This window comes from Schistocerca piceifrons, chromosome 2 (assembly GCF_021461385.2).
Source record: "Schistocerca piceifrons isolate TAMUIC-IGC-003096 chromosome 2, iqSchPice1.1, whole genome shotgun sequence".
In the NCBI taxonomy this organism is placed as follows: Eukaryota; Metazoa; Arthropoda; class Insecta; order Orthoptera; family Acrididae; genus Schistocerca; species Schistocerca piceifrons.
In genome coordinates this window covers 35,383,074-35,671,431 of record NC_060139.1, presented here as the reverse complement: position 1 = coordinate 35,671,431, position 288,358 = coordinate 35,383,074, and the positions used below count along the sequence as shown (strand labels likewise).

The following is a 288,358-nucleotide window of genomic DNA, read 5'->3' as shown; positions in this document are numbered from 1 at the left end:
GCAAAATTCTACCAGGCGGCTTCCTCTTTCATTTCTGTCCCCCAATCCATATTCACCTACTATGTTTCCTTCTCTCCCTTTTCCTACACTCGAATTCAGTGCACCCATGACTATTAAATTTTCGTCTCCCTTCACAATCTGAATAATTTCTTTTATTTCATCATACATTTCTTCAATTTCTTCGTCATCTGCAGAGCTAGTTGGCATATAAACTTGTACTACTGTAGTAGGTGTGGGCTTCGTATCTATCTTGGCCACAATAATGCGTTCACTATGCTGTTTGTAGTAGCTTACCCGCATTCCTATTTTCCTATTCATTATTAAACTACTCCTGCATACCCCTATTTGATTTTGTGTTTATAACCCTGTAGTCACCTGACCAGAAGTCTTGTTCCTCCTGCAGCCCGAACTCACTAATTCCCACTATATCTAACTTCAACCTATCCATTTCCCTTTTTAAATTTCTAACCTACCTGCCCGATTAAGGGATCTGACATTCCACGCTCCGATCCGTAGAACGCCAGTTTCTTTCTCCTGATAACGACATCCCTCTTGAGTAGTCCCCGCCCGGAGATCCGAATGGGGGACTATTTTACCTCCGGAATATTTTACCCAAGAGGACGCCATCATCATGTAATCATACAGTAAAGCTGCATGCAGTAAAGCTGCATGCCCTCGGGAAAAATTACGGGCTGTAGTTTCCCCTTGCTTTCAGCCGTTCGCAGTACCAGCATCAGCAAGGCCGTTTTGGTTATTGTTACAAGGCCAGATCAGTCAATCATCCAGACTGTTGCCCTTGCAACTACTGAAAAGGCTGCTGCCCCTCTTCAGGAACCACACGTTTGTCTGGCCTCTCAACAGATACCCCTCCGTTGTGGTTGCACCTACGGTACGGCTATCTGTATCGCTGAGGCATGCAAGCCTCCCCACCAACGGCAAGGTCCATGGTTCATGGGGGGGCCTGATTTTCATCTGTTTTCAAAACTTAGAGAATATTTTTTGAGAACTTGACTTAAATAGTGGTGATATTATGCAAGCAGAGGTGGAGATGTTTATCTGTCAGCAAACTCAAAATTCTACAGTGACAGTATCAAGGAACTGGTCTCTCAATAGGAGAAATGTGTTTGTCATCAGGGTGCCTACAGTGTGAAATATATATGTAGACATGAAGAATAATTGCGTAGAATCTTAATAATGTTTGTTTTTTATTCAAAAAGCTTGAAGGATTTTAATGCAAAATTTTCACACTCATTACTTTTCAGCACGCCCTTGTATTAAGTACGCCCGTTTTTCTTTTTTTTCTGTCATGGTGCAAGGACATCTGCAAAGTGTTTTCAATTTTCAGCAAGGAGTGTGTATGCAAAAAGAGCATAGAAATGAAATAAATGAAAGATGAGAACTGAAAAAGAGGTCAGACTAAGAAGGAAAGGAATACATATTAAGGAAGCAGTAATGAGATTATAAGAAAAGCAAACAGAACACGCACAGCAGATTGTTGACTGATTTGAGGGTGAAACGGGAAGAGTGGTGGGGGGGGGGGGGGGGGGGGGGGGGGGGGGGGGTGTGAGTAGAACGTATTGGATCCTATTTATGATAACTTACATGTCAAAGAACTAGTTCCCTTTTGCAGAATATAAATACACAGTTGTCGAGAATGTGTTCAAAGTGTTGGGCAAAATAAGGAAATAAATTGGTCCCTTACGTTAATTTTCGGAAATGTGGTATCATCTACTGCTAGTGTTAAAACGATCCTTTATGATCGTCGTTTATTGCTGCAGAATGTGTGGTAGTTTTGAGAGAATAGAATAGCAATCAGGCTGTACTGGTTTAACATTTAGTGAGTTAGGTATGGGGAGGGGGAACCTTGTACATACTTGCACGTTGAGATGGACAGGAAGAAAGAAGAGTTGACATAAATTAGTCATCAGGCAACAGTTTCCTACATTGGTAGTAGGAGGCTCATAAGAGTTCTTCTTAGTCTGAAAATTATGGTGAATTGATGAATATTTGCAGAAGTATTACAGGAAGTTTAAGTTATAATATGTTATAAGAGATGTAAGAAAAGGAACATCCTAAAACAGTTGAAGAATGCAACTAAGTATGAGTAACACTAATTTTTTATTAGTGATAATGCACATAACGGCTAACTAACCAGACACCTCTAATAACTTGAAGACTTCATCAGGTTACCCTCCATTCAGAGGTTGTTGCACGCAGCGACTGTTATATTGACTTGTAAATAATAGATTTCAGCTGTCAGTCGTCCTTTGAATTTATTGGCAGATCTAGATTTCAGCTAGAAACTAGCCATTCTCAATGCACTATCATTTCTGATCAATGCATGTAATGCCTGTTGGTCGGGCTTCATCCACAGTTCATTGAATAATCATAGTAGGTATGCATTGATCAAAAATGATAGTGCATTGAGAATGGCTAGTTTTTAGCTGAAATCTAATTCTGCCAATAAAATTTCAAAAGGGCTACTGATAGCTGAAATCTATTAATTACAGCTTGAAGACTCTTACTTGAATTGACAATCAGATTATGTCGCTCTCCTTGAGATGACCATCAGACTTGGTGCATTTGGTTTATCAGCTCACATGATACAAGGAAAATAACGTATGAGACCGACAAAGCAAAAGATAGAAGAACAAGCTGTAGAGACCACCAAGGAAGTTCATTGTAATTTGAGAACAGAAAATATATGTGGAATAATAATACCTTAAGCTGCTTGTATTACTTTTTTATTTGTAACCAGTTTTGTGATACAATTCAAAATCTTTAGGCAAATATAACATTTATCATACTATAACAAAAGAATATCTACATTTACTTCTTTATATGATGGAACATTAACTATATTAGACTGTTCATTAGCTGTTTGTGTCAGTTAATGGATGTAGTCATGTACACTAGTGTACTGTTTTTATGCCAAATAAGTACAGAAGTATGATTACACCTGTCCACATTACCAGTGACATTTTACAATGTGAAATGAAGATGGAAGCTTAAGATATGCGCTTGAAAATGATTCTTGGTTGATCGTCCAATTGGAAAGATAATAAAAATGGCTAAAGCCTACTGGTAATATAAGTGGGGTTTGTGCAGTTCCACCTCACTAACATACTAATGCAGCTATAACTGCGACAGAATCCTGAAATAGTTTACTATTAATTAAACCATTGAGAAAGAAGGTTAATAACTTATGAAAAAGTCATGCTCATTATAAAAATAAAAGTAAGATTCCTTCATTTATGTTGTTGCAACAGCATACTTTTTCTTATTTCACCAGCTATCAATAGCTGTTAAAATAATTATATTGTTTAACCAAAAAAATCTGTAATCACTCCTATCTCTCAGAAATTTTTGTGTATTAGCTTTATGGCAAATTACTATCTGCTATCATTTGTCTAAAATTCTTTTCGGTATCTTGAACTGTTTGAGATGCGGAGTATGTTATGAATATGTCACTGGCATTCTACTGCATTTGCACACACAATTGAAAGCGTATGCATTATATAAAAAAAATTTCTCGTGATTGGCGATAGATATAGATCTCGCCTCAAAAATTCAACATGTTAGGTCCATTTCTTATGCAGGAATATGTGGTCTAACATGCACCAAGTGCAAACTCATAGGGACCACTATTTTTCATTGCAAAATATTCAAATTTTACATGGTACCTTTCTCAATACAGAAATATCACAATAACAGAAAATGACAGGCAGTTCATATCATGAAGGTGACGAATGAGGCTATGAGTTGTGTAAGAATATTTTTTTTGCCATATAGTTCTTTTTACATTGTTTCAGAAAGGTTGCATCTGTTCCTGCACTGTGTTTAATGTGGGCAGGGAACGAATTGACCATAACTGATGAAGCACATGGCTCAATGAGCAACAAGCAGTTGAGGCCGTCACCCCTTCAGAACAAAGTGGTGGATTTGCAAAGTGCTAAGAACAAGAATGTATTTCTGCGTACGGGCCATGTTATCCTGAATGAATAGGGTTTTGTTTAGCATAGGGTTGTGCAGAAAGGTCTGAAACCTATTAGGCTACAATAACCTTAGGAGGACTGTGTTCCTCTTGTGACAGTCACTGTCAGATGCTGTAGTGTACAATGTGTCACTTGCAAGGGGGTGGGATATAACACTTGTAGCTAAGTTGGTTAAAACTGAAACATATGGTAAAAAGTATTAATAAAGAGTAAGAATGTTATTTGTAGTAACATAGAACAATGAAAGCAATCAGTTTTTGATAATGTAATGTAATTTGGTAGATAGAAAAAATCTGCTCGCCAAGCAGCAGCAGAACTAACGCATAAAAGGAGGTTATAATTAGGCAAGCTTTCAGAACCAATGTCTCCTCCTTTCTGGCAGAAGCGGAAGAAAGAGGGTGTAAAGGAAAAGGATCAAGGTTCAATTCTGCCTGCAGGCTAGATTTTTCCCCTTTTCTAGACCTCTCCAGTCCTCTTCCTTCACCCCTCTTCCTTCCCCTTCAACCCTTTTGCCAGGAGGAGGAGCCACTGGCTCCGAGAGCTTGCCTAATTACAACATCTGCAGTGTTACGTGGCTTTATGCTTAATTACAGACTTATTATTTTATCAGTTGATTTGTTTTCACCACGTAACGCCCGCTGTTTACGTCGTCCTTCGTTGCTGAGTGATGTATCACTTTTAGTTCTGATGCCGCAACTCTCCCTTTCCTATATCTTTACTACTTTTTATCTATATAAATGATGAACTATTGGTTTTGCCATTTAACAACTTTTTAATAACTGTGGAAGTATTACAGGCATCGGGTCCCACCTAATGTGTCACCCACCTATACGTTTTACACGAACCTTTTAAGACTCGATCGATCTGTTTACAAAGAGGAAGCAGAATATCTCTTCCTTTGATGTTGTCCAACAACGACCTAGGAAGCTCGATGCCCTCGTGGCCCAGGCTCTTCCATGGCTCGCGGTAGTTTGCAGCATTCGTTTTATTCCTTGCCCACTTGTCGCTACATCGAACTTTCGTGGTGATCGTTGGGCAACGTCTTCCACGTTATCTGCAACATAAATAAACTTTCTTCCCACAGTATTTCTGAAAACCCAAAAACAAACATAAAGAACATAATACTAATAACTGTTCTTACAATTATTCGTATAAGTCTTGGTCGATTTAATGTGGGGTGGGACAGGTCTAAGCCTTGTGACACCACACCTCCTTTTATGTGTGTTTTCTGCTGATGTTTGGTGAGTAGATTTTTTACCTGGCCAATTACATTATATTGTAATATAATAGATTAAATAAGGCTACCTATGATGCTCTAGTCTACACACTTCATCAAACTAAGTGAAGTATGCGAACTGGAGAGGGATCCCAATAAGCTTGATGTGCAGAGAGAGTGACATCCTATTGGTAACAAAGCAACGTAGAGAAAATTGTGTATCTAAGAAGAACAGTTGAGATAATTAAGCAGGCACTTGTGGACTAATCGTGTTACATGATAGGTTCAGGAATGGTGAAATTGTGTAGTATAATGCATTATTTAATGTAGACTGTGTAGGATGACATTCGTATCACCAAAACATGTCATAGGTAAATAAAACTAATAACACAGTGGAAGATGTTATCATTATAAATGTATATGAACAGAATATATTGAATGTATTCAGTTGTAAGGGTTCAGAAATGAAAGAACAATTTTGGAATAAGCAGGATTAATGTTGGATGTTACACCCCGTAACAGTTTTAAGTATTAATTACATATGAAAAGCCTCAAACATAATTGCGTGGAATTGATGGGTGTCTACCAACCAGCACACCAATTATACAGTGAAAGATTGCCTTTGTCCCTTCCATTGTTTTTAGTAGCTATAGTCAGTGGTTTCCTAATTTGTGTATACACTGAAACCCCTAGATCATACAATCCAGACTTAAAAAATGCAGAACTGAGGAAAAACATTAAAAACCTCCAAAATATGAGTAGAAACATATGTAGTTGGCTTATACGATTAAAAATCATAATCCTCTCCAATACATGGTATAAAATCTGTATAAGTGAAGGAAATTACATTACTGGCCATTAAAATTGCTACACCAAGACGAAATTTTCCTTCTGTAGCCAATAGCAGTGCAGCATACTCTCATGACACGAGCACTGTGACCTGTAGTGTATTGCTTGTAAACTTCCTTGTTCATTGTGCTGAGTAAAGTGGAGCAGTATTTCCAACACTCACTGTTTGTGCTTTGAACTCGTCATTTGCTGCAGCGTAAACACAACAGATTTTGTGAAAGGATGTATATGCACACTTCCTTCACATGTGGTACTTATTTATACGTGTGAACATGAAATAAAGTTATGTCTGCTGTGATTTCAGTGATGTTTTCCTGTCCCAGCAATTCGTTACCTTAATAAAAATCTGTCTGCCATCACAACACATAAAATACCATTGAGGACTACTGCAAAAGACAGACAAGCTATTGCACAACCATTCATTGAATATGACCTGTTAATTGTAGTGCCACACATAGCAGATGGAGTAGCCTATGTTGGCTGTAGTCAGTAGAGGCACGATACATTTCGTATTCTGTCGGTAGGCTCCTAGCAGAACTACTGTAAGTAAAATAAATGCATGGTAGTGTAGGGCATACACAGTATACCAATATAAATTAAACTGAAATGGAAGCTGTGGTCACTCCATTGCCATACATTGATCACATCAGCCCTACCTTGGAATGAGCCGACAAGTAAGCTTGTTGTTTATCATTGTACATGCTTGAAGCCACTGCATTAGCATGACCTCACTGTGCTATACAACTACTGGCTGCAGGTGGAAAACAAACATCCGAGATGTTATAATTCGGCAGTTTTCACCATATTTCACGGTTTTCAGTTTATTCCACAGTATAGGCTATTAATTTTTGCGGTTTGCAAGATGAACATAAAATTAAAGAACCCTCAAAACGGCGTGTTTTTTAAGGTAAAATTTGTGACAGTAGTGTGTTGGGAAATGGATCAATTACCTCATACATCATTAGCAAAAGTGATAGCTTTTTCAGTTATGTATCCAGCAGTATTACTAATGGCAAAACCCACTTTTTCCCTAATAGATCAGTTATATGACATAAAATTTTGAAATTTCTTTCTTTTTTGTTTACGGATTTGAGATTTGGTTATGTCGGTTGAATTTACTGAGTGTTGGGAAAATTGCTACTTAGGAGGATAAGAATGAAATTCTCACATCGACTTTGATTTATAGCTTGTGTGCCTGCTTATGTTTTATAATCCAATACTTCAGGAATTTGCAATGCTTAATAGGCTTAGGTCTGTAAGCATATTCTTAGAGACTTGTGCTTCAGTTTAAAAGGTTGATGATTGACACTGTTACTGAATACAGCACATCAGAAATACATGCAAAAAGAAACAAGACTGAGCTACACAAATGGCCCAGGAAAGGGTGGCACGTTGGCCCACTTGTCACGTGTTGGCTCCGTCCGGAACACTTTGCGTCGATGGTCCTTTTTTTTCCATTGCTGCTGCAGCTTAGCAGTAGTTGTATCATAATTGCGCAGTGAAGCTAAACGTTGCAAGTTGCGTTGGCAACGCCTCTCGTGGATTATGTCAGCATTTCCTCTCTCACGTCTCCCCTCTCCACGACGGCCAAAAATATTCCCTCAACCTAGCCACCAACCGTGGTGTGAACCATCTGTCTTTTGTGCCACTTATAACTCATTGTTCACTCACATCAAATGTCAATACAAAGAAAATGGGACGAAGTCAAGTGAGACGTCAGGTAAGAATGTAAAATCGAAGCAAACCTTACTGGGAAGAAGCATAGAATCAGGAAATTTTTAGCATTAATCCTATGGGGTTTTCACAGGGGCTATGAATTTATGGTGTATAATTGTGAGAAACATAAAATTGGATAATATAAAATCGAAGTTCCATTGTATATCGGGCATAGTCCAGCGATTGTTTTTAGAAGTTAGTGAATAAATTCTACTATTCCTCATCAAATATTGCTTATACTAAGAGTATTCGTCCACTCATTCATTCATTAATTCATTCATTATATTTCATAAATTCCACCTTGAAGGAAAGCCTTGACGGATGTGAGAAAAGTCGAATAACAACAAACTAGTAGTCTATAGCAGCATCTGCACGGATATTTTGGCGAAGTGCGCTGACGAAAAATTGTGACTATTGTTTATATACTCTCCCCACAAATTACTGGAATTACTTCCAGGTTATTTTATATACACTGATGAGCCAAAATGATATGACCACTGCCAACTGCAAAATTGAATACCACCTGTTGGCGTTGCTGGCACACGATACAGTAAGATAAATATACAGGGTACTTAAAAAAAGTCCATATTTCGAGGTGGTAGTATGGACCAGAATGAAACCATATTCAGTGAACACGGACTGTAAAGTAATTGGTCATCTTCGCTAGTGTGAAATGCATTTTTTGCTGCAAACTGTTTGCTATTATGAACAACCTACAGAATGCTGTCAACAAATGAGGACATATTCCTCTGGTATTGTCCACAGATACAGCATGCAGTAAATGTATGTAAGTGTTGTTGCTGTAAACATATTCACATTTGCGGGTAAGTGCAGCACATATGTTAGTGCTAATGGAACCAGTATATTTTTTGATAAATTTGTGAAATCCTTTTACATTGTGGTTTTATCTTTGCTCTTACCAACATCATGGAAGCCTTTTGTTCCACACCAAGCCATGATTTGTGAGACCCCCTCCTCCTCTAAGACAAACAATTAATTGGTAACAACACATCTTCTTTTGTAATAGTGACTTGTTGACTAAGTAATTACACTTACCTACTGATGGATGAAGTGCAGTCCTTAAAACAGACTAAGATGCAACTATATATTTATGAATGAATGAATGAATGCCTTTGTAGGTGACAGTTATGAAATCAGATAATGAAATCGTGCCACGCTATTTTAATAATACCTTGCATTCTGAAATGATTCATTCTGTGATGACATTCCCTACCCTTGCACTAACATTAAACAATATTTGCACTTGTGGCCCAGCACGTGTTATGGCACCTTTATCTTAATGACTGGCTGGCTCTAATCAATATACACGAATGCTGCACTGCGCGCTCAAAGCGAGCCGCGTTGTATCTGATAGTTGTAACCAGAGAGGTTTAACCACAAGTTGCTGTTGCTCACAGAGACTATATTTGTTCCCTAATGAAAGAGGGAAATCATTGGTAAATTCTTAAATTCTTGGCTTTCGATTCCTCATGCTTAAGTGAAATGAAATGTAAGGGAATAAATTTAAAAACAACCCCCAAACGAAACATTTAAGTTGTCCAAGAATGTTTACAAAGAGCAAGAAAGAACAATCTATCATGGACGTTGTGGCTTCCCTATATGTAATGCATATATTGTCTAATTAACATAACTTCAATCAGTGGGAAGACATATGTTAACAAAACCATAGAATTTTGAAGGCAACATCTAAGTAGTAACATGCATGTACATAGAAAACTTGTCAGTTGAACACAGAGAGGAGAAAAAGGAGGAATCTGATCTGACTTTGAAGCTGTGGTCACAACTAAATAATCAAGAAGATAAGCACTCATATAGTTAGTAATTCGAAACAAAGGCCACCTTCATGTAAACAAGCTCAACTACTTCTGTATAAACACTCAGTCTTTTATGCAGTTAAGTCAAATTAAAGCAAACACAATCTCTAAACACTTAGGTTGCATGGCTTAAGATTCTCATCAGTCGGTGCAGTTGTTTGCTGTAACAGTTGAGATGCAAAAATTTACCCTAATAATTTTTTTATTTATAAAATTTAATTACATGAAAAGGATAGATCAGAAATGCAGAAAACACCAGACAGGAGTATATGAATTGTAGTGGAAGGAGATAAATGGAGACGCAATCAAACAATATTAATAAATCATTACGTTATACAGCATGTCAGAAAAAAGAACTCAAACATTGGCTCATTAAGTTCACAATAAAGATTAGAGTGTGGTTCAAAAATACCTTCAACAGTGGTAAATTCCCATTTTATATCAATTTGCTTTCATGATGCATTATGTAATTCACTGCTGAAATATTCTCTGCTTTTAAACTTCATTGTAGATACATGTGCTTTGGAGATATTGTAGCAAAGAGGACATCATGTAGTAGAGGTCACGGAATGCACTGTTAAGAGTACATCATATCGTGGAGTACACATGGCATCCATCAAAGCAGCGGTCGTAGTACATTGTTTAGATGGTACACCGCCTGGCAGTCACACAGCTGGGGAAAATGGCGTGAGCTTTGTAGCAGCTGCCTGCACAACATTTTTGACAGAGAAGTGCTGGCAATTGTGGTGGTTGGCAGCAGGTGTCAGATCAGTAGAGCTACCAACAGGCGGCTCAGCTGTTACAGTGCATGAGCATACACCAGCGCATGCACACCTGCAGTGAATGGGTGGAGTGCGGTAGTCAGCAGCCTTAGTGCTGCCACGACTCAGGCAGACATGTTGTGACAACATTAGCTATAAGGCAGCAAAATGATCACATGCTGTGTATAGGTAGAGGTTACTGCACTCACATTGCATTAGTTTTAGTATTCAACACGTGCACCATATACACACAAACAATATGTGGCACAGCACTTTGCATAGTGAACTCACTGGAGCTACACAAACTATTTAAGTGGAAATAAAAATATAATGCACTACAACAGTCACGTAGGAAATTCTGGAACATGATATTTTGTTGTGGTTTTCAGTCCAAAGACTGGTTTTATTCAGCTCTCCATGCTAATCTATCTGTGCAAGTCCCTTCATCTCCTAGTAGCTATGCAACCTACATCCCTCTGAATGTGCTTACTGTATTCATCTCTTGGTCTCCCTCTACGGTTTTTAACCCACACGCTTCCTTGCAGTACCAAATTGGTGATTCCTTGATGCCTCAGAATGTCCCCTACCCACCGATCCCTTCTTTTAATCAGGTTGTACCACAAATTTCTCTTCTCCCCAATTCTGTTCAGTACCTCCTCATTAGTTACATGATCTACCCATCTAATCTTCAGCATTTTTCTGGTGGACTACATTTCAAAAGCCTCTGTTCTTTTCTTGTGTAAACTGTTTATTGTCCACGTTTCACTTCCATACATGACTGCATTTTTTACAAATACTCCAGAAAGTACTTCCTGACGCTTAAATCTATATTTGATGTTAACAAATTTCTCTTCTTTAGAAACAAATTTCTCCCCATTGCCAGTCTACATTTTATATCCTCCCTACTTCGAGGATCATCAGTTATTTTGCTTCCCAAACACGAAATCTCATTTACTACTTTGTGTATCTCATGTCTTAATCTAATTCTCTCAGCATCACCTGATTTAATTCAACTACTTTCCATTATCCTTGTTTTACTTTTGTTGATGTTCATCTTATATCTTCCTCTCAAGATACTGCCCATTCCATTCAATTGCTCTTCCAAGTCTTTTGCTGTCTGACGAAATTACAATGTCATCGTCATAGTTTTTATTTCTTCTCCCTGGACGCTACTTCCTACTCCAAATGTTTCTTTTAGTTGCTTTGCCACTTCCTCAATATGTAGAGTGAATAACACCGGGGATAGGGTACAACTGTCTTACTTCCTTCTCTACCACTGCTTCCCTTTCATACCCCTCGACTCTTATAATTGCCATCTGGTTTCTGTACAAATTGTTAATAGCTTCGCTCCCTGTATTTATCCCTGCCACTTTTACAATTTGAAATAGTATATTTCAGCCAACATTGTCAAAAGCTTTCTGTAAATCTAAAAATGCCATAAACATAGGTTTATCTTCTGTAAGTAGTCATAGGGTCAGTATTGCATCACGTGTTCCTACATTTCTACGGCGTCCGAACTGATCTTCCCCGAGGTCGGCTTCTACCAGTTTATCCATTCATCAGTAAAAAAATATGTGTTAGTATTTTGCAACGGTGACTTATTAAACTGATAGTTCGGTAATTTTCACAACTGTCAATGCCTGTTTTCTTTGATATTGGAATTATTGTATTCTTTTTTGAAGTATGAAGGTATTTCGTCCGCCTGCTCACCAGATGGAAGAGTTTTGTCGTGCCTGGCTATCCCAAGGCTATCAGTATCTCTAATGGAATATTGTCTACTCCCAGGGCCTTGTTTCGAATTATGGGAACATTGTATGTCCTATGCCGCCAAAGTTAAATTATCGAATTTTGTGACTCATTATCTTGGAAACTTTTTAAAAATTGTATTGTGGGGCATGTTGTTGTTGTTGTTGTTCTCTCTTCCCCCCCCCCCTCCCCCCCTCCTCTTAAACACTCAATTTTTTGAAGAATTTTGTAAATAAATGAACAGAAAAACAAAACAACTCAGGATATTTTAATTATTTTAGTTCCATATGTGTTGACTCTCACACTTGGCATGCTGTGAAAATTTCATGTCTCTACCATCAGTACTTTTTTTAGAAAATGGGTCATTTATTGCAAAAAATGTGGTTCAGAGGTATTGAGGTTTAAAACTTGTTTTACAGACTTACATTTCTGCGTCTTTTATGCACCATAATTGCGCTGGCCCATATTCTGTGTCTTCTTCAGCACCCCAAAAGTCCAGTGCTTGCCTCTCCTTTTACTTTCTTGCTTCTTTTTGTCATTTGCGGGGCAGCTACCTCTGCTCCACATACACAAAGCTCATCCAGTTCTCACAGTCCTTTAGCTGTGTTCTGTCCAGATCTTACCTGTATGTTCTCCAGAACCCTAAGTCTTTCTTAGTTCCCTCCATTAAAAGTTATTACAGCATCAGACACTGCCAACTTTAGAGTCACAAGGCCACCAAATACATTTTTAGGCACACGGCACCGCACGACGTTATTGAAGGACTCAATTACATTCTGGGTCTTCCCAAGTAAGCACTTCTTTAGTAGCTCAGGATTTGCCAAATCTCTATAAATAGGTTTGACTAACTCCATTACTGTCCGTGATATCGATACTTTTACCACTGTCACTTGTTCCTAAAGTTACTTTCCTTTTGGATACACTGGGGGCGTGGTCACTTCAGAAATATAATCATGGTTTCCTTCACTGTTAGCACACGTGTTTCCAAGTACTTCAGAAGAAAATGCAGGTCTCTCATATCTGTTACCTGCAAATTTGCATTTCTTGAAGTTACTTTTACGGTTAGTCATTTTATTTACGTATAAAAAGCAATTGAAGTTAGCTTACTACAAAAATAGCTGATAATCACACTACTTTCAATGAAAACTAATATCAGAAACAAAGGACTGATTTGTTTATCCGTAAAGCCAACTTCTGAAACATAGCAGTAGACACAAAACAAAGCAATTCACAGCCTTCTAGATTGTGTGATTCCCAAGATACGACTGCTAAACTGTGGCAGTATATGCGTAGCTGCGAAATTTGATAGTTACGCTTCAACATTCAAAATATTATTTGAAGGTCTCACAATTGTCTGATTTTAATGTATTATATATCAAAATGTTCAGGAAAGTCCAAAATACATTATGGAGTGGAAAACAGAAAATGTCAAATTTCAACGAATTTCATGTACAATGTGCCCTTAAGTCTTTCAGTTCTTTGTGAAATTCTTCACGCAATATCATATCTCCCTTCTCATCTTCCTTTATGTCCTCTTAAATTTCCATAATATTATTGCCCTCAAGGACATCTCCCTTGTATAGAGCCTCTATATACTCCTTCCACCTTTTCCCTTCTTTGCTTGGAACTGGTTTTCCATCTGAGCTCTGAGTTCTTGGTGTGTGTGTGTGTGTGTGTGTGTGTGTGTGTGTGTGTGTGTGTGTGTGTGTGTGTGTGTGTGTGTGGCAAACCAGGGACCTGGTTCTCTTTTGTCCAAAGGTCCTTACCTGTAGGCAGTTCCTATGTTACCCGTAGCAATATATGCTTCAACATCCTTACATTTGTCCTCTAGCCTGTCCTGTTTAGCCGTTCTGCACTTCCTGTCAATCTCATTTTTTAGACTTACTTTCGCCTGCTCCATTTATTGCATGTTTACATTTTCTCCTTTCATAGATTAAATTCAGTATCTGTTGTGTCAACCAAGGATTTCTACTCAACATTTTGCGTACGTGATTCTCTGCTGCCTTCCCTTTTTCATCTCTCAAAGCTACCCATTCTTCTTCTATTGTATTCTTTTCCCCTGTTCTTGTCAAGTGTTCCCTAATGCTCCCTCTGAAACCGATCTCCTTAACTTCCTACCTTTTTGCAGGTTCTTCAGTTTTAATCTACAGTTTATAACCAATAATTTGTGGTCAGAGTCCACATCTTCCTGTGGAAATGTCTTACAATTTAAAACCTGGTCTCTAAAACTCTGTCTAACCAGTATATAATCAATCAATCTGAAATCTTCTGGTGTCTCCTCGTCTCTTCCACATGCACAACCTTCCCTTATGATTCTTAAACCAAATGTTAGCTGTGCTTAAACAATGCTCTGTGCAAAATTCTAGCAGGTGGCTTCCTCTTTCATTCCTTTCCCTGAGTCCATATTCACCTTCTACTTCTCCTTCTCTTCTTTTTCCTACCACTGAATACCAGCCCCCAATGACTATTAAATTTTTGGTTCCCTTAACTATCTGAATAATTTCTTTTAACTCATCAAACATTTACTCAATCTTCTTCTCATCTGTGGAGGGTGTGGACTTCATGTCTACCTGGGTGCAATAATGTGTTAATTTTGCTGTTCATAATAGCTTATCCGCGTTCCTATTTTTTACTCATTATTATATCTACTCCTGCATTACCCCTATTTAATTTTGGACCGGAAGTTCCTCGTGCCCCAAACTTCACTAATTCCTGCTATATCTAACTTTAATCCATCCATTTCCCTTTTTAAATTTTCTAAACTGCCTGCCCGATTAAGAGATCTGACATTCCATGCTCTGACCCGTAGAATGCCAGTTTTCTTTCTCCTCATGACGTCCTCATGAGTAGTCCCTGCCTGGAAATCCGAATAGTGTACTGTTTTACGTCCAAAATATTTTACCCAAGAGGATGCCATCATTATTTAACCATACAATAGAGCTGCATGCCCTCGGGAAAAATTATGGGTGTAGTTGTTTCCCCTTGCTTTCAGCTGCAGTACCAGCACAGCAAGGCCGTTTTGGTTAATGTTACAAGGCCAGATTGGTCAATCATCCAGACTGTTACCCCTTAACTACTGAAAAGGCTGCTGCCCTCTTCAGAAACCACACAGATACCGCTCCATTGTGGTTGCACTTACGGTATAGTTATCTGTGTCAGTGAGGCAGGCAGTCCTCCCCACCAACAGCAAGGTCCTTGGTTCATGGTGGGGATTTTTGAAAATACAAAATATGATTTCTATCAAATATTTGATGCTGTTAAATCAAATGTTTGGGTTGATCCTATTGATTTCTCTGGCATCCAATACAATCTTGGCAATACCATCCTGCTTTGTTACTGCATGTGTGGGACTACAGTACTTACTGATTGCTGGATGTTTCCCACATTTAACATTCTTTAAATTTCTTTGTCAGCAGCAAGTTTGGCTGACTCACTAGATTTCACACAGAATAAAATGAAAGTTACCTTGGTGGAACCGCTATACCTCCCTTAAGTCTGTCCTTCGATGCTCAGTAAGATCTGTTAATTTATTGCAGTAGTGTTATTAACTTGATACCACGACTCACATCATTACTTTTTCCAATGAAACCATGGAGTCACAATTTCCTCTTCTTTCATGCTAACAAAATGAAAGTTCTGCCACAGAATCCTGTAAGACTTCCTACATCAACCCCTTATATATCATTCGTTAGTGAAACATCAGAATACTGGCAAGTGACATATTTAGCTTTTTTGTTTGTTTTCATACTTTAATTCTTAAATTCTTTATATGTTTTTGGTGCTTTCATAGTGTAACTTAGTCATTGTATATTTTTGTATTTGGCATGTGTAGTATCACGTTTTAGCAATGGTAACATGTAGGTTCATGCAGTCTGTAGCACAATAGTTTTTTGGATAGCTAGTGACCATTCACAACAGCTCAGTCAGCCATTTGCCCCCAATGGTGAAGCACCAGGACACTAGCAAGTTACATTTTTAGTGTCTCGATTTGTTTTCATATTTTAATTCTTAAGATAGTAGGATAGTCCACCCGTACAGTAGAGTGGTCAACTCAAGAGACCCTCATGTGGAGGACCCAGATTCGATTCCATGAACTGCCAGGAATTTTTTCTTGGTGGGAGGACTGGGCCAGGATACACTCAGCCTCTTGATGCCAACTGAGGAGCTACCTGATTGAGAGATGACAACTCCAAGGTCTAAACAACAACAATGGCTGGGAGTGCAATATGCTGACCCCCATACCACATCCAGTGATGAACGACTGAGGACAACACAACAGTCGGGAGACCATTGCATGGTCTTCAAGTTCTGATGACAGGGTTTCTGTTTCTAGATAGTACGATTTATTTGAGTGCATACAGGAACAGCTGATCGCAGTTTGCGAACATTTGAAGGTGCTTATTGCCTTGGTCAGCCACCTGCAGACTGCTGCCTCGAGCTGTGGTGGCAGCAGAGAAACTGGCATGATGCATGGGACACTTGAGGTGTCACTGGTTCCATCCATGAGCTCTGTTATCAGGGCACCTTCCAGTATATCCTACATGTGAGATCCACACTCAAATTTCTCTTACGCGGCTTAAAACCATGGTCATTATTGAAGACCTCAATTCTAGTTTTTTAAAGAATGCTGCTAGTACATTTGCCGATTGGCTTTTCTGAGTGGTAGATCCTTTCACTGCAGGCCTCAATTTGACTTTGCTAGTCCGATCAGTACCCACTGTGATCTGTTTAGCTGTTTTCACTATTTTGACATACGAGGCGTGTTTTTTTTAAGTAAGTACCGTTTTGAAATTTAAAAAAAATATGTGCTAAGATATCTCAATAGTTTTATTTTTGTATGAAAGCCTGTACCTTAATCTACTTTCCTACATAATTAAGTAAGTACCGTTTTGAAATTTAAAAAAAAAATATATGCTAAGATATCTCAATAGTTTTATTTTTACATGAGAGCCTGTACCTTAATCTACTTTTCTACATAATTTCCGTCAATATTGAGGCACTTGTCATAACGTTGTACCAGTTTTTCAATACCCTCTGCATTGAAGTCTGCCGCCTGACTTTTTAACCACCGCATCACCACTGTTTTGACTTCGTCATCGTCTTGAAGACGCTGACCTCCCAGGTGTTTCTTCAAGCGAAGGAATAGATGGTAGTCACTGGGCGCAAGATCGGGGCTGTACAGAGGATGATCTAGAGTTCCCCATCGAAAAGATGTGATGGGATCTGTGGTCTGATTCGCCACATGCGGACGGGCATTGTCTTGCAGCAAAACGATGCCCTTGCTCAACTTCCATGGACTGTTGCTTTGATTCTGCTGTGATGTAGGCCACCCATGTTTTATTGCCCGTAACAATATGGCTTAAGAAATCATCACTGTCATTGTAGTACCGCTCAAGGAAACTCAAAGCACTGTCTAAACGTTTGGTTTTGTGCACATCCGTCAACATTTTCGGTACCCAGCGTGCACATTTTCGGTAATTCAAGTGCTCGGTCACAGTGCCATACAAAACACTACGAGAAACGTTAGGAAAGTCATCCCGCAAGGAGGAAATCGTAAAGTATCTGTTTTCTCTCACAGTATTGTCCACTTCCTGCGCCAAACTTTCATTAACGACCCAAGGACACCAACTCTGTTGTTCATCATGCACATTCGAGGTCATCTTTAAATGCTCTCACCCACTTTCTTGCCATTCCATCACTCATAATGTTTTCTCCGTAAACTGCACAGATCTCGCGATGAATCGCTTTTAGGCCTTTAGCACTAAGAAATCTTATAACAGCCCGTACTTCACAGTCGGCGGTATTCACTATTATCGGAGTCATCTTAAATACTTGGTACACAGCGTAAACAAGGAAGAATCGGACTGTAATGGCGTTAGTGCGTAGATTAAGGTACAGGCTTTCATGTAAAAATAAAATTATTGAGATATCTTAGCATGTCTTTTTTTAGTTTCGAAACAGTACTTACTTAAAAAAAAACACGCCTTGTAGAAAGACAAGTTGTTTAAATTGTAATAGCAGGTAGTTCAGTACTAATTACTCATTCAATACATGCATCAGTGCATTTTTCTAAGCTTTCTGTTACATGTATCACTTTCCTTTATGTATTAGTCCAGAAAATGTGAAAAATCGTAAGGTCAGGTTGTAATAGTATGTTTCTTTACATTCTGGCACAGTTAACTTAAAAGTACCACTTAATTGTTCTGTTTTTCTTTCTAAAAATTTAATCACTTGTTGTTAAGTTTTATTTCCAGAAACAAGAGTAAATCATAATCTGCTTGATTTAGAATCTTTCGCCCTAGTCATTTGTTTATGAGCAGTTTGCATACAATAAAGCTACATTCTGTTGTGATTAAGATAATGTAATGCATACTGCAGTTGATTGAGTGCTAAGTTCTTGTTGTAAGCGGAATTCAATAACGTTTTCCATTATATTTTACACCTGAATTGCTAACCTGTAGGCCTGCTTTTGCTGCTCATAAGTAACAAAAATTTGTGTAGTGTAAAGTGTGTTAAGTTATGTAATTGTGTTTGTAAACATGTGATTTGTGTTGAAATGGATGAGACAGCACAGGAAGGAGAGCATTCATCACTGTTGACAAAAATGTTGTCTACCAAGGTTGAAATTGGGCCTGACTGAATTGCCTGGACATAAGTAGCAGGTCTAGGTGAACTCAAGTTAATCATGTTTTTACCAGTCACGTGATCCCATTGTATCAGTTGTTGCATCATTCAAGAAAAGTCAATGCTCATTAGTGTGGTAAAACCCAGATCATGCGGTATTAGTTGGAAGAGATTTTAATCTACAGAGTTCAGAGTGGGACATCTATGGATTCACGGCAGGTAGCACAACAGATATTATTGTGAAATACTTTTCAGCATGTTTTCCAAAAACTGCGTTGAACAACTAGTTAGACAATCCACACACAATGGAAATATTTGAGCCCTTGTAGCTGCAACCAGGCCTGACCTTATTTATCAGTGGTATCAGTATAGCAGATAAGCAGTAAACCATGTCAGTATCTTCTATAAAATTTTCCGGAGATAAAATAGTCCCCCAATCGGATCTCCGGGTGGGGACTGCAAAGGCTACAGACAACGTGAAGGAAAAGAATCCCAATTTTAACGTAGCCACTTGGAATGTGAGAACACTGCTTCAGTGTGGCAAGCTAGAAAATGTAAAACTTGAAATGGAACGACTGGAAATTGATATCCTAGGCATATCGGAGATGAGATGGCTCCCAGCCAGGTGATTTCTGGTCTGGAGAATACAGAGTCATTCACACCGGAACTGACCAAGATAGACCAGGTATGGGAGGAGTTGGAATAACTTTGAGGAAAAACTATGACTCATGTGTCAAGGGATATGTGCAATATAGCTCTCGAATAATACTAGTCAAACTTGAAACTAAACCAAAGTAAACTGTGATAATACAAATATACATGCCAACATCCGAAGAAGGAGGTGACGAAATATACGAAGAAATCGGTAATGTGATGAGAAATGTTAAGGGAGATAAAAACCTGATAGCCATGGGAGACTGGAACGCAATTGGGGGTGAAGAACCGGAGGAAGGAATTGTTGGCAAATAGGAAACTTGGAAGAAGAAATGAAAGAGGAGATCGGCTTATCGAGTTCTGCTCGAGGAACCAATTAGTTGTTGCAAACACACTTTTCCAACATCACAGATGAAGAAGATACACATGGAAGGCCCGTGGAGACCCGAGGAGACAACAGATTGATTACATTCTAGTGAAAGCACGTTTTAGGAACCAGATAAAAGATTGCAGGAGCTGTCCATCTGCAGACACAGGCAGTGATCATAACCTGGTCCTGATGAAAAGTTCACTGAGATTCAAATGTTTGAAGAAGCCAGTAAAACTTAAATGGGAACTAGAAAAACTGAAAACTAAGGGACTGGCAAAGCGCTATGCTCATGAAACAGATAACCTAGCTAAGAATTTTCAACATGGTGGAGTAAATGAAGACTGGGATCAAATTAAATCTGGTATATACAAAGCAGCAGAAAATATAGTTGGAAGAACTGAACCCAAAAACAAGAGGAAATGGATTACAGCAGATATTATTGAGCTTATAGAAAAGAGGAGATAATACAGAAGGCTAAGGAATGTAGTTCATAGAGAAGCTAGGAAAGCAAAAGAAAATTTTCTTGAAGAAATGTGCAGAGAAGTGGAAGAAAAATTGCAAAACAGAAGAACTGATTTAGCCTACAGAACAGCAAATCAATTTTTTAACAAACGTAAAACAACACTCTGAGGCACAATAGAAAATAAAGAGGGAAAATGCAGTTTGGTGAAGACACGGTGGAAAGATGGAAAGAATACATAGAGGAGTTGTGTGCCAGAACACCTCTTTCGGAGGAAGTAATAGGAAGAGAAGAGCAAGTAGACGAAGATGAAAAGGGAGATGACATTCTACAAGAAGGATTTGACAGGGCTCTAAAAGAACTACGGGACAACAAAGCAACGGGTATTGATGACATCCCTGCAGAACTAATAAAGAATGCTGGTGACAGCATGAAAATGATGCTGCTTAAACTTATTAGGTCCATCTATAACACAGGAGAGATACCAACAGACTTCCAGAAATGTATCATTGTTCCTATACCAAAGAAGACAGCAGCTACAAAATGCGAACACTACCGAACTCTAAGCCTAATATCACGTGCATCAAAAATTCTCACAAAAATAGTTCTGAAGAGAATTGAAGAGAAGGTAGAGGATATGCTGAGTGAAGATCAGTTTGGCTTCAGAAGGGGATTGGGAACAAGAGAGGCAATTCTGGCACTCAGACTCGTTATCGAAAAGCAATTACAGAAAAATAAAACAACTTATATTGTCTTTGTAGACATGGAAAAGGCATTTGATAACGTTATCTGGCAAGAGATGTTCAGAGTGCTGAGGAAAAGTGGAATAAAATACAAAGACATCCGTGTGATACTCAGCTTCTATGAGAATGAGGTGGCAGTGATTAGGAACTGTCACCATGAACAAGAAGCAAATATTACGAGGATCAGTCAAAAAGTAATGCCTCCTATTTTTTTTTTCTACATTTAATTGTCAGGAAATTTAAATGCAATTACATAGGTTGAAAACCACAACATTGAGGATCATTTTGTCATTTTTCAATGTAATCTCCGCCCATCTCTACAGTTTTGGTCCATCTTTGAACAAGGGCATGTATCCCAGCACGGTAAAAATCACAGCTCTGCTTCCTAAGCCATTGACGCACGGATGTTTTGACGGCCTCCTCATCTTCAAAATGAATCCCACGATGAGCTTCTTTTAGTGGCCCGAACAGATGGAAGTCTGATGGTGCCAGGTCAGGGCTGTATGGGGGATGAGGCAAAACTTCCCATCCAATTTTGACAATCTCGTCAGAGGTGTGACGACTGGTGTGTGGTCTTCCATTGTCATGCAAAAGAAGAACATCTGCCATTGATTTTGTTGGGCGAACTCGCTGAAGACGTGCTTTAAGTTTGTTGAGGGTTGTGACGTATTGAACAGAATTTATTGTGCATCCCTGCTCCAAAAAATCAACCAGAATCACACCCTCTGTATCCCAGAAAACTGTTGCCATAACTTTCCCTGCCGATCGCACAGTTTTGAATTTTTTCTTCCTCGGCGAGCTTGTGTGACGCCACTCCATTGACTGCCTCTTTGATTCGGGTTCAAAAAAATGCACCCATGTTTCGTCCCCGGTCACAATTTTTTTCAGAAACTCATCTCCCTCCAAACGGAAGCGCTGCAAGTGTTGAGAGGCTATTGTTTTCCTTGCCTCTTTATTCTGATCGGTTAACATTCTTGGAACCCACCGTGCACAAACTTTTGAGTACCCCAATTGTTTAATAATCGTGATCACACTGCCTTTACTAAGAGAAATAATGCGACACACTTCATCTGCAGTCACCCGACGGTCACCACGAATGATGTCATCAACTTGCTGAATGTTGTGTGGAGTCACTGCACTCACCGGCCTGCCGCTCCGCTTTTCGTCAGTCAACGGTGTTTGCCCTTCAGCTTCCTTACAACGACGAACCCATCGTCTAACAATGCTGACATCCACTGTCACAACACCATACACCTTCTTCAGTCTTTCATGAATGCGTATGGGCGTTTCACCTTCTGCATTCAAGAATTCAATCACACAACGCTGTCTCAAACTAACATCGATGTCGGCCATCTTACAAACTTCTGCTGTGCTGCCACCTGTTGACACAGAAAGTTACTACTGCAGTGGATTGCAGAAGAAGGTTTGAGGAATGGCGCCAAATTCAAATTTTTCACTTAACTTAATTTCTTTAAGTAGAAAAAAAATGGGAGGCATTACTTTTTGACCGACCCTCGTAGAAAAGGGTAAGGCAAGGATGTGCTCTCTCTCTCTCTCTCTCTCTCTCTCTCTCTCTCTCTCTCTCTCTCTCTCTCTCTCTCTCTCTCTCTATGTACATAGTTTTTAATTAAGAGAAGTGAAGGTGTTCCATTTTCCAAGCCAATTATTAAAGCTTATGCTAAAAAATTTCACTTTGATTTACACGGCAATAAAGATTTTATAGTTCCCAACGGATGGTTTTCAAGATGGAAATGTCGCCACAGTTTGCCAAACGACTATTGAAAGAGCAGCAAGGTCTTGCAACAGTAAATCTGGTTCACAGTTTCCTGAAATTCTACATAAAATAATGGTAGATCAAAATTTAAATGATCATCAAGTGTATATCTGTGATGAAACATTCCTTTATTATTGATTGCTACCAACCAGAACTCTTGTCACAAAACAGTCAGGAAATAAGATGGGTTCAAAAATGAATGAAGACAGAATATTCCTCTTTGCCATAATCTGAAACTCTTTTTATAGGTAAAAGTAAAATCCCAAGATATTTCAAACATGTTAACATGTCATCATTACAGTTCACTCAAAGAATGTTTGGACGATGTGTGACATTTTCACCAGTTGGTTTCGAGAAGACTGTTCTGTATATGAGAAAATACATGTGGTCAGGTAAGCCAAGAGAAGCAGCTCTGCTAATCTGTGATCACTGTCCAGCTCATCTATCTGCACGAAGATGGAAAAAAAAAAATAATAATAATAATAATAATAATAATAATAATAATAATAATAATAATAATAATAATATTCCAGCCCTGGGATCAGGGCATCATATGAGCATTTAAGGCTCATTGTCATCATGAAATGCTAACTTTAATTGTAAATTTAAATGAGGAAATTGAAATGTTCTCGAAAACTGTAAATTTAAGAGTGAAGTGTGGCAAGGCATTGGTCCAGCCACTATCAGGATTGCTGGAACAAGTGTTCCATTGAAGAAAATGACAGATGAATGCTGTAGTGACATAGATTTCAACAGCAGTCTGAATGTGATGTTCTCCAATGCAGTACTCATTGACAACAAAGAACCAATTTTGGAGTTCATATCTGACAAGGATATTATTGATGCTATTCAAAATTATTGGGAATTATCTGTGTTGACATGTAGTTGTATAATTATGTGGGTCCCTGTAAAGTATAAAGGCTTCTCCAGGATGTTCGATTACAAACTTTACACAATATTCTTTCTGCACACTTCTGATTCATATCTTTTCCGCCGTAGTGGCATTGCCCCAGATTATTACATCAAAGGGCAGTACACACTAACAATTGTCTGCAGGTCTGCACAGTAAGTGTAATTTCTTCTAAGTCCAAAAGGGCAGAACTGAGCTGTTAGGTTAACTTATTGTTGGCTGGTGCCACCTCAATTTATTATCCATCTGGCTGCCTTGTAGCTTCACATATGGAGCCTCATTCAGTATTTGTCCATTACTTCTGTTATCTGTGAGTCATTTTGATCTGTTTGTAGGTCCTTAATACAAGTCTTCATAAGGTTAAGGGCTGAAGAGCTTGCAGTGAACCAGGTGCAAGTATTTTCCATGTGAGTTTGGCGGTCTAGTGCCAAAGTGCCAGGTCTTGAAATTTTTCAATCTGCCTTTACTCTAGCTCTCTCCTGTCAGTGAAGATATGCCAAGGACAACAAATCATTCAGATTCTATCTTAAAGTTTTGGTCCCCTCTCCCTAGTAAGACTATGGGGATCAGTTAGGGATATACACATGTGGCATCCACTTGAAAGACTTGTACCTGGTGGCCGACCACACTCTTGAGTGACTTCCAGCCAACTATGTGATAATACCTTTTTTTCCATTTTCACTGCCTGTGTCTCGTATAAATATGTTTGGACTGTTTATTAGTATACTTTTCTCTTCAGCAATATCATAATTGTTGAAGAGTGTTCTAATGTTCTGGACAGATAATTTGGGTAGGCCAAGAACAGGAACAGGCCAAGTATAGACCCTTGTGTGGGACATCTTTTGCCTTTCCTAACACTGGATTTAGTCTTATTCCTGTGGTATAATTTGTTAATGTGACATTCTATTTTCTATTGAAATGTGACACCATCTTTGGCCTTCAGTGCCATGTCATTTTAGTTTCATTAGTAGAATTTTGTCAACTATATAACTGAAGTTTAGATTTCAAAGTGGTGCAGAGATTGGCAACTTGCTCTGAATGTTAAGAAATGTAAAATTCTGCATTCCACTAAATGAAAAAAATGTAGTATCCTATGACTATAACATCAATGAGTCTTTGTAGGAATTGGCCATCTCGTACAAATACCTGGATGTAACATTTTGTAGGGATATGAAATAGAATGATCACATAGGTTCAGTCGTTGGTAAAGCAGGTGGTAGACTTCGGTTTATTGGTAGAATACTGGGGAAGTGCAATCAGTCTACAAAATGAGATTGCTTACAAATTACTAATGCGACCAGTTCTAGAATATTGCCCAAATATGTGGGACCCATACCAGGTAGGACTAATGGGATATTGAACATATATAGATAAGAGCAGCATGTATGGTCACAGATTTGTTTAATCTGTGGAAGAGTTTTACATAGATACTGAAGTAACTGAACTGGAAGCCTCTTGAAGATAGATGTAAAGTGTCCTGAGAAAGTCTGTTAACCAAGTTTCAAGAACCGGTTTTAAATGCTTACTCTAGGAATATACTACAATCCCCTATATATCACTCACATCGGGATCGAGAGGATAAGATTAGAATAATTGCCGCATGCCCACAGAGGCATTCTTCCCACATTCCATATGTGAATGGAACAGGAAGAAACCCTAATAACTGGTGCAAAGGGACACACACTCTGCCTTGCACCTCACGGTGGTTTGCAGAGTATAGATTTAGATAGCCTTAACAAAATCACAGAAAATGTTAAGTGTAATTTTCTTGTTTAGTTCCACTCAGAACTGAGTTTGAGTTCATTTATTGTTTTCTCTATAAAGAAGCCTTTTCAGAAACCTAACAGAGCTCTGAAAAGTGGTTCAGTATTCTGAAGTAAGCCATCTTCTCTGGAAATGTTGAGAGCACAGGAAGGAGAGAGACGAGACTACGATTAGAGGACAGTTGCGCTTTTTTTCCACACTCATAAATGGTTGTTATTTCAGTATGTCAGAAATACTTCTTGACTCATTAACTGATTGCAAAGTTAACTCAAGGGAGGCACTACCCAATCAGTACAAGATTTTATTACTTTGGTTGAAATAACAACATAGCCAGAAGTATTACTGTTTTTCAATGACCTGATGATTTTTTCTAAAGGCTCAAACAAACAAAATGGTGTAACACATCTGCTGGTGGATTATGCAGTCCCTTTCTAAGTAAGTCTGATGGATCTGCTTTCAGTTCTCCATTACATTTATTTCCACAATTTCAGTTACTATTAAGAAAAAACCATTGGATTATTTGGCCAGTTGTTTTAATTTAAGATAATCTATTTCACTGCTACTTGTCTCAAAACTTTTTGTACCTGGTGCATGGATTTAGCCTTATAGGAGATACACTGAAGAATTTTGTGATACTGCTTGTAGTGCTCCTTCGTGTCTTGATCAGAGCCAAGTCTTCCGCATTTAACAAAACTCTCTTCTCAGCTTTCTTCATAGGCACTTTCCCATTGTGGCATGTCCTCTCTTAGCCCAGTTCAAATAGCGGTTTTCCCATAACAGAATTGTGGAAGGTTTTTTCCCCCCTGAGCGATTCTATATGTTTTTGGGTGCGAATCTGAATTTCGTGTTTGCTGCTTGTGAAAAGTCAATTTTGCAACAAAAACCGCAAAAAACTTCAAAATTTTCATCCTTTCAGGTTCCCTTTTACATCTTGCATTTTTCGAAGATGAGTAGCCTATACAAAATTAAAGTAGACAAAATTTCCAATAAAATGCACTAGTAAGGTTTGATTTTCTGACAAGTGGTGTAGGCACTAGAGTACACTGAAAAGCAGCCAGTTTTTGGCCCTTCTGCGAAAACACCAAACGTGACCACTCCCGACCCCCACAACTCAAAAAATTAACTTGTTATCAACAGAAACACCTACACCACATGAAAATACATTAAATTTCCTACAAGAGACATCTGCAACATTCAATTTTTCTCATGAAAGAGGAGAGAGCAAAACATAAATTACCAAAATAACGTCTGCGCCCTACAGTCAGACTACCTCTCCTGAAGGTGTACTTTCGTGTATTATTCTTAAAGGAGGTTGGTTTGAACAAAGTTATGGGAAAGTGTGTTGATGAAAACATTAACAAATTATGTTTGCACCAAAGTAGATGAATAACACTGAATAAAGAAAAGAATATAAAATCTGTATATAGCAATGTACTGTACATGTGCAATGAAATGGTGAATGTCAAGCCCAGGATTGAGTTGTCATTTTGAGTAGGTTCGCCATGTGGAAAAGAAAGAAGAAATTCAGTGATAAAATATGGGTACAAAATGCAGACAAGTTGTGTAGTGAAGTATCAATTATTGAATGCATACCTGTACTGATGTCATATGCACAGTTTTTTTTACTCGTCTCTGTTTGACTGTTGGTGGCCCAGGCAATGTTTCTTGGGTACTAGAAACTCCAGGTGAAGGGTCATGGGCAATGGAAGGTCAAGGCACAGCGTCACGGTCTGTGGAAGGTCCAGTATGAGCAGTGACTTATCACTGTTCTTAAGCTGAAAAAATTGCAATTGAATGATTAATATTATGATGGTGAAAAAATTATTAGTAAAGGTGCCCAACGCTGCAGCATATTACATGAAATAATACCTTATGTCACCTCAGTTGCTTCAGACAGTACTACTGCAACAGGCCCATCCAGGTCACCTTTGTCTTTTGTATCAAAATTGTCGTCAGTGTTGGGAGTATGATCCTTCAAATTGCTGGCACACTACTGCGCAGTACAGGCATGCTTGTCTACACCCACATTGACCTTGGCAATCCATCTTCCATTTGCATTGAGATGTAGATGGGCAAGAAAGTTTACACATGCACATGCCTCATGTTGTCAGTCTTCACTTTTTAAAAGTTCTCTAAATTGACCGTTGGAGCAGTCATGTCATTGCAAAATAGCATCAAGATTGGCATTTACTTTCCATATCATCCATATTCAGGTGAATATTGGGGACAACAGCTGTTACATTTATTTTTAATAGTGAGAACATTATTTTTTTTGTTCTTGTGCCGGGCTGTGACTCAACATCTCCACTATATGGTGAGTAGCAATCTATCTTTTCATAATATTGTCAAATCTTAACTACATTAGACAGAACCAATAGTGCACGTACTTAGCTGTGCAGATGCGAAGAATAAGAATTTTCTGTTAAATAGTGCAGTCAACAGTCAGCATCTACTAGGCCCATAAAAGACCATGTAGAGGGGAAGGAGATGCTAAGGAAATTGACTTAATTTATCAACATCAGATTGCATTCTTTTTATTTACCTAACTCTCCATAAATTTCATGAACAGTTTTTGTGTTGTCAGCAGTAATCGTGATCACAAAAACAACTAAAGTCTAAAGTGGGTGCCCACACCACCACATTCAACATTCAGCTTTCCAAGTGAGAAACACTTTTATTGGAAGTAGGTATTGGGTAAAAGATATGTTCCAATAGGTATTTTCTTCTACATTCAATGAGTGTATTTCCTTTGAAAGTATTGTTATAATAATTTTACTTCTGAGCACGTTGTTGAAGCCACAGTGACCACTACTTGTATTAATGTTGTTCTGAAACTTCTAATGAAGTACCACCTATTAAGAATGGTATATTTTACCACAGCACTACTACTACTACTACTACTAATACTAACAAAAAAGCTTTGCCACAGGGTTGTTGCACTTTTTCTTTCTGTACTCCGCGGAACATTACTATGGGAATGAGCCAAAACTGAAGATCAATAACAGCTGATTCCCACAGTCAGCACTAGCCCACATAAAATCATTATTAATTTCTCCACGTACTAACGGCATCATATTGTTTGTAGACAAAGTTACTGGTATTTTACTGCAACATCTACAGCTGCATGGTAGAGCCATTTCTGTTACTAGCTCTGCAGTAATACAAGAGAAATTACGAAACTGCTCAATTACAGTGATTTCCAAGCAGTTTTCTGATAATAAAGTGCATATATATCTATACCACTTCCCATGTTTGTCGTATGAATACCAAAAAGCTGTTTTTTTTGTGTGTGTGTGTGTGTGTGTGTGTGTGTGTGTGTGTGTGTGTGTGTGTGTGTGTGTGTGTGTGTGTGTGTTCTATTTTGTACAGGAAATGCTAAGTTGGTGTTTAAACAACCAAAACTCCAGGTTGGAATATCAACAATGTACATAGACTGTGACATACTGTAAAGAAGACATGTTAAGTTGCAGACTTCAAACCAAGTACCTAATTCCTCATATGCCTTACTAAATTTATCCTAACCCAGAACTACTTCTCATTTGAAGGCGAGGTATACAAACAAAACCCTGGCACAGCCATGCGCACCCGCATGGCACCCCCCTATGCCAACCTGTTAATGGCCCATCTAGAGGAGATCTTCCTAGCCTCACAAAATGCTAAACCATCAGGCTGGTCCAGATTTCTTGTTATCTTCATGATCTGGTTTCAAGACAAAGACACCCTACCTACCTTCCTTCCTTCACAACCTCAACACCTTCTCTCATCCATTTCACCTGGTCCTCCTCAACTCAGGATGCCACCTCCCTAGATGTTGACCTTTCAAACCAACATGCCATCTTCCAAGACGTTGACTTGCTCTATGATGGCTCCATCAGCACCTCTGTACTCATTAAAGTGACCAACCACCAATGGTACCTGCATATTGATCACTGTCATCCCTTTCACACCAAAAAATCCTTCCCATACAGCCTGGCCACCCAGGAACAGCGTATCACCAGTGACAAAATCTCCCTTGCTCAGTATTCTGAGGGTCTCACTAAGGCCTTCTCAAACAGGCTCTATCTCCCTGACCTAGTCTGCAAACAGCTCTCCTGTGCCATTTTCCCCTCACACCCCTCAAACCTCCCTCCACCCCAAAGAACCAGCCACAAAAGAGAGTCCCCATTGTCAGCCAGTACCACCTCCGACTGGAACAACTGAACCACATCCTGCGCCAGGGCTCCGATTACCTATGATCATGCCCTGAAATGAGGGATTCCTACCTGAGATCCTTCCCATCCCACCTGAAGTGGTGTTCCATTGCCTAAACATCATCCTAGTCCATTTCTATGGCACTCCCAATCCTAACCCATTGCTACAAGGATTATTTCCCTGCAGAAGACCCAGGTGGAAGACCTGCCCAATCCACCCACCCAGCACTTCCTATTCCAGTCCTGTCACCGGTTTATCCTACCCTATCTGGGCTCAGGCAACCTGTGAAAGCAGCCACGTCATTTACCAGCTGTGCTGCAACTATTACACAGCTTTTTATATTGGTATGACTACCAACCAGCTGTCCACCAGAATGAATGGCCACTGCCAAACTGTGGCCAAAAGCAAAGTAGACCACCCTGTGGCACAACATGCAGCTGAACATAACACACTTGATTTAAATGGCTGCTTCACTAGCTGAGCCATCTGGGTCCTCCCCTCCACCACCAGCTTTTCCGAACTGCACTGATGGGAGTTATCCTTACAACACACACTCTGCTCTCGTAATCATCCCGCCTTCAACCTATGGTAACATAGTGTCCCCACTCCCTCCACTCATGAGTTTCCATCCCCTCTGTCCAATGACCTCCTCCCCATTCACGTCTCCCACCCTCTTTGTTTGCTGCCCTCTGCCAACATGCCTGCCTACATCTCCCTTGCTCCTCTCCTTTTTCGCTCCTTTTTTCCCCACCTCCCAGCCCCACAACCTCCTGACACTGCACCTTTTAGAATTCTAGTCACTGCACACTCCGCCAGATAGCCGTCTCCTCCTTCTCCCCCTCCCCACCCCCACTCATACACTTCTATTCCTTCCCCACCCCCTCCAGGTTGCTGCTTCCATCCCATGTGATAGTTAATGCTTCTGTCCCACGCGATAATTGTGTTCTGACCCTAGCTGCCAGAGTTGGCGATCATATGTGCATGAGGTGTGCTTGCTTGTGTGTATGAATGGTTTGTGTTTCTCTTTTGCTGATGAAGGCTGTGACCAAACGTTTATGTAAGTGTCCTTTAATTGTGACTATATGCAATTAGTGTGTATTCTTTACTGTAAGTAGCCATCTTATATTTTCCTACATTGTTAAGTTATTGTTTATGTACTCCTGGTCCAATTTTTGGTGTTTTGCTCTGCAAGAATTTGTCTCGATTTCCTACAATTATTCTGCAATTATCTTCAAGAAACCCACACCTTTCTAAACAAGACTTGTGGAAATATTTTTGTGGGAAAGTAAGTAGTAGCAAATGTGTTTGGTAGTTATTTCTACTCTTACAGGTAGCATTCTGACATGTCATCTGTCAGACAATGTCACCACTCATGGCATTGTGCGACTTACTTCCGCATTGTTTCTCGAAGCTCTGCATTGCCACATGAAACAAAATACTCTGTCTAGGGCCATTCAAAAGTGCCACAATCTTCCCACTTATTACTGTTATATGGTATTTACAAAGATATTTCCCTGATCAGGCTAAATCATAGATAAATTCACTGAGCGCTATAATGGCCAAGAAATACAAAAAGCTTGGTGTTCTTTACAGATATTCATAGTCAGAGAGTTAATCTTTTTACCTGTACTGCCTGTCATCTCTGAGGTATTGGCACAGTCTTCAGAGCCTTCAAGCTACTGGAGACTAAAAGTTGTAGATCAGAGCTTTCTCTAAAATATTCTGCCTGATGTGACCCTAATGAAGTTACATGATATACTGAAAACATTACTGTTAAAATCTACTACTGTTCATTGCTTCAGTTCATTCCACACTATTGCTACATCAATTTAGATTTCAGATCAATTGCTGGCAGTTGCTTTAACAAAGTTATGGTGAGCATTACAATTCTAAGCCTGGTGTGTATCACTTTGAAGTAACTATGTCAGAATACTGTTTATAGGAAAAATGCAGACATTCTTAGCGTAGGAATCTAATTCTAAATTGCCCAAACAGTATAGTGATGATATTTTTCCACCTGACAATAATTTGATTTTTAGAAGTAATATTATCCATCCCAAGTCATTCATACACACTTATTCTCCTGAACAACAGTTGTGAGGGCTTAAAAGTCGTTCCTCATACTATATCCATTTCCATTGTCTGATTAAAATTGAATGGTTTATTCTGTTGTGTCAAGGAATTCTGCATACTTAGACAATTACAGTTACGTAACTTTGATAGATGTGTCGCAAACAAAGGGCGGCATACAAAGTAATCGGTCTTCTTCAGAATAGACATTTTCTGATTATGTAACTGGGGAAGATTAGGGAAATGTAACTAGCTGCAGTGGCATCCAGTTGAAAGACCTGCAAGAGGCCTACCGGGTACACCAGAGAGAATTCTCTTCGGAACATGCTTGTTAATTTGCTTGTTCCGGTGAAAACCTAGCTTAAACTATACAAACATTTTTTTGAATGACTTCATCTCGACAGTTCAATTCTTGCACATGTAATTTTGATACAAATGACTAGCAGAGAAAATAAAATCATGGCAGTGTTTTGTCACATACGGCTTCCATCTGGGACGACCTGTAATTTGTTGAAATGAATGGTGTACATTTTATAACAATTCTTGTAGGCCATTCCTTACAATAATTTTTGACTGTTGTACATCTGACTATTCAGTGAAACATTTCTTCATATATTCCCTGTAGTCAGCACAAAAATGTGAAGTGTGTATTGAACAAAGACAAACATTTTTCTTGCACCAGGTACACTGGACAAAGGAAAAATTGATGCAGTCAGGTACTTCACAGTAATAATTTCCTGAAAAACGCTTTCCATAGTTCAAAAAATTCTTTGAGAGGTTGAATCACACTATTAGTTCCAGGCAGAATGCACATTACATCTACGACAAAAAATCTTTTTGTCGTCCTCCACAAAAATGGAGGTGGCGTTATGTCCAGACCATGAATCCAATAAAAGCAATGAATTAGTTTCTGCAGCTGGCAGGAATACGTTTTGAATGAAATGTTGAAAATTATTCTTTTCCATTTTTTACAGATTTTGATGTATCAGTTAAAAGGTTTTTGCAACTAAACAGACCATTTTTTTTTAAATTTTGGTCTTAATTTGCCTGCAGAAAGAGTAAACCACTCATCATTGGCATTATTGTATATGAATGTCATAGAAATGATAAATTACAGTGTGCACACAGTTCTTTCACTAAACCTGACTGATCGGTGCTATAAACAGCAGTTGCAGGCATAACAGCAAGTTTCATATTTACATCAGCCATGGATTTCTCTATAGCGTTGTCTATCACTGGCAGCTGCTTTACATGCTTAAATGACATAAATTTGGTAATTTTGTGACTTCCTATTCTGTACAATTTCTTGAACCTTTGTAGCCATGCCAGACGCATGGAGTGCCCAGTCTCATAGATCCCCATTGGTAACGGTGCATAGCCTCTCACGAGCAGTCTCAAATCTTTCGAACAGTTTTCATTCAGGTGGTTTCAGGTTTCTGTTTGGCACATATATCTTATTTCATGTAATTCATTCTTCCAAATGTACAGCTCACACTCCAATTTTATAAAACAAAAATGCCTTTGTACACTGTAACTTCAAGAATTTTTTCCCCTCCTTCATTTAACCAATATTTCACTGAATTTTCTTTGTCACTGAAAGCATGTTACAATACATGCTTTTTTATTGCTGGAAAAGGGTGGGTGTGGAAGAATTGCCAAAAGGCAAATGCAAATATTTAAACAAGCCCAAATGAGTGTTTACATAGTGGTACTTGAAGTGGTATTTGCATCACGCAAATCAATTTTTGAAAAGTACCAACCTGTGCCTAATCTGTCCACGAGATCCTCTGGGCATGGCAATGGATAAATATCAATCACATTTTGGGGGTTGACAGTAGACTTAAAATTTGGGGAGCAAAACCAGTGGACTTGTCCATTGACTTGCTTGTATGGGCGCAATAGCTCCGCTATCCTGCAATTCCTTGAGTTTAGTAGCCACTTTGTCCTGTGATGCAATGGGAAGAGCTCTGGCCCCCACAAAATTTTGGCTGAGCATTGTCGTTCGTAGTAATATGTGCCTAAACCAAAAGAGAGTTCAGGGAATTCTTTCAGCACGCTAGCTGAACTATCTTTGGCATTGAATGCAGTCACTGACAACACATTGTCCTGAATTTGATAGCCAAAGAAATCAAACCAATGAAGGCTAAATACGTTTTCACAATCGCATAATTTTAGCACGGTGAAAGTCACAGTTTGCTTATGCGAGCTATACATAGCAGGCACAGTACATTTTCTGACAATGGAAATGTCTTGTCCATTATAAACCGTCAGTTGCTTGCTAGTTTTAGACAGGTGTGGGGAGCCTAAAAGTTCATATGTGCTACGGTTCAGCAGTGTAACAGAGGCACCCATGACCAACTGAAATTTCACACGTTTTTCACTCAGATGCAAATGGAAAAAAAAGTTTGTTGGACTGGCATAGCACTGAAGAAACTCTGTGCTTGCTAGTTTTGCTAATGCCTGCAGCAGCCTTTGAATACTCCGCATTGATTACATGGCCTTGTGACTAGATTTTTGTGAGTTGGCAGAATTCTTATGTTTGTTATGTTTCTAACATATGGATTGTATGTGACCTGTCTTGCTACAAGCAAAACACTATGCTTATCTGGACAGGCAATCTTGGTGTTTGTGCTTTGAATAGCTTCAAGGGCATGACTTAATTCTGTTGACTGACATGCTGCGTGTTTAGAGAACTGTTTACCTGGCTTGGCGTGCGCATGCCATTTCTGCCTACTGGGCCAGTCGTGCGCAAGGGATGACTCAACCTGACGAATTGGTGGCTGCTCAAATTTAGCACCACTATGGCACCTGAATCATAATGATCTAGAGTTTGCACTATGTAATGAAAGGGTGGATCTGACTGTTTCAAAATCAATTCTCCAAGGTTGACATCAGTTACATTGTACACAATTGCATCACACATCATAAAATCTGAATATAAAGCATCCCAAGCACATTTGAATTTGCATTTCCTCTGGGGAACATGCAAATCGGTGACCCACTCATGATAAGTTCATTCTGACTCTGGATTTTAAAAAAAAGTCCCGAACATGGGGTCCCGGGTTCGATTCCCAACAAGGTCAGGGATTTTCACCTGCCTCGAGATGACTGGGTGTTTGTGTTGTCCTCATCATATCATCATTCATGAAAGCGGTGAGATTGGACTGAGCAAAGATTAGGAATATTTACGGGCTCTGATAACCACGCAGTTGAGTGCCCAACAAACCAAACGTAATCACATCCTCTTTTTTTTTTGCAATGAAAGAATTGGCACCACATTCACTTGTTGGTCATAATATTTAGTTTAAGAACCAACAACCTGATCATAGGAAAGTTCACTCAGTGGTGTTAGGGAACATCATCTGAATGAGGCACTTCCTACCATTGACAAAACGTAATGTAGTTTCACAGTACCTGACACTTGTGAGCGATGATGTGGGCTTCATACTGTTACAACTACTCAAGCCATTCCCCTTCTTTTTTGTTAAACTGGCGAAATGGTGGTATGGCTCTGGGAGCTATAGTTGTTGCATGTTTTGCTGCGTTGGTTGCTTGATTGGGGATTAACTGCTGTACAGTGTTTAGAAGGGTTGCAATCTGCTGTGTCTGAAACTGAAACATCTGTGTTAGTTGCATTGCATCTATCACTTGCAGCTGAGGTGCCTGAGCAGGGGGTTGGAGAGGTGGATTGTTCATTTTGGAATAGGCAAATGCAATAAACAGACAATAAAAGAAAGAAAAAGAAGCACACAAGCAAAGGAAATTTGTGCAATGCTCACCTGAAAACACTGTTTAGAAAAAACACTATGAGACACTGTTAAAACATGTAAACACAACCCTGCAAAGAAAAGACCATGTAGAATTAAGGCACCAGCAAACCACAAAAGCCCATGACAAAAAATGGAGACAATCCGTGACAGCAGGTTACTCTGTTAACAGGTTGTTGCTATAGTATTTGTTCGCCTCATCGCCAATGTTATTTATCCCATCCCCAATGCCAATGTTGTTGTGTCTAGGAATCCTGCATACTTGGTTCATTAGACAAACAATCAAACATCTTGTATTAAAGAGTTTTATTACAGCAACACAATTGCAATTAACTTTGATAGATTTGTCACAAGTAAAGGGTGATGTACAAAGTAATCAGTCTTCTTCAGAACAGACAAACACTAGTCTGTGCTTCATAGAGATAGCTAATGAAGTGGCTGACACTGAAGCTGCTGTCAAAGTGAGATGCCACCAGTCGGACATGGCACTTATGTCCTCTTCACGTAGGGGCCACTGCTATTGCTATCCTGAAAGGAGGTCGGTCACCGTGTTGTTGGCTGCCCTCTTCTCACAGCCTCTTCTTCTCTTTCATTCATATATCATGTATTTTGATGGAAGTGAGAATTCCTGATGGGAAGTTGATTATTTAGGAGCGAAGGTAAAAAATCACTTCATGGTAGAGGCACTGAGTTGTCAAAAGGCTCATAAACGAGACTGGAAACTTCATTAGTTTTCAGTCAAATTCTATTTTGAACTAGAGTACACCCTATCCAACCCCACCCCACCCTATTCCACCCCCACCCACCTCCAATTACACACACACACACACACACACACACACACAGGTGTGTGCATGGCTACATACCACTTGCTGAATACCTTTGCTGAAGCTGCAGTTTGACTGGGATGAGTGAAGGGTTGTGTTGGGTGGAGTGGGCAAGGGGAGAAAGGAGGAGGCGGCAGGAGGATTGAGGAAGATTACCAGGCACTTGGGAGTGTGGCACCAAGTGTACAGGATAAGAATATGACAGATGCAACCACACGTGTGGACTCATGCCATGCACAGTTAAGGTGACATGTGGAGTTGACTGGGAAGGGGAGACAGAAAACATCTGTGTGTGTGTGTGTGTGTGTGTGTGTGTGTGTGTGTGTGTGTGTGTGAGAGAGAGAGAGAGAGAGAGAGAGAGAGAGAGAGAGAGAGAGAGAGAAATGAGTACATTTCAGTCCCTGAGGAGATGTGGAGCCAAGTGTGGTGCAGGGAAGGTAGCAGAGATTGAGGCCAGGAATAGTATGGGAACAAAGGATCCATTGCAAGAACAATACCTGGCCACACAGTTCAGCTAGTGTGGGGGGGAAGGATCCAGACAGCACAAGTTGTGAAGCTGCCCTCGAACTGTAGCATGTTCTGCCACTGGCTGATCAACACTACTGTTGTTAACAGTTTGGTGCTGGTCATTCATTTGGATGGATAGCTGCATGGCGGTTGTGCCCTTGTAAAACACTGGGCAGAAATTTCAGGAGAGCAGGTGCATCACAACTGATTTCACAAGTAGCCCTGCTACTGGTGGGATAGGATTTAAAAGCGTGTGAAAGAAACTGAGTGGGAACTGCTGCATGGGCATATTGTGCATGTCTTACACCAGAGTCTACCACAAGAATCTGACCCACATGGCAAGCAGTTGAGAGTAGGTGTAGCATAAAGATGTCCAAGATTATTTTGTGAATTAGGTGATTGGGTGGGTGGCAGAAAACTACTTTGGAAAGGGAAGGATTGTGGTTTGTATGTTCCTCATTTCCAAACATGATGACAAATAGTTCTGGTGAGGGGCATCATTCATTTGTTGCAGTCCGAAATCATTTTGGGAGATGAGGGAGTGTTACTTTGCAATTGGATCTGAATGATGGTCAGAGGAGTGAGACGGAACAGTTCAAGTTCCTTGGCGTTCGGATAGATAGTAAGCTGTTGTGGAAAGCCCATGTCCAGGATCTTGTTCAGAAGCTAAATGCTGCTTTATTTACCATTAGAACAGTATCTGAAATAAGTGACACTTCAACACGAAAAGTAGTCTACTTCGCATATTTTCATATGCTTATGTCGTATGGTATTATTTTTTGGGGTAATTCTTCTGATTCAAAAAGGGTATTTTTGGCTCAAAAACTGGCTGTTCGAGCTATATGTGGTGTAAGTTCGAGAACGTCTTGTCGACCCCTATTCAAAAATCTGGGAATGCTGACATTGCCCTCACAGTATATATTTTCTTTAATGTCGTTTGTTGTTAGCAATATTAGCCTATTCCCAAGAGTTAGCAGCTTTTACTCAGTTAATACTAGGCAGAAATCAAATCTGCATGTAGAATGCACTTCCTTGACTCTTGTGCAGAAAGGAGTGCAGTATTCTGCTGCATCCATTTTCAATAAGCTACCACAAGAACTCAAAAATCTTAGCAGTAGCCCAAACTCTTTTAAGTCTAAACTGAAGAGTTTCCTCATGGCTCACTCCTTCTATTCTGTCGAGGTGCTCCTGGAAGAGTTAAAAAATTAAGCAAATTCCAGTGTTACATTGTTGATTTTCTTCATTTAAACTTAAGACTTGTCACCTGAATATGTTTTTTTATATTTCATTTTATCTGTTTCTAATATCGTGTTATAATTTCATGTATTGACTCGTTCCATGACCATGGAGACTTCTCCTTAATTTGGTCCCACGGAACAATAAATAAATAAATAAGGAGTAAGGATGTGCAAGAATATGGTGTAGGAAATCCATCTGTGGACTGGATTTGGGGATAGAGTCTTTGTGTGAAGGTCTTAGTGGGATGTTCAGCATGCTGGCTGGAGAATTCTGGTCACAGCAGATGTGCAGCCCATAGGTGGTCAGGCTATGTGGGAGTATTAAAAATTTAAAACCATCTTGGCTGCATAAAATAATTTATTTTTATTTTAAAAGGTGACTGGTTTCAATCTGTGAGAGATCATCTTCAGACAGGTAACTGCATGATGACTGTTCGAGATGGTGTCGCAGAGTAGGAACCACTCTGGGAAGGTGTGGAGATCAACTGCTGACGCTTCATGCCTTCTCATAGCAGTTCGTGCTCTGTGCCACTGTCTCCGGTAGTCATCATGGAGTAACTGGTCTGAAGGTGAATCTCTCAAAGATTAAAAATGGTCACCCTTTAATACAAAAATAAATTATTTTATGTAGCCAAGGCATTTTTAATTAAAAATTTTAATAGTGTGTTTTTAAATCTGTCACTTCCACAAATAATGGTACAAAAAATTTGTACAGGGGTGATTTTTTTTTGGGGTGTGGAAGGGATGACTGCTATCAAAATGCAGAATTAGTGGTGGTTAGTAGGCTTGATATGGAGAGGGGTAAGGATGGAGCCATTAGAGAGGTTGAGGTCAGTGTCCAGGGAAGAGGCACATTGGGCTGAAAAATAGTAGGTGAAGGAAATGGGAGAGAAGGTGTTCAACTGTGGAGGAATGAGGGTCGGGTTTCTTGGCCCTCGGCCCAGATCATGAAGATATAATCAGTAAACTTGAACCAAGCAAGGTATTTGGTGTTTTAGGTGGCTAGAAAGGGTTCATCTAGATGGTCTGTGAACGGGTTGCATATAGGGGAGTTATTGCTTGCACAAGGCCATTCCACAAATTTGTTTTCATATGTTCCCCTCTAGTGAGAAGTAGTTGTATGTGAAGAGTGAATTGCAACGTATGATCAAAACGTAACGCAATTGTGCCTGACCTACAAAATTTATTTATCCAAATCGTACAGTCTATTAATATCCTTGAAAGTAGTTGCCTAGAGCAGCGGTACACTTCTTACAGTGAGTCCCCCATGCTTCATGGAATACAGTGACTGGAATTTCCTTTAGAGCACTTCTCCTCGCCTTTTGGATGTGCTCAGTGATATCAAAACAGTGCCCTTCATCTTGGTTTTGATGTATGAAAACAGGAAGAAGGCTGACTGTGCCCTGTAGGGACTGTACGGCAGCTGCAGCAGTGTTGCCAAGTGTGCTTCGCTAGGGTCTTCTGAATCAACAGAGGGTGTGGCACGGCACATTGTCCTGATGCAGCATCCACAACCTAGTGGACATGTGCCTTGTGCAGGTGATGCGATCTGCTAGTCTTTAACACTTTGTGGTAGTAGGCAGTGTTCACTCATTCCATGTGGTATGAACTCCAAATGGATCCAGCCTTTCACGTTGAAGAAGGTGATGGGCATGGTTTTCATTTTTGGCTTGCTCAGTCTTGGTTTCTTGGGCTCAGGAGATGTGGGCATATGCCACTCTGAGCTTTGGGACTTTGTTTCTGTGTCATACCGTAAAACTCATGTCCCATCACCAGTAATGATATTATCTAAAAACCTGGGTCTCCACAAGTTCTGTCACTATCTACAAATGGCTGCGCTTCTGGTCTTCACTTATTACTTTTGGAACCAGTTTGACACCCACTTTACGCATGTTCAAATCACTGGTAACGATGTTAAACACAGTTTCATGTGACATGTGTAGCTCATCCACTGGCCACCAGAAACACGCATATCTGTTGGCATCCAGTGAAGCATGCAAATGGGTCATACTATCGGGCGTTGAACCTGTTGACGGCCACCATCCAGAATGGGCTTCTTCAGTAACCTTTTCCCAGCCCTCGTTACATTGCTTTAGCTATTGGAAGCTTGCGAGCAAAACATGGCAGACTCCCCATAGACCTCTTGAAGCATTTTGTATTTGGCTGGGGGTTTTTTGAGTTTTGAACAAAACTTGACTGAATAGTGTAGCTCCAAAGCTGACAGCATCTTGTGCGACAACACAAGCACTGAACAAAGTTTACACAAATAATAGTACTGACACTTCCACAGCTCAATTGGATAAATTTTTGATCAAACCTTGTAGTTAAATGTGGTGGGTTGTGAGCCAGAAGAATGTTATGAGAGGAAGTGTTTGATACTGGCAAGACTATGAGCATGGAAGATGTGCGTCATTAAAGAGGTAGCATCAATCGTGATGAGTAGTGATCCAGGTGGATGGCGGAGAGTCACAAAGAAAGTGGTTGTGCCATTAATATGAGAGGTGCAGTTGGTTGAAGATGGTGGTCAGCAAGAGTGGACATTCTTTTAGTGATAACATGGTAACAGGCTACATAATGCATACAGGAGTGTTGAGCATTTGTAGTTTGGGAAACATTTACAAGTTGGTTGCGCATGAAGTAACAGAGTGTGGAGGGAGACAGATTCAGAGGAGAGATTCTGGAATGGCCTAAAGAATTGAGTAAGGATGCAGGGTTATGCTGGATGCCTGATATGAGATCTCTGTAGCAGGGCTTGTAGGCTGAGGGGACAGGCAGTTGGTGTATGTCTTCTGTGAGGTAATCACTGTGGTTCATCAAGACAGTTGTTTAACCTCTGTCTGCAGGGAAGATGATTAAATTAGCCTTGACGTTACAGATGGCTGTTTTCCTTCCATGGAGAGGTTTGTGTTCTTCGGAAGGGCCCTGCAGAAGGAGGGTTCGAAGTAAGGGTTTCCTGGAAGATAACTGGGGGCTGGTTAGGTGGAAGAGAAGGAATAGTTACTTCTGATGGTGGTATAAACCAGCTGTTAAAAGAGCACCCAACTTATCACCCAATATCATTCTTGTCTGGAACAACTGAATCACATCCTTTGTGAGGGCTTGAACTATTTATCTTCATGCCTAGAAATGAGGGACGCATAACCCACAATCCTTCCAAAGTGGTATTTCGCTACCCCTTCCATGTACACAATATCGTATGTAGTCCATCATTATGCCCCACACACTATCAATTCCTTGTCAGCTGGGTCATATCACTGTGGAAGACGCAGGTAAAAGAGACCTGCGCATGCATTTACCATTCAGTGGGCAGTTACCTATTCTCTCATTTTATTTGTCATGTAATTTTTTATGACTCCACAATTGATCTATTGAATGAAAGATAGATATATCTGTCTATTTGAACTTTTGATTGAAAGAACCAGTTCACATGTCAGCAGAGTCATTAAAATAGCAGCATCATTAAATAGTGTGTTAATCCAAATGTGACTTGTAATGGATTGAAATATAAAGGGTTGCAGACATTGACTGACGACACCATCTGCCATCAACCTTTGTTCATCATATAGTGACACATCACGGCGATTACCTCATCGGTACTAACACTTGCACAACATGAATATGTGGAATGGACATTAGGATGTAACCTTATTGGTCACCTTAATCCTAATTACAATGCAATTAAGAGCTCTTACAGGTTCTTAACATAACCAATTAAGCAACGAGTATATAATAATGTTGTACTTAAAATATAAACAACTGGTTTACAGGATTCTGGGTAAGCACTGCATGTTATTCTTACCAAACCCTGTTATCCATTTAAAATTTCATTTCGTACAGAAGCAATTGGTCCTCTGCCCCAACTGTTCTTCAGACTTGAAGGCTTTTTGCTGTAAAATGTTTTGTCAAAATTGGTCAACTTTGCGACAGTGAATGCACATTCTACTGCACACACATTTTAGCATACAGGCAGAAAATTTTATGTACTAGGCCAGCGCTTAACAAAAGAGGCAGATGTGCAAATTGCTGCAACTATGAAATAAATTCTGGTAGTAGTCGTTGAAGCAGCACCTGGCTGCTCCATGCAAATCTGCATATGTTCCATCCACTGCTCAAAAAGTTTGTGAAAGATGGTTTCTTTGATGCTGTACGGAGGCTATAGCATTTACTGCTTTCAGGCAGAGCGCAACATCATATAACATATCAGTATCATTATTAGTGCCATTAAGTAGATGATTTTTTTGCAAAACTGATACAGTGTAAATATATAGTTCAACAGTGAAAACCATTGCGTACTAATTTGTTATGTCTGATAGCTTCTTAGCAATAAAAACTGCTATTATTTTGTGTTGTGGTAGATTAGTACAAACATTTTGGAATCACACACACTAAAAAGAGCAACCCAGCTATAATGAAGATGAGGGTAGATGATGATGAGAGACGATACATTTGTAAGCACTGTGCTTGCTGTAGTCTAGAGATAAGGATAGAGGAAGAACTAGAAAGAGATTAGGAGGAACAGGAGTGAATAGTTCAATCTCTCTCTGATGGGCTTGTGTGGTGTTTGCATATCATTAATAGGGCTTGCATACACCAAAGATTTCAGGTTTCCCCACAGTCATATACCAAAAAGTTTGGGAATTGAACTGGCCAATCTACTGGACCTCCACGACCAATCCATTGCTCATTATATGTATGTCTGAGGTGTCATTTTTCAGAGAAGAAAAAGGTCTGGTGCTCCATCATGCATAATCCATGTCTCCAGCTGTTGATAGAGTGGTACCTCCTCCAGCAGGACAGTAAAGTAATTTGACAGAATCTGGCAATACCTTACTCCAGTCAACCTGTTTGGTAGTATGTAAGATCCTATTAGTCTATCACTAATAACTCCCGCCCATACATTAACCGAAGATCGGCACTGATGCCTTGCTTCTTCAACTGTGTGTGGATTTGCATCAGCCCACGCGTCAGTTACAAAAAAAAGACAATCCCATCTCAGATGAAACCAGCCTCGTCTCTGGACAGTATCTTCAGTGTGTTGGATCATTACCGCATCTCTGCAACAGCCATTGGTAGAACTGCTTTCTGGTAAGTTGATCTTGTGTCCAAAGGGCTTGGAAACACTGTACCTGATATGTGTACGACGACTATTCATTCAGATTATCCAAAATAGATAATGACTAGCCCTGATAGATGCTGAAATTCCACATAAACTAGTTCCAGTATCTTCTTCCACAAGTTGCAAAACTCGCTCCTCCAAAACAGGAGATGAATGGTGCACAATCTGCTATTGTTGGAGTTACAGGGCCAGAATCTGCTAGTCATTGGAAAAGACATCTGAATAACTGTTCAGATGGTACCTCTGCATTATGGATATTTTTCAGCATACAGGATGTGGGCTTGAATGTTGCTTCCATTTGCCAGACCATAACATAAGATCATGTCTGTAATTTCCTGTGCAAAATAATAGGCTTCCATTATGATGGTAAGTGCCAAGATAAAACTACAATGTAAAAATGTTTCACAAACTTATCAAACCCAAAATGATTCCATTAGAACTAATATATCCACTGCACTTACCTGCAACTGTGAACAGATTTACAGCAACACCACTAACAGCTGTTCAGCTGTTTAGTGTATGCTGTATCCATAGAGAATAATAAAAGGTATATGTCCTTATTTATTTACTGCATTCTCTAGGTAGTTTATAGAGCATTTTAGAGCCCATGTTTACTACATATTTTTGTCTTGTTTTGGTCTATACTACCACTTCTCAAAATATGGACTACTTTTTCACACACACACACACACACACACACACACACACACAAAATAAGACTGATGCAGGATGATCCTTGTTAATTAACACCATAGAATTTCATATGCTGTTAATGGCCACCATTGACACTGATGTAGCGTTGTTCTCAGTTTATGAAACTTAAAGAGGTGCATACCATCTTTGCTTGAGGGATAGCAGCAAAAGCATTATCAATGTTCCGCTGTAACACTTCTGGTATGTGAGGATTGTTTGATTACACTTGACCCTTCAATTTGCCTCCCAGGTAAAAATTGTAGGGAGAGAGATCAGGTATTCATGATGGCCCAGGGTATTGCACTGCCTCTGCTCACTGTCCTCTCCTCACCGAACACAACATGATGGTATGCTGTTGCTCTGCCTTGCTGTTAATATCCATAAAGTTGCTCATTTTCTGTGACGTGAGACACACATGGATTCACATATTGGTGAGAGAACTGTGTTGCAATGTGGACACTAGACAGTGTACACTAACCACCAATCTCGAGATTATGCAGCAGCCCTTCAAAGGATTGATGAGGATTTTCTGATGCTTAGTAGCAATATTCTCAACGTTCACATACTCTTACAGGTTGATTTAGGTCTCACCTGAACAGATGATAACTGAGGATCCAAAATTCCTGTTTCCACTTCAATCAGAAACCACCCCCACCCCCACCCCCTCCCCTGATGCAAAAGTTCATCTGAATACTTTGACTCCTGAACAACAGTAAATCTTCAAGACATTTATCCCGCTGGGAGACAAGATGATCAAGTCCTGTTTTGTAGCATGCAATTAGCCAATGACGGATCCACAACTGCACCCCCTCTTACAATTCCTCATCCAACTGAAACCGATGTGCACATGTCTTTCTTCAGGTCGCCAAAGATATGAAAATGACACAGTGAACAATTTGGGCTGAATGGAGTATGTTGCAGTGTTTCCCAATCACATTGCTGACACACAACCTTCGTCTGATGGGCAGATTGGGACAGCCATTATCGTGCAACAGGGTGATGCCATCCAACAACTTTCCTGGGTATTTTGACATTATGGCGCATCACAGATTTTGCAAAGTGTCTTCACAGCACTAAGCATTGGTTGTGGTTCAATGTTCGAGGATCTCCACGAGCAAAGGTCCCCTGCTGTCGAAGGAGCAAGTTGTTCATGACCTTACTAGAACTTGTGTGAACAGCTTCGTATTTCTTTGGCAGGGGAGATGTAGAATGTTTCCACTGTTGACTTTGCCGTTCACCCTTGGGCTTGAAATGGTGGCACCAAGTAAGGTTGTGATGACCTCCTTCAACTGCTCATCACATTCCTTGAGCATGGAACCACAATAAAAGCACAGTGCCGTGAAGACGTTTTGCAGAGTTTGCGATGCACTATAAAGTCAAAGCGCCCTTGAATGCAGTCGGACGGCATAATCCTGTTACGTGCTAATGCCTGCCCCCACACTGCCAATCAAGCAAAGGCTGCACTTCAGTGATTTGATTCGGAAACACTGCAACCTCCTCCACATAGCCCGAATTATTCACTGTGTGATTTTATTACCTTTGGTGACCTGAAGAAAGACATGCATGGATGTTGGTTTCAGCTGGATGAGGAAGTGCAAGAGTGCATGCGGTTGTGGATCTGTCAGCAGCTGACGGTGTTCTCTGAAACAGTAATTGATACTCCCATCTCTTAGAGGGATAAATGTTTTAATGTGTGTGGTGATTACTTTTAAATTGAATCATTCCATGGTCCTATTGTGGCAGGTGTTCAGTGGGTGAGAGGAGACCACTGTTCAGGAGATGAGTTTGTCAATAAAATCTGAGTGGTAGTTGCGTGATAGAGAAGCCTACGAGAGCTTACTGGTGTAGGCATCTGCGGCAAAACGTGTACCTTCCACCACACCAAATCACTTGGTAACTATACTAAGAACCTCTCCCAGGCTTTCTGGTCTTGCAATTTCCCCCACACATCTCCTGGGCAGTGTCCATGCCTCAATATTTTACTCCAACAAGGTGATAACTTTATTTTTAAAAAGTCCTAAAATCCTCCCCACGGCACCCACTGTCACTTTCCATTGTCCTCCTAAACTCTGTAATACTCATAAAATCTTATAATCTTCCCAAATAAGTATCCCTATGACAATTTTTCTATCTGTGCAATTGTACCTGCTAAAAGCCTTCTCCATCCAACCACCCACTACTATCTACTTCAGCTCCATTACTGTACGTAAATCCTAAAATAACAAATTCAAAACAATTTGTAAAACTACACAAGTTGTTTTATCAACCAACTTGGGCCCACTACACAGCACTAGATAGACATAACCACCACAAACTCTGTTAAGCACTAGAATGATCATAGAACAACTGTCCGCCTTTGGGACAATCGGTATTTAATTTCAGAACATGATCTACAGTATGGCTCAAGTGAAATGAGTACTTGTTACAACACCTAGGCTATTCGGATATCATATTAATGGTCTTTCCATGTTATTCCTCCACAATTATCTCTTTTGCAAAAAAAAAATTAAATATGAGAACATAACTTTGTAGCCAGATATATCACTATTCCTTCCTCAATCTTGCCATCTCTTCTGTAACAGTTCTGTTCAGAAACGCAATTATCTTTGACCTCGAAATAATGCAAAAGTTCCTTACAGGCACTGATACGACTCTCAATTCAGCAATCACCTGATACGACACGGACGTTGTGGACACTTTATTCAATCACTTGCTGAATCAACATTAATATAAAAAACAGTATCTATTTTCTGTGCAGCAATACATCTGTTTCCCTACACAACATCTTTCATTGCTGAATGTCTTCATTTATCACTATATAGTGTGTGTTTCCCAGGTGCAGAGTGTCTTCCTCAGAAGTTCTTTTATATTTTCTACACACACACACACACACACACACACACACACACACACACACACACACACCTGTCGCATAGTCTTTTATGAAGTAGATCATACTATTGATAAGTTGCTAGTAGACAGAAGTAGGTTGCAACAATTTTTTGTACAATAAATCACCCACTTACTATATTATTATACAAAATCTCACTTCTCCCCTATGTAAGCGCACACACTTTTTTGGTAAGTTGTCCTGTGGATTTAATTTGGCACAGTACTCAGTTTCTCATCTTTTTGTTGGAATCTCAACAATATTATGAGAAGGATAGACTGCTACTAACCATCAAGATGATACGTTGACTTGCAGGCAGGCGCAATGAAAAGACTGTTACATATAAGCTTTTGACCAAAGTCTCCTTCAGAAAAGAAAAAAAAAACACACACACACACACACACACACACACACACAAGCAAGAGCACACCTCACACACACGACTGCTACCTCTGCCCACTCAGGCCAGACTGCAACATATACACATTGAATGAGCAACAGTCTCGAGTGGAGTGGGGAAGGGGGAGGGACAGTGGAGTATGGGTGGAGGAAGAGGTATCAATGTTGCCTGGCAGAGCACACCGGGACTACAGGTGGCAGGAGAGGGCTGACAGACATAGTGTCAGGAGGCTGTGGGGAGGGACAGGAGGGAGAAAACGTAGAACAAAAACGAGAGGAGCAGAGAAGGGAAAAGACAAGTGGGTGCACCAGATAGAGTAGCGCACAATGGCGGTGAGGGGAGGTGAATTGTTCTGAGGTGACAGGACAGGGGGGGTCAAAAAGAGTTTGGGGGGGGGGGGGTGTGTATAAGGACAGTAGGTTACCATAGGTTGAGACTGGGATGGTTTCAGGTGTGGGACGTATCTTAAGGATAACCGCCATCTGCACAGTTCAGAAAAGCTGGTCGTTAAGGGAAGCATCCAGATGGCCAGGCTTGTAAAGCAGCCATTGAAATCATTATTAATTAGCTCTTTTGTTTTAAATTATTTTTATTGAAAATCTTCAATTTTTTTTAATGACTTTGAATTAACTACACTGTGAAAACTGCTGTCAGTTGATCCAGAAGGTATAAAATTTACTAGAGTATCAATTTGTCTATTTTTAAAGAACTACTTAATAACATAACTTCATACTGCATGCATAAAGCTGTTAATATCTGTAAAGTATTTGTGTTTTAAAATAGTTTCATTCTTTTTATTATTAAATCTGCATTAAGTGTAAAATTTAATGCTAGTGATAGTCATTAGTAATTAACAAATTATATTTTTTAATGCTCACTCAAATGAAATAAGTGTTGTGTTGCTAAGTTAGCATTAATGGGTGTGGTGAAATATGTAATTTATATAAGTATAGCATGAATAACTAGTGGTATGCAATATTTTGGTTAGCTAATTTGTTGTCATTGTGGCAACTTGTAAGCCCCATCATATGTTTATGTATTTCATTCCAAGCATGTCTGCTGCAGTAACATTGAAAAGTGTAAGAATCTCAGTTACTATTGTATCTACCACATTAATGTGAGGCTGTTTACATATTAGTGTTTTTTAAAAAAAAATCCTGGAAACCAGTAGTTCACTGCATTTTCCTATCACTTCACACTTTAAATCCTCACCACTTACTAGGGTTCTTGAAGAGTGCAGTGATCAGCTCAATAATATACTTTGACATAAGCATTACACAAAGTAATATAACAATTTGTCATGTTTTCATAAATGTGTTACTTCTCCATGTAACTCATAGTATATAGTTTTTGCTTCTCATCCCATTCCCCCAGCTTGATTTTTTTGTTTTTTGTGTTGTCCTGCCCTCAGTAGCCGTTGTTGAGCCTTCTCTGGCCGATGAGCAGCGTGCTACCAACACTCTTGAGGTTAGATATCTTTTTAGTTCACACTAACAAATCAGTAACATATTTTCTCTCCCTCTGACTCACTGTTTCTTCACAGTATTAACATTACACTGACCATAGCTTATATTGTGAAAGGCTTACATGAGGGTGTTTTTTGTCTTATTTTGAGCAAGCTACAGTGGTGTAGGTGTTTGTTGTTGGGCTTTAACAAAATGCTTACAGATAACAAACTTAAATAATTTTATAATTATTTTTCAGTATGAAAGCAGAGAACAGTTGATATAAGCCATTATTCATAACAAGAATTATTAACAATACTTTGTCCATTTACTAATACTTTATAGTATCTTGTATTATAGCATGCATCTTACACTCTTGGACAGTGACTAGAAGGGTTTTGTAATGCAGATGTGTGTGACTGTCTGCTCTCCTTATAATTTTTTTTGTACTGTAAAAAGTGGAGAATTGTGTGTATACTGAGGGATTTTGTTCACATCAAGCGTTGTCATCTGAAAGTGGAAGAACATACATACAAATATATATTCCTCACTCTTGTTCCTCTAATAAAAGTCAAGAACTTACTATGGCCAGCAAATAGACAGAAAAATTTTTGCATATCTCACTGTTGGTAACATATTCACTATGGGCGATTCTGCTACAGTGCTGAAATTTAAAATTTATCCTTCAGTCTCAGTTCCACATTTACTTTTATGGTGCACTGGCTATAAAAATAAATGTGCAACTTAAGATTGTGAAATAAATTTTAAATTTACATGTCTGTTTGTACACATTGTATCCGTTAGGTTACACCTTCTAAACATCTGTAAATTATTAAGTATTTAATCCTACCAAGCACTTTATTCAATCAATTTTTACTAACAGTCATACTGTTTTCCTGCAAGGTCAATCTGCAGTTGTGTAAGCAGAAGAAGGGAGAGCACATCTAAGTAAGGTATGGAGAATCCAGTATGGAATATAACAATATTATGAAAAGGATAGTTGTTACTCACCATGCATCAGTGATGCTGAGTCACAGATAGGCACAACAAAAAGACTGTCACAAAGTGAGCATTCAGCCAACAAGGCCTTTGTCAAAAATAGACATCGGACACACACACACACACACACACACACACACACACACACACACACACACATGCTGTTCTCTCATACATGATCACAGTCTCTGGCAGCTGAAGACAGACTATGAGCAGCAATGCATGATCGGTGGGGGTAAGGAGGAAGCTGGGGTGTGGATGGGGAGGGTTGGCAAAGTGGGGGATAGTAAAGTGCTGCTGTGGGAGCATGCAGGAGCGAGGTGGAGAGGGTAGGGAAACTCTGTGCAGTCGTGAAGTTAGGCAGAGGGTGGGGGAGAGAGGGAGAGTAGCAGAAAAGGAGAGAAGTAAAAAGACTGGGTGTGTTGGAATAGAGGGCTGTGTAGTGCTGGAATGGGACCAGGGAAGGGGCTAGATGGGTAAGGGCATTGACTAACAAAGACTGAGGCCATGAGTGTTACGGGAACATAGGATACACTGCAGGGAGGGTTCCCATATGTGCAGTTCAGAAAGGCTGGTGTTGGTGAGAAGGATCCAGATGGCACAGGCTTTGAAGCAGTCACTGAAATGAAGAACATCATGTTGGGTGGTGTGCTCAGCAACAGAGTGGTCCAGTAGTTTCTTGGCCACAGTTTGTCGGTGGCCATTCATGTGTACAGACAGGAGCACTTCACCATCCCCCACCCCTACCCTGCTATCCCTCACCCTCCCCGTCGCAGCCTCCTCGTAACCTGCACCCAGTTTATCAGGCACTGTTGCTCGTGGTGTGGCTTCAGCTGCCAGAGACTTTGGTCTTGTGTGTGAGTTGTGTTTGTGCACACTCTTTTGTGTGTGTGTGTGTGTGTGTGTGTGTGTGTGTGTGTGTGTTTTTTTCTATTTTTGACAAAGACTTTGCTGGCCAAAAGCTCATTTTGTGACAGTCTTCTGGTTGTGCCTGGCTGCCATTCGGCGTCTTGATTATGTAGTGAGTACTAACTATCCTTTTCATAATATTGTGAAGGTATGGAGAAGATATACAGATCTACACTCTTGGAATGCTAGTGGAACCATGTGTGGAGGAATATGTCATGAACAATGCATCCTTCACTAGATGAGAACACATGTTCTAGATCTTCAGAGTGTTTGCTCTTGGAACTATACTGCACAGTTTGCAGGAATAATTGGACACAATACACACATACTTGACTTTGATCGTCAGCTTGGGCTGCTAGCAGCTATCTTTTAAATAGCTGTAATATTTTGTTTGTGAATATTAATGTATTTGTAGACAAATTCCTGCAACATAATAATCTGCTGTTGTAGTGATCCAATAGAAAGTGTTTATTTGCATTAAATGTTTGGGCAACATGATTTGATTACAGGTGAACAAAATTATATGCAGGTAAATTCAGTTTTCATATTCTATATTTCTAATGACTGTTAGTACATTGTGATAGTCTGAGATATCCTGTCTGTGGGACATGTGTGAAAGTACATTTAAGTGTGTGTTAATCAGGACTTCGAGCAATTACCGTTACTGAACTTGTGAAACTGTGATTCTTATTTCACTGTCATGATGTTTTGTTGGCTCCAGAAATTCAGACATAAAACAAAATATCTGAATGATGAAAATCAGTCTTGATGTACAGAAACTGTGGCTCCAGAAGTAGCAATTACAAAAGAACCTGTATTTCCTGTTCAGACAATATTTGATAGAAGACACATTGCTTGGGATTATTCTTAGGATAAAAACTGCAGACATCTGTTAGTTTTTTAAGAATCTTCATTTTTGATGTAATTGGAGGGTAACCCAGCATATTCATCAGAATAGAAGACTCTGCATTTGCAAATTGGTCAACAGTGTTTGTCAGGTTTAATTCCAATAGTTAAAGGAGCATTTCACAGCATAAATATCTTCTAACATAGTGCAGTCTTTGATATTGATGACATCCTTTGATTTTATTCTTAAGAATTTGATTTGTGCAGTTACGAAAGTGAACTAGCTTAAAATCCTAATTTCCTGACCATTCTGAGATTGGGTGTCATTGATGCACAGCTTACCATGGATATTAATGAGCACATAAAAACATTAATTGTTTTGTGCCCATTTTTAAATCTCCACCATCAATGCCAAAGGATGGAGTAAGTTCAACCCCACAACCCAAAAAAATTGAACAAAGGCTACCAGGCTATGTGACATTAGCTTTGTCTGATAAATACCATGATCATTATACAGAAGCTATAGAATATTTTTAAATTCGGAGTAGGTATTAAAATTCATGGAGAAGAAATAAAAACTTTGAGGTTCGCCGATGACATTGTAATTCTGTCAGAGACAGCAAAGGACTTGGAAAAGCAGTTGAATGGAATGGACAGTGTCTTGAAAGTAGGATATAAGATGAGCATCAACAAAAGCAAAACAAGGATAATGGAATGTAGTCTAATTAAGTCGGGTGATGCTGAGGGAATTAGATTAGGAAATGAGACACTTAAAGTAGTAAAGGAGTTTTGCTATTTGGGGAGCAAAATAACTGATGATGGTCGAAGTAGAGAGGATATAAAATGTAGACTGGCAATGGCAAGGAAAGCGTTTCTCAAGAAGAGAAATTTGTTAACATCGAGTATAGATTTAAGTGTCAGGAAGTCATTTCTGAAAGTATTTGTATGGAGTATAGCCATGTATGGAAGTGAAACATGGACGGTAAATAGTTTGGACAAGAAGAGAATAGAAGCTTTCGAAATGTGGTGCTACAGAAGAATGCTGAAGATTAGATGGGTAGATCACATAACTAATGAGGAAGCATTGAATAGGATTGAGGAGAAGAGAAGTTTGTGGCGCAACTTGACCAAAAGAAGGGATCAGTTGGTAGGACATGTTCTGAGGCATCAAGGGATCACCAATTTAGTATTGAAGGGCAGCGTGGAGAGTAAAAATCGTAGAGGGAGACCAAGAGATGAATACACTAAGCAGATTCAGAAGGATGTAGGTTGCAGTAGGTACTGGGAGATGAAAAAGCTTGCGCAGGATAGAGTAGCATCGAGAGCTGCATCAAACCAGTCTCAGGACTGAAGACCACAACAACAACATGGAATATTAAGTCTATCTGATGAAAATGTAAAACTACTCAAACCGCCTCCTACTGCGACAATTTCCTTGATAATTGTTGAAAAGAAAAACAAAAGCCTCACCAGTTAAATTAAATTGTTTGCATGCTGTAGTGGAATATTATTTGAGCTTGGGACATGACTGGATGGACTAAATATGTACATGGAAAACATGTCTTCATTTTCAAGTGGAACTGAGCTAAAAGTGTAATCATTATCCTCAACCTCAGATATTCAAACATATGCTGTTGTGGATATACAAGGTGACAATATGTAACAATTATATGCGATGAGAAGCTATAGTCTAGATGAAAATTTCTCTAGAGACAAATGGCCAAATTATTAAGGATCTCTTAAAGCATCTCAAGAGAAAGTGAATAATGGAGAATGTTGAGACCTTACCTAATAGGTCACACATGCACTATACGGAGGAAATCGCTTCTCAGGTAGCAGACATGAGTAGACCTGGTACTTAATTACATGCCATGTTCAGACTGAGGAAGGAAAAGGTCATAATGAGCACAAAAGGAAACATTTGTGCTACAAGAGAGAAATGAAATGGTGGTACAGAATAATTCGTAAATATCTTCAGGGTTTTAAAAGATGACTGAATGATAACTACAATACATACAGAAAAAAACCATACATCAGTTGATAGAGCGTCTCTCCAAGTTTCAATTCATAATGCAGCCTGCAGTGTAGTTGGACTGAGAGGGGGAAGGCTTGTCGTCACAACATGGAGATAAATCATCTGTTCTGTATTGTTGCATCAAATTAGTTCGTACTTGCAGATAAACAACCCAGTGAACAAATTTTCAGAGTGGGGTTCTTTTGTGCCTTTTTGGGCAATTCATATCAGTGACTTCAGCAAATACCACACACATACTGATGTTTTTCTTGTCATAAACATTGCCCTTATTAAGTCCCTGTAATGTGAGTTAAAACTTGACATGATTCTTCAAATGGCTCTAAGCACTATGGGACTTAACATCTAAGGTCATCAATCCCCTAGACTTAGAACTACTTAAACCTAATGACATCACACACACCCATGTCCGAGGCAGGATTTGAACCTGTGACCGCAGCAGCAGCACGGTTCCAGACTGAAGCGCCTAGAACTGTTTGGTCACAACAGCCAGCTGTAATTCTTCACTCCAATGATATGTGGTATGTGTATTTTGTATATGTCTTGTAGTTTGTGTGCAGTCTGTTTTCTGTACACCCAAGAGGTATACTGTTAGTTTACTATGACAGTGTCATGTTAATGCCCCAGAAATAATCTCACTTATAATGATAGAGCAAATAAGCTGTCAACAACATAAGTATATAGTAGTGAAATCTAAAATTCCTCATTTGGATTTGCAGCTCCTTGTGTTTACCTTGTATGCAGTTAAAATTGTAGGATGTAAGGTCTGCCGGTTATGCAAAACACCATTTTTTCCAAGTACCCAAACGTGTTTCGGCACCACTGTGGGCTTCCGTTTTATTTAATCTTTACACTTGGTGTGCATGATTTTTCATGACAAGCTCTTTTATTCTCAGCATCATGGTGAGGTGTCATGATGCACATGTAAATACAACACGGTTTATCACTAATAAGGTCGTAAAAGCACTTTGCACTTCACCAAAACACAGTGTAATTGGGGTTGTTGTGTGTACCAGCCCAGTCAGTGTGATATTTATGTGTGCATCAAGACACCTCACCATGATGCTGAGAATAATACGGCTTGCCACGCGAAAACGTAACAAGGTACCTGTAATAAATAATACACAAGTGGTTGTGAAAAATTATGCAGACCAAGTGTAAAGATTAAATAAAATGGAAACCCACTGATGATGGCACAGTGGTGCTGGAACATGTTTGGGTAATTGGAAAAAAACTGTTTTTTGCATAACTGGCGGACCTCAAATCCTACAATTCTAAAATTCCTGTTGGGTTGTGTATATTACATACCTACCTGACAAGAATTCCTAAGAAGTTTTGGTCACACGTAAGGTTTATATATGGACCAAAGGCACCCACACAGTTACCTGACTAATCTAACTGGAACAAAATAGAAAGAAACACAGACATGGATTAAATTGTGCAAGGAAGAGGGTACAAATGGGTCCTCCTTCAAATCGTGCCATGAGTAAAGAAATGATAGATACTGAGATAAGTGACTGAGGAATAGAAAACTAAAAATCAGTCACATTGTAAAAGCAATGTAACATGGCGGAATACATGTGTTATTCTATATAATTATGTGAAAGAATTTACTTCTCTTGTAGCAGCAGTATATCACCCTAGGTTAATGGAACAACGAAGCATTCCAGGTGATTGGAAAAAGGTGCATGTCATTCTCAAATTCAAGAACAGTCATCAGAAGTGCCTAACTGGAGGCCTCTTGCTAATCTTAGCCTGTTCTAGGATTATGGAACACATTTTATGTTTTCAATTTTTTTTTTTTTCTGGAAAAGTTCCTCTGTAGTGATCAACATGTGACCAGAAAGCATTCAGTACAGCACCACACTGTTGCCAAGGAAACAAAATGGTCTTTTAGAATGTCAAACTATGTGATTTGACTGTGGGCTTCTTAGCAGATGGAACTCAGAAAATCATACTTAAAGATGATTTTAAAGCCATACTTAATTATGAAAATCATTTTTGCGAAAGTAGAATCAGGTGTACTCAACAGGAGTGTTGTGTGACCATTACAATACACGTATAAATGATCAGATGAATAACATCAGTATGTTTGTGAATGAAGCTACTTTAATGAAGTGACAACACTACAAAATTTTAATGAAGTGCAGATACCTGTGTAGGATCAACGTTTTGCCCAGGACTGAAAGTTCTCTCTGTCAACAAAACATACTGTGCATAAATAGGTAGAAATACCGACTATATTTAAACTACACAATGTTTGGACGATCACTGACAGTGCTACAACTGTAAAATATATAGGAGTATATGTCTGTAGTTATTTAAATGGAATAATCCCTTAAAACTAGTTGTAGAAAAAGGCATGTCCCAGAATGAAATGTATTGAAAGAGTAATTAATGAAGTTCACCTTTAACAGAGACAGCACACAGACAATTCATTCAACTGATTCTTGAGTACTGCTTGTCACACTTCGCCCTTACCAAATGGTATGAATGGAAGAGAGAGAGTATATTGTACAAAGAACAGCATGTTTCATCATGGTTTTATTTAGTAAGTGTGCGAGCATCACAGATAAACTTACCCATTTTCAATGACAAATTCAATGAGAAGGGTTTTGTGCATCGGTGAGATGTTTAATGTTAAAATCATGGGGACATGTATTCCAAGAAGAATTTTACTTTCTCCTACGTATATCACACTCATCTGCAGGCTTACTGCACCCATACTTTCCATGCACCATTCAAGAATGAAAGGGGAAAATGACCCAAAAGTACTTCTGCCCACAGCCGAAAGGCGACTTGTTAAGTATAGATTAGATGCCTATATCGACATTCAGAAGCAAATGTGATGTGTTTCACTGAATAAAGTTGAGTGTATCACTTGAGTTATCCTGCGGTTCACCTTGTCCTTACGTGATTGTTGTGCTTACAACTTATGTCAAAAGAAATAAACAGTGATTAGAACAGTATTGTGATTAGTTTATGGAAGCACTTCTTAAATGAAAATATACCTAAATTAATACTCATATTCTTTCAGTAACACAATAATGATTATTAAACTCATTAAAATATTGTAGTTTTAGTTTTATGGGAAATCCTTCCAACATTCCAAGCCTTGTGATTTTTGTCTTGTAAGCTGTCAACATGCTCTAAAAGTAGTTGTATGGTGAGTAAGTGGATAAATGTCAGACTAAAATTACAAATGTTCAGGGTACAATGCTCGAATAGTGTTAGAACTTTTTCTGTCACATACTGTTTCTTTCTCATATGACAATGATTTATAGGTGAAAATGCGAAGTTACCCCATCCTCTAGAATGCATGCTAAACTGTAGATCCCCTTTTTCTCTGTGAAGGATTTTATGAAACTAGTTTTACTAAAGTACCTCCCTAGAGTCATGCCACTATTATAAAATTTTTCATCATAGTTGTTTGAGAATGGGTGCTAAAAAGTTACTCTTCAGTGCAATGACATGTAATATTGGTGGTTAGTATATTTGCTTGAAAAGGAAGAGAAATGAAAAATAATTGTGGGTGAAATTGATTATAACAAGAAGAGTAGCTCACAGTGTTCACCAGATTTGATTTGCGAGTAACAATGTCAGGACACCAAGCATTATAAAAATTATTGTAGCTTTGTTTTTCTGTCGAGTAGTTGTTTCAATTTTATCCATAATATTTCAACGAGAGACCCAGCCATCGTCTTCAGATGCTGCAAGTTTTGCTGTTATGTGTACTCACTGCCTGGACTCCAACCAGACTGTGAACTATTGTTGGTCTCAAGTCACTATTCATAGCCGATCAGTTCCCAACATTCACTATTCCATTTGATGCTCTTTTGATTTTAAGAGCTCGCACTGATGTTCAATGAAACACAAATCCTCTCAGCATTTTCTAAGTAGAGTTGCTGTCCCAGAAACTTGAGGTCTGCACCACTATACTGGTCTCATCATACTTCACTTCATGATTGTATCAAAGGTGGTGCTTGGTAACAGCTTATTTGCATAGTGACTTTAGTTGGATATGTCACTGATGCACTTTAAATCTGGCCCCGACTGTGTTGATAGTCTAAGACATTCCACATTTGTACGCAATGTGATACATACTCAGCTTTCAGAGGCCGGTATCATCTTCAGCATTACAAAGAATACTTTTTATCTTATTTGAAGGCTGGCAAAGTACACTAGATACCCTGCTTCCATAGGAGTCTACTGATCTTTCCAAATAGTGGGCCAGTATAAGACAGATAAGTGATTTTTGGTGTCTCCTCCTCAGTTTGTCTTAATGTCTTTCTAGGCATTCGTGATTTTGACTGCATCTTTCATTCAGTTTGATTGATCTGAGTACCCATTCTTTCAGAACACTGTTCACAGTTGTTATAATTCTCCAGAGAGTTTCCCCTTATCTGAAAATGTTAGTGCTCTATTTACCAGAGTATTTAACACTAAATTTCTTTGTGACGGATGGTGGTTCCTTAGTTTCATCATGAATTTTACATTATGATGTATTGTAATCCAATGTGGGTTGCAACATACATACTTAGAAGATCATGCTCAGATCAGAGGTGATGCATGATTTGAGGACATCATTTGCTTCGTACACAAATGTCTGTGTACAGGAGTGAAACGGAGATGGGGTCAAGCTGAAATTTTTCAGGTCTTCATAGTTGGAAACAGCTCTGAATGACTTGAATGTTAGCTAAGGAGGCAGATAGAGTGGTGCTCTAGGTTCAAGTACTCATCACAGTGAAAGTGACATACAGACGTAGGTACACATGTAGACAAGTGTACAATGGAAACCAATAAATCTAGTCCAGGGGTACATACAGGCAAGCTTTGCAAGTTGTCCTTAGTGTGAAAGTTTGACTGAGTATAATGCTCACTTACGTAGTATCTGCTGTAGGCTGCTAGCCATCAGAGGGTCCTTGATGTGGAATTCTGCCTTGCTTGACATTTGGGGCTTTTTGCTTACATATGGTACGTGATTGTGTCACTTTTTACCTCCAAATCACTATCAGTGAGCTTAAAATCAGCAGTTTGCCAATGCATGTGATCTCTTAATATATTGACAAAAATGGCTTGCACTGTATTTTTCTACTTCAGTTACAAAGCTTGCAGCTAATATTCATATTTACATGATTTTCCTTTTGTTCTTGGCAACTTTTCATGACTGAGTCATTCCAGATGGATGTAGTTGAAATGTTCCAGGAACTCTTGAAGCTTTTCTGCTCCTTGTGGCCACACCACAAATTTATCATCTACATACTGATAGAAACGTATTGGTTTCAACTTCGGTGGATTCTAGTGCCTTTGCTTCAAAGTTTTCCACGTATAGATTCACCACAACAGGTGACAATGGACTGCCCGTTGCCATACCACGATTTTGTTCATAATATTTTCTGTCAAACAGGAAATAAGTAGATGTCAGATCATGCCTAGAAATTTCTGTGAAACAATCTTCAAACTTTTCTGTGATTAGTTCCTAGGGATCAGAAAGTGGAAATCTCATAAAGAGGGAGACTACATGGAAACTGACCATAATCGATTGACATGGTGTACAAAGTCAGCGGAGTTGTGGATGTGGTGTTTGCACTTCCCCACATATTCACCGAGAATGCACTTCAAGTATTTTTCTAGCTGAGTGTGCGTAAGTATTTCTCTTAAAGGAATTCCTTCCTTGTGTATCTTAGGAAGGCCATATAGTTGTGGTAGCACTGCTGCCTTTGTTTCAAGACTCTTAATGATGTTATATGGCAAACCTAACTCATTGAGAAGAGTCATCACCTCCCTCGTGTTTTTATTTGTTGGATCAACATCTATCTGTATGTGTGCAATGTCATTCAAACGATTGAAAATCTTATTGTAATCCACATGTGACGTGGACTGTAGTACTGCCCACTTGGACTGCAGCATTGCCCGTATCAGCTGGCAGAGCTACAGTTTCCTTGTCCTCCCACAGATTTCAAAGTGCTACTTGTTCTTCCTTGGAGATATTTGATCTTAGCATTGTTGTTTTGGTAAGTACTCTACAGGTTTCACGACAAACCACCTGTGCTGCTTCCGGTGGGAGAGAAGCTACAACATGCTCCATTTAAGCATATTTTAGGTATTCGTGAAGTTTAGACCCTTAGCAAAGATCTTCACTCTACTCTCATCCAGATATTTGTCTGTGAGATTTTCTGCAGTAGGGCTCCCAGCATCTTGTCTTGGCTTTCTGTGCAAGCAATTGAATTTTGTTTTCTGGCATGCAACCCTTTTTAACTGCATTAATTCCACTTGTGACCAAGTCGCATGCAGAGAGTTTAGCTGACACGTGAAGATGGAGGAGAAACTCTTTGGTGATTTAGCTAAGAGAAGAATGTACAGATCTCTGGGTCACAGTGTACGTAGAAAACCTACACAAACTGACCTCTGTCTCCGTGCCTTCAGCCATCGCCATCTGTCACAAGATATTTGGTACTGAAGACTCTGGTTAATAGAGCTCTCATACTTACAGGCAAAGGAAGCCTTGCTGAAGAATTACAACTTCCGGCAATAGTATTCTGAAAGAATGGGTGTTCAAATCATCAAATTAAATGGGTGATGCAGTCAAAATGAAGAATGCCTGAGAAAGTGGTTGAGACAGATAGGAAGAGAAGCAAAAAACTGCTTATCTTTCTTATGCTGGTCCAGTATCTGGAAAGGTCAGTAGACTCCTATGGATACATGGCATCCAGTGTATTTCGCTCCTTTCAACTAAAATAAAAACTATTTTTTGTAATGTTGAAGAAGATCAAGGCCTCTGAAAGCTGGGTGTGAATCTCATTCCATATGAATGCGACATGTCTCAGGTGGAGGCAGAATAGTTGAGGAGAGATGTAAGCTACATTAACAACATATCTGATGAAAAACAGCCAAACGAATCGGCTGTCGTCGAGCACTGCCTAGAATATAAACTATGAAATGAAATAGGATGACATCAGTATCATGGTGCAAACCCCAAGTTTCCGAGACAGAATAATTAATGAGTCTATCGAAATAATCAGGAAACCTAATAAACAGGGATGGCAGTTTTAATTTAAATAACTTTGGGTCCGGCACTCAATTTATTAACTTCTTGCTGGCCATTAAATCTACCAGAGTTGGAAAACACTGAGATAATTTGCATTTCACGAGATACCAGCGCAAGATTGAAAACACAAGAAAGCAACAAAGGGCATAGTGGGCATTGGGGAATTGAACTCTATTATAAATAATAGTGTGAGACAATAGTTTACAGTATGGTTGGAGCACAGGCAGCATATACACATAACACCAAAACTTGCAGCACCTGAAGAAACCTTGTTTTCAAAAAGGTAAAAAACTTGGCAGAATATCTGGAAGTACACTGTTAAACAAAAATTGTTTGAGAGTGTACCTTAAGTTTGTGCTTATGAAAGTAGCACCTATATTTGCAAACATGATACCCATTTAACAAACGCGTTTTCTGGTAAAAATCATCTTGTGGGAAACTAAAATTTAGTGTTTATTTCAATTAAAAAAACAGGCGATGCAGAAAGATGACTTCTTTCAGCAAATGTTTAACAGCTGTGGACCCATGCATAATTTTTTTTTAAATCTACTGTTATTACTCTCACTATCTCAGCCAAGTACCACTTTCTCTGCTGTCATCCACCATGCAGTCGCTTCTAGCATCTGATTGTTGCAGCATTTAGTTCCCTCTTTACTAAGACATGATCATGGTTGTGACAGTAGTGACACACCAAGTAAACTTAATTAGTTTTGGTCTGAAGTCCACAACACCAAAAACAACAACAGTGTTGTTGTGAGAAATGCTGAGTATTCACTGGCAAACTTTTATAAAATCACCCCTAGTACACTTTCAAATATTTTACAAAAGGAATTTTATAAATTGTCTTTTCCAATGTAATATGGACCTAATTGGCTGTATAAGTCACTTTAAAGGTAGCAAGAAGGCAGTGCTTAGTGAAACTCTGTGGTGTTCAAATCACCTGTAGAGTTGAGGACAGCTTTAGTTTTTATATGCTAATTGTATGGTAGATTATGAAAAAATTTTGTAGGTTCCATTATGGTGTAAGCCATTCAATGACATAATTTTAGCAGATCGTGTCTCGATTTCTCTGCTGCTTTTCCCTTGGAACTCTGCACTTGGTCTCACTAGTTTGAATGGATTCATTTAGTAAGTTTTCTTATACTATTCACTATGAATAGCAGACATTTGTTTAAGACAGTCTACTATCCGATTAGGCAAGAAATTGAAGTGTCTTATTGTTGTGTATGGCACCTACCATGGAATATAAAGTGTGTGTTTCCTCCCAGGTTTTCATGAAGCATTCTTTATATGAAAAGCATAAAAATGTTGTTGAGCTTCTTAACCAATGCACAATCATTTTCCAACTGTAAGCTTTAAACAGACGGGCCGCTGAAAACAGTGGGCCGCTGATTGATGCATAACATGACTCCCAAACCATTTCTCATAATCAGAGACTTTAGGCACGTAATGCTGAGCTTTAAAATGGATGAACTTGGCCCTAGGTTTGAGTTGCTCATTGTCTCATCTCCACTTCAGCTGGGTTATCCTCTGCCATAAGTTTCCTAGTTTGCTCCCCCATCCTAATACGAGGCACATTTCTAAAGTAAATATAATTTTACAAATATTGCCACTAACTGCATGAATGTCACAAAGTTATTTTCATTTCTTGCTTCGACTGAATAAGTTTCTCGTGCTTATTATTTTAGGGAGTTGACTAAATGAAAGTAGTAATGTTAGGTTGGTTAGTCACAGTTAGCGACATTCTTCTGTTTGTATGCATAAATTGATCTTACATTATGGCAAATGCTTGAACAGTGTGGAAGGCTATGTAGGAAAATGGTTATAATCATGTACTATCCAATTGAAATAGACAAATAGGAAATATGAAACTTCCTGGCGGATTAAAACTGTTTGCCGGACCGAGACTGCAACTCGGGACCTTTGCCTTTCACGGGCAAGTGCTCTACCAACTAAGCTACCCAAGCATGACTCACATCCCATCCTCACAGCTTTACTTCCGCCAGTATATTTCCATATTTACTTTCTGGGTGCACTTATTAGATTGCCCTCAATGAATAGCTAGCAAATAAACTAGGAGTAACCTTTAGAGATGATTGGTTAGCTAGCAAATAAAACACCGCACAGACAGTTAATTGTTTTTGAACTCTAAGGTGGCATATAGAATTGTCATTCATTTCACTGTTCAGTTATAAATGTCATTAACATCCATGGCAAGTGAAATCTGTGTATCAGACTGGAACTTGAACTCGGATGTTTTAGCAGTATCTCATTGAGCATACAGGTTTTACTTTTTGGAAGCTCATTGTGATGTAAGCAGTAAAAATATGTGATTTTTGTCCTTTTTGTAGTTCTCAGTTATAACATGAGGCAGCTTGTTTGAGACAATAAGTAATTCTCCAGAACTAGTGTGAGGTGTGTGATCTGAGATAGCTCAATGACCAACCACATCCAGGAAACCTTCAAGTGTCTTGGGTCACAAAGGCCAAGGGCAGGCAAACAATTACAGAAACACAGATCTTGGACTCAATCAGTAATCCAGTGAGCTTATGCCTTTCATTCTGCTTGCACTGCAGGAGTACGTAAAGCCATCAGAAGGATTTCTGGTCAAGATGACCTTGAAACATCATCCTGAAAGTGGCACAGCATTTTACGAGGACCATTGTCACTGTCACCCATCAGCCAGCTTTTCGGTGTTAATTTAAGAGAGAGATACTTGAAGCTTGAGTTCTGGTAATGAAGCATTAATTCTTTCTTCTCCTTATGGAAGCTGAATACTATGTAGATTGAGAGAACTGGCAATGCAGTCATTCATGATAAAATTCAGTACTATGTGTTACAACACGTAGGAAATTAACCAAAGGTAATCTGGATTCCGCATTTCATCAGATATGGCAGATAGGGCTGCTTTCCAACCAGTGGGGAGGTATGCTAGTCACCTAGAACTCTAACAAGGCTGAAGTACTGCTATACAAACACTGACGAAATTGCATTGTGAGACTAATCTTGATAGAGGCATGAAGTGGCTGTGCAAAGTCCATTTGAAGTATGATAGATCTTCTTTGGCTGAACAAACTATAGAAAACTTGTTAATTACTTTCAGATTTATGTGAGTCTTGTTCCAACATCAATTTTTGTACTCACAATATCCTCAAACAGATGCTTGAAGGGGTATTTCATGGATACTTGCCCTTTAAGTAATCCTTCTTCCATCATCAGTTTTTGAGATATTGAGTTGGCAGAATCCTGTCAGGTTACTGTCTCTCAACATTTAAGTTAAGTGTGATTTTGTTTGCTGTTGCTATTAATAATATAACATCAATGGTTTGGATTCTGCAGAGAAGCCCACATTTATGGATAATTTTGGAAGCAGTTGATCCTCTTGTAGTCTTCCAACAGTAGCATCAGTTGTAACTTATTACTTTGAAATTAGAGTAATGGCTCACAACCATTGGATTTTACATTGTCTATTTGTGCTAGTTTTAAACACATTTGTCCATTTGTAATCTATCAGACAGCCGTCCAGGTTCAGTCTCTTTAATATTGTCCTTGTTAATGCTGCAATTCAGACCATTTAATACTGTAACAAGTTGACTGCCATTAGGCCTCTGCGGCCCACAGCAGAGCCTTATGCTGCATCCTGGCTGGGCTTGGCAGTGAAACATCTGCCACTATGTGTGCAGCAGTCAAAGTGTTAAAAAATCTGAAAGCAGGAGCACTCAAGGTGCCAAATATTTTGAAGTGTTATAGTTACAGGTATGAGAAACAGGCAGATTATATGTGCTTCAGTATCTTGAAGCTTTTTTATGATCCTAAATCAATTATTGATACACATATTGCATTTCAGTAAGGCCTGCGTACTTGAAAATAATAGACACTGTTCATCATTAGCAAATCTAAGTGATGACAGCAAACAACTGTGTTGCCACGCACTCACCATGGAAACCTTCTTTCATGAATAGTATGTGAGCAGTTATGCCCACACTACCAACGTATTGCAGTGCTTCACTAGGGCTGGAGTTGTTTTTCACTTTGGTTAACCAAAAAATAAAGGAATCAGATGGGTTAAAGCGCCAAAAGGACTGGGTTGTGAAGGTTGAGCGACAGATCGCTCAGAATCCAGATTGAGTGAGGTCCATCTGCTGTGAGAATGTTGGGAGACAAAGATGAAGGGGCAGTACCAGGTAGAATAGGTCATATATGACACTGTTAAGCATTTCAGTCTGTAGGTAATAGAAGGACAGAGTAAGACTTAAAGATGGATTAAGAGGAAGAGAAAATTTGAATGAATTGTGCAGTTAAAATTTGGGAGGAAAGCAGAATAGGAGGCATGAAAAACTAAATCTTTATCTCTCCCCTCAAATATATCTCGCACTTCCCGATAACTTGGAAGCTAGCAAATCCTACAAAATCTAAGCAGAACAACATATGAAGACACACATGTTGTTTGCCATCTAACACATATTCACAGCACTGCTTTTTGATATATATGAATGACAAGCACTAGACTGGTTCTACATACAAATGGGCTCAAAAGAAATGTCCACCTAGGAGACACCCAGTATCCAGTTGCTGAGCACATTTGACAGCATGACTAAAAGAACACTGGTCATTAAGATCCTCCCACACTGTAGTAATTTACCCGAACTCTGGATATGGAAGCTTGCTCCCCAACATATTGATACATCCTGCTAACCTCGTGGACTTAAGCTACAGTAACACATACAAACCCTTTTTTAATTGTTTAAATTTCATTTCTTATTTTTTCTTTTTCCACCCCCCACCCCCTCATGTATTTTCTTCTCTCCCTATCCACTTACTTCTAGCTCTTAAATCCACATCTCATTTCTCTTCCTCTTCCTTTTTATTTCTTTACTTCTCACTCTGGCCTGTCACTACTGGACTAATGATGACATAGGGCTTATCAGTGTACAATTTTTAATACCTTGACACCTCTGTCATATCTTCATGTTTTTCTCCTATTGTCCTCACAACAAATGGGGCCCACTCACTCTGAGGTGGCACCTTGGGTTTTTTTTTTTTTTTTTTTTTTTTTTTTTTAGTGAGTTCTGCAAATAAATAGCAGTACAGATAGCTGGGCTCAATCTGTGGGACTACTGTACACAATGATTTTGCCTATGAAATGAAAATTCCAAATGAATGTACCATTTAAGAGGCAGAATTTCATCTGATCTTAAGAGCAATGTAGCCGTATTAAGCATAGCATTACAATATTAAGAGCAATGTAGCAGACAGATTTAATTGTGCCATAAAATTCCTTGTGTTCTCTTTGTCCCCTGCAAATATTTAAGTCTGTTCACACCCTTTTCCAACTATGAAGACAGTGGATGGTTTTTTTTTCATTCTCCTAGATGTCATTTCACATGAGAAGCCACAGAAATGTACAGGGTGATTCAAAAAGAATATCACAACTTTAAAAATGTGTGTTTAATGGAAGAAACATAATATAACCTTCTGTTACAAAGAGTATTTAAAAAGGTTTTTTTTTTTCACTCAAAAACAAGTTCAGAGATGTTCAATATGGCCCCCTCCAGACACTCGAGCAATATCAACCCGATACTCCAACTCGTTCCACACTCTCTGTAGCATATCAGGCGTAACAGTTTGGATAGCTGCTGTTATTTCTCATTTCAAATCATCAGTGGTGGCTGGGAGAGGTGGCCGAAACACCATATCCTCAACATACCCCCATAAGAAAAAATCGCAGGGGGTAAGATCAGGGCTTCTTGGAGGCCAGTGATGAAGTGCTCTACCACGGGCTGCCTGGCGGCCGATCCATCGCCTCGGGTAGTTGACGTTCAGGTTTCATAACTAACCGTTTTCGTAGGACTCTCCATACAGTTGATTGTGGAATTTGCAGCTCTCTGCTAGCTCTGCGAGTCGATTTTCCTGGGCTGCGAACAAATGCTTGCTGGATGTGTGCTACATTTTCATCACTCGTTCTCGGCCGTCCAGAACTTTTCCCTTTGCACAAGCACCCATTCTCTGTAAACTGTTTATACCAACGTTTAATACAACACCTATCAGGAGGTTTAACACCATACTTCGTTCGAAATGCACGCTGAACAACTGTCGTCGATTCACTTCTGCCGTACTCAATAACACAAAAAGCTTTCTGTTGAGCGGTCGCCAGTCGCCATCTTAGCATCAACTGACGCTGACGCCTAGTCAACAGCGCCTCAAGCGAACAAATGTACAACTAAATGAAACTTTATAGCGCCCTTAATTCGCCGACAGATAGTGCTTAACTCTGCCTTTTGTCGTTGCAGAGTTTTAAATTCCTAAAGTTGTGGTATTCTTTTTGAATCACCCTGTATTAGTCAATATAGCAATTACAAATTCTTACACTGAGTGTGTTGTACGATATTCTGTCCTTTTACATGCCACAACCTAGTTGTCAGTTAGAAACGAAAGCAAGGTATTATAAGAAATGTTCAGGTAAATCCACCACTTGACCTTGGTGTGCAAAAAGCTGTGCCAGGCAAATGCAAGTATGGTTCCTTCATCAAAGCTGTGGCAATTTCCTTCCCTGTCCTTGTTCAGCTGTGTTGATTGTCAGTCTTCAGTGACTGCAGTGTTGCCAAATGGCAGATTCTAAACTTCATTTTATAGCAGGTGCTTAGTCAGGTTGAAGTGCTCCTAACATGGCTTCAACTTAAACACTTCCCAAGTGGAGTATTGGTGTCTCTTTCTGGTGAGAAAATTCATAAATAGTGACAGCTTGTAATAGGCAAATTCCAATACCGCATATTTAAACAAAATATTTTAATTGAAACAGATCATGCATGAGATTACCTGCTGTTTTTTAAACAGTGAGGGAGCATAAATATTAATACAGTGAACTTAAACCTCGAGTGGACACACCTATGTATAAAGTGCGCCAACCACAAATAAAATTGTTTTGCATCTTTCCATTGTTGTTTCATGATTGTAAGCCCTTACCTATTCCTTCATTATTGTCATATGTCCAAGTGAGCAGCAATAATATAAAATAAACAGCAAGTTAGGTGAGAAGAAAATTACAATATGTGCAAGAAAATGGCTCAGATTACAAGCTAACAGTACATGATGAGGCTGTTTCCTATGAGATAACTGGTAACTGAACAAGCAGATGGCTGGTATTTAATACTTTGAGTGGGTCACTACTTAGGGTAATGTCTTGTCCTTGGCAGCAAAGTGAAGTAATGATATTTTATTATTGTTTAAATAGTGCTTTAGCTCATATTATGTAAGTTTATTTTATTGTTATTTCACTAAACTAAGATTAAACTGTGATTTTGCTCATAAATATTTACCTTGGAACATGGTACATGCATACAAAGTGGTCCACACACCCGCTCATATTATGAAATATGGTGTGCCCGCTCAAGGATTAAATTTGGCAAGGTACAAATGCCTATCAAGTTTCAAGATACGTGGTTTTCATTGTTTTCCTAAATTGATCAAGTCTAAAACCTAGATGATTCCTTTTAATAGGCCATAGTCTGTTTCCTACCTCTTCCTTGTACACTTCAAGGTGTAATGACCATAATGTTAATGACATTTTTTTTTTTGAAACTATGATATTCATATTTGTTGTCAAATGGCTGTTCTATCGAATCAATTGGCAATTATTACTGCAGCTTCTGTTTGTTACCCTTATTGCATTTAAGATGTGTATTTATTTAAAGTACTACTCAGTATTAATAATTTCAGAACTTGGATAATTGATTTTTAATGTACAGGTCCTCATGACTGACAGAGACCAAGTGTAACTTTAATTATTTATTTTATTTTGTAATCTTACAAACTTTACCTTTTAACTGCAATGGGCTTAAATTATTCTAGTAAGGATACTGATATCCTTGTGAATGAATGTTCATTACAAAATACTGATAATAATCTTCAACTAATTAATACAATTCCAGGAATGCCTGGAAAGAACACACAACAGAACACCCCAATAAACACAATTATTTGGTATTTAGTGTCTGTACACCATTGAACATGTCCTCTATATGGCAAATGATTGTTTCTGTTCCTCCTCATTGTGTTCGTAAGAGTGATTGAAGGACAGTACTCTTGCAGCATCAAAAATGTATCACATTTTATTCAGAAAAAGTTTACCTCCAGGCAGCAACATTGTAAGACATGAATTTCCAAATCACTGCAGATGCAGAGGAAGAATAGCACTATGGCTGGATGTGTCATAAGCATTTACATGGTAATAGAGTTTCATGCAAAACTCGGATTTGTAAAAATTATTTATATTTCTGTCTGTTCACCTTTAATGGCAATATATTTAAAAGTGGTGTACACTGGACTTCAGTGAGCAGTATGTGAGCAAGTTGTGCTCTCGTGAAGTATGTATTACAGGATTTAGTGTAAGCAATAGATTCAGTAGCAGTTACTGGTTTAATTAACTAACATGAATTTCATATTACTGTTCTCCATTTATTGACTGGTGTTAGCTGTCTTCACACGATTGCTTAGATAAATACCCTGTTATATAATACTGTTTTTAAAATGATCTAATTACTTTGCAGATTAAATCACGCAAAGCCCCATTAGCAAGAATGGAAGATTTAGAAGTGGAAATTCCAGTTCAGTCTTAAGTGTCTTCCAGCTGCTACAAATACAGGAATTCATCTTGCCATCTGTCTCTAATTTTTGCATGAAAATAGCACGTGGACTTAATGAACACTATAGAGACTGGTACCATTTTTGTAAATGCTGAATGTTTTTCTGTGGAACACACTTTTAGACATTCCAGGAAGACTTCATGTTTGTGTCATTGTACAAAATATGGCAGCTTAATGTAATTTTATTTTCAAGCCTGAAAAGCTCTTTGTAGTGAATAAATAAAGGGCAAATTGCTTTTCAATGCTCCATGTGCAAATGAAAAGTAGGCAGCAAAACATGTTGTGACTTATGTGAATCAGTATTTTTAATAGGTAAAACAATTAATTTTGTTTATAGACTAATTTTATTTCTGCAAATACTTTTATTACATTTTATAATGGACGTAAATGTGTAGCTAGCAGCTGAGACTTAATTTAAACATTTACAATAATACGAATGCCATACTGCCTGTTGCATCTCATTTTTTCTGAGAAAAGCAGGTGTTGTTACTGCAGAAGTGGTGATGGTTTTTAATAATGTGAGTGTGTGTGTGTGTGTGTGTGTATGAGAGAGAGAGAGAGAGAGAGAGATTTTATTACTCATGATTGAGTGTTTGGCATTTTGTTGAAACATTTGTGACTTGTAATGAAAGACTTACATAATACACATTTTAATGTAAAACTGTTGCCTGCATACCAGCTTATGCTGTGACTGCATAGCTTTCAGCTGTGCAGCAAATTTGTTGCCTAATGTCTTTTATAGCATGAGATAAATTTTTGTAAAATGTTTCATCATTTAATACTTGTTAAAACTGCCATGACTGTAAATAAAATATTCAAAGGCTTTTGAAACATCACTTCCAATATGCAGAATGTATGGAGTGGAAATAAAATATTTTTCAATTCAGTTCTTTCTTTTCTAGTTAAATTATCAACACTCCCTGTTAGAATTAAACTCAATTAGGAGAATGTTAACAAAGGGACACATTCTTCAAGATATTAGTCATCATATACACATATGAGAGCTACATTATAGTTATGATATAGCTGTTTTATTTCATGAAGAGCACAGGCAAAACAAAATAAAGCAATAGATATACAAGCTTCTGTTCTGTAATCAACAATATATTATCACAAAATGCATGGAAAAACGTTAAATTTCTATCAGGCAAGGGAACAAGTAAGCTTTAGAAAAACACATAAAACAATAGATCAGTTACAAATTGTGAGTAAAATTGCAGAAAGGAGCAATGAGTATGAATCGCCAATTTGTCTGGGATTCATAAATTCAGAGAACAATTTTGACACGTTTCAACAAAATAGTATCAAACGCCCTCGAGGAACAAGGAACTGATTCAGCCAATGTTAGTATATTAAACTACAGTTACAGCTTCCACTGAAACATGAGCAGGTCTACAAGCATTCACTACAAGAAGTATACACCTTTACTCCAGATGAACAGCATAAAATGAACCATCATATTTCATGAACAAACCGCAATAGCAACAGAAGCAGTATCACAACTTGCTCATCAGAAACCCTAGGTGCAATCCTCTATAGGAGGAATTCAGCGCCCAGAGAGAAGGACAGCAAACATGTACAGAAAGTCCCCCAGAACATTGTCTTCCAGTCCCATTCTTATTTTCCATTGCTACTTGACCAAAAAGACTTTACCAACCAAATGGAAAACAAGTAAGACAGTCACGATTCAGAAACTGGAACAACCTAAGACTGACCTAGTCTCTCCAATATATGTAATAGATAAAACCTCAGCTAAGGACTTTTCTCCATAATACAGGCACACTTCCATCATAACCACTCCACCAATTACGCACTCTTCAAACTGACTAACAATGTACTCCAAGGGTTCAGTAAGAATCGATGGATGCTTGCCATCTTCCTTGGTGTAGAATGTGCATTTAACTTTTGCAGGACCAGTTAGGATCAGAATACCAGGTCACAAATTTTTTTAAACCAAGTGCTGTTCTGGGTCAGGTGTCAGAGGATTTAGGTTCACTCTGTAAAGATTTTACCAAGGAAGACACCGTGGTTATTCTGGGTGGGCCGGCCAATAGTATTGACAGAGATCCTAGATACAATATAGCGTGTGACCTGGCAAAGACTGCATCAGCAAAGAGACATACCAGTGTTATGTTTGTGTCTGTTCTGAGACGTCATGACCACCCTCGTTTAAACTCTTTTGTCGGGAGAGTTAATTTGGAGTTGGAACGGCTGCTTGGGTCAGGTGTGGGGTCACATATTGGTTTGGTTCCTGTTGATTCTCTCAGTAGGTGGTATTATACTAGACATGGCTTACACCTCATCAGGAAAGGGAAGGGTAAACTGGCTGGGCTAATAGCAGGAAATGTACGGGGGGAGAGGCCCTGCCATGAGTGGTAATATACCGGTGGTCATAGGTGTTGGAGCAGCACCTTTTTTAGGATAGGAGGTAGGACAGAACGAAGTCAAGTTCTGAGAGAAGTAAAGATTGAAACAAACCTTCAGTTTGATAAAGAAATCAAACAGCATAATCCTGGCACATTGGATCAGCGAACACAGCTGTTGGTTAAAAATTTACAACAATCAGCAGACATTTTATTTCCACCCGATTTCATCTCGGTAAATGTGAAATGCCAACTATCTTTAGTGCATCAAAATATTCAAGGGCTTAGAAGTAAAATTAATGAACTACTTACGTGCATTGATGAATTAGAGTCATCAAACCCAGTTGATATACTCTGCCTATCTGAACATCATGTTCTGTAGACAAAAGATGGAGAAAGAAGGAGCTGCCACATTTGTTAAAAACAGTTTCAAATTTAAGAATACTGACATTAATAAATTTTGCTTAGAGCAGTACTTAGAAGCATGTGCAACAGAGATAGAATTTCATAATAGGTCCTTTATAATAGTAGCCAATTACAGAGCTCCTTCAGGAAATTTCAACCTGTTTATAAATGGTCTTGAAGATTTATTATCTCATCTAAAATTATAAAACAAAGAACTAGTGGTTGCTGGTGATTTTAATATAGATGTCCTGAAAAACACTGTCAGTGAACAGTTACTGAAATCAGTTACATTGTCATTCAATTTAATTTCTACTGTAAATTTCCCAACTAGGGTATACAAATGTTCTAAGCCTGCCATTGATAATATATTTATAGACAATTCTAGGCAACTAAGCCACATTACAAAACCAGTAGTAAATGGGCTATCTGACCATGATATGCAACACCTAACATTAAAGTTTGAAAATTGTCAGGGTAAAACATCTATCGGAACTGAGTACAGAAGGCCAATAAAACAATCAAAAACTGAGAAGTTTAGGAGATTGCTCAAAGAAATTAATTGGATGGATGTTTACAGCATCCAAGACACAAATGAAAAATACAAAACATTCATTAATAAAGTTAGCACCTTATTTGAAAATTGTTTTCCCCCGAAGGTAACTCAAATTAAGCAGAAGTCTAATAAGAAACCATGGATCACACAAGGGATAAAGATATAATGTGAAACAAAAAGGAAACACTATCTGATACATAGGGACACCTTTGATACTAGCATTATAGCTCATTACAAAAATTACTGCATAGTATTGAAGAAGGTTATCCAGAAATCTAAACACCTGCATTATGAGAGGAAGATAAATACATCCAGCAATAAAATAAAAACAATATGGGATATAGTTAAGTCAGAGACAGGTAGGACCAGAAATGAAGAGGAACAAATAAGTCTAAAATAAATGAAACCCTGGAAACAAACGCATGCTGTGTTGCAAACCATTTAGACAAGTATTTTGCTCTGTTACTGATAGTATGGGGTTGTCAGGTTCAGTAAATAATGCAATGGAATATCTGAGACCAGTGCACACATGGAATTGACACTTACTTCACCCAAAGAAATAGAATCCATTAAAAAGTCCTTGAAATCAAAGCATTCTAGTGGTTATGATAACATATCAACCAAAAAAAAAATGGCTCTGAGCACTATGGGACTCAACTGCTGAGGTCATTAGTCCCCTAGAACTTAGAACTAGTTAAACCTAACTAACCTAAGGACATCACAAACATCCATGCCCGAGGCAGGATTCGAACCTGCGACTGTAGCGGTCTTGCGGTTCCAGACTGCAGCGCCTTTAACCGCACGGCCACTTCGGCCGGCATATCAACAAAGTTAATAAAAGAGTGTTCATGTGAGCTTAGTCATATCTTAAGTTATTTGTGTAATCAATCACTTGTCGCAGGAACATTCCCGGACTGGCTTAAATATGCTGTAGTTATACCTCTCCACAAAAAAGGGGACAAAGAAATGCTGTCAATTTACTGACCGATCTCACTTTTGCCAGCTTTTTCAAAAATCTTTGAGAAGGCTATGTTGAAGCGTCTACTTGAGCACCTGAGTGAAAATACACTGTCAGAGTCACAGTTTGGGTTTCTTAAGGGTTCTGAGACAGACGAAATTCCCTCACACTTCAAGAAGAATATAATAATTCCAATCCCAAAGAAAGCAGGTGTTGACAGATGTGAAAATTACCGAACTATCATTTTAGTAAGTCACAGGTGCAAAATACTAACGTGAATTCTTTACAGATGAATGGAAAAACTGGTAGAAGCTGGCCTCGGGGAAGATCAGTGTGGATTCCGTAGAAATGTTGGAACACGTGAGGCAATACTGACCCTACGACTTATCTTGGAAAATAGATTAAGGAAAGGCAAACCTACATTTCAAGCATTTGTAGACTTAGAGAAAGCTTTTGAAAATGTTGACTGGAATACTCTCTTTCAAATTCTGAAGGTGACAGGGGTAAAATACAGGGAGCGAAAGGCTATTTACAATTTGTACAGAAAGCAGATGGCAGTTATAAGAGTCGAGGGACTTGAAAGGGAAGCAGTGGTTGGAAAGGGAGTGAGACAGGGTTGTAGCCTCTCCCCGATGCTATTCAATCTGTATATTGAGCAAGCAGTAAAGGAAACAAAAGAAAAGTTCGGAGTAGGTATAAAAATCCATGGAGAAGAAATAAAAACTTTGAGGTTCGCCGATGACATTGTAATTCTTTCAGAGACAGCAAAGGACTTGGAAGAGCAGTTGAACGGAATGGACAGTGTCTTGAAAGGAGGGTATAAGATGAACATCAACAAAAGCAAAACGAGGATAATGGAATGTAGTCGAATTAAGTCGGGTGATGCTGAGGGAATTAGATTAGGAGATAGACACTTAAAGTAGTAAAGGAGTTTTGCTATTTGGGGAGCAAAATAACTGATGACGGTCGAAGTAGAGAGGATATAAAATGTAGACTGGCAATGGCAAGGAAAGCGTTTCTTAAGAAGAGAAATTTGTTAACATCGAGTGTTGATTTAAGTGTCAGGAAGTCGTTTCTCAAAGTATTTGTATGGATTGTAGCCATGTATGGAAGTGAAGTGAAACATGGACGACAAATAGTTTAGATAAGAAGAGAATAGAAGCTTTTGAAATATGATACTACAGAAGAATGCTGAAGATTAGATGGGTAGATCACCTAACTAATGAGGAGGTATTGACTAGAATTGGGGAGAAGAGGAGTTTGTGGCACAACGTAACTAGAAGAAGCGATCGGTTGGTAGCACATGTTCTGAGGCATCAAGGGATCACCAATTTAGTACTGGAGGGCAGCTTGTAGGGTAAAAATCGTAGAGGGAGACCAAGAGATGAATACACTAAGCAGATTCAGAAGGATGTAGGCTGCAGTAGGTACTGGGAGATGAAGAAGCTTGCACAGGATAGAGTAGCATGGAGAGCTGCATCAAACCAGTCTCAGGACTGAAGACCACAACAACAACAAGGGTTCTGATTTTGAGAAAGCTATTTACACTTACAGCGAACATGTCCTTAATTCATTGGACAACAAATTAGAGGCAACTGGCATATTCTGTGACCTGTCAAAGGCGTTTGACTGTGTGAATCACAGCATTATTTTAAGTAAATTAAAATATTATGGTGTCACTGGTAGTGCTGCAAAGTGGTTTCAGTCATATCTTACTAATAGAAAACAAAGGGTGTCATTACGTAACACTTCAGCAGTAGGCAATCAGACATCATCTGACTGGGAAGAAATTACATGTGGTGTTCCCCCAAGGTCCCATACTAGGTCCACCACTGTTTCTTGTGTATATTAATGACCTGTCATCTGTTACATTACCAGATGCCAAGTTTGTCTTATTTGCAGATGATACAAACATTGCAATGAATAGTAAATCAAATATAAATTTAGAAAGGCCAGCTAATCAAATTTTTACTGATATTAATAATTGGATCATAGCCAATTCACTCTCATTAAACTTTGAAAAGACCCACTATATGCAGTTCAGAACTTCCAAGAGATTTCTTTCTGGTGTATGTATAAAATATGATGACATGGAAATAGGAGAAGTTGAGAGTGTAAAATTCTTGGGATTACAACTTGATAATAAATTCAGTTGGGAGCAACATACTAACGAATTGCTAAAGCGCCTAAACAAGTCTGTGTTTGCAATGCTAATGATGTCAGACATAGGAGATATAATATTTTAAAAACTGGCATATTTTGCTTATTTTCACTCCATTATGTCATATGGTATATTTTGGGGTAACTCCACAAACAGAGAAAAAATGTTTAGAGTACAGAAGTGTATAATAAGAGTAATGACTAGTGTAAATCCAAGAACATCATGTTGAAGCCTATTCAAAGAATTTTGCATATTAACCACAGCTTCTCAGTATATTTATTCCTTAATGTAGTTTGTTGTAAATAATACATCTCTTTTTATAACTAACTGCTTAGTACACAGTATCAATACTAGGAATAAGAACAATATACATAAAGATTTAAAATCACTTACTCTTGCCCAGAAAGGAGTCCAGTATTCAATAACGCATATTTTCAATAAGCTACCAGCAACCATTAAGAGTTTAGTTTCAGACAAGGCACAATTTAAACATAATTTAAAAGAATTTTCAGTGGCCAACTCCTTCTATTCCATCTATGAGTTTCTCAACAAGTGCAGTAATTTTAATGAAAATTTATTATACTTTAATTTTTGACAATAGTTGGTTGTAACAGCCAAGTAACTACCTACTGTGTGAATGATGGATGTATGGAAAGCAGATGTAAGTCTTAATACTGTAAATAGTGGAAGTTTAATTTTAAATCTTGTACATAATCTGATTGATCTTAACTGAGAATCACTGAAATGAATACCTTACTTTAATTTTTGACAATACTTGGTTGTAATAGCCAAGAAACTAGCAAATGTCTGAATGATGGATTTAATGAAAACAGATGTAAGTATTAAACCTGTAAATATTAGAAGTTTAAATGTAATTCATGTACATAATTTTACTGTTTATTGACTGAGGATCATTAAAATTAATGAAACTCAAGTTTTTCCAATTACATTTTTGTAATGTGTTTATCTGACATGTTTCACACCCAGGAGGATTCCCTCTTTTATAGGTCTATGGAATCTAATACAATCTAATCTAATCTAATCAAACAAATTACAGCTTGAAGGACAGCCATATAAGCTCATACTAATGGGAAACTCCAGTAGAATGATGTGTAAAATTATGGCATACCCAACAAATCACAGCAGTAGAACCTTATGGTTGTGTGTTTGGGAGAGGTCTTACATCACATTTATCAGAAAAAATATTACCCATCGGTTGCTGAACTGGCAGATGAATTAACTAGGCTATCGTGAAAGTTGGGTGGGCAATGGCATACTGTTGTGGGGACTAAGGGTAAGATTGTGGATGGGGTATATCCCATTTAAGAACACGGTGAAAAGTATTAAAAAGGGGGCTGTTTTCAGTGCTAAGCTAATAAAACAACAGGTTTCCCAATGCCATTGGAAGAAATGATGCAGGTAATTTGTTTCTGGTCTAGCTGAGCAGGTTTCTGTCTGCCTGTATAGGGTTTGGCAAGGTTATCAGCACATTTGTATAACTCTTGCTTCTCATTATTAAAGCAGCTTTCATTGATACTTTATGTGAGGGATATTCTGATTGTCAGACTGGAGGTACTGTTGATGGTTAATATATGCAATATTAACAGTGATTTTTAAGGAAACATGAGACACATTGCGATTAGTAGTCAAGAATTGATGAGTGAAGGATTTCAGAATAGATGTTAAAGATCTGGAGGAGAGAGCAGAGGCTATCCTAGACTTGGGTCCTCCTCATGATAATGCCATTAGTAAATCTGAACCAGTCAGGGAATGTGTGGTGCCAAGTGGCCAGGGAGGATTTACTTAGGGGCACATAAACAAGGAAGTATAAGAATGTTTCTTTCAAGTACTCATGGTGCTTTTGCTGTGTCCAACAGACAGCAAAACAGCATGCTCCAGGCTGCATCATAGGCAGTGCTTCAGCCACCACATCCTCAGCTTGAGTGGCACTCAATGCAGTGGACATGCCTCTTGGTAAGAACCTTGTTATACCTTAGCTGCTCCTAGCAGAAAATGAACTTTGTTGCTGCTCCACAATTCTGACTGAGATAAACTGATGCTGCTGTTTTCATCTTTGGTGCGCCAGTGTGGAAGCAGTCAAATATTTGGCTAAGTAAAAAGTCTGTGCAATGCATACTTTTATTTAGAGGTATACCATAAACCGACTTCTGAATTGTCCTTTGTGTGAGTCTGCATTTTCCAGATTCGTATGCCATTTCAAAATTCTAGATTATAATATGTTACTGTTCATGTTGTTCCTGTATTATCTGTGATTGGTTGCATTGCTACTCGCGTGCATCATAATACATGGTGAAATTTTGAACATCAACAAGTGCCATGATAAACTCTTACTGTTATCAGTAAGTGTAGGCCTAAACTTAAATTGTGCTCTTTTAACATTTTTTGACAACAGTAGGGGTTTCATTCAAAACATTTGTTCCCAAAGTTTGTTGTACAACTGTATGAGAAATAGGGTAAGGATAATTTCAGCGTACATCAGATTTTTGCAGATAATTATTATTGGTTACATTTTTGTTTTAGGCATGTAGCATTAGTTCTACAGGTATAACTATCCTATAGATGAAAAGTGGTTGTACCCGATTGTCAGACATTTATTTTATGCTGCCATTTGATTTACTCTCCTGACTGGACAAAAGTGCATTTCAGTGGAGCTATTCATACAGTGGTTGGGTCTGTTTGAATAAAGTAAATTAAGGACAGATACGCAATTGTGAGTCACCAGCATCCACAAAAAAACTGCTTATGTACTATCACATGGACACAGTATTCATGATACCATGTGGTACATTTTTGGTATTGTATCCATTCATATTTATCTTCATCTTCAACCATGAAGCTGCAACCATGACCACTTCTTGCAGCTAAATCCACATTACCATTCCATCGCCTCATCTTCAGAATCATTTAACAGCGTAAGATAATCAACACTGCAATCTGAATCGGTGTCTAAAATTTTTCTTTTAAAATTGTTAGCTGTCTTCTTGAATAGGCCAACATTAGCTCTCTTACTTCTTTTTCCATCACCATTAGGTTTGGATGCTTTCTTTTTTGCTAATTTCTCCATCAGGACACCACACTCTCTCTTGCACTCACTACAACAACGTTCTCTGGAGATGTTGTATGATGAGTGTTTGGTAAAACTCTGGATATTTTTCTTTCAGGTTGTTTCTGTGGAGATGGAAGAGTGAATTACCAATTGTTGCACCATTTTCTGTGGTTGTTTCCGTGTTTGCTCTTGAAGCTTCACAAGGAGCAAGTAGATCCCCATACAGGTAAATCCACTTAGAGCTAAGCGGAGTGAGAAAAACTGCTTATGACCTCTTGCATTGTACTAGGGTTATCCCAAAAGTAAGGTCTCCTATTTTTTATAAGTACATAGACCTGTTTATTTCTACAATGGTTTACATCAGTTTACAGCTTGAACATTTAGCTATTTTTTGACATAATCACCATTTCTGTCAATGTATTTTTGTAGGCGCTGTGGCAGTTTTTGTATGCCCATGTCATACCAGCTCGCTGCCATGCTGTTCAGAAAGTTATAAACCTCTTATTTCACCTAGTTGTTGGAGCTGAATCACTTTTCGGCCAATGTTCTTTTAACCTAGGGAACAGGTGATATTCACTGGGTGACAAGTCAGTACTATGGGGTGGGTGGCTGATTATGTTCCACTGAAACTGTTGCAGGAGAGCAACAGTTTGCCGAGCGATGTGTGGGCGAGCTTTGTCATGGAGAATGTGTTCGCCCTTGCTCAACATTCCTCTTCTCCGGTTCTGAATTGCCCGTTTGAGTTTTTTCAGAGTCCCAGCGATTCAGCTCCGATGATGAGGTGAAAAAAGAGTTTGATAACTTTCTAAACAGCATGGCGGTGAGCTGGTATGACATGGGCATACAAAAACTGCCACAGTGCCTACAAAAATGCATCAACAGAAATGGTGATTATGTCAAAAAACAGCTAAATGTTCAAGCTGTAAACTGATGTAAACCAGTATAGAAATAAACAGGACTATGTACTTTTAAAAAAAGAGGAGACCTTACTTTTGGGATTACCCTCGTAACAGTATTCATGACACCCATGCTTTGCTGAATATCCCGTTGAAATGAACTTTGCCCATTTTGTTGCCAAAATAATGTCCAAGGGCTGTAGCACATGGGCAACATGTGGCAGTAAACAGAACAGTTAAATGTTTATTTGACACTGCAATAGTGAAGCCATAGTCACAGTTGTGTTGAATTGAACAAATAATGTTGGGAGGGTGGTAAATTCTAGTGAATGGGGAGTTATCACAAAGGGAGTCCCACAGAGTTCAATTTTAGGTCCTCTGCTGTTCCTTATTCACGTGAGTGACCCCTTACTTAATGTTCAGCAAGCGGAACTAGTACTTTTTGCAGATGACACGAGTGTTATAATATATCCCATTCCAGAAAAAGCAGCTGAAGATATTGTTAAGGATGTCTTTCAAAGAATTATTAAGTGGTTCTCAGAAAATGGACTCTCCCTTAATTTTGAAAAAACCTCACTATACACCTCACTGTACACCAAATGGAGTCATACCAACAATTGATGTAGCATATGAATAGGGCTCAATTAACAGGGTATATTTCTCCAAATTTTTGGGTGTTCACATTGATGACAACTTGAACTGGAAGAAGCATATTACTGAGCTTCTCAAACAACTAACTTCAGCTTCTTTCGCTCTTCGTATAATCGCTAGTATGGTAATAAATAGATCAGCCTCCTAACGTACTATGCATATTTCCACTCAATAATGTCTTATGGAATAGTTTTCTGGGGTAACTCACCACTTAGACATAAAGTATTGGTTGCACAAAAGAGAGAATAATTAATGGTGTTCACCCAAGGACGTCATGTAGGCACCTTTTCAAGGAGTTAAGTATTTTAACTGCACCATCACATTCGCTAATGAAATTCGTTACAAATAATCCAGCTCAATCTGCAAAGAACAGTGATGTTCATACATAAACACTAGAGGGAAAAATGACCTTTCGTATCCGTTATTGAAGGTGTCAGTTGCTCAAAAATGAGTACATTATACAGCAACAAAAATCTTTGATCATTTGCCCAACAACATAAAATGTCTGGCAAGTCAGGTAGCAGATCAAGTTTTAAATCTAGCTTAAAATTATTTCTTTTGGACAACTCCTACTACTCCATGGGCGAATTTCTGTTTCAGAAATGGCAAAAAAAAAAAAAAAAAAAAAAATTTAAAAAAAAATAAAAAATAAAAAAATTGTAACTCTAAATGTAGCTGCATGTGTAGAACTAAAAATTTCAGTAATATTAATATTAGCACTGTTCCATGTGTGTATAATATATATCTTGTAATCTGACTTGTTCCACATCATATCAATAAAATAATCGGGAAAATGATCTACGGAACATGACAAAACTAAAACTGAAACTAAACTAAACAGTACATTAAAAAATTTATGCGCTGTGAATATGGCTTCACGTCAAATAAACATTTAACTTATATTATAGCCCCACTCCTTTACGACAATTATGTCGGAATATAGAGTAAACAAAATACTTTGATCTCATTCCCCTGGTAGAATTCCTTGCTGATGGTGAAGAATGTGACAGGTGCCCATCCAAAACAAGAAGTACTTTTCCAGCCATTCTCTTTTCCTGAAAGAGTCTGAGACATTTCAGAAATACTTCCTCATTTATCCATCCACTTTCACTCATGCACAGAATGGACCCATTGGGCAAGTGAACTGTCAGCTCTAACCTGTGTCTTTGACCCTGTAAGGTAACAAGTGGAGGTAAATATGCACCTGCTGTATTGCAGCAAGAAATAACCATAATATTCTCACCTCTTTCAGTGCTGTTTAAAGAAAGCACCTCTTATTGTTCCTTTCTCTGCAATGACCTTCGGAGGTCTACTGTTGAGAGGCAACCCTGAATGTACTTTGAGGCTAAAAGAATAACTAAGAATGGGGCTTTAAGAGCAGATAGTGGAAACCTGATTGATTATTGCATCCTAGGGGCAGTTGAGTGTGGCACGATACCATGCTCCTTTGGCATAGAACACTTGCAGGCAGAGTTTACCATCCTTCTTTGCATTAGGTAATATGAAACAGTCCATCTCTGGGCACTTAGTCAGGTGTATGCCAGGGTGTGCCAAGTTATGTAACTGGTTGAAGATGATGTAGTGAAATGGTTGAGGAGCAAGGGGGCATGTCCATTTTTGCTAGATGCCACAGAGGATCAGTTAAGTCACAGCCGGAAAAGGTAAAGTTCGATCTGGAGGTTTGTGGAGGAATTGTGAAGAAGAGCCTGTAACTGTTGGTCTTGCTGTTTCACTTTCATAGACTAGGTATAGTCAAAATAGGATAACATTGCATTGATGCATGAGAGGTATAATCTACCATGATGCTTTCCCCACCTTTCATATGACAGACTTTGGATGAACCGTGCACCATAATGTAAGTGCCGAAGCTGTCAGGGCCAGGTGCCACGGACAGGTTTTAGGTAGAGTCTTCGAGCAGTCAGTGGTGTGTGTAACTAAATAGGGTGTGCCCCTCAGTGTCTTTCCAGAAGCAGCATATTACTTTGTAAACTCCTGGGAGCTATCGATCATATGCTGAGCACTCGCATTGTGAAGGTGAGAGCTTGTGCGAGAAAAAATGGAATTGCTGTTGAACACCCCTGCCTCTTGTTGCAGGACAGTGCCAATAGTGGAGTCATTTCCATCTGCTGTTATGATGAGCTGGACATCAGGGAGGGAGTTGCCAAAGTAATGGCTCAGATGAGGCAGCCTTTAATTTGTTCGAAAGCAGATTGCATCTCTGGAGTCCATCTGAGTTCATGTCAGCAGGTAAGGTTCTAGCCAAAGAGGGTTTGAGTGAGTGGCACTTGAAGGGAAGCTGCCTGTTGGAGATACTGGTGGTAAAAAATAAAACACTCAGACATGGTAGACCAGCGGCAGCAGCAGTTGTTGAATGGTCTCTCTGTGCTTTGGCCTAGGGAGACTGATAGAGGTATGTACTACATGGGCAAGGAAAACAAGTCCCTTTTATGGAATTTTGTTGGAATTTTTCCTTGAATGCAACTTCACTGTCAGAGAGTGCATCGAAAACTTGTTTGAAATTCATGATATGGGAATCTTAATCCAATGAGAAAAATAAGAATACTGTCAAGGTAAGCATGACAAAACGGGGACTTCAATAGTGCTGCCAGGTTTGAGAACTGCTCGTATAGCAGATACATAAACAGAAACAAGTCAAAAGATGTGATAACAGCCATTTTGTGGATATTATCTGGCCTCATAGGGATTTGCGGGTATGCTTTCTTGCAGCCAATGACACTAAACACAGGCCGGCCGCAGTGGCCGTGCAGTTCTAGGCACTTCAGTCTGGAACCGCGGGACTGCTACGGTCGCAGGTTCGAATCCTGCCCCGGGTATGGATGTGTGTGATGTCCTTAGGTTAGTTAGGTTTAAGTAGTTCTAAGTTCTAGGGGACTGATGACATAAGATGTTAAGTCCCATAGGGCTCAGAGCCATTTTGAATTAAACACGGAGGCACCTACCAGATGATGGGTGAAGGGCCTGGATGTTCTGGCAGGCTGACCTTATAGCACGTTCATTAAAATCACCACACAACGTAACAGATTTGTGTTTTTCTTTTAACTAATTTGATGGGCGAAGCCCATCAGCTGTCAGAGGGTTGCACAATGTCAGCCTGTAGTTCATTAACTGCTGCCTCAGTGACCCTGAATAGATCCAGCAGTAATCTACATGGTCTACAAAGTATCGGTAGGGCTAGGAGTAGTGTTGATCTTATGAAGTATTCCATTTTAATGACGCAGTGCACAAACTGGTCTTGCGGGGAAGAGCGCAAAGGCATGGCAGGAGAAGGTTCAAATGGCTCTGAGCACTATGGGACTTAACTGCTGTGGTCATCAGTCCCCTAGAACTTAGAACTACTTAAACCTAACTAACCTAAGGACATCACACACATCCATGCCCGAGGCAGGATTCGAACCTGTGACCGTAGCGGTCACGCGGTTCCAGACTGTAGTGCCTAGAACCACACGGCCACTCCGGCCGGCGCAGGAGAAGAATTAGCAAAAAGTACAGTACTGACCTTTGTGTCGGCAGACGGTGACTATGCTGTAAGTTTATCTGCAGATGACGAATGAGCTTCAAGGTTGGGTTCATGCAGAGATACGGGGGCAACACTGGAATCAGGCAGAGGTGGTCGACGAAGCTGTTCAAGACTGTGACAATGCCATGTGGAGTTCCATTCAAGGTTGTGAATTCTGCACTGAATGGCATCATTTTCATGTTGCAGATGAGTGTTCAGAGTGTGCAAGTCAAAATAGAGTTGCTGTAGATTCTGAGTATGATTGATGGTGTGAAGGCAGTTCTGAAGGTACCAAGTGTTGTCAGACATTTGGGTAAGTTGCAGAAGCCGTTGTGTAAAGTGAGAGGCTCGGTTGCTCCGTGTGCTTGTGAATTAAAACACTGCTGTACAGATCAAGAAACAAGCTGAAATTTTGAAGGTACTCCGCGCCCAGTACTGGCTCACTAAAATCTCAGCAATGAACATCCAGATGAAAATTTCATCAAAACCCAAGTCTAGTGTGCAGGTCTGAAATCCATAGACTCCGATTATTGAGTCATTTGCTTTGCACAGTTGGATAACAGAACAGCCATCCATCAAAGGTAGGTATGTTGGTGGTGTCACCCCCCCCCCCCCCCCTTTCACAAAACCAACTGGCGCCAAAACATCCACAACAAAATACGCCACAGAGGCAGTGGAGTTCCTTAGTCATATTGCTAAGACAATGCGGTCGACAGCCAGCAGATCTTTTGCTGAAATGGACAATAACTCAGAGGGTAAACATACACTAGAACATAAGCGGTTAAAGAAAGGTTGGGTCAGGAAATGGCAAACAATCAAAGGTTGATGACAATGAGCACAAAGTGGTGGGGGATCACCACTTAACAAAATGGGGATGGCTAAAAAGACAGTATCCAATACGTAACCTAGCTAAAACGATCTCCTCGCGATGGGAAGGCTGAGAAGAGGTCGGCTAAGCCATTAGGAGAGGCTTAATTCTCCAGAGCTTGCTCTCGTGAAGAGAAGACCAGTGGTGATGCCATAGTGACACTGTCTGCCAACAGACAGCAACACAGAGATCGCCCAAAGGAATGATAGCCAAGGTAGGAGGACTGCAGCCTTGGCAGTTGTGTCAGCAGCATTATTTCTCATCAGACCAATGTGACCAGGAACCCGCATGAACATCACGGTGGCTCCCTCAACAGTGAGCAAGTGGAAGCTTTCTTGGACCAACTATATTAAGGGAGATGAACTGTGTACAACACACAGAGGCTCTGAAGGGCACTGAAAGAATAAGAGCATATGACACAATTAAAGAGCCTGTGTTGCTCGATGTACTAGGTGGCCTGATAGAGGGTGAAGAGCTCTGCTGTAAAAATTGACCAATGTTCTGAAAATCAGTACCAAAAACGTCAATGGCACACCTGATAATACAGTCAGTCTTAGAGCCATTAGTGTACACAAGGTTAGTATTGCTAAGTTGCATGCGAAGGTCAAGAAACTTAGAGTGATAGATTGAATCTGGAGCCATGTCCTTGGGAAGTGAATGAAGTCCAATATGAACACAGGTCGCCCCACAAAGCCAAGATGGTTAAGGATTCACACCAGTCAGGAATGTGGCAGGTAGCTTGAAGTTAAGCTGCTGGAGCAGTAGCTGAAAGCGAACTCAAGAAGGTAAATGAGAAGAAGCGTGCACCCCTTACTGTTGGTCGAGGAATCATCAGAAAAGAGGGCACAGGCTGGATAACTGGGTAATGCAGACAAATGGCATGATATCTGCTGAGGAAGACATCAGGCTGGTATGACAGTGATAGTTCGACAGCTTCTGCGTACAGACTCTCAAGTGGGCTAGAGAAAAGTCCACCAGTGGCCAAACGTATTTCATGATGATGGATTGTGTCTAAATGGCATAAGATGGACAGATGTGAAAAGGAATAAACAAAACACCAATGGTCTAGTTTCAGACAGACAAGTAGTTGGTACAAACAGAAAAGGATAGTCCAATCCGCTCCCCAGCAAGTACCACTTAGGACACGTAGAACATTGAGGGACCGGACGCAGCATGCACCCAGGTAAGACACATGGAAGGACTAAGAAAGTTTCCTATCAAGCATGAGCCCCAGGAATTTTGTAATTTCAGCGTATGGAAGGGCAACAGGGCCAAGATGGAAAGACGGTGGAAGAAACCCATTGCGCCGGCAGAAATTCATTCAAACGGTTTTGTCAGTGGAAAAGCGAAAGGCATTGTTGATGCTCTATGAGTAAAGACAATCGAAACATCACTGAAGATGCCACTTGAGGAGACAAGTCTGTGGAAAATTCCAATAGATCACAAAGTCATTTACGAAAAGGCAGCTGGAGATGCCTGTTGGGAGACAGTCCATAATGGGTTAATGACACTAGCAGTGAGAACGAAGCTCAGGACAGAGCCTTGAGGCACCCTGTTCTCATGGATAAAGACATCCGACAAGGCCAAACTGACACATACCTTGAAAAATTGGTCTTTTAAAAATTCATGAAGGAAATGAGGAGGCGGCTTTGGAAGCCCCATGTGTGTGGAGTGCAGAGGATACCAGTCCCCCAGCAGGTGTTGCAGGCTTTCTCGAAATAAAAAAAAAATGACCACAGTCTGATATTTCCACAGAAAACCAAAAAAACATTCATGACATTGGTTGACAAAGTGACAAGATGGTCAACTGCAGAACAGGGTACATGAAATCCACACTGTGCAGTGGTTAGTAGATTGCGAGACTCTAACCAACACACACCAGCTGGCCAGGCATTGGAGAGGGATAAGAGAGTGGCAAAGTACTGACTTCCAAGCTAGAGGCAACAGGAAAGTACTGGCTGTTGATGCAGTTGAGAATGAAGAGCCTGCTGACTAGATGAGAATGAGGCAGGAGAGAACTGGTGTCATTGTATCGAGTGTATAGGCAGCTTAAATATCCTGAACAGTTTGGTGCGCCTCCTGAAAACTATGCATCAAGTTTGGATAATCGCATGGGTGATGACAGTTGCAAGTGGATCATTGAACCGTGTGTGGTACCAGCAGAATGATTTTGCACAGGTGCAGGTGTGTGTAGTACATTGATGGGTAGGTGAGTACTGTTGTAGTCATCACTCCAGCTAATGGCAATGATGTTATGGTCAGCAGAGGTCAGGCGAAATCTGCTTGGCTTGTAGTAGGTTGGTTGCACTCCTGCTGTGGTTACCAGCCACGTCCAATGCTGTTGTTTTCTGCATTATTAATACATTGTCATTGTTGAATGATCAAAAGTATTCTATCCACTAGTACGAGGCATGTGTCTAGAGGCTCTTTCTCATGTGCAACTATGACCAGTTGAACTTATGGGTGAACCTTCATGACCCATAATGCCATGGTGTGCAATTGAGCACGAGGTAGAGTCCAGTCCTTTAAATCTCCAGCACAGATGAGACGGTGTAACTATTCTTCCTGGGAGCAGGAGAGGTGGCAGAGGAGTGCTGTTTTAGCAGCCTTGTATTTATCATTGGAGAGTGGGACAAAGACGATATTGCTGATTGTATCCACATGTTCACCTGAGTTATTAAGCAGTGTGATGAATTTTGTGCTGTCACTGATGACATCCCTCAAAAGGAAATTGCTTTCCATGGTGGCAAACCACAAGCTTGATTGACCTAGCCAAAAAAGTGGCAGCTTAAGATGACTCTGCAGTCCAATAGGTTGTCACAGTGACATCCATAGAGGAAGAACAGTTGTGCAGTTTGGCTCCATATGTGATGCAGCTTGCTGTGCAGAGGCAAGTCACAAGACGATGTAACCAGCTGCATCAGACTTGGAAAGAATGAAAGCATGCAGTGTGGATGACATCTAGGTCAAAGCGAGCAACGGGAATCTGACCAGTGGGACTGGTGTGGCTCAAAAGTAGCCTGTTTCATGAGCGGAGTACACAGAGTAGGTTGTCTGATTGGTTGTCGCCACATACACGACAATTAACCCGGCTGGGAGATAGGGCCACCTTCCCTATCATCAATTTGAGTAATTCTTGCATGGTGCATCCAGGTGGACACCCTCCACATCAGTAAGCCAGTATGAAAGGTTGGTTAAGTTCAGACAGGGATCCAGCTTCGCGGGCTATAATGTGAAACCCATGCCCAAGGTTATGGCCAAAGACCTTAATGGCGCCTTCGGCAGAGAACGAGATCTTCAGAATGGTCGAGATGGTGGATGAGGCAACCCATCCTCCCTGGGGATAATTAGAAGAAGACACCACTGCCATGTGGAGAAGAGGTATCTTCAAAGGCTAAGTGAGTAAACCCTGAAATAAAATCCAAATCTATGTAAGGCCTAGCAAGTCAGCAGCTGAGCAAATATACAGGGTGTTTCAAAAAGAAGTTAACAACTTAAAAAAAATTATTCAAATTTATTGAAAGAAGATATAGAGCTGGGTTTAGTGTTATTTTGTAGGGAAACACATCAAGTTTTTTTTACCTTAAACTAAAGATGTTGTATGTGGCTTCTGTTGGTTATCCTGCACACATCCCATTGGAAGTCAATTTCTTCCCAAAAAAAAAATCCGGTGGTGTTCGGTCTGGGAAACATGGGCACCATGCAAGTTATGTATCACTGCCAATTCATTGACCTGAAAAGTCATCACTGAGAAAATCCCGGACATCAGCCACGTACTGGGGTGGTGCATCATCCTGCATGAAGTAAACATTTTGTTCTTGGTCATCCTCATCCATTTGTGGTATCAAAAATTATTGTAATGTTGTCTCACTCACTCAATGACGTCATCAGATGTGCCTGGACGACCCGATGACTTCCCATGTCTTACCGAGTACCCTGTTTCTATAAAACATTTATGCCACTTATAAATTGTAGGGCTACTAGAAGGATCTTTAGCATACTTGGTACAGAAATTACGCTGAACTGTTGTCACTAACTTCGATTCTTCAAACCAAGACACACAGCTAGCAAGCTCAGGTCCAGTGAAGGCAGCCATCTTTAATGCAACTGCTGCTAGCGCTCCTTACGATGCGATTCGGCACTAGCAAACTATGTGAGACAAAACTTGATGTATTTCCCTACAAATTGATACTACAATCACCTCTGTAGGTACTATGAATGAATTTACACTCCTGGAAATTGAAATAAGAACACCGTGAATTCATTGTCCCAGGAAGGGGAAACTTTATTGACACATTCCTGGGGTCAGATACATCACATGATCACACTGACAGAACCACAGGCACATAGACACAGGCATCAGAGCATGCACAATGTCGGCACTAGTACAGTGTATATCCACCTTTCGCAGCAATGCAGGCTGCTATTCTCCCATGGAGACGATCGTAGAGATGTTGGATGTAGTCATGTGGAACGGCTTGCCATGCCATTTCCACCTGGCGCCTCAGATGGACCAGCGTTCGTGCTGGACGTGCAGACCGCGTGAGACGACGCTTCACCCAGTCCCAAACATGCTCAATGCAGCAATGCAGGCTGCTATTCTCCCATGGAGACGATCGTAGAGATGTTGGATGTAGTCATGTGGAACGGCTTGCCATGCCATTTCCACCTGGCGCCTCAGATGGACCAGCGTTCGTGCTGGACGTGCAGACCGCGTGAGACGACGCTTCACCCAGTCCCAAACATGCTCAATGGGGGACAGATCCGGAGATCTTGCTGGCCAGGGTAGTTGACTTACACCTAGAGCACGTTGGGTGGCACGGGATACATGCGGACGTGCATTGTCCTGTTGGACCAGCAAGTTCCCTTGCCGGTCTAGGAGTGGTAGAACGATGGGTTCGATGACGGTTTGGATATACCGTGCACTATTCAGTGTCCCCTCGACGATCACCAGTGGTGTACGGCCAGTGTAGGAGATCGCTCCCCACACCATGATGCCAGGTGTTGGCCCTGTGTGCCTCGGTCGTATGCAGTCCTGATTGTGGCGCTCACCTGCACGGCGCCAAACACACATACGACCATCATTGGCACCAAGGCAGAAGCGACTCTCATCGCTGAAGACGACACGTCTCCATTCGTCCCTCCATTCACGCCTGTCGCGACACCACTGGAGGTGGGCTGCACGATGTTGGGGCGTGAGCGGAAGACGGCCTAACGGTGTGCGGGACCGTAGCCCAGCTTCATGGAGACGGTTGCGAATGGTCCTCGCCGATACCCCAGGAGCAACAGTGTCCCTAATTTGCTGGGAAGTGGCGGTACGGTCCCCTACGGCACTGCGTAGGATCCTACGGTCTTGGCGTGCATCCGTGTGTCGCTGCGGTCCGGTCCCAGGTCGACGGGCACGTGCACCTTCCGCCGACCACTGGCGACAACATCGATGTGCTGTGGAGACCTCACGCCCCACGTGTTGAGCAATTCGGCGGTACGTCCACCCGGCCTCCCGCATGCCCACTATACGCCCTCGCTCAAAGTCCGTCAACTGCACATACGGTTCACGTCCACGCTGTCGCGGCATGCTACCAGTGTTAAAGACTGCGATGGAGCTCCGTATGCCACGGCAAACTGGCTGACACTGACGGCGGCGGTGCACAAATGCTGCGCAGCTAGCGCCATTCGACGGCCAACACCGTGGTTCCTGGTGTGTCCGCTGTGCCGTGCGTGTGATCATTGCTTGTACAGCCCTCTCGCAGTGCCCGGAGCAAGTATGGTGGGTCTGACACACCGGTGTCAATGTGTTCTTTTTTCCATTTCCAGGAGTGTATATGAATTTTCAAAGTTGTAAAATTCTTTCTGTAATACCCTGTATACTGCTTTCAAACCTAAATCAAGCCTCAGAAGGAAGACTGAATTGAACACAATACATGACAGTTGTTCTAGTACTGCTTGACATAATGATGAGAAAATACTTGATGCTCACCGAAGATACCAGAAGACACAAAACTCTCCCAAAAAATAACTGACCGAAAATTGGTACACTTAATATCCTCACTGTCACCAACGAAAGTGAAGAACTGGTAGAGTTCATGGACAGGTGTAAGCTCAGGATATTGTGGTTGAGTGAGACAAAGTGGAAAAGCTGTGGCAAGAAATCTCTGAGAAATGGATATGTGCTATACTGGAGCAGTGACAATAGTGAATCCAAAATTGGATTTGGCCTCATCTTTCTTAAAGATATAGACATACAGACAGATGTCAAATACATAAGTGACAGGGTCATGAGGGGAATGCTCCTTTGTAGCCAGATGGTGGGACTCTGGTAGATGATTGGAGAGTTAAGGGTCAGGAAATGTGTTTCTGTACAAGGTTAGGAAGGTAATTTCAGTCTGTGAAAGCCTCAGTGAGACCCTTGGTACATTTGGAGAGGGACTTCTCATTACTACAAATGAAACAGCCATGTGTGGCTAGACTGTACAGAAGGAACTTCTTGGTATCGAATGGGTGGCAACTGTTGAAGTGGAGGTATTGCTGGTGGTAAGTTTGATACTGATGGAGGTAATGATGCAGCCATCTTTGTGGTGGAGGTCAACATTGAGGAAGGTGGGTTGTCGGGTTGAGGAGGACCAGGTGAAGCGAGTGGGGGAGTAAGTGTTGAGGTTCTGGAGGAATGTGGATAGCGTGTCCTGGCATAGGATGGCGCCAAGTGGGTGCCCATTGCCATACCATGGATTTGTTTGTAGGTGGCGCCTTCAAAGGTGAAGTAACTGTGAGTGAGGCGATTTTAGGTTTGGAACCTGTTGGGCATTGCGACAGTTAGTGTTCAAAAGCAGCAAGACCATGGCCGTTATGAATATTAGTGTAAAGAGACGTGGCATCAATAGTGATGAGCAGGGCAACATGTGGTAAAGGAACAGGAAATGTGGAGTGTTGGTGGAGGAAATGTTTGGTGTCTTTTATACAAGAGCGTAGGCTGCAGATAATAGGCTGAAGGCATTGGTCTACAAGTGCAGATATTCTCTCAGTTGGGGCAAAACAAGCAGCCACAATTGGGCATCCTGTGTGGCTGGGTTTATGGACTTTAGAAAGCATGTAGAAGGCAGGAATACACGAAGAGGGATGGGCCTGAAGATCTGAAGAGAGACTGGAGATTCTGTTGGATTTCTGGAACAGGATCACTGTGGCAGGTTTAGTAGTTGGATGAATCCGATAGCTGGTGGTATCCTTCCATCAGGTAATCTTTGTGGTTCAAAACCACAAAGGTGGAACCTTTGTTAGTAGGTAGGATTGTAAGGTCAGGATCAGTGTTTAGGTGGTGCATTGCAGTTCTTTCTGTGGATCTAAGGTTAGTTCGTATGTTGAGGGATTTGGGGAATCATTGTAAGGTAAGGTTTGAGGTTAAAGAATTCTGTAATATTAACAGGAGCAACAGGGGCAGTGGGAATGGATCACAGTTAAGTGGAGGAGTAAAGCGAGTCAGGGAAGGTTCAACATAGGTTTTGAGTTGGTTCTGATTGGTAAGGTTGATGGCGAAAAAGTGTTTCCACTACAGGGGCTGGGATAGAAGTCCAGTGGGCAAAAGGTAAGGCCTTTGGGAAGAACTGACACTTCTGTGGTACTAAGGCTTTTGGAGGGTAGTTTCATGATCGTGTTACAGGTGTGTTTAAGTTCTGAATGCTGTACAGTGGTGTGGTGTGGGAGGGGGGGGGGGGGGGGTGAGGGAGGTGTCTCCAAGAGTGTAAAAATATAATAAGTCTGTGAGGGGGTGGTGGATAGCGGTAGTCCCAGGTGGGAAGTAGGAGATGAACAGGTTGGAGAGTTTCTTGAAGTGACATTGTGCATGCTGCTCTAATTCCCAGAGAGCATGGATTTCAGTGTGAGAGATGGGATACAGGAACTTAGGATTGCAGAGCAATTGCATTTTACAGATTGTGAAGAGGTATTGTAATTTTTTTTTGCACATATTTCTATGTTATTGTGTATTTTTATACATTTTTATATTTCACCAATCATCCTTGCTTCTTCCATCTGTGCCAGTATAGAGTGGAAGCACTTTTTCGCCACCAACCTTACCAATCAGACTGAACCAAAAACCAATGTTGAACCCTGCCTGACTCAGTTCCCTCCTCCATCCAACCGCGATCCACCCTCACTGCCCCCAGTCACATTGTGTAACATTACAGAATTTCTTAAACTCAAATCTTGCCTCATCATTCCGCAAATCCCTCAACATGCAAGTTAACCTTACCTCTGGAGAAATAATCACAATCTACCACCAAAAAACTGAAGCCAACCTTATAACCCTATCTGCTAACAAAGGATCCACCACTGTGGTTTTGAACTGCTAGGATTACCCAGCAGATGGACCCCAGCAGCTGTCAGATTCATCCACCTACTAACTCTGCCACAGTGACCCCATTCCAAAAATCCAGCAGTATCACTAGTCTCTCCTCAAATTCTTAGGCCCAACCCAGAACCTCTCCCTTGAGTCTATTTCTCTCCTCACTGCTACCACTCCCCACATTTCTACCTTCTACACGCTTCCTTAAGGCCATAAAACCAAATACCCAGGACATCCCATTGTGGCCAATTACTGTGTCTCTAATGAGAGAATCTTTGCTCTCATAGAACAACACTTTCAGCCTGTTACCCACAACCTACCCTCCTATATAAAAGATACCAACCATTTCCTATACCAACTCTCCATATTTCATATTCCTTTAACATGCGGTGCCTGCTCATCACTATTGATGTCGTCTCTCTTTACATTAACATCCCTAATGCCCATGGCCTTGATATTGCTGAACACAACTTTTCCCAAAACCCACTGGATTCTAAACTTACAACCACCTCCCTGATCACCATGACCAGCTATATTCTTATCCATAATTACTCCACCTTTGAAGGTACCATCTACAGACAAACCTGTGGTACAGCAAAGGGCACCCTCATGGCACCATCCTACAGCAGGAAACGCTATCCACATTCCTCCAGAACCTCAACTCCTACTACGCCATTCGCTGCACCTGGTCCTCCTCAACGCAACAAGCCTTCTTCCTAGATAATGACATCCACCGCAAAGATGGCTACAAGAGTACCTCCGTTAATATCAAACTGCTAAGTCTATAGAGCGAGAACCAACTTGTTTTGCCAACTTATTTATTATGGAAACTACAATAAACCACAAACAGTAACACACTCTTCAGAACCAACAAAACAATAACGATGCCTTCTGAGGATCTACATCTACATCTACATCTATGTGATTACTCTGCTATTCACAATAAAGTGCCTGGCAGAGGGTTCAATAAGCCACCTTCAAGCTGTCTCCCTACCATTCCATTCTCGAACAGCACACGAGAAAAACGAGGACATAAATTTTTCTGTGCGAACCCTGATTTCTCTTATTTTATCATAATGATCATTTCTCCCTATGTAGGTGGGTGTCAACAGGATGTTTTTGCAATCGGAGGAGAAAACTGGTGACTGAAATTTCATGAAAAGATCCCGTCGCACAGAAAAATGCCTTTGTTTTAATGATTGCCACTCCCATTCACATATCATGTCTGTTACACTATTTCCCCTATTTCGTGATAATACAAAATGAGCTGCCCTTCTTTGTACTTTTTCGATGTCATCCGTCAGTCCCATCTAATGCGGATCCCACACTGCACAGCAATACACCAGAATAGGGCGGACAAGTGTGGTGTAAGCAGTCTCTTTAGTAGACCTGTTGCACCTTCTAAGTGTTCTGCCAATGAATCGCAGTCTTTGGTTTGATCCACAATATTATCTATGTGTTCATTCCAATTTAGGTTACTTGTAATAGTAATTCCTAAGTATTTAGTTGAATTTACTGCCTTCAGATTTGTGTGACTTATCATGTAATCGAAATTTAGCTGATTTATTTTAGTACTCATGTGAATAACTTCACACTTTTCCTTATTCAGGGTCAATTGCCACTTTTCGCACCATACAATACCTTATCTGAATCATTTTGCAAGTCGTTTTCATCATCTGATGACTTTACAAGATGGTAAATGACAGCATCATCTGCAAACAATATAATACGGCTACTCACATTGTCTCTTATGTCGTCAACATAGACCAGGAACAATAGAGGGCCTATAACCCTTCCTTGGGGAATGCCAGATATTGCTTCTGTATTACTCAATGACTTTCCGTCTATTACTTTGAACTGTGACATTTCTGACAGGAAATCATGAATCCAGTCGCACAACTGAGGCGATACTCCGTAGGCATGCAGTTTGGTTACAAGATGCTTGAGAGAAACGATGTCAAAAGCTTTCTCGAAACCTAAAAATATGGAATCAATTTCACATCCTCTGTCGATAGCACTTATTACTTCCTCAGTATAAAGAGCTAGTTGTGTTTTACAAGAATGATATTTTCTGAAACTGTGCTGACTATGTGTCAATAAATCATTTTCTTTGAGGTACTTCATAATGTTCGAATACAGTATATGTTCCAAAACCCTACTGCAAATCGACGTTAGTGATATAGGACTGTAATTCAGCGGATTACTCCTACTTTCCTTTTTGGGTATTGGTGTGACTTGAGCAATTTTCCAGTCTTTAAGTACGGACCTTTCTGTGAACGAGTGGTTGTATATAATTGCTAAATATGGAGCTATTTTATCAGCATACTCTGGGAGAAACCTGACTGGTATACAATTTGGACCAGAGGCCTTGCCTTTATTAAATGATTTAAGCTGCTTCGCTACACCGAGGATATCTACTTCTATGTTTCTTATCTTCACAGTTGTTCTTGATTGGAATTCAGGAATATTTACTTCATCTTCTTTGGTGAAGGAGTTTTGGAAAACCGTGTTTAATAACTCTGCTTTAGTGGCACTGTCATCAGTGTCTACACCGTTGTTATCGCACAGTGGAGGTATTGATTACTTCTTGCCACTGGTGTGCTTTATGTGTGACCAGAATCTCTTTGGGTTTTCTGCCACATTTCGAAACAGAACTTCATTGTGTAAATTATTAAAAGCTTCTTGCATTGAAGTACGCACCATATTTCGAACTTCTGTAAAACTTTACCAATCTTGGGGATTTTGCATTCTTTTAAATTTAGCATGGTTTTTTTTTTTTGTTGCTTATCCAGCATCGATCTGACCTGTTTTGTGTACCATGGGGGATCAGTACCATCACTTATTAATTCATGTGGTATATATCTCTCAATTGCTGTTGATACTATCTCTTTTAAAACATTCCACAACATTTCTACACTTACATGATCAGATCAGAAGGAGTGAATACTGTCTCTTAAAAAGGCATTAAGAGCATTTTTATCAGCTTTTTAAAATAGATATACCTTGCGTTTCTTTTTGATGGGGTAGGTAGGTGTTATTCAGCCTAGCAGCTACTGCCTTGTGGTCGCTAATCCCTGTATTCATAACAATGCTCACAATTTGTCCAGGATTATTTGTTGCTAAAAGGTCAAGTATGCTTTCGCAACCATTTACGCTTCGAGTGGGCTCATGAAATAATTGTTCAAAATAATTTTCTGAGAATGCATTCAGTACAATTTTGGATGACGTTTTATACCTGCCGCCGGCTTTAAACGTGTAATTTTTCCGGCATATTGAGGTTAGATTGAAGTCACCACCGACTATAATTGTATGAGCGGGGTACTTATTTGAAATGAGACTCAAGTTTTCTTTGAACTGTCCAGCAACTATATCTTCTGAGTCAGGGGTCAGTAAAACGATCCAATTAATAGTTTAGTCTGATTGTCAGGTATAACCTCTACCCATACTATTTCACACTAGCTATCTACTTCAATTTCGTTACAAGGCAAACTACCTCTGACAGCAATAATTACTCCACCACCAACTGTATTTAATCTATCCTTTCTGAACACTTTTAGATCATTTGAAAAAAATTTTGGCTGAACTTATTTCCAGTTTTAGGCAGCTCTCTGCACCTACAACTATTTTAGCTTCAGTGCTTTCTATTAGGGCTTGGAGCTCTGGTTATTTCTCAACACAGCTACGACAATTTACAACTACAATATCAATCGTTTCTACAACTACCTTACTGTGTTTTACCTGCCCACTTTTAGACGGATGTCCCTTCTGTGGTTCCCTGAGACCCTCTAACCTAAACAACAACCCAGTCCCTTCCACACAGCCCCTGCTACCCGTGTAGCCACCTCCTGTGTGTAGTGGACTCCTGACCTATTAAGCGTAACTCGGAAACCCACCACCCAATGGTGCAAGTCAAGGATGCTCTAGCCTACACAGTCACAGAACCGCCTGAGCCTCTGATTCAGACCCTCCACTCGGCTCTGCAACAAAGAACCACAGTCGGATCTATTGACGATGCTGCAGATGGTGAGCTCCGCCTTAATCTTGGAAGCAAGCCTGGCAGTCTTTACCATTTCTGCTAGCCGCCCGAAACCAGACAGAATCTGCTCCAATCCAAAGCGACACACGTCATTGGTACTGACATGAGCCACCACCTGCAGTTGGCTGCACTCCTTACTCTTCATGGCATCCGGAAGCACCCTTTCTACATCCGGAATGACTCCCCCCCGGAATGCACACGGAGTGCACACTGGCTTCCTTCCCCTTCTTGGCAGCCATGTTCCTAAGAGGCCCCATTATGTGCCTAACATTGGAGCTCCCAGCTACCAGCAAACCCACCCTCTGTGACTGCCCCAGACCTTGCAGGCCGAGAAGCTTCCTCTGGAACAGGGTGGACTACTGCATCCAGCTCAGAGACATCGTCAGCCACAGATAAACCCCGAAATGTGTTCATCAAACGAACCGGAGAGGCCCTACGATCGGCCCCTCTGAAAATTTTTCACTGCCTACTGACTTTGGGATGATCTCGCACTCAATCACAGGTGAGGGGTCAACATCAGTGCAGGCACTACCCGGGTCGGCCACAGCAGTGGACCGATTGGAGGACATGTGGGACGTGCTCAATGTCCCTCGCATCCCCGTGTTCGATCCCCCACAGACGCCCCTTGGCAAGAGCCTCAAGCTGTGTGATGGAAGCCAAAGCAGCCTGGAGCTGTGAGCTGAGGGTCGCCAACTCAGCTTGCATCTGTACACAACAATCACAGTTCCTATCCATTACTGCAGTCACTCCTGTTTGAAGCTTTAAAAATATGCAACAAACGAACAGTATACTTGCCTTATTAGCAGTGGGAAATCGAAGTGCTCTCACACTGATGGTCTAACCGACACTGAGCAGTTCTAACCAAACAAACAAAAGCCTTTACCATACGAGGGTCGATAGCAACGGCGGTACTGTACACTACACTGTTATTGAAATAAAAGGTTGTGCCTAGTAAGCACAAAAACACACAATAAATTACAAAAATAAACTAGTAACTACCCAGATAACTGAAAATAAGTTGCTCCTGTTTGAAGCTCGTAAAAATATGTAACAAGTGAACAGTGTACTCGCCTTATTAGTAGCAGGCACTAGCAGTGCGCTTGCTGACGGTCTAATGGGTCTACCCGATCAACCAAATAACAACTAATTCCTATAACCAGAGTTCTCTTTGACTCTATACCTGTACAACTGTTCCACACTGAAGTTGGCTGATAGCACCTGGCAGATAACCTAACACGACAGAAGCGACGTCTCACAATCGTTGAGGAACAGAGGAGGGTTGAGGTGGCACACTGCTGTACTGGCCAATCTTCTCCACATTCGGCAAGTCGAGAACTGCCTGCTGAACAGCTGAGCACCGGCTTATCTAGCCCCAGGTGGAAGGATATTTCCAGGAGTATTTGCACCCACATGATCACAAAGAAACAGTTCGTTGATCATTGTGCCCCTGCCCTCTGTTGCTGGTTGATGCCCTCTAATGGACATTTCCCGTACCTATGTGTTTCTTGTTAGCTGTGGTACTTGCTTCTAAACACTCTTGTGTCAGCCAGACTCCGCAGCAGAGTCGGCAACTGGCATCGCTGGTCTGTCTGCAGAGTTGCTGCTGCAGTAGGCATCTGTGGTGACTACAGCACAAACCTACCAACTGCCAGCAATACATCCATTTTGACAACTGTTGCCCATTCCATACCAAGAAGTCTCTTCCATACAGTCCAGCCCCCCATGGTTGTCACGTCTGTAAGTGACAAGCAGCGCACTCCAAATATACCTATATCCTTGAGGCCTTCACAGACTGAAATTACCCTCCCAATCTTGTACAGAAAAAGATTTCCCATGCCTTATCTCTCTAGTCACCCATCACCTCCCAATGTTCCACTGTCCAACCCTTCATGACTCAGTACCACTCATGACAGGAGCAACTGAATCAAACTCTCTGCCAGGGTTTCGACTACCTCTCGTCATGCCCTGAAATGAAGAATATCTTACTCACCATCCTTCTCACCCTTCCAACACTGGTATTCTGCCACCCACAGAACCTACACAATATCCTCTTCCATCCCTGCTCCACCTCTGCCCCACATCCCTTGTCTCATGTCTTATATTCCTCTAAAAGACCTTGATGCAAGGTGTGTCCCATACATCCTCTCATCACCACTTACTCCAGTCCAGTCACAAGCATCACCTATCCCTCCAAAGGACGGGCTACCTGTGAAAGCAGCTGTTAGATTTACAAGGTAAGCTGCTACTACAGTGCTGCAATCTATGTGTGCATGATAGCGAAGAAAGTGACTGTCCGCATGAACAGCCACTCGCAAAAGAAACAGCAGGATCACACAGTTTCTGCCCAACACAACTTACTTCACTTCAATGACTGCTTTGCATATTGCACCCTCTGGGTCCTTTCTTCCAACCCAAGTTGTTTCTGAATTGCACAGGTGGGAACACTCTCCCCCTAATACATTCTACGTAACCATACCCCACCCCCGTCCTCAGCCTTCTTTAGTCACTGTCCCCACCACACACCTGTATGCTCCCACAAGTAGCAGTACAACCTCTCCCACCCATACCCTGCTATCCCTCCTCCTCCCCGTCGCAGTCTCCTCTTTACCCCTACCACTCAGATTGCTTCTCTCATCATGTGCAGTTGCTCATAGTCAGCCTCAGTGACCAGAGACAGTGGTCATGTGTGTGTGAGTTGTGCATGTGTGCATGTACGTATGTTGCCTATCTAAGAAGAACACTTTTTGGCCAAATTTTTCACTTACTTAGCAGTCTTTTTATTGTGTCAATTTGCGACTCAACATGTCCACTTTGTGTTCATTTAGATGTTGTGGAACAACATACAGTGGAAGGGTTTCATATTACAGGTTCCCAGATTGCACCTTCTTTTGCTACTGATCCGGTTTTGCATCAGGCTGTTTGCCTCATTCAACATGATTGGCCACAAAGGACTCCTCCAGTCAGGGCTTTTGATCCTTTCTGTAACTATTTTGCCCTTTCTGACCACCTTTTGGTATTTGATGGTATTGTTCTCTTAGCTACAGATGGGTTGTCACCCAGGGTTGTGAGCCCAGCCGTCCTACAGCAGGACATGCTTCAGCTGCTACATCAGCGTTGGGCGGTCTTCAGTACTAAGACACTGGCCCATCAGCTTGTGTTTTTGCCTGGCATCGGTAGTGACATTGTGTTTCTTATCATGGCCTGCTCTCAGTGTGCTACCCAATAGGTAGCCCACACCACAGCGCCCATAATAATGTGTCTGTCTAGCTTTGGCAGGACCATTCCAAAATTCTTACTGGTTGTTGATTTCAAAGCTTTCTCTAAATTTCCATAAGTTGACTACTGTCCTTCGACATCAGCCGCAGCTATGATTCTGGCCCTCTCTTAAAAAAATTTCTATTGAAGAATTGCCTTATATGCGTTTGACGGATAACAGTCCTCGAGTTGTGTCTCAGACCTTCTGCAATTTCTGCACCCATCAAGGCATCCACCACATGACAGGTCCTCCTGTTCACCTCCAATCTAATGATGAGGTGGAACAAAAAAATGGTTCAAATGGTTCTGAGCACTATGGGACTTAACTGCTGTGGTCATCAGTCCCCTAGAACTTAGAACTACTTAAACCTAACTAACCTAAGGACATCACACACATCCATGCCCGAGGCAGGATTCGAACCTGCGACCATAGCGGTCGTGCAGTTCCAGACTGTAGCGCCTTTAACTGCTCGGCCACTTTGGCCGGCTGAGGTGGAACACCTTATCTGCATGTTCAAGGTTCAAATGAGGAAATACATTACTGGCTCCACAGATGTTGACTAGATATGCTTCTTGAGCTCCTACAGGATTATGCTGGTAGGGTATCAGAGTGTGGCCAAGATGCTATATGGTCACCAGCCATGCACCCTGCTGCATCTACTCATGGCACTCCACCAACATCTGTCAGCACAGCCTTTATCGCAGTTTGCTTCTGGCTCCATAGTCTGGACCTAGTGGCTTACGTGGATTCTGGCCATGGCCTACAGCTGCTGCAGCCAGTGCACCTACATGGTGCGCACCAGTGAGGGGCTGGTGGCACCCTGACCAGCTGCATCCTCAAGCCATAGTGAAGGCTGTGGGTCCACTGCCACCGCCTTCTCTCCTACCTCAGCAACTGTCCCAGCCCCACAGGGCATTCTTGCTGTGGAGGCAGGCCTTATTTCTTGTTGATGTAGTTGCCTCCTGCCTTTCTCTGGATTTCAGCCCCCGAGAACCGTCAGGACCTTCGACAACAGCATCCCTGCCCAACCAACTGGCACCTGCACTGTCGGCACAGTCCACCACATCAAGGACCCAGAGATTGAGTACCTATCTTATGGTGCTCTTTGTGGGTGTGCCTGCCACATGTGTCTATGGCCATGCAACTTCCACCACTACTCACCTGTTTCAAACTGGAATCTCCTGCTGCTGTCCCCATTGGCTGTGGTGCTTGCTGCAGAGGGGGTGGATGTTTCAACAGACACGCAACGCTCACATTGGAGGAGAACCCTTTCCCAAAGGAAGAAGGGTTACTATAAATCTGTATATAACACTTGGTAGCATGCTGTGGCACTAAGCTGTTGGTGCACTGCAGTTCAAACAGTCTACCAGCTGCATCTGCACAGGCTAGCCACCAGAGGCCATCTGCGATGGGCTACATGACTAGTGCTAATGGCCCAACATCTGCTGTGTCATCTACCGGAGCCTTCCTCTAAATAAGCACAGCGCAGCAGGCACTCACTCTCAGAGTGTGTTCTTGCCATTTACTTTTATCAGTTTCTATGTTTGTTGTTCACTTGTACGGGGAAGAATTGGTTAATTGTGGCTGCACTGTTATTGTGTTTTGCATTATGACACTACAGATTTTCACAGTGATGATGTAGTATATCTTCTCCTCTACATGTTTCATTTAATAAGATCTACTCCTCATCAAAGACAATAGTGCACATCAGCACTTCAATTTGAGATCAAAATATGACTTGCACAATAACAAAATGAGCTTCACCCTAGTGAAGAAAGGAGCAAACTGCCCAGGACTGCAAGTGTTTACTGCCTTACCAACATACATAAGAAACCTTGCTCTGAAACAACAAAATTCAAGAGCAAATTGAAGGAGTACCTGTAGCAAAAATCTCTGGTGATTTTTTTACCATAAATGAGTATCTTGGAATATAGTTTATTATATTCATGTCACATCCCATTGGTGTATGTGTAAATATAAATTCTTGTAATTTGTTGCAAAACATATTAAATTTATTTTTATGTATTAAGGTGTAAATTCAGTCAATGTGAAACTATTATGAACATCTCTTTAGTGTACCACCTGCAAAAACATAAATTCTTGTGTTTCATTGTACAGTATACTGTATGTATTATGATGTTATATCAGCAGATGTGAGTACTAGCATGAACTACCACACAGTACTTTTTTGTATTCATTATAGTAAATTTTGCAACGTATTCACCATAACATAAAAACATATTTTATTCGGTATCATAGCAAAGCTGTATTGCTATTGTGATTGATAGAACTCATAATAAAACAAACTGACTGTAACATATTTCATGCTGAAGGAGTGACAGATGTAAGGAAAATGACATAGTATGCAAATTGAAAGCTAAGGAAAACAGCTACTTCTGTACCCATATTACATTTACTAATATTGTCAGAGTACATCAGAAAACATTTTTTATGTTTGAAAGTATGACCATTAATTACCAATCTGGTCCATTGCTAGAAATGTCAATATTTTTGGCACCATTGCATGCTAAGGCCTTACAACATGCATCAAATAAGGAAAGTTCACACAGGAAGCTACATTGCAAATGTGTTTGCATATCTTCTGCAATAACTGGCTATACAATCATATAGTTACTTAGTTAATTACATGACACTTCTCAAAGGATATTGTAATGACTTGAAATGAATCAGTTAACTGAGTAAAGTAAAGTAAAACTGTCTGCAGTCCGAAGATAGGTTTGAACACCACAGTGCATTACTAAGCAGGAACCTGGTGGAAGCAGTATGCTGTCACCTTCTCCGAACTTATAGGGGACCTGCAGGAGGTACAGAACTTGGGATAACAATTATATATAACAACAACTAACAGGCCATATGATTCCACACAAATATATTTTATTATCCTACAAGATACAAACCATGCAGCCACAAGCATCGATCAGAGCGAACTAGTCCAGAAAGGTTAGTTGAGCTACCTCAGGGCAGTGATATTGCTCCGGGTGACTCCAAAAAGTTATTCTCCCCACATTTTCAGTGGAGAGAACCCTGACCAACAGCATCCATCGATGAGGTGAGTACCTGCTCGAACAACTATAGTTCACTTGTCCATGTGTCGAGCGTTCTGAGCCACAACACACACATGTTCATGTCACCACAATTGACCTTGCACTTGTTGAAAGACACATACAGCCATCCAAAACATTGTATAAATTGCTTATCTTTGAAGTTCATTTCTTCATATAGAGTTTGGTTTCCAACGGAATTTCATACAAGTGTTAAGTTACAACAATATACATAACACGGTAGCTTATAGCTATGGCTGACATTCCATTCATTGGTTATATTATGAACATTAATTTCTTAAGTTTAAAACATCAGAAAAATTTTCATTAACTGGGTTCTGTTACTAAACTTTGTTTGTTAGCTTCAACTTATCTTCCTTCACATCACATATACAAATTAAGTACATATCACATTTTCATGACACAATACAAACATATGATACATTTTTGCTTCATTTTATAGATAGGCTTTTATCACTTGTGGGAGCTCATTTCTTTCTTAGGTAAAGGAGGGAGAAAAAAGATTGGAAATAGGACTAAAACATTGCACACTGCTGGCCTAACTATGCTTGGCACCATCTCCTTTGTTTGGAAGAGAAGAAAGGAAATACTCGTCTACTGGTTCAAGAATTTATGTGGAAATGTTACTCGTACAATCATGGACTAGTTGCCAAGAAACTTTTCCTTCACTAAAATAATGTGTACCGACAAATCATTGACGAAATGTCAGGTTGTTTCCTCATGTACTAGTGTTGTTTACTTCAAATCACGTGTAGCTTAGTTTGAAATCTAATGTTTTAACCATCATATACATATCTTTCTTAAATACCTGGAAATGCCATTATTCAAGCTTTTATGTGTGACGATAAGAAATTAATTGGTTTTTGTAAAATCTCATGCTTAAAAGTTTGTGTGTACTCTGTGGTGAATAGGTAGTGATAATTGTCACTAAGACACACTGCAATGATGCATACTGCATTTCTCATTTGACTTATGACCTATATTGTAAATATCCTTATAACTAAATTGTTTACCCGAGGTGCGGCCCGTTTCTTCATTTGGTACCCGCTACTCTCATTGTAATTCTCTTCTTCTGTTCTGTGCTGTGGCGATACACTGATCATTGGGGGGAAAGAAAACTAATTCCATTTCATAGCTCAGTGGCCACTGATACATTTGGTCATCACATGCACTCGCAGGTATTTTCATACTTTGTGTAAATTCATAGACATTCGTTTATTCTGTTATCCATTATGACCATTTCCTCTGCAAAGAGAATTATCTGACATTTCTTACAGTATTTTGTCGCTAGTCCTTAGCTTACACATCTTGTATAGTTTTTCATAATGCTCCCTTTTGGCTGTAAATATGTTGTATATAGCTTAGTATTTAATTAAATCTCTGTGTACATATATCAATAGGTTCCCTAGTTCTTAGATAGTATATGTATTTGCACAGTATTTCCGTTTACTTTGTATTTAGATTAAGTACACATTGCATTCCTATTTTGGCTGCACCTTCAGCCAGTCTTTTGCGCATGCACGCTGGTCAATGTCTCCTCTACTGCTACTGACGTCAGTGCGTATTGTTGAGCGCACGACAGCTGAGCCATAAGCTAATTATGTTTATACTTTCGCTTCACAGGTAATGAGTGGGTTACTTCTCATTGCTGATAATTTTTATGCCTCTGTGTACAAATCATTACTTATGCCTATACACATTACTTTATCGTAACATACACTCTAGAAGAAAAATTACACTTAGAATTATGTACACTATGTACAATTATCGTGTGAAAAAAAATGTTACCACACTTTGTCATTTTATAAAGGCTTTTATTTCTTTGTGAGTGTAGAGACCCTTGTCTCTTCCTGTTTTCTCACAGGCTAACCTGTACGTCCCAGGATATGGTATTTTGGAAATTACATATGGTCCTGAATAGAGTAATTGCCACTTCTTATTTAGTTTGCCAAATTTTATTGATTTAGGGTGAGTCCATAAGAGGACTCATTGCCCTTCAAAATATTGTGTAACATGTTTCAGTTTCTTCTTATAAATTTTCTTTCTACACTCAGCCCTGTTTTCTAGTGTAATCATGGCTTGTTTGATTTTGTATTGTAGTGTCATTTCTGTAGTGGGTACCTTTTGTATGGGTGACTCCCACTCATCTGCATCTACATTTATACTCCGCAAGCCACCCAACGGTGTGTGGCGGAGGGCACTTTACGTGCCACTGTCATTACCTCCCTTTTCTGTTCCAGTCGCGTACGGTTCGTGGGAAGAACGACTGTCTGAAAGCCTCCGTGCGCACTCTAATCTCTCTAATTTTACATTCGTGATCTCCTCGGGAGGTATAAGTAGGAGGAAGCAATATATTCGATACCTCATCCAGAAACGCACCCTCTTGAAACCTGGCGAGCAAGCTACACCGCGATGCAGAGCGCCTCTCTTGCAGAGTCTGCCACTTGAGTTTGCTAAACATCTCCGTAACGCTATCACGGTTACCAAATAACCCTGTGACGAAATGCGCCGCTCTTCTTTGGATCTTCTCTATCTCCTCCGTCAACCCAATCTGATACGGATCCCACACTGATGAGCAATACTCAAGTATAGGTCGAACGAGTGCTTTGTAAGCCACCTCCTTTGTTGATGGACTACATTTTCTAAGGACTGTCCCAATGAATCTCAACCTGGTACCCGCCTTACCAACAATTAATTTTATATGATCATTCCACTTCAAATCGTTCCGCACGCATACTCCCAGATATTTTACAGAAGTAACTGCTACCAATGTTTGTTCCGCTATCATATAATCATACAATAAAGGATCCTTCTTTCTATGTATTCGCAATACATTACATCTGTCTATGTTAAGGGTCAGTTGCCACTCCCTGCACCAAGTGCCTATCTGTTGCAGATCTTCCTGCATTTCGCTACAATTTTCTAATGCTGCAACTTCGCTGTATACTACAGCATCATCCGCAAAAAGCCGCATGGAACTTCTGACACTATCTACTAGGTCATTTATATATATTGTGAAAAGCAATGGTTCCATAACACTCCCCTGTGGCACGCCAGAGGTTACTTTAACGTCTGTAGATGTCTCTCCATTGATAACAATATGCTGTGTTCTGTTTGCTAAAAACTCTTCAATCCAGCCACACAGCTGGTCTGATATTCCGTAGGCTCTTACTTTGTTTATCAGGCGACAGTGCGGAACTGTATCGAACGCCTCCCGGAAGTCAAGGAAAATAGCATCTACCTGGGAGCCTATATCTAATATTTTCTGGGTCTCATGAGCAAATAAAGTGAGTTGGGTCTCACACGATCACTGTTTCTGGAATCCATGTTGATTCCTACAGAGTAGATTCTGGGTTTCCAAAAACGATATGCTACGCGAGCAAAAAACATGTTCTAAAATTCTACAACAGATCGACGTCAGAGATATAGGTTTATAGTTTTGTACATCTGCTCGACGACCCTTCTTGAAGACTGGGACTATCTGTGCTCTTTTCCAATCATTTGGAACCTTCCATTCCTCTAGAGACTTGCGGTACATGGCTGTTAGAAGGGGGACGAGTTCTTTCGCGTACTCTGTGCAGAATCGAATTGGTATCCCGTCAGCTCCAGTGGACTTTCCTCTGTTGAGTGATTCCAGTTGCTTTTCTATTCCTTGGACACTTATTTCGATGCCAGCCATTTTTTCGTTTGTGCGAGGATTTAGAGAAGGAACTGCAGTGCGGTCTTCCTCTGTGAAACAGCTTTGGAAAAAGGTGTTTAGTATTTCAGCTTTACGCATGTCATCCTCTGTTTTAATGCCATCATCATCACAGAGTGTCTGGATATGTTGTTTCGAGCCACTTACTGATTTAACGTAAGACCAGAACTTCCTAGGATTTTCTGTCAAGTCGGTACACAGAATTTCACTTTCGAATTCACTGAACGCTTCACGCATAGCCCTCCTTACGCTAACTTTGACATCGTTTAGCTTCTGTTTGTCTGAGAGGTTTTGGCTGCGTTTACACTTGGAGTGAAGCTCTCTTTGCTTTTGCAGTAGTTTCCTAACTTTGTTGTTGAACCACGGTGGGTTTTTCCCGTCCATCACAGTTTTACTAGGCACGTACCTGTCTAAAACGCATTTCACGATTGCCTTGAACTTTTGCCATAAACACTCAACATTGTCAGTGTCGGGACAGAAATTTTCGTTTTGATCTGTTAGGTAGTCTTAAATCTGCCTTTGATTACTCTTGCTAAACAGATAAACCTTCCTCCCTTTTTTTATATTCCTATAAACTTCCATATTCAGGGATGCTGCAACAGCATTGTGATCACTGATTCCCTGTTCTGCACTTATAGAGTCGAAAAGTTTGGGTCTGTTCGTTATCAGTAGATCCAAGATGTTATCTCCACGAGTCGGTTCTCTGTTTGATTGCTCTAGGTAATTTTCAGATAGTGCACTCAGTATAATGTCATTCGCTGCTCTGTCCCTACCACCCGTCCTAAACATCTGAGTGTCCCAGTCTATATCTGGTAAATTGAAATCTCCACCTAAGACTGTAACATGCTGAGAAAATTTATGTGAAATGTATTCCAAATTTTCTCTCAGTTGTTCTGCCACTAATGCTGCTGAGTCGGGAGGTCGGTAAAAGAAGCCAACTATTAACCTAGCTCGGTTGTTGAGTGTAACCTCCACCCATTACAATTCACAGGAACTATCCACTTCTACTTCACTACAGGATAAACTACCACTAACAACAACAAACACGCCACCACCGGTTGCATGCAATCTATCCTTTCTAAATACCGTCTGTGCCTTTGTAAAAATTTCAGCAGAATTTATCTCTGGCTTCAGCCAGCTTTCTGCTTTCTATCAGCGCTTGAAGTTCCAGTACTTTACCAATGCAGCTTCGACAGTTTACAATTACAATACCGATTGCTGCTTGGCCCCCGCATGTCCTGACTTTGCCCCGCACCCTTTGAGGCTGCTGCCCTTTCTGTACTTGCCCGAGGCCATCTAACCTAAACAACCGCCCGTTTGCTTTGTCTGGAACATCAATTCATTAGGTTTGAAACCTGTTGAAGAATGTGGAAGGTTATTGACAACTTGCATGAAAGGAGGTACATATTCTACCCACTGGGTATGTTTGTGAGGGGTGTATGTCCTAACAAACCGGTTAAATTCTTTAAAGACTTGTCCAACTGGGCTTGCTTCTGGGTGAAGAAAGCTTACTAATATGTGCTTTATGCCCTGTGCGGTCATAAATTGTTTCCACTTCTGCCCAACAAAATAAGAAGCATTAACAGTTAGTTGTACCTTTGGTTTACCTACTCTTCTCAAATAGTCTCCCTGAATTCTTTTTCTGATATTTGTGGCAGTTGCATTTTTAATGGGAAACACTTTGAAATGTTTCGAGAAAATGTCATATAGTGCTACTACATATTTTACTCCTCCTTTACTTCTTGGATATGGACCAGCTGTGTTCAGTGATACAATATCTAGAGTTTTTTTGTGAGTATTTGGCGCAGCTCAGTATATTTTGGCACACTGGACTGTTTTGATTTTTGATATATCGCACACTTTCTTAATACTTGTAGGACTCGCCTTCTCAAATTTGGAAAATAACAAAGTGTTGCAATTTTTGCGGTTCATTTGCTCACTCCATAATGTCCCCATGCTTCATGTGAGTGTCTCCTAAATTCGTCGTTATAATCTTCAAGAATACACACACACCATTGATCAGATTTTTCATGTTTTCTATGAAACACAATGCCCTTGTTCTTCTTATACCACTTACTTACCTTTCCACCTTTATCTTGCTTAATGTTTTGCATGACTGTACTCCATCTGCGATCTTGCTGTTGTATAATTTTCATCTTCTTACAGAAACTTATGATAATCATACTGTTGAGTTGTACCTTGCATAACGTTATGGATTTCTGCATCTTGCTCTGTTAATTCATTAAATTCCTCTAAGCCTAGTGGTAGCCTAGACAAGGCGTCTGCAATAACGTTCTGACTTTCTTTAACATAAATGATCTCCAAATGGAATTCTTGTAAATATAGACACCACCAAGCTAACCTATGGTGCAACAGTTTACTAGTTAAAGAAATGACAGTGACTGGTGGTCACAGTAAACTCTGGAATTCTTGCCCCACAAAAAATATTCAAACTTTTTAAATGCCAATGTTACTGCTAAACTTTCCAATTCTGGCACTAAGTAAGATCTTTATGCTTCTGATAACGTACAACTAGCAAAACTGATGACCTTGGGTACTTCCTTACGTTCTTCCTCTCACATCTGGAATAAGCATGTCCCCAGCAGTTGAAATGAGGCATCTGTGCATAGACAGGTTGGCTGAGAATGTTTGCATTCACCAATGCCTGCTTAATGTTATTAAAGTCCTCTTGACACTTATCATCCCATAACCAAAGCCTATTTTTTCATAACAAGTTGAGTAACACATCACTGTTCATCAGTTGTTGTGGTACGGATTTACGAAAAAATGAAGCTAGCCTTAAAAGGCTTTTAGTTGCCCTTTTTTTTTTTTTTTTTTTAAATTCCTTGGGGCAGGACAATTGCGTATGGCATCAAGTGTTTTTATGGATCAGGTAATATACCTTGTTCTGACACAACATGCTCTAAAAATTTGACTTGCTCCTTACCAAAACTAAACTTTTTTAAATTGGCTGTTACTCTGTAATCTGCAAATCATTAAAGCACCTGTTCAATGAGCCTGATATGTTCTAACCAAGTGAGTGTGGCTATTAGCAGGTTGTCTACATAAACAGCAACTTTGCTAAGCAATTCTGGTCCTAAAACCTTGTCCATTGCAGATATAAACACTCCTGTGCTAATGTTCAGTTCAAAAGGTAGAACACAAAATTCATAACTTTGGCCCCACAAACAAATGCAGTATATTTTTGACTTTCTTCATGGAGCTTTATTTGCCAGTAGTGCATTTTGAGATTGAGTATACTGAAATATTTTGTATTGTAAAATTTTAGAAGCTGTTTGTTCAAGTTGTTTGGTCTTATGCGTACTGGTATTATTATCTTATTGATATCTCTAGCACTGAGAACTAATCTTACATAACCATCTGGTTTATTTACTGGTAATATTGGACTACAACAGGGTGAAAATGAAGGTTGTATAATTTCCCATTTAATCATATGATTGATCTCTTCCCTTACTGCCTCTTGTCTTGCCCACGGAAAAGGATATGACATTACACGAAATGTTTCATGTGGATACACTTAAATTTATGTTAATAGTCTTTGACTACTCCTGGCTCCTTACTGAAAATATTGGAATACTTAAATAACAAATTAGAAAGTTCTTGTCATTGGATATCATTTAGTACCTGTGATTCACTTAGTTTCTGCTCTACCATTTCGTAGCCAACCTCAGTGTTTTGCTCCTTGTTCAGTATCAAATTTGTTTGTGAAATACACATCTGGAAAGGAATATTGTACTATGACATATGACTCTGGTTTGTTTTTCTTACTTTCATCAGGTGTTCTGACTAAATCAATAGAAAAGATCTGATCCTTTAAATAAAAGTGGCATTTACCATTACCTATGTCAATCTGTAGTCCGCCCTCGTGGTCTCGCGGTAGCGTTCTCGCTTCCCGAGCAAGGGGTCCCGGGTTCGATTCCCGGCGGGGTCAGGGATTTTTCCTGCCTCGAGATGACTGGGTGTTGTTGTGTCGTCTTCATCATCATCATTCATCCCCATTACGGTCGGAGGAAGGCAACGGCAAACCACCTCCATTAGGACCTTGCCTAGTAAGGCGGTGCAGGTCTCCCGCATCGTTCCCCTACGCTCTGTAAAGAAGCATGGGACTTCATTTCCATTTCATGTCAATCTGTGTTTTGTACGTTATAAACGTGTCCATGCCAATGAGACAATAATAAGTTTGTCAATTACAAGAGAGTTTCACTCCACTGTAAAATGTTTAATTTATACTGGAATAAGTGCCTGATGCTTAACCAATTTAGTCTTACTGCCTGTGGCAGTTTGCACCTTGCAATTTTGTACAGTAAATGTTGGGAACTTGCCTCTCTTCTTCAACTCACAAAAAAATTAACTGTGTGTCAAAAAATTAAATATTTTCACCGTAATGATTGCTTATACTTGTTCTTCCTTGACTTTATCTAATATATCTAACTCATGCTGATACAAATCGTTCTTGATGTCACATCGTTTGTCAAATCTTATGAAACATGTTTGTAGTTCTGCCTTGCCCCCACTCTGTGAGAGGTCAATAGCCTGGGGCTTAACTACGACCGGCTGCTGTTTTCTGACGGCGTGGTGTGACTTATTTCATTACCTGGAGAAATTTCATTGAGTTCCACTGTGTGTCTGCTTCACCAGTTTTTGTCATTAGCTGCTATACATTTATTTTGCTGCCCAAAGGTCAGCTGCGATACAGCGTAAGGCATGGCATTGTTGCCGCGTGTCGGGCACTGCTGTGGCTGACTGTTTCTATAAATATTCAGCATAGGACCTTGTGATGGTGAATTGTAATTCGCTTGTGCATTGAAATTACCCCTGTTGTTTTGGAAATTTCTTTTAAAGCATTTGTTTTTTTTCCGTTCCCATCACTGTACTCATTACCTCTAGGTATGTAATTTTGCTGTTGTTTGCACCAAACTTGCTGTGTGTTTAAATCTGACTGATTTACATAATTATGTTGTTGTTGTGCCTGGTTTTCTGTTTCTCTATGGGGTACAAGTCTTTCCTCATAGATTAAGTCGATAGAATCGAGCACTGACAGAAAATATTCATTGTTGTGCTTGGGCGTTGTGACTAAATTTTCTCTAATGTGCGATGGTAAACGACTTTTCAAAATTTTTAACATGTCTACCTGTGATATTGGGTTCATCCAGTAGCGTGTCTTGTTCAGGTATTTTTCAAAGTATCCATGTAGACTACCATATTTGCCATTGAATGATGCAGGATTGAAAACCTGGTCAGAGTCTTTCTTGCACTGCCTCAGACCAGTATTTGTCAAGGAAAGCTCATTCAAGTATAAGTGCTGCAACATTCAGCCACTTCAGTTGCCCATAAGAGCACATTTCCTTGCTTATATCCCACAAAAAATCTGATTTTCTGTACTTCCATCCAGCTGCATGGAATATATGACAAAAAGGACTAATAAATACTATGGGATTCATTCCTTTACCTTCTGTAGTAAGTGTAGGAAATTGTCGATGTCTCAGCAAACCTTCATCTGCAAAAACAGTTGATAAGACTCATGGTATTTTCGATCATATTTACATTGTTATTGTAGTTACCTGTAATTCTGGCTGGTAATTGTTCAGGTATTGGAGTTGTGGGTATGTTTACACTTTGTAATCTACAACTGCCACTGGTGCCTGCTGTGGGGTTCATGACAATTTGTGAATAGATACCAACAGGTTGTGGTTTGTTCACTGTAGCCTGTGTATTTTTTACTTTCATATTTCATGATCCAGTAATATTTTCTTCTAAAAGACTGCAGATCCTATTTTCCGCAGCTTGTAGGTTAATGTTTACCTAGTTCACGATTTCATTTTCCCTTTTCTGAATAGTCTTTTCTACTACATCTGTGTATAACTTACAATTGGATACTAACTTCTCTGCAATGGTGTTACCCTTATTTAGCATACCTGCTTCAGCTTAACTAATGATATCACTCTGATTTTCATTAATCTTCTCTCTTTCCTTCTTAGAACATGCTCAGTCAACTTCTAATGTTGCTACCCTTAAAGTAAGCTCTTCTACAGCTAGAGGTACACCTTCATAGTCCTTATTTAGTTTGTTAACAACAGTGGTTACCTTTTTTACTGTCGAAACCAACTGGTTTTGTGTGGATTCAATGTGTGTGTTTGCATCTGTGAATTTCTTTATCTGTTGTTCGACTAGATTGTGATGGTCATTAAAAGAATCTACCATCTGTTTAACTCTGTAATGATACTGTTAACTTCAGAACATACTTCATGCTTTACCTGTGTTTTCATATCATTCAATTTTTCCTCGATTTCAGTGCGAAAATTTTTGGCTAAGTCATTGAATTTCTGTGAGACCGTGTCTTGCGAATCCTTGAATACTTGTTTTTGTTCTTGCTTCATTGTATTTAGATCTTGTGTAACAGTGTTTTGTTGCTGTTTTACCATGTTCATATCTTGTGTAAAATTTCTGAGATTGGTGTTTATATTGTGTTTCATATCATCAAATTTTGCATTTATGTTAGATAGTAGCTGCCATATCAGTGCTTCAGTTGTTCTACTGTGGTTGCTGTCCACTGTACTTCCCAAGTTAACATTTGTGTTGTGACCAAGTGATGTTTGTAATGTGTTGTCAAGATTCATATTCCTTCATGAATAAACCTTTCAACATCTTAAATCTCAAAAAGAATACCACCAAATTAAATATAACCAACATTATTATCCACCATAAACTAAAACCCTTTGATCAGCTCGGATATACAAACGTCTCAGGCACTGTCTGTTAAGGCCAATGGCAACGACATCAGCGGCAGCCATCTGCGTATCGAATTACAGCCAATTGATACTAATGGGCCATGATTGCCCAAATAGAAGCCTTCAAACAACAACTCACACCCCTCTATCACATGGAAAAAGTTTAATAGTGAGAGGAAGAGCATTTTCATAAAATCCCAAAACACACGTGGATTATACGTCATACATTCCTTATATAAACTAGTGGCACGACAATTGCCTGAGTTTTACCTATGCTATCCGGATACCGGAGAGCTCTAGATTTTTAAAAAACAAAAACAAAACATTAAAAGTGTTAAAACTTTAAAGTCTAAAATCAATAACATAAACCATTGTGTCACCAAAGACCACCAAAAGAGTATGGTGGTGAACAAATCCATGTATGTCAACCTATCAGCCCATCTAACTTTCCCCGTATGACAAACTAGCCAACCACTCAGAAAAAAACCTAGCCTATCATAACGGTACGTGCACAGAACACCACCATCTCCTATAAAATACACTGTCATACTTCTTATGAGGGGATAATAAGCATCAAGTTCAAAATAGTATCCGTTCAAACAAGCCAAAAAACCAGTTGTTCCCACTGGAAGCCTGTTCATTAAAGACTGGGTGGGCAGCGTGCTGTATATGCACATAGATCTCCAGAGCTTCAAGGTTATCTAAAATCTTCCCTTTCGGTTCTAAATACAGAATCCTTAGGCTATCTTCTATCGGGGCCAACTTGCGGCCAGTCTCCCTCATACAGCACCACAGCCCACTATTATTATTATAGTTATGTTCTCTAAACCTTGTGACAAAATCCCTACCCATCTGGCCAATGTATGTCCCAGCACATCCTCCATACTTAATTTCGTATACACCAGATTGCTTCAACTTATCTGTTTTCCCTTCTTCCTTATGTCATAATTGTATGGAAGCCCACGCAAATGCCAGCCTTCCTGAAGGCTCTCGTTATTTTTTGGCAACATATTACATTGACACAAACTTACTATTTAATTTTTGGTGGACCAACTGCCGCGTCTTGCCAAGAATTTTAGCTCCAAAATCTCATATAAATTTTTCTGAGTACCGGTTAGACCATCCTATCCTTACAATCACTTCAATCTCCCTATCAGTGGCTTCTTTGTTAAAATTAAATCTTTATAACCTGTTGAACATTGACGAAAAGAATGCCCTTTTATGTGTGTGTGTGTGGGGTGGGGGGGGGGGGGGGGGTGGCATGAATCTGCCGCAATTATTATGTCTGTTGTCATTGGCTTCCGGAAAATGCCTATTTCCAACCCATTCCTATTCTTAGTAATTTGTAGGTTTAGATAGCTGAGGGAATTTTCGACTTCTACCACTACTGTGAACTTAATTTTCCCACGCATACTATTAAACTGGGTAGCTAGCTGATCTATCCCATCCAACCCCCCTTTAAATAAAATAAATATGTCATCAACATGAACCATGGACCTTGCCGTTGACCGAGCGAGGTGGCGCAGTGGTTAGGACACTGGACTCGCATTCGGGAGGACGACGGTTCAATCCCGTCTCCAACCATCCTGATTTAGGTTTTCCGTGATTTCCCTAAATCGTTTCAGGCAAATGCCGGGATGGTTCCTTTGAAAGGGCACGGGCGATTTCCTTCCCAATCCTTCCCTAACCCGAGCTTGCGCTCCGTCTCTAATGACCTCGTTGTCGACGGGACGTTAAACACTAACTACCTACCCTTGCCGTTGGTGAGGAGGCTTGCGTGCCTCAGCGATACAGATGGCCGTACTGTAGGTGCAACCACAACGGAGGGGTATCTGTTGAGAGGCCAGACAAATGTGTGGTTCCTGAAGAGGGGCAGCAGCCTTTTCAGTAGTTGCAGGGGCAACAGTCTGGATGATTGACTGATCTGGCCTTGTAACACTAACCAAAACGGCCTCACTGTGCTGGTACTGCGAACGGCTGAAAGCAAGGGGAAACTACAGCTGTAATTTTTCCCACGGGCATGCAGCTTTACTGTATGGTTAAATGATGATGGCGTCCTCTTGGGTAAAATATTCCGGAGGTAAAATAGTCCCCCATTCGCATCTCCGGGCGGGGACTACTCAGGAGGACGTCGTTATCAGGAGAAAGAAAACTGGCGTTCTATGGATCGGAGCGTGGAATGTCAGATCCCTCAATCGGGCAGGTACGTTAGAAGATTTAAAAAGGGAAATGAAATAGTGAAATTCGGTGGCAGGAGGAACAAGACTTTTGGTCAGGTGAATACAGGGTTATAAATACAAAATCAAATAGGGGTAATGCAGTAGTAGGTTTAATAATGAATAAAAAAATAGGAGTGCAGGTAAGCTACTACAAACAGCATAGTGAACGCATTATTGTGGCCAAGATAGACACAAAGCCCATGCCTACTACAGTAATACAAGTTTATATGCCAACTGGCTCTGCAGATGATGAAGAAATTGATGAAATGTATGATGAGATAAAAGAAATTATTCAGGTAGTGAAGGGAGACAAAAATTTAATAGTCATGGGTGACTGGAATTCGAGAGTAGGATAAGGGAGAGAAGGAAACATAGTGGGTGAATATGGATTGCGGGAGAGAAATGAAAAAGGAAGCTGTCTGGTAGAATTTTGCACAGAGCATAACTTAATCATAGCTAACACTTGGTTCAAGAATCATGAAATAAGGTTGTATACATGGAAGAATCCTGGAGATACTATAAGGTATCAGATAGATTATATAATGGTAAGACAGAAATTTAGGAACCAGGTTTTAAATTGTAAGACATTTCCAGGGGCAGATGTGGACTCTGACCACAATCTATTGGTTATGAACTGTAGATTAAAACTGAAGAAACTGCAAAAAGGTGGGAATTTAAGGAGATGGGACCTGGATAAACTGACTAAATCAGAGGTTGTACAGAGCTTCAGGGAGAGCATAAGGGAACAATTGACAGGAATGGGGGAAAGAAATACAGTAGAAGAAGAATGGGTAGCTCTGAGGGATGAAGTAGTGAAGGCGGCAGAGGATCAAGTTGGTAAAAAGACAAGGGCTAGTAGAAATCCTTAGGTAACAGAAGAAATATTGAATTTAATTGATGAAAGGAGAAGATATAAAAACGCAGTAAATGAAGCAGGCAAAAAGGAATGCAAACGTCTCAAAAATAAGATTGACAGGAAGTGCAAAAAGGCTAAGCAGGGATGGCGAGAGGACAAATGTAGGGATGTAGAGGCTTATCTCATTAGGGGTAAGATAGAAACTGCCTACAGGAAAATTAAAGAGACCTTTGGAGAAAAGAGAGCCACTTGTATGAATATCAAGAGCTCAGATGGAAACCTGGTTCTAAGCAAAGACGGGAAAACAGAAAGGTGGAAGGAGTATATAGAGGGCCTATACAAGGGCGATGTACTTGAGGACAATATTATGGAAATTGAAGAGGATGTAGATGAAGATGTAATGGGAGATACGATACTGCATGATGAGTTTGACAGAGCACTGAAAGACCTGAGTCGAAACAAGGCCCCAGGAGCAGACAACATTCCATTGGAACTACTGACGGCCTTGGGAGAGCCAGTCCTGACAAAACTCTACCATCTGGTGAGCAAGATGTATGAGACAGGTGAAATATCCTCAGACTTCAAAAAGAATATAATAATTCCAATCCCAAAGAAAGGAAGTGTTGACAGATGTTAAAATTACAGAACCATCAGTTTAATAAGACACTGCTGCAAAATACTAATACGAATTCTTTACAGACAAATGGAAAAACTAGTAGAAGCCAACCTCGGGAAGATCAGTTTGGATTCCGCACAAATATTGGAACACGTGAGGCAATACTGACCCCTACGACTTATCTTAGAAAATAGATTAAGGAAAGGCAAAACTACGTTTCTAGCATTTGTAGACTTAGAGAAAGCTCTTGACAATATTAACTGGAATACTCTCTTTCAAATTCTGAAGGTGGCGGGGGTAAAATACAGGGAGCAAAAGGCTATTTACAATTTGTACAGAAACCAGATGGCAGTTATAAGAGTCGAGGGGCATGAAAGGGAAGCAGTGGTTGGGAAAGGAGTGAGACAGGGTTGTAGCCTCTCCTCGATGTTATTCAATCTGTATATTGAGCAAGCAGTAAAGGAAACAAAAGAAAAATTCAGAGTAGGTATTAAAATTCATGGAGAAGAAGTAAAAACTTTGAGGTTCGCCGATGACATTGTAATTCTGTCAGAGACAGCAAAGGACTTGGAAGAGCAGTTGAACGGAATGGATAGTGTCTTGAAAGGAGGATATAAGATGAACATCAACAAAAGCAAAACAAGGATAATGGAATGTAGTCGAATTAAGTCGGGTGATGCTGAGGGAATTAGATTAGGAAATGAGACACTTAAAGTAGTAAAGGAGTTTTGCTATTTGGGGAGCAAAATAACTGATGATGGTCGAAGTAGAGATGATATAAAATGTAGACTGGCAATGGCAAGGAAAGCATTTCTGAAGAAGAGAAATTTGTGTCAGGAAGTCGTTTCTGAAAGTGTTTGTATGGAGTGTAGCCATGTTTGAAGTGAAACATAGACGATAAATAGTTTGGACAAGAAGAGAATAGAAGCTTTTGACATGTGGTGCTACTGAAGAATGCTGAAGATTAGATGGGTAGATCAACTAACTAATGAGGAGGTATTGAATAGAATTGGGGAGAAGAGGAGTTTGTGGCACAACTTGAATAGAAGAAGGGACCAGTTGGTAGGACATGTTCTGAGGCATCAAGGGAGCACAAATTTAGCATTGGAGGGCAGCATGGTGGGTAAAAATCGTAGGGGGAGACCAAGAGATGAATACACTAAGCAGATTCAGAAGGATGTAGGTTGCAGTAAGTACTGGGAGATGAAGAAGCTGCACAGGATAGAGTAGCATGGAGAGCTGCATCAAACTAGTCTCAAGACTGAAGACAACAACAACATCAACATATCTCCTGTAAATTACAATGTCATTTAGCAAATCGCACTGAGAGCTGAAAAGCTTTACTTCTAGATTATTCATAAAAATCTCTGATAAAAGGCCTGAGAGGCTCGACCCCATAGCAAGGCCATCTTGTTGCACATAAGTTTTACCATCAAATGTGAAATAATTAAATGAAAAGGTCAGTCGTAACAACTCCATAAACTCAACTACTTCATTATAAACCATCTTACCATTCCTTAGCAAATTTTCGTGGATAATCTCCAGTGTCTCATTGACCAGGATGTTCATATACAAATTAACTATACCAAATGAGGCTAACACAGCCCCCTCAGGCAACCTAATATTTTGTAGAAGGCCAACCATCTCAAAACTATTACAAACACTAAAGGTCTCCTTAAAAGTATAATATTCTTTCAGTTTATCATGACAAAATCTATTCACATAGTAATGGTATGTAACTCATATGACCAGATCTCATTTTCTGTAACGTTGAGATGTGGTGAGTGTGCTGTTCACTTATGTTTTGTATTTTTTTGTCACAGATGTCTGAAGATGGGTGCAATTCCAAAACGCATAACATGTTCTAATAAAAGAGTCAATTGAACATCTCATGACTTTATTGCGAATGTACAGCATTGGTTGCCAATTATTAACATAAAAATGATCGCAGGCCTCAGATGGGATTTTATGTCTTGTATATCATATAATTTTCAGCCATGTTATATGAATTTGCAAAAAATAGAAATTTCACAAAAACGTTAAAAATTTCATACACTGATTATTACACTTGATAAATGTAAAGTAAGTAATGTCAAAACCTGTTTCACATCTATTATGATACTCAAACTGTCGTGTCACAAATCTTTATGTTTTACTGACAATGTGTATCACACTGAAAAATTTCTGTAAAGTTTTAGCCAATAAAATCCAAGGAAGGAAATAATGATAAAAGTTTTCTACCTACATCAAAAGAGGCGCTACCAAGTGTAACCATGCAAGCAACTTGCGTAGCCATCCTACCTTTGCTGCACCAAATAAAACAACTTACTATGGAAAATTTTACGTGACCTGGGTCCAATTCTTATTCCTTTCAAAATTTTTCTTTTGCCTTTTTGTAATACTTGCTCCCCGTAAAGAGAAAGTACAGGCAATTAGTTTTAATTACTAATAACAATGTCTTAGAAATTTCTTACGATAACAATAATTAACAAATCCTACTTACAACTGGGTTCCTAAAGTCATGGCACTTAGGTTGCCAGTTGTAATATAATAAAAAAATAATTTAAAAAAATTTAAAGGAAAGGAATGAAAGAAACTGAATGTTAATGGTCCTTTCACTTTCAATGAAGAGAGAATATTGGTAGAATTGCATTATTATGAAATGTTCTGCGAGTACAAAATTGTGCTATTGTTCATTTACTTTACCTCACTTCGTTTCTTTTTCTGTGTCCATCCCTATACATATATTAATTACATTTCTCGTCTTCTGAAAGCTTCTCATTCTGTTAATTTTACGAAAATATGACCCTGGACTTCTTTTCCTCCATTTCAATTGTAGATGCAGGCAGCCAACTCCAGGAAACACCAGTGACTCCCAAGATGATGCAAAATATGAAGAAATTCTTCTTAACTTGGTTCTATTTCACTTTAATAAAAATGCTTAACACTGTTATTAAGTCTTCTCTTATTCAGAAACACGCATGATACAAAAGACTCGTAGCCTGTCATACTTCGAGCAGTACAGCGTAACAAAACTTCTACATATTCTAGAGCCTGACTGAGACTGTCCCAAAAACCAAAATCATATACAAAAAATTGAATGAAAGTCCCTTCATTTGTCTGTGCCCTACCGCGCATTCACAATTAACATCTTTTCCAATGCTTATTATCGATTGGTGTTTCAATTTTTTTTTTTTTTTTTTTTTAAATAAACTTAACTTTACGGTATCCTGGGGGTCATTCATTATGTATCTACACAGCACCCAGGGCAGGGCATTGGTCCATGAGTATGAGTGGCAGATTAATGCTGTCTTGAGCGTGCAGTGCCCTTGTTCCAATAGGCTATTCGACTCGGTTTGGTAAGCACTCATGTGAAAACGATAGCACCTGTAAAGTTGGCACAGTTCATTGAACAAGGCAGACTCAAATTGTTGGCCTTGGTTTGTCATCGGAGATGTAGGACAGCTGAGCCTGGCAATGCAGTTGCAAACAAAGGCCTTGGGAAGTTTGTCAGCTGAAATGTCCAGTAATGGGGCAGCCTCAAACCAATGCAGCGTACAGCCCGGCCAGTCATGGATAAGATGTACTGTGAACTCTGTGACTCAGGAAGTGGCCCGACTACTCAATATGAACTTGCTGAAAATGCCCCTTTAGGACAGGTAATTCCCCAAAGGGGCACTGAGTTTAGCATCCTACCTTTGCCTTTTGACAAGGGTGAAGGCCCTGGTCCATGCAGTGCAATCATGCTTGATATTGGGCCAGATGAAGCGTTCCATGACTAATCTGAATATGGGATGTATGCCAGGATGTGTAAGATTGTACAAGTCAAGCATAGTTTTATGATAGGATTGTGGGACAACTGTTCGTATACTTTCACATAGCACATCACACCAAACAGGTTTGGTGGCTCCTGGCAGTCTGCGCTGATGTAGCTGTAGCCCTGTGTCTTGTTCAGTGAGTAGTAGTTGTACATCAAGGTCTGTGGTCTGTGCGTCAGTGAGTAGACCAAAGTCCAGCAGAGTAGATGTGACCACCAAGCAAGGCAGGTAGTCCACGACTTTATTTTCCACACTTCAGACATGTCTGACATTGGTGGTAAATTGGGAGACTAGGTCAAGATGCAAAAGCACCTTGGTGTGATGTTAACAGAAGGGTTTTTGATCACATCTACAAGAGACTTGAGGTCAGTGTATATGATTAGAGGACGTCCTTCAATATCATCCTTGAAATAGTGGACTGCTTCACAGATGGCCAAGAGCTCTCTATGAAAGTCAACCACTTCTTCTGAGTATCAGTCAACTTTTGAGAGAATAAATGCAACGACTGTGATTCACCAGCAATCTCTTGTTGCAGTACTGTACCACTCATCTGCGGTGGTCACAAGGTGTGTGTCCAGTAATGAAAGGGCAAGGATGACAGCTTGTGTGAGGTCGGATTTAATCTTGTCGAAGGCCATTTGCATTTCAGGCATCCACGTCAGGTGTTGTTTGCTGGTGGTGTTCTTGCCACACATTGGCTCAATCATGGGCAAGAGTGTTTCAGCAGCATGTGGGAGATGATGCCTTTAAAAAATGACAACTACAAGGAAATGTCATGATTCCTGACAGTCCAAGGGGGGAGGGAGGAGGTAGATTTGTTTCTCTTCTCTGGGATGGGACATATTCCTGAAGCATCAACCAAATGTTCAATGACAGTGACACACGACTGCCATAGTTGCCATTTAATTATGAAGTCGTGTGCCATTAACTTGTCGGCATAATACGTATCACTTCAGGGGTGCTACCTTCATAGTCTCAGACGTTATTGAATTTGGCATATGTTGAAATTCAGGAGTAAGTAAGAAACACGTATTTTCTGTTTTCTCCAAAAAAATTCCTGCCCCAAGATACAGGCCTCCAAAGATGAGATTGCAAACATCATTTTGAAGATGTGAATTTCGGGAAAATTTTTAAAATGCTGTATCTCTGTAACAGTTCTAGATATTTTGTTCCAGTTTTTTTTATTTGAAAGATAATTGCTTTATGATTACAATGGTATTCTCCATTTGGACATCTCTGTCCAAGTTCTTTTAGTGTCGCCTTTTGAATTTTTTTTATAATTTACAGAAAAAATTTTTTTGTTGAAAATTCCAATCCATAAAAGTTAGATTTTTTTCTGTTGATTAGTACCATGTAGTACTATATTCACTGTAAAGCAGAGCTTTCACTTTTAAGCTGGACAAGTTTAATTTTTTTTTTTTTTTTAACTTTCAAGGGTAACTTATGTCTTCCCAAAAGTTGTTTCTTACTAATTTCTTTGTTACAATGTTTATTTCTATTGTCTTTGTTGCAGTTATTTCTTATCATTTCTTTGTTGCAGTTATTTCTTTTCACTTTCATTGTTGCAGATATTTCTTACACTTTGTTATAGTTTCTTGTCAGTTTCTTTGTTGTGCTTGTTCATTGCAGGTTTCTGTATTGTAATTAGTTGTTCAGTGCTAATTTGTTTACTGAAGAAGCTTCTAAGAAATCTGAGACCATCCTGTGAGTTCTGTGTTTTCGTAAGGTACTTGCCAGTGTGTTTTGTGAAAAGGACTGTTTGAAATGTCTTCTGACTGGGGCCACAGGAGAGTGAAGTGTGCTGACTGTTTGTATGTCCATAAAAGAGTGTTATATAAGACAAACAAAAAAACAGACTTTGTTCAAGTTGAGATAAGTGTTCTCATTTGAAGACTCTGTTTCGAAGTGAAGATGTTTCCAGTGACAACTTTTTGTGTTCCAAATGTTTTGAGAGAATAACAACAATGATAGTATCTGAACAATGTGAAGCCTCCCATGGCACAGATGATGCCGAGTTTGCATCACTACAGGAAGAATTAAATACCCTGAATCAGTCAACTACGGAGATAGGTCTTAGTCCTGTTAAGTCAGGCAGTAGTAGCCGATTGAGACAGAAGTAGCAACAAGGAAGTAACCGCTTTTGTCACATTTACGAGTTCCTAACCTGGAGAGAATTTTATTATATCATCTGTGTGCTTTAATAGTTTAGTTTCTTGAGTTTCTGCGTGTAAATTTAATATCTAATAGCCTTAGTTCTCACGTTTTCATTAACGTTGGAAAGTAAACCTATTTTGTGACATATTACAAGTTCCTAATCAGGAGCGAATTATTTAGTTTCACCTGAGTGCTTTGGTAGTTCAGTTTTTGAATATCTGCATATTATTAGACACAGTTCCTGTGTTTTCATCAGGGTCTACAGTAGAGCTGCGCAGCACATGCGCGTAGTCCGTTTATCTGCATAGCTTAGTTTTCCACGGTCTTTAGTATGGATAGGGACTGCAATTGTTGTGTGTGGATGTGAGCCAAGTTGGTGACACTTCGCTCTCAGCTTCAGGCTGTGATCACTTTGGTTACACAGCTTGGGGCTGCAGTGGATGACCGTCACTGTTGTGGGCTAGCTGTGGGGATCCAACAGACGCCCAGCATGTCCAAGTAGTCCAATCGGTCCTCACCGGTGGCTAATCCAGTTACTGCTCACACTGAGGTTGACCCCTCACCTGTGGTCGAGTGGGAGGTGCCCCAGGGCAAAGCAGGCGACAAAAGACTTCCCAGAGCCGCACATAAGGTCTCCGTGGTTTGTCTGACAAACAGATTCCAGGTGCTGTCTGCGGCTGAGCCAGATGATGTCGCCTGTCCTGTTTCAGAGGAAACCACTCAGCCTGCAAGATCCGGACAATCACAGAGGGTGGGATTATTAGTAGTTGGGAGCTCCAACATTAGGTGCGATATGGGGCCCCTTAGGGACTTGGCTGACAAGAAGGAAAAGAAAACCAATGTGCACTCCATGTGCATACTGGGTGGAGTCATTCCAGATGTGGAAAGGGTCCTCCCGGACACCATGAAGAGCACAGGGTGCAGCCAACTGCAGGTGGTTGCTCAACGTCGGTACCAATGATGTGTGTCACTTTGGATCAGAAGAGATTCTCTCTGGTTTTGAGTGGCTAACAGAAGTGGTAAAGGCCGCCAGTCTTGCTTGAAAGATGAAAGCAGAGCTGACCATTTGCAGCATAGTCGACAGGACCGATTGCAGACCTCTGGTACAGAGCCGAGTGGAGGGTCTGAATCAGAGGTTCAGACGGTTCTGCAACCATGTAGGCTGCAGATTCCTCAAATTGCATCAAAGGGTGGTTGGGTTTTGGGTTCCACTGAATAGGTCAGGTGTCCACTATATTCAGGTGGTGGCTACATGGGTAGCAGGGGCTGTGTGGTGTGGACTGGGCAGTTGTTTAGGTTAGAGGGTCTCAGGAAAACATAAGAAGGGCTTCAGTCACAAAGGGTGCAGGCCGAACACAGGAAGAACATAGATACAGGAACCATCGGTGTAACAGTTGTAAATGGTCATAGCTGTGTTGAGAAAGTACCAGAGCTCCAAGCACTAATATAAAGCATTGATGCTCAAATTGTTATAGGCACTGAAAACTGGCTAAAGCTGGATATAAGGTCAGGCAAAATTTTTGCGAAGAACCTAATGGTGGTCTGAAAGGATAGGCTAATCATGGTTGGCTGTTAGAAGTAGTTTACCTTGTCACAAAATTGAAGTAGGTACTTCCTGTGTATGGACAGAGGTCATTGTTGGCAACTGGAATAAAATAATAATAGGATCCTTTTACTGACTTGGGTTGGATTTCAAACACATACCCGACTCATACGATAATAGTTGGTGGTGACTAATTTACCCTCGACATGTTGGCGAAAATACACGTATAATTCCGGAGGTACGCATAAAATATCACCCAAAATTGTGCTAAATGCATTCTCTGAAAATTATTTTGAGCAGTTATTTCATGAGCCCACACGAATAGTAAATGGTTGTGGAAACACACTTGAACTCTTAGCGACAAATAATCCTGGGTTAATAACGGGCATCAAATCCGATACAGGGATTAGTGAACACAGGGTTGTCATAGTGAGACTGAATATTGTTGTCCACAAATCCTCCATAATTAAGCGAAAAATATACCTATTCAAAAAAGCAGATAAAAATTCACTTGACGATTTCCTGAAAGACAATCTCCACTCATTCCAAAAATCAACAATATAAGTGTAGACCAGATGTGGCTTGAATTCAAAAAAATAGAATCAGCAGCAACTGAGAGATTTATACCAAATAAATTAACAAACAACACAGCTGATCCTCCTTGGTACACAAAATGGTTTAGAACACTGTTGCAGAAACAACAAAACAAACATGCCAAATTTAAACATACGCAAAATCCCCAAGATTGGCGATCTTTTACAGTAGCTCGAAATTTAGCACGAACTTGAATGCAAGATGCTTATAATAGTTTCCACAATGAAACGTTGTCTCAAAAGCTGGCAGAAAACCCAAAAAGATTCTGGTCGTATGTGAAGTATGTTAGTGGCAAGAAACAATCAATGCCTTCTCTGCATGATAGCAATGGAGATACTATCGAAGTCAGTGCTGCCAAAGTAGGGTTACTACACACAGCTTTCCAAAATGCCCTCACAAAAGAAGACAAAGTAAATATTCCAGAATTCGGATTGAGAACATCTTCCAACATGAGTAACATAGAAGTAAATATCCTCAGGTTAGTGAAGCAACTTAAATCACTTAATAAAAGCAAGTCTTCTAGTCCAGACTGTATACCAATTAGGTTCCTTTCAGAGTATGCTGATGCACTAGCTCCATACTTAACAATCATATACAACTGTTTGCTTGACGAAGGAATAGTACCCAAAGACTGGAAAGTTGCACAGGTCACACCAATATTCAAGGAAGGTAGTATGAGTAATCCACTAAATTACAGGCTTATGTTGGTAACATCGATATGCAGCAGGATTTTGGAACATATATTGTGTTCAAACCTTATGAATTACCTCGAAGAAAACTGTCTAGTGACACACAGTCAACATGGGTTTAGAAAACATCATTCGTGTGAAACACAACTAGCTCTTTATTCACATGAAGTGTTGAGTGCAACAGCACAAGGGATTTCAGATTGATTCTGTATTTCTGGAAGGCTTTTGACACTTTACCACACAAGCAACTTGTAGGGAAATTGCGTGCTTATGGAATATCATCTCAGTTGTGTGACTGGATTTGTGATTTCCTGTCAGAGAGAGCACAGTTCATAGTAGTTGATGGAAAGTCACCTAGTAAAACAGAAGTGATTTCTGGCGTTCCCGTTATAGGCCCTTTGCTGTTCCTTATCTTTATAAACGATTTGGGAGACATTCTGAGCGGCCGACTTAGGTTGTTTGCAGATGATGCTGTCGTTTATCAACTAATAAATTCATCAGAAGATCAACACAAATTGCAAAATGATTTAGAAAAGATTTCTGAATGGTGCAAAAATTTGCAATTGACCTTAAATAACAAAAAGTGTGAGGTCATCCACATGAGTGCTAAAAGGAATTCGAAAAAACTTCGGTTACACGATAAATCAGTCTAATCTAAAAGCTGTAAATTCAACTAAATACCTAGGTATTACAATTACGAACAACTTAAATTGGAAGGAACACATAGACAATGTTGTGGGGAAGGCTAACCAAATGCTGCGTTTTATTGGCAGGACACTTAGAAAATGTAACAGATCCACTAAGGAGACTGCCTACACTACGCTTGTCCATCCTCTTTTAGAATACTGCTGCACGGTGTGGGATCCTTACCAGATAGGACTGATGGAGTACATCGAAAAAGTTCAAAGAAGGGCAGTGCGTTTTGTATTATCGCGAAATATGGGAGAGTGTGTCACAGAAATGATACAGGTTTTGGGCTGAACATCATTAAAAGAAAGGCGTTTTTCGTTATGACAGAATCTTCTCACGAAATTCCAATCACCAACTTTCTCCTCTGAATGCGAAAATATTTTGTTGACACCGATCTACATAGGGAGAAATGATCACCACAATAAAATAAGGGAAATCAGAGGTCGTACGGAAAGGTATAGGTGTTCATTCTTTCTGCGCACGATAAAGAGATTGGAATAATAGAGAAAGGTGAAGGTGGTTCGATGAACCCCTTGCCAGGCACTTAAATGTGATTTACAGAGTGTCGCTGTAGATGCAGAAGAAACCATGGCCACTGAAATTGAGTAATAGGCTCTATGCATCAAGAAAGCACAGAGAAATTACGAAAGCTACGGAGGAATACACTACAGCAAAACTGACCACACTCTTCAAAGTAAAAATTCCATAATGAGATTTTCACTCTGCAGCGGAGTGTGCGCTGATATGATTCTTCCTGGCAGATTAAAACTGTGCGCCCGACCGAGACTTGAACTCGGGACCTTTGCCTTTCGCGGGCAAGTGCTCTACCAGCTGAGCTACCGAAGCACGACTCACGCCCGGTACTCACAGCTTTACTTCTGCCAGTACCTCGTCTCCTACCTTCCAAACTTTACAGAAGCTCTCCTGCGAACCTTGCAGAACTAGCACTCCTGAAAGAAAGGATATTGCGGAGACATGGCTTAGCCACAGCCTGGGGGATGTTTCCAGAATGAGATTTTCACTCTGAAGCGGAGTGTGCGCTGATATGAAACTTCCTGGTGGATTAAAACTGTGTGCCCGACCGAGACTCGAACTCGGGACCTTTACCTTTCGCGGGCAAGTGCTCTACCAACTCAGCTACCGAAGCACGACTCACGCCCGGTACTCACAGCTTTACACACAGTTTTAATCTGCCAGGAAGTTTCATATCAGCGCACACTTCGCTGCAGACTGAAAATCTCATTCTGGAAACATCCCCCAGGCTGTGGCTAAGCCATGTCTCCGCAATATCCTTTCTTTCAGGAGTGCTAGTTCTGCAAGGTTCGCAGGAGAGCTTCTGTAAAGTTTGGAAGGTAGGAGACGAGGTACTGGCAGAAGTAAAGCTGTGAGTACCGGGCGTGAGTCGTGCTTCGGTAGCTCAGTTGGTAGAGCACTTGCCCGCGAAAGGCAAAGGTCCCGAGTTCGAGTCTCGGTCGGGCACACAGTTTTAATCTGCCAGGAAGTTTCATATCAGTGCACACTCCGCTGCAGAGTGAAAATCTCATTCTGGAAACAGCCCCCAGGCTGTGGCTAAGCCATGTCTCCGCAACATCCTTTCTTTCAGGAGTGCTAGTTCTGCAAGGTTCGCAGGAGAGCTTCTGTAAAGTTTGGAAGGTAGGAGACGAGGTACTGGCAGAAGTAAAGCTGTGAGTACCGGGCGTGAGTCGTGCTTCGGTAGCTCAGTTGGTAGAGTACTTGCCCGCGAAAGGCAAAGGTCCCGAGTTCGAGTCTCGGTCGGGCACACAGTTTTAATCTGCCAGGAAGTTTCATATCAGCGCACACTCCGCTGCAGAGTGAAAATCTCATTCTGGAAACATACTCCAGGCTGTGGCTAAGCCATGTCTCCGGAATATCCTTTCTTTCAGGAGTGCTAGTTCTGCAAGGTTCGCAGGAGAGCTTCTGTAAAGTTTGGAAGGTAGGAGATGAGGTACTGGCAGAAGTAAAGCTGTGAGTACCAGATGTGAGTCGTGCTTCGGTAGCTCAGTTGGTAGAGCACTTGCCCGCGAAAGGCAAAGGTCCTGAGTTCGAGTCTCGGTCGGGCACACAGTTTTAATCTGCCAGGAAGTTTCTTTAAAAATTCCATCTTCAGAAGAAAATGAACCAAACCACTCTCACACCTCTTGCCAGGAATTTTTCACAAATATCAATTCAGCTGTTGAATACTGTGCATCCTACAGTGAAAAGGTGTAAGTTTTAACTATTATTTCAGAGATATTTTCAAAGAAAACAATTTTGAACCACGTTCCATCAGTATCAAAGTACATGGAAGACAAATCAAGAAATGTGAGATCTGTAGAAGGAGTCTTTGGAAGACCAGATCCCTATTATGGCCATTCTCTAGAAGCAGCTCAAGTTCAAATAGTGCAGTCGTTTTCTCTGGAAGATAAATGGGAGTGTTCTTGCTAGAGTGCCAACAAAAAAGACACTATAACTGTAACAGTTGAAGGTCAAAAAGTTGTGAAAGTGAAGAGGTACATGACTCGCAGCATTAAAGAAACTTTTGCAATTTATAAGAGCAACTTACAGCTTCACATTTTGGAAGATCAAAATTTTATGCGCTACAACCTAAGTGGGTAGTTCCACACCCACCTAGAGAGGTCTGTTTGTGTGTGTACTGTGCAAATTTCGAATTTTGTGTGGTGACTTTGAGAAACTTACTGGAGTACGTGACTTATGACACCTCAGTTGGGCATGTGAAGTCGTAAGTAGTCTGTGATGTAAAGCGAGAGACTTATTTGTTTCAAGAATGTGGTGACTGCTCTGGAAAGGGAGGATTGTCTTTACAGACACTTGGCTTGGAAGACATAGCAGATAATTCTGCGGAAATTACAATGCAACAGGGGAGGAAAATAAACTAATTAAGAAAACTGTCGTCTTTAACAGTTTCATTGGTGAACCTCATAAACTGTCAGTGAAAGCAGCAACACACCAGCATCTGAAGAAATTGCAACAACAACACATTGCAGAAGTGAATGGGTATGTACAGGCTTAAGAGCTATGTTTAGTGCTTCACTGTGATTTTGCTGAGAACTGGTCTATAATTCTCCCAGAAGAAGTACAAGGGTATCATTGGAATAATGACCAGGTTTCAATTTTTACTGGAGTGACGTATTTTCAAAACAAGACCCCAAGTGTTGCAGTTATAAGTGATGAGACAGGACATGAGTCAGTACATGCTCTGCTAGAAATGTGCAAAATTCTTCAACTGCAAACAGGGGCAAAGGAGATCATAATTATTTCTGATGGTGCTCCTAGTCATTTTAAAAATCGTTATCAGCTGTTTGAATTGAGTAAGTCGCTTGTGCCAACTGACTGGGTATACAGTGCTACTGGTCACGGGAAGGGGCCTTGTGATTGTGTAAGAGGCCTGCTGAAGCACCACGCTACAAAACATAATCTTTCCAGATGAAATACAGCTGTGATTCAGAATGCTCAGGATTTTACAAGAGTTGTGAAATCTTTTACACACCCATGAGCAGAATTCCATGAGTAGAATTCCATGAGCAGAAAAAAGAATAATGGTCCAAACAAACTACTCCTGTGAAAGGAACTCAGAAGACACATTTTTCGACTCAAAGTGATGGGCAAACTCATATTGCACACACTTTGAAGAGCAAGAAAGAAGAAACTTCATTTGTTCTACCAACACCCCAGAAAAGAGCACGGTAATATTCACAATCACAACCTGAGAAGGGGGATGTTTGTGGTGTGTGTGTGTGTGTGTGTGTGTGTGTGTGTGTGTGTGTGTGTGAGAGAGAGAGAGAGAGAGAGAGAGAGAGAGACTGGTGGATTGCAGAGACTACAGATACTAGTTGTGAGTTAAACAAAATTGTAGTGAACTTTATGCTACCACATGGACCAGCTGCTGGATATAGGTTTCCAGCTAAAAGACAGCAACAACACCATCAGTGCTCACTTCCTGTTTTGAAGATTGTAAGTGCTTCAGTTCCTATTGGTTCAACAGGAAGGCATAACTCTATACAAAGGAAGATACTGAAGCAGTGGAACACATTTTTAGTTCGTTGACTGGCTAATTTCAGTACAAAACTGAGGGCACATAAGCTGTATAAATTGAAATCTTTAATTAAGTCATTGGAACCATTGAAAATGATTGAAAAACGAGTCTCTTACTCATCTTTCAAAACGGAAATTATGTTAAATAAGGCTAGGTTTTGATTTTTATCAGCCTGTTATGTGATAATGTGGTAATAAAACATGTTTTATGTATGGTAAAAATTTCAACTGTTTTTGAAACCTGTTCAACCTAAAAGTGTAAGCTCTCCTTTTCAGGGAATGTAGAACTATACGGTACTAACGAACAGAAAAAAAAAATCAATATTTTATGGACTGATGTTTTTGAAAAAAAAATCCATAAATTATAAAAAAGTTCGGAATGCTATAGTAAAAGAACTTTGACAGACAAGTCCAAATGGGGCATTTTTTTGTAATCATAAAGCAATTATCCTTCAAATAAAAAAAAATAAAAACAAAACAACAAAATATCTACAACTGTTCCGGAGATACAGTCTTTTAAAATTTTTTCCAAAATTCACATCTTCAAAATGGTAAGAGCAGTGTCATCTTTGGAGGGCTGTATCTAGGAGCAGAATTTTTTTTTGGAGAAAACAAAAAAATATGTGTTCCTTATTTAGTCCTTTATTTTAACACTTGGTAAATTCAATAACATCTGAGAGTATGAAGGTGAGATTTTTTCCTAACCTGCCTGAATTTATATGGATGATGCCTGTCCAACATGGTAAGTAAATGAATCCCATGCAAGTAAATTCTTATGTCATTTAGGTAAGCGTAGCAGAAAGACATGTTAAATAAGAGACTGTCATCTGCCTGGTCTGGGCTGCATTTTTTAACCCTTACAGCGTAAATAAAATCCAAACAGACTGAATGGCATGATTATTGTACTTTTACAGCCAACAACACTGAACATAACGGCACCAGCATGTTCATGTGTGAAATCTCGTAAGACTGATGCAGGGTAGCTGTCTAATATAGTCCGGGCATTGAGGTACCGATGAACAACACACCATCACCAATTATTACCCCTTTTAAGGACGAGCTTGATAGGAGAAGCCCAGGGGCTGTCTGATGGCCACACAATACCAGCCCACAAGAGTTTTTCTATGTCAGTTTTTACCGCTTTGAGTTTGTGGGGAGATAGGTGGTGGGGGCAATGGCGGATCAGTAGGCTGGGGGATGGTGTTGATATGATGCACTGTCTCATCACAGATGGTACAAATAGTTTGCGGCTGGAGAGGCTGGCGTGAAGTAGGGGACTGGGGCACAGCGATAGGTGTTTTTTTAAAACATGTAGTGTAATTAAAGTAGCCTGCATTGTAATACATGAGGAAATAATTATGATATGTAATCAAAAATTGTACAGTACTATAAGAAAATTACAAATTACACAAGGATATAAAACTAATTTAAGATACCTCAAAAATGTGTGTAAATACTAATTTTATGTGTATAATTGTAGGTATATTGTATTGTATATGATTTTGCTGACGAAATCCACACAATGTAAATTGTTACATGGATTAATAAAGAAATCAATCAATTCTAACATCATCCTCAACAGACGGTGTGTTTGCAGAGGCAGTCAATGACACAATTAGGTAATGGCACTTGACTGACCTGTTTTGAAGCCGACATAATGTCGGCATCATCAGGCAGTGGGTGTAAAGGTCACAGAACGGTGAATTGCTGTTAGCCGTATGGAGCTCACTAGATGTCTCAGTGATATGTGAGCAGAGAAGATCGTCGGTTGCTCAAATATCCGAGTTGGAACACCGTTGTTCAGAGTGCACAGCAGATGTCATGGGGATCTCATCCAGAAGTGTTTGACATTTCAAGATAAGATCAAGTGGCATCTTTGACTGCAAAGTAGGAGACTGCAGCGCATCATTGGCAGGAAAGGAGTCACTGAGCTTGCCGATGATCAGCCATTGACCATCACGGTGCAGGAGCAGAGCGCTGGTCGGGTCCGACAGTAAATGGCAGTGCCTGAGGAAGGATTCCACTGTTTCAGCCAAGTAGAAAGTCCAGAGGATAGGTGTGTAGTTCCTGAGATTGAGAGTGATTGAGGTGGTGCCAATCACTGGTATCAAGGACTCTATCTGCACGTAGATAAGACCTGCAGACACCATCACAAAGTGGTGATCTGCGGTGACTTGAAGAGTATGGGCGACTTGGTGCACCTGTATCAGGCCACGAGATCAGTTTGAGTACGAGCAAGGCTATCTGCAATGTAGTATATCAGAGCCGAAGCGAGTGTGGAACCAGCAGAGGCAATGCACATGAGCAGGCATAGTGCCCGGCCAGCTTGCATTGTTTTGACTGGCAGGTACAGGATGGTGCCTGGGCGGAGGCACACTGTAGGTGTCTGTTTATGCTCGTCGCCCAGGAGACCGCACGGAGCAGTAGTGGGTGCTGTTCAGCAAGGTTCGGCGAGTCACAGTAGATGTCAAGTGGCCAGCGTCTGCATGATACGAGGTGTTCACCAGTGGCAGAGAGCAGGTAGTCATCAGCTCGGCTCCACTGGGGTCGTATGTTGTCACCGGTGTAGGTGGGGACGCTGTCAGATGTAGCACAATCGTGATGAGAATTAATCAATGAGTGGTGCTGTGCGAGTGCTAGCATTCTGTCGACCGGGCGTAGTTTGAAATCTAGTGGAGCATCCTCATATGCGAGCATCACTGTTTGAATGGTCTCTGGCAGTTTTAACAGCCACAAAGTCCACAGGGTACTATTCAAGAGTAGGCTCATATCAATTTGCTGGCAAAAGCTTGCACCTCAGTGCCTTGACAGTCTTGTACTTGTTTGTGTGCACATCAAGCAGAAGTCACTAATGAGATCAGCATTATCACCGAAGTGGTTGAGAAGTACTGCACATTTGTCATTATCCTCAGTGACGCGTGCGAATTGCATTATGCACTCACTAAGCACGAACCACAGCATAGGTGAGTCCATATTCAATGGAGGAAGTTTTGGCCCAAGATGTGTGGAATGGTAAGGGTCACTGTTATGTGAGGCTGGCACCACCATGAGGTGGGCGTCGCCCAGTGCGGTAGATGGCACAAGCAGAGGAGAGACGTTGTGGGGTGCCGCCTTGTACAGCGGTGAAGAAATACGCGGCATGGTAGGTATGGCAGACACAGAAGCATCGGAACAGACCATGTCATGATAAGACGACCATGTCATGATAAGACGAAGGTATGTGCAGTGCATTAGATGTGAGCCGAGCTCGAAGGCAGGCATGACTGGCAGTATGTGGTGCATAGTGCTGGTGCACAGGAGCAGCAGATGCTGTGAGTACACAGTATGATCAAGAGGTAATGAATCTGGTAAGGCAGTTGTGCTGAATCCAGGCATTACACACTTGTGAAAGAGTTGCAGCTTGGCGCACATCACATGTAATGGTGGTGGCTGCAAGTAAACACAGGGTGTGTGGTGGAGATGTGACATTAGTCAGGTGACGTGGGAGCGGCCGTGACATGGGTGATGCAGGCAAATGCCACCTGACGACGTAGTCCGTGCCAGGTAGTTCACTTTTATGCCCAGGAAGATCACTCGAAGCCATGTTATTATGTCTGGGAGGTGGTAAATACTTTGAAATAGATTGAGAATCGTTTAGCCAGAGCCACTGTTGACCAACTATCGTGGCACTCTGATGGATGTCTATATAGTTTTGGATAACACAGGGAACGTTAATGCATGTAGATTCACTGGCACTAAAGGAGAGTCCATGGGAATAAGAGTCATTATTCCCTGTGTGGAAGCTCGGAGCACTGTGTGTACTGACGAATGGGGTAGCAGGAAGCCACTGTTCACCCGGAATCACATTTGTTGTCACAGCAGAATTGCTAGGCAGATAGTCACCCAGCAAAATTACAGTGTTGTCATGATAAGGTCACACTAAAAATTCGACACATGTCAACAGCCGGTTTGGTGTAAAGCGGCGTGATAGATGTGGAAACAATGGAAGCACTGTCGTCGGTTCACTACACACTGCTGAATCAGACACTTCGCCAAGCTTTTGGTGAAATTGTATGGAACTGAGGACCAGAAAGGTCATGGAATTCACAGGCATTGACAAAGAGGTAAGACTGATGTCCTTCAGAGCAAGAAATGGTATAGCTGGAGGTAGCTGTGGCAATTTGGGACAATGGACCGGCACGGAGATTTTGCATTTTAAACGCGGCATGGTTGAAATTTTGGGGTCATCACTGTAAGAAGTATGGTAAACAACTAACAAGTGTACGATTTCATAAAAATATATTTTATTGCCCTATGAGGTACAAAGCATGTTGCCACAGATATCTATCAGAGCAAACTAACTGCAGGTCCAGAGAAGTTAGTTGAGCTACCTCAGGGCAGTGATACTGTTCTGGGCAACTCCACAGAGTTATGGCCCACAGACCTACAGTTTAATGTGGACTCTGAACCATGATGCCACTTGTGTTTCACATCAACAAACATTTCCAGAGATAAAGGAAGTGATGAGTGAGAGATAAAAATCCTAGGACTAACCGGGGATTCAACATCAGATCTATTAATCTATTAATGATAATATAACATAAACTTAACTTTTACAAGCTTCCAGAGGCAGTGGTTCCTTCTTCTGGCAGAAGAGTTGAAGGGGAAGGAAGAGGGGTGAAGGAAAATGACTGGGGAGGTTTAGGGGAAGGGGTACAGTTCAGAAAAGTCACCCAGAACCCTGGGTGAGGGGAGACTTACCAGACAGGATGAGAAGGGAAAACTGACTGCTGAGGACTGCACCAAACAAGATTTGAAAACCTGAGAGCTTGAAGGTAGAAGACAGGGTAATATGCAAGACAGAGGTTACTACTACAACATTGTGTATGAGTTAATAAGAGTGAAAAGCCATGCGCGTTGTACGTAACAGAAATGGGACAGGGGATGGCGAAAAATAAAATAAATAAGTCAGAAAATGAAAGACGTAGGAAACTCAAATGGAGGAAGAAAGGAGTTGTTGCAGTGAATAAACACTGAGTCAGAAGGAATTACTGTAAATTAAGTCCAGGTGGGTGGCGAGAATTGAGGACATGTTGTAGAGCTAGTCCCCACTTGCGGAGTTCTGAGAAACTGGTGTTTGGGGGAAGACTCAGATGGTGCGTGTGGTGAAACAGGCATTTAGTAATGACCTCTAGCTTGCACATTATCCTGTTGACTGGTTGGTTTAAAAGAGGGGGAAAGGAACCAAACTACGAGGTCATCTGTCCATTGTTCCTAATAAAACAATGCCACAATGTGAGAATAAAACAGACGAGACATATAACACAAAACACACAGAAAGGAAGTCCAAAAGAACAAAGGAAAGGCAATGAACACTAAAAGGAATGAAAGAGGACAAGAAAACAACAGAGAGATGCAAGAAATATTTAGAAGAGAGTAAAACAAGGGAGCAGATTGCAGTGGCTGACCGACCACGGAAATAAAAAGGAAAAGCCAGCCACTCTGCAACACATTAAAACCTCCAACCTAAAAGCACTAGGGTGGAGAACAGAGAGGGACAAAGTACTTGCGCTAAAACTCAGATTGAATGATAAAACCCACTCTCACAGATGAAATGTAAAACCAAATCAGCCGATTAGGTGCTGTCTGCTAAAATCAATGATAACGAGTCCGGCAACCAAAGATGAGGTTGCAGGGCAGCCAGAGAAGGACAGAGCAGAAGAATATGGGCTACTATCAACCAGGCACCACACCGACACTGAGGTGGGTCTTCACGGTGCAGGAGGTAGCCATGGCTCATCCACGCGTGGACAATGCGAAGCCGGCAGAGAACCACAGAGTCCTTGCGAGAGGCCCTCATTGAGGACTTCCACACATTCGTGGACCCCTTAATGTCTCACAGTTTGTTGTATGTACTGAGATTTTGCCATTCCGTGTCCCAAAGCTGAAAAACCTTGTGGCGTAATAACGAACGCAGGTCAGTTGCAGGGATGCCCATCTCCAGAAGTAGCCTGTTTGGCCAGCCTGTCTGCAAGTTCATTTTCTAGGATTCCGACATGACCAGGGCTCCAGATGAACACCACTGAAAGACTGGACCGTTGCAGGACATAGATGGACTTCTGGACGGGTGCTATCAAAGGATGACAAGGGTAGCACTGGTCGATAGCTTTCAGGCTGTTCAAGGAGTCAGTACATACAAGAAAAGACTCTCCAGGGCATGAACGGAGATACTGAAGTTCACGAGAAATGGCCACCAGCTCTGCAGTGAATACACTGCAGCCATCAGATAAGGAATGCTGTTCAATATGGCCACCGTGAACGTAGGCAAAGCCAACGTGACAATCAGCCATTGAGCCGTCAGTGTAAACCACTTCAGAGCCCCAGAACACGTCAAGAATCGAGAGGAAGTGACAGCGGAGGGCCGCAGGGTTAAGGGAGTCCTTAGGGCCATGTGAAAGCCTCAGACGAAGTTGCGGCCGAGGTGAACAACATGGAGGTGTACGTGACACATTACCCTGTCTTCCACCTTCAAGCTCTCAGGTTTTCAAATCGTCTAGTAAGTCTCCCCTGACCTGGGATCCTGGGTGATTTTTCGGAACTGTACCCCTTTTCCTAAACCTCTCCAGACCTTTTCATTCAATCCTCTTCCTTCCCCTTCAACTTTTCTGCCAGAAGAAGGAGCCACTGGCTCCAGAAGCTTGTAAAAGTTAAATCCTTTTGTGTGAGTGTTCTCCTGCTGCCACTTGGTGAGTAGATTTTTTATCTATCCATTTATATTAGACCTTTGGATTTGTAATGTCACATTACCACTGAACCACATCAACCAAATCCACATTTAAATATGGTTGCATGCTGACCATTTACAAGCTCATGTGAGTCTGCACAAAAAAATGTAGTTCGGTAACACAAGTGAGTATAAAACAGTTTAGACAAAATAAGTTTTGACATAAAAATTCTTCTATGAAATAAAAGTAAGTTAGTTATTCAAAAGGACATTACCAGCATACTTTAAAATTTTGCTTTGCTATGTTGGTTGGTTTGGGAGATTAAAGGGACCAGACTGCTACGGTCATTGGTCCCATTTCCTATGTATCAGGGACTGTATGGCATACATCGGTGCAGTAAAGACCTCCTTTCTTACAGGTGAGTTATCTCAGAATACAAGTCTGTACGACATTAGTGAATGGAAACACATAAATTGTGCAAACTTACTGATTTGGTTTTCACTGTGGTCTCCTATAACACAAAGTGCAAAAGTGATGAAATTGAATTGTCTACAAGGCTCCACAAATTTTGAAGATTTTACTTTGCATAACTGACTCCAGCTAAAGTTTTACATCTATCACTAGTGTTGCACCCTTTGATGTGCAGAACTGAATATTATGCATTTTTTTTTTTTTTTTTTTTTTTTTTTAGTTGACAAAGAGACCATTAACAAGAAACCAGTCGATACTATTTCTAGGCATTCGAGTAAGGAATTGTGCAAATAAAGACAGAAGTAATTAGGCCTAAAGGTCACTAGAAACATTCTACATGTTGAGGTATTTATTATTTTTCTATTCACTTATTTTGTAATGATGAGCACATAAAGTTAATGGCTCAACACAAGAATATCGTCTAACTCAGTTGATGGCCACTACCACAAACAAAAAGAAAAAAAAAAGAAAAGAGTGCCAACAGACAATGAAAGATAAAAGTACACACTGTATCATGCAGTCCAGCTACTCAGTATGTCCAGAAACATGCAAACATCAAGTGTAAAACCAACAATGAAGTGAAGAACAGTCCTAAAACTGTCAAGACATGAACCTTTCAGCTTAGGGCTGATCATCAGTTTTCCAAACGGGCCAAGTTGTTGAGAACTATGGACTGTCTGAGAAGTTCATTGTTCTCAATAAAGGAAGCCACCACAATTTTTAGAGAAGCAAAGCAAAATAGATATATAGTGTAGATGTAGACATAGTGCAGGCAGCAAGCTGTCACCGGACATCATAACAGCACCCAGAAATGGGAGGATCATGTTATGATTATCACCCTTCAAACCACTGATGCGTTCATTACAAAGTCTTCATGACACTACAAAAATTGGCAGTGCACTGGTGATGAAAGGAGTGTCAATCCATAATAAGGGCAAACATGTAACTAAGCACATGTTGAAGTTCTGCTGCGAACTTCACAACCTTTGACACAGTGAGAGCCTAATCCCATCTAATTATGAGTTAGGAGAGAAAGAGGAGCTCATGACAAGAGTTCTTGAACTCATTTAACATTTCCAAAAAAAAGTCACAGTAGATTCAAAACGATGAGGATGGCTTCCCAGAGAGGTAGGAGGTGGCATATTACTAATGTAACATGACTACACTCTCAATAATGAGGAACTTTACACCTGTCCATTTTCCTTGTGACAGCTGGATAATTCTTTGTATGTGGCTCATAACACTGCTCCTGTAGCTAACAAGGAACATTATACCATATTCTGGAGGAAACCCTCAGTCTGGCAGGATGCGTCTCTGATTCATGGAAGGAGGCAATGTTAAACCCCCCACCCCCACCCCCACCCCCAACACACACACACACACACGGAAAGAATTATGAACTACCACTTCGTCTGAGCTCCTGAATCCAGATGATAGTGGATATTGCCACTCGAGTGGCAACAGCGTCCCACTGTGAACCTGGGCCATGACTGTCAGTTCATTATATTTAATAATTCAGACATTATCATGGAGAAACTAAACTGTTTTGTGTATTCAAAAACATTCAATATTACGTAGACAATATACGATGTGATGATAAAAAAAAAAGGGGGGGGGGTCATGTAAACATAAAAATATTATAAAATTGTGAATATGTGATGTTTTTCTTTCTTTCTCACATTCAATTTTAACAGAAACTTGTAAATGGTAACACCACGAATTTAGGGTCTTTTCCCAACATCTACCAAACAGAACCATGACGGCATAGCAACTGAAACATTATACAGATTGTACGATATTGCAGAGCCAGTGTTGTTCATAAACATAACACAATGTTCATTCAGACATGCACACACATCCAAAGGAACAGGGACCACAGCAGCTACAGGCATTATGAAATATATGAAATGTATTGGCAGTTGCATATACGAACAACAATCAGCTGTATAATGGAATGATGACAATGAAAATTTGTGCCAGACTGGGACTCAAAAACCTAGATTTCCTACTTATTGTGAGTGGTTGCCTTACCATTAGGCTATCCAAGCACACCTCTTCCATATGTCGTCAACCATGTGTCTACAACCTGTACTCTTACATCCGTTTATTCCCATACAAGGCAGACATTTTTAATTTAAAGTCACTTGCCTGGTGTCAGCTGATAAATACTATTTTGAAAGCATGTGTTGTTCATAATTATAATGCAATGTACAAAGAGGATGCCAGCAACAATTTTATAATGTTGTGAATATTGGTGCTTATTTATTTATTCCATGTGATCTGATGGTACACAGTGTTTTGCCAATGTCAGAAAATATCAGTTAACATTGTTAAAATATAGTATCCTAATGTATTATATTGCTTAATGTTTTCAATTTAACACAAATAGCAAGATTACTGTTCTAAGTATTCATTTATAGAGTAAAAACAGTTGGCACAACAAATATGACTTCACAGCTTTGCTAAATTTTATGTTGTCTTTGATGAACTTAATACTAGTGGGAAGATTTTTGAACAGTTGGAGGCCCATGAGGAATGATTTGATTTGATTTATTTCGTGTTCCATAGGTCCAACTGTGTTGGATACACAAGGACGTGGAACGAGTCAGTTTTTTACAAATACAATCTGATAATCTTATAGCATATACAGAAATCTGAGTACATAATTATATAAAAATAAAATAGAAAGAAACATTCCACATCTGCTTGTGTCTCTATATGTGTGGATGGATATGTGTGTGTGTGCGAGTGTATACCTGTCCTTTTTTTCCCCTAAGGTAAGTCTTTCTGCTCCCGGGACTGGAATGACTCCTTACCTCTCCCTTAAAACCCATATCCTTTCATCTTTCCCTCTCCTTCCATCTTTCCTGATGAAGCAACCGTGGGTTGCGAAAGCTTGAAATTTTGTGTGTGTGTTTGTGTGTTTTTTTATTGTGTCTATCTACCAGCGCTTTCCCATTTGGTAAGTCACAGAATCTTTGTTTTTAATATAATTATATAAAAATGTATACAGTAAATTCTTTGGGCAGCAATACAGAAAAAGAAAATACATATTTTCTTAGAATCATTAAAACACTACATAAATCAGATACAGAGCACACACAGATACAGAGCTCAGGTTAAATAACATTCTTAGTTGCATTATGTCAACTTGTATTATATAATATTAAAATATTACAATTTATTTAGTTAAAAATTCATCTAGACTGTAAAAAGCTTTTTTCTAGCAGAAATATTTTTAGTGCTTTCTTAAACTTACTCTTGTTATGAATCTCTGTCTTTATTTCAGGAGGAAGAGCATTGAAGAGTTTTGCTCCAGTGTAGTGGACACCCTTTTGTGCCAAGCTCAAATTTCTGAGCTCACTGTGTATGTCATTCTTCCTCCGAGTGTTATGCTCATGATAATTACTGTTTGGTTGAAATATCTCTATATTTTTACAAACAAAACACATGAGAGAAAAAATATATTGGCATGTAGTTGTATATATTTTAAGTTTACGAAAACTATTTCTACACGAGTCTCTTGTGCGCAATCCACATATAATTCTTAAAGCTCGCTTCTGTGCAATGAACACTTTCCTTGCTAATGGCTGGTTGCCCCAAAAAATAATTCCGTATTCAATGAGAGAATGAAAATAGCCATAGTATGCCACTTTTGCAGTGTTAGGTTCAACACATGTAGTGACAACCTGTAAAGCATAGGTAGCAGAGCTAAGCCTCTTACAGAGATCAATAATATGTGAAGACCAGTTCATTTTCTTGTCAATGTGCACTCCAAGAAATTTTGTTGTTTCCATTCTTACTATTGGTTGATTACCACATGTCACACTTATCTCTCTCTCTTTTTCTGTTTTTGTACAGAATTGAATAAAGCTGGTCTTACCGGAATTTAATGAGAGACCATTCACCTTGAACCAATTAACCACATCTGAGAGTATGTGATTAATGAGTTCCTCAAGATTGTTGTCTGTTCTACTGCTCATAAAAATTGTGCATCATCAGCAAATAATGTAAATTTAAACGGCAGGCTTGTACATGATGGTAGATCATTTATAAAAATCAGGAATAATAGTGGCCCAAGAATTGAGCCCTGAGGCACTCCACATGTAATGGAACTCCAATCAGAATCTGAGGAAGCGTCACATACTCCACCCGAGCTATTCAAGACAACTTTTTGTTTTCTGTCTTGGAGGGACAACTGTAGCCAATTGCCTGCAACACCACTTATTCCTACTAATTTTGCTTTTTGCAAAAGAATCTGGTGATGAACACAGTCAAAAGCTCTGGATAAATCACAGAAGACACCAAGTGCTAGCATTTTTTCATTAAGGGTTTCTAGGACTGCATTTGCAAGTGCGTAGACTGCATCTTCTGTTGAACGGCCCTTTTGAAAGCCAAATTGGCTCTTGCTGAGAACTCCATTCTTCATGAGATGATCAGTAATTCTTTCATGTATTAGCTTTTCTAGAATTTTGGAGAAAGCTGTCAGCAAAAAGATAGGTCGACATTTAGTTAGTTCAGCTTTATCGCCCTTTTTGTACAGGGGCATACTTAAGTCTACTGGGAACAATACCTTTCTGAAGGGAAGCATTGAAAATATGACAGAGAACGTCCCTTATCCACACACAAGAATATTTTAATAAATTACTAGATATATTATCAACCCCTGCAGAGTTCGTATTTTTTAGAGACATGATGATTTTATGAATTTCTTCTACAGTGACAGGATTAAGGTGCATATCTTAAATTGTGTTTGAATATACTGCTTGACAAAGAGTTACAGCTTCATCAACATTGGGCTTGCAACCAATCTGTTGAGTTACTGATAGAAAGTGTTTATTAAAAACCTCAGCCACCGTTTTGGGGTTATCTACTAGGGTACCTTCGTATCTGATTTTATTTACATCTTCTTTGCTTGTTGTATCTCTTCCTGTTTCTTTTTTTACAATGCTCCAAATTGTTTTTATTTTATTATTAGAATTATCTATTTTCTTCTCATAATAAAGGGCTTTTGATTTCCGGATTAGTTTCTTCAAAATTTTACAGTATAATCTATAGTGTTTCCATTTTTCTACATCTTTGCAGAATCTTATTTCAGCATAAGTTTCCCTTTTGGTTTTACGTGACTGTTTTATTCCTTTTGTGATCCAAGGCTTACTTACAGAATTGGAAGCACTGTTTCTGACCCATTTCTTGGGAAATATTTCTTCAAAAAGAGCACAGAATTCATTTATAAAACAGTTGAATTTACAGGGTGATTCAAAAAGAATACCACAACTTTAAAAATGTGTATTTAATGAAAGAAACATAATATAACCTTCTGTTATACATCATTACAAAGAGTATTTAAAAAGGTTTTTTTTCACTCAAAAACAAGTTCAGAGATGTTCAATATGGCCCCCTCCAGGCACACGAGCAATATCAACCTGATACTCCAACTCGTTCCACACTCTCTGTAGCATATCAGGCGTAACAGTTTGGATAGCTGCTGTTATTTCTCGTTTCAAATCATCAATGGTGGCTGGGAGAGGTGGCCGAAACACCATATCCTTAACATACCCCCATAAGAAAAAATCGCAGGGGGTAAGATCAGGGCTTCTTGGAGGCCAGTGATGAAGTGCTCTGTCACGGGCTGCCTGGCGACCGATCCATCGCCTCGGGTAGTTGACGTTCAGGTTTCATAACTAACCTTTTTCGTAGGACTCTCCATACAGTTGACTGTGGAATTTGCAGCTCTCTGCTAGCTCTGCGAGTCGATTTTCCTGGGCTGCGAACAAATGCTTGTTGGATGCGCGCTACATTTTCATCACTCGTTCTCGGCCGTCCAGAACTTTTCCCTTTGCACAAACACCCATTCTCTGTAAACTGTTTATACCAACGTTTAATACACCACCTATCAGGAGGTTTAACACCATACTTCGTTCGAAATGCACGCTGAACAACTGTCGTCGATTCACTTCTGCCGTACTCAATAACACAAAAAGCTTTCTGCTGAGCGGTCGCCAGTCGCCATCTTAGCATCAACTGACGCTGACGCCTAGTCAACAGCGCCTCAAGCGAACAAATGTACAACTAAATGAAACTTTATAGCTCCCTTAATTCGCCGACAGATAGTGCTTAGCTCTGCCTTTTGTCGTTGCAGAGTTTTAAATTCCTAAAGTTGTGGTATTCTTTTTGAATCACCCTGTAGTATCAACATCATCATGGCTATATACTAAAGACCAATCCATTTGCTGCAACCTGTGGTTGAAAGTTCCTTTTGCCTCTTCATTCATTATTCTTATGAATTTCCATTGAGGAAATTCTTTTTTGAACAGATTAATGTCATAAAGAGTGAGAATTTGTCCATCATGATCTGAAAGCCCACTTATAACCTGCCTGACAATATAATTCTGATATCTACTTACATCTAAAAAAATGTTGTCTATCATAGTTTGGCACTCGGATGTAATTCTTGTTGGGAAGTTTATTACTGATGTCAGATTATGTAAGCTCATCACAATCTCAAAGTCTATTTTATTCTTATTTTCTGTCATAAAGTTTGTATTGAAATCACCTAAAACTACAATATCCTTCGCTTTTGAAAGGAGTTCCATTAAATGCTCCCTTTTTACACAGTTGAGTGTTTGTATGTAAAGCATGCAGATTTGAGTTTTTCCTGGTGTTGTGTTTATGTATTTCATTATTTTTTACGACTCTGGAGTCAGTTGGCACTATGTGGCTTCTGAAAAATTTTAGAGTCTCGAGAATGTATAGGCAAGTAAGTCTAACGATTTCCAACTTTCTGAAGATGGGTTTGCAGGAGTCTCTGGGTTTGCTCCCAGTAATAATCCTCATTGCTCTCTTATGGACTTTTAATGTGCTCAGGGCAGTTGGAGAATTTCCCCAGAATATCGCACCATATTTTATGTAAGCGTAGTACACGCTGATTAATGTCTTCAGGCTAGCACACGATTTCAGTACACTCAATGCATAACAGCCAGTACTAATTCTGGCATTTACCTTTCCTGTATGTGTATTCCATTTCAGGTTATCTTGAACCCACAGACCCAGGAATTTGAAAATATTGTCAGTATCTATTGGCTGGTTATTTACAGTGACAAGTGGCTGCGAGGAATTTGCATTTTGTGTTGTGTGAAAGTTCATGGAAGCTGTCTTTTTGGTGTTGATAGTTAATCTGTTGATTTTAGCCCAGTTGCTGAGTTGTTCAGTGGCAAAGTTCACAGCTTTTTGCACTGTGTCTGTATTCTCCCCTTTGAGGAGTACAGTTGTGTCATCAGCAAATATTATTGTTTTGTGTGCATCTACATTCAGGCTCAAGTCATTAATATACAGGAGGAAAAGTAGGGGTCCCAATACTGAGCCCTGTGGTACACCTTGCTTTACAGTTTTATTACTTGATAGGATTTCGGTTATTGAGTCGGTTTGTCTATTAGTGTATTTTGTGCTGACACTCTGCATCAGATAGGTTAGGAATGTAGCAATCCAATTGTTTGCAATTTCTCTTGTACCATAGTGTTCTATTTTTTCCAGCAATATTTTGTGGTCAACAGTGTCAAAAGCCTTTGACAGATCCAGAAATATGCTTGTTATGGGTTGCTTTCTATCTAACAGATCTAATAGCATATTTATGCAATCATATACTGCAGTTTCAGTAGATTTGTTGCTTCTGAACCCATGTTGAGTTAAGCTTAGTAATTTTTTTTTTCTTTTTTTCCAATGAAGTCCATCAGTTTTTTGTACATTATTTTTTCAAGAAGTTTAGAAAAGCAGGGTGAGACTGAAATAGGCCTGTAGTTATTCATATCTTTATTATCACCCTTTTTGAAGACAGGAATTACTTTAGAAAGTTTCAGAGCTTCAGAGAAAATACCTGTCTGGAAAGAACAGTCACAGAGGTGAGTTAATGGTTCAGCAATTGTGTGCACACAATTTTTTATTACAGCTGCTGGGATGCCATCAATTCCAGCTGAATACGAATTTTTTAACTCTCTGAGGGCTTTTACAACATCATTTCCAGTGACTTTGGTAATGAAAATTGACTCTGCACATGTGTGATATTTTTGGTTTGCTGGTTGGTAGTTTGTGTTAGGATTATTTTTGGCCAATTTTTCAGCTATGCTCGTAAAGAAATTGTTGAAATAATTCACCACAACTTCGGGATTAGATATACATTCAGTGTTGAGTTTGATTTCTATGTTCGTGTGTGTAGCTTTCATTTCCCCTCTTTCCCTTTTTATGATATTCCATATTGCATTTACTATATTGCTGGATTTGTCAATGTACTTATCATTTTGCACCCCTTTTGCTTGTCCTATCAATCTTTTTAGGATACATGTGTAGTTTTTATGGTATTCTGTTAGTTGGGGGGGGAGTCACTACTTTGTTCACATAACATGTGGAGTACTCTTTTATGTTTGCAAAAGATTTTTATAGCTGATGTAATCCGAGTCTTGTTTCTCTTATTATTATTATTTTTTATTCTTACTAGTTTTTGAGGAAAAGCCACTTCAAAGTGGTGCATCATTTTGTAAAGAATTTCATGTTGACAACATGGGCTGTGTATATCTCCGTCAACTTTTCTTTACTAAGGAGGGCGTTTAGCTTGTACAAGTTATGTGGAGTGAGAAACCTTTGTAAAGTTTTAGGTGGGACTGGGATTGAAGTGTCTTTGCTAACATCAACCTTTAGAATGACAGCTTGGTGGTCGCTGAATCCAGCATTGTATACTTCTACAGTTGGGTTAAGTTTACTTCTATCTGCAAAAATTTGACCTAGAGCTGTCTTGGATGAGGGTGTTATTCTAGTGGGCTCATTTACAAGGCCATGCAGATTATAAGTTTTTGCAAAGTTAATCAATGTCTCCCTGTTTCTGTTGTGGGTGAGAGAGTCTACATTAAAGTCACCACATATAATCACATCCTGTTTCCACTGACTTATTTTGGACAGAAACAAGTCCATTTGTAACGGAAAATTAATACTACTGAAGGGGGGGGGGGGGCAGTTGATTGTAGCTACAATTAGATTTAAATCTGTAAACTTTATTGCTGCACATTCAAAGATCTTGTCTGATCCTAATTCCTTTAGGGTAGGAAGTGGGCTATGTTCAATGTGTTGTTTTATGAAGATGGCAACCTCACCATGTCTATCATTTGATCTGGAGTAGTGTTCATACAATTTGAAATTTGGTAGTGAGATTAACTTAACTACATCAGTGCAGAGCCAGTGCTCTGCTAGGCATACTATTGAGTTATCACTGAGCTCACTGGTCAGCAAAATGCTTAAGTCATCAGTTTTGTTGCTCAAGGATTGGACATTGTGATAATAGATTTTCACGTCTGAGTGGGGTTTACTCAGGGGGCTCAAAGTCATATTTACTGTGTCACTAACCTTCAGTTTAAATTGTGCTGTATTCCAGGTACGTTCAGCAAGTGTTACGTCTCAAGATCATCAGCATTTCAGAATAAACCTTTTACAAGAAGTGAGCACTATTTGAAAGTTCCTGGCAGATTAAAACTACCAGTAAAAGTAACATACTGGAATCAACCTTGCGTTTTTCAATATGGTGCAGATGTCAACATTAGGCTTTGCTACCTGTTGGCTTGTCACCACAAATAATTTATTTGGCTTTCACATTCATTGGCTTCACCAACTCACAACCAGACTGACAACTTTTAATCTAACCTAGACTTAGGCTGCACTACAGATCAGTCTGTCACCACGGTACCAAGATTTTAGGGAGGTCCAATGCCACACTCAAATTATCTGCCAGAATGGGACTCAAACCCAGAATCATGAATTTCTTGGGCAATGCTCTTAGCAACTGAGTATCCAGGCACAGCTCACAGCCTGCCTTCACAGCTTTACTTCTACCCAGGCACTGTTGTTCTGTGCTTCTGGTGAACACCTTCGACACAGTGTTAGGAATACAGCATCCCAAAATACAGATGAGAGGGCAACACATAATTTCAATACAGACTTGCCTGTTTCAAAAGATATCGTGTTCCAAGTTTGAGAACAACATTATTTTCTTCTTCGGCCCAGGCTGTTTTTTATGGTGACAGCTTAACTATTAAAACACATTTTTAAACCTCCGTACGCACTTTTCTACATCTATGTTTACATCCATACTCTGCAAACCACAGTGATGTGCATTGCGGAGGGTACATCCCATAGTGTCAATTATTAGTGTCTCTTCCTGATCCATTCATGTATGGACTGCGAGAAGAATGCTTGTCTGAATGTCTCTATGATCACTGTGTGAGCAATATATAGACGGTTGCAGTATATTCCTAGGGCCATTATTTAAGCCAGTTCCTGAAACTTTGTTAATAGACTTTCTCAGGACAGTGTACTTGTATCTTCAAGAGTCTGCCAGTTTGGTTTCTTCAGCATCTCTGTAACACTCTCCCATAGTTCAAATAAACCTGCAACCATTTGTGGTGCCATTCTCTGGATACGTTCAGTATTCCCTGTTCTACTTGGTGCGGGTCCCGCACATTTGAGAAATATTCTAGAAAAACTTGCAGGGACGATTTGTAAGTGGTCTCCTTTGTAGACTGATTGCGCTCCCCTACAATTCTATCAATAAACCGATGTCTACCACCTGATTTATCCACAGCTGAACCTATGTGATCATTTCATATGCCTACAATGTGTTCCACCCTTTGTTGGAATTGGCAGATACCAATTGAATCTTTTGATTGTGTACATACACTATGTAACGTAATGTATATTCTGCAGGGGAAAACAATGAATGATTTGTGATTATTTTAATGTACATTTCAGGCTACGGTCATTATTCGATGAAAAAAAGAAAAAGAAAGACAATAAAATACCAGGAAACTAAATGACAAATGAAACTGTATGTACCGTATTTGAATAAGTAACATCGTACCTTTACATCTGAGCAGGAGAGGGTGAGACATTCACAATATACAGTGTAGACGCTCCTGCTCTCTGATTGTTGGAAATGGATGCACTTTTCTACGTAACACTACAAAGTTGGTAACACTTAAATAGCAAGTTTAAAAATTTCACACTATAAAACTGATTTTGAAATAAAGCATTCTCGGATCGTAAAATAGTAAAAAAAAAATTAATGATGGTTATAAAGAAGCTTGATGTGTATTAGAAGTAAGAGAGGCGATGCTACACTGCAGACGTCCGAGCACATCTAGCGTTATCTACGGAGTACACAACATACTTAATTGCAATTTTTTTAGTAATTTCCACTTTGAGAAGGCTTTCTGTCACAATCAATTTCATATTGTGAATATTTTTATATTAAATTTACGATTCAATAGTTAGCCAATTTTATGCTATTACGTAGTTAATTGAAAGCCGTCAATTCCAACGAACAGAACGCAAATGTGTTTACAACTGTGAGTGCCTCCCCGGGCAAGTTCGATTGACGATTTACTAAATTATGTAATCAAGTACCGTACATATAGATGTGTATAGAAATTAATTCGTAATTTAGTTTCCTGGTATTTTGCTATCTCCCTTCTTTTCATATTTCATGATCTCTGACATGGTAACAACACAGTTATTTTAGACTGTGGTAATAAGTCGAAACCGATTACGACATCACCCGTGTGAGATGAGGCAGTACTATATAGTAAACAAGTCAAACAATCCGTCTGTTGACCACTTTTTCATAAGTTTTCCGATTCTCTGTCAATAAAATAAATAAATAAATGGATTTAAATTCAGCTAAATAGGTCTGATGCAATAGTTTTAGTGTTACTTCTCGTCCAGGCCCACAAATATTCTCTTTAATATGCGGTTTAATATGACATCAAAATGTTACTATTGATTGTTCACATCATCACGAATAAATAGTGTCGTATGTTCGTGCGCGTCCAAATTACGTCGTTTTCATGTACAGTCATTGCTTACGCTTCCCTTTAAAATTCGCGCGTATAGCCCGGTAGCAGCTGTACCAGCCACCTTGCAGTGAAATTGCGAACTAACAGACCTTTTGGTTATCTCAAGGAGAAAGAAGTTTTCGCATTTCGTTATCCCTTTCATGATCTTCTGTACGATAAAATAATTGATGTATCACAGACATTTACATCTAAAGTGACGAACTGTACAATTTTTTTCTCATAATTAGGGGGAACAGACATGAGTACAATTTTTCCTGTAATGTGACCGCTGGTGACTGAGAACGTTACACACATGTGGTGTTTACTAATACAAAGCATATCATTGAAATAAATTGAACGTTTCACCTCTCATACCCATGTGCCAATGATACATCTATATTTTATGTAATTTATGTACATAGCTTAGTTAATAACTAGTAAAAACGTAAGTTGTGACAACAAGTTCCGCTTTTCGTCATTAGAGGGGGAAATGGCTAAGTTTCGCCGGGCGAGGTAAAGACGGTGGTCGCAAGCTGCATGTAAACAATTGCAAGCTGTGTCCATTTAAATTTTTGGGACATTTTGGAGATGAGCGAAAATGGATGCACTCATCTGATAAGTTTTAAAGCTTCTAAGGGAACCAAGGCTTACAAAATAGTGTATTCTTGCCTCGTAGCGTGCTCGTCAGCTGAGGCCCGGAGAAGAAAGGTGCGTTCGTGACGGAATGTCACTCAGAAAATTGTGTATGAAATTGTTCATTATACGTTATTCGTAGAAGATTAAATAATTTTTCTCTCATATACCATTAAATAGTGAGCAGCAGTTTCTTCCTTATCTCTGGGTACCAATTTCTTGCATTCGTACTATCAGAAAAATAATGAAATTTCTGTTGTATACAGGCAATAGCAAGTCAGTGTACGGTGTGCAAGTACGGTGGGCCTCGGTTACATTCATGCTTGCATTGTATTTATTTTGGGTGTATTGTACGTGGTCACATGCAGGAACATGCGAAAGTGAAAAAACATTTCTTAGGTAAGGAATCGTTACGGGCCTGTTTAGTATGGTATAAAGACCCTAGCCGTTTTGTCAGTTTACTGATACTTATTTTCAATGTTATGATTACAGCTGTGGAACTAACTTATGGAATGGTGATGTGTTTCCATTGTGGCGACTATATTTATGATAAGGAATTATCTAGTATAGCACTAGAGAAAGATGCACAAGTTTTCAAGAGAATTGGGCTGTCTGTACCATACAGACCATGGGAACCGAGTGCATATGATATCCGTCTGCTGCGAAATAACCCGCACAGAAGGCATATACTAGAGGACACAACCATTGGTAAGATATTATTCGCTTGCTCTAATCTGCATCTGACTTGCACAGTCTTTATACTTGACATGTTATGACAATAATATGGTTTACAAATACTTCTGCGACTGGTAAGGGGAACTATCTTTGTTAAAATAGCATTGCTGATGTGTAGTAATTTGTGTCAAGCCACAGATATTCGCTTATGTTACATGCTTATGTTCAGTCATTTTTCTCATTAACTGTGTTATTCCACAGGTCTCAGAGGCCTAATTAACTTAGGCAATACATGTTTTATGAACTGCATTGTACAAGCATTAACTCACACACCTTTACTGCGAGATTATTTCTTAGCAGGAAAACATGTTTGCCAGTTTCGTGAACAACCTGGTCGGTGTTTGGTGTGTGAAGTTTCTAGGCTCTTCCAGGAGGTATGATGCTTGTGCTCAGAACTTAATATATGTCAAATATTCCTGATCTCTTAATATTTATATATATTTTTTGTAACATGTGAATGTTCTATGTGCGTATAAATATTCCAAATTCTTTGGAAAGCAAAATACATGACAGCATAAATTGTGGTACGAATCTGCACCAAGTCTACCAGTTGAGATGGTCATCTTTACTTTTCCTGTTTTGTGTGTAAGTTTTCATTCGACCCGCTCCCCACCCCCTCGTCTCTCTCTCTCTCTCTCTCTCTCTCTCTCTCTCTCTCTCTCTCTCTCTCTCTCTCTCTCTCTCTGCCAAGAGAGAGTGATTTTTACTTTGTCGAAGAATAATTTTTAGTACATTGCTTGTACACGTGATATAGGACGACAAGGGTAAACAGTTAATTTATGATTAAAATAATCATTGTGGTCACCACAAACGTAGTGCATAATAATATAAATTGGCTTATTATGTTCCTTCTGCACATGGTAGCAGTGGTTTTTAAGTGAGACTACATGATAAATACAAAGTAAATTATAGTGTGAAGTGACACAGTACATAATTAACAGTATTTGGTAAAAGAGGTTATGTATTGTGATGATTCAGAAATTCACAGACAGGATATAAGCAGTAGTCCAGCAAGAACTGTTTTGACTTTATGTTAAATGTATGTATTGTTGAAAGAAATTTTAAGTAAGAAGGCATATAGTTGTGTAACATAATATCAGTATGATGCACTCCCCTTTTGCTCAAGTTTGTATTTATTATTTTTGTGTGTGCTTTAGGTTCAGCTGCCTAGTTTCAAATGTATATGTATCATAGTTATGTCTGAATAGGTTTTCTTTTCTTTTTTTTTTTTTTTTTTAAATATGCTCGCTGTTGTGAAACAAACAAGGCTGAGGCAATATTTTCAGACCGTTTAAAAGGGGTCTACAGGAATATCTACATTTAACTTCTGTTATCACCCTGTTAATCTTTTTCTGTATTATTTTTATTAGGTTGTGGAAATCCCCCCCAAAAAAATGCCATATGCTGTACTTCAGTCATTTCTGTATACTACTATGGTACATTGCTACCAGCTTGTATTTTTTGTGAAAATCCTAACAGGATACATTAGTGTTTTCAGTTTTTTTTTTTTTTAATATTTAGAGTGGTAAGGTGCATCTCCCACTTCAGATCCTCATTAATATGTATGCCTAAAAATTTTCTGTGACTGACATTTGAGACATTTTTTCCTTCAGTGGTGAAAACAGAATTTGCAGGGAATGACAAACAGGAAAAGAATAGTTATCAAGTGAATGATAGATTATGGTGAACTTAAAACATAACCATTTAAAAACAAATGTTTTTGTTTTCAAAATAACTATATTCTTCAAAATGTGGGAGAAGAGAGAAAACACATCAAAAGGTCTGTATGAAGGATGAGTCATCAATAGGTTCTTAAGCAAGACTGAGAAGATATCAGGCTTTACTCCTCCCATTACTTTCATTGCAGCATGGACATTCCATAACCTTACCTCCATTAATGACAAATGCACAAGTGAAGAAAGACCCAGCAAAAAATAAATAAATAAATAAAATTAATGGAGTGTATTCTTAGCTCAGTATGTCACACAAATGTGCTTTTCAAGTGCTTTTCTTTTGCTCGGGTACTAGTTTACATGCTTTTCTGTTGCTTGGATACTAGTTAACTTTACGTTATTAATAGACTTGATAATTCCTCAGTGACTGACCACCAGATATTTTTCTTTGTATAAGTATTTCATTCTACATTGTGGTGCATCAAATAAAACAACAAAACATGGCATACCAGTAACAGATATTAGTCTAGGCCTTCACTGAAACTGTCTTTACTCAAAGACCCTTCTACAGTTTTCCCTGAAATAAAAAAATCTGAGTCCAACTTGAGACTAAGAGTATGATATTGGACCCTTCCTGAATGTTGTGGCCGAACAAACTAATCTGTTGCATAATGTGAGGTCTAGGTTAAGTTGGAATGTTATAATTTGGTTGTGAGTTGGGCCAACCAGCAAATATGAAAGTGAAATAAAGGTTATTGTAAAAAACTGATGTGTAGCATAATGTTTGTGTCACATTTAACACACTTTGCTATATTTCATGCACTTTTCATCATTGAAATCAAGACTTTAAGGAAAATTCAGAAAACAGATATTAGATAATGGACAAGTCTTTGATGAGTATTCCGATGCATATTATTACATATATGATATGTAAACTATGGAAAATGAAAGGGGAAGCCCATTTTGTAACTGTTACCAAACTTGATGCTACAGTCAGTATCGTATCCAATAAGAATGTATCTTGTTGTTGCTTTCCTTTGTGTATAAATTACCAGAGCTCTGCCCCCCCACCCCAACAAAAATAAACCCCCCCTCCCCCCCAGACTTGCATTTGGGAGGACGACTGTTCAATCCTGCATCCAGCTGTCCTGATTTAGGCTTTCTGTGATTTACCCAAATTTCACTCCTGGCAAATGCCGGGATGGTTCCTTTGAAAGGGTATGGCCAACTTCCTTCCCCGTCCTTCTCTAATCCGATGAGACTGATGACCTCACTGTTTGGTCTCCTCCAAAACTGACTGTAAGAAAGAAAATGAAACCTCACATTTTCACAGCCCAGCATAGCAAACCATTTCCTTCCTAGCAGTTAGTTGTAATTGAGAAACTGTACATTGTTGTTTAAAAAAATATATAGCCCATGACCATCTGAATGTTTATTAGAGTATTGTGTATAAATTTGAAGTAAATTGGTCAAGAACTTATTTGAGATTTTTGGTTAAACAATGGGTTGTCTTTAGTAGTAGTATAGATTTTTTTTGTATGTATGTATATCATTAATATTAAAAAAAAAATGTAGCCTATTGCTGTCAGAATGTTTAAAAGAGCATCATGCAAAAAGCCAAAGAAGGTCAGTTAAAAAGAATATGTAGCCTATATTCCTCCAAACGTGTATTACCGTATCGTGTAAAAATTTGAACTAGTTTAGTGAAAGAACTTTTTGAGATTTTTGGTAACAACATTGAACACAGACTTCTCTTTATATAGTAGTACGGGTAAGAAATGAACATTTTCTTATGTGTGCGTATCTGGACCTTCGGTATTTTAAACAAATGTTGTTTTGCCTTGTTAAAAATAAATTGCCTGGTCTTGTTTCAGTCTTTCATAGACCAGTCTGTGGAATAGTTTTCTTACCCATGTACCTGAAACAAGATCTTTCAGTGCTGATAATAGTTATATTGAGAGTTCACATGACACAGTTACGATAGCCCAAATTTTGAAACGTAATCAGTGAACAGAAATATTTGTTATACAGATTGAAAAGTTGACATGACGTGTGGCAGTGGGAGGAAATGTTCAGAAAGACGAAATCAACAGATTTAGGAACTGCTCTGGCTCTTTCTGTAGGCAGAAGAGAAGATTCGAGGGTGAAAGAACCTTGTGGGGTTAAAGGTTCAGGAGTAGTAGGAGACATTACCCAAGAACCTTGGTTAAGGGAACTAAATAGCCGACACTCACCATATAGAGAAGAGGTACAACCAAAAGACCATTGTCTGTGGCTACCAAGGCTGCACTCGGCCTGTAATTTTGATTATCCATCCATTTAATTGATGTTATTCCATACTGGATTTTCCATTGTTTGAAACTAAATAGATGAAATTAAAAGGAAAGAATGGATTGTTCATTTTATATAAGATTATAGAATAATGATTTGGAAGTGCCAGAAAGGGTAAGACAACCCTGTTTCACAAGCATTTAGCTTTATACATCTAGATAACATTTTTATCTTCTTCCTATTTTATAATCAAACTACTCAATAGCTGATCATAACTTTATATCAAACACAACTGTAGAACTAGCATTATTAGGTGCCTTAAAAACATTATTTATGAATGCTTAACATGTGGGTATATTAGACCCATCTTTGCAATCACTAAAAATACATATTTCTTTTACTGTACACATCAAGTTTTATTCATTTAATACATCGATACCAAACGACCGACAATCATATTTACAGTTTTGCTTTTGATTCTAGATAAAAACTTAGTTTCTTAAGCTATTGAAGTGTGATTTTTAGTTGCATTTTCGTGTAATCCTACTTACATCTGAAATTGTCGTCTTGAAATTTTCCACATTTTCTTGTGTATGACACTAGTGTTTTTGACCAATGATGTTTCTAGTTGCAAGCAGAAGTTAGATGAAAATGCAATGAATGAAAGTCTCATTTCAGTTGCTTAGCAAACTACCGTTTTAGAGTTTTGACCAAAATGAACATTGTAAATATATTTGATTGTGGACCACTGATGCCTTAACTGAATAAAAACAAATGCAAATGTAAAAAACACACATTTTATTGGTGACAGAGACAGATTCGGAATATTTTACATAATTATACAGCAGTTATGGCCACCATAACTGCACAGGTTAAAAATGTAATCTCTATAAAATTTGCTTTGATAATTCTTTTATTGCTGTCATGTATTAAGCCATTCACTATGGACATTGTTGTTAGGGTCTTCAATCCAAAGACCGGTTTTATGCAGCATGCTAGTCTATCCTGCACAAGTCTCTGTTGTATCTCTCCATAACTATTCCAACCTTCATTCATTTGAACCTGCTGATTGTAAGCAAGCCTTGGTCTCCCTCTTCTATTTGTACATGTCACCCATGCACTTCTCTCCAGTACCAAATTAACTATTCTCTGATTCCTTGGTATATGTCCTAACAAGCTATCTGTTCATTTAGTCAAGTTGTCCCATAAACTGCGTTTTCCCCTAATTCAATTCACTACCCCGTTATTTGTTGTTCGATGTACTGATCTGATGTTCAGTATTATTCTGTAGAACCACATTTCAGAACTTATTATTTTTTTCCTGTCTGTGTTTATCATCTAATTGTGTGTAACTGCAAATACTTTCACGAAAGCCTTCCTAATACTTACATTTTTTTGTTTGTTACATTTTTCCCTCCCTCAGACGATTTTTCTTATTGCAAGTCTGCATTGTACACCTTGTTTATTTCTTTCATCATCAGCTTTTTTATCCTCAGAGAGCACAAACTCATCTATTACCTTCAGGAATTTATTGCCAAAGGTAATTATCTCATCATCACTTAATTTAATTATGCCACATTTCATCATCTTTGTTGTACTTTTGTTGATCTTCATCTTATGACCTCTTTCTCTATCCATTCTGTTCGTCAGCTCTTCTACGTCTACATACATACATGCGTGCATTTGGGAGGATGATGGTTCAAGCCCACATCAGACCATCCTAATTTAGACACACCAGATGAATTCGCAATTGCAAATAATGACTACTGGGAATGGAATGACGGCAATGAAAATTTGTGCCGGACTGGCACACAAACCCGGATTTCCCACTTATTGCGAGCAGTCGCCTTACCATTTGGCTATCCATGCATTACTCATGCCAGACCCAAACTTCCATATGTCATCAACCGGGTTCATGTTCCAGTCAACCACAAATTTTTATTGTCGTCATTCCATTCCACAGCTGATGGCAGTCATTGTCCACAATTGCGAATTCATCTGATGTGTTTAGTTAATGTCTTTGGTCGCTGCCGTGAATCGTCATCAGAATAACACCAGAACTGCAATTCATATCCTAATTTAGGTTTTCCGTGATTCCCCTAAATCGTTTCAGGCAAATGCCAGGATGGTTCCTTTGAAAGGCCACGGCCGACTTCCTCCCCCATCCTTCCCTAATCCAATGGGACCGATGACCTCACAGTTTCGTCCCTTCCCCCAAATCAACCAACCAACGTGCGTATATACTCCATAAAGTACTGTAAGGGGTTACCTTGTACCACAGCACCGCCTTGCAGTTGGGTGAGGGAAAAATGAATCTCTATATGCCTCCATACAACTGCTAATTTACATCGCCCTCATAGTTCTTAAACGAGATGTACCTTGGCAACAATACAATTCTCCTGCAGTCAGCTGCAAATGTCGGTTCTCTAAACTTTCACAATAATGTTTTATGGAAAAAATGTTGCTTTCCCTCCAAGGATTCCCATATGAGTTCACAGAGTATTTCCATAATACTGGGTGTATCAAAAAGAATCATTCAATTTGGCACGTTTATATTTCTGATACTAATAGATTAGATTAGATTTACTTTCATTCCAATTGATCTGTAGTGAGGAGGTCCTCCAGGATGTAGAACATGTCAGAAAAACAACAATACATGACAAATATTTACAACTCAAACAAATAAGCTAATGTACCATTCCACAGGTCCCAAGTGGAATGATCGTCATTTTTTAATGAACACTATTGAAAGTCATTTTACAAATACTAATGCACTGAATTTAAAATAAAAAAGTTTTTTTTAAATTTATTTATAAAGTAATAAACTTGTAATGCAACTACTAAATACTTATTTACAATGCAATGAACACATTACTGCACTGAACTGGGGCACAAGTTAGATTGTACTTACACACACACACACACACACACACACACACACACACACACACACACACATATTTACAATGAACACATTACTGCACTGAAATTGTGCAGATTTTATATTGTACTTATATATACATACACACAAATCAGTTGGTTCTACTGAGAAATTCATCAATGGAGTAGAAGGAGTTGGCCACCAATAAATCCTTAGGCTTCTCTTAAACTGATTTTCATTGGTTGTTAAGCTTTTTATGGCCGGTGGCAAGTTATTGAAAATGTGTGTTCCTGAATAATGCACAACTTTTTGTACAAGACTAAATGACTTTAAATCCTTGCGAAGATTATTCTAGTTTCTAGTATTGATTCCATGAATTGAGCTGTTGGTTTGAAAAAGTGATATATTTTTAATGACAAATTTCATTAAGGAATAAATATATTGGGAAGTGGTAGTTAGTATCCCTAGTTCCCTAAACAGGCTTCTGCAAGATGTTCTCGAGTTCACACCACATATAACTCTTACCGCATGTTTTTGTGCCCGGAAAACTTTAGCTTAGCTTGATGAATTGCCCCAAAAAATAACCCCGTATGACATGGAATGAAAGTAAGCACAGTATGCCAGCTTTTTCATTTTTATATCCCCTATGTCTGACACAATTCGCATTGCAAATAGAGATTTGTTAAGACGCTTCAGCAGTTCTGTGGTGTGCTCCTCCCAGTTTAATTTATTATTAAGCTGTAATCCCAAGAATTTAACACTGTCCACTTCTTCTATCCGCTTGTCATCGTATGTTAGACGTATACTCATGGGACACCCCTTACAAGTTCTGAACTGTATGTAGTGTGTTTTTTTCAAAGTTTGGTGACAAAGAATTGGCTAGGAACCAGTGATTAATGTCCACAAATATTTTATCAGCTGACCTTTCTAAGACTACACTTGATTTACTATTTATTGCAATGTTTGTATCATTGGCAAACAAATCGAACTTGGCTTCTGGTAATGTTACTGATGAAAAGTCATTGATATACACAAGAAAAAGTAAGGGCCCTAAAATGGAACCTTGTGGGACCCCACATGTAATTAGTTCCCAGTTGGATGATGCCTGATAGCTTGATACATGTCTCTTTCCTAATAACAGCCTTTGTGTCCTGCCAGAGGTATAAGATTTGAACCATTTTGCAGCATTTCCTGTTACACCACAATAATGTTCTAATTTACTTAAAAGGATATTGTGATTTACACAGTCAAATGCCTTTGACAGATCACAAAATATACCAGTTGCCTGCGATTTTTTGTCTAATGAATTAAGCACATTTTCACTGTAAGTGTAGATAGCCTTCCCAATATCACAACCATTTAGAAATCCGAACTGTGACTTTGACAGTATGGTATTTGAGATAAGATGGTTATAAAGCCGATTGTACATTACTTTTTCTGAAATTTTTGAGAATGCTGGCAAAAGTGAAATTGAACAGAAATTTGATGCTATTTCTTTATCTCCCTTCTTAAACAGTGGCTTAACTTCAGCATATTTCAACCATTCAGGAAATGTTCCACTGATAAATGACTGGTTACACAGATAGCTTAATATGTTACTTAACTCAGAATCACATTCTTTAATTAACCTTGTTGATATTTCATCATACCCACTAGATGTTAATGATTTTATGATGGATATTATTTCTGCTGGGGTAGTGAGGGTCAAATTTATGTTATGGAAGTTACTTGAAATGTCTGGTCTGAGGTATTCCATAGCAGCATCTACAGAACCTGACAACCCCATCTTGTCAGTAACAGTTATAAAATGTTTGGTAAAAAGTTCTGCAACACTATACACGTCTGTCACCAATGTATCATTTACTCTTAATGCTATTTGTCCCTCTTCATGTCTGGTTCTACCAGTCTCCTCCTTCACTATATCTCACATAGTCTTTATTTTGTTATCTTATATGACTATCTTTTCCGTGTAATATATTTGCTTTGATGTCTGTATTACAGTCTCTAATATTTTGCAATATTTCTTGTAATGTGCTATAGCATCAACATCGGAACTGTTTCGGATTGACAGATACAAGTTTTCTTTTTGTTTTACAAGATACCTCTATTCCTTGAGTAATCCATGGCTTCTTTGTAGACTTTGCTCTAACCTTGGTAAGTTTTGGGGGAAAAGTGTTCGAATAAGGTAAGCACTTTATTAGCAAAAGTGTTATATTTTTCATTCATGCCATGAGCACTGTAAACATCAGTCCAGTGAATGTCTCTCATGAGTGTCCTAAAATAATCAATTTTTGGCTTATTGATTACCCTCTTGAGCTCAGATGTAACAGATTTTATATCATGTTCAGTATTAACATTTAACAGAAGGAACTGCATGTCATGGTCTGAGAGGCCATTGACTATTGGTTTTGTAACATAATTTTGTTCATTGGACTTTTCTATAAAGATTTTATCAATGGCTGTTCGTGAGCAATTGGCTAACATAGTGGGGAATTTTACAGTGGGAATTAAGTTGAATGATAGTGTTACTAACTCAAATAAGTTCTTATTGGGAGAGTCTTTAAGGAAATCTACATTGAAATCACCAGCAACCACCATTTCTTTGTTTTTGGTTGTTAAATGGGACAGTACAGCTTCATGGTGGTTTACAAACAGATTAAAGTTACTTGCAGGTGCTCGATATACAGTTAATATTATGAAGGATTTTTTGTGAAATTTTACTTCTGTTGCACATGCTTCCATATGCTGTTCTAGGCAAAATTTATGAATGTCTATGTTCTTAAATTTATGACAGTTCCTGATGAATGTGGCAACTCCTCCTTTCTCCATTTCTGATCTACAAAAGTGAGACGCTAACCTAAACCCTGTACCACTTAAAAGTTCTATACCAGTCGTCACATGATGTTCAGAGAGGCAGATTATGTTGGCTGGGTTTGAAGACTCTAATTCATCTATGCAGATAATTAATTCATTAATTTTATTTCTCAGTCCTCGAATATTTTGATGCAATAAAGATAGCTGACATTTCACACTGACTGAGTTAAAATTGGGTAGAGTTAAAATGTCTGCTGACTGTTGTAAATTCTTAACCAATAGCTGTTTATGCTGATGTAATAAGCTATAATTATGTGTTTTGGTTTCTTTCTCAAGCTGAAGGTTTGTCTCAGTCCTAACCTCTCTTAAATTATGGTTTCTTTCTGTCTTCGCTATCCTAAAAGAGGGTCTTTTCTGAACCCTGTAACCGCTGGTATTTTATCACTCATGACAGTGCCTCTCCCCTTTAACTTTCCTGCTATTTTCCCAGCCAGTTTACCCTTCCCCTTCCTGTTGAGGTGAAGGCCATAACCTAGTATAATCCCACTTACTGAGAGAATCAACAGGAACTGCACCATTGTGTGACCCTGCACCCGACGTAAGCAGCCATTCCAACTCCAAATTAACTCTCTTGACAGAAGAGTTCAAATGAGGTCGCTCATGGTGCCCAAGAACAGATACAAACTCAACACTGGAATGCTTCGATGCTGATGCAGTCTTTGCCAGGTCACACTCTATACTGTACCCAGGGTCTCTGTCAATAGTATTACCTGCCCCACCCACTATAACCACCGTGTCTCCCTTAGTGAAATCTTTGCAAAGTGATCCTAAACCCTCTGTCACCTGCTCTAGACCAGCACTAGGTTTAAAAAAAAATTGGTGACCTTGTATTCTGACCCTAGTTCATCCTGCAAAAGTTGGCCAACACCTCTTCCATGGGAACTACCTAACAACAACACTTTCTTTCTCTTTACTTATTTCCCTACATTCTTACTTTTCAATTTGCTGCTGAAAGTTTGTTGTGCCCTGTCTGCACCTGCAACTGCTTGATGCTCCCCAGCTTCTAACTGAACCAACAGGTCAAATCTATTTTCCAAATTCAGCACGAAGCTGTCAGACAAAATTCTGGGCCTGTTCCTCCTGTTGCCTGTTGCCACTTCCCACCTCTCTTTACCCTTCTCCCTCCTTAACCTGTCAAGATCACCCCTGGCCTTGTCTTACTCAGCCTGAAGGGCGGCAATTTTCCCCTCCTGTTCTAGTATCTTCCTATCTCTACTACAAATCCTACAAAACCACTGATGGGTCTCATTTACTTCCCCTATTCCCACACCACTACATTCGCCCACATGGAAAAAAACTACAGTACCCATCACACCAAAGCCCGACCTAACAATTCTACGGCAAGTCAAGAACTTTTCACTCATGATAAAGGTAATAGAGTATTAAGAATAAGTCAGTTAAATTACAGATAAACATGAAAATGTGGTTCCACAAATTTGGCCTATACGCAACTGTGTGTAAACAAAAACAACAGTGCAAAGTTTCTGAAATAGCAACTTAAACTTTACGCTACTTTCCGGAAATGCTAGTTAAATTATGAAGAGGTATGCTACAGTTAAATTGCTGGAGAGAGCAAAGAACAACTAAGCGAAATTCTATAGATTTACTGCGGCAAAACGTAAACGGAAAATACGACTGTACGGTCTTTTTGCGTTTTCTACTATATTACATAAATAAAAATGAAACCTTTAATGGTACACTTAAAAGGCACACTAATACACCTATTTACCAAGTAATCAATAGTAAACTATATGTTTTATAATCTAAAATGACTTAACTTTACGACAACACCAAAACTCGTTCTAGTCGCCTGGCTGCAGGGCTGACTGCAAGTCAGCATATATACATAGGCAATAATTTTGTTTTTTGGTGAAGCAGAATCTCAAAAAAAATTTTTTTGTTCCTTTTCATAGGTGTTCAATACGCCCCCTTGAGATGTGTGGCATATGTCATTGTGGTATTCAGATTGTTCCCACACTGCAGCGAGCATGTCTTGAGTTATAACATCCACAGCTGGTGTTATGGGCTGTCTCACTTCATTCATTGTTGTTGGTAATGGAGGCACATAAACAGAATCTTTTATAAACCCCACCACATGATAGAATCACATAGTCAGGTCCAGTGATCTTGGAGGCCAGTAATGTAAGGCTGAATCATTTGGTCCAGTGTGATAGATCCATTGTTCAGTAATCCTTTGAATTAAAAATTCCTGAACTTTCAAATGCCAATGTGATGGTGTCCCATCCTGTTGGTAAATGAAGTTGTTCGAATCAGCCTCAAGCTGTGGGAAAAGAAATTTCTGAAGCATATCAAGATATGTGCTTCCTGTAACAATTTTCTTGGTAAAGAAAAATGGAGCATACACCTTTTCCTGTGAAACTGCACAAAACACATTAGATTTTGGAGAGTCCGTCTCCTGTTGTACAACTTCATGTGGTTGTTCCATACCCCATATTCCGGTGGAGTGTTCTTTGCTGTTAGTAGTAGTTTATCCTGTAGTGAAGTAGAAGTGGATAGTTCCTGTGAATTATTATGGGTGGAGGTTACACTCAACAACCGAGCTACGTTGATAATTGGCTCCTTTTACCGACCTCCCGACTCAGCAGCATTAGTGGAAGAAAAACTGAGAGAAAATTTGAAATACCTTTCACATAAATTTTCTCAGCATGTTACAGTCTTAGGTGGAGATTTCAATTTACCAGATATAGACTGGGACACTCAGATGTTTAGGACGGGTGGTAGGGACAGAGGATCGAGTGACATTATACTGAGTGCACTATCCGAAAATTGCCTTGAGCAATTAAACAGAGAACGACTCGTGGAGATAACATCTTGGACCTACTGATAACAAACAGACCCGAACTTTTCGACTCTGTATGTGCAGAACAGGGAATCAGTGATCATAAGGCCGTTGCAGCATCCCTGAATATGGAAGTTAATAGGAATATAAAAAAAGGGAGGAAGGTTTATCTGTTTAGGAAGAGTAATAGAAGGCAGATTTCAGACTACCTAACAGATCAAAACGAAAATTTCTGTTCTGTCACTGACAATGTTGAGTGTTTATGGAAAAAGTTCAAGGAAATCGTAAAATGCGTTTTATACAGGTACGTGCCGAGTAAAACTGTGAGGGACGGGAAAAACCCACCATGGTACAACAACAAAGTTAGGAAACTACTGCGAAAGCAAAGAGAGCCTCACTCCAAGTTTAAACGCAGCCAAAACCTCTCAGACAAACAGAAGCTAAACGATGTCAAAGTTAGCGTAAGGAGGGCTATGCGTGAAGCGTTCAGTGAATTCGAAAGTAAAATTCTATGTACCGACTTGACAGAAAATCCTAGGAAGTTCTGGTCTTACGTTAAATCAGTAAGTGGCTCGAAACAGCATATCCAGACACTCCGGGATGATGATGGCATTGAAACAGAGGATGACACGCGTAAAGCTGAAATACTAAACACCTTTTTCCAAAGCTGTTTCACAGAGGAAGACCGCACTGCAGTTCCTTCTCTAAATCCTCGCACAAACAAAAAAATGGCTGGCATCGAAATAAGTGTCCAAGGAATAGAAAAGCAACTGGAATCACTCAACAGAGGAAAGTCCACTGGACCTGACGGGATACCAATTCGATTCTACACAGAGTACGCGAAAGAACTTGCCCCCCTTCTAACAGCCATGTACCGCAAGTCTCTAGAGGAACGGAAGGTTCCAAACGATTGGAAAGGAGCGCAGGTAGTCCCAGTCTTCAAGAAGGGTCGTCGAGCAGATGCGCAAAACTATAGACCTGTATCTCTGACGTCGATCTGTTGTAGAATTTTAGAATATGTTTTTTGCTCGAGTATCATGTCATTTTTGGAAACCCAGAATCTACTCTGTAGGAATCAACATGGATTCCGGAAACAGCGATCGTGTGAGACCCAACTCGCTTTATTTGTTCATGAGACCCAGAAAATATTAGATACTGGCTCCCAGGTAGATGCTATTTTTCTTGACTTCCGGAAGGCGTTCAATACAGTTCCGCACTGTTGTCTGATAAACAAAGTAAGAGCCTACGGAATATCAGACCAGCTGTGTGGCTGGATTGAAGAGTTTTTAGCAAACAGAACACAGCGTGTTGTTATCAATGGAGAGATGTCTACAGACGTTAAGGTAACCTCTGGCGTGCCACAGGGGGGTGTTATGGGACCATTGCTTTTCACAATATATATATAAATAACCTAGTAGATAGTGTTGGAAGTCCCATGCGGCTTTTCGCGGATGATGCTGTAGTATACAGAGAAGTTGCAGCATTAGAAAATTGTAGCGAAATGCAGGAAGATCTGCAGCGGATAGGCACTTGGTGCAGGGAGTGGCAACTGACCCTTAACATAGACAAATGTAATGTATTGCGAATACATAGAAAGAAGGATCCTTTATTGTATGATTATATGATAGCGGAACAAACACTGGTAGCAGTTACTTCTGTAAAATATCTGGGAGTATGCGTGCGGAACGATTTGAAGTGGAATGGTCATATAAAATTAATTGTTGGTAAAGCGGGTACCAGGTTGAGATTCATTGGGAGAGTCCTTAGAAAATGTAGTCCATCAAGAAAGGAGGTGGCTTACAAAACACTCGTTCGACCTATACTTTAGTATTGCTCATCAGTGTGGGATCCGTACCAGATCGGGTTGACGGAGGAGATAGAGAAGATCCAAAGAAGTGCGGCGCGTTTCGTCACAGGGTTATTTGGAAACCGTGATAACGTTACGGAGATGTTTAACAAACCCAAGTGGCAGACTCTGCAAGAGAGGCACTCTGCATCGCGGTGTAGCTTGCTCGCCAGGTTTCGAGAGGGTGCGTTTCTGGATGAGGTATCGAATATATTGCTTCCCCCTACTTATACCTCCCGAGGAGATCACGAATGTAAAATTAGAGAGATTAGAGCGCGCACGGAGGCTTTCAGACAGTCGTTCTTCCTACGAACCATACGCGACTGGAACAGGAAAGGGAGGTAATGACAGTAGCACGTAAAGTGCCCCCCGCCACACACCGTTGGGTGGCTTGCAGAGTATAAATGTAGATGTAGATGTAGATTCTCACATTATGACATTCACCTTTCCTTTTAAATGGAATATTACCTCGTCACTAAACACCAAGAGTGGAAGAAAATTGTCATCCTGCATCTTGCCAAGAATGAAATTGCAGAACTCCACACATTGTTGCTTATCACCTTCATGAAGAGCTTGCAGTAGCTGGATTTTTTATTGTTTCAAGTGTAAATGTTGACGCAACACGCGCCAGACGGGCATCGAGGGCATCTTAAGTTGTCAAGCTGCACAGCAAACTGATTTGTGTGGACTCCTTATGAAACTATGGTTGGATGCATTTGAAGTCTGTGTCAGACGCTCAGGACGGCTGGGCAGTTTGCCTTTACACAAACAACCTGTTTCTCAGAATTGCTCGTGCCATCATCTAATACTCTATGCTGTAAGAAGATACACATCATACCTAGTACGAAAGTCACACTGAACAGTTATTACAGACCCGCACTGCGCAAAACGTAGAACACAAAATGCTTTCTGTTGTCCCGATACCATTTTTATTAGAGTTGAAGTGGGCACTCACTGCTGGTACCTAGTGGGAACCACGTTAAACTTGAGAGTTTGCTCTTTCTAACTGTACGTTGTTCACGCATATATGTCAAATAACGTAGTAGTTATGATTTTTTTAAATCGGGTGATTCTCTTTGATATATCCTGTAGTCTCATTTTGATCAGATCTGCTGGTAACAAGTCTAGCAACACACACCTGAAATGCTTCAATGTCTTTCTTTAATTTGACATGGTGAGGATCCCAAACACTTGAGTAGTACACAAAAATGTGTCGCACATGTGTTCTGGACGTGGTCTCCTTTATAGGTATATTAATCCCCATGGTAGTGTTGCAGGACCTCTGCTGTTTCTTATCTGTATAAATGATTTAGGAGACAATCTGAGCAGCCGTCTTAGGTTGTATACAGATGCTGCTGTTGTGTACCATCAAGTAAAGTCTTCAGAAGATCAATATCAATTGCAAAGTGATTTAGATAATACATATGTATGGTGTGAATGTTGGTAATTAACCTTAAATAACATCCGAAGTCATCCATAAGAGTGCTAAAAGTGTGATGCTTGCCTGCTTTATTTCTTCATTGATTCTCCCCAGTGTCATTGTACTGCATTGTTATACTGGCTGGAAAATGGAGGAGGTGGATGTTCAACACTGACCAAGGTAAATGATGTAGCCAACAGTTGCATAGTTCAGTTTCACAGTTCTTTACTTTCATTGTTAAACCCCCCCCCCCCCCCCCTCCCCCTCGATATTACACAGTTAATATGGCCAGTTAACTATTGGCAAATTTTGATAAGCCTCATAAATAGGTTGCAGGCAAACATCAGCATACTGCTACAATAGTTTACTGTTGAATATCTATGAGCAGTAAAAACCTAGCCACACAGTTCACAGTTCTTGCAGAGTAATGCTGTACATATTGAACAGACACTGTCATTGTTGTTGTAACCAGCACAGATTCCTTGTCTGTAAATCGGCCGTGGACCGATTGTCTCGTGACCAAAAATCGGGCCTTTATATATCATCACAATAATAGGCACTAAAACTATACATTGTTTGATGTTTAAGTTACAGAAATTACAATTAAAACATAACTCATTCCATTAACTGAATATATAGAAAAATTCTGTCTTTTTAACAGTTTCTGCTACTACAAGGATTAAGGGGTATTATTTGTTTAAATGATGAAATTAACAGATATAGTTATACAAACAATACTTTTGACAACACTGGTGATTACTTTGGAATTAATTAAGGACTAGCTTTATTAACATGTTTTCGAATAGAGCCAAATAGATACTTTAAGAATACTAGTACTACTTTTTCCAAATGTTTATAATTAGTACAGAATTTATATTTATTATGCATCAACAATAGAATTTAAGTTACAAAAACGGTTACTGATTTCACTCTATAACAAAAGATATTAACTAGGAATAGTCAAAATAAATCAGAAAAATAATTACTTACACAACACTAAGCACCAAATTATATCTGGAGCTATATTCTTTTAAACTGAGGACCAACCTTTCTCTTTTATGAAAATGCAAATTATACTCTCGTAAATGAGATCGACAGGAAGTGCAAAATGGATGATCAGGGATACCTAGAGGACAAATGTAAGGATGTAGAGGCGCATTTCACCAGAGGTAAGATAGATACTGCCTACAGGAAAATTTAAGAGACCTTTGGAGAAAAGAGAACCACTTGCATCAGCATCAAGAGCTCAGATGGAAACCCAGTTCTAAGCAAAGAAGGGAAAGCAGAAAGAGGGAAGGAGTATATAGAGGGTCTATACAAGGATGATGTTCTTGAGGACAGTATTATAGAAATGGAAGAGAATGTAGATGAAGATGAGATATGATAGTGCGAGAAGAGTGACAGAACACTAAAAGACCTAAGTCGAAACAAGGCCCCGGGAGTAGACAACATTCCATTAGAACTACTGACAGCCTTGAGAGAGCCAGCCATAACAAAACTCTAACATCTAGTGAGCAAGATGTGTGAGACAGACGAAATACCCTCAGACATAAAGAAGAATATAATAATTACAATCCCAAAGAAAGCAGGTGTTGACAGATGTGAAAATTACCGAACTCTCAGTTTAATAAGCCACGGCTGCAAAATACTAACTCGAATTCTTTACAGACGAATGGAAAAACTTGTAGAAGCCGACCTCTGGGAAGATCAGTGTGGATTCCGTAGAAATGTTGGAACACGTGAGGCAATACTGACCCTACGACTTATCTTGGAAAATAGATTAAGGAAAGGCAAACCTACATTTCAAGCATTTGTAGACTTAGAGAAAGCTTTTGAAAATGTTGACCAGAATACTCTCTTTCAAATTCTGAAGGTGACAGGGGTAAAATACAGGGAGCGAAAGGCTATTTGCAATTGGTACAGAAATCAGATGGCAGTTATAAGAGTCGAGGGGCATGAAAGGGAAGCAGTGGTTGGGAAGGGAGTGAGACAGGGTTGTAGCCTATCCCCAAAGTTATTCAATCTGTATATTGAGCAATCAGTAAAGGAAACAAAAGAAAAATTCAGAGTAGGAATTAAAATCGGTGGAGAAGAAATAAAAACTTTGAGGTTCGCCAATGACATTGTAATTCTGTCAGAGACAGCAAGGGACCTGGAAGAGCAGCTGAACGGAATGGAGAGTGTCTTGAAAGGAGGATATAAGATGAAATCAACAAAACAAAACGAGAATAATGGAATGTAATCGAATTAAATCGTGTGATGCTGCAGGAATTAGATTAGGAAATGAGACACTTAAAGTAGTAAAGGAGTTTTGCTATTTGGGGAGCAAAATAACTGATGATGGTAGAAGTAGAGAGGATATAAAATGTAGACTGGCAATGGCAAGGAAAGCGTTTCTGAAGAAGAGAAATTTGTTAACATCGAGTTTAGATTTAAATGTCAGGAAGTTGTTTCTGAAAGTATTTGTATGGAGTGTAGCCATGTATGGAAGTGAAACGTGGATGATAAATAGTTTAGACAAGAAGAGAATAGAAGCTTTTGAAATGTGGTGCTACAGAAGAATGCTGAAGATTAGATGGGTAGATTACATAACTAATGAGGAGGTATTGAATAGAATTGGAGAGAAGAGAAATTTGTGGCACGACTTGACTAGAAGAAGGGATCGGTTGGTGGGGCATATTCTGAGGTATCAAGGGATCACCAATTTAGTATTGGAGGGCAGTGTGGAGGGTAAAAATCGTAGAGGGAGACCAAGAGATTAATACACCAGACAGATTCAGAAGGATGTAGGTTGCAGTAGGTACGGGAGATGATGAACCTTCCACAGGATAGAGTAGCATGGAGAGCTGCATCAAACCAGTCTCTGGACTGAAGACCATAACAACAACTCTTGTATGTTAATGATAATTAGTCAAAAATGAAAAAAATGAATTTAAGGAGTCATATGGCAAAACAAGAGAGGAAGTAGAAAGATCCCAACTTGCTTCATCAAAAACGGAATCCATTAAACTTCAGTTACACAATAAATCAAATTTAACTAAATACTTAGGAATTACAGTTACTAACAACTTAAACTGGAAAGAAAACATAGAAAATAAGATTAAGGGAGTACACTGAGAAAGTTCGAAGAAGTATAACATGTTTTGTATTATTAGGAAAAAGGTGGAGTGTGTCATGGACATGATACAGGATTTGGGGTGAAAGTCATGAAAACAAATTCCCTTTTTATTATTATTATTATTATTATTATTATTATTATTATTATTATTATTTTTTACCCTCTTACAAAATTTCAGTTACTAATTTTCTTCTACAAATGTGAAAATATTTTCTTGACAATAAAATAAGGGAAATTGGAGCTCTCATGGGAAGATATATGTGTTCATTTTTTCCGCACTGTGTTTGATAGTAGAATAATAGAGAATTAATGTGAAGGTGGTTCAATGATCCCTCTGCTGGGCACTTAAATGTTTTGATTGTCAACCATTTACACGGTTTTTCTTTGTAACAGTGTCTCTTGCTGTGCATAGTTTTAATTTTAAAGTTTTACTACATATACTTTGATATGGCTTTTATTGATGTTCTGAACTTATTCTTTTTCATAGCATTTATCCTCCTGTATGAGATCTGCTGCTTTCATGATTTTGCAAATTGTATTTTATTTAACCTTGTGGTCGGATGTTCTGCGTTTTGCCGGTGTCCTCAGATAATATAAGGAAGGGAAATCATGTGTGACATCTGCATGTGAACTGTGTAAATATTGTTGTATGTCATCGTTTTTAATTGTTTGTGTGGGAATAGTTCAGCATTTATATAAGTAAGGTTGAGCACCACCTAAAACACACTCAGGTTGGCTGGTATACAAGACCAATAATAATTAATCCACCATATGAATTTGATCTAGGCCTCGTTCAGTTCCCTGTCTCGCAGTCTATACAAGTCATTCCTCTTACAGTGTAATGTGTGGATTGCAACACATTTGTAGTAGCATGTTAATTCTCCTCTCTATTGGTGTGTAATTGCAATACAATTGTGAAAGTTTTGGTGTAGAATGACAAATAACTCTGTGCCACGCAGTCTTCCACCTTGAGTTGGAGATGCTCATTTACTGTAGTGGTTGTTTTGTTAATTCCAGAATAAATTCATAGTTCAGAAATTTGTTGAGGTAATCAAAACTCATTCTGCACAGGACCATACCTGCAAAGGACATATGTGCATTCTGTGTTTTCATCTAGAAAGAAGTCTCCTGTAGGGAAAAGATGTTGCATTATCAGATGTCACATGATTCACAAGGAGATGCTAAACTAGAAACCTATAGTACTATAGTATGTTGCTCTTTCTGCATCATTAATTGAAGTTCTCCTCATGAAAAATGACATTGCTTCCCCCAGGTCTTTGGCTGAAGAAGCAATGGATCCACAGTCTCATTTACTTAATGTAAAGCCAGCAAACACCAGTCCTTAGAGTGGGAGTGAAAACATGACATGTTATACCCCCCAGGGGAATTACAACTCTTTTACGAGAACTTGTGTGGGGAGCATGGGCCTCCAAGCTATCGCATTGCTTCTTCCCTGCTGACTACCTGGCTTGCTCGTGTGATGTTGATTGTTGCTTTTCTTTCCAGTTTTGGCTAACTCATGTTCCATCACCACATCAAAAATCCAGGCTGTGGGGGGAAAGTCACCCAACACCCAGCATGGAAGCCATTCCATGTGGGGGAATGTCAATACCCTTACACAAGTTGCTCCCTTTCATTACACAGAGAACACAATATTGATGCTTGAGCTGTTATGTCCCTATGCATGCCAGGGAATAGGTGCCTGTCATTTGGGGGCATTTGGATCTGTGGAAATGGCTATCAAGCTGGTGGCCATTGCTGTGGCCAGGTGAAACGTGTGGGGTAATCCTTGTTTGGAGTGGGTAGTACAATGGCAGGAGACATCTGGTGCAGTGAAAAGACTAAAGTTATCCATTGGTGGCCAAGAGGCTCCAGCAATCTCATGAGGCAGACCTGAATCGTTAAATGCAGATCTTTATACCCTAAGTTTCCCTCCTTGGCCATGGCATGAAAGGAATCCTAAGTCAAGTGAACTGCAGAAACTTATTCCCGTCAGTTCTTAATTTTTACCAGGATTTAATGCTGTAGATGAATTAAAAAGTATTCAAAAGCTTGCAGAAGTGAGGGTTCCATCACTTCATTCATCATGTGTATCGAGACCCACTAGACAATGAGATCAACACTGGAGTGTTCATCATCGTTTTCCAGGGGAATTTGCTTCCAGAGAAAGTCAAAATCATGGTCTACTGTTTGTGATGTGAAGCAATATTTTCCACACACACACACACCCGGCGTGGTACCTTAAATGCCTTTGCTTAAGACATACATCATCTTGGTAGATGAATAACCCATATTGTACAAAATGTGATCAGACACCTAACGAAAAGTGCCCATGTGAATCAACATCATTCTGTGTCAGTTGAGGAGACGACCTCTGTCCCAATCCCCACTGTGTTCTAGGAACTTAATACCTCTGATAAGCTCAGAAAAAGTAAGATTGCTTCTATCCTGTGTCAATGTTATTGAGTTTTACGACTACCATGGCCAGGTGATTGGCAGTAGTCAAGAATTTACTCCTTGCATTCCCTCGATATTGACCTCTTGTAGTTGTGCAAGCAAATTAACCCATGGGGAGGTAGTCCCTTTCCTCTGTAGATTACTACAGCAATATCTTCTGAGACATCACTTCCCTCGAGAGGAGACATCGAAGCAGCGTCCTCCTCCAGCATATACTGGTGACAGGGCTCTCAACAGAGTACCCTCTCCCCTGAAAATCCACATACTTATGTGCTGACACCAGCGAGTGGTTGAAGAAGCCACAGGCTGTGGGTCTCATGACTGACTGCTCCTTTTGAGTTCCTACCCATGCAGCAGACAAGCCCTCACAATAATCATGACCCTGTAAAGCAGTTAAAGAGAAGAAGGAGAAATCTCAGCAGAAGTCTACTCCACTGAACTGGAGATGTGAGATATCGCCCTCACGCCGTCTGACTCCAAATCTAAGTTTATCGGTGCCGTTCCACCTCACTGATAACACTGATTCTGGGGCAAGACCTTCCTCATGACTCCTTGATCCCAATCAGAAATCCTTAACCTGATAATTCAATGGAACTGCTGTCAGTTACATTGTCACCTGCCAGAACTTCGACATGTAAAGTCCTCCTGTTTTGCAATCTCTGTTGGTATTCAAGAGATATATTTCACTGATGGCCTTTCACCAACTCTTCTAGGTTGCCATGCTCTATCAGAACCCTCCTGGCACCAAGAATGCATCTGGAAGTTGTCTGTACATTGGATCACACAAGTGTCAGTGAGTGGATTTCCTCCATATCGCATTGGAAAGAATAGCAGTGTGAATACAAATGACTCCAACAATCACCATTAGCAGTGTGTATTTACCTCCAGGGTGATATGACTCCTTTTCATCTGACAACCTTCTCCTCCTTTTCTCCTAATTGGGGATTTCAGTGCATGCCATCCCCTGTGAGAAAGTACTACTTTGTTTGTTGTGGTGTCTTCTCATTGACCATCTTCTTTCTGACCTCGATCTGTGTCTTTGACAATGACAGTACTCCTACTCTTTTCAGCTGTCGTCTTTACAGTCTATTTCCCCAACCTCATTCCCCCAGGGGGCTCACCACACTTTGGCAAGTTTGTGCTTGGTTACTAATGGGGTCGCAGCCTTTGCAGCATTTTTTCCCTTCTGTGCTGCATGTCTATCCTCATGCTATTCTTTTTCTCCTCCCTTGAGGAACATGTCTGGGGTGTTATTGGGAATGTTCTGCATCATCTGTCACTGACGTAAGAACAGTCTCACCATTGTTTTTTGCTCCCTTTACCTTTCTTTGTTTCCCTTCTCCTCTCATTCCTCTGCTCTGCCGTTTGAGGTTCCTCTTTTTCTTCTTCCTCCTTGTGCACTCATGAAGCCCAGCCCACACATCCAATGTGTAACAGGTGACTGGGTAATGCATAATTCCCAGCCCCGGATTGACAGGTAGGGTTCGCACGTACCCCCTGGTACAGGCCAGGCCCAGGGAGAGATGACTGCCTGAGATGCAACCTTCCCAAATTGCAAATTGGTCCCTCTGTTAGGTATTTAGGAGGTGTGACCTGAGGTGTGAATAATCACCTAAAGCAGGTGTGCCCTGTCGTGAAGGGGGCCTCTAGTTGTAAGGAGCGCGCCATTAGAGACACTGGCAATCGTGGGGGATTTTGTCGCAGTGAGTCAATCGTACTCGCAGTCAACGTCTACAAAACGTAAACGTAATGAGGCTAATGATCCAAAGACCCTTTCCACTGCACCACGGTTCCTTGTGGTCTCACGTACTGAAGACGGTCAGTCCTTCGCCACGGTAAATCCGTTTATTATTCAGAAAGGTGTTAATGCAATTGCCGGCCCTGTGAAATCCTGCTCTCGTTTACGGAATGGCACTTTGCTTTTGGAGACTACTTCTGATTCTCAAGCACAACAATTGCTTGCCGCCTCACTACTCCACGGCTAATCTGTTCATGTCGAGGCCCGTAGAACTTTGAATTCTTCCCGTGGTGTTATTTACTCTAGGATGCTCGACGGTCTAACCGAGGCCAAAATCCAATCTTACCTCTCTGATCAGGTGTCATTGCCATCCGTCATGTAATGAAAAAGGTAGATTCCTTAGTGCTGACCCATACTCTTTTTCTCACCTTTGATAGAGTGGTGCTTCTGTCCAAGGTCACAGCAGGCTATGAAATTATCACAGTCTGGCTGTACACTATAAAACCTGATGCACTGCTACCATTGTCATCATTGCAACCTCACTAGAAAGTCTTGTCGACACCCGGCCAAATGTGTTACCTGTGGTAAGGGTCCGCACGAGGGTGATTGTCTGCCTCCTTCTCCCCGCCGTATCAACTACAGTAGCGGCTGTGCCACCTCCTCTCGGGATTGTCCTGTGTATCTTGATGAATGGGCTGTCGGAGAGATCTGGGTAAAGGAAAAAGTGCCGTACCCAGTTGCTCACGAGTTATTGGCTAGTCGCAAACCCTGCATTCTCCCGTCTGGCACCTGTAGTTCTGTTCCTGTTACCCCTCACTCCACGAAGGACATGGCCATGCAGACATGTGACCTCCAATTCGGCTCTGAGGTTGTGAAATTGCCCAGTGTCAAGGTAGCACGCCATCCCCCCACTGAGCTGTGAAACAAGCCATCGTACTCTCACTTCGAGGGACGAAGCCACCAGCTACACAACCGATAGGCCGGAAAGGACAGGAGTACTCCCGTGAAAACTTCCTACGTCACTCCAGCCAAACAACACCCTAGTCTTCCTCTAACTGCAAAGGCTTGAAGAAATCCACCAAAGGCATACGACCTTCTTCATCAACTCAAATATCCTCTTCAGTGGTGTCACCATGTGATACCTTAGCCCGGCCAGTCTCTGTGTCGCCAGTGCGCACCACCGACCATTTTTCAGCATTGGACTCCACAGACCGACTGCACGAGCAAGCCGATCCTCCTACTTCTGTGCCCTGTAGTAGCGACTCTTCACTGGCGGTCACTCAGCAGCCACCGAGGTGACACTCCTACATTTCTTCCTCGTCGTGACTCTCCTCCAATGGAATGTCCCACAAAGAGGATTTACAGCTGCTTTTAGCATCGCAGCGTCCCATTGTACTCTGCCTTCAGGAAACGAAATTACGCACTCGTGGCTGCTTTGAGCTTTCACATTTATTAACAGTTCATTTTGGCTTTCCCCCTGAGGTCAGCATTCCATCTCATGGAGGGGTCATGCTGCTCATATGGGATGACATTCATAGTCAACCCATCTCCCTGACTACCCATCTTCAAGTTATTGCAGTTCACCTTTTCCTTCCCCACCTGCCTTTTTCCCTCTGTACCATTCATGTCTCTTCGTCATTCAATGTCACCAGGGCAGACTTCCTTCAGCTTGCTGGGCCGCTACCTCCCCCATTTTTGCTACTCTGTGACTTTAATGCGCATCATCCCTTTAGGGGTTCTCCCAGAACCTGTCAGAGAGGTGCCCTCTTGGCTGACCTTCTTAACCAACTTAACCTCTTCTGCCTCGACATTGGAGCATCCAGTTTCCTTTCCGACTCCTCGCACACTTATTCCCATTTGGACCTATCCTTCTGCACTGCCCAGCTTGCGCATCATCTTGAGTGGTCCGTTCTTTCTGACACCTACTCGAGCGAACATTACCCGTGTGCTATCCATTTGCTGACTCCTACCTCATCTGCATTTACAGCCAAATGGCAGCTTACTAAGGCTGACTGGTCAGCTTTACTCCTCCCTGGCGACCTTCGGAGAACAAGATTTCCCCAGTTTTGATGACCAGGTGGAATATGTCACAAACGTTATCCTAACTGCTGCAGAACGTTCCATTCCTCTCAGTTCCTCTTTACCATGTCGTGTCCTAGTCGCTTGATGGACTGAGGCATGCTGCAATGCATTTTGCGCATGGAGACATGCTCTCCACATTTTTAACCGTCATCCTACAATGGCAAACTGCATTCATTATAAACAGATGCGTGCAAAAAGTTGTCGCGTTTTTCGGGATAGCAAAAAAGGTAGAAATATTTCATTCACTAGTTCTCCTAACAGTTCCACCTCTTTCTCTGTCATCTGTGCCAACCTCCAACAGCTCTCTGGGACCAAGATCTATTCCCCAATTTCCTGCCTGACAGTAGCAGACGATGTTATTGTGGACCCTATTGCTATCTCCAACACCTTGGGCCACCATTTTGCGGACATTTCGAGTTCTTCCCACCATCAACCTTCCTTCCTCCATTGGAAATGAGTGGAGGAGGCTCGAGCGATACCCTTCTCTTCTCAGAATCATGGATGCTACAATGCCGCCTTTACTATGAGGGAGCTAGATCATGCTCTCAGTTCATCCCAATCCTCCACCCCATGGCCAGACGCCATCTGCATTCAGATGTTGCAGCACCACCTTTCTATCGCAGGCAAGCACTTTCTGCTTAACACATACAACCGCATCTGGGCAGAAGGCACATTTCCTGGACATTGGCGTGAAGCCGTCATACCCATACCTAAGCCCGGTAAGGACAAAAATCTTCATTCTAGTTACCACCCCATCTCTCTCACCAGCTGCGTTTGCAAGGTGATGGAATGTACGATTCATGCCCGGCTGTATGGTGGCTCGAGTCTCGCAATTTACTGACGAATGCACAGCGTGGATTTTGAATGTGATGTTCTGCAGTTGACTATCTCGTTACTTTGTCCACCCAGGTTATGAATGGTTTTCTGCGCAAGTCCTGGACTGTGGCAGTCTTTTTCGGTTTGGAGAAGGCCTACGACACCTGATGGAGAACTGGTATCTTCTGTACTCTTTACAAATGGGGCTTCTGTGGCCCCCTGCCTTGTTTCCTTCAGGAATTTTCAAAAGACCGAGTTTTCAAGGTGCGTGTGGGTTCTGCCTTGTCAGACACCTTTATCTAGGAAATCCATGTGCTTCAGGGTTCCATCCTGAGCATCATTTTCTTTGCTATTGCCATTAACCCTATAATGGCCTGTCTCTCACCAAGCATCTCCGGCTCCCTTTTTATTGACGATTTTGCCATCTATCGCAGTTCTTCATGGACCTGTCTCACTGAGCGGCATCTTCAGCAATGCCTTGACCACCTTTACACCTGGAGCATCGACAATGGCTTTCACTTTTCCACTGATAAAACCACCATCTGTATGAATTTATGGCGACTCAATTGGTTTCTCCCACCATCTTTACATCTTGGGCTTGTTGCCCTTCTGTTCATCGAAACTATGAAGTTACTGGGGCTCATGCTTGATAGCAAACTCTTGTGCTCTTCCCAGGTGTCTTACCTGACAGCTCTCTGTAATCGGTTCCTCAGTGTCCTATGTGTACTCAATGGTACTTCCCGGGGTGCAGATCAAACAACCCTCCTCCATTTTTACCAGTCCCATGTCCTTTTGAAACTTGATTATGGGTGCTTTGTTTATGCGTCTGCACGTCTGTCCCTCTTACGCTATCTCAACACTATCCACCATCATTGCATCCATTTGACCACTGGCACCTTTTACACTAGCTCGGTTGAGAGTCTGTAATGCTGATGCTGCTGAACTACCACTGTCCTATCGCCAGACTTTCTACTCGGCAGGTTTGCATGCCGTTTGTCTGCCGTGTGAGACCAACTATTCTGTGCCATCTCCTTCGATGATTCATTTGATCGCCAGTATGGGACATGTCCCTCTTCCCTGTTACCTTCTGGAGTCTGCTTTTGGCACTCACTACAGCAGCTTAACTTCACACTACCTGCAACTTTCCCAGTGGGTGTGAACCCTTCACGACCTTGACTTCGTGAAGTGACCAATGTTAACCTCGGTTTTCATTCACTTCCTTCTGCTCAGACTCACTCTGCGCCCCTCAAAGTCTATGTGCACTGTACACTGTCCATCCCTTAGTTGAGAGGGTCTAGAAAAACTGTCACTTGCTCATTCTTGGTGTAGCCAGTGTGATGTTTCTGTGGGCTCCTGGTCATGTCGGTCTGCCAGGAAACAAGGCTGCTGATGCTGCTGCCAAGGCTACAGTCCTTGTACCTCAGCCCACTAGTTCCTATATTCCCTTCGATGATCTCTGTGTTGCCGTCTGTCAGGAGTTTGTGTCCCTGTGGCATCGCCAATAGTCCTCCATTCACAGGAATAAGCTCCGGCTTATGAAGCCTCTCCCAGCAGCTTGGCTGACCTCCTTTCAGCCCTCACACTGGGAGGAGGTCATTTTAAATAGGCTGTGTATTGGGCATTGTCCTTTTAGCCATCGTCATTTCATAAGTGGCGCTACTCCACCACTTTGTACACATTGCGCCCAAGTTTTAACTGTCTTGCCACTTCCTGATGGAATGCCCATTTTTTAACCGTTTACATTTGCACTTGGGTTTGCCATTGAGTTATTGGCCCTTTTAGCAAATTATGGGCGGGCTGTTGACGGCGTTTTACTTTTTATCCACCAAAGCAATATGGTGAAGGCCATTTAATTTTAAATTTTGGACCTCCATTTCTGTATGGTGTCTTTTATAGCCCATTCTCCATGTGCCTGTTTTTAACTGCCTTCTCTTATGTCAACTGGGACTGAAGTATAGTTGTTTTTCAACTCCTCTCTGTCTTCGTGTTCTATAGTTTTGACTTGGGCGTGTATGACCACAAGTGTTTTTTGCACCCTAAAGTAAAAAAAAACCAAAACCAAACCCCAATCTCATGGCTTTGCAACAATGGTTGCTACATGAAGCTCTTCGGCAGTGGCCGTCGTCCTGTGATTCTGTCACTTCCTTGTAACACCCAGTGGTCCACCTGCCACACTGTGGTATCTAAAGTTGTATGACTTTTGTTCGTTGTATATTAAACTGCATGTCTGACATTGTGGGAACAGATTTGTTGTGATCATCTGTGCCAATGGAACAGCTGTTCCCCTGTCTACACACCCCCTCCACCAGCTGCCAGTATCATCATGGACCAAAGGTGTTGCAACGGCTGTTCAGGACCATTGAAGGGCACTGCAACACCTCAAGTTACATCCTTCACAATCTGCCCTCATCACTCTTATGAGGTCTGATGCAAAGACTCATTACCTAACTAAACTCAGTAAGAAGCAATGCTGGGAGCACAATGTCTCCACTTTCAAGACTTAACATGTCTACATCTGCATATACATCTACATATATATTTTGCAGTCCACCATAAGGCATGTGACAAAGGCTAACCCATACAACTACTAGTCATTTTCTTTCCTGTTCCACTCGCAAATAGAACGAAGGAAAAATAACCGTCTACATGCCTCCATATGAACCCTAATTTCTTGTATCTTACCTTCATGGTCCTTACACGCAATGCATGTTGAAGGTAATAGAATCTTATGCAACCAGATTCGAATGCTGGTGCTCTAAATTTCCTCCAAAAGTGATCCTCAAAAAGAATGTTGCTTTCCCTCCAGGGATTCTGATTTGAGTTCCCAAAGCATGTGCGTAGCAATTGTGAGTAGTTCAGACCTACCAGTAACAAACCTAGCAGTCCACCTCTGAATTGCTTCAATGTATTCCTTTAATCTGACATGATAGAGGTCCCAAAAACTCAAGCAGTACTCAAGAATAGGTCACATTAGTGTCCTAGATGCAGTCTCCTTTACAGATGAACCACACTTTACTAGAATTCTCCCAATAAACAGGAGTCAACCATTTGCCTTCCCTACCACAACCGTCACTTGCTCATTCCATTTCGTATTACTTTGCAATGTTACCCAGATATTTAAATGATGTGACTGTGTCAGGCAGGAGCTACTAATGCTGTATCTCAACATTGCTGGTTTGTTTTTCCTACTCATCTGGATTAACTTACATTTTTCAACAATTAGAGCTACCTGCCATTCATCACATTACTAGAGATTTTGTCAAGTCACCTTGTATCCTCCAACAGTCACTCAGATTCGACACGTTACCATACACCATAGCATCATCAGCAAGTAACCACAGACTGTTGGCCACCCCCTCTGCCAAATCGTATAGAGAATAGTAGCAGTCCTATCACATTTCCCTGGGGCTCCCCTGACATTACCTTTGTCTCTGATGAACACTCGCCATCAAGGACAACGTTTCTGGTTCCATTGCTTAAGAAGTCTTTGAACAACTCCCATATCTGTGAACCTATTCCATATACTCATACCTTCTTTAATAACTTGCTGTGGGGGCACCATATAAAATGTTTTCTGCAAATCTAGAAGTAGCAAACCTGCCTGTTTCCCTTCATCTATAGTTCACAGTATACCATGTGAGAGAGCAGGCTGAGTTTTGCACGAACATTGCTTTCTAAAACCATGCTGATTCGTGGACATAAGCTTCTCAGTCAGAGGGAATTTATGACTTCCATTAATCTGTCCACTTCCGCTGCGCAAGTTTGGGAATCAATAAAACTGAATTCAGGCAAGGGTACTACACATCCCCTTATGGCCTTGTCAAATAATGGGGTGTAAGTGGACAAGCCAGAAGACATGGCTCAGGTTTCAGCTGAACACTTCTTTACTGTGACTATGTTATCCAGACAAGCTCCCGCTTTTTTGTGTTCCGTGGGATTGCAGGGATGAAGAAGCTCAATTTCTTCTCACATAGTGAGGAAGTCTACAACCTTCCATTCTCCACATGGGAACTGGAATCAGGTTTGTCTGCAGCCAGACACATTGCTCCAGGACCTGATGAGATCCATTATGCCATACTTCGTCATCTGTGCCCTGAAGTGAAAGGACAGCTCCTCACTTGTTTCAGTCAGATGTGGTTTGAATGACAGTACCCCATGACTTGGAAGGAGGCAATATTAATTTCATTCTGGAAACCAGGCAAGGAATGTAGCACCCCTAACAGTTATCGGAGTATCGCCCTTACCAGTTGTATGGATAAGACTATTGGACACATGGTCAACTGTCACCTCGTCTGGCTGCTAGAATCCCGAGGTCACCTGAACCACTCTCAGTGCAGTTTCAGGCACTGCCATTCCACCCGTGACAATTTCATTCTACTGGAGACGGTTATACAGGAGTCCTTCTTACACCGAAATAGTTTCGTTTGTGTGTTTTTTGACCTCGAAAAAGCACTACTTGGAAATACAATATCCTTCGCCAACTTCATGAAAGGGGACTACATGAACGCCTGCTGCTTCTGATCCAATCGTTTCTGGAGGGCGGGTGTTTTCGTTATCGCGTTGGCGATGCCATGTCTGACTGCTATGTTCAGAGGAGAATGGGGTCCGCCAGGGCAGTGTCCTCAGTGTCACATTGTTTGCCATTGCTAGCAGTGGTATTTCCTCCACAGTCAAGAGCCCTGTCAAATGCTATTTGTATGTGGATGCCTTTTCAATCTTCTACTCTTCCTCTGATCTTACATCGACGACGACGCAGCTACTGCTGACCTTTAGGAAGCTGGAAACCTGAGCCCAGACAACTGGTTTTCAGTTCTCACCCAAGTGTGTTCGTCAGAGTTTTAACCAACCAGTGCTCACAATGAGGGACACTGTTTTACATTTTCAAGACACTGTTTGCTTTTTGCGTTTAATATTTGACCTGAAATTAACTTGGCTCCCACACATGAAAGACCTACGAACAGGGGACTTCCAGTCACTCAATATTTTGAAATGCCTTAGCAGAAAACATGGAGAGCTGACAGGTCCCACCTCCTGCAGCTTTATAGGGCATTTATTCGATCATGCTTAGATTACGGCAGTTTGGTCTACAGATCGGCCGTTGTTCCTACCTCAGGATGTTAGATGCTGTCCACCATGGGGGCATTCGGATATCAACTGGAGCTTTTTGGAACAGCCCAATACTGAGTCTGTGTGCAGAAGCTGGTGAACCACCACTCTGAATTCAGCAGCGTATCCTTTTGGCTCGACAGGTGCGGAAAATCTCAGCGTCACCTCAGTCATTGACATTTAGTTCATTGGGCCAACCCACCTTTGAACGGCTGTTCAGGAATCGGCCCCATGTGACTCAGCTATTTGGTACACGTGCTACAGACTGTGTCTAGGATCTGGATGTCTCAGGCATCAAAATACACTGCCGGGGATGGAACGCATTGCCGCCTTGGCGTCTTCAGAGGCCCAAAGTGATTTTAAGCTTGACACAGTACAAGAAAACTTGTACTCCAGATTTTGTTTTCGTCTATTTTAAGTATGTAACAGCTTCCTTGTTTTTATACAGATGGGTCCCAGCAGGAGAATGCTCTTGGTTATTCTGCTGTTTTTGCTGAAAGGGTTTTTCAAGTGCATCTTACGGAACAATTTACAAATTATGTTGCGGAGTTATATGGAATTCTGATGGCACTGAAGAGGGTTCACAGACATTACTGTACAAGGTTTCTTGTCCATTCCAACTCTCTTCGTGCAATGCAAGCACTTTGCCATATGTATCCAGTAGACCCACTGATACAGCTCATTCATGACTCCTTACAGTGGTTCCAACACTGTGGCAAGGTGGTGATCTTTTTCTGTGTACCTGTCCACATGGGGATACAGGGCAACGACATGGTCGGCAAAGCCACCAAGGAAGCGTGGTGGGATAGTGCTGTCCATCAATGTCCCACCCAGCTGCATGCCATCATCTCTTTTTCTGACAGATGCGTCATGCGTCAGTGGGAGACTGAATGGTTGCCGGTGACAGACAATAAACTGTGGCCGCTCAAATCAACCCCAAGGGCTTGGCGGACATGATGTCAGCCTGGCCACTGGAAGGAGGCTCTGCTCATCAGACTGCACATTGGGCTTAGCCCTTTAACACATGGCTTCCTCCTCCGGCGGTAGGATCCACCACTCTGCGAAGTTTGTGGTGTGCCGCTTTCAGTTCAGCATACCGTGGCTACTTGTGTACTACATACTGTGGCTACTTGTGTCCTACGTGCTGTTATTAGGGCAGCCCTCAGTCTCGCTGGAGATCTGCCCACCATCCTCGCAGATACTGATACCAGTGTTACAGGGGTGGTGAAAGTTTTTGAACTGTCAGGCCTCATCCGTAAATTGGCAGGAAGGGCGGCAAAATTTAATACATTATAAACTGCTCTGCATGTGGGCAGCCTTCGCTCCCACCCATGAGATTTGCATGCTGACTTTTCTTCAGGGCACAGACTACTATGATGTCGAGTGCCCCCTCAACCCAAATAATAATAATAATAACGAACGCAGACAACAAGGACAAACCAGAAGAAACAGACAAATTCTGGGACAAACTCGAAACCACCCTGGCAAAAATACCCCAAGACAACGCGAAAATTCTACTAGGCGATTTCAACGCACAAATCGGCAGAGAAAAACGCTACAGAAAAACAGTAGGAAATTTCCCTGCACACAAATTCACCAACAAAAACGGCACCAGACTGATCGAACTCTGCCAGCAAAACAACCTCAAAATCATGTCAACTTCCCTGATGAAAAAGCCCAAGAAACAAAAGACGTGGCGATCACCAGTCCACTCACTAGGCGAATTCCAGATAGATCACGTGGCAATCTCCTATGAATACCAGAAAGAAATCCACGACGTCCAAGTGAGAAAAGGCGCCAACATAGATTCGGACCACTACCTAACAAGAATCAAAATCAAACTCACACCAAGAAGACAACACAAAAAGAAATTGACCTCACCGAAATTCGATACAAGAAAGATCAGAGAATCGAACATCACAGAACACTGGGAAAAACAAGAGGCGAAAGATTGGACCAGCTTTAAACAAAAAATTGTGAACACAGCCAAAGAACTGATCCCGCAGACTAGAAAACCCAGGCACCCTTGGTGGAACACTACCTGCGAAATCGCCCTACAAAATCGAAGAACAGCTTTCACAAACTACAACAGCAACAAAACACAAGAAACACAGGACATCTTCTATGAAATTCGAAGACAAACATCGAAAACAATAAGACAAGAGAAACGCAAATACATAAACGATCAGCTAAACTCCATCGAAGAAGACTTCAGAAATTTCAACACACGGGATTTCTACAGGACGTTCGCCAACCAAGTCAAAGGATACTCACCACAGAACCTCTGCTTCAGAAAAGAAGACGGAAAACTGGCACTTACCAACAAAGAAAACTGTGAAGAGCTCGCGAAGTACTTTTCAAAATTACTAAATTGCCCGGAACCTAACTCAACCTTCGAACCCCGAGAACCGGCCAACGCACCGGAAGACTCACCATCACCAACAAAAGAAGAAATTCTCCACTGGATAAAGAAACTGAAAAACAACAAGGCAGCCGGTGAAGACGGAATAACGGCAGAACTGCTGAAGAACCTAGGACCAAACTCTCTAAACGAAATCACACAAATCATACAGAACACCTGGACAACCGAAATCATTCCTGACGACTGGAAGACCGCACTCATTCACCCGCTACACAAGAAAGGTGACAGGACAGACACAAACAATTATAGAGGAATTTCCCTGCTACCGGTCATCTACAAAATTCTATCAACCTGCCTTCTCACCAGAACGCAAGGACAACTGGAACCCGCCATCTCGGAATACCAAGCGGGTTTCAGACCCAACAGAGCCTGCCCCGAACAAATCTTCAACCTGAAATCAATCATAAAATCCCACATGACAAGCCCCAAAAAAATCATCTGCACTTTCGTCGACTTCAAAAAGGCTTACGACTAGATCGACAGAAAGTCCTTCATCCAAATCCTCAGAGAAAAAGGCCTAGACCAAAAGACCCGAAGACTAATCGAACAGACTCTAACCAATACAAAATCCAAAGTGAAATTCATGGGCGAAATCTCGGACCCCTTTGAAATCCACACTGGCCTAAGACAAGGAGATGGACTATCCCCGCTATTGTTCAACATCGTCCTGGACAAAGTAATGAGCGAATGGGAAGCTGAAGTCAGGAGACAAAACACCTGGAGACCAGTCACATTAGGAAGGAAAAGACTGGAAATCCCTTACCTAGCATTCGCAGACGACCTAGCGATACTGACCTATGACCCAACATCAGCAAAAACACAGATCGAAATCCTGAAAGAATGCGCCGAGAAAGTCGGCCTACAAATCTCTTTTGAAAAAACGCAAGTCCTAACAAGAGAAGGCGACGACATCACAACCAAGTACGGAAAAATTAAAGGGGTCACACACTTCAGATACCTAGGCGAAATCATCGAACCGACCGGAACAGAGAAACTGGCTTACGAAGACAGACAACAGAAGACACGGAAATCACTAGGCATGGTACGAAACGTCTACAACAAACAATGCATTTCCAGAAACACCAAGATCAGACACTATAACACAGTGATCAAACCCGCCGTACTGTATGCCATCGAAACACTAGCACTCAACAGGAAAATCAAAATTGAAGAAATCAAAAAAGGAGAACGCAAAATCATGAGGAAAATTTTAGGAGGAAGACCCACACCAGATGGCTACAGACTACAGAAGAACTCAACAGTAGAAGCATATTCGAACATCGAGAATGATATGAGAAAAAGGCGCCTTAAATTCTACGGACATTTAGATAGACTCCCTGAAACAAGACTCAGCAAGAAAATTCTAGAACACATCAAGACACTTAAAGTCTCGACACCCTGGATGGATAATCGAAATATCCATACCCAATACAACAAATATACAAAAGAAAACAGGAGAAAAAATTGAAAAATACATCCAACTGGCTGAGGAAGTCAAAGACATGTGGCATCAGGATAAAGTTGACATCATACCAATTATACTATCAACTACAGGAGTCATACCACACAATATCCACCAGTACATCAATGCAATACAGCTACATCCAAACATATATATATACAACTACAGAAATCCGTAATTATTGATACATGTTCAATTACCCGAAAGTTCCTAAATGCAATATAACACATACCGTACAGTTAAAAGGAAGTGACGCTTGATCAAGGTCCGCGTCACTCCGTTTTTAACCGGACTTAACGTCTGAGAAAGTGAAGGAAATAATAATAATAATAATAATAATAAGAAGAAGAAGAAGAAGAAGAAGAAGAAGAAGAAAACACTAACTACACGGCAAGCACCCGTATCACCTAACACAGCCACACATTGATCAAGACGCGTCCAACACATGGCTAACAAAAGGCAATATATACAGTGAGATGGAAGGATTCATGATTGCAATACAGGATCAATCAATAAACACCAGATATTACAGCAAGCATATTATTAAAGATCCCAATACCATAACAGATAAATGCAGACTTTGCAAACAACAAATAGAAACAGTAGATCACATCACAAGCGGATGTACAATACTAGCAAATACAGAAGACCCCAGAAGACATGACAATGTAGCAAAAATAATACATCAACAACTTGCCACACAACATAAAGTAATAAAACAACACGTTCCCAAATACAAGTATGCACCACAAAATGTACTGGGGAATGATGAATACAAATTATACTGGAACAGAACCATTATAACAGATAAAACAATACCACATAACAAACCTGACATCATACTCACCAATAAAAAGAAGAAATTAACACAACTAATCGAAATATCCATACCCAATACAACAAATATACAGAAGAAAACAGGAGAAAAAATTGAAAAATACATCCAACTGGCTGAGGAAGTCAAGGACATGTGGCATCAGGATAAAGTTGACATCATACCAATTATACTATCAACTACAGGAGTCATACCACACAATATCCACCAGTACACCAACGCAATACAGCTACATCCAAACATATATATACAACTACAGAAATCTGTAATTATTGATACATGTTTAATAACCCGCAAGTTCCTAAATGCAATGTAACATATACCGTACAGTTAAAAGGAAGACACTCTTGATCAAGGTCCGCGTCACTTTCCATTTTTAACCAGACATAACATCTGAGACAGGAAATAGAAATAATAATAATCATCCTCTCTTTAAATTATTTCTCATTCCTAGCAGCAATGATGCTTTTATGCGTATTTTACTCTTCGTTCATATTGTTGCAATTCTATCAAATTTCTGGCTGATGCCGCTAACTTCAGGTGGACTGTCTCTTGAATGAGGGGTGCATGACATCATTATTTAGTCCTTAATACCACCAATCAAGCAGCCATCCAACCAACCAACCAACCAACTATGGCTCCACATACCAACAGATCTTTTCTTGTTTGTCAACCATTCATATCACATGCATCTTACAAAACTAGAGACCTTCACTATTAACCTATCACTATCCTCTTCAGCTGTGACAGTGGGTTTCAATTTTCTCTGTTTTCTTTACAACATTTACACTTTAAATAAAACAGTTCACAAATATTCCACATGTGTGGACAGTTGCAGCCGCAGAAAATAACAATGAAATGAGAGGGGTCTGGAGGGATTTGGGGGGGGGGGGGGGGGGCAGCTGTTGTTAATTATCAAACAAAGATATATGTTGCTGTTTCCACTTTATATGTGATCACCTACTAACTGACTGACTATATTGTATCTAAAAACAAAGATGATGTGACTTACCAAAAGAAAGCGCTGGCAGGTCGATAGACACACAAACAAACACAAACATACACACAAAATTCAAGCTTTTGCAACCAACGGTTGCTTTGTCGGGAAAGAGGCAAGGAGAGGGAAAGACGAAAGGATGTGGGTTTTAAGGGAGAGGGTAAGGAGTCATTCCAATCCCGGGAGCGGAAAGACTCACCTTAGGGGGAAAAAAGGACGGGTATACACTCGCGCGCACACACACACACATCCATCCACACATATACAGACACAAGCAGACATATTCAAAGGCAAAGAGTTTCTTTCCATCTAGACGAGGTCTTCTTATAGACCAATTTACTGCAGACCACGACCTGTGCCTTCTTAATGATGGCTCCCCTACTCATTTCAGTGCCGGTCATGGTACCTTTTCTGCCATTGATCTTTCTCTTTCTTCTCCCTCTCTCCTCCCTTCATTACACTGGTCGCCACATGATGACCTTTGTGATAGTGACCATTTCCTGTTGATTATCATGCTCCCTTCCCACTCCCCGATGGACAGGTTACCTCGTTGGTCTTTCCACCGCGCCGATTGGCCTCTATACACTGCACAGGTCGAGTTTTCTCCCTCTTTGTCGGGTTATATTGATGACGTCCTACGTGACGTGTCTGACGCGATTGTTCGCGCTGCTAGCCTTGCTGTCCCGCGCTCATCTGGACCATTTCGTCGCCGGCAAGTCCCGTAGTGGAATACGGCCATTGCCATTGCCATCCGTGATCGCCGTCGAGCTTTGCAACGGTTTAAGAGGCACGCATCCGTAGCCAGCCTTACTACCTTTAAACGCCTCCGTGCTAAAGCCCGTTATTTAATCAAACAGAATAAGCGGATATGTTGGGAACGATTCGTTTCTTCCCTTGGTTCTACTGTCCCTCTGTCACGGGTGTGGGCTACCCTTCGTTCTCTCCAAGTTTGCCATCGGCAGTCCACCCTCCCAGGTCTTCACCTCCCAGATGGCATTTGTACGGACCCATTAGTTCTTGCAGAACATCTTGCGACCCATTTTGCAGTGGCGTCAGCGTCAGCCTCGTATCCAGCTGCTTTCCTTAATCAAAAACAGCTGGCTGAAGCTTCCACCTTATGTTTCACCCCTTGTGAGTCAGAATCTTACAATGAACCTTTTACTGAATGGGAATTTCTTTCTGCTCTATCTTCTTCTCATGATACAGCCCCTGGCCCAGATTCCATTCATAACCCACTGCTTCAACATCTCAGTGCTCCACAATGGCAACATCTTCTTCGGGTGTTTAACCGTATCTGGCTCCAGGGTGACTTCCCTTCTCAGTGGAGGGATAGCATTGTGGTTCCTGTCCTTAAGCCTGGTAAGAACCCCCTATCTGTTGACAGCTATCGGCCAATTAATTTGACCAATGTTGTTTGTAAGTTACTTGAACGGATGGTAGCCCGTCGGCTCAATTGGGTCCTCGAATCTCGGGATCTATTGTCGCCTTACCAGTGTGGCTTTCGAGAGGGACGGTCTTCAATCGATCATTTACTTCGCCTGGAATCCGCAGTTCGGCAGGCTTTTTCCCAGCGCCGCCATTTGGTTGCAGTGCTTTTTGACCTTCGCAAGACCTATGACACGGCCTGGCGCCATCACATCTTACTTACCCTTCATCAGTGGGGTCTTCGGGGCCCACTCCCGATTTTTATCCGCCAGTTCCTGATCCATCGGTCACTCAGAGTTCTAGTTGGTACTGCTTTTAGTTCTCCACGGACCCAGGAGACGGGCATCCCACAGGGTTCTGTCTTGAGTGTCCTTCTTTTCCTCATTGCTATCGATGGACTTGTGGCCTCTATCGGTCCCTTGGTCGCCCCTGCCCTGTATGTGGATGATTTCTGCATTTGGGTTAGTTCCTCCTCGATGCCATCTGCAGAGCGGCAGCTCCAGGTAGCTATACGGCGTGCCTCTGCATGGACCCTCTCACACAGGTTTCAATTCTCTCCTTTAAAATCGTGAGTGGTCCACTTCTGTCACCGTACTACGATCCACCCTGATCCAGAACTCTATCTCGCTGCACAACGATTGCCTGTGGTCCCACAGTTTCGTTTCCTGGGTCTTCTTTTCGACAACAAGCTCACTTGGCTGCCCCATGTCAGACTCCTGAAGGTAGGATGTTTCCATAAACTCAATGTCCTTCGCTTCCTTGCCCACTCCTCTTGGGGTGCGGACCGTTCCCTCCTCCTCCGTCTTTATCGTGCTCTAGTTCTGTCTCGCTTGGACTATGGTTGTCAAGTTTATGGTTCAGCTGCTCCTTTCACACTGCACGTGCTGGATCCAGTCCATCATCGTGGTATCCGTTTGGCCACCGGTGCCTTCCTTACTAGCCCTGTTGATAGTCTCCTGGTTGAAGCTGGGATCCCCCCCCCTTTCTGTTCGGCGGTCCCAACTTCTGGTGTCTTATGCACTTACTATCCGTTCCTCTCCCACTCATCCTTCCTATTCTATCCTGTTCCCAGACCATGGACGTCGCCCACCCGACTCCCGCCCTCGGGCGGGTTTACCGGTTGGGCTGCACCTTGCGTCTCTTCGCCGTGATTTTCAGCTTTCTTCTTTGTCCTGTCTTCCTCGCTCCCTCCCCTCCACCCCTCCTTGGTTAGTTCCTCAGCCTCGACTTCGGATGGATCTCCGCCGCGGTCCGAAAGATTCCATCCCCCCGGTGGTGTTCCGTTCCTTTTTCCGCCAAATTTTATGGGAGCTTCGGGATGCTGTTGTTTTTTACACTGATGGCTCTAAATCTGCTGATCGTGTTGGGTATGCCTTCACATCCTCTGTTGGAACGGAAAGTCATCTGCTGCCACCTACATATGGGGTGTTTACTGCGGAATTGGTGGCAATTTCCCAGGCCCTTACCTTTATTAAACAGTCCCAACACAACCGCGTTTTGTTATGCACGGACTCGATGAGTGGCCTTCTTGCTATTGACCGGTGTTTTTCACGCCATCCCATGGTCTCTGCCATCCATGACCATCTCGCTGATATTCACCGTGCTGCTTGTTCCATTGACTTCATTTGGGTCCCTGGCCATGTGGGTATCCCGGGTAATGAGCTCGCTGATCGTTTGGCTGGGGGAGCAGTTACTTACCCCCCGTTTTCTGTAGCCTCTCCTGCAGCAGATTTACGGCTTCTCATCAAATCCCACTTCGCACAGTCATGGGCCAATAAGTCTAATAAACTTCGTACAATTAAGGTGACACCAGGCCCGTGGCATTCTTCCTTTCGCATCTCCCGAAAGGACTCGACCACACTGTGTCGTCTCCGCATTGGCCATACTCGGTTGACCCATGGTTTTCTTTTGCGTGATGAGCCACCCCCACTATGTGGTTGTGGAGCCTTCCAGTCGGTAGCCCACATTTTGGTTGAATGCCCCCTTCTTTTGGCTCGGCGTGCTAAGTACAGGCTCCCCCACACTTTACCTTTGATGTTGGCTGACGATTCCAGGATGGTCTCTCTGGTTCTCAGTTTCCTCCGGGAAAGTGGTTTTTATTCTCAGTTTTAAGGTTTTTAATCTCTCTCTGGTATTGGGGCAGGGCGGTGAGTGTTTGGGTGTCTCCCACTGTAAGCAGTGTTTGGAGATTCCTGATTCACCTCCCTGACCGAAATCCTCTTTTCTTCCCCTTTTACTCTGTTCTTACCCTTTTTTTAAAGGCTTGGTTAGTCTTTCTATTCCCATACGTACTTTCTACATTATAGCAGTTGGACCTTTTAAGTCACAGGTGGTCTTGCCTATGCTGCTTCAGCATAGTGTTGGGTTCGTTCTCTTGCCGACTTCCCTCATTTTGTTTTTTACGAATGACAACATGACTGCCTTTTTACATTTTTCCCTTTTTCCGTTTTATTGTTCTGACTTTACTGAGTTGTCCCATTAGCGGAATGGCGCATATTTGAAACAAGGGACTGATGACCTTGCTGTTTGGTCCCTTAAACCTCAAACAACCAACCAACTATTCTGACCACAATTGGTAGCATGTGCATTGATGTCTGAGCATGAATTTTTCTGGTGTTCCAACCCCTGTACACTAAGATTCAAAACATAACCACTGCCCACCATGAGATTAAATGCCACATGTGACTCTGTGACACTGTAAGGAAAATATTTAAACTGTGCCGAGGTAAATGCAGAATCATTCTAGTGATGGTACAGGCAGCAAATGAGGAAATCCACTGAAATAAACCACTCTAACAAATGACAAATTGCTGTAGCCTGGTGCCTGGGAATGAGCATCTCCGAAACAGAGAAGCTGGTTGGTTGTTCGTGTACTAGTGTGAGCATCTATGGAAAATACTCAGAGGTTTTGGGGTGTCTCACTCTGTAAAACAGGATAGGCAGTTACCTGTGGCAGATGTAATAGACAGGACAACATTTCATCATGTCCTGCTCTATGAAGGAGAATACCCTACGCCTCCTAGCTGGCTACAAACAAAATAAGAACTGACATCAGGATCCCAACATGAGAAGCAGTGAATGACAATTTGTGTGCAACAACACACCTGGACCAGTGTGGCTGATTGGTACAGGAAGTGATAGCATTACAAGGGTGTGTGATGGGTCCTCTGTGCATGTTAACAGCGTAGTCAGCCTCTGCGGTTGCTAGATCTAAAAATTACATGACTTTGACTGCAGCGCAGCCGCCTGTGTGGTGATCGCCACTCTGTGAATTCTGTATCTCTTCCAAATCATAAGGCAAATGCATGGAAGTGTAGGGTTGCCACCACTAAAGAAAGCAACAAGGTTCTGGTAAAAATCATGTATATTCTTGAGGCACGTTGGTCTCTATAAAACCTTCTTACAAACTAAACTTCAACAAATAACACCAATTCTCTCCTGTGCAACTAAGAATCCTCTATGATGGTGGCCATGTGGTTGTGCCCTCAGTGTGGTGTTTACACCTCCAGTGCATCCTTCCGTGCGGTTCCAAGGTGTACTAAATCTTGTTACAATAAGGCTAATCCCAATTGCACTCTCAAGAGTATAATACTGTTTCTGCTACACAGGTCTTCCACACACAGTGCCAGGATCTTTTCCAAAGAAATGCACAGAATACCCATTGACGCCTCATTAACATCCCTCAATTCAGATTAGTAGCGATTGTAACCAGCAGGTTATCTTCAGTTGTCGCTTGGCCACAAATTGGAAGTACAGCAGCAGGAGCAAATGCAGCAGCTTACTTGATCATGTCTGGCAGCATCCATGCTGTTGCGCAGAATAATTCACTATTATAAAAGTGCACAATCTATAGACAAGTGATTGAACACACTCTGGCTTTGTTTGAACAAAACTCAAAGCTTATTTACGAGATTTGGACTAGCAATGCTGACGCCCATCCGTCCCATTCACTGCCAGAACTCTTAAGTCCCTAACACTGGCGTTCCTGACATCCTTCCCTCTCTCTGTGTTGCTGTGATGTCAGCCACCTTCTTTTACATGGAATTGAACCTTCTCAAGTTTAACTCACGCTTACTGATTCTCTAGCACTCATATTATGGATCTGTACTTTTGTCTAATATTTGCCACTGCTCCCTGCTTTACCTTAATTGTTCATTGGAAGAACTACTTTCCCTTTGCTGGAGGGCACTGTTCCTCCACTTCTTGGCTCATGCAGATCACTGTGACCCCACACCAACACCCAACTCGGCTCACTCCAGAAGCATGCGACGCTGCGATCTGTGCCGGCTTGGCTTGGTTCAAATGGCTGGGACTTAACATCTGAGGTCATCAGTCCCCTAGAACTTAGAGCTACTTAAACCTATCTAACCTAAGGACATCACAAACATCCATGCCCGAGGCAGGATTCAAACCTGCGACCGTAGCAGTCGGGCGGTTCCGGACTGAAGTGCCTAGAACCGCTCGTCCACCGTTGTGCCGGCTTGCCTCACGCTCAATATCAAGCTGAATTTGGTTTCACCCCTGTGTGATAAAACTTGCTGCAACTTTTCTTTCATTGTTCATCCTGCAGCCACATTTTCCTCTGCAATAATCAATTACTCTTATTTGCAGACACTACATATTAAAAGTTGCACTAAGCTGGAATGTGGGCATTCATTCTCGTCACATTCCTACATTTCAAAGTGTTTTGGAGCACATTGTTTTGTTACAGTGTTGAATATGGAGCTCTGCAGCAGACTACCCTTATGCATTCCCTTGGTGACGCAATGACATCATCAATTATGATAACATTTGTATGAGGTCATCGAAATTGGAATGTGGATTAATGGGAACGTGTCACCTGATGGAATGAATTACATTTCTTGTTGCACCAGGTCGGTGGTCACGCCAAAATATGCAATAATCTAGGTGAGCAGCTGCTTCAAACAAGCCCTGTGTCATTGTCGCAGGGTATTGTGGACAGTGTTACGCTAGAAGGGGACATTCACCTGGACTTCCAAGGGACCTTTGGTAGTAACTGAAGGCACCATGACAGCTGTGGACTACATGAACATTATGCATAACACTTGCATCCCTTTCTGCTTCAAGTCATCCCCAATGGCATTTTTCAGCAGGGTTACTGTTCATGGCACAAGACTGCAATCGTGTTACAGCAATTTAAGGAGCTCAGTAGTGAACTCGTGTTGTTGTCACGGCCACCAAATTCACATCGTGTGAACCCTGTGGAACAAGTCTTGTGCACTCCACACCCACAAACCATTGGCCCAGAATTTACGGGAATTTTGTAAGCTATGCACAGACAACAGGTGTCGCATACTTCTGGATACCTACTAAGCACTTATCGAATCCCTGTTCCTCAAAATTGCTGCTGTATTCTGTTCCAAAGGTAGACCAACACACAATTACGCAGGTGCTCGTAAATGGTTTTGCTCATCAGTGTATATATTCAGTGTGCCATTGTGTAGCACACTGTAGTTGGTAATCCATACTATTTTCAGATGCTTCTTTTCTTCCCCCTTACAGAGCTTAGGAATAATTAATGCTCATGATCTGTACATCTCGCCCATCTTGTTTTATGGACCTTGGAAATATTATTGCAGAAGTGTGGGGTAGTCAAATTGTTTAAAGTTTATTTTGTCTGAAATAAACCTTCAGCATTTTCTGAGAGAGTTGTCCACCTTCCACTGATTCCCACAGATTTAGTTTATTACCTGTGTAACACTTTTGCACGGATTAAACTATCGGATGAAAAGTTTAACTGCACATTTCTGGTTGTCTTTAGGCTTCTAAACTTACGAGCAGTCTGTAGGCGACTATTTATATAGCCTCATTGGCAGGTTCCCCACACTTTCCCAGAATTCTCCATATAAATCACACTTCAATTTGCCTTTGCTTCAGTTAGTGTCACCTCTTTGTTCAACTAAAAAACATTATTGCTCTTCCTTTAATTCCTGTGACACATTCAGGAGATCTCTTAGAAGTTCTATGCTTTACAGTACCATACTATTTGTAGAAATTTTCTTGATTGCTAACAGAAAGTGGTTCAGCAGAAGAGGATGTAGGGAGCAGAGCAAGCTGCTCCTGCCCAGCTCACAGTCTGTTATGGTGAATGGCGGCAGCGGACAATAAGACGTGCTCGTCTCACACAATGATAACACTATCCATATGCTTCATGCTTTGTGCCAGGCATCTTATTATGTAATGTAACTCTCCTTTTCCAAAGAGTCATAAATAGCGCCCACAATGAGTCTAGAATTGAATCTTGTCATTTTGCAGCAAAAGACAGCACATTCATTACACAATGGCTAGTGTAGTGCTCCATATGATACTTTTATTGTTGGATTCACAAACGTGTGTTCACAAAACTCTAGTGGCCCAAAGTCTTCGGACTTCACCAGTTCAGTACTAAGGAACTCTGATTCTTAAAATTTCAACAACTATTAGTGTTTGAAGTTTGTTCCAAAGCAGTAAAATGGAAGCACTGAGTACAAGTCGTATTTTCACTAAAGCTTGCGTCACGTAAGATGGTGCTCCTGCGCATAAAGGTGGAGCAGTGAAGGGATGAGAACTGCGTGTGCACGGCAGCAGAGAGCGGGCAAATGAAGTCCATGTTGCCAAACTGCATTGCTGCGGACAACAGTCAGGCTCATTTGCCTACGGTGCATCGTATTATACGTTCAAATCTATGAGGGGAATAGTAAATACTAAAACCAGTTTTGATCAGTTGTCACAAGAGAAATATTAATTCACACCATTGCGTCCACTGCTCCACAGTGCGTGAAGTCATGAGGCGAGAACAGCTGACACAGCTTTGTGAAGTTGTGGAAGTACAATTTTTCTCAAAATGAAACTGCTTGCAATAATTATCATTTATTGCAATTTGAACTGTATTATATGTAAAAATTTAATACACAACAAAATTAACTTCAGGCACAAACCAAAATCATTATATTTGCTTTACAACTGCTTCTACTCAATAGGATATTTAAAAATGTGTATAAGGTGTGTGTGTTGATGTGTTTGACTGTAGTCAAGTGTAATCACTTTGAGTAAAAAAAAAAAAATAGTGGTAGAAAAGACTAATGAAAATACTATCATAAAAGTGGTCAGTAATTTGTCATATTCTTCACTGTTAATGGGAATTATGAGTGTAAACTAACTCTTCCGACATTACAGTGAGAGATCGCATTTATAACCCGTTGAACAAGCAAATAATTAACCAACATCTGTGAATAACTCCAGGAAATGGTGACTGATAACATTGAAAACCACCGATATATCGACCAGTAACAGTTACTGTCATTTTAGGTCTTTATCCAGTTCGTGCCTTGAAAATGACAAGGGTTTACATGTAGAAATATTAAACTTTTGACGAATTTATCCAGCTGCATTCTCGCATGTTATTAGAGCATACAACATGGTGAGAGAAACTTAACTTCTCCTTTGGCAATACGTTAAACATTATAGTCTGCATAATTCAAAGGATACAAAGACCTAATCAAAAATGCTAGGAAGTTCTCATTATTGGTATAAATCTGATATGTTGACAAACACATTTTTAAAAACCTCAAGTCTTTAAAACTAAGAAACACTGTTACTTTGTTCCAAAGTCTACATCGTAATACCACCGCCACTTCTATTATTCAGTGAGTGTTATCTTGATTTCTTCCCCCCTCCCCCCTCTCCCTCCCATATAGGCTTATCCTTAGCCAAAATTAATTCCATAGGGCTACACTGACAGTGACACGTGGGTAAACACAAAACTGTGTGACCCCATTCACATGCAAGGAAGTCAAGTTTATACATTCTGTCACGTGACTTTTATAAATTAATGAGCCGCAGGACATCAGCAAGAGTCTGGTTTATACTGTGCTTAATATTTTTATTTTTAAGCCAGCAAAAATTATCCGCTTTTCTGGTGTTTATACTTGGTGTTTTCTCTGTAACAGTTGAATTATAACTGGCAAGACCGACTTTGAAGCAAGTTATGACAAGAAATGTGAATCACGTTACGAAACTGACAGTGCTCATTTCCGAATGGTAGTGACTGCTGTTTTTCGTACACGTAAATGCAAGTTTACTCTCAGAAACAAAACTAGAAGTGTCAGAATGCACAATAATTATCCGAGAACCTATTCCTATGAAAACTTTAAAACTGCCAGTACCACCACTCGCTTTCCAACAGATCTTCCTGGAATGATGCTAATTGGCCCATGTTTCATCAAGGTGAATTACCTCCTTCTCTTGGATCATGAATCTTTATATGGGATGTAGTTCATCTGCACCTATGTCACTTCTTTGAACTACAAACTTTCTTCTTAACTATCAGGAATCAATGTCTTTTAAAATTCTTTATACTGTCGAAGCACTTACCATTGAAGCTAACTTTCTCCCACATAAATGTGACACGTTTTTGTGATCTCAGTCATTCATCATTCACATGGAGCACTTTAAAAAGTCATTGTTAAAACCATCCATTTGTGTTACAGGTTCCTTGCAAATTCGATGCTTTCCAAGCGACATGAAACCAACTTTTTCTACTGTTCATACAGGTCTGACACTTTCACTTAAAACTCTCTTTACAGGTCTATTGCTGACACCACATGGTTCTGTTGGAGTCCATTGTTGTGTCTTCAAATGTCGACAGTTGGAGACCTGCTTTAAAATTCGTGTTCGAAAAAGTTATAAATGCAGTAAAAATCCCGCTTGCCTGCTTTCACACCTACACTGCTAAAAGAAAAAAAAAAAAAAAAACAACTGAAAGTTGAATCAATAATACGGTTGTCGTGAAGTACTGCATCATGTAGGAGTGAGATTCTCGCTGTCTAGGTGTAACTTGCTGCTAACCGCTCGGAAAGAGAATGAATATTATTGGCTGACAGTGGCTAGTGGAGGGGGATGCACAGAGCGGCTGAAAACTGGGCAGCCTTCCAACGTGACACGGACTTTAGTTGCTATGAAATATATGCACATCCCCTGAAGATGGCTCAGATGTCAATACTGGCTAGGAAACCATTTGTGTGACCTGAGGATGAAAAATACAATATAAGAAAGATATTATTTTTTCTGCACAAACTGCTTTGACGTAACATCAGTCATAACAACTAAAGGCACATTCAGTTGCTTATTAAAATATTTTGTTTCTTGTTGCTTTCAGTTTGGAGCCATATAAGAATATTATGAAAAGGAAAGTTGCTCCTCGCCATATAGCGGAGATGCTGAGTCACATATACACTATGTGATCAAAAATATCCGGACACCTGGCTGAAAATGACTTAAAAGTTCATGGCACCCTGCATCGGTAATGCTGGAATTCAGTATGGTGTTGGCCCACCCTTATCCTTGATGACAGCTTCCACTCTCGCAGGCATACGTTCAGTCAGGTGCTGGAAGGTTTCCTTGGGGAATGGCAGCCTATTCTTCACATAGTGCTGCATTGAGGAAAGGTATCAATGTTGGTCTGTGAGATCTGGCACGAAGTCGGCATTCCAAAACATCGCAAAGGCGATCTAGAGGATTCAGGTCAAGACTGTGTGTATGCCAGTCCATTACAGGGATGTTATTGTGGTGTAACCACTCCACCACAGGCCAGGTATTATGAACAGGTGCTCGATCGTGTTGAAAGAAGCAGTCACCATCCCTGAATTGCTCTTCAACAGTGTAGGCCTGTGCTGTGATAGTGCCATGCAAAACAACAAGTGGTGCAAGCCCGTTCCATGAAAAACTTGACCACACCATAACACCACTGCCTCCAAATTTTACTGTTGGCACTACACACGCTGACAGGTGACGTTCACTGGGCATTTGGCATACTCACACCCTGCCATCGGATCACCACATTGTGTACCATGATTAGTCACTCCACATAACGTTTTTACACTGTCCAATTGTCCAGTATTTACGCTCCTTACACCAAGTGAGGTGTCGTTTGCATGTACCGGCTTGATGTGTGGCTTATGAGCAGCCGCTCGACCATGAAATTCAAGGAATTCCTGTGTGATGGTCTGGATAGATGTCTAGCTATTACACATTACGACCCTCTGCAATTGTCTGCGGTCTCTGTCAGACAACAGACGATTTCGGTCTGTACGCTTTTGTGCTGTACGTGCCCCTTCATGTTCCACTTCACTAACACATTGGAAACAGTGGACCTAGGGATGTTTAGTGGTGTGGAAATCTCGTGTACAGACATATGACACAAGTGACACCCAATCACCTAACCACGTTTGAAGTCCGGGAGTTCCACAGAGCGCCCTGTTCTGCTCTCTCACAATGTCTAACGACTACTGAGGTTGCTGATGTGGATTACCTGGCAGTAGGTGGCAGCACAATGCACCTAATGTGAAAAATATATGTTTTTGGGGGTGTCTGGATATTTTTGATCACATAGTGTAGGCACAACAAAAAGACACTCACAAATAAGCTTTCAGCCAAGAAAGCCATTGTCGAAAATAGATCACACACACGAACACACGCAAATGCAACTCACACATACGTGACTGCAGTCTCTGGCAGCTGAGCCACACTGCGAGCAGCACTGCATGATGGGAGTGGCATCTGGGTGGGGGTAAGGAGGAGGCTGGGGTGGGAATGGGGAGAGATAGTAGGGTAGGGGTAGGGGGCACTGAAGTGCTGCTGGGGAGTGCGCAAGGAGGAGGTGGAGAGAGAATACAGCAGCTAGGTGCAGTTGGGAGTTTAGACGGAGGGCAGGGGAGAGGCTGGGGGGTAGCGGAAAAGGAGAAACAAAAAAGAATGGGTGCGTTGGCGAAATGGAGACTGTGTACTGTGGGGATGGGAACAGGGAAGGAACTGGATGGGTGAGGACAATGACTAACTACGGTTGAGGACAGGGGGGTTACGGGAATGTAGGATATATTACAAGGAGAGTTCCCACCAGTTGAATTAAGAAAAGTTGGTGTCAGTAGGAAGCATCCATATGGCACAGATTGTGAAGCAGTCATTGAAATGAAGGCTGTCGTATTGGGCAGCACGCTCAGCGACAGGGTGGGTCCACTTGTTTCTTGGCCACAGTTTGTCAGTTGCCATACATGCGGACAGACAGCACAGTGGTTGCAGCTTAGCTTGTAGATCAAATGACTGGTTTCACAGGTAGCCCTGCCTTTGATGAGATAGGTGATATTTTTGACCGGACTGGATTAGGAGGTGGAGGGAGGATGTATGGGAGATAGGTCTTGCTTCTAGATCTATTACAGGAATATGAGCCATGAGGTAAGGCGTTGGGAACAGGGTTTGTGTAAGGATGGATGAGTATATTATGTAGGTTTGGTGGATGGTGGAATACCAATGTGGGAGGTGTGGGAAGGACAGTGGGCAGGACATTTATCATTTCAGGTCATGACGAGAGGTAGTCGAAACTGTGGTGGAGAATGTAATTCAGTTGCTCCAGTCCTGTGTGGTACTCAATACCACCCAGGATTGGAGCAACTGAATTACATTCTTTGCCAGGGTTTCGACTACCTCTCCGCCGTCCACCAAACCTCACAATGTATTCGTCCATCCCTGCACAACCCCTGCTCCCAACCCCTTAGCTTATGGCTCCTATCCCTGTAACAGACCTTGATGCAAGAACTTGTCCCGTACATCCTCCAACATTCCATGTGGGCATGACAACGAACAAACTGTCTGTCTGCATGAATGGCTACCAACAAACTGTGGTAAAGAAACAAGTGTACCACCCTGTTGCTGAGCATGCTGCCCAATACGACATCCTTCATTTCAATGACTGCCTCACAGCCTGTGCATATGGTTTCTTGCCACCAACACTAGCTTTTCTGAATTTGCAGGTGGGAATTCTCCCTGCAATGTATCCTGTTACCCTAACCGTTGTGGCCTCAACCTTTGTTAGTCATTGTCCTCACCCAACCATCCCCTTCCCTGTTCCCATTCCAGCACTACACAGCCGTCATTCCACCAACACACCCAGTCTTACTACACTCCTTTTCTGCCCCCTCCCCCCCGTATCCTCTCCCCTGCCTTCCATCTAACCTCCTGACTGCACCTAGCTGCCCTACCCTCTCTCCACCTCGCGCCTGCGCACTCCCCAGCAGCACTTCAGTGTTTCTTACCACTGTCCTACTATCCCTCCACACCTCTGTCCCCTGCCCCAGTCTCCTTACCACCACCCAGGTGCCACTCCCATCACGCACTGCTGGTGCTGCTCACAGTGTGGCTCCAGCTGCCAGAGACTGCAGTCATGTGTGTGAGTTGTGTGTGCTTGCTTGTGTGTGTGTGTGTGTGTGTGTGTGTGTGTGTGTCCTTTCATGGCTGAAAGCTTATTTGTGACAGGCTTTTTGTTGTGCCAGTCTGTGACTCAGCTATCTGGTGAGTAGCAACTTTCCTTTTCATAATATTGTTACATTGTATCCTGGATTTTTCGTTGTTTGATCAGTTTGAAGCCATTTCAGTTTAATCATAAATGAGACTCGAAAAATGCTTTTATTATAATTATTAAAACATTTATTATAATTATTAAACAAGATGTATTTGTTTTATTAAATGTCTGTTCATCAGCTGTTGTGACATCACAGAATATGTTGGATAGAGAAATAGTGCTGGGAGGGGTTATCCAAAAAGCTTATTAGTGAAGCAGATGTGGAGACAACTTGTGTTGTGGTTCACAATATGTTCGGCAGTTGGATTGTCAAGTTTGCTGTTGTTTGGCACAGTTTAGTGGTGGCCATCCATGCGAGTAGACATTTGACTACTTTCATGCCCATGTAGAATGGTGCTCAGTAGTAACTACAGTGTAGCAGATATATATAACATGGCTGCTTTCAGAAGTGGCCCTATTACTTGTTTGGTAGAAAATGCCTGTGACCGGACTGCAGTAGGTGGTGTTAGGTGGCTGTTTGGGATAGGCCTTGCAGCTGGGCCAACCACAAAGCAATGACCCATGGGGTAAAGGGTTGTAATATGGATGGACAAGGATATCCTGTAGGTTGGGTAGGCGGTGGAACACTATTTTGAGTGATGTGTGTTGGATTTGTCTCTGTTCTATGTCAGAAAGTCTCTTCCTTACAGCCTCGCCACCCACATCTGAACCTGACTGAACAGGTGACAGTTGTGTATAATACTGACCCTTTGCCCTGGAAGTCCAGAGAGACTGTGGTTGGGATTGTTCACAAACATACTGTTTTTTGTTAGTAGCGTACAGATAATGGGCAATGGTGGGCATCAATATTACATCCAGATGTATCTCAATTGCACAGTCCTGGTGTTTGCTGGGCAACTGGTTTCTAAGGCACAAAAAGACCAGACCACTTACAGTAGGACCATGCTTTATAAAACACTGATGTTCACCCCAGTCATTGGTTTGAAGAGCACTACACAATGCCTGTGTGTCCAGCTTTATATTCTAGTACTTCAAAAACTGTGTGGTTTATTAGTCTTGGGAGCGTTATAGTGTATAGTTTGGGATTTTAATGTAATATTCTTACTCCCAAGAGCAGTGTATTGCAAGAACAGCTCAGAAATAGGTATCGTTAGAGACAACAAAAGATTTGATACTTTGCTTCATCTACTGATTATGACCAGAAGATTAACAATCTGCATTATAAGACATTCTCATAGAATCTTTTGTTTTGTGGTGACAGTTCAGAAATTTGTTTGCTTATTTTTCATATATGTATTGTTTTATGCTAAGTTTTTTGTGTATTAAAAGAGTTCTCTAAAATTCTTTGGAGTTCTTTCATTTAAAAAGTTAATGTATTGAGATGAAAAATATTTTTTCTACACTAATTTTAATCATTTTCCTGTTCTAGTTTTATTCTGGTAAGAAGACACCTTTGACGTTACATCGTTTGCTGCATCTTATCTGGACGCATGCACGCCACCTAGCTGGTTACGAACAGCAAGATGCGCACGAATTTTTCATAGCTGCGCTCGATGTCCTTCATCGTCACTGTAAGGGCACCAGCCCTCTTCCCACAAGCAATCCACATCATTGCAATTGCATCATAGATCAGATATTTACAGGTGGTTTGCAGTCAGATGTTGTCTGCCAAGCTTGCAAGTAAGTGAGCTAATAGTCAAATATTTGCCATGTCATTTAATTTTCACTAAGACTGTTTTTGTGATTAAATATTAATCATATGAAAAATTGACCAACCTTTTAATAAACACTGAACGTTAAAATAAAGTAACCAAGTGTTTTCAGAAGCATGTTTAATACTAATTGAAACATTGCGGGAAAAATTTCCATTCGAGATCTCCAATGCCACATGCCATCAATAGGAAAATCTGTAGAAGTGGCTTATTATTGTGAATGGTGTACCGCTTTGTATAGACCCTGAATGACTGGATGAGTAGTTATGGCAGTTGCGGTTGTATTAAAATAATGATATTCAAAATAGTTTACATTCAAGCAAATTAGAAACACAGCCAGGTTCATATCAGTGAAGTTGTCACTGTTGTGGTAGGAAAAAGTAAAGCTTTGCAGAGTATCCATTATAGATTAGATTAGACAATGGAAAAAGCAGGATGGAATGTAACAATATTGTGAAAGGAAAGTTGCTACTCACCATATAGTAGAGACGCTGAGTCGCAGGTGGACACAACAAAAAGACTCTCACAAATATAGCTTTTGGCCAGTAAGGCCTACATCAGAATTAGACAAAACACACACACACACTTACACACTCGCATAAACGCAACTCACACACACGACTACAGCCTCAGGCAACTGAGGCCACACTGCGAGCAACAGCACAAGTACGTGATGGGAGTGGCGACTGGGTGGGGGTAAGGAGGAGGATGGGGGGAGGGGGATAGTATGATAGGGGTGGCAGACAGTGAAATTATGCAGGTGAGGGGAGGGGAGATGTGGGGAGGGGTGAGTAGTGGTAAAGGAGAGAAATAAAAAGACTGGGTGTGATGGTGGAATGAAGGCTGTGTAGTGCTGGAATGGGAACAGGAAAGGGGCTGGATGGGTGAGAACAGTGACTAACGAAGGTTGAGGCCAGGAGGGTTACGGGAGCATAGGGTGTATTGCAGGGGCAGTTGCCACCTGCGCAATTCAGAAAAGCTGGTGTTGGTGGGAAGGATCCATATGACACAGGCTGTGAAGCAGTCATTGACATGAGGGATGTCGTGTTTGGCAGTGTGCTCAGCAATGGGGTGGTCCACTTGTTTTGGCCACAATTTGTCAGTGGCTATTCATGTGGACAGACAGCTTGTTGGGTGTCATGCCCACATAAAAATCAACACAGTGGTTGCAGCTTAGCTTGTAGCTCACATGACTGGTCTCACAGGTAGCCCTGCTTTTGAAGGGACAGGTGATTTTCATGACTGGACTGGAGTAGGTGGTGGTGGGAGGATGTATGGGACAGGCCTTGCATCTAGGTCTATTCCAGGGATATTAGCCATGAGGTTAAGGGTTGGGAGTAGGGGTGGTGTATGGATGGATGAGTATATTATGTAGGTTCGGTGGACAACGGAATACCACTGTGGGAGAGGTCAGGAGGATAGTGGGCAGGACATTTCCCATTTCAGGGCATGACAAGAGATAGTCGAAACCCTGGCGAAGAATGTACCAAGTCCAGCAGGACTGAATTTGGGAGTGGGGCTAAAGGTAAGGCCTTTGGAAAGGATTGAAATTTCTGTGAGTTTAAGGCTTCTGGAGGAAAGGTTCATGATTGTGTCTCAGGTCTGTTCAGGTTCTCGATTCTGTGTGGTGGCGGGAGTGAGTTTTGGAGGGCGGGGTAAATGTAGTAGGTCTTCAAGGCAGGGTTTGTCAGCTATGAGGGGACGTGGAGGAGGTTCGGAGGTTGTGTTTTAGAAGGGGTGAACAGTGGTACTCCAAGGCAGGAGTAGGAAGTGAAGCAGGGTGGAGAGGTTTTTGAGGTGGAATTGTGAATGTTACTCTAGTTCCTGGAGAGCAAGAGTTTTAATGTGAGTTGTGGGTTCCAGGAATTTGGAATTGCATAGCAGGAGAATTTTGTGGATAGAGAGAAGGTGCTGAAAGGAGGTTTTGGCTTAGTTGATATGGTTTTGCAGGACTTGGTTGGTGAGGGCCAAGGATTGGCGGAATCTGAACAGGTGGAGGCCATTGGAAAGAGGGGTGGCAGCCAGAGATGGGTAATTTGATGGTAAGGCCATTTGGGGGGATTACATGAGCCAAGCTACAATGCAGGAACAGTATGTGGGACTGGGTTCTGGCTAGGGATAAGGGAACTTTTTTGTATTGAGGCTGATGGGAGGAGCAAGGATCCGTGGTGGTGGAAAAAAATGTGAAAAATTATGTAAATAATGTAGTATTACGATAAAAAAAAAATCGCAAAAATACACCCAAATACGTGTGAAAAATCACAAGAAGGCTGAAACTGAGGTAAAAGGGGGAAACGATGAAATCTGAGGGAGTCGACAGTAGCGAAAGGTGGGTCTCACTAAAATTGGCAAGAAGTCACGACGACATCAAAGAAAAGATATAAATAATATATAAATATATATTTTATATATAAAAACAAAGATGAGGTGACTTACCGAACGAAAGCGCTGGCAGGTCGATAGACACACAAACAAACACAAACATACACACAAAATTCAAGCTTTCGCAACAAACTGTTGCCTCATCAGGAAAGAGGGAAGGAGAGGGGAAGACGAAAGGAAGTGGGTTTTAAGGGAGAGGGTAAGGAGTCATTCCAATCCCGGGAGCGGAAAGACTTACCTTAGGGGGAAAAAAGGACAGGTATACACTCGCACTCACGCACATATCCATCCACACATACAGACACAAGCAGACATATTTAAAAGACAAAGAGTTTGGGCAGAGATGTCAGTCGAGGCAGAAGTGTAGAGGCAAAGAAGTTGTTGAAAGACAGGTGAGGTATGAGTGGCGGCAACTTGAAATTAGCGGAGATTGAGGCCTGGCGGATGACGAGAAGAGAGGATATACTGAAGGGCAAGTTCCCATCTCCGGAGTTCGGATAGGTTGGTGTTGGTGGGAAGTATCCAGATAACCCGGACGGTGTAACACTGTGCCAAGATGTGCTGGCTGTGCACCAAGGCATGTTTAGCCACAGGGTGATCCTCATTACCAACAAACACTGTCTGCCTGTGTCCATTCATGGGAATGGACAGTTTGTTGCTGGTCATTCCCACATAGAATGCATCACAGTGTAGGCAGGTCAGTTGGTAAATCACGTGGGTGCTTTCACACGTGGCTCTGCCTTTGATCGTGTACACCCTCCGGGTTACAGGACTGGAGTAGGTGGTGGTGGGAGGGTGCATGGGACAGGTTTTGCATCGGGGGCAGTTACAAGGATAGGAGCCAGAGGGTAGGGAAGGTGGTTTGGGGATTTCATAGGGATGAACTAACAGGTTACGAAGGTTAGGTGGGCGGCGGAAAGACACTCTTGGCGGAGTGGGGAGGATTTCATGAAGGATGGATCTCATTTCAGGGCAGGATTTGAGGAAGTCTTATCCCTGCTGGAGAGCCACATTCAGAGTCTGGTCCAGTCCGGGAAAGTATCCTGTCACAAGTGGGGCACTTTTGTGGTTCTTCTGTGGGGGATTCTGGGTTTGAGGGGATGAGGAAATGGCTCTGGTTATTTGCTTCTGTACCAGGTCGGGAGGGTAGTTGCGGGATGCGAAAGCTGTTGTCAGGTTGTTGGTGTAATGATTCAGGGATTCCGGACTGGAGCAGATTCGTTTGCCACGAAGACCTAGGCTGTAGGGAAGGGACCGTTTGATGTGGAATGGGTGGCAGCTGTCATAATGGAGGTACTGTTGCTTGTTGGTGGGTTTGATGTGGACGGACGTGTGAAGTTGGCCATTGGACAGGTGGAGGTCAACGTCAAGGAAAGTGGCATGGGATTTGGAGTAGGACCAGGTGAATCTGATGGAACCAAAGGAGTTGAGGTTGGAGAGGAAATTCTGGAGCTCTTCTTCACTGTGAGTCCAGATCATGAAGATGTCATCAATAAATCTGTACCAAACTTTGGGTTGGCAGACTTGGGTAACCAAGAAGGCTTCCTCTAAGCGACCCATGAATAGGTTGGCGTACGAGGGGGCCATCCTGGTACCCATGGCTGTTCCCTTTAATTGTTGGTATGTCTGGCCTTCAAAAGTGAAGACGTTGTGGGTCAGGATGAAGCTGGCTAAGGTAATGAGGAAAGAGGTTTTAGGTAGGGTGGCAGGTGATCGGCGTGAAAGGAAATGCTCCATCGCAGCGAGGCCCTGGACGTGCGGAATATTTGTGTATAAGGACGTGGCATCAATGGTTACAAGGATGGTTTCCGGGGGTAACAGATTGGGTAAGGATTCCAGGCGTTCAAGGAAGTGGTTGGTGTCTTTGATGAAGGATGGGAGACTGCATGTAATGGGTTGAAGGTGTTGATCTACGTAGGCAGAGATACGTTTCGTGGGGGCTTGGTAACCAGCTACAATGGGGCGGCCGGGATGATTGGGTTTGTGGATTTTAGGAAGAAGGTAGAAGGTAGGGGTGCGGGGTGTCGGTGGGGTCAGGAGGTTGATGGAGTCAGGTGAAAGGTTTTGCAGGGGGCCTAAGGTTCTGAGGATTCCTTGAAGCTCCGCCTGGACATCGGGGATGGGGTTACCTTGGCAAACTTTGTATGTGGTGTTGTCTGAAAGCTGACGCAGTCCCTCAGCCACATACTCCCGACGATCAAGTACCCCGTGTCCGCCGGAAGAATGACAATGGATCGGTCAGCCTTCAGATCACGGATAGCCTGGGCTTCAGCAGTGGTGATGTTGGGTGTAGGATTAAGGTTTTTTAAGAAGGATTGAGATGCAAGGCTGGAAGTCAGAAATTCCTGGAAGGTTTGGAGAGGGTGATTTTGAGGAAGAGGAGGTGGGTCCCACTGTGACGGAGGACGGAACTGTTCCAGGCAGGGTTCAATTTGGATGGTGTCTTGGGGAGTCGGATCATTAGGAGTAGGATTAGGATCATTTTTCTTCGTGGCAAAGTATCACTTCCAGCAGAGAGTACGAGTGTAGGACAGTAAATCTTTGACGAGAACTGTCTGGTTGAATCTGGGAGTGGGGCTGAAGGTGAGGCCTTTGGATAGGACAGAGGTTTCGGATTGGGAGAGAGGTTTGGATGAAAGGTTAACTACTGAATTAGGGTGTTGTGGTTCCAGATTGTGTTGATCGGAATTTTGAGGTTTTGGAGGGAGTGGAGCTGGAAGTGGGAGATTGAGTAGATGGGAGAGACTGGGTTTGTGTGCAATGAGAGGAGCTTGGGTTTGCGGGAAAGGTTGTGAAGGGTGAGTGAGTTGCCTTTCCGGAGGTGGGAAACCAGGAGATTGGATAGTTTTTTGAGGTGGAGGGTGGCATGCTGTTCTAATTTACGGTTGTCGTCCTGTAGGAGGATGCTCTGCCCCCACAGAACATATCTCTGCCTACGTAGATCAACACCTTCAACCCATTACATGCAGTCTCCCATCCTTCATCAAAGACACCAACCACATCCTTGAACGCCTGGAACCCTTACCCAATCTGTTACCCCCGGAAACCATCCTTGTAACCATTGATGCCACGTCCTTATACACAAATATTCCGCACGTCCAGGGCCTCGCTGCGATGGAGCATTTCCTTTCACGCCGATCACCTGCCACCCTACCTAAAACCTCTTTCCTCATTACCTTAGCCAGCTTCATCCTGACCCACAACTTCTTCACTTTTGAAGGCCAGACATACCAACAATTAAAGGGAACAGCCATGGGTACCAGGATGGCCCCCTCGTACGCCAACCTATTCATGGGTCGCTTAGAGGAAGCCTTCTTGGTTACCCAAGTCTGCCAACCCAAAGTTTGGTACAGATTTATTGATGACATCTTCATGATCTGGACTCACAGTGAAGAAGAACTCCAGAATTTCCTCTCCAATCTCATCTCCTTTGGTTCCATCAGATTCACCTGGTCCTACTCCAAATCCCATGCCACTTTCCTTGACGTTGACCTCCACCTGTCCAATGGCCAACTTCACACGTCCGTCCACATCAAACCCACCAACAAGCAACAGTACCTCCATTATGACAGCTGCCACCCATTCCACATCAAACGGTCCCTTCCCTACAGCCTAGGTCTTCGTGGCAAACGAATCTGCTCCAGTCCGGAATCCCTGAATCATTACACCAACAACCTGACAACAGCTTTCGCATCCCGCAACTACCCTCCCGACCTGGTACAGAAGCAAATAACCAGAGCCATTTCCTCATCCCCTCAAACCCAGAATCCCCCACAGAAGAGCCACAAAAGTGCCCCACTTGTGACAGGATACTTTCCCGGACTGGACCAGACTCTGAATGTGGCTCTCCAGCAGGGATAAGACTTCCTCAAATCCTGCCCTGAAATGAGATCCATCCTTCATGAAATCCTCCCCACTCCGCCAAGAGTGTCTTTCCGCCGCCCACCTAACCTTCGTAACCTGTTAGTTCATCCCTATGAAATCCCCAAACCACCTTCCCTACCCTCTGGCTCCTATCCTTGTAACCGCCCCCGATGCAAAACCTGTCCCATGCACCCTCCCATCACCACCTACTCCAGTCCTGTAACCCGGAAGGTGTACACGATCAAAGGCAGAGCCACGTGTGAAAGCACCCACGTGATTTACCAACTGACCTGCCTACACTGTGATGCATTCTATGTGGGAATGACCAGCAACAAACTGTCCATTTGCATGAATGGACACAGGCAGACAGTGTTTGTTGGTAATGAGCATCACCCTGTGGCTAAACATGCCTTGGTGCACAGCCAGCACATCTTGGCACAGTGTTACACCGTCCGGGTTATCTGGATACTTCCCACCAACACCAACCTATCCGAACTCCGGAGATGGGAACTTGCCCTTCAGTATATCCTCTCTTCTCGTCATCCGCCAGGCCTCAATCTCCGCTAATTTCAAGTTGCCGCCACTCATACCTCACCTGTCTTTCAACAACTTCTTTGCCTCTACACTTCTGCCTCGACTGACATCTCTGCCCAAACTCTTTGTCTTTTAAATATGTCTGCTTGTGTCTGTATGTGTGGATGGATATGTGCGTGAGTGCGAGTGTATACCTGTCCTTTTTTCCCCCTAAGGTAAGTCTTTCCGCTCCCGGGATTGGAATGACTCCTTACCCTCTCCCTTAAAACCCACTTCCTTTCGTCTTCCCCTCTCCTTCCCTCTTTCCTGATGAGGCAACAGTTTGTTGCGAAAGCTTGAATTTTGTGTGTATGTTTGTGTTTGTTTGTGTCTATCGACCGGCCAGTGCTTTCGTTCGGTAAGTCACCTCATCTTTGTTTTTATATATAATTTTTCCCACGTGGAATGTTTCCCTCTATTATATAAATATATATTTTACTGTAGGAAGCAAGTTTGAGGGCAGATAAGTATGAAGAAGGGGGATAACAGGTGTGAATGGATGAGGTGGAATTAGTGGGTGCAAACGTAGCTAGAACGGAGAAAGAATGAGGGGTGGGGAAGGGTTTGTAGGATGAGATACAAGATCATTTGGCACCAGAAAGGTGTGGGAAATGGCATGGGAAAATAAGGGAGAGTGATCAGTTAGAAGGTGTGGATTAATGATATCAGCGGAAGTGATGTGGAACTTAAGATGCTGCACCAACAATCAGCGTGGTCTTGTAGCTGTCATTTGTGTGCGGCTGAGATGGTTGATACAGTGTGACTAGTAAGCAGAGCATGCAGTGCAGTTTGTAAGGCGACAAGAGAAACATAGGCAAGAAGAGAAAGGAGGACAGATATTGAGTATAGTGATGCATTAGAAAATATCAACAAAGGAAAACGGCACTGGGTTAGGATTGAAGAAAAGCTGGCAGGCAAAAATAAACAATGGAAAATCCAGTATGGAATGTAAAAAAAATTGTGAAAAGGAAAGTTGGTACTCACCATATGGCGAAGATGCTGAGTCGCAGATAGTCACAACAAAAAGACTGTCACAAACATACCTTTCAGCCAGTAAGGCCTTCGTCAAAATTAGATGACAACAAATACATATACACAGACATGCAAACGCAACTTATACATGTGAATGCAGTCTCAGGCAACTGAGGCCACACTGCGAGCAGCAGCACCAGTGCATGATGGGGTGGCAACTGGGTGGGGGGGTAAGGAAGAGGCTGAGGTGCGAAGGGGGAGGGATAGTAGGATAGGGGTGCCGGACAGTGACGTGCTGTTGGGGAACGCCAGGGAGTAGGTGGGAAGGGGGTAGGGGAGCTGCGTACAGCCGGGAGGTTAAACAGAGGGCAGAGGAGAGGTGGGAAGGGGGCAGGGGATAGCAGAAAAGGAGAGAAGTAAAAAGACTGGGTGCAATGGAGAAAAGAGGGCTGTGTAGTGCTGGAATGGGGACAGAGAAGGGTTGGGTGGGTGAGGACAGTAACTAATGAAGGTTGAGGCCAGGAGGGTTACGGGAACATAGGATGTATTGTGGGGAAAGATCCCACTTGCGCAATTCAGAAAAGCTGGTGTTGGTGGGAAGGATCCGTATGGCACAGGCTGTGAAGCACTCATTGAAGTGAAGGATGTCATATCTGGCTGCGTGCTCAGCAACAGGGTGGCTCACATGTTTCTTGGCCTCTGTTTGTCGGTGGCCATTCATGCCGACAGACAGCTTGTTGGGTGTCATGCCCACATAGAATGCAGCACAGTGGTTGCAGCTTAGCTTGTAGATCACATGAAGGGTTTCACAGGTAGCCCGGTCTTTGATGGGATTGATGATGTTTGTGACTGGACTTCGCTACTCTACCCTTTTTTGCGCCTTGTCCCTGCGTGCTCCTCAACAGCATGTCAGTGTCTGCCACCCATACTCTACTACTCCTCCGCCTCCCCGCCCCAGCCTCCTCCGTACCTCAATCCATTCGCCACTCCCATCATGCACTGATTCTGCTGCTCACAGTGTGGTCTCAGGTGCCTGAGACTGTAGTCGTGGTGTGAGTTGTGTTTGTATGAGTGTGTTTGTGTATGTATGTGATTGTTGTCTAATTTTGATGAAGGCCTTACTGGCCGAAAGCCATATTTGTGACAGTCGTTTTGTTTTGCCTGTATGCGACTCAGTGTCTCTGCTATATGGTGAGTAGCAACTTTCCTTTTCAGAATATTGATAGAGTAGAGTAGATTAGGTTAGATCAGATGTAATTTTCATTCCAATTGATCCATAGTGAAGAGAATCCTCTGGGATGTGGAACATGTCAGAAATCAACAATACACAATAAATATTTACAAAATAAGAACAGATATGCTAACGTACTTTCCACGGGTCCCAAATGAAATTGCCATTATGGATGTGGAATTGGTAAAAAGAAAGAAAGAAAGAAAAATTCTTATGCTTATTTACATTTCAAAGGTATAAACCTTGTCACCAAATATTAAATGCTCAATACAGTTAGATGCATATGATAGTTCTCAGGCTATTGTATCCACACATCATCAAAATAAATAAATAAAATAAAACAAAAAACCATTTCACAGCACTTATTTACAATGATTGCATTACTGCACAAATTTTTTACAGAAGTCAGGTTGTATGCAATACTCACATTATGTGATATTATTAACATATGCACAACAGTGGGTTGTGCTAAGAAATTCATCAATTGAGTAGGAGGAGTTGGCCACCAATAAATCCTTTGGACTCTTCTCAAACTGATCTTTATTATTAGTTAAACTTTTTTTGGCTGCTGGCATGTTATTGAAAATGTGCATTTCTGAATAGTGTACCCTTTTCTGAATCAGAGTAAGTGATTTTAAATCTGTGAAAATTTTTCTTTTTTTCTATTACTGATTATAAAACATATTACTTTGCAAACTAGCAAGTAGAAATCCAGCCTTATTATTGGAAACCTTATTTCACATCACAGAAGATGAATGTCATTTCACATAAGATGATAAAATAATAGGGGTGAAGGGTGAGGACAGCAAGTTACCTTTTTAAAGATTTGTAGTTTATGATTCAATCTGCTTCATAAAATGTTCTTTAATGGATGTGTAAAAGAAATCTCAACAATATTTGGAAAAAGATTGATTGCTACTCACCGTAAATATGACACGTTGACTTGCAGACAGGCACAACAAAAATACTGTTGCGCATTTAGTTTTCGAGCAAAGCTTTCTTCAGAAAAGAAGAGACACACACATTCACACAAAAAAGCACACCTCATGCACACATTACCTTCATCTTGGATCAGAATGCAACTGTCATGTTGAGTGGCAGTCTGGGGTGGTGCAGGGAAGGGGGGGGGGGGGGGGGGGGGGGGATAGGAGGGTATGGGTGGGGCGAGAGAAGACGCTGTCTGCATAGCATGCAGGGACTAGATGGCAGCATGGGAAGACTGCCAGGTGCAGTGAGATGAGGAGGGGGAGTGGAAAATGAGAGGAGCAGGGAAGGGGAAAGGTGAGTGGGCAGAAGGCGGCACACAGTGGGGGTGAGGGGACATAAGTAGGGAGTAGGTGATAGGATTGGGAGGGGGGGGTACAGTAGGTTACAATGGGTTGAGGGCAGGATAGTGTGAGGAGTGGAAAACATGTTGTAAGGACAACTTGCATCTCTGCAGTTCAAAAAAGCTGGTGGTGGAGGGGAGGATCCAGATGGCCCGAGTTGCAAAGCAGTGATTGAAATCAAGCATGTTTTTTCAGCTTTATATTGTGCCACAGGGTTGCGTTCCATGCCCTCATCTACAGTTTGGCAATGGCCGTTTATCTTGGTGGACAGCTGGTTGGTAGTCATACGAACATAAAAAGATGTACAGTGATTGCAGCAGAGCTGTTATATGATGTGGCTGTTTTCACAGGTGGTCCAGCCTCTGATGGGTCAAGATAAGCCTGCAACAGGACTGGAATGTGAAGTGGTAGGTAGGTGAAGTGGTCAAGTCTTTTTACCTGAGTTTTCCACAGTGATATGATCCCTCTGGGAAGGGTCTGGGATTGGGAAAGACATAGGGATGGATGTGGTGTGGGTAACTGAACACCACTTTGGGAAGGATGTAGGATGTGTCTTATTTCAGGGCTCGATGATTGGTAACCAAAGCTCTAATGAAGAATGTGGTTCAGTTGTCCGAATCCAGGGTGGTATTGAGTGGCTAACAGGGCACTCCTTTGTAGCTGGTTCTGGAGATAGTGGACTAGGAGTGTGTGGGGAAATGACGTGGGAGACCTGTTTGTGGATTAGGTCTGAGGGATAGTGCCTATTTGTAAAGGCCTTGGTGAGACATTAAGCATACCGGGCAAGGTAGTTCTTGTCACTGCAGACATGCTGTTTCCAGGTAGCCAGGTGGGTAGGAGGGATGAGGGATTTTTTGGTGTGTTAGGGATGGCAACTGTCAAAATGCAGGTACTGTTGGCGCTTGGGGGGTTTAATGTCACCCACCCTTCACAACATCTGAGTCCATCCCTGTGCTACTCCCAACCCCACAGCCTCTACTGAAGTCATCCCCCCCCCCCCCCCCCCCCCCCTCTCAATTCTGTGCTCGCAGCTCTTCTCTATTAACGTCCCCTCACCCTCATTGTAAACTGCCCTCTGCCATTCCCCCTTCCATTTTTTCCCCTTCCCTTTACTCCTCCTTTCCTGTTCCCTGTTAACCCCCAAACCTGTCTGTCTCGTAGCCTCTTGATGCTGCACATGGCAGTCTTGTCATGCTTCCATCTAGTCCCTGCATGCTCTGCCAGACAGTGGTCTTTTCTTCTCCCACTGACACCCTGTTATCCCTCCCCCTTCTCTGCCCCACTTGACACCGCCGCTAAACGTGACAGTTGCTTTCCGGTGTGTGTGTGTGTGTGTGTGTGTGTGTGTGTGTGTGTGTTTTCCTTTTCCTTTTCCTTCTCTGAAGACAGCTTTGACTGAAAGCGAAATGTGTAACAGTCTTTTTGTTGTGCCTGTCTGCATATCAACGTGTCAACTTTATAGTGAGTAGCAACCTACACTTTTCCTAATATTGTTGATATTCCAACCTGGAGTTTCCATTGTTTGTAAATGAATTGTGTGTGTTGTGAGTGGTGAGGTGCCAACCATCCTAGATGTGTTGGGACCTCTTTAGGGAGAATGGACATTATCATGCATTAAGATATTTTTCGTAGTCATTATATCTATGTTATGTATGTTGCTAGTATCATATAGATGTTACCCGTGTGTTGTGAAGGAATTTCATAATGTATTTTAAAATCTGTTTGGTGATATTTCACAGTCACAGATTTTTGTATTATAATATTATTTTACTATATGGAGCTTCTGAAATTTGTCGGTTGTGATGTGTGGGTCTTGTAGGAAAGATAATCCAATGCTCATAATCAGCATCAGCACTAAGACTCTACAATTTCATTATCACTAACTGTGTGTTAATTTCCTGGAGCTCACCTCAAGTGTAAAATATATACAGAGATGTATACAATATTACAAGTGGGGCAGGCTTGGTTAATTGTTTTCAGTGCATTGACATTTTAGGACCTCTGTTAGGTTTCAAATTCTCTCCGCATGAGCTCCTGAAGAGGGGCAGCAGCTTTTTCAGTAGCTGCAAGGGCAACAGTCTGGATGATCGACTGATCTGGCCTTGTAACAATAGTCAAAACGGCCTTGCTGTGCTGGTACTGCGAACGGCTGAAAGCAAGGGGAAACTACAGCCGTAATTTTTCCCGAGGGCATGCAGCTTTACTGTATGATTAAATGATGATGGCGTCCTCTTGGGTAAAATATTCCGGAGGTAAAATAGTCCCCCATTCGGATCTCCGGGCGGGGACTACTCAGGAGGATGTCGTTATCAGGAGAAAGAAAACTGGCGTTCTACGGATCGGAGCGTGGAATGTCAGATCCCTTAATCGAGCAGGTAGGTTAGAAAATTTAAAAAGGGAAATGGATAGGTTGAAGTTAGATATAGTGGGAATTAGTGAAGTTCGGTGGCAGGAGGAACAAGACTTCTGGTCAGGTGACTACAGGTTTATAAACACAAAATCAAATAGTTGTAACGGAGGAGTAGGTTTCATAACGAATAGGAAAATAGGAATGCGGGTAAGCTACTACAAACAGCATAGTGAATGCATTATTGTGGCCAAGATAGATACGAACCCCACACCTACTACAGTAGTACAAGTTTATATGCCAACTAGCTCTGCAGATGACGAAGAAATTGAAGAAATGTATGATGAAATAAAAGAAATTATTCAGATAGTGAAGGGAGACGAAAATTTAATAGTCATGAGTGACTGGAATTCGAGTGTAGGAAAAGGGAGAGAAGGAAACATAGTCAATGAATATGGATTGGGGCTAAGAAATGAAAGAGGAAGCCGCCTGGTAGAATTTTGCACAGAGCACAACATAATCATAGCTAACACTTGGTTTAAGAATCATGAAAGAAGGTTGTATAAATGAAAGAACCCTGGAGATACTAAAAGGTATCAGATAGATTATATAATGGTAAGACAGAGATTTAGGAACCAGGTTTTAAATTGTAAGACATTTCCAGGGGCAGATGTGGACTCTGACCACAATCTATTGGTTATGACCTGTAGATTAAAACTGAAGAAACTGCAAAAAGGTGGGAATTTAAGGAGATGGGACCTGGATAAACTGAAAGAACCAGAGGTTGTACAGAGTTTCAGGGAGAGCATAAGGGAGCAATTGACAGGAATGGGGGAAAGAAATACGGTAGAGAAGAATGGGTAGCTTTGAGGGATGAAGTAGTGAAGGCAGCATAGGATCAAGTAGGTAAAAAGACGAGGGCTGGTAGAAATCCTTGGGTAACAGAAGAAATATTGAATTTAATTGATGAAAGGAGAAAATATAAAAATGCAGTAAATGAAGCAGGCAAAAAGGAATACAAACGTCTCAAAAATGAGATCGACAGGAAGTGCAAAATGGCTAAGCAGGGATGGCTAGAGGACAAATGTAAGGATGTAGCGGCTTATCTCACTAGGGGTAAGATAGATACTGCCTACAGGAAAATTAAAGAGACCTTTGGAGATAAGAGAACGACTTGTATGAATATCAAGAGCTCAGAAGGAAACCCAGTTCTAAGCAAAGAAGGGAAAGCAGAAAGGTGGAAGGAGTATATAGAGGGTCTATACAAGGGCGATGTGCTTGAGGACAATATTATGGAAATGGAAGAGGATGTAGATGAAGATGAAATGGGAGTTACGATACTGCATGAAGAGTTTGACAGAGCACTGAAAGACCTGAGTCGAAACAAGGCCCCTGGATTAGACAACATTCCAGTAGAACTACTGACGGCCTTGGGAGAACCAGTCCTGACAAAACTCTACCATCTGGTGAGCAAGATGTATGAAACAGGCGAAATACCCTCAGACTTCAAGAAGAATATAATAATTCCAATCCCAAAGAAAGCAGGTGTTGACAGATGTGAAAATTACCGAACTATGAGTTTAATAAGTCACAGCTGCAAAATACTAACATGAATTCTTTACAGACGAATGGAAAAACCAGTAGAAGCCAACCTCTGGGAAGATCAGTTTGGATTCCGTAGAAACACTGGAACACGTGAGGCAATACTGACCTTACGACTTATCTTAGAAGAAAGATTAAGGAAAGGGAAAACTACGTTTCTAGCATTTGTAGACTTAGAGAAAGCTTTTGACAATGTTGACTGGAATACTCTCTTTCAAATTCTAAAGGTGGCAGGGGTAAAATACAGGGAGCGAAAGGCTATTTACAATTTGTACAGAAACCAGATGGCAGTTATATGAGTCGACAGACATGAAAGGGAAGCAGTGGTTGGGAAGGGAGTAAGACAGGGTTGTAGCCTCTCCCCGATGATGTTCAATCTGTATATTGAGCAAGCAGTAAAGGAAACAAAAGAAAAGTTCGGAGTAGGTATTAAAATCCATGGAGAAGAAATAAAAACTTTGAAGTTTGCCGATGACATTGTAATTCTGTCAGGGACAGCAAAGGACTTGGAAGAGCAGTTGAATGGAATGGACAGTGTCTTGAAAAGAGGATATAAGATGAACATCAACAAAAGCAAAACGAGGATAGTGGAGTGTAGTTGAATTAAGTCGGGTGATGCTGAGGGAATTAGATTAGGAAATGAGACATTTAAAGTAGTAAAGGAGTTTTGCTATTTGGGGAGTAAAATAACTGATGATGGTCGAAGTATAGAGGATATAAAATGTAGACTGGCAATGGCAAGGAAAGCTTTTCTGAAGAAGAGCAATTTGTTAACATCGAGTATAGATTTAAGTGTCAGGAAGTCATTTCTGAAAGTATTTGTATGGAGTGTAGCCATGTATGGAAGTGAAACATGGACGATAAATAGTTTGGACAAGAAGAGAATAGAAGCATTCGAAATGTGGTGCTACAGAAGAATGCTGAAGATTAGATGGGTAGATCACATAACTAATGAGGAAGTATTGAACAGGATTGGGGAGAAGAGAAGTTTGTGGCACAACTTGACCAGAAGAAGGGATCGGTTGGTAGGACATGTTCTGAGGCATCAAGGGATCACCAATTTAGTATTGGAGGGCAGCGTGGAGGGTAAAAATCGTAGAGGGAGACAAAGAGATGAATACACTAAGCAGATTCAGAAGGATGTAGGTTGCAGTAGGTACTGGGAGATGAAGAAGCTTGCACAGGATAGAGTAGCATGGAGAGCTGCATCAAACCAGTCTCAGGACTGAAGACCACAACAACAACGAGCAGTAAGAGTTCAAGTGAGGACTTATAATTTAACATAAATCAAGTACATCATCATAACCTGGATTGGCAAGCTGACTTAGACTGATTGGTCAATGGAGTGGTTAAGACACAGGACTTGCCATTAGGAAGTTTGGCCATCAAGATTTGCAATTGACACCTTAGAAACTGTGATCTCTTTTGTAATAATAAACAAACAAACACTGTCTGGGTCACAACCTTTTTTGTTTTTACTGACTGCTGGTTGCAGTCTACACTGCAGATCATCTTCAGGTCTGGCACCGCAAAGTACAATTTGTCAACTAACATAAAAACCAAATTTTACATTAGCTGACAAGTTGCACTTTGTGGCATCAAACTTGAAGGTGATCTGCAGCACTGGTAATTAGTAAATAAAAAGTTGTGGTCCTGATGGTATTTGTTTATTTATTTCATTGAGAGTTAGGTTTTCTGTGGACACCTGTATTGGATACAGCAATTGATGGGATAATTTCTTTGAGGGACGTATCTGCTATTTATATATTGACCTCATATGAAGAAAAATCCTGTGCTCTCGTGAATCTTTGCATTATATGATTCAATCAGATTTGATATGCAACTCATCACAAATGAAACACGGGACAGTACACTGCTTCACTTCAAATGTGCTTTCAATGTAAGCTGCCAAGTGCTCTGAACGTCAACGTGTAATAGCTGCAAAAAATTACACTTAACTGACAGAAGGTACAGATAACCTTAATAGGCATTGTATTTGATATATCCTCCAGAAAGTATTGGTAGTGTGCAGCACCAAAAATATATTTTGAGTTCCTTATTCCAAACAAAAATTTAACACTATAAGCAGCTGAATACCTGTACATCTACACTTCCTTTTACATATTGTATGTTAAGTGACAGGACACCATATGTCGTTTCACAGCTTTATTATATTGCTAGTCAGAGATTTGCATTTTGCAGAGATTAGTACAATAAGCAGAGTATTTATTTAATCCTCAACAGTCTCCCCACCCTGTATAGCCCATCCTGGTTGATCTCCAGTGGGATGACCATTTGCACTGGCTGAGTAATATTTCTTCCATCCAGGGTTTGAAGAATTAAGGTCCTCTCCATTACATCTTTCCCTGCCCTTGCCTCCATAATTCGGGCTCTCTTGCACGTCTCTTGGCTGTCTCTCTCTTGTAAGAGCAAAATGTCTTCCACTCTTTAACTGGTTCCTTGTTAGAATGCTGTACTTCATGAAAGTTCCTTAATTCTAACAAATATTCTTTCTTTCATGTTTTCATAAAATTATTTTGCAGCTTTTCTTGTAGCTTCGCCTCTCTTCACAGATCTCTCTGTATGCTCTATTCAGGACCAGTGGGCATTGTAGTTAACAGTTCTCCCATTAAAGTTGTCAGCACACGGCATGAGCTAGTTGATGTGATTTTGCACTCTCCAGTGGCGATTGTTGGCTTTATTTGGCTCGCCAACCAAACAGTTTGTTAAAAAAATTGAACACTCATAGACTTCATATGTTAGCCCTGTTAAAATGAACATTTCCTGTTGTTCTGTTTGTGGTATACATAGATAAAAACTTCAATATCTGTGAATGTGTAATAAGAAAAATAAATTAAAGATACATGTCCACTCAGGAAAGACATCAACTTACAAAAGCTCGCGAAATCAAACTGACTCATTCCTGGCAGAGAGCACATTTACATAGCATCAAATATCACAGAAATTATTTCTATTATTTTCATATCAAACTCCCACAACATTTCAGAAAACGCGAAGCTGAAAAAAAAAATTTACAGAGAGCGGGATGCGAACCCTCATCCAATTTATACTCAGTTCCATATTTTGGTGCCTGAGCTAAACTAAACTTTGCTGAAACCTGACCCAAATTACCCTCAGTTTCTCTACTTTAATTGCCTAAGTATTATTGATATTTAATTATAACAAATCCTGAGAAGAATGACATGTTTTCATGAATTCTAAATGGGTCATTGCCTTAAAATGGCATACTATCATAACAAGTGAGTTATAAAGTGAAAATAACTAAATACACAAATTCTTTAACCACCAGCATGACATTTCCCATCATTTTATTACAACAGATTCTACCAGTAATGATTCATTCTCCAGACATTCAACATGCTGGTGTTTAGAAACAACATATATTCATAGGGTGTAATGTATAACCTAAAACCCATTGAATATGGGCTTCTGCGTAATGCAACAAATACAGTATGGCATCTTTTTTCCTGCTTGTGACATTAGGAGCGTTCTTGCTCCCTATTGGTATTGGTTCTACTTTACGTGGCATATTGCTAAAATGGGGCAGAACTTATTTTTGATAATATAATGTAATTCAATAGATAAAAACACACACACACACACACACACACACACACACACACACACACACACACACACACACACATATATAAGAGAAGGCTGTAATTGTGCAAGCTTTCAGAGCCAGTGGCTCCTTCTTCTGGCAGAAAGGTTGGAGGGGAAGGAAGAGGGATGAATGAAAAGGACTGGAGAGATCTAGGAAAAGGGGAAATTTCGGAAAAGTCACAGAGAACTGCAGGTCTGGGGAGACTTACTGGATGGAATGAGAAGGCTTTCTTTTGTGTTTCACATTTTGAATGGGTTCTCAACGAGAAATAGCATGAAGTGATGCCACAAAACAGAGCGTCCCGTCAGTTAGCTAACAGCTTTAGAAATGACTTGGTGTCAGTGCTTCTGATTGTTCATGTGTGATTGATTATGAGTTTAGGGTGGCTTCTAAAATCCAAAGTGTTCCTTCATCTACAAGAGATTTTCCCAGAACTTCTCTGAGACACTTTTCATTGCTCCTAGCATGCATTACCGGCAGCCTCTTTACCAAGCCTCCCATGGTATAATAAACGTCCACGAGACATCTTGCTGAGTAAGTGCTGGCAGCTAAACGTTGCGTCCTTGAAGGAAGCGAGTGATGTCTTTCAATTCTGTGTTTACTGCTTGAAATGTTTTTGCATTATCCAATTAAATAGTATTTGGCAGACCTCTTCTTGCAGTAAATCTTCCTATGGCCATCAATAATTTATCTGTTCTCATTCCAGATAAGAGTTTGAGGTGGAGAACTGTTGTTGTAGCACATGTGAATAGTAAGATACAGCACTTTGGCAACAATTTGCCAGGTCTGACCAAGTTGCCCCATGAAAGCTGAGCTTGTTGCCGTAAATGGCTTATTGAATTTAATGCGATTGGGTGGTAAAGAAGGTTCTAACTTGCATCCTCACACACTTCTGGTTACCTTACAAGGAAGACACTCGTGTATGACCCCTTTTACTCCGTGTCTTCCCCTTAAAATCCAAAATTCATTCCATAATTAAGCTAATACTATAGTATAGGTGTTGTAATCATATGTGCGTCTGTCGAGTAAGCAACTTAGTAAATGGATGAGAACTTTTTAATAGTAGTGGATGCTTTTCCAGTAAATTCATCTCTGTAATGTGATGTCATCCTCCAAGCCACGAGTCCATCCTGAAGGAACAGGTTGTAACATTTTATCTTTGATTTCATTGGAACGTTGCTCTTGTTTGTAAGCATGAGGTATTTGCCAGAAAACTTTCCTGCTGGACCATTTTTATCCAGTTGAGTACTGCTGATAATAGTTGATGGGCAGTGAATTTGCCCCTTACGTTTTCTGAGCATATAAAGTTATGGTTGAAATGGAGATTCCACACCATTATACGCAATAGTTTCCAAAGAGAACTGTATTTTGCTGCATCAGTGGAACACACCATGCATTAACAGTCAACGCTTGTTCATATACCTTTCATGTCTCTGGCAGAGGGTCGTAAGAGAAGGGTTGTGGAGGCCAAGTTTCAGATGTTTGAGTGAGCCATGAGGTCCGTGCCACCATAGCATCAAAGATTGTAATCTCTCTGTGAGTGATCCATGTGATAGCAATTTTGCTGGATCGATTGTGGTGGGGTAGTGTCACCCTGTGATGATGATAAAATTTCATGGATTTCAATTCCTCTGTTAACAACAATTGTATTCCAGCAATTTGGATCAGTTTGTTTACAGCTAGTTGCTACCATGGAATTACTTGGCATTATTATGTTTGTGATGTTATGTCCATAAGACTGGCAGAAATGTCTCAGAAGTTTAAACTGTGTGAGGCAGCTAGCAGTGCAAGGCACAGAAGTATTACCCTTTTGATAGGAGAAACTCTGTTTTTACTATGAGACCTGAGTTTCTCCTAGCGTATACAATTTTCAAACAACTTACGGGAATTCGGCCAGGTAATATTTACAGTGACCACTGATCTGTTTTTACTAACAACCAAATGGACAATTGTATTTTCAGTCTCTTCTAATGTACAACACTACTCCATATACCCTTTCTTGGGCACCACTAAGTACATGGACGTGTGAGATTTGTAGTTATTGACTGTGCAGTCCTGTCCATCTAGGTAATCTGAATGACTGTGGATGAATGGATGGTGATGTCCGAAATTACCATTGGGGTGCTTAGTCTGGAGGCAAGATCTCATCCCATTGTATGCCTTTACGCCATTTGCTTGAGAAAGGATTTCTCCTGGTATATATATCAAAGATAAGAGGCTAGAGGATTATAAAATTTCACTGCCATGTGCAGTAACTGACGTTTAGTCGCAGGTCCATCTCACAGTAATTTATTGGTAATGAGATGGTGACCAAAGAAGAGTGAATCTGATTCTACATCCCAGTCATTGCCTAAGACTGTGGTAATGCCTGAGACTGTGGAATGTTCTTTAGCTGACCACCCTTCTGTTTTCCATATGTCCTTTAGTATATTTGAATTCATAGCCCATTTTGCCATTGGAAATTTTGCTTGTTGTAATAGACCTGTCAGCTGGCTGTATGTAGATGTGACTGTATTATCCTCCTTGCAGCTGCAGCTTCCATGAAAGTGCTTTTTTCTAGAAGCTCTGCTGCAGTAGGAAACCTGTCCCCTAAACCTTATAGCCAAATCACGCAACAGTGCAGAAAGGAGAAATGGACTGCATGTAAAGCCCAGTAGTAAACATGTAAATGATGACATTGTTCATAGTTTGCCAAACTGTGCTTCCTTTTTCTCAACATTAGATCTCTTTCATTTTCATTCAGTGATAGTTGTAAGAATGTTTGAGTGCCATCCTCGACAACTGCCTTTTGGTACTAAAGTTGACCATATTTCAGATAACAAACCTAAAATGTCATTAAGTGACAGTAAATATTTTTTTCATGATGAAGCATAAAAGACAGTTGTCCACTTTATTCCCAGTCTTTCCTTTCTCACTGTAACATGAGGCAGGTAGAATACTTCATGTGAAGTGTCCTGCCTACTGATCTCCTCAGCATACTCATTCTGAGTGTAAGGCAGCATCTGTGAATTATATATCCCATGAAAACGAGTCTTACTAGAGAATTTTCTTCGTAACAACATAAAGCGTCTTTCTGTATTACAAAAATCTGAAGAAAGGGTCGTCTTTCTTGCTTAGTAATGGAACTACCCTCCAGCCTTCTACCCTGTAAATATTGTGAAATGGTGGCATGTTTCAGTGAGAGTGATCTTTTTTGTTATTCTCTTATCCCCAACAGTTCGAAGTCTGAGAAGTGATGCATGTCCTTATCTAAGAATTTAGAATCTTCTCTGAGCTGCACTTGGCTAATAGTAACATGCCCAACAATAATACTTGACCTGTGCCGACTGAAAATCCATCCAAATCTAGGAGGAAGAAGAACTGCCAAATCAATGAGGAGTATTACTGTGTGACTGTTTATTATTTTATAATATTGGTCTGCACGTTTAAAAATTTCAGAGGGAACTGGTGCTCATCGTTATTGAGATCAGTAAGTTGCAACTTGTGGATGGTAATATCTTATGGAACAGCTGGAAGTGAGGAGTACATGTTCCTACGTTCAAAGGTGGAGAATGTCAAGGTATTCTTTTACGAGCTCCTCAGCTTGAAGTGAACAAATTTGCAATTTGTTGACATGAAGTGTGCTAACTCAAATCCTACAACACCTAATGGATGGCCAGTGATGACTTACAGTTGCAAGCTTTTGACCAAATTCTTGCTGATAAAGCTGTATTAGCTTCCAGTGTCAAGTAAAGAGCATGTATGTTTCATCAGTTCATCGGTCCTGTGATCCAAACAGAGGTAGTTTGAGAATACCTGAAGACAGGCAGTTGAACATGGATCTTTCCCATGAAGACTCACAGTTCTTCGTTGCAGATAGATACATGATGAGAGTTCTTGCATCTAAAACAAGCTACTTTACACTGAGCTGACAAAAGTCATGGGACACCTCACAATATTGTGTTGGACCTTGTTTTTTTGGTATAGTGCAGCAACCCAATGTGCCACAGACTCTACAAGTCATAGTTTCCTGAAGGAATATTGAGCAATGTTGCCTCTAGAGTCATCCATAATTGTGAAAGTATTGCCAGTGTAGGATTTTGTGCTTGAACTGACCTTTCAACTATGTCCCATAAATGTTCAACGGGATTCATATCAGGTAATCTGGGTGGCCAGATCATTCATTTGAGTTGTCCAGAATGTTGTTAAAACCATTGGTGAACAATTGTGGTCTGGTGCCGTAGCCCACTGTCATCCATAAAAATTCCAGTGTTGTGAAGTCCACAAATGGCTGCAAATTGTCTCCAAGAGGTTTAATTGGACCAGAAGACCCAGTCCATTCCATATAAACACACCCCAAACCGTTATGGACCCACTACGACCTTGCACTGTGTGTTGTTGACAACTTGGGTCCACGTCTTTGTAGGGTCAGCACCACACTCGAACACTACCGTCAGCTATTACCATCTGAAATTGGGCCTCATCTGACCAGGCCACAGTCTTCCAGTTCTCTACGGTCCAACTGCTATTGTCATTAGGGCAAGAGAGGAGCTACAGACGATGTACTGTTAGCAAAGCACTAGCATTGGTCATCCGCTGCCATAGCCCATTTCTCCGCACAGTCCTAATGGATTGTGTGTTGTACATCCAATATTGATTTCTGTGGTTATTTCATGCAGTGTTGCTTGTCTGTAGCACTGACAACTCTACACAAATGCTACTGCTGTCAGTCATTAATTGAGGGCTAATCGGCCACTGCACTGTTCACGGTGAGAGCTAATGCCTGAAATTTGGTATTCTCAGTACAGTCTTGACACTGTGGACCTCGGAATATTAAGTTCCCTAATAATTTCCTAAGTGGAATGTCCCGTTTGGCTCGCTGCAACTACCATTCTGCGTTCAAGGTCCTTTAATTCCCATTGTGCGGCCATAATCACATCGGGAACATTTTCACATGAATAACCTAAGTACAAATGACAGCTCTGCCAATGCACTTGCCTTTCATACCTTGTGTACGTGATACTACTACCATCTGTAAATGCACATATCGCTATCCCATGCCTTTTGTCACCTCAAGGTATATTTCCGCTTGTCGCTCCTATTGTTGATGCTTGATATCTTCATACAGTTTTGTGCCCAATGAAGACATGAATCACAAAACATACAATTTCTATTGTAGTTGCAGATGTGGACGTGAGTGCATGTAAAATTTTACTATCTCTAATTTTGTTGGTAATCGTAGTTCCTTATACTTCATCAAAAAACTCCATTAGGTTTCTGATGTGGCTTTCAGCTGTCCTCTCTCTCCTAGCATGAATAATCAAGTGTTTAACTATGGCTTCCAGAAATGCATACAGAATTTTGGGTGCACACGTGACCATGATTGTCTAAATTTTCTCTTGATGCTCACAAGCCTTGTATACATTTGTTACATTTGATATATGTAGCATTCAAAATATATGTTGATGCATATGGTTTCGGTTTCACAGTTTCAAGATAATTGAGATGAACCTGAATTATACAGTTTTTGTCTCCGTAGGTAGAAACTTAATACAAAATTTCATTTCTTCATACTAATCCACAGTGATGGGAACGCCTTCAACAGAGTACTTTGGCTCATCCTCCAAATATCCTCGGAGAAAGGTGTGTTTGTCTATAATAGAAATTAAAGACTTCTTGTCTATGGATGACTGAAACTGTTCTAAAAACTGAGACCACTTCTCCACTTCTTCTGAAAATAACTCTAATTTAATGGTCAGAAGTTTGACAGCGTGTGTCGCAGGTACAGCAGCTGCTGTTGTGACGAGCTGGTGCAGGTGTCAGGTTTGTAACCGACGAGGACAAGCTGACATTAGTCAGTCTTGTTGCCTCCAAAATTGTCTTCCTACTGATGTCTACATATTCCTCTTGTTTACTGGTGCCTACATCATAGTGCATGTCAGAAATCATATCCTGAATTGTATCATCAGACACCCTCGAACAATGTGACATCTCTTGGAGTCGCATCTGAAAGTTCTCGTAATCTGTATTTTCACCTGTATCTCCTTCAACTATTGCTGTACTGAACTGTGTTAATAATGTTCTTTCAATCTTTTGTTTCCTTTTCAAGTTGCATAAATGTGTATGTATATTCATGTCCATCATTGTATCTTGATCTGATATCTTACAAAAATAATCAAAGAATGTAATATTGCGCACTCTGAGAGTACAGCTATGCAGTATCCATCAGAGATTGTAGTGCTGCAAACAATAGAAGCTACTGATTGCATTTCAATCTCTAACATTAAAAACTGTCACTACTCAGTCTGCACATTTAATTCACATTATTTGCTAAGTCAATTAATATTCACCTGCCTGGAAAAGAGTGTACTACTCAATTGCAGGTGATGAGGCTATGTAGATACACACTGCATACCTATGGTTGTCTCCACTCTTACCTTGTTATGAGGACATCAAACAAGTGGACATGGTTTCATTCCTTTATCTGACTTACAGCTGCTTCGTTCACTACCACCAGTAACAGGATCCATAGTTTTGGCACCATTTTACATACCATATAGTAAGTGACAGGACACCATACATGGTTTTACACCTGATTACATTGGTAGTCAGAGATATATGTGTCACAAAGATTAGTGAAACGAAACAGAATATTTATATATCCGTCAGCACTTTCACATCTTCATGACCACTCTGAAATTCACTCGTAAGAGCTTGGGAGAGAGAGTTCATAGAATACCTTCAGATACTTCTCAACTGTTCCAAGCAGAGAACGAGAAGTTCACAAAAAGAATAATTTTCTCGGATGAGGTGCACTTCCACATCAGTGGGTACATTAATAAACATAATTGCAGAAGTTGTGGTAACAAAAATGCATGAGTGACTGTGGAAGATGAGATGTATCCACAAACGCACAACTGTATAATGTGGGTTCTGGGCAGGAGGCATGATCGCCCCGTACTTGTTATTAATGAGGGAGCTGCAATCACTTGAACTGTGATCATTACCGAAGCATGTTTTCTGATTAGTTTTTCTCTCTTATTGATGAAAATCATGATTCTTGGTTTCAACAAGATGATGCGACATGTCACACGTCCTGTTACCCCTGCGGGTCCGGGGTAAGAATAGGCCCGAGGTATTCCTGCCTGTCGTAAGAGGCGACTAAAAGGAGTCCATCCCCCTCACGGGGGTAGTTAGCGCCTGCGTCCGGAGACGGACGGTTTCACGACCTATAATCGTGGTCTTTTTGGTTTTTCTCTTCTCGTTTCTTCCTTCCTTTTGTTGGTTCCTTTCTTTGCTCTTCTCTACTTCACTGTCTTCCTTACTCTTTCCCTTGACTTCTCCTTGCCTTCTCATTGCCTTTTTCTCCTTGCCTTCTCATTGCCTTTTTCTCCTTGCCTTCTCATTGCCTTTTTCTCCTTGCCTTCTCATTGCCTCCTTCTCCTTGCTTTCTCATTGCCTTCTTCTCCTTGCCTTCTCTGGTCTCCGCCTCGGCGTTTGAGACAGTCTGTCCTCTTTCTCCCTCTCTCTTCTTTTTCCTCTTCTTCCTTCCTCCCTGTGCGTGTCTGAAGGCCGACCCACGCGTTCGCACGCGTAGCCGGTGACGGGGTAACGCGTAAGTCCCCGCCCTGGGTAGACATGTAAGGCACGCGCGTACCCCCTGGTAAAGGCCAGGCCCGGGGAGGGGTGATTGCCTGAGCTGATACCTTCTGACCATGCCGATTGGTCCCTCCATCTGTTTCTCGGGAGGTGTGACCTGAGGTGTAAACATTCACCTAAGGCGGGAGTGCCCTCTGAGAGGGTCCCCACAAGGAAGGAGCGCGCCATCGGAGACGCTGGCAATCATGGGGGATTCCTCCGCAATGGATTCTACTCCATCGCTTTCGACTTCGACCCACAAACGGAAACGTGACCAGCCAACAGTGACAAAAGTACTACCGCCTGCCCCACAGTTCCTCGTAGTTTCTCGATCTGAGGACGGAAAGGATTTTTCCTCTGTCAACCCTTTCGTTATCCAGAAGGGCGTAGATGCCATAGCCGGATCTGTCAAATCTTGTACCAGGTTGCGTAACGGTACCTTATTACTAGAAACTGAGAGTGCCTTTCAGGCACAAAAACTGCTTCGGGCCACACTCTTGTACACGTTCCCTGTCCGGGTGGAGGCCCACCGCACTTTGAATTCGTCTCGTGGTGTAGTCTATAGTAGCTCTCTCGACGGATTGACTGACGAGGAGCTTCAATCTTTCCTTGCTGAGCAGGGCGTGACGGCTGTCCATCGGGTCATGAAAAAGGTCAACAATGACCTTGTACCGACCCGGACACTTTTCTTAACCTTCGATAGTGTTAAGCTGCCATCGCGCATCAAGGCGGGCTACGAGGTTATTTCTGTTCGCCCCTATGTCCCGACACCTACGCGCTGCTACCAGTGTCAGCGTTTCAATCACACTCGACAGTCTTGCTCCAATGCGGCTAAATGTGTCACTTGTGGCAGGGATGCCCATGAGGGTGACTGTCCACCTCCGTCTCCTCGTTGTGTGAACTGTCAGGGTGACCATGCCGCATCCTCCCGCGACTGTCCTGTCTATAAGGAAGAACGCTGTATCCAGGAAATTCGAGTCAAAGAGAAAGTGTCCACCTCGGCTGCTCGCAAGCTATTGGCTAGTAGGAAGCCCACGCTGCTCCCAGCGGGGAAATACAGCACTGTCCTCGCCTCTCCTCGGACTACCCGGGAGGTAGCAATCCAGACATGCGATCTGACCTTCAGCACCACGGTCGTCCGTTTGGCCAGTGCTAAGATCGCGCGGTCAACGTCTCCTCTTCCTCCCATCACCCCACAGACACCAGCCACTTCCTCAGCTTCTGTTCAGTCGAAGACCCCGAAGTCAGATGCACGGGCCTTCAAGAAGGAACCATCCCGTGCAGACTTCCTCCGTCCCTCGACCTCCCAGCCTTCGACTGGTACTTCCACCAAACGTCCTTCTAAAAAGGCGCATAGGAAGCACAGTTCTCCTTCTCCGCCGCGGCGCCTTTCTTCTCCTGCGCCACCCAGCGGTTGCCGCCCCAGGCCGTCATCCGCTTCGCCTGGCCGCACCGCTGGTAGCCGTACATCTGGCCGTTCACCGGCGGAGGAAGTTCCCCCTCCCGGCCATCCTCCCGAGATGGCCGATGACCCTATAGACCCCATGGACGATGACTGTCCGCCTCCTGCTAGCGGCGGCAGTGCTCGCTCGAAGCCAGGCCCTAAGCGGCCTTCGAGGTGACCCCTTCTCTCATCTTCCTTTTCTTACGATGGCACTTATTAACTGGAATATTCGCAGCATTCGCTCCAACCGAGAGGACTTGAAGTTGCTGCTCCGCTTGCATCGTCCGCTCGTCGTAGCCCTCCAGGAAACGAAGCTACGCCCATGCGATCAAATTGCCTTGGCACACTACACCTCTGTGCGTTTTGACCTACCCCCTGTGGTAGGTATCCCAGCTCATGGAGGGGTTATGTTGCTGGTCCGGGATGATATTTACTATGATCCCATCACGTTGCACACCGGCCTGCAGGCAGTTGCCATCCGCATTACTCTCCCCACTTTTACGTTTTCCTTTTGTACCGTTTACACTCCGTCGTCATCTGCCGTTACCAGGGCAGACGTGATGCAACTTATTGCTCAGCTACCTGCACCATTTTTGTTAACTGGAGACTTCAATGCCCACCATCCCCTTTGGGGCTCTCCAGCATCCTGCCCGAGGGGCTCCTTGTTAGCAGACCTTTTCAACCAGCTCGGTCTTGTCTGCCTCAATACTGGCGCCCCTACTTTTCTTTCGGACACATCTCACACCTATTCCCATTTAGACCTCTCTATATGTACTCCCCAACTTGCACGCCGGTTTGAGTGGTATGCACTTTCTGATACATATTCGAGCGACCACTTCCCGTGTGTTATCCATCTCCTGCAGCATACCCCCTCTCCGTGCTTCTCTAATTGGACCATCTCCAAGGCAGACTGGGGGCTCTTCTCTTCCAGGGCGACCTTTCAGGATCAAACCTTTACAAGCTGCGATCGTCAGGTCGCACACCTCACGGAAGTCATTCTCGCTGCTGCTGAATATTCCATCCCTCACCCTCCTTCTTCTCCACGTCGCGTACCGGTCCCCTGGTGGACCGCAGCATGTAGAGACGCTTTACGTGCTCGTCATTGTGCTTTACGCACATTTAAACGCCACCCTACAGTGGCGAATTGTATCAATTATAAACGATTACGTGCTCAGTGTCGTCGTACTATCAAAGAAAGCAAGAAAGCCAGCTGGGCTGCTTTCACGAGCACCTTCAACAGTTTTACTCCTTCTTCTGTTGTCTGGGGTAGCCTGCGCCGGCTATCTGGCACTAAGGTCCACACACCAGTTTCTGGCTTGAAGGTCGCGAATGACGTCCTTGTGGCCCCTGAGGCTGTCTCCAATGCCTTCGGCCGCTTTTTCGCAGAGGTTTCGAGCTCCGCTCATTACCACGCTGCCTTCCTCCCCCGCAAACAGGCAGAGGAGGCTAGGCCACCTAACTTCCGCTCCTCGAATTGTGAAAGTTATAATGCCCCATTCACCATGCGGGAACTCGAAAACGCACTTGGCCGGTCACGGTCCTCTGCTCCAGGGCCAGATTCTATTCATATTCAGATGCTGAAGAACCTTTCTCCTGCGGGTAAAGGTTTTCTTCTTCGTACATACAATCGCATCTGGATTGAGGGACATGTTCCCGCATGCTGGCGCGAGTCTATTGTTGTCCCGATTCCTAAGCCGGGGAAGGACAAGCACTTGCCCTCCAGTTACCGACCTATCTCGCTTACCAGCTGTGTCTGTAAAGTGATGGAGCGAATGGTTAACTCTCGATTGTTTTGGCTGCTCGAGTCTCGACGCCTACTTACCAATGTACAATGTGGATTTCGTAGGCGCCGCTCTGCTGTTGGCCATCTGGTTACCTTGTCGACCTTCATTATGAATAACTTCTTGCGGAAGCGCCCGACCGCGGCTGTGTTCTTTGATTTGGAGAAGGCTTACGACACCTGTTGGAAGGCGGGCATTCTCCGCACCATGCATACATGGGGCCTTCGCGGTTGCCTCCCTCTTTTTATTCGTTCCTTTTTAAGGGATCGACAGTTCAGGGTACGTGTGGGTTCTGTCCTGTCCGACACCTTTCGCCAGGAGAATGGGGTGCCACAGGGCTCAGTTTTAAGCGTCGCTCTCTTCGCCATCGCGATCAATCCAATAATGGATTGCCTCCCAGCTGATGTATCAGGCTCAATTTTCGTGGACGATTTTACCATCTATTGCAGCGCCCAGTGTACACGTGTCCTGGAGCGCTGTCTTCAGCGTTCTCTTGACCGTCTTTACTCCTGGAGTGTCGCCAATGGCTTCCGTTTTTCTGCCGAGAAGACGGTCTGTATTAACTTCTGGCGCTACAAAGAGTTTCTCCCACCGTCCTTACGACTCGGTCCCGTTGCTCTCCCAATCGTGGAGACAACCAAATTTTTAGGCCTTACATTTGACAGGAAACTTAGCTGGTCTCCACATGTGTCATATTTGGCCGCCCGTTGTACCCGTTCTTTAAATGTCCTCCGTGTTCTCAGTGGTCTGTCGTGGGGAGCGGATCGAACCGTCCTACTTCGTCTATATCGGTCGATCGTCCGCTCCAAGCTGGATTATGGGAGCTTCGTATACTCCTCTGCACGGCCATCCATCTTACGCCGCCTCAACTCCATACAACATCGGGGTTTACGACTTGCGATCGGAGCATTTTATACCAGTCCCATAGAGAGTCTTCATGCTGACGCTGGCGAATTGCCACTAACCTACCGGCGCGATATACTGCTTTGTTGGTATGCCTGTCGGCTACTGTCAATGCCCGACCATCCGTCTTATCGTTCCTTTTTTGACGACTCTCTTGACCGTCAATACGGGTTGTATGTCTCTGCCCTGCTACCCCCTGGAGTTCGCTTTCGTCGCCTCCTTCAACACCTTAATTTTTCACTCCCTGCAACCTTTCGAGTGGGCGAGAGCCGCACGCCACCTTGGCTCCAGGCTCAGGTCCGCGTTCACCTCGACCTCAGCTCGCTCCCAAAAGAGGTCACCCCCGGTTCGGTCTACCACTCCCGTTTTTTGGAACTTCGTTCGAAGTTCATCGACATGACTTTCATTTATACAGATGGCTCTAAGACCAATGACGGGGTCGGGTGTTCCTTTATTGTCGGGGCACAAAGTTTCAAATACCGGCTCCATGGCCATTGTTCGGTCTTCACAGCTGAGCTCTTTGCCCTCTACCAGGCTGTTCTTTACATCTGCCGCCACCGACATTCTGCTTATGTCATCTGCTCAGATTCCCTGAGCGCCATCCAGAGCCTCAGTGATCCGTACCCGGTTCACCCTTTCGTACACCGGATCCAACGCTCTCTTCAGCAGCTGGTGGACGACGGTACGCCGGTTAGCTTTATGTGGGTTCCTGGCCATGTCGGTATCCCTGGGAACGAAGCTGCAGATGCCGCGGCCAAGGCTGCGGTCCTCCAGCCTCTGACAGCTTCTTGTTGTGTCCCTTCGTCCGATTTTAGCAGGGTCATTTGTCGGCGCGTTGTGTCGCTGTGGCATGCCGATTGGGCTGCACTTACCGACAACAAGCTTCGGGCCTTAAAACCTCTTCCCGTGGCTTGGACGTCCTCCTCACGCCCTTCTCGGCGGGAGGAGGTCGTTTTAGCAAGGTTAAGAATTGGACACTGCCGGTTCAGCCATCGCCAGCTGCTGACGGCTGCGCCGGCGCCGTTCTGCCCATGTGGGCACTTGCTGACGGTTAGACACATTTTAATGTCCTGTCCAGATCTTACCACACTGCGCCTCGATCTTAACCTGCCTAATACTTTAGATGCCATTTTAGCGGATGACCCACGAGCAGCTGCTCGTGTTCTTTGTTTTATCAATTTGACAAACCTCGCTAAGGACATTTGATGATGTTTTTTAATCCTATGCCTGTCAGTCTGTCTTTTATTGTGTTTTCCCTTTTAGTTGTTGTTGTCAACTTGTGCCTCGCGGTGCATTCTTAGAGTAGTCAGGGCGCTAATGACCATTGAAGTTGTGCGCCCGAAAGCCACAAAAAAAAAAAAAAAAAAACACGTCCTGTGAAACAATTGCTCTGTTGAATGAAGTGTCTCCTAAAAAAATTCTCTCTTTGCATGGCAACTGGGAATGGCCTGCCAGCTCATGCAATCTTTTGCCTTATGACCTTTTTGTGGGGATTTGTGAAATCAAAAGTGTACGTGGACAAATCACAGTCAGTACATCAGTTAAAGGATGAAATTAAAAGTGATATTAACAGCATTCCAACAGATGTTTATGAATACGTCATCGTCATCAAGAACTTCTGTGAATGCATTGCTCATTGCCACGTGGCCTTGTATGGTCATGTGGAGGATATAATTTTTCATACATATATGGGAGCATTCCAACAGATGTTTATGAATACGTCATCATCATCAAGAACTTCTGTGAATGCATTGCTCATTGCCACGTGGCCTTGTATGGTCATGTGGAGGATATAATTTTTCATACATATATGGGAGAAGTTAACTTATTGCGTTTGTAAAAAATAATTACATTTTCAATAAATGTTGTATGTTCTATAGCACTTTAATATTCATCCCTACTTTCCAGGCACCCTATATTAGCTATTTCCAGAGCACAATTAACTTTTTTGTGGATTTAGAAATGTAGGAAATATTGGATATTAGTTGTCAAACTTCTGATTTGAAGGGGAATGGCAACTCCTGTTCGTATAGGATCTCATATGTAATAAGTCATATGCTCTTATCTATCTTAAAATTGTATACAGTTGCCACATATGGCATAAGTTCATCCCAATTGTTTGCATTGCATTGTAAATAATGAGCCACCATCTTACCTATTGTTCTGTATAATTGTATCATACATTCATTGGCTGTTGAATGTATTGTTCTAGTTCATAAATTCTTTGTTAATGAGTCAACACAACTGGGTCAGTAAGTCACACAAAATTGATGCTGTGATTGGTAAGGAGTACCTCGCCCATTCCAAACACAGCCAATACATCCGCATTTGTTCTACAATTTCAGTACATTGATTTGGAATAATTATCATCATAAAATATTGAGAGAAGGAGGCATCACTTATTTCTGTGTTTTGGGCAGATGGTCTGCAAAGTTTACCCGTATCATCTGAAATGCCTGAGCGGCTACTGGCAGTCTTCAGAGTAGTGCTCACTGCAGACCTGATTTTCACTTGTTGTGCACATGGTACACAGTCTGTGATGTCTTGTTTACATCCCCCCCCCCCCCCTCCGCCCCCCCGCCCCAAACTGTAATGGGCTCCAATTCTGTACTCTGCCTCTTGCCTCTCTCGAACCTCCTGGTTCACACAGTATTATGTTGGGGCCTGAAGGCTCTCCACTGTCTTGTAACAGCTCAGTGGCACCACAATACTTCACCATCCATGCATTTTCCTATTCATAATTCCTTTATCATTTACAAATTGAATTTTTGATGCAAACTGTTGACAGTGAGGGACAGAGAACTGGCTGTGTTGCCATTTTTCTACTATCATGCTGTACAGTACCTACTTGGCCACAGTCCATCTTCTTAGGTATCTGTTTTTGTCATGAACAGATCTTTTAGGCCAAGTAATCAGTGTGACATCAGTCAGTGATCACTCATTCTGCAATGCCCTAGCGCCTACTAAATGACCCTTTGATGAATTGCGACACTCATTATTGGATCTTCTTTTAATCCATTGTGGTTAGGATACAAGATTTTATTTATTTGTTTGTTTATTTATTTGTCATTAGCCAACATAAGTTGAAACAGACAATTACATACTTAAAAGTTGATCACATTTGATAGTTTACATGTTTAGCTTTCTATATGCTTTCAAATTCATTAATACTATACTATATACATTCAAATTTGTTAATATCATACACACACTTATCAACTAACAATTGTGAATGTGCTTACGGAAAGCATCACATGGTAAGTGTGTCACTGGTGGTGGTAGCTTGTTATATAATTTTATCCCTATTTGTTTAAAGCTACTTTGGACCTTACACAGTCTTGTAAAATCTACATCTACGCTATTTCTGTATCTAGTTTCATGCGAATGGATGTCTGCTCTGTAAGGTAGTGCATATATTTTATTTTTTGTAGAGAGAAGACATGTTTTAATGTAAAGGGAAGGTACAGTCAAGATGATGAGATCTTTAAAATGCTTTCTACGTGATTCTTGGCTTGTAATGCCTGTAATTGCTCTTATGGCTTTCTTCTGCCACGTGAACACTGTCAGCACCATGAGAGTTGCCCCATAGTTTTATTGCATACTGGAGGTGACACTGAAAGAAGGCAAAATAAGTAAGTTTGCTAACTAATGTTTTTAATTTCTTTAACAAGATGAGTACTCTCGATAGTTTGGTACATAACTGTTCGGTATGGCAGTTCCAAGTCAGTTTAGGATCCAGGTGGATTCCAAGAAGCCTTACTGAGTCAGATTCATTTACTTTTTCGGTAAGCTTGTGCAGGTAGAAAAACATAGTCTTGGTTTTGCTATTGTTTAGGATTAGCATGTTATTGTGGAGCCATATGGCAGCCTTTTCAAGACTAGTTTTTGTTTTTTGTTTCACCTCCTCCAATTTGTGGCCCACAGTAATCAGGGTAGTGTCGTCAGCATATATTATTGGCTTGTCAGGCAAGAAAGTAGGCAAGTCATTCATGTATATTAAGAAAAGGAATGGCCCAAGCACTGAGCCTTGTGGCACACCTCTAACTACCGGCAGGGCATTTGATTGACAGTTATTTACCATGACCACTTGAGTTCTGTTAGTAAAATATGATCCGATTAGTGTCACTTCATTATTCTTGATACCATAGCACTCCGGCTTATTTATGAGTATTTCATGTGACACAGTATCAGATCCTAGTAGTAAGGCACACATGTAGGGATTGTTCTCAAAGCCATTAAGAATGTCTGTTACAAGAGTTTCTACTGCATTTACTGTAGACAAACCTGTTGCTTCAGTAGTGGGTTCATGCCACCCTAGTTCTCTGATGGTCTTTTGGGACTTACATTTAATAGCTTCATTTATCATCTTTCCTAATGTATGCTTTGCTTTATTGTTCAAGTGACGTCCATGTCTGGTGAAGTATATTCTGTCAAGTGAGCTGACATCTATTAGTCTGACATTACTGAATGTGTTGCAGGTGCTGTTAAGTTTAACATTTATTCTACAAATTTCTTTGGTTATTGGTGAGGTTTCAGGCAGGTCATATCTGAAACTAAAGTTCACAAGTACAATGTTTGTATTTGTTAAGAATAATATGTCTCATGAGCTGTTTAAACATATTCATGGCACTGTTTTTGTAGATGTAATTTGCTCCAGCTCAAATCACTACTTTGTCTTTTCCGGTATAGTTTTTTTTTGCGATATTTTTCATCGCTTCTTTGAAATCGGCACTTGGTTTAATCATATCTGTAACTGCCGGAGGAGTATTGATACTTTTAAGTTCTTGTGAAAGTCCCTTGGCATGACTGTCTCCATATACATTGATTTTTGTTTCTTTCTTCGTCATGGCGCGTAGTTCATTTTTATTTACACTTTTTATTTGTCTCTTTGGGTCATTTCTTCTGGAGAAATTTGTAGAAATGGTATTGTTTGTTTGTCATGTTTTCTTTATATTGCCCGCATCTAGAGGTGGGAATACACTTATGTTGTTCACATCTACAGGTGGGAAAACACTTTCATCATTGTTCATCTCGCTGCATTTTTCTTCAAGTTCAAGAGCATTGAATTTATTTGTAACTCTTAATATGTTCGCACTTTTAGTTTTGTTCTGCACAACATTCCGTGATACACTGTTTTTTGGTCGGTGCCACATGCACATGTCATTGTTTACATCAGTTGCTGAAATGGCAACAGTCTTTTTTAGGAACTTGCTTATCTAAATTTGCACATTTTTTCACTCAGAGCTTTGATTTCGTTTTTAATGAGTCGATTTCACTTTGAAGTTCTTTTATTAACTCGTCTTTGTCCCCATAAAACTTTATTGATGTCTCGTTGGCACGTTTCTTTAATGCACTCCTGACATGACCACACGAAATCATTTGTTACAAATTTTACACACATACACTTTTGAACACTTCTCATGGAACCAAAAGCTCCATATGGAGCACCAGATGCCTTTTACTACCTTTTTTAAGCACAGTTTACACCTGTTACCAAAATTAATTTCATTTTTCTCACGATCGTTCTCACTTGCGTCTATAATTTGCACCGTCTTCCACATGAGCAGTGCTCAACAATCAATCGTAAAAGTGCTTTGTAAACTACTTCTTTCAAGGACGAATTACAGTTGCTTAAGATTTTTCCAATAACTATCAGTCTTGCATCTAGCTTTTTTTTTTTTTTTTGCAGAAGTTGTTTCATGTGGTCATTCTGCTTTAGGTCACTGGGGACAGCATCTCCTAATTGCTTTGTAGTTATTGTTTCCATTGTTAATAGGGTAGTCAAACAGTAATGATCTCTACTTCTATTTCTTCACTCTCTGCATTAGCTGTTGAGTCTGTTGAAATAATTCGTTTATCTGATGCTGGTTTTTCTACTGACTACCTCGAAGTTTTGCCTAACTTAAAAAAACACAGTCTCTGCCACCCAAGTGGCTGCTCCTGTGTAAAATGCCCACCTATACAGAGTTACTTTACAAGTCTCCACTGTGTAGCATAGGTCAAGGATCTACAGCTAATCTCATCACAGGTTAGTTAAGCTTGTAGTTTAGAATATCCTCTTGGCACCAGACCAGAGGGCCATGGTCACTCTTCAGAACAGTGCTGCAAATCGACAGTTGTGCAGAGGCATCACAAATGAGGCTAACTGTATTCTACTTTCACCAGTCTCTGGAAGGAATTAAGAATAGTCTCAGAATACTGGCAACAGACTTTTTCAATGCTGGTGCTCTCAGTTGCTCCCAGGATGGCTTCTTCCTCCTGATAGACATGGAGTGCACATTTAGTTCATTTGCCTCTCATGATGCTAATTTCCTAAGAAGGACAGTAATCAGTCTGAAATCAGAACTGTCTGCCACTAACAGCGCCTTCTTTCCTCTCCGTGGATGTCCTGACCACCACTGACGGAAGACCACTGCACGAGAAGCAGAAACAATGCACGCTGGCTCTGTCACATTATCAGTGGGAGTCGATGCATTACACCTATTTGTTAGAAGTATGGGGCTAGTCTGTCGGCTATTAGCTGTTGACATCCTTCTTTGTGAAACAGCTCTAGAGCTGGAGATGTTGCACCAGCCTCTGTCAGACAACTGCTTTGTGCCAAACTGTGGTTATCTGCAGACCACATCAGTAAAAAGAGTATGTGGCGCACTCCACAGGTGTCTATCCCTTGGGAAATCACACTGTGACTCTATCACCAGTGCAATTCAGAGTATCCACATGAAGCCAGTCAACAGTGGCCAACGCAGCTTCCAGCGGTTCATGAGCTGCATCCAACTCCTTGATCAGTTTCAAAATGGGCAGACGCTTTCCATATCTATATCGGAACTTAGTCTCTCAACTTACTATTTCTGAAGGTTGTAAAATTTAGAGTAAATCAGACAGCAGTAATCCTTATGATGGCATGAAGTTGCTCTAAAAAAGGTGGCCAACGCTTAAAAAGGTTTACTTCTTCACAGAAGCACATAAAGTAAAGAATAAAACTACATGCTGTTTACAATCAAGAAGATTTATTCTCAACTTGGGAGGGGGGGGGGGGGGGGGGGGGGCTATAGCCCTACAGTAAAAGTACATGACAGTAGCCTAGCTTTTTGAGCTACTAATTCTCTCCTTGGGGAAGAGAGAGGTGGCTCACCTGAATGCAGAGTTGATTGTGATGACACTGAACCGCCCAGGCCCCTGTCCAAAGGGTGTACTTGTGGCAGCCATTCTGACACCGGATGACTGCCATTATCCAGCGGGGACACCAACCAAAACCACATGCCCAGATTGCCATCCCCTGCGGGCTACATCGCTCTAGGCCAAGGAGAGGATGATGACCTGGGAACTGTCTGTTGACTAGCACCCTGGGAACACACAGCAGCCAAATGTTTCAGCTCTCGATCAATGCCGGGCCAGTAAATATGTCTCCAAGTCAGTGGACACAGCCTGACGCTGTGTGCCCACCGGCAGCCACATGCTTCACTCCGTTCACCACAAGTATGTAGTGCAGTCTTGTGTGTTAATTTGTATTTCTTGAGTCTGGTTTTCTTGATTGAGTTGACGACAGCGACAGCGTACAGAAAAGAAGGTACAGTATCTTGTTCAACATGTTGAACTTTTTCAAATTTAAACTCCGTTGAAAGATATGGTGTACTCAATGGAGTGGAGTGTGCGGCTGCCTGGAGGCATACAGCATCGGTCGTTGACTTCTTCTGTGTCTGTCGGCTGCCTTGCAATAGTCAGTGTGTTAAAACGCTAACAGCAACATAAAATAAAAAAAGAAACTATTGTAATATAATCTAAACACACAGAGGTAATGAGCTCTGTTATGGGATTTAGCTATTTCTGTGGCTACAATAAAATAAATGGTTCATGTCCAAATGTTCATATGTTTTCACTGTCATCGAGCTGCGGCCTCCTCTGGTGTTCACTAACGGCATTGTTGTTATTACTGCTAGCCATCTGAGTGATGCCAGCACTGTGTTCACAATTCTCAAACTTTAGTCAATTTGGCTTGCTACACAGAGTCAGCACTTCACCACAGCCCCTACTTCCTATCACATCAGTAAATATCTGCATTATGATTAAACTCTTTGGTGCAGCGATCCTAACATTGTGATAAAATTATAACTATTGTTATGTATATAAAAAACTAAGATGCTTTAACTTACCAAACGAGAAAGTGTTGGTATGTTGATAGACACAATAAAAAACACAAACACTCACACAAATATTCAAGCTTTCGCCAACCCCTGGTTGCTTCATCAGGAAAGAGGGAAGGAGAGGGAAAGACGAAAGGATATGGGTTTTAAGGGAGAGGGTAAGGAGTCATTCCAATCCCGGGAGCGGAAAGACTTACCTTAGGGGGGAAAAAAGGACAGGTATACACCCACGCGCGTGCGCGCGCACACACACACACACACACACACACACACACACACACACACACACACACACACACACACACACATCCATCCGCACATATACAGACACAGGCAGACATATGTAAATGCAAAGAGGTTGGGCAGAGATGTCAGTCGAGGAGGAAGTACAGAGGCAAAGATGTTGTTGAATGACAGGTGAGGTACAAGGGGCAGCAACTTGAAATTAGCGGAGGTTGAGGCCTTGTGGGTAACAGGAAGAGAGAATATATTGAAGGGCAAGTTCCCATCTCCGGAGTTCTGATAGGTTGGTGTCAGTGGTAAGTATCCAGATAACCCGGACGGTCAGAGGAAGGCAATGGCAAACCACCTCCAGTAGGACTTTGCCTAGTATGGCGGTGTGGGTCTCGCGCATCGTTCCCCTACACTCTGTGAAGAGTATGGGATATCATCATCATCATCATCATCATCATCATCTCTTGTGTTACCCATGGATTTCTGCTAGCCCTCGTCTTTTTATCTTCTTGATCCTCTGCTGCATTCACCATTGCATCTCTCATTGCTACCCATTCTTCTTCTCCTGCAGTCCTTTCCTCTGTTCTTGTCAATCATTCCCTATTGCTCCCTTTTAAACACTCTACAACCTCTGGTTCTTTCAGTTTATCCAGATCCCATCTACTGAAATTCCCACCTTTTGGCAGTTTCTTCAGTTTTAATCTACAGTTCATAACCAATAGATAGTGGTCAGAGGCCACATCTGCCTCTGGAAATGTCTTACAATTTAAAACCTGGTTCGAAATCTGTCTTACAATCTCTGTCCTTGATACACAGCTATTAAAGTGACAAAGAAGAGAAATTTATTTCAACTAATCTTCTGCACCGCATTATCACATATATTGACTCCACGCTGTAGACTAGGACAGTTGATATTTTTAAAAAGATTGGGAATCCGATATATTAATATTGTATAAAAATATCATTATTGGCCATTGATATATCGAGAAAAAGTATCACTATATCGACAGAAAAAATATCAACATACCGGCCTCTAAAAAATATCACCTGCACATTGTAAATATACTGCTGGCTCTAGTGCTGTGTATTTAAGTATTGATTTAATATAATGGAAGGAAACATTCCACGTGGGAAAAATTATATATAAAAAAACAATGATGAGGTGACTTACCGAACAAAAGCGCTGGCAGGTCGATAGACACACAAACAAACACAAACATACACACAAAATTCAAGCTTTCGCAACAAACTGTTGCTTCATCAGGAAAGAGGGAAGGAGAGGGGAAGACGAAAGGAAGTGGGTTTTAAGGGAGAGGGTAAGGAGTCATTCCAATCCCGGGAGCGGAAAGACTTACCTTAGGGGGAAAAAAGGACAGGTATACACTCGCACACACGCACATATCCATCCACACATACAGTGTGTGCGAGTGTATACCTGTCCTTTTTTCCCCCTAAGGTAAGTCTTTCCGCTCCCGGGATTGGAATGACTCCTTACCCTCTCCCTTAAAACCCACTTCCTTTCGTCTTCCCCTCTCCTTCCCTCTTTCCTGATGAGGCAACAGTTTGTTGCGAAAGCTTGAATTTTGTGTGTATGTTTGTGTTTGTTTGTGTGTATCGACCTGCCAGCGCTTTTGTTCGGTAAGTCACCTCATCTTTGTTTTTTAATATATAAGTATTGATTTATTATTAGATATTCTGTACATCAACAAGCTAGCAGGCTGCTTATCCGCCTTAGAGGGAGAACTGAAAGGAAAATGATGCGCATTCTCACTTGGCGATAACCACTTTGCTAACATGGTAACTGCATGTTGATGGCACAATGAAAGGTATCTGATGGGCCCATCATTCAGTTTTATCACATATTGGATTGTCCAGAACACTTTATGTCGACTTCCTTGTTTTCTCGTTTCTGCAAACACCAGCCACTAGCAGTTGTATTATCAAAATTCCTTGGTGAAGTTATATGTTGCAGTTTCTGGTAGTAGTGCTGATTACATCAACATTTCCTATCATGCATCTCCGCCCACTGCGAAGTTCAATATCATTTAGATTTTTGTTCATCATCTTCAGCAGCTGATTTTGGAGAATGCTGATGTGAGGAAATTGCATATTAGTTGCATTAAAAATTGATTTTTAATGCAACTGGTGTGCTATTTCTTCACATCGGAAGTTTTGTTATTCCAGCCTCACCACCACCCTAAGAAAAAGACTGGATGTGATGAAAGCTCAAAAAGTAGTAATACACTGTCACACAGTGAAAATAAAATTATGTTCTACTACAATTTCAAATATTTACTGAAAATTGGAAAAAAATTATAATATGAAATGGAAATGTCGGCACTCGATACTGCCATTTCGATATCGATATATTGATACATCAGGGGGGGAAAAAAAAAATGCTGAACTATATTGCAGTTTTTTTGGAAAAAATATCAACATATCGATATTTTATCAACAGCCCTACTGTAGACAATGCACACTGTGGACACTGAACACATGAGCAACTGCATATCGAATCCTCCGGTACGACAAACAATAAAAGCCGGTCATGGTATTGCTATCTTAACTGCAACAAATAAGAGAAAACTTGTGTCTGTCATTGCTGTCAAGACACCTGTTGTCATTTCAATTTCAGGATAATAATTCTCACAGGGAGACATGATGTAATAGATATAGTAAGTTATGGAATAGTGAAGATATGAATCTGCTATTTATGTATCATGTTGGTTGAACAATTGGGGAGGAAGAGGAACTACACTTCAGCAAGGCTCAACAGCAAAATGCTACACGGAAGCTTTGGTGAATACATACCAGAGCATTGCCCCAGTGCTGCCACATTACCAACAAGCTTAGCACTGGAATGTAGTCTTTTGGGGTGCAGAAATGAATTTCACATACAGGGCAAACTGAACACGTGAGTGTCGACAACCAGCTGCAAACATAACTTTAAACATCAGTGGGATGGTTTATAAATATTACCAAATAATAATCTGTCACATAGACAGGAGACTGGATGAGTTCAAGTTTAAAATATTTATGCACTGTAAAATTTCCTCAGAGATGAGTATTACTGTGGGGGTTCATTATTCTGTTGCATCACATGATGAAGTGTCACTGCTCTCGAGAAAGTACAGATACAATAGTGTATCCTCCTCATAGGAACTTTCTGCTTCAAATTAATAATTTTTTTAGTCATTCTTACCACTTGACAAATGCTGAGGAGAGCTCGGTTGAAAGCTTGTGGGATTTTAACCACCTGACACTTCTGGAAGCCCGAGAAAATTTTACTAAATCATTTCGCCGTAAAACCACGCATTCATACATTTCTGCTTCAAAGCTTATCTGCCGTGCTATACTAATTCTCATACTAAAGGCACCAAATGTCTGTTATAATGTCATTAATGTCAATTACCACATCTTACAGAATCTTGTCTTCTGTTAAAAAGCCATGTATGAGTTCAGTACTGCAAAATTACCTCTTGAATCTTTATTGTTATGTAAGTGCAAATTCAGCCTCCTGCAGCTGTCAAAAAGGGTACAGGAATAATATACAATGAATGTTAAAAGATGAAGGACTTAAACATAGAGCCGTTATGGACCTTTCTCCTTACAGTCAAACCTGTCTCTCTCGAAATATTTTCTTTCATGATAATGCTATTTACATGCTTCATGAATTTGAAACTTCATTTGTATTTGGATTTTGTGGCTAATAAACTAACTGATCCTGGTGCAGGTTATTTATGTTTTTTTTTGCCGGAACTGCTTCATTCCACAAGATATAGCGAGATCTGATTTATTTTTTTGCTTCCATGTTGTGTCACTAATTTTGATGAGCCCAAAGCTTAACAGGACATGAGACATTGCATGAAGCTCGATGTGAATCCAAAGATGTGATGTAATTTGATCTAAAAAATTCCTGATTGTCAGTAAACTCCCTTAATTACACAAGATAAGCTATTCGTAATAAGCAATATCTAATAAACTTTTGTATACTGCAATGTGGGAAAAGAATCCTATTAGATGTATGTGGTTCATCTGTTCCTTTAGTGGTGTTTCAACTACAATTGATCCTTTCTGGGACATCTCTCTGGATTTGGGACCAGCTGCAGTGGCACAGAGTGGAACAACAGAAGGTGGAACAATATCACAGCATCAACAACAGCACCACCAACAGTTGTTGCAGCAGCAACATTCACAGCAAAGTCAGCAGCAGCAGTTGCAACAGCAGCTGCAGCAGCAGCCACAAGAACAGCAGCAGCAGTCTGCACAGTCTGAACCAACCTCTTTACTTGACTGTCTTGAAAGGTTTACAAGAGCTGAACACCTGGGGTCATCCGCGAAGATAAAGTGCAGTAACTGCCAGAGTTATCAGGAGTCTACTAAGCAGCTCACTATGAAGACTTTACCTGTTGTGGCGAGCTTCCACTTAAAGGTACTACTGTGCAAGAGAGTTGCTACAGTGCACTTTATAACGATAATAATAGTGACAAATTTGAGGATTTCAAAGAGGTATATAATATTGTTGTTTGATTTCAAATTAAAATGGTATTCAGTTCTGCAGTGAAACAAGCTTTAATAAATTTGTAATTTTTTAAACATTAAATTGTGCATTGTTATCTGTGTTGAGTATTTATCACCAAATCCAGTACTTAGTCATATCATTGAGCAAATAAAAACCCAGGCTGATCTATGACTGCCAGAGACTGTTATCTTCATGGTCTGAGCCTGAAGTATATGACGGCTATTAGCACTGTGCTCTAGTCATTGTCACCCTCTCCCCCAGAAAACGTAAATCTTACATAAATTATTCAGTCAAAGCCATTCCTAAAAAACCAAATAAATGCAAGGCAATGTGAATGTCTGACTTTATGGATGTCATACGTTTTGTTATCTTTTGTCCTCTCGTTTGAGAGAGAACATGTGAAACTGCAGTCTATGAAAACTCTGAAAAATGGTAGTAGAGAAATGTGTTTATTATCTGTTTTTACTTCCTTATACTTTGGCATCCATTATGTGTGATAATAGAATATGTCATTAAATATATCTAGAATTCAACATTAGTGTGTCATAGATAAATTTATTGCCCAGATTTGCATTGGAGATGGTATATTAATAGAAGCTTGTAGTGCATAAAATTAAGTACTTTAATTTCCCCCCTCAAAATTACTCAGTAACTTTAGTGTAAATTTCTGTTTTCTATTTCTTCCATTGAAAAGTAGTTAATAATTCATTTTTCAGTTAAGAATTATAATTTCAAACAGAAATGAAAGCTGTGTCATATGACTGAAAGTAAGTCTGTATGTGTTAGATAAAACATCTCGACTCCAGTTTAACCTCCACAGAGAACTCTAATCCATAAATAAATCATTACCAAAATAACACTCCATAAATAAAGACTGGAAAAAATATACTTACCAACAAAAGAAGAGAGAGATCCACAGATAGTCACAATATGGGTGACTGTTCTTTTGTAATCAAGTAGTTATCTCAGCTGATAAGACACAAAATGACTGAAGAGAATGAGAGACATTAGGAAATAAATAAGAACAAGACCACAGGCTGAAAGAATCAATTAATACTCATGAACATATTAATCTTTAGTGGAATTACCACAAAATCACAAACTTTAATTTTCAGCTTTGGTTGATGGAAAATGTGAGACATACATGCTACAGAAGCAAATGTTGTTGTTGTTGTTGTTGTTGTTGTTGTTGTTGTGGTGGTCTTCAGTCTCGAGACTGGTTTGATGCAGCTCTCCATGCTACCCTATCCTGTGCAAGCTTCTTCATCTCCCAGTACTTACTGCAACCTACAGCCTTCTGAATCTGCTCAGTGTATTCATCTCTTGGTCTCCCTCTACGATTTTTACCCTCCACACTGCCCTCCAGTGCTAAATTTGTGATCGCTTGATGCCTCAGAACATGTCCTACTAACCGGTCGCTTCTTTTTGTCAAGTTGTGCCACAAACTCCTCTTCTCCCTAATTCTATTCAATACTTCATCATTAGTTATGTGATCTACCCATCTAATATTCAGCAGCACATTCCGAAAGCTTCTATTCTCTTCTTATCCAAACTATTTATCGTCCATGTTTCACTTCCATACATCGTTACATTCCATACAAATACTTTCAGGAAGGACTTCCTGACACTTAAACCTATACTCAATGTTAACAAATTTCTCTTCTTCAGAAGCACTTTTCTTGTCATTGCCGGTCTACATTTTATATCCTCTCTACTTCGACCATCATCAGTTATTTTGCTCCCCAAATAGCAAAACTCCTTTACTGCTTTAAGTGTCTCATATCCTAATCTAATTCCCTCAGCATCACCCGACTTAATTAGACTACATTCCATTATCCTCGTTTTGCTTTGATTGATGTTCATCGTATACCCGCCTTTCAAGACACTGTCCATTCCGTTCAACTGCTCTTCCAAGACCTTTGCTATCTCTGACAGAATTACAATGTCATCGGCAAACTTCAAAGTTTTTATTTCTTCTCCATGGATTTTAATACCTACTCCGAACTTTTCTTTTGTTTCCTTTACTTCTTGCTCAATATACAGATTGAATAACATCGGGGAGATGCTACAACCCTGTCTCACTCCCTTCCCAACCACTGCTTCCCTTTCATGCCCCTAGACTCTTATAACTGCCATCTGGTTTCTGTACAAATTGTAAATAGCCTTTTGCTCCCTGTATTTTACCCCTGCCACCTTTAGAATTTGAAAGAGAGTATTCCAGTCAACAATGTCAAAAGCTTTCTCTAAGTCTACAAATGCTAGAAACGTAGGTTTGCCTTTCCTTAATCTATTTTCTAAAATAAGTCGTAGGGTCAGTATTGTCTCACGTGTTCCAATATTTCTATGGAATACAGAAGCTAATAGGTAAAGAATAATTGCGTAAAACACTATTCCCGTGGATGTTTTTTTATTATCATTTGATTTCTTTGCTAACACTGTTAGGCACAGCATTGGGTACAAAACAGGATGAATCACTATACTTTTGATTGCCAGTGTAGCTTGGTTGCAAGCCAAAAATAACAAATACTTATATTCCACCACACATCGATTACAGCATGAAATAAATTAATTTTAAAAAAGCACTAAATCCCATAGTCTATATTTCACAAATGAAATGAAAACTCAGTGAAATCTTTCTAGTTGTAGTAAAGACTAGTAAAATTTATGTATCATAAGTGGTGCTAAACAATCAATAGATCATACAAGAAATGGTCTAAGACAATGGTAAATAGTAACCTAAGTGTAATAGTATGTTTGCTGACACTACTTGATTCCCTATGTCACTTACCATGCCACACAACATGGTATGTAACAAAAAATATCACACAGATTGGAGACATTATTTCAGAAAAAAGTAGGAAGGCCAATCTTTTTAAAATATTCTGTTATTCCTTGATGAATGAATTTCTTACTGAAATAAGAAATTCATTCCATCACGGCACTGCAGCCTGGAACATTTTAATAAGTGTGACATTTCCTAAAAAAGGTTACATTTTGCAGTCACACATAGTAATACTGACATATTTGTTACCACCAACACCACCATCACCACCACCACCACCACCACCTACTCCATCCTCCTATATATTACTTCTAAATCTCCCAGTTACTGCACCACCACCCATCCACAGGTCACTCTCTTTCCCATTTCAGTCTCATTCCTGCCCCGCCCTTGCCCCCACTCGAGCACCGTATCACACTTTGACACTCCACATCTGACGCTCACCTCCCCCCTCTTGCCGCTCACCTCCCCCCTCTTGCCGCTCACCTCCCCCCTCTTGCCGCTCACCTCCCCCCTCTTGCCGCTCACCTCCCCCCTCTTGCCGCTCACCTCCCCCCTCTTGCCGCTCACCTCCCCCCTCTTGCCGCTCACCTCCCCCCTCTTGCCGCTCACCTCCCCCCTCTTGCCGCTCACCTCCCCCCTCTTGCCGCTCACCTCCCCCCTCTTGCCGCTCACCTCCCCCCTCTTGCCGCTCACCTCCCCCCTCTTGCCGCTCACCTCCCCCTCTTGCCGCTCACCTCCCCCCTCTTGCCGCTCACCTCCCCCCTCTTGCCGCTCACCTCCCCCCTCTTGCCGCTCACCTCCCCCCTCTTGCCGCTCACCTCCCCCCTCTTGCCGCTCACCTCCCCCCTCTTGCCGCTCACCTCCCCCCTCTTGCCGCTCACCTCCCCCCTCTTGCCGCTCACCTCCCCCCTCTTGCCGCTCACCTCCCCCCTCTTGCCGCTCACCCCCCCCTCTTGCCGCTCACCCCCCCCCTCTTGCCGCTCACCCCCCCCTCTTGCCGCTCACCCCCCCCTCTTGCCGCTCACCCCCCCCTCTTGCCGCTCACCCCCCCCTCTTGCCGCTCACCCCCCCCTCTTGCCGCTCACCTCCCCCCTCTTGCCGCTCACCTCCCCCCTCTCGCCGCTCACCTCCCCCCCACTTGCCGCTCACCTCCCCCCCACTTGCCGCTCACCTCCCCCCCACTTGCCGCTCACCTCCCCCCCACTTGCCGCTCACCTCCCCCCACTTGCCGCTCACCTCCCCCCCACTTGCCGCTCACCTCCCCCCCCCCACTTGCCGCTCACCTCCCCCCCCCACTTGCCGCTCACCTCCCCCCCCCACTTGCCGCTCACCTCCCCCCCCACTTGCCGCTCACCTCCCCCCCCCCACTTGCCGCTCACCTCCCCCCCCCCACTTGCCGCTCACCTCCCCCCCCCACTTGCCGCTCACCTCCCCCCCCACTTGCCGCTCACCTCCCCCCCTCTTGCCGCTCACCTCCCCCCCTCTTGCCGCTCACCTCCCCCCCTCTTGCCGCTCACCTCCCCCCCACTTGCCGCTCACCTCCCCCCCCCCACTTGCCGCTCATCTCCCCCCCTCTTGCCACTCACCCCCCCCCTCTTGCCGCTCACGTCGCCCCCTCTTGCCGCTCACCACCCCCCTCTTGCCACTCACCTCCCACTCACCACCACCCCCCTCTTGCCGCTCACCTCCCCCCCCTCTTGCCGCTCACCTCCCCCCTCTTGCCTCTTACCTACCCCCCCTTGCCGCTTACCACTTCCTCGTACTGTGGAACGACTTCCTACTGCCGCGGGCCAACTCCCTGATGCCGAAGGCCACCTCACTAATTCCTGTGGGCCACCCCTCATCTCCGGCCCTCCCCCCACCATTCGACGTCGACCCTCACACCACCCGCTGCGGCCACACCACACCTGCCGCAGTACCACCCCCACACGCCGCGGATCCCCTCCCTCCCCCCACCCGCCGCAGAACCTCCCCACACCCGCTGCGGATCCCCCCCCCCCCCCCCCGTACACCCACCGCGGAACCCGCCCCCCCCCCTCCTGCCACAGAAAACCCCCCACGCCCGCCGCGGAAGCCCCCCACGCCCGCCGCGGAAGCCCCCCACGCCCGCCGCGGATCCCGCCGCGGAAGCCCCCCCACACCCCCCGCGGAAGCCCCCCCACACCCGCCGCCGAAGCCCCCCCACCACCAGCCGCGTGACCCCCCCACCACTGGTGAAACCCCAAATCACACGTACCGCAGAACACACCCCACCCACCGCGGAAAATTCCCCACTCGCTGCTAGCCCCCCTTCCTGCCGCGGGATCACCGCCTCTCCAGCCGTGAGCCTGCCCCCCCCCCCCTCCCACCGTAGCAATGCACTCCCCTCCAGCAGCGGCAATGCCGCCCCCCTCCAGCTGCGGCAATGCTCCCCTCCAGCTGCAGACCCATTCCTCAACTAGCCGCATACCCGCACCCCCACCCTCCCCGGAGCGGACCCGTACTCCCACCCCCTACCAGGGACCCGATCGCCCACCCTCTGCCGTGGCACTGCACTCACAACTCCTCTGCGCCCACCCCCCTGCCGCGGCCCCCGTGCGCTCAACCCCTGCTGCGGCACTGCACTCACACTCCCTCTGTGCCCACTCCCCTGCAGTCTCCCCCGCCCCCTCCCCCTCCCTCGTGCCTCGCGCCCTCTCTCCTCGCCCACTCTCTCCTCGCCCACTCTCTCCTCGCCCACCAACCTCCTGCCTCGCGCAGCCCTGTATGTGCCTCTCACCCCACCCATCCCCCTCACTCACCTCTGTTCGCTTGCCTCGGGCACCCTCTTCGCCCCGCCCCACCTCGCTTCACAAAACTTTATGCTTCGTCTGGGCCTGTTGACTGCTAGTGACTGGAAACATGTTGCCTGCCTGGACATGTCTCGTTTCAAATTTTATCCAGTGGGTGGACATGTATGGGTACGGAGACAAGCTCATGAGTCCATGGACCCTGCATTTCAGCAGGGGAACGTTCAAACTGGTGGATGCTCCTTAATGGTGTTTGGCATATGCAGTTGGAGTGATATGGGATCCCTGAAAAGTCTAGATGTGACTGTGACAGATGACACATGTGTAAGCATCCTGTCTGACTACCTGCATCCATTCATGTCCATTGTGCATTCTGATGGACTTGGGCAATTCCAGCACAGAAAGTGATACCCTACACGTCCATAATTGCTACAGAATGGCCCCAGGAACACTTGTGTTGGCCACGAGACTCCCCAGACCCGAACATGATTGAGCATTATCTGAGATGCCTTGCAACGCGCTGTTGAGGCGAGATCTCAAACCCCCCCCCCAATACTCTTACAGATTTATGGACAGCCTTGCAGGATTCATGGTCTCAATTCCCTCCAGCACTTCTTCAGATATTAGTAGAGTCCATGCCACATAGTGTTGCAACACTTGTGTGTGCTCATGGGTCTCTACACAATATTAGGCAGAGGTGCCAGTTTCTTTGGCTCTTCAGTGTATAAACAGGGTGAGGCAGCTATTTCATAACACCCCTTGTATATCCCCAACCATAATAGATACAAAGATGCCGTTTGGACAGTGAATTGCAGTGACAGGGGCTACTTGAATACGTCACATTTCATGCTTGTGCTATTTTTTATTACAGAGATATGAGGCCATAATGGAGCTCTCTGTTAAATTTTAGTTTAACATGATGGGCTTAAAAACACGGTTTCAAATTTGTGTATATCATAATATTTAGGCAAATAGTTTTTGAGACACAGATATGTTCTCGTATCGTGTTCATCCTTCGAAGTGGCGTTGTCCAATGCGATTTTTTCTGTTGTGTAGACTACATGGTAAACGTCACGAGTCCATCGTTCCACAAACACGCTCATTTACCCGACAATAGTAATTCATACTGTGATATTTTGCACAGAAATGAACTTATGATGTCATGCAAATATTATTCAGTTATTTGACATCTGTAGTACCAAAATAGTAGACAACATACAGTATTAAAATACTAAAAGATGTTAATGCATTTTAAGTAACAGAACTACAAATGTAAATAAGGAGGCCCTTATTGGTCACAATTATGTCGTACATATTTGTTTTTTTATTTGAAAATATTTACTATTGATCACAATATGAAGTAAGTACACACAAAGATGCAAAATACATACTGTAAATGATACAAAACTTAACTGAAGCAAAATGCTTCCGCTCTGCTGCAATGCACATTTGTAGTTGCCGTTCGAATGATTCGTGAATGGCTGCGAGGGTGTCATGTGAGATGTCAGCTCACACTTCCGTGATACGTTGCTTCATATTGTCTGATGATGTTGTTTATTTGAGCATACACTTTGTTTGATTGCTCCCTACAGAAAAAATCAAGAGGGGTCAAATCAGGGAACTTTTCATTTAACAGCCCTATAGCCACACGGGAAGAGTGAGCAGGACAGCCATCATGTTGGAACCACATCCACTGACGCGTAGTTAGTGGTACCTCTTGCAGCAAAATGGGCACTATGTTTCACAGGAACTGTGCATAGTTATTGCCATTTAGTATACCCGGTGTGACGTACCTCCCCACAATGACATTTCTGACAATTCTGCATCACACGTTAATACTCCACAGTTGTCAGTGCTGTACCTGTCAAAGTCAATGAGGGTTCTCTATTGAACAGTAATGCATATTATGCAAATTCAAATTACTGTGTTGGTGAAAGTTGCTTCATCAGTAAAAAGCACCCATTGAAAAAACATTGTATCATCTTGTAGGCGCTGCAGAGCAAACCGGCAAAAGTCGTGGCACCGTTCGAAATCCATACCGGAGAGTGCTTGATGTAATGAGAGCTGAAACGGGTGAAATCTATGCTGGTGCAATATGCATAGAACACTTCTCTGACTTATACCCCATTCTGAGGCAATACGTCGTGATGAAACAGTAGGGTCGTTATGTGCCAACACTAGGACGCCCTCTTCATTTACCTAACCAGTTGCAGTTTTCTGGACCAGTTGCAGTTTTCTGCCTTGTCCTCTGTATGGCATTCCATGATCCCGATTCAAGTAGTTTCTTGGAAATATGTGCAAGAAGCTGGTGCGTAGGACACTAACGATCGGGATACAGCCCACCATATCGCTTTATTGCTCTAACGGCATTTCTTCTGCTTTCACCATACACTAGAAGCATATCTAACTTTTCTTTGTTGGTGTACATGTCTGCTCCAAGAAACTGTGACAGAAATGCAATGTCTCAATACCCTAGCAGCACATTTATACCCTTCTCTCCAGCTACTTCGTGCGTCACCTTGCGACATTATCGAGAAGCAGGAAAACAACGCCTTCCCTGTTAAGTTCATCAGTGGTTAACAGGAAAGGTCGCATTGCATAATGCTGCTTCGAAGGACGAATACGATATGGGAACATATCTGTGTCTCAAAAACTATTTGCCTAAATATTATGATGCACACATATTTGAAACCGTCTTTTTAAGCCCCTCATGTTACGCTAAAATTTAAACATGAAATGTGATGTATTCAAGTAGCCCCTGTCCCTGCAATTCACTGTGCAAATGGCATCTTTCTATCTATTACGGTTGGGGAGATACGAGGGATGTTATGACTTTGCAGCCTCACCCTGTATAATTAACATCTTCAGATTGGAGTGAGTGTTCACAGCTAGTGATTGGTCAAAATCTATTAGGTAAAAGTAAACATCCAGGAGTTAAACTATCTTTATTGGAAAACTCCAGATTGGTTACATTCAGCTGAACAATTTTAACTGATTACCTGTTGTGAAGAACACTCAGTCTGAAAACACTCATTATATATTTGATTTGTACCAGTAATCAGTCATGTATGTCATACAACAGATGCAGTAATTTTCTTATTTCTACATTATACCCAATTAAAGAGCATATTTGAATGTGTTAGCATGGTCCGACAGTTCTTTTGCTTCATCTCTTCTCATAAACACACTGTGTCGTTTCTTTGTTTGTCAGTCCACTGTTTTCCAGTGGTCTTTTAGCTTTCTCTGCATTCTGTGTTTGCATCTAGGATTCCAAAGGCTTTGTGTTCTCTGATGGAGTTTTCTGTGGCATTCATTGCTCGTAAGTCTTGCTTAATTTCTACTATCAATGTGATTTTTTTCTTTTCTCAATTTATTATATGAAGTAAGTTTTTAGTTGATCTAGTGTTGCACATTCTGCAGGCATGACTGTAGAATTTAAAGTGTCTTCTGCGTATTCCATCTGTGTACTTGTCAACTTCTGTGGATAGATTTGTGGTTTTTCTTTAATCCATATAAGATTTATATTAAAAGAGACCATGACTTTTTCTGAAAATTTTTCATTCTCTCTTTCCATTTCCGTCAAGTTTTGAGTGGCCTCCCTGGTATGTAATTTCTGAGGTATATAATACTTCTAGCAAAACAACTGTCTTAATGACAAAGTTTCATCTTATATGTGATATTATACATTTATTGTATGGATCCCATGGGCTTCGGATGTTGTTTTTCTGGAATGCCTGCTCTGTCTCTGTCTCTCTCTCTAAGTCTGCATTTGTCATCAGCAAGTGTTTCATTGTGAACTGTTTTTGAGGTTGATTTTTGTATCTTTGGGAAGGTTTCCCATTGTTTTTCAAATGCATGATGTCCATTCCAGCAATTCATTGCTTTGATTCACTCATTGACAGCTTCATCACAGGTTGTATTCCATCATCTATGACCGAGCGAGGTGGTGCTGTGGCTAGCACACTGGACTCGCATTCATGAGGACGACAGTTCAATCCCGCGTCCGGCCATCCTGATTTGGGTTTTCCGTGATTTCCCTAAATCGTTCCAGGCAAATGACGGGATGGTTCCTTTCAAAGGGCACGGCCGACTTCCTTCCCCGTCCTTCCCTAACCCGATGAGACTGCTGACCTCCCTGTTTGGTCTCTTCCCCCAAACAACCCAACCCATCATCTGTTTTTTTCATGTGTAATTGGCCTAACTTTGCGGCTGATGTCTGTAATGTGTTTCGGAGGTTTGGCCACTCCTTGGAATCTTTTTCTTGTAGATCATGAGTAAAATCCTTAACATTCTTCTTCAGGCAATCTGTTGCCCATAGATCTGGATCTAATGGAAATCTAATTTTGATTTGTGTTAAACAGATATGCAAATTGACGATTCCTTTCCATACTTAGACATTTTGAATCTCATACATATTTTTGCTGAAACTGCCACATGATCAATCTGGAATTCCCCTAATAATGGATTAATGGTTTAAGTGATTCCCAGATTTTTTTACAGGTTTCACAATCTGTATAGTCATAAGACAGCGCAAATGATGTTTAAAAGCTTATTAGACGTTCTGCATTTTTACCCATCTGATGATGTGCCATATGAAGTCTTATTGCTCATCTGTATTTCTTATTGATGCCAGCCCGTGCATTATAATGACCTAATAAGATTTTCAAAAAATGTTTGGAGAGCATGCTTATAGTTTCCTCTAGCGTTTCCCAAAAGCTTTCTGCTTTCTGAGGATGTAGAATTTTAGAATACATTTTATACTTGCAGACTGTGACATTTCTGGAGACTGAAAATCTCCTCTGTAGGAATCAACATTGGTTCTAAAAACTGTGGTCGTGTGGAACCCAGCTCCCTATGTTTGTCCATGAGACCCAGAAACCAATACATACTGGCATCCACATAGATACCATGTTTCTTGACTTCTGGGAGACATTTCATACAGTTCTGCCCTGCCACATGATGATTTCACAAACAGTGATCATATCGAAGAGTTTGTAGCAAACAAAACACAGCATTTCAGTCTGAATGGATAGATCTTCAGAAGTAAAAGAAACTAAGGGTGTGTTCCAAGAGAGTATTATAGGACTGTTAAGTTTCACAATATACAGAGTGAGTCACATAAGACACCCCCCCCCCTCCCCCCCGCTGGTTGTATGCTAAGGGACATGTACTTTGGTTTGTTATAAAGAGGCCCAACTCCTGTGTTGATTGAGATATTGAAGCAAGTATGATTTTTTAAATGGAATGATATGCTTTATCTAATGGCATCCGAAAGCGCTGGAAAAGATGAGCACAGTGATATAATTCTTGTCAATTTTTTGCTTCTGGCGCATCAGATGGAGCTTAGGAAAACTTTTTCAAATGTGTGTACATTTCTAGGTTTTTTGGAAACATCTACAGTCTTGGTAGCCAATTTTTCACTTAAACCCTCCCTTTTGTTGATTACTTGTTAAAGCTGAAACACTAATGATGGTCATTCATACGTGATACTGATAAACAGCCTTATTCACAAAAAGAAGAATAAATAAATAAATAAAAATAAACTAGTTTATTAACTTTCTTAGGTATAAATAATAATAATAATACCAGATTTTCTTTGCTTGTAGATGTCTGAATGCTTCCTAAAAGTAAAACACCTGCTGTTGGGCAGATGTGTCTTTAGTTACTACTTGAAATTGTAATTAAATGGAGTACACTTTAATTAAACTAAACATATTATTCAGAATGGCTGAGGACATGCCACCCACAAAATAAATACTTTTCTTAATGAAATGTACTTTCAAACTTTACTTAAGCATGTGCTCAAATTGTTTAACATCAACGGCAAGGCATATTTGAAATCGTCATTCGAGAGGTAGACAGACAGATGAAAGTACATTGGATGATACGCTGCTACATGCCGCAATGATTCTATGGCACCTAGCGTCTGGCATAGTTATGGCTTCATGATACACCAAATCTTTCAGTGCTCCCCTTAGAAAGATATCATAAGGAGTCAAATCAGGGGACCTGGCTGGCCATTGTACTGAAGCATTCCATCCAATACAGTGGTCAGTAAACTTTTAATTCAGTATTTGCATTGCAACACCACATGAACTGTCGCATATCAAGCGAGGTAGACACCACATGAACTGTCGCATATCAAGTGAGGTAGAATGTTTGTAAGAAAATGTGCGTAGGGTACTTGTATTTCCATGTAACACATCTGGGATGAAATAAGATCCCATAATGGAATATCCTATAATGCCACACTGTACCTGATGAAGCCATTGTGGGTTTTCAGGTGCTCTGTTGTGCATGCTACATAAATTTACAATATCATAGTTTGTAAACATTTCTTCATTGTAAAGAGTGTTGCCTCCCAGGCAATGCAGAGCAAACTGACCAAATTCTATATAACAGTCGAAATCACATCCTCAGAGTGCCTGATGTAATGACAGTTGATAAAGGTGGAATTTATCTCAATGCAAGATGCGAATGACACTCGTCTGATTCCACATTCCTTGGCAATATGTCTCTTTGCTACCTTGCGGACTGATAAGCATGCTTCCAGAGCAGCTTCTGCATGTGCTGTCCCGTTTGCAATCTTTGTCCTCGTCCTCTGTTTGACATTGAAGTTGCCTGTTCATACCAGTGACCCAATAATTTGGGCAGCTGGTTGGTGAGATGGACAGAGATGATCAGGATAGACATCCCTATACTGCTTTACCATTTTGACAATATCTCTTTGAAATTTGGCACGTAAAAGTAGCATGTCTAACTTCTCACTTGTGTTTATGTCTTCTTGCAAAGACTGTGTGTCATTAGCTTTTGGGTCATGTCAGCCATCTCAACAGTGGAATGTCAATTATGGCAATAAGAATGTAAGGACAACTTGACAGTCAATCCTCGAATAGAAAAAATCTCTGACCCAGCCAGGAATCGAACACGGACTCGTTTGGTTAGCAATCCACCTTCCAGACTGTATAGCTACAGAGACAGATGAAAGGATGTTGAAGCATAAATGACCTGCAGATAGAAATCACAGTTCCAGCTAGTTCTGCAGTGCAGACAAGAAAACAGTCAAAATACTTGATACGACATAGCCTGGCATGAGCAGTTTACAACGCAGTAGCCGATTTGGCATTCAGTTTCAGAATATTTCTCAGATTACTTTGAGAAGACTTTCAGTACCAAAATTAACAAGCATTATATCACTGTACTCGCTTTTCAAGTACTTTCAGATACCATTAAGAAAGTATTTCAGTCCATTTAAAGAAATTGTACTTGCTTCAGTATATTGATTGATAAAAAGAAATAAGACTCTTTATCACACACAAAAGCATGTGCCCCTTACCATACTGTCATTTGCCAAAAACTTCATTTTGATATCTGGAACCATTCACAGAATGAAAGAATAATATGTGTTACATACTCACCGTGTATATAAATGACCTAGTAGATAATGTTGGAGGTTCTGTCAGGCTTTTTGCAGGTGACTGTATTGCAGACAGAGAAGTTGCAATGCTAAAAAATTGTAGCGAAATGCAGGAGTACCTGCAGACAATAGACACTTGATGCAGGGAGTGGCAATTTAAACAAATTTAACATATTGTGAATACATGGACTGAAAGACCCTTTACTGTATGATAACATGATTGCAGAAGAATCACTAGCAGCAATTACTTCCATAAAATATGTAGGAGTATGCTTTTGGAGCCATCTGAAGTAGAAAGACCACATAAATTAACTGCGGGTAAGACAGATGCCAGACTGAGATTCATTGGAAGACTCCTCAAGAACTGTAGTCAATCAAAAAATGAAGTACCTTGTAAAACATTCGTTTGATCAATACTTGAATGTTGCTCATTAGTCTGTGATCTGTACCAGATAGGATTGATAGAGAAAACATAGAAGATCTTAAAGAGAGCATCACATTTCGTTACAGGTTCATCTAGCAAATGTGGATGCATCATGGAGGTGCTGAGTCAACTCCAGCAGTAGATGCTGCAAGAGAGGCATTTTGCATCACTGCGTAGTCTACTGTTTAAAGTTCTGAGCTCATATGTTCCTAGAAGAGTCAACCTGTGCATTGCTTCCTCCTACGTAAATTTCAGCAAAAGACCATGAAGATAAAATTAGACATATCCAAGTCCATATGGAGCCGCACCACCATTCATTCTACCTTCACACTGTACGCGACTGGAACAAGAAAAGGGGAAATGAAGTACACAAAGTACCCACCTTCACACCAAAAGGTGGCTTGTGGAGCATATATGTAGCTGTAGATGTGTTAGGCTCTTCTTAAGCCCTGTTTCATCCATCTATGTTATTTTCTTCATAGATAAGGCAACTCTCTTTTATCATCTGATTACAAATGCGTGAAACATGTTTCAGCTCTCCAAGCATATCGAATTGTCATGTTGGATTGACTTTGGGCTTTTCAGTTCCTTTGAGGTAGACAAAAACACTGTCCTCTTAAAACATGTTCTTCTCCTGAGCATAGCAGCCATAGAAAGAGGAATGTTGCATATCATGACAAAAACAGATCATTTTTGTGCTATAGAGAGGAAGCAGAATATAATATTAAGAGATCAAACAAAGTAAATGACAGTCTGGAGCTTGTGAAGTTAAATAGAATTTAGCAAAACACTGTGTAAGAGGGGAAAGCCCATAATTGGAGAGAGCTTTTGGTATCAAGAGAAGGGAGGGCTGAGGTGTAAAGATAGAAAGGGAAATACAAAGTAGTAAGGAAATTAGCGAATATCTATTAATAATGAAATATACTTTGAAAGAGAAGAAATTAGAGAACGACAGTGGTGCAAGGGGACAAATGCCACAAACAGCCAAAGAAACAGCATGTGTTTTAGCGAACATCATCATTCCACTAACGTCTGAAAGATATGGGTCTTAGAAACTTGTCACTGACTCATAGCAGGCTACCAATTGCTGGCAGGTGGTGCAACCCACAAACAGGGGGCCACATATCTCCTCCCTCTCTCATTATACACACCAGTGTTGTTTTAGGGTCAGCAAAATATAATAAATGTGCCACTGGTGGTTTACTGACTGTCAGTAAAGCAATATATTGATCCACCCACACCCCAGTTACTGTCTTTGCCTTGAGGAATGTTGCTGCAACTTGGCCAAAATCTACATTTACATGGATACTCTGCAAATCACACTTAAGTGCCTGGCAGACAGTTCATCAAACCACCTCCACAATAATTCTCCATTATTCCACTCTTGAAGAGCGGACAGAAAAAACGAACACCTATACATTTCCATGCAAACTGTGATTTTCCATATTTTATTATAATTAGCATTTCTTCCTATGTAGGCTGGTGTCAACAAAGTATTTTCACATTCAGAGGAGAAAGTTGGTGACTGAAATTTCATAAGAAGATCCCAATACAACAAGAAATGTCTTTGTTTTAAATATGTCCACCCATCCTGATTGAGGTGTTCCATTGTTTATCTGAACCACTGTGGGAAGTGGTTCCTATGCCTGGCATGGCCAGTGCATCACCCAGTATGTTCCAAGAGAACTAGTGTTCTTGCTATAGTGGGTGATTCACATTCATTCATTCCCTTTCCCTCAAGATTATGTTGTGTTGTGTTGTTTATCTACTGAATCTAGAATCTATTGTAGATGCCTGGAGCAAAAAAACATGCCCAGTAGTTGGAAGAAAGCATGGGTCACACCCATCTACAAGAAGGGTAGCAGAAGTAATCCACAATACTACCGCCCAGTGTACTTGACATCAGTTTGTTGTAGAATCTTAGAAAATGTTGAGTGTTTGAATTTAATGAGGTACCTTGAACAGAATGACCTCCTTCATGTTAACTAGCATGGATTCTGAACGTATCGAGCATGTGAGAACCGACTCACACTTTCCTCACATGACATACTGAAAACAGTGGATCAAGGCAGACATGTAGTTGAAATGTTTCTTGATTTCTGAAATGCATTTGATTCAGTACCACACACACAGACAATTGTAAAGGGTATCAAGCAAAATCTGACTGATTAAGGGTTTTTTTGGAAGGGAGGACACAGCAAGTTATCTTGTAGAGAGAGTCACTGACAAATGAAGTAAACTTCAGATATGCTCTAGGGGATCATTCCTGTTCATTTGTGTATTAATGACCTTGCGGGCAAACTATGATATCAGACTTCTTTCAAATTGTACCTGTAATGAAGTACCTTGGAATGATCACATGGCTCAGTCACAGATAAATACGGTGGCACATTGCTGTTAGCTGGCAGAATACTAGAGAAATACAATCAAGTCTACAAAGGAGACTTCATACAAAACTCGTGGTCACAGGATTTGTTTGTCACATGGGAATGTATCACAAAGATGCTGAAAAGCTGAATTGGCAGACTCTTGAAGATTACACAAACTATCCTGTGCAAACATACTTACAATTTTTTAGAATCAGCTAATGCAGGAATATAGTGCAACAGCCCACATATCGTTTCCATAGGAATTGCAAAGATAGAATTAGGCTAATTACAGCACTCAGAGAAACATTTTAGTAATCACTCTTCTTGTGCTCACTATGTGAATGTGACAGGAAAAAACTCTAACAACTGGTATGACAGGACATACTCTCAATCTTGCACTTCAGTGTTTCACAGAGCGTAGATGTAGATCTGCAGGTCATAAGCAAAAAATTATGGTCAAACTCCATATCTGCCATTGCCAGTATTTTGCTGTTTGAAACTTGGTTTCAAAATCTCTATCCTATCAGCATGTGAACAATGGAAAATCCAGGATGTAATATAAGAATATTACGAAAAGGGAAGTTGCTACTCATCATATAGCAGAGATGCTGAGTTGCACACATAGGTACAACAAAAAGACTCTCACAATTAAAGTTTTCGACAATTGACACTTTCGCCAACAATACACACATACACGTGCGCTCGTGCCCCCCCCCCCCCCCCCCAATTCACGCGCACATCCCCCCCCCCAACTCACGCGCACATCCCCCCCCCCCCCCCCCACACACACAAGTGTGTGTGTGTGTGTGTGTGTGTGTGTGTGTGTGTGTGTGTGTGTGCGCTCGCGTGTGTGTGTGTGTGTGTGTGTGTGTGGGTGCTCGCGCAGCTCTCACACATGACTGCAGTCTCAGGCAACTGAAACCATGTGGTTTCATGTGTATGTGTGTCTATTGTTGTTGTTGACGAAGGCATTAATCGCCGAAAGCTTTAATTGTGAGAGCCTTTTTGTCGTGCCTACCTGTGACTCAGCATCTCCGCTGTATGGTGGTTAGCAACTTTCCTTCTTATAATATTGTTACCTGTGTATGATTTATTTGAAACCTTTGAGTTTCAGCTAGTCTCCTCAAAGGATAAAAACATTATTCATTGTTTTTAAACCAAGTGTTGGGAATTATTAAATTGTTTTTGATGCCAAAACCTACCTGGTGGCTATCCCTTACATTCCTTTTTCGTCATGCATGTTCTCTCACACTATACTTTTACTTGTTAATAAAATAAGTAACCAAGTGATCAATGAGATTTTGATGATTTTGTTATATTGTACAGGTCCTAGGATGTTTTATGTAGCTGTCCAAACTTAAAAGAACCATTAAGTCTTAAATGCACCTTGATATCATACTGTGTGTGGTTTAAGGCATATTTTTACTTCCACTTTTTCATCCCTAAAGCTGAACAAGGTGACACAGACGCTCAGATGGTAAACACATTCAGGAGCTATGCAGTTCGAGTCCCTGTCCACCCATCCTGATTGACATGTTCCATTGTTTACCTGAACCACTGTGGGAAGTGGTTCCTGTGCCTGTCATGGCCAGTGCATCATCCAGTATGTTCCAAGAGAACTAGTGTTCGTGCTATAGTAGGTGATTTACATTCATTCATTCCCTTTCCCTCAAGGTTATGTTGTGTTGTGTCATTTCTCCTTGATGTCATGAAATTTTTTTCATATTAGTAGAATATGTTTCCTGATAGTATAAAACATATGAACAGTCACATCCAACAAATAGATTTGATGCCAGACTGTTTAGTATGGTGACTGATGTGCTGAGTATAAAGCAAATGTAAGTATGTTGACAATATGCAACTTAAAGTTAAATGCAAATTCTCACCCCCCCCCCCCCCCTAAAAACATTCAAAATATTGTTACCTGGTGATTAATTGGCTTATGGGACACATTTTGATAAGAACAAATTCTGATTGCAATAAAAAGTAGTAGTAATGCATTAAATTAGTCAGTGAAAGTATGAATTGGGAAAGTTCCCACTTTAAGCTATAAGCGACACTGAGTACTCAGTTTTATTGATAACAAATTACCATAAATTATTGCATAGGTTTTGTGAGCAGTCAAATGTTGTTTGCAGTTAAATGAGAAAGGCAACATAAGAGGTAAAGTTTTAATGTAAAATATAAGTAAATTGTAGCTGTAAGAAGTTGAGTATTGCTTCAGAATGAAATTTTCTCTGTCCAGCACAGTGTATGTTAAAACAAAACATCTTGCCTGTGTGGTACACACTCTTAAATACAAAGTAAAAGTCTCAATTTGGAAACAATTTATAAGCTCTACGTAAATAATTATTATCTTTTCTCCCAGGAATGGTAGCGCAACAAGCTGTACAGGGCATCTTTTATAGTGTTTGGAAGACCAGGAGAGAAGTACTGGCTAAATCAGCTCGAATTTGAGTCAAAATCTATTTTACTATTATAGTCTTTCACACAAAATGCCAATGTTTGGGCTTGAAATTGGGCATATTTTCTATCTGTTCAGACACTTCAGTTATTAATGGTTTACAAATCATTTGTCTTAGGACGGGCAAAATGTGTAGCTGATCAACAACAAGACTCAAGATAGTTTGGGATTCTTAATTTTGGGCTACATTGTTTAAGGGATTTTCTTTCTTTTAATATATGGTGGGAATTTTGTATTGGTTGATAAAATTATTCATCGGTAGATAATTAGAAAGGGAAGCTTCATGGATGAAACACACTCTCCAGTTTACTTGAACTGTGTACAATAATTTTTGGTGATGCTCCTAATAAAACCCACTAGAGTTGATAAATACTACTCAGTTTTACACACAGTTACTGGTTTCCACATTTGTGTGTTATTGTATTCATTCATACTCTCTCAATATATGAACCAGAACAATCAGTGTCTCTCTCAAAACACTATTCAGTATGACTTACTCTATACTCTTGGGTTCCAGACAGGCACAACAAAAAGACTGATATACATTGTAGCTTTTGGTCAAAGCCTTCTTCAGCAAAGAAAACACATGTGCATTCACACACACCCCACACACACATGATTGCTGCCACAGGCAGGTCCTGTTGGTGGTTGCATGTATGAATTTGTGTGCATTTTTTTGCTAAAGAAGGCTTTGGCCGAAAGCTGTAATGTGCAACAGTCTTTTCTTTTTGACAATACTGCATGAATAGTCATATTTCTCAAAAATGAAACCGTGGCATTTTTTGGAGAATCTGTCAAAATCAAATTCAGTTGTGATGGATACCAGTCAGAGAAATGGATCTACGGTTAAGTCAAGCTTAAACAGTTCTCAATATTTTTCATAGCTTTAAAAGATCGTGAAGATACTTGAATTTGTCACCCCTTTTGGAATCTCCTTTCAGTTTTAGTGTTGTGTACTGATTGTGCAAGTAAGTTAATCCTGTAGCATTTCTATCAGTTCTTCTTACACTTTTATAATCAATAAACAACAGGATGGTATGTCGCAGAGGGTATGTCATGTACCATTATTAACAACTCCCCTCAAAATTACTACCAGTAAGACTTAGGGAGTGTGGAGGCAGGTGTGTGTGTGTGTGTGTGTGTGTGTGTGTGTGTGTGTGTGATTTTTTTAGCATTATTGTTTGTGCATCATTTTGGCAGAGCATTCTTTTAAAATTAAAGTTAACCCTAGTGGTTTGTATTGGTACATGGTGCTGTTTTATTTTTTTATATGTTATTGTTGACATTATTTTTTTTTCTTTCAGCGATTTGAGCATTCCAGCCGTTTTCATAAAAAAATATCTACATTCATTGCTTTTCCGGAACATTTAGACATGACACCATTTATGTCACACCGTCGTAATCATAATCACAGCTGCAGTACAGGAACCAACAACAGTAACTGTCGGAATGTTTTGGGTGATAACAGGTAAGTTCCAACTAAACCACAGAAATATGGTACTGTCCATTGTTGTTTTGCTTTCTCTGTGTGTTTGAGACAAGTGAACTCTAGCTTCATACTGGGTATGATTTAAATGTAATGTGATCACTCCTGTGCTTGTCACTCAAATAAGGAAAACAAAAGAATTAAATACATGCGTGGAGTTAAGATAAAATTAAATATAACAGTATAATCTTATTATCTATATATTCTCTTTCCATCATTCCCATTACTACGGCAAGTTGCCTCCATTATATTGACATATATACTACGCTGATAGTGACTGTCTGCAATACTAATAAAAATGTTGAAATAATGCTCTTTGATGCAGTCACACAGCCAGAAAAATTTTGTTCACCTTAACTCCATCTACAAAAGCTGCTTTCAAAGACTATTGTCTTGATGAATATCTTTGTTGTATAGAATACAATCCGTAATGGCAAAATATTTCCTAACTGTTTTATGGTTCTCACATTTGCCATACAATGCAGGCTTTGTCAACTGATATTTGCATCCTTAATGTCTTTTTTTGAATGGGTCAGAGGTATATTTCTCTGCCTAACATTTTCATCTTTCAGCACTAAAAAAGTTGTCAGAGGCTGTAATGGTTCAGAAAACACTACCAAAGCTCAGCAAGCCGAACTGTTTATACATATCCATGTAACATTTGATTCTCAACAGCATCAACTGCCGCCCAAGGTCACGGACTCGTGCAGACGTGTTATGGAGCTTATAGTTGGGAAGAGTTGGTGTTCCTTACTTCATTTAGTATTAAGGCCTACTTGTCTAGTTTCATTCCTCCTCCTTTTCTATTAATGTTGTTTTTGTGCTTTTGAATTTCTATGGCCTCCTTGACATCCTAGCATAATAATGATTGAATCTTAGTAAAACCATAGTATCAGAGAAATTAAATTGGTGATTCCATGGCCGAAGTGCATGATCTGCTTCTGTCAATTTATCTGTGTCTCGCAGATGACAATGCTTAAATCAGGTATCTGTTCATATGAGTGGGCTGTATGTAGATTTTGTGCCCTAAACTGCTGTCGGGTTTTCTAAGTACCTGTACATCCAGAAATGAGATTTCCCCAAGTTTCTCTTTTACCATTGTGAACTTTATATTAGCATTAATACAATTCAGGAAGTCTAGAAATTCTCAGAGTTGTTTTTCTTCGTGACTCTGTACAATGAAAGTTTCATCAGCATGCCAAAACCAATATGAAGGTTTTTTTCTTCGCTGTCTGGAGGGCTGTTTCTTCAAATGTTTCTTTATAAAGATTCAGGACAACTGCACTGAATGGATTCCACAAAACCACGCCATCAGTTTTCTCATAGAATTTGTGGTCCTATTGAAAGTAAGATAATGTGAGACAAGGTTTATAGACATCTGCCATATCTTGCTTATATTATGTACTGGGGTAGTATTCTTTTGTTGTTTCCACTAAAGTATTGCCTTTATATCCTGGAAGAATTAGACTGTCTTTGTAAGAATTCAAATATCAGAGAGCTTTCATCTCACCTTTTATTAAGTTACTGCTAGGTGGTTCACTCCTAAGCAATACCCTCATTGATTTCATGCATATTTTGTCAGCAGCTGGTTTAGGTAAAAAACTGATTTTAGCTTCGATATCACCAACAGTGTCTTCTATTGGTATTCTAGAAGGTGCAAAATTAGGGCACATATTCTACAGAAAACCCTCTCACATACTATCACAAATATTCCAATCACCATCAAAATCAGAAAAGAGGAATGATAAAAAAATTAATGAACCAGGCTAAAAAATATCTATGTATTGCAGTACTTTGAGGACAAGCTCACTACTTAAGAACTGCTTTCAGAAGAAACAGTTACTTTGGCAGAGATAAATACAACACTACATCCTGAAAGATCTGGAACTTCTAGTGGAAAACAGCCAGCTAAAGGGAAGGTTTTCCTCCTATTTATAAAATCTTTCATAGATCGCATCAGTAGAGTACAAACGAGACACAGTTTGGGAACAATGTTTAAACCAACAAGAAAGGTGCATAGATATTTGGATACTTCAAATGGCCTATGGGCACCACTACAAGAATGTATAAAATCCCTTAGCATCTGATCAAATGTACATAGGAACTTGAAAAACAAGCATTAACAAACAACTTAAGGAACACCGCAATTATTACCTGGGAAACACGGATGAATTAGCAGGCAGCAGTTCATGGACTGGAGTCAGGGAACCGCCAAATTAGTTTCACTGATACTATAGTTATCTCAAGGTCCAATAATTACTGTTCTAGGTAGTATAGAAAAGCCATATAAATTTGAAAGTACAAAAACAACTTTAACAGAAAAGGAGGAGGATCGAAATTAGACAAGTTGTGGGCCTTAGTGCTAAATAAAATGAAGAGACCCGACTCTTCTCAACTACAAGCTCAACCCCCTTCAAAGATTTTGGAATTCTTGTACTTGCTTCTCAATATGTTCTCTCTTTTTAATGGTATGTATTGGTAATAACAAAAGTTAGTTTCAACTGAACAGTGATTCACACGATGACACCACAACATAAAAAGAAAATTTCCATATACTTTTACTCTCTGTGTAAGGTTAAGATTAATTTTTTGTGTACTCCTGCAAGTATCATAAAACTTTATAAGTAAATTGGTAATCCCAAAAAAGCTAATAAATTATAAACATAATTTATTGGCCATGTTTCTGCAAATTACCTCATCTTTAGATTCAAGGGCTGAAGATTCTTGTTAGCTGCATGACAAGTAAAAATTTTCATTATAAACAGGCTGCTTTTCTGACAGTGTATATGTAACTGTTGGTCTTTGACAGCACCAGTAGAGTCCAGTAAATGTTTAACTCACAGTGCTATATAAATTGGCAACTATCTAGTGTGACTGAGGAGTCAGTATCAGTTTTCAGAGTAGTGATTTTTCTGCAAATTTCACTATTTATTTGTAACTGAAGACTAGCTTTCTTGTGTCTGTGACCAAGGGAGGTGGTGCAGTTGTTAGCACCCTGAACACTCATTCGAGAGGACGACGATTCAAACCTTCGTCTGGTCATCCCGATTTAGGTTTTCTGTGATTTCCCCAAATCGCTTCAGGCAAATGCCAGGATGGTTCCTTTGAAAGGGCAAGCGGACTTCCTCCTCTAATCCGATCAGACCGATGACCTCACTGTTTGATCCCCTCCCCCCCAGTCTTGTGTCGGTCAAGCAAGTTGTGCAATATATTCATTTTGTTGATCATCATTGTTAGTTCTACCTGCTGTTTTTCTTTCTCAGTGTACACTTTGACTCATTTCATACCCCTGAAGCTCCTCGTTCACAATACAAAATAAATGTTGGGTGGCTCCCAGCCTGGTGCAGGCATTTTGATTTGTCATTCTTGTTGGGGGCTTGAGTATCAGTTTCGGTGATTGTTTTATAAGCAGCTTCCCATTTATCATTATGTGGCTGAACTGATCCTATTTAAGACTTTTCCACCACATCAAACCTGCATTAGAGGTCTGCAAATGAGGTCTTTTCTTCTGTCAAGTTTGTCATACTCATGTTGTGGTCAAATAGGGCACCTCATGGTTGGCAGAATCCACCAGGCCTGGTATGCTGTCCACTCTATTGCTGTGGCCTGATTCTGCGTCTGTGTCCGAGTCGCAGTTTCCAACTTTTTAAACTGTTTCTTCAAGGTGGCAACTGAAATAGGTAATATCTGCGGTACAACAATAAGGATTCTACCTGAGCAAATTCAGAACTTTGGTTAATAATATTAAAACAAAGTGTGACTGTGAGCAATGTAATCTATTCCTCTATTCCCCCTATGACTTGGAGCATAACTGACACACAATCCTCACCACAATTTCCCACATCAAGCTCTGAGTTCAGCATCTTTGGAAGTAAAAAGCACACACGAGAATACTTTCACCTTTAAGTTAAGGCTTCAAGGCATCACCACCCCTTAATGTTTGTGACCTCCTTTCTTTTGAATAGTTACCATTGGGCTGCATCTGGAACTCATTCATACATCAGATTTAATTTGAACCAGTCATCACTTCTATAGTAGTGTTTTGTTTTGTAGCCAATAGGAGAATCTTTTTTAAAGAAAAAGGCCCAAATTGTTGAAAAAATTATCTACTGTTTTAGAACTATTATTTGCCTAGAACTTTCATATTGTAAACCACATTTTTACTTCAGAAAGAAATTGGCTGCTCGAGTAGAGGAGAACTTAGTTTCTTGCTTATTGAAATTTTGAAATAGCGGTTTGGAACAAATTAGTGTCGGTAATTGATATAGACAATCTCTCCTGACTTCGTGAGTTTACTTACTTTGTAAAGTTGTAATCTTCAAATTCATTAAAATTAGCGTTTTTTCAGGTATTCTCTTTTTGCTGTGATAAATCATCTGGGTTCACTAGATGCTGGCCATTATACAGCATTTATTCGTCAACAACGGAACCATTGGTTTAAATGTGACGATCACCTTATAACAAAAGCAAATATCCAGGAAGTGCTGGATAGTGAAGGGTGAGTATTTTTTAACCATAAACTATTCATCTGCCATAGATGCAAAACATTGTTTATAATGTATAAAATCACAAGAAGGCAGAGTGACTGGTCATTACCTACCTTTAGAGGGTGGTATCCCGAGTGCTGTTGATTGACATACATTAAAGTACAATGGGCTAGCCTAGCTTTTGGAACTGTTAATTTGTACCTCAAGGAGGAAATAAGGATAGGTTGGGGAAGGCTAGGACGGATGAACAGGTCGCTCAGACACCAAGGTGAGAGAGCCAAGCTGTCATAAGAATGAAGGAAAACAAAGAGGAAGAATGAGACATGGCTGTTTGTTTTGTTTAAGACATTCCTTATGTTTAGGAGTGTGTTCCATGACTTTGAGGCTATATAATATTATTGTGTGTGTTACTGATATTTTAGTAATCATAATTTTTACAGATTTTGCACTATTACTGAGGTGATGCTCCAGTTTCCCAGTGTGCAAGCATGTTTAATACAATCTGCATTTTATACAGTATACACAGTGTTTCAGAAGGTGTAGTAAATATTTTAGGGATTTGTAGTATAAACTGATTGAAATATATGAAATACAACATTCAGTATGGTAACCCAAACAAATACTTGCAGAAGGTGTTAAGCGAAGGTAAGTGATTAAGTCAGAGTTGATATTAATAAAGTCTGCCACATACTTCAGTGCACTTTCAAAATCTCTAAAGAACACCACTTGTAGATCTTATGAGGTCACCTTGGCATTCTTTTCTGAGGGCTGCACTGCTCATAATCTGAAGCATCAATTTGTCATCCCACATAGAAATTCTGTGTGTACTTGTTGAAGAACTACGTTCTGCCAACTTAATAATGTCTACTGTTTCACACAAACGCTGTTCAGTTGCTCATTCAGATGTGATAGGACTGCTTGGTAATATACTAGTGTCACACAGTTTAGTGAAAACATGAATAAACACTCTTGAATCAGGTACTCTGTGATTAGAAAATCACCTACCATATTCTCTACAAGTAGCAGTGTTTTCATTACAAAACCCATACACAAAGACCATGTTGGCATACTCAGAATTTGTAAATACCCTGGTGGAAAAAAATTGCAACACCAAAAAAATAATTAATGTAAGGTAATAAAATTTTGGGAATACATTTGTCTAGGTAACATGTTTAAGTGATCAACATTGCAAGATCACGAATTAACATAAGCGCAAGATGTGCTAATGCAAATGTGAAATGCTGGTACATTAACAGCCGGTGTAACCACCAGAATGTTGAATGCGAGCATGCCAGATGTCAGGTTGTAGAATGGAGTTCCGTGTCTGTTGCACTTGGTCAGTCAATATAGGGACAGTTAATGCCGGTTGTGGACAAAGCTGGAGTTGTCGTCTGATGGTGTACCGTATGTGCTCAATTGGAGACAGATCTGGTGATAGAGCAGGTTAAAGCAACAAGTTGATACGTGACACACTGCAGAGCATGCTGGGTTACAGCAGCAGGATGTGGGTGAGCATTATACTGTTGGAAAATACCTCCTGGAATATTGTTCACGAATGGCAGCACAACAGGTCGAATCACCAGACTGACATACAGATTTGAGGTCACGGTGTGTAGGATAACCACGAGACTGCTCCTGCTGTTATGTGAAATTGCAACCCAGACCGTAACTCCAGTTGCAGGTTCAGTATGTGCAGTGCGCAGACGAGTTGGTTGCAGGTCCTCAACTGGCCACCTCCCAACCGACACAAAGCCATCACTGGCACTGAGGGAGAACCAGCTTTCATCAGAAAACACATCAGACCTTGTCCCTGCTTTTCAATCAGCTCTCCATTGACACCACTGAAGTCACAAAGTATGGTGGCTTGGGCACGCTATAGGGCATATGGCTCAGAGTTGTACTTGCAGTAACCAATTTCTAACAGTTCATTGTGTCACTGTGATACTGCTGTTCAAATGGCAGCTGCAGATGCAGTATGATGCACCAGAGCCCCATGCCGAATATGGTGGTCTTCTCTCTCAGTAATGGCACGTGAACATCCGGATCCTGGTCATCTTGTGACCATTTTGTCGTGAACACTGCTGCCGGCAGTTAAGTACAGTGGCTACATTTCTGCCAAGTCTTTTCACAATAGTCGTAGAAAGGACAACCAGCTTCTTGTAGCCCTATTGCAAGATCTTGTTCAAATTCAGTGAGCTATTGATAATGGTGTCCTTGTGCCTTAAAGGCTTCCTTGACTAATATCAACTCATCACATCCAATCTAAAAGTAAATAACCCTCATGACCTAAAGTGATTTGCATTCTCATATTGGCACTACTAGCACCACTCTTATGCGACTGCCATGAAATTTGAATAGATATAATCTTCCGATGTGGTAACATGCCTGCCAGCTTGCATTTGTGTTTTGCAAAACTCCTTCTTGGTGTTGCAATTTTTTCCGTCAATGTATGTTCAGCACGCTTAAACGATACAGCAGAATTGCCCAGCAAATCACAATCACAGTTGAAAAATTCAGTTATATAAACTGAAGAATATCTTTGCAATTTGAGCGTCAAAACAAAAATGACAGTTGATAATAAAAGCTATAGCAACTCGAGTACCAACCCACAAAATGAAAACTTATCTCCATAGACAATAGAAATTCGACATGTGTTATAATAAACTTTTTATTCAAGTTAGTTTATGCTGCCAACTCTTAAAATATTTACTTTTACTGCAGAAATGCACTATATAAGAAAAAAGAAGAGTAGAAGAATTAGTGAAAATCATACTACTTACTTTTTACAGTGAAAAAACTCCTTCATAAAATTGTATTAATGAAACAGCATTGTACACGAGATAAAAAAAAAACAATATCAACGACGTTTTTAGCAGACTTGCCTTGTATTTGGAAGACGGAGGCTCCGATCCCATCTAGACACCCTTATTTAGGCTTTATCTGGTTTCATTAAATTACGTCAGGTGATCGTCTTACTTCAGACTCTGTTTGTATTGTCAGTACACCTTATGACATCTGTGCTTTGACTGTTCCCTGTCTCCTTTAACTGTACATATACTCTTCATTTGTGTGATCTATAAGAAAGTGTTATGAAACACAGAACAAGCTGGAGAAAATTTCCTATTTCTGTGGTGAACGCCACATTATTAAAAGTGGATAAATGTGAGTGAATCACTTAACCCTTCATATAAAGACAGTAGTATTGTAACAACTAGAAGATTTTAGTTTAGTGGCAGCATTTTGGCAAAATCAGGTGCAATACTGTAATGCTCCTGCTTCTTATATATTTACAAAAAATGACCAAATAGTTTTTTAGTCCCAAAATTGCATTTCTCTCAGTTAATTTATTGAGCTTTTTGTGATATCTTAAGAAACTTTGAGGCGAGATACGTAACATAAGTTCTCAAATTCTTAAGTTGAATAACTCATTGCAGTCCATGGCTGTTGACTGAAACATCTATTCATTCTGTTTTACAGTGATAGTCCTGGATTTTCCATTTTTTAATTATATACATAATATTGAACAGAGTGGTACTTTTAAAATAAATTTCGACATCCACTTTTCATGATTTCTTATTTTATTAACAATTTTCACTTCCAACAACTTGCATATTACAACTTACAACTGCACTGAATTACACAGGCCTGAACTAACTTGCCCTACCTTTTGGCCTAGCATATACAGGGTTATTACAAATGATTGAAGCGATTTCACAGCTCTACAATAACTTTATTATTTGAGATATTTCCGCAATGCTTTGCACACACGTACAAAAACTCAAAAAGTTTTTTTAGGCATTCACAAATGTTCGATATGTGCCCCTTTAGTGATTCGGCAGACATCAAGCCGATAATCAAGTTCCTCCCACACTCGGCGCAGCATGTCCCCATCAATGAGTTCGAAAGCATTGTTGACGCGAGCTCGCAGTTCTGGCATTTCGTGGTAGAGGAGGTTTAAACACTGAATCTTTCACATAACCCCACAGAAAGAAATCGCATGGGGTTAAGTCGGGAGAGCATGGAGGCCATGACGTGAATTGCTGATCATGATCTCCACCACGACCGATCCATCGGTTTTCCAATCTCCTGTTTAAGAAATGCCGAACATCACGATGGAAGTGCGGTGGAGCACCATCCTGTTGAAAGATGAAGTCGGCGCTGTCGGTCTCCAGTTGTGGCATGAGCCAATTTTCCAGCATGTCCAGATACACGTGTCCTGTAACGTTTTTTTCGCAGAAGAAAAAGGGGCCGTAAACTTTAAACCGTGAGATTGCACAAAACACGTTAACTTTTGGTGAATTGCGAATTTTCTGCACGAATGCGTGAGGATTCTCTACCGCTCAGATTCGCACATTGTGTCTGTTCACTTCACCATTAAGAAAAAATGTTGCTTCATCACTGAAAACAAGTTTCGCACTGAACGCATCCTCTTCCATGAGCTGTTGCAACCGCGCCGAAAATTCAAAGCGTTTGACTTTGTCATCGGGTGTCAGGGCTTGTAGCAATTGTAAACGGTAAGGCTTCTGCTTTAGCCTTTTCCGTAAGATTTTCCAAACCGTCGGCTGTGGTACGTTTAGCTCCCTGCTTGCTTTATTCGTCAACTTCCGCGGGCTACGTGTGAAACTTGCCCGTGCGCGTTCAACCGTTTCTTCGCTCACTGCAGGCCGACCCGTTGATTTCCCCTTACAGAGGCATCCAGCAGCTTTAAACTGTGCATACCATCGCCGAATGGAGTTAGCAGTTGGTGGATCTTTGTTGAACTTCGTCCTGAAGTGTCGTTGCACTGTTATGACTGACTGGTGTGAGTGCATTTCAAGCACGACATACGCTTTCTCGTCTTCTGTCGCCATTTTGTCTCACTGCGCTCTCGAGTGCTCTGGCGGCAGAAACCTGAAGTGCGGCTTCAGCCGAACAAAACTTTATGAGTTTTTCTACGTATCTGTAGTGTGTAGTTGACCGTGTGTCAATGAGTGGAGCTACAGTGAATTTATGAAATCGCTTCAATCATTTGTAATAGCCCTGTACATTAATGACAATGTGTAATTATTTTTTTTATTGTTATGATTCAGTTGTTTTTGTAACTCACAATAAAAACAAATTTGTTAAAATTGATTTAAATGTGACAACACACTCAAAATGAATAAGAGATTTTAAGTAAATCGTCTTCTAAAGCAAAATGTATTTCTATGATAAATTTTGAGACATAAGTTCCTTTAACAGTTACTCTACAAATATGTAAGGTTTCATCTAAAACAAATTACCATTCCCACTTTGTACAATATTACTAACTACATCTGAAATCTTGATTGTTTTATACAAAGAAAGGTGCTCCATTCTGTGCTGAATACTATTAAAAGTAACATACGTTTACATGATGATCAGATTGTTACCTCATCTTATGAAATTTCTGTTAACATATTTTATTCTGTAAATAAACTATTATTCCCACTTCCATTGCACACTGACTTGTGTAAGTTGAGAAGTACAGCGTATCATGATGTATACTAAGGACATACACTAGTATTATGAAAAAGATAGATTGCCACTGACCATATAATGGAGATGATTTGCAGAGAGGCACACAAAAAAGACTGCTAATTGTTTAGCAGTCCTTTTGGTGTGCTTGTCTGCGACTCAACATCTCCACCATATAGTGAGTAGTAATATTGTCATTTCACTATCGTGTGATTTCCATTGTTTGATTTTGCCTAAGGACATATATCACATACTAATATCGTGAATCTTGATCTATTACATTACTATGAGCAAGAGACAATGTATAGGATACTAGCGCATGCTGTTTCAGATCTTCTACTGCTGTTAGCATTGACATGAATTTTAAAAGTTTGCGTGCGCATTGAATATTCTAAGAAATTTCATACTTGCATCCAGCAATCATCAATCACAGTAGATGGTATGTCGACTGGGCATCTGCTAGTCATCCTCAGGTGAGCCATGAAAGACTGACAGACGTCCTCTGTTCCACAATATATAGACCACTGAGTGTACTCCGTGCATACTTCAAGAACTCGGTGATAGACTGACAACACTACGTGCTGGCAGTGCCCTTGCTAGTGTCTCTGCAGAACCCAGCTGTTTTCAGCATTATCACAGACATCAGTGCACTCTGCAGCCTATGATCAGAGCAGATCATGTGGATTGTGAGATCCCATGTATTATCATCTGGTAAGTCAGTGACCATGTTGCGAACTGGAAGGTCTGTGGTGACAATAATGTCATTTACTTCACAATTACAAATGCAGATAGTGACTGAGACACAAACATTTATTCCGGGTGACTATACAATCATTGCAGAGCAAATTGGGAATTTTTAAATGCAGAATTCAAGATACAGCCACTGCAAGGAAGCAGATTTAATGTTGATGCCAAAGCACACAAATTGGAGCTAGCACTGGAGGGTGCAAGACAGGGCACTCCCAACATTTATTAGGAAGACAAAAGTGTTGAAAATTCCCGGGAGTCTCACCCTACAGTCCTTAAGTCGAAAACTAGGCAGGAGAGAATTACTTCCAAAGATCTTCAGGGGAAAAAGAGCAACAAGAAAGGTTGATTTTCTATCAAACAGACAAACAACAATATAAGGAATTACATTGAAGAGCCAGAGAGACTGGTACACCTGCCTAATATCAAGTACGGCCACCGCGAGCACGCAGAAGTGCCACAACACGACATGGCATAGACTCGACTAATGTCTGAAGTAGTGCTGGAGGGAACTGACTCCATGAATCCTGCAGGGTTGTCCATAAATCCATAAGAGGGTTGTCCATAAATCCATAAGAGTACAAGGGGGTGAAGATCTCTTCTGAACAGCACTTTGCAAGGCATCCCATAAATGTTCAACAATGTTCGTGTCTGGGGGGTTTGGTGGTCAGCGGAAGTGTTTAAAATCGGAAGAGTTCCTGGAGCCAATCCGTAGCAATTCTGAACATGTGGGGTGTCGCATTGTCCTGCTGGAATTGCCCAAGTCCATCGGAATGCACAATGGTCATAAATGGTGATCAAGACAGGACGCTTACAGTCATGTCACCTGTCAGAGTCATATCTACACATATCAGGGGTCCCATATCACTCCAACTGCACATGTCCCACACCATTACAGGGCCTCCACTGGCTCGAACAGTTCCCTGCTAACATGCAGGGTCCGTGGATTTATGACGTTGTCTCCATACCCACACAAGTCCATCCACTTGATACAATTTGAAATGAGTCTCGTCCGACCAGGCAACATGTTTCCAGTCATCAACAGTCCGGTGTCAGTGTTGACTGGTCCAAGTGAGGTGTAAAGCTTTGTATCATGCAGTCATCAAAGGTACACGAGTGGGCCTTTAGCTCCAGTAGCCCACATCGATGGCGTTTCGTTGAATGGTTCACATGCCGACACTTGTTGATGGCCCAGCATTGAAATCTGCAGCAGCTTGCAGAAGGGTTGCACCTGTCACATTGAATGATACTCTTCTGTCGTTGTTGGTCCGATTCTTGCAGGATCTTTTTCTGGCCGCAGTGATGTTGCAGATTTGATGTTTTACTAGACTCGTGACATTTGCGGTACACTCGTGAAATGGCCATACAGGAAAATCCTCACTTCATCACTACCTCGGAGATACTGAGTCCCATTGCTCGTGCGCTGACTATAACACCACATTCAAACTCACTTAAAATGCTATCTTTGTGTAATGTTTCCAGTACAGTAACATAGTTGACATCGGTGGCCTCCAGGCATTAATTTGGTTTTCTTTTTTCTTTTTTTTTTTTTTTTTTTTCATTACTACTTGATAGTTGGAGACCAAGTAAAAAATGGCACTTAAGTCTAGTTATGCTTGTTGTTAATATTTTTATTAATTTTCAATTTAAAATTGGTGAATTATGAAACTTCCACTATGTCTACAGTATGTCTTGCTAGAACTTTCCGCAAAAAGCGTCCGTGGAATGTTTGTGACAGTATACAATCGTTCTTGTACATATATTTATGTCTGTAATGTGAGGGCTTAATTTAATGTATAGTAAAACCGAAATATTGCATGTAACTCTGTCACAAATAACTGTTAACGTTGTGAAAGTTGTTGTTCAATGTCCAAACTGGCTTTAAATCTTGATACCCTGTCATCGTAGCAGCAGTAACCATTCTAACAACTGCACCAGATACTTGTTGTCTTATTCTGCTGGTTACATATCTCCATATTTGAATACCCTTGCCTGTACCAGTTTCTTTGGTGCTTCAGTGTACTACACCAAACAAGAGTAGAAAATTTGGAGGTGTACATTAAGGACCAAATGGTAACATATGATTGGGGTTTTCCATACAAACTAACAACAAATAAGGTTCAGTCACCCCCTGTGTTATCAAGCTTGAGAAGATCTGACGGCACGATGATGAGAGACTGGGAAACGTCAGTCTTGTACCTACTCAGAACTTTGTTGCCGGACGATACAATGATGGAAGACACAGAGTTACATCAGCACCTTCACTGTGAATAACAGTATTGTTATTCCATTTGCCAAGAGAAAGTGAGTCCAGCAATAATGTAGTTAAAGAAGGGGAAAGTACCAAGACCTGACAGAATACTAGCAGAAGTATTGCATCAGTTGGTGGACCAAATTGTGCCCTATATAACTGTGTTATTAAATGAATGTCTTTTGCAGGGTCAGGTGTCCAGAATGTGGAAAATCACAAATATCATCACAGTAAACAAAGGGGAAGACAAAGATCCAAGAGAACCGAAATCTTACCGGCCAGTTTGCTTGGTAAATGCTATGGCCAAAGTACAGGAAAAGCTTCTATGCCTCTGCCTGAGGGACCACAGACAGTTAACAGGTTCCCTGCAGTATGATTTCAAGAAAGGGAAGTCCACTGAGGATGCAATAAATCAGATAATATCGTGAATGTCCCACATGATACGTATGTTATAGCCATAATGATTGATATTGCTGAAACAGATGGACTGCCCAAGGTGTGTCTACAAAAGTCTGAGATTATTGCACAGACAGGCAGGTGCAATTAGAATGTCCTGCAAAGAAAAGGCTGCCCACAGGGCACTGATTGTGGTCCAGAGTTCTAGGATGTTGGCGTAGAACTATTACTGAACCAGCTTTACATTATAACAAACACTAGAGGCTGCATTGCCTATGCAGATGTTCTGTTAATTATAGTATCTGCTACCACAAGGGCTAAACAGTAGGGTAGTTCTTGAAAGACTAAGCAATTGGTGCGTAGAAAACAAACTGATGATAGGAAATTACGAAACAGTCTATCTGTTACTAAAATAAACTTGATCAAGAATGAGAAACCCCACAATCAGAACAAATGACCAACCTGCAATAAGAAAAGAAGCATATTGGTACCTAGGAATTTACATCAACGAAAAGCAAATCTTCCATGCACATGTAGAAATCATCTGCTAGAAAGGCATTAAAATCTTAATAAAATAGCACAATTAGCCAAAGAAGTTTTCAGCTGCCACTAAGTGCAGTAAGACTGTACCACAACTCAATCTTACTAGCTATTGTGGGCTATGGGTTGAGCGTTTGGGCTCATAGAGCCAGGAACATAAGGAGAGCGCAGGCTTTCGACAAGCAGAGAGTGTACCTCTGTGCCTGACAGGCATGTATAGAACAACAGCGACTGAGGCGTTGATGGTGATTTTGGCTTGCTACTTCTAGACCTAGTAGTAAGAAAGAGAGGTGCACAATATTGGCTCAAAAAGTGTGAATATGATAAGGTAAAGGAGATACTGGGCACAAGAGACACATCAAAGAAGGAAATAAAAGCATGCTTTGATAAAGAATGGCAAGAAGTCTGGTTGGACAGAGCAGAAACAGGGAGGAGTTCCTTCCCAACATAAAAGAAGGAACAAGGGCAACGTACTTCCTTGTGACCAAGGGAGCTATACACTAACTGTCGGGTCATGGTCCATGTCCCAGCTACATATAAAAATAGGACAGCACACTACAGGCACTTGTGAATGTGAAGAGATCAGTACCCTGCATCACATTGTCTGGGAGTGTGACATCAGATGAGATATTACGGACCAGGACCAGGAACACATTTGGATATGCAACAGTCTGTAATATAATAAGGAATGAGAAACAGTAGCTTAAGCTGAACTCACTCACAGCTAAGATATCAGCTTATGAACTGCAAGCCTACATGCCTTAGAGACAACCATGAAGAGGCCTTACATTGATCGTGATAACAACCACCGACAACCACCTTCTGGGAGCAGTGAGGTGACGAGCGTCGGGGTGGATCAGGAAGGACGTCCTAAGACCCTGACAGCCACCTCCCAATCTCAACACATTGGGTGGCACGACAACACAGTGCCTATGAATCCGGAGTTGCACCTCAGTGCACCAAGGGCTAACCATCCTGACAAATGAGACATCCAGTTTAGTTCTAATACTAAGTACAATAGTGAAGTGTAATGCTGTGTAGTACAGTGTTGTGGTATAGCACTGTAGTAGTGTAGTCCAGAATTATAAATTACAAAATTTGTGACCTACCAAGCGCCGCATAGTGTAATAGAAAAGTAGTGTGTGCCTTCTATATTCCAGGTGAACAGATATCTATGCAGCTGATGGTCATATAGTACTATTCAGTCCTTTTTTAGTTATTATTAACTTTTTGTTTTAATGTAGTTATTCTTTGTAGATCCCCCCCCCCTCCATCCTCTTAAATAGCATAATGCTTAGTTATTACTAACACTTTCAAAATCGTGTTAAAATGTTATGTGCTTTATTAAGGGAATTCATGTGTAACATTCAGTCTGTTCTTTTATGTAGATAAAAGGCTAAAAGCAAATAGCAAATAAATAAATAAATAAATAGTGAAACTGATATCTGCTGTCACAGTTCATCAGATTTTCCATCGTATGACTTTCCATGAATTATTTAATAATACTTTCCTAAAAAGATGTTGCTGCGGCTAAAATTATTAATTCATCACACTCCATTGAATTTCTAACAGTGGAAAAGCCAGGATGGAATGTAACAGAATTATGAAAAGGATAGTTGCTACTCACCATATAGCAGGGATGCTGAGTCGCAGATAGAAACAACAGAAAGACTGTCACAAAATAAGCTTTCATCCAACAAGGCATTTGTAAAAAAAAAAAAAAAAAAAAAAAAAAACACACACACACACACACACACACACACACACACACACACACACACACACACACAAACGTTACCACAGTCTGACAGCAGAAGCCAGGCTACCCTAGAAGCAGCAGCAGCAGTAATGCATGACGGGAGAGGCAACTGGGTGGGAGAAATGAGGAGGCTGGGGTGGGGAGGGGGAGTTGATAACAGGGTGGGGGTAGGGAACAGTGAAGTGCTGCTGGAGAACAGGCAGGAACAAGATGGAATTCTGAATTGCGCAGGTGGAAACTCTCCCTGCAATATATTCTACGTTCCCATGACCCTCCTGGCCTCAAACTTTGTTAGTCATTGTTCTCACTCATCTAGCCCCTTCCCTGTTCCCGTTCCAGCACTACACAGCCTTGTATTCCACCAACACACCCAGCATTTTTACTTCTCTACTTTACCACTAACCCCGTCCCAACCTGTGTCTAATCTCCCAATTGCACTTACCTGCCCCGCTCTCCACCTCGTCCCTGCACACTCCCAGGTGCACTACACCGTCTGCGACTCAGCGTCTCAGCTATATGGTGAGCAGTAACTATCCATTGAATTTCTGGTGCAGGTACAATGTCGGACAATGGCAGACATGCTCGGTTGTGAAAGGCATGTGCAGTTCTGATATTCAGTGTGGGATACTTTCATAGTGTACATGATCTGACTTGTAAAAGCCATACCGTACTGGCAAAGTATTTTGTAAATTCCAGCCTACTGCTATTACAAATTGTCCTTCAGTGATCACAGCAGTACGAGGCTCTTGGACAGAAAGCTACGAGCACTCTAATCAGTGGCCCTTAAACCAACTGTAATATGAAGTTATATGGATGATATGTTCACAGTGTAGCCTCATGTAAAAGATAAATTAATGGATTTTTTATTTTACATCAGTTCCACTCGTAAGAACATCTGGTTCACTTTGGAAATAGAGAGAGACTATTGTCTGCCTTTCCGGATGGTTTGGCCCTGAGGGGCTCAACATTCATTTGCTGAGTACAGGCTTGGTGAGCCCAGGGTTCCCTAGCCGGGGACTGGTAAGCACTGCCAGCGAACAGGAACCTTGGCTTGACCACCCGCATCACGAGGATGGAACAAACTTCTAATAAAAAAAAACGTCAATCACAAGGTGTGCTGCTTGCTGATGAGATGCATGGTTGTTGAGGTGGAACAGTTGTTAGTGGGCAACCTCTGGGAAACCTGCCGCACCTAATTTGTATAAGGCTTGCTGAGGCACACGGGGCTCTGTCTGAGTGACCCTTAATCCCTAGCTGCTCATGGGATCAAGTTGGAACCCTTGCAATCTTCATCTCCTCCCAGTGGGAAGGGTGTACTACCTGAGAGTACCCACACCCAATCCTCCAAATGAATGTGGAGGGCTAGCTCTCCTGATAATCTGAATCACTTGCCTTCTAGTAACAGGGCTCAAGGAGTCGTAAATTAAAATGTGTTTTTAGTGATTAAGAGGAAAGAGGGAACATATGAAAAAGTGTCCCCCTTCTACGTCCATAAAGGACTTGCTGGAAGCCTAAAGTCTATAAAGTGGCTGAGGACTGGTTCCCTACTGGTCTAGACTAACAGGGCAAAGCAGATGGAACTATTTACGAAGTCCAAAAAATTGCGTGAATATGATGTAAGTGTTGAACTGCATAACTCCCTTATCTTTAGCAAGGATGTGGTCACATGCCATGACATTATGGACATCAAAAAACTTAAAAAACTCAAATTTAAAAAGGAATAGGCATTGCAGAGGAAAGTGGATGTAGAGCAAAAAATAAGGTGGGAATAATGGGGAAATTGAGAAGACCGCTACCTTCATTGTGACCTTCAGCTTTCCAACACTGCCTGACCACATCATGGCAGGTTTCCTCCAACTTAGGGTTAGGCCTTATGTACCTAACCCTATATGATGCTACAAATGCCAGCATTTTGGTCACACAGTGCTGAGCTGCGAGGGGGGGGGGGGGGGGGGGGTGAAGTGACCTGTGGGAAATGTGCAAAACAGCCCTTGAAGCTGGGATTGACTGTCTATATCCAGCAGTCTGCATTAACTGCTCTGGGAACCACCCAGTCTGGAGCCAAAACTGCCCTGTTTTTGCAGAGGAACAGAAAATTCAGGAACTCAGAGTCACCAAGCGGATGCCTATGCTGAAGCAAAAAAGGGATATAAGCTGACGAAACCTCCCGTCTTAACCACGTCTTATGCTTCCATGGTGCAGAAATCTGTCCCTAAGGTCGATGATTCGACACAGACATCGTCCAATATACAACCACCTACTGCCAGCACCTGTATGTGTGTGTGTGTGTGTGTGTGTGTGTGTGTGTGTGTGTGTGTGTGTGTGTGTGTGCGCATGCCAAGGCAAGGCGAGGCGAGTAAGAGTAAAGCAGTCAAAGCAGACAAGACCAACAACAGTTCCGTTGTGAGTGTCAAGAAGGCATACGACAAGTATAGTACCTCTCAATGCCCCCTTTCCCCCCATCCTCGAATTGACAGGGTTCAGGGAAAGGTCAAAAGCTGTCCCAAGCACCATTAGATGTAATTCTTTCTGACTGATGAGGAGGACATCATAGATGCCTCGGATCCAAGCAGCCCCTTCACTCCCCCTCGCTGTACAAGTGCTTGACCTCTGCGGTGCAAAGCCAGGGCTAAATTAAAACCACATCAGTGAAATGGCTCCCATCCTACAGTGGAACTTGAAGGGGTTCAGGAAGCACGTGGTGGGACTCCGTCTCTTATCTCAGGGTAGAGCACTATGTCTGTGTCTCCAAGAGACTAATTTCCATCAATCATACACCTCTGAGGTACGAGGCTATGTCCTACACCAAAAGGACGACCTGAGTGGAGAGAGAACTAGAGGAGGCCTAGGTATTTTCATCAGTACTGACTACCACTCTTCGCCCTATCACTCTCCCTTACAACGAACTTACAAGCAGTTGCTGTAACAGTGCATGCACGTCATCCATTGACAGTATCTTCCTTTTACTTGCGCTCACATGCTGTGCTCAATGAAGCAGCCTTCACATGCTGCCTCGATGAAGCAGCCCTGACAACTTATTACACAGCTCCCCCACCACTTCATCCTCTATGGTGATTTTAAAGCACACAATGTGCTTTGGGGCTTTGAAACTACCTGCCCCAGGAGAAGAGCAATTGAGAAGCTTCTCATGTCATCGTGCATATTTGCTAAATGTGGGATAGAGCATGCATGCATTTCAGTACAGCAACTGGGTTGTTCTCTGCCACTGATCTCTCACTTTGCTCTCTAGCTCTTGCTCACGCTGCTCAATGAGAAGGGGTCGATGTCTTGCACGAAAGTGATCATTTCCCGATCTGGATTCATCTGCCAAATGGAGTGGAGGCCAAAAAGGAAACCACGATGGGTACTCGGTAGAGCCGACAGGACACTTTATATCAGATTGGATATATTATTTTAACTCTTGTTCCCCTTTCTACCGTTTCGTCAGTCTTCGATGCCCTATCTGAGAATGACAGGCAGATGCTCAGTCAAAATATTGTGGAGTATAATTGATAATGACCAGTTGCAAGCCCAAAATTTCTTCAAGCAATATTGATATCACCATCAGGTCAGAGTAAAGTAACTGGTCAAAATAATTTAAAGACATGCAGCTATCTATCAAGGTGTAACACTAAAGGTGGGCAACAGGGATGCTCATGAAAAGTTACTACCTGATGAGGAAATTAGGTAATGTGAGGTATAGAGAGTTATATTGCCTTCATTGTACTTATTGCATAAAATAACAAAAAGAAATTGGTGCAAAATGAAAATTTCATAGCTTGACAGTAAAAGATTGTCGAGGTAGTCCTCCTTTGAAGTCAAAGCTTAGCAAATGTGGTGAAATGAAATGTCGTGTGGCTAGGGCCTCCTGTTGGGTAGACAGGTCACCTGGTGCAAGTCTTTCGGGTTGACGCTACTTCAGCAACTTGCGTGTTGATGGGCATGATATGATGATAAAGAAAACACAACACCCACGCCCTTGCGCAGAGAAAATCTCCAACCCAGCCGGGAATCGAACGCGGGCCCCTTTGCGTGGCATTCCATCGTGCTGACCATTCAGCTATTGAGGCGGACAGCAAATGTGGTGAATGGAATGGATATCCAACAATTTTTACTTAAAATCTCTCAGCGTCTTTCCTGTTACCAAAGCAAAGCACTGTTCTGAGAATTTATTATTCTCCTTTTGCATCCCACAGGATGTGGACAGAATATTTTCATCGGGTGAAATTGACTTCAGCATTTCTGTTTGATTTCTGGTGCAGCAATGAATCCATGTCTCCCTGACTTCGACATTGGCTAGACATTAAGCCATACCTTCCTTCCATATCTCCCTTACTGTGGGGCTTTCCTCCTTATAGTCCTGACACCTTTACCTCATGTACATGACAAGAAGTTTAAGACACCTCACGTGCCGCTAAATGTTTGTGCTCCACTATAAAATGTTTTTTTCTTAGTTTTGTTTTTAGCTTTTCTTTCTTCTCAGTATATAAGAATTAAGGTACAAATATTTTTTCATCAATTCGTCATACAATTATTTTATTTATCTATACTAAAAAGTACCAAAGACTCGTATGTATATGGACTCGACAGCTGACAGCCCAAGATGACTACACAGCTATTTACGGAACTGGCAACATAGTAACAATCCAGGTGTCCACTTTCAAACAGGCACAAGCACACACATTGTGATGGTACAAAGTAGTCAGATGGCACAGTGGAGCTGTACAGCTGTGTGGGTTGTTATCTTTACTTCTTAACAGTGTGTGCTACACAACAATTCCCTCCTGGCTATGATATGGAGGATAGGATATGAAATACCATCACATAACAATGACATGACTATGCTGCTTAAAAACAGATCTCACCTTCAGCTTTATGCTTGAGTGAAAAGTACAACTAGAGTTCATATGTTACTAATAGAATTTTAAAAGCTAAAAATTATATACTTCATTAAGTTTTGATTTTATTGCATGTCTTGTCCACAAATGTTGCTTCTTGTCTATATGTACTGACAACTTTTTTTATCCTTTTTATTGCAGTTATCTTCTGTTTTATCACAAACAGTTCCTTGAATACGAATGAAGGTGAGGGATACATTAGCCCGACACTGATTACAGTATTATTACCAGATGTGCATTCTTCAGTTGATATTAATGTTGTGCAAGACATTTCATGAGAAAGATCATGATATACACAGTGTAACTAGAAGACTGTGTGCACAGTTGACCACTTCGGTAAACTTTGGTTCGAAGATAATTGTGATACTCATACTTCATTTTTTATTTCGTGGGACAGAAGTTTGAAGTTTTGTTGTTTTATATTGAACCTGTACTTACAGTTGCCTTCATATAGAAGGTGTCATGTGATTTTGCATTAAAAAATATACCCAGATATGAGAAACTTTGAAACACTAACGTACCTGGTGCAGAACTGCCATTTCTCTGTATTTGTATTTGTGTGTGTGTGTGTGTGTGTGTGTGTGTGTGTGTGTGTGTGTGTGTGTGTGTGTGTGTGTGTGTTTTAGAAAGAGAGAGAGAGAGAGAGAGAGAGAGAGAACATACAAAATCATTTGTATGTACCATTGTATTAAAATGAGAAACAAGTATCTTAAAAAAATTCTGTAAATTTGTGGTTTATGTACTTCCATATTTGTGTAATTTAACATAAATCAGAACATTTATTTATTGTATGTAATGGAGTAGTGAAGGTATACCCTACCTTGATAAAGTGGATGTGTGGTATAATTTTATGCAAGGGGTTGTGGGAGCAGGTAGAGAGGAGAGTCAAGGTCCCATGTGTGTACCAGTGCCCCTATAACATAAATGGATGTCCTCAGTGTTTTAGGTGGAGGAAAAAAAAAAAAAACACTTTCTGGCTCAGGTATTACATTAACTCTTTCATGTACGTTGTTACGGGGGCAGGGAGTTTTCTTGCTGGGTTTATTATAATATCTTCATTGCACTCATTTGTTAACATTTGATACAGAAAATTATCAGGTACTTCCTTTATTTAGCAATAATAGTCCTTAACTGTCCCTTTAATATGAACAGAATTTTAGTGTGATTATTTGAAGATTTGTCCACCTGCAGGTGAACATCAGAGCTTTCAACAGAGTTAAACTTGACTTTTGTCTATGATTCATAAAATTATTATGTTGGTAATAATCTATATTTTTCAAATGTAAATTATATTCTGAGTTAATTTCTGCCTCAATGGCAGAAACAGCCTCAACCGTGTTTGTTACTTTTGTTTTAGCGTGTATAACAAACAGCCTATGTGTTCATGCAGCTGAATGTGTGCTGGCAGGCTCTTTATTTATCCCCCCTCCCTCTATCTTATTTATCCCCCCCCCCCTTCTTTCTTTCCTTGCAAAAGATTTCCACATACTGCCTGAAGTACATATGGGTGCATAAAAGTAGATTTTTGGAATAAATAAAATAAGGTATAATCGTTATTTCAAGTGTTATGTGACTCAGATATCATCAAAACTCTCTCTTGCTGCTGAATTACAGTGTATGGTTTAAGAGAGATAACATAATGCCACAAATGAATTTTGTAGGAATGTGTTGTTGTTAATTGAGGAAATATATTAGAAATTCCGAGTAAAATGGCAAATTAAATACTTAATTTTTGTAATTACAACAGTGGCAAGTTGTGGTACTATCATATTTATGGGAAAAATTACTAGTAAGTAAATGTGAGACTTAAAATGTAAATTCATTCTCATACTGCACAAGTAAATTCTTGTACCCATTAATTCTAGTGTGAATTCATGCATAATGTTAAAGTTAATAACTATTCAGAGCACAGAAAAGAGCAAGATCAATGTCTATTGCATATTTTGGCAATTTCATTGT

At 41.1% G+C, this 288,358-nt stretch overlaps 2 protein-coding genes across 2 annotated transcripts in view; both read left to right on the top strand.

Moving 5' to 3' along the window:
* Window positions 1–69,894, top strand: part of LOC124774002 (lethal(2) giant larvae protein homolog 1) — a 354,779-nt gene extending 284,885 nt beyond the window's left edge. Inside the window, 2 exon segments of the mRNA XM_047249448.1 lie at window positions 48,528–48,583; window positions 68,942–69,894. Coding sequence (XP_047105404.1) covers window positions 48,528–48,583; window positions 68,942–69,010 — 125 coding nt within the window. The 3' untranslated portion in view covers window positions 69,011–69,894.
* An 80,123-nt stretch (window positions 69,895–150,017) lies between these two features.
* On the top strand, window positions 150,018–287,401 carry LOC124777569 (ubiquitin carboxyl-terminal hydrolase 22). The gene is made up of 9 exons (XM_047253025.1): window positions 150,018–150,617; window positions 150,809–150,941; window positions 151,035–151,250; window positions 151,479–151,651; window positions 203,282–203,532; window positions 245,659–246,043; window positions 265,665–265,828; window positions 270,195–270,344; window positions 286,541–287,401. Exons 1-9 carry the CDS (start codon window positions 150,498–150,500, stop codon window positions 286,581–286,583), a joined length of 1,635 nt encoding a protein of 544 aa, XP_047108981.1. The 5' UTR covers window positions 150,018–150,497; the 3' UTR covers window positions 286,584–287,401.
* Window positions 287,402–288,358: the final 957 nt, after the last annotated feature.

Excerpts from the sequence above, each read along its gene's own strand:
- LOC124777569 (XM_047253025.1), top strand. The coding sequence starts at position 150,498 with ATGAGCGAAAATGGATGCACTCATCTGATAAGTTTTAAAGCTTCTAAG. Across the intron at positions 150,618-150,808 it reads CTGAGGCCCGGAGAAGAAAG|GCAATAGCAAGTCAGTGTAC; the intron begins GTGCGTTCGTGA and ends TGTTGTATACAG. Across the intron at positions 270,345-286,540 it reads GAAGTGCTGGATAGTGAAGG|TTATCTTCTGTTTTATCACA; the intron begins GTGAGTATTTTT and ends TTTTTATTGCAG.